The sequence below is a fragment of the Oncorhynchus mykiss genome, chromosome 22, assembly GCF_057628025.1.
Source record: "Oncorhynchus mykiss isolate SJ-2025 chromosome 22, ASM5762802v1, whole genome shotgun sequence".
In the NCBI taxonomy this organism is placed as follows: Eukaryota; Metazoa; Chordata; class Actinopteri; order Salmoniformes; family Salmonidae; genus Oncorhynchus; species Oncorhynchus mykiss.
The window spans coordinates 39,823,740-40,112,097 of NC_143043.1; the positions used below are offsets into that span (position 1 = coordinate 39,823,740).

Below are 288,358 nucleotides of genomic sequence, written 5' to 3' on the forward strand. Positions count from 1 at the left end.
ATATCTGTTCTTAGTTCTACATTTTTTGAACGGGGCATGCTTATTTAAGATGATGAGGAAATTACTTTTAAAGAACGACCAGGCATCCTCGACTCACGGGATGAGGTCAATATCCTTCCAGGATACTTAGGCAAAGGAGGGCAAGTTATTTTTTTTGTATTTGGAGGGCAAGTTGGTCAGGATAATATCTATGACCCTCATAGATTCCTGCCCATGTTCATGGATTTAGGGTTGTACCTGGTGGTTTCCTTGATAATTTGTGTGAGATTGAGGGCATCTAGTTTAGATTGTAGGACTGCTGGGGTGTTAAGCATATCCCAGGTTAGGTCACCTAACAGAATGAACTCTGAAGATAGATAGATGGGGGGCAATCAATTCACATATGGTGTCCAGAGCACAGCTGGGAGCTGAGGGGGGTCTATAACAGGTGGCAACAGTGAGAGACTTATTTCTGGAGAGATACATTTTTTAAATTAGAAGCTCGAACTGTTTGGGCATAGACCTGGAAAGTATGACAGAACTTTGCAAGCTATCTCTGCAGTAGATTGCAACTCCTCCCCCTTTGGCAGTTCTATCTTGATGGAAAATGTTGTAGTTGGGTATGGAAATCTCAGAATTTTTGGTGGCCTTCCTAAGCCATGATTCAGACACGGCAAGGACATCATTGTTGGTGGAGTGTGTTTAAGCAGTGAGTAAAACACACTTAGGGAGGAGGCTTCTGATGTTAACATGCATGAAACCAAGGCTTTTTCGATTACCGAAGTCAACAAATGAGAGTGCCTGGGGACACGCAGGGCCTGGGTTAGCCTCCACATCACCCGAGAAACAGAGGAGGAGTAGGATGAGGGTAAGGCTAAAGGCTAGCAAAACTGGTCGTCTAGTGCGTTGGGGACAGAGAATAAAAGGAGCAGATTTCTGGGCGTGATAGTACAGATTCAGGGCATAATGTGCAGACAGGGGTATGGTGGGGTGCGGGTACAGTGGAGGTAAGCCCAGGCACTGAGTGATGATAAGAGAGGTTGCATCTCTGGACATGCTGGTTATACTAGGTGAGGTCACCACATGTGTGGGAGGTGGGAGGGACAAAGGAGGTATCTAAGGCATGTACAGTGGGACTAGGGGCTCTGCAGTAAACTAAAACAATGGTAATTATCCTAAACAACAGTATACAAGGCATATTGACATTTGAGAGAGACATAAAGCGAGGCATAAAGCAATCACAGGTGATTGGGAGAGCTAGCTAAGTCAACAACAGGTAAGACAAAAACAGCTAATCAGCTAAGTCAACAACAACAGGTAAAATGGCATTGAATGGGCAGAGAGGGTCGGTTAACTACACACAGGGCCTGAGTTCGGGGCTAGGGCCGACAGATAAACAAAGGTAAACAAAGTGGAGTACCGTGATAAATTAACAATCCAGCAGGCATCAGCTATGTAGCCAATTGATCATAGGGTCCAGTGTACAGCAGTAGATGAAACAGGGAAGCCGCTAGGTAGTCGTTACTACGCTAGCACGCGGGAGACACAGCGTTAAAAGCCGGTTGAAGGCACAGCTGATGAAATTATGTCTGCGGACCAGTCGTGGTTGTACGGCGGGGCGCCGTATCGACGAAGGGACCGGGCCAGATGGCGAAAGAGGTATTGTAGTTGTTGTAATTTAGTTTGCTAGCTTGGAGATGCGCCTGGCTCAGGGCTAGCTTCGGGGTTGGGTCACTCAGTGGCAGCTAGCTAGCTGTGATGATCAATGGTCTAGAGTTTACGGCAGGAATCTGGCGTTGTAGTGGAGAAAAACAGTCCGAGGCTGGCAGGTATTATCCAGGCTAAAAAAAACGGCTGGTGCCTGAACAGAGGGTAAAAGCCGCTAGCAGTGGCTAACAATGACTACACACAGGGCCTAATTAGCTGGCTACCCTCTGATGAACGTTTTGGCGACAGGGTCTAAACAAAATATTGAATCCGTGTAGTAGACTATGTAGACCAAAGTAAAAAAATATATAGAAAAAGTAACACAATAAGAACAACAAGGCCATATACAGGGGGCACCGGTACCGAGTCAGTGTGTGGGGGTACAGGTTAATTGAGGTAATTTGTACATGTAGGTAGGGCTGAAGTGAATATGCATAGATAATAAACAGCGAGTAGCAGCAGTGTACAAAAGGAAGGGGGGGGGGGGGGGGGTCAATGTAAATTGTCCTGTGGGGATTTGATTATTTGTTCAGCAGTCTTATGGCTTGAGGGTAGAAGCTGTTGAGGAGCCTTTTGGTCCTAGACTTGGCGCTCCGGTACCGCTTGCCGTGCGGTAGCAGAGAAAACAATTTATAACTTGGGTGACTGGAGTCTCTGACAAATTGATGGGCTTTCCTCTGACACAGCCTATTATATAGGTCCTGGATGGCAGGAAGCTTGGCCCCAGTGATGTACTGGGCCGTTCGCGTTACCCTCTGTAGCGCGTTATGGTCAGATGCCGAGCAGTTGCAATACCAGGCGGTGATGCAACCAGTCAGGATGCGATTGAAGGTGCAGCTGTAGAACCTTTTGAGTATCTGGGGACCCATGCCAAATCTTTTCAGTCTCCTGAGAGAGAAAAGGTTTTGTCGTGCCCTCTTCACAACTGTCTTGGTATGTTTGGACCATGGTAGTTTGTTGGTAATATGGACACCATGGAACTTAAAACTCTAGACCTGCTCCACTACAGCCCCATCGATGTTAATGGGGGCCTGTTCGGCCCGCCTTTTCTTGTAATCCACAATCAGATCTATTGAGGGAGAGGTTGTTGTCCTGGCACCACACTACCAGTTCTCTGACCTCCCTCCTATAGGCCGTCTCATCGTTGTCGGTGATCAGGCCTACCACTTTTGTGTCGTCAGCAAACTTAATGATAGTGTTGGATTCATGTTTGGCCATGCAGTTGTGGTTGAACAGGGATTACAGGACGGGACTAAGTACACACCCCTGAGGGGCCCCAGAGTTAAGGATCAGCGTGGCAGATGTGTTGTTGCCTGCTCTTACCACCTAGGGCGGCCCATCAGGAATTCCAGGATGCAGTTGCAGAGGGAGGTGTTTAGTCCCAGAGTCCTTAGCTTTGTGATGAGCTTCGTGGGCACTATGGTGTTGAACACTGAGCTGTAGTCAATGAACAGCATTCTCACATGGGTGTTCCTTTTGTCCAGGTGAGAAAGGTCAGCATTGAGTTTGATTGAGATTACGTAATCTGTGGATCTGTTGGGGCGGTATGTGAATTGGAGTGGGTGTAGGGTGTCCGGGAGGATGCTGTTGATGTGAGCCATGACCAGCCTTTCAAAGCACTTCATGGCTACCAATGTGAGTGCCACGGGGCGGTGATCATTTAGGCAGGTCACCTTCACTTCCTTGGGCACAGGGACCATGGTGGTCTGCTTGAAAAATATAGGTATTACAGACTCGGTCAGGGAGAAGTTGAACATGTCAATGAAGACACATGACAGTTGGTCCGTGTATGCTTTGCGTACACGTCCAAGTAATCCGTCTGTACCAGTGGCTTTGTGAATGTTGTTTAAAGGTTTTGTTCACATCGGCTACAGAGAGCGTTATTACACAGTCATCCAGAACAGCTGGTGATCTCGGGCATGCTTCAGTGTTGTAGTAGGATTCAATCTTAATCCTGTATTGACGCTTTGCTTCTTTGATGGTTTGTCTGAGGGCATAGCGGGATTTCTTGTAAACGTCCGGATTAGTCTCCCGCTCCTTGAAAGCAGCAGCTCTATCCTTTAGCTCGATGCGGGTGTTGCCTGTAATCCATGGCTTCTGGTTGGGATATGTATGTACAGTCACTGTGGGGAAGACGTCGTCAATGTACTTATTGATGAAGCCGATGACTGAGGTGGTGTTCTCCTCAATGCCATTGGATGAATCCCGGAATATATTACAGTCTGTGCTAGCAAATCAGTCCTGTAGTGTAGCACTTCCGTAGTGACTACTTCCGTATTGAGCGAGTCACTGGTACTTCCTGCTTTAGTTTTTTACATTCATTCCTGCATCCTCGAGCAAAAACGGACGAATATAAGTATAAAGAGGGGTTCCTGCAGATGCAGGAATGCGTAGATGCAGGAAGGCCCTGAGTTGCAGACGGCAGTTGCACCCTTCTCAAAGATACTGGTAGGCTAACTACAGGTAACTACCAAAATAAAGGTAACACCAAAATAAAGAGTCTTAATAGGGCATTGGGCCACCATGATCCATCAGAACAGCCTCAATGGACTTTGGTATAGATTTTGTGTCTGAAACTCCTTTGGAGGGATGTGACACAATTCTTCCACAATCAATTCCATAATTTGGTGTTGATGGAAAAAGCTGTCTCAGGCGCCGTTCAGAAAACTGGTCTGGTCACACACCTATACAGTTGGGTTGAGTTCTGGTCACACACCTGTACAGTAGGTGGCAGAATGCACATAAAATTGTTGCGAACGCCATCTCTCTCTCTCACACACACACATGCTCCTTTCAGACCCCTCTTTCAAGGTCACTGTGATACAGTATCTTCTACCCATGGTAGACAAAATAATGGACAACTGGGCATTATGACCCTAAGCATAATGGGATGTTAATTGCTTAACTAATGCAGGAACCACACCTGTGTGGAAGCACCTGCTTTCATTCAACTTTGTAGCCTGTCCCTCATTTACTCAAGTGTTTCCTTTATTTTGGCAATAAGCCTACCCGTATCTCTTATCTGTGGCAATGATGTCCATGATGATTTGAAATTGTCACAAGATGGCGGTATTGCACTGATAGATGTGTTTACTGCCAATGAGTTATGATAAATTTAAACTGCTGTGCGTCTGATAATCTAGGACGTTTTTTTCTCTCGCTCTCTTACTGATGGTGATTAACGTTGAAGGACGCCTAGCAGCACTTTGTGCAGCCAGCCACTCCCTATGCCCGTGGACCAGAGGTTGAAGTCGTGGAACCATAGTCTTTATCCACCTCAGTAGTGCTCAAGTGGAAGTCCTCCTAGCCGGGTGAGAGACGCGTCCAGGCACATTCACAACGCAGATAACTAAAAAAGACAACGGGGATAGAGGAGCCTCTTTTCAACTGAAGGGATATTCCCGGGATTCTTCACTTTCCTCCAGAGTGGATTAAGGGACAACATTTCCAATTCAGAGGCAAGTAGAATATTATAATTTCACATGTGCCACACTATGTGTTTAAATCTAGCGTTTACAAAAAAAAGTTGCATCACTTGAATGTTACTTTGTAGCCTAATTGACTATTCCGTGTTGGTTGCAGAATTTGAGAGAATCGGACTAAACCCAAATTATATTACGTGTGAGAATCGGACTAAACCCAAATTATATTACGTGTCTATGCAGTAGCTTTATTCCCCATTATTTACACTGCAGTCACTAGTCCCTGGCCGTTTATGGTCAGGTTTTAACATGGTTTATCCTGTTCTTCCTTAGTTGATTTGTCCTACTTGTGTAACTCTAATGCCACGTAACTTTCTGCGTTAGACTACCCCCTAAATGTTTGACGCATCCTTGCTTTTTTGTCTTTGAATGCGTGTAGTTTGTTTGGTTGGCGTAATGGTTTTGCAATACTTTTTCACTGATAATCGTTTCTGACCATTCATTCATTGAGCCCTTGTTCTATTTCGGGGGTGTGTATTTGTTTTATTTGGGATGAGATTGGTAGACTACTGTCGGGAGGGGTGGGTTAACTTTCGTTACTTCTCTCCCCTCGTCCAAACCTATGGCGATTGTGTATTGTTAATCAATAATGTGAACATCTGCTGTCATTGCGCTGAAGCAGAACACGACGTTGAGAGAACGGTGCTTTTATTGAGACTTGTAGGACAAGGGTGAAGAAAGCTGTGCAATTTTGCTAAAACAGAGTAGATGACTTATCACAGATTTCATTCACTCGCGTGGCTATATTAGTGTCCTTACTGTGGTCCACACTTCACTAGCCTACAAGAATGTGATTTCACACACAAATAATTTTCTTTGGTTGCAGACACTTTGAAGTAGCCTACCCTTTTAATGAATTAGACAACCTACAGTGATTGTATTACTTTTTGAGTCTCTTCCTGTACTTACTGTCTACTGTACCACGCCATCAACTTTTTAAAGCATAAACATGTTTTATTCTCTGAGAAACATCCCAGAGGTTCTCTACTTTTCCTCCTCCTGTGATTCCCTTAGAGTCCATTTGGAAAGTATTCAGACCCATTTATACTTTTTCCACATTTTATGTTACAGCCTTATTCAAAAATTAATTAAATGATATTTTTTCCTCATCAGTCTACACACAATACCCCATAATGACAAAGCGAGAACAGGTTTTTATAAGTTTTTGCTTTGTCATTATGGAGTCTTGTGTAGATTGAGGGGGGGGGGGGACATTTTTTAATGTGGATGAAGTCAAGTCTGAATACTTTCCTAATGCACTGTAGCAGGGGCCAGAATTTGGAATTTTGGATCATGGAAGGCCCAAAAACATGAATGAAAATTGGTTTAGGTCTGCATTTTCTAACGTAGCTTGGTAGTTCAGATGCAACCAGGGTCTGGGTCTCATGTGATTTTTAATTTTAAGTACTGGAACCTCACAGGGATTCGAACCCAACGTCTCTTGTCACTGTCCTTCATACAAAGGAGAATAGCCTTTTGTTTTCTGGACTCAACTTTGTCTGTTTAGGGAATAGTTTCTTCTGTGTCAAAGCATGCCTAACAACAGAAAGGGAAAGCCCAATAAAAAACTTTCTAGTACCCTTGAAGATCAGTAGCTATGTTTGAAATACCACTACAGAGTGTTGCTATCAAAGACACTGGTTCAGATGAACTAATTGATTCCAGACTGACTGCTCATACAGGTCATGTATATGCTATTATAGATAGGATAATGGATCTATGCTATAGTCTCCTCAGCTGTTCACTGCCAAAAGACAATGTAATTGGTCATACAAATACCGAATGGACATTGGGCCATTCCCCATTGTAGTTATGACATTCAGCCCATGTGCATCATAAGTCCATCCAGCAAGCCAGAGAACAGTTCCCCATTTCTTTATTACTGTGGTTTCATCAGATATGACACTGCCTTCATGAGCCTAGTCACCTTTTTATTAGTGGGACTGATCAAACAAACAGGCATATGTGGATGGTGCGGCGCTGCCATGAAGTTTGGGGAGTTTGTCTAAATGGCTGTTTATTTACCCACCTGGGGACAATGAATCGGAAGTACAGCTAGGTGAATTGCTTTTGATAAGGAAATTAGTGTTGTCTCATTTGCCGGTGTTTTCCACCCTTATTTGTGTTCGGCAGTGGTTGAAAAAGTACCCAATTTTCATACTTGAGTAAAAGTTTAGATATTTACTCAAGTGAAAGTCACCTGGTAAAATACTACTTGAGTAAAAGTCTTTGGTTCTAAATATACTTAAGTATCAAAAGTACATTTAATAGCTTAAGTACTTAAGTATCAATAGTAAAAGTCTAAATAATTTCAAATTCCTTATATTAAGTAAAGCAAATGGCACCATTTTCTTGTTTTTAAAATGTATGTATAGCCAGGGGCTCACTCCAACACTCAGACATTATTTACAAAAGCAATTGTATTTAGTGAGTCTGCCAGGCCAGAGGCAGTAGGGATGACCATTTGTTCTCTTGATAAGTGTGTGAATTTAACAGTGTTCCTGTCCTGCTAAGCATTCAAAAGTACTTTTGGTTGTCAGGGAAAATGTATGGAGTAAAAAGTACAATATTTTATTTTGGAATGTAGTGAAGTAAAAGTTGTCAAATTTAACTTGCAAGTCCCCCAAAACGACTTAAGTAGTACTTTAAGTACTTTACACCACTGGTGTTCTGAACCATGTGTTTGTCCTCTAGGCTGGCCTAGTTTCCAGGGGCAAAGTCCCTCAGCCATAGTGATGAATGTTTGCTCGGATCTGCCTGTGGTGATCTGCTGTTGTGAGTACTGACGTGTGTGTCCTGTGTGTTATGTTGCGTTCACGTGCTAATCGGAACTAGGAAACTCTGAACTTCTGACCTGCTAACTGGTTGAACACGGCATGTAAAAACTACAACCAGTTAGCAAGTCGGAATATGAAAGCACTTTGGTGCGAGAACTGCAAATCAATCCCAGAACAACAGCGAAGGACCTTGTAAAGATGCTGGAGGAAACAGGTACAAACGTATCTATATCCACAGTTAAAGGAGTCCTATATCGTCATAACCTGAAAGGCCGCTCAACAAGGAAGAATCCACTGATCCAAAACCACCATAAAATGTCAGACTACGGTTTGCAACTGCACATGGGGACAAAGATCATACTTTTTGGAGAAATGTCCTCTGGTCTGATGAAACAAAAATAGAACTGTTTGGCCATAATGACCATCGTAATTTTTGGAGGAAAAAGGGGGAGGCTTGCAAGTCGAAGAACAACTGTGATGCATTGGGGTGGCAGCATCATGCTGTGGGGGTGCTTTGCTACAGGAGGGACTGGTGCACTTCACAAAATAGATGGAATCATGAGGATGGAAATTATGTAGATGTATTGAAGCAACATCTCAAGACATCAGTCAGGAAGTTAAAGCTTGGTCGCGAATGGGTCTTCCAAATGGGCAATGACCCCAAGCATACTTCCAAAGTTGTGGCAAAATGGCTTAAGGACAACAAAGTCAAGGTATTGGAGTGGCCATCACTAAGCCCTGACCTCAATCGCATAGAACACTAGTGGGCAGAACTGAAAACATGTGAACAAGGAGGCCTACAAACCTGACTCAATTACACCAGCTCTGTCAGGAGGAATGGGCCAAAATTCACCCAGCTTATTGTGGGAAGCTTGTGGAAGGCTACGTTTGACCCAAGTTAAACCATTTAAAGGCAATGCTACCAAATACTAATTGGGTGTATGTAAACTTCTGACCCACTGGGAATGTGATGAAAGAAATAAAAGCTGAAATAAATCATTCTCTCTATTATTCTGACATTTCACATTGTTAAAATAAATTGGTGATCCTAACTGACCTAAGACAGCGAATTTTTACCACAATGATTAAATGTCAGGAATTGTGAAATTGAATTTAAATGCATGTAAACTTCTGACTTCAACTGAATATTTATGAAAGCTTTAAAATGTAAATTGTGTTTGGTTTTGAGGATGTGATAGTGCTCTTGATTATGGTTACTTTTTAAGGTATTTTTTTAAAATACATTTTCAACTGTTCCCTGAGCATTCCCTGTTTCATCATAGAATGCTCATGTTCTAAAGGGGAATGTCAACGTTTTATCTGGGAATGCTTGTTTTCCCTTGGTGCTAGCTGTTCCTGGTTGGCATCTCCAATGTGTGGGATAGGCTTTTGGTAAATGCTTTTTCAAGGATGGGACCATCACAGGAGGAGGCTACATATATGTAGGGATATCCTCTTTACTACTAGAAGTGGTACAGACTAGTGTGTTTCCTATGTTGTTTATCTGACTCAAACAATTCATTAAATACATACTTTATCAGGTAATTTATACACAACAAGGGAACAGCAATATTATTTTTTGAAGGGACTGTCAGTCACCAGATTTATGATTGCACAAATTGAAACCCTTGAACTCCTGTGTAATGCTTCATCTCCCTACAGGAAGTATTACTGTTCAACTTGATTCAGTGCTACTAAAATCCAGGGCAGCTGCTTTTCCCATTCAGTTGCTGAAACTAAGCTTCAGCAGAGCTACATACTGTATTGTAGCCCACTGACAAGACTTCACTGCACAAAGCCTGGCAATGTAAGGTACATTCATTGAGGTAGTGGAATATTTAAGTGTGCTCTCTGCTTGTGTGTGACTGGCAAACCTAGAACATGTTGCGTCACAGAAGTATTTTGTATCCAATAAATCAAGGAATAGGGGGCACTATGAAGTTAATGGCAATAACCTGGTATCCCACCGGGCAGCATAGGATGCTGTGGCTGTGCGTGTTATACCCTGTTATGGCAATACTTTTGAGAGGGAGAGGCACATGTGCAGGGAGTGAGAGCGTGGAGGGAGGCAGGGACGGGGACAAGTTTAAAAAAAAAAAATTTTAATGACCCTGTGGGGTGGTTAGTTGGTAGTTAAAATCCATCAGGTCTTGTGCAGCACATAGATTGAACAGGACAGCCACCATATAAACATGGCAAGGCAGGGCCACAACATAAAGAGGCGTAGTAGAATAACCCTTATTTCCACTGTAGCACTACAAAGCTGATTCAAATAATCAAAGCTTGATGAGTTTTTAGTGCTAGGGCAACATCCAAAATGTGCACCCAAGGAGGGCCCCAGGACCAATTGTGGGAACCCTGCTCGAGCAGACCAGCAGCACACCCAGAAATCATCTGCAGCAGTAGTGATCACTGGAGGCTAACAGGGCTGATTGGATGGACTAGTGGTGATTGTGAGGGAGGTAGGGACTACCCCACTGTCTCTCACTGTCAACAAGGCAAAGATATTTGTTGTGTTGTGGTGGTGCTCTCTAGTTGGAACCTTTTTGTTTGTTGGGGACAGGCATGGTTGGTTGCTTTGCTGAAGGGAAAACAAGAGTTTTCAACCCATAATACAGAGACAGGCCCTAACCTACCCTCTCTAAAATGCCTCCAGCAAAAATGACAACCATTTATTTAATATTAACTTTCAAACTAATGTCAAGTCCTAATAAAGTCCTAATAAAGTCCCTGTTGCCCCAGGCAGGACTCTGACTTTGGCTCTGACAGGGAATGTTAAAGCTGTTGCCTATAAGTTGTTGTTCATGAGTATGTGTTGCTGTACCAAGTCAATGTCCCCTTTCATCAGCACTTTACACTCACTTTCAACTAGGGATGCATGATATATTGGAATGTCAAAGCTACTGTGCATACCTATATAACGTAGATGTATGACCTATATGACGCCACGTAAAATTGTGTTACACGTGCAACACAGAATTCCTAACCTAGCATTTTGGTTTTACTAGCGTTTTAGAGCAGTTGGAGGCCACGGAAGGAGTGTTGTATGGCATTGAAGCTCGTTTGGAGGTTTGTTAACACAGTGTCCAAGGAAGGGCCAGAAGTATACAGAATGGTGTCGTCTGCATAGAGGTGGATCAGGGAATCACCCGCAGCAAGCGCGACATCATTGATACATACAGAGAAAAGAGTCGGCCCGAGAATTGAACCCTGTGGCACCCCCATAGAGACTGCCAGAGGTCCGGACAACAGGCCCTCCGATTTGACACACTGATCTCTGCCTGCAAAGTAGTTGGTGAACCAGACGAGGCAGTCATTTGAGAAACCATGGCTATTGAGTCTGCCGATAAGAATACGGGGATTGACAGAGTCGAAAGCCTTGGCCAGGTTGATGAAGACGGCTGCACTGTCTTTTATCGATGGCGGTTATGATATCGTTTAGTACCTTGAGCGTGGCTGAGGTGCACCCGTGACCGGCTCGGAAACCAGATTGCACAGCGGAGAAGGTACGGTGGGATTCTAAATGGACACTGATCTGTTTATTAACTTGGCTTTCAAAGACTTTAGAGAGGCAGGGCAGGATGGATATAGGTCTATAGCAGTTTGGGTCTAGTGTCACCCCCTTTGAAGTTGGGGATGACCGCGGCAGCTTTCCAATCTTTGGGGATCTTGGACGATACGAAAGAGGTTGAACAGGCTGGTAATAAGGGTTGCAACAATGGCAGCGGATAGTTTTAGAAAGAGAGGGTCCAGATTGTCTAGCCCAGCTGATTTGTATGGGTCCAGGCTTTGAAGCTCTTTCAGAACATTTGCTATCTGGATTTGGGTAAAGGAGAAGCTGGGGAGGCTCGGGCGAGTAGCTGCGGGGGGGGGGGGGGGGGGGGGGATTATAATGGAATTCATCAATCATTCTCTGTCGTGGGTGATGTTGGCTTTTGTCGACTGGTCGAGCACCGGTACACACTTCCAAGTGCGTTATTTTTCAGATGTTGCCCTACCGGAGTTATACAGTAATAGCATCACTGTTATTAGCTTCACAACATGCATACTATGGAGCGCCGTTTGGGGCATTGCGTGTCAAAGAAAGATATAGTAGCACTGTCAAAGCTGTACAAAAAAAAGTCTGCAACCACCGGCCTCGAACGATGCGTTTACAGTACCCGCGTTAGTAATAAAGCATTATTTGTTCGACCGCAACTTCTGGGGTAGCTAGCTTTAGCTTGGTACCTAGCTAGCACCAATACAACCAGCCTGAAAACAATGACCAGTAGAAACTGCAGTTATTTTCATTATTCTTAGCAATGATTTTGGAATCCTTGTAAGTATTAGCTAGGTTGCCACTTGTTGTTCACCTATTGAAACTGAACTTCAGTTCATGAAAATAAATCGCTAGCCAGCTACTTAACCCTGTTGCCCAAAGCCAACGTTATAAGCAGCCAGCTAGCTTCATCTGGCTAGTGACGCTCGACCGGATTGGCTTGTGTTGTAAAGCTAGCCACTATAAGGATTAGGCACGAGGAATTTGCGGTTTGCCTTCAAAATAAAAGTACGTCATTGACAGTGATGCAAATGAATACAAATTGTAGGGCTAACCGCAAAGCTCACTATTGTGGCTAATCTGTATTGTGACAAGCTTCACAATGATGGGTCCGACCACCATTAATAAAATAAGAACTGTCTTGTATATTAGGGTTATTTTAGATTGTCGGTTTTGGTATGTTTTTGGGGAAGAACATTGTTTGCATCCATGAGCTAGTTACCTTTTTATTTAATGACCAGCACTGCAGGTTGCGCGAGACAACTTTACAAGCATCATAGAATACGTATCGATGAATCGTTATGACATATGAAATACGAGTGATGGTGTAATAACTACGAACAAAAATTAATGAACGCGTTAAATTATGTGACGTCCAGTCATATTCAGATCCTGATTGGTCAACAAGCTTATTTGACAGGTTAAGTAGTGTTGACGTGTATCTTTTTGGACACTCAAAGATAATTATAGGATTTATTTTTTTTGACAAGGAAAATATTGGTACCGATATGACATCTTAGTCCGATACATCACTACTTTCAATTTATTATGATTATTTGAGTTGTGTGTCTTTTGACCAGACTTGTTTCCTAACCTTTGAGTTTCTAAGGAGGATCTATGTTTCTATGAATGTTATTTCTAAGTATCTCTTTCAGCTCTACTTTACAAGGCAATTCCACTGTAACATAATTATGCTGAAACTAAGATTTTTCACTTTAAATGTGTCACACAAAAATCAATGATTGCAAAGTTGAACCATACAACTCTGTGCACAAGGACGACTTTTAACAATTTCAACTAACACTTTTAGAAACACATTTACTTGAACAGTGCAGATGCATATTTTGGTAACAGAATGATGGCGCGTAGCACCAACTGTCATTCTGTTACCAAACTTTGCGTTTTTGGGCAATTTTCAATGGATATTGTTAGTTGCCTGGTTTAACTACATCATTCTGTTATCGTGGACTTGCCCTACATCAGATCATGTTGTTCTTGACTCATTGCCAGCAGTATTTAAAAAAAATAAATAATAATAATTACAGTTCTAATAGGCTAGGTGTAATTGAGTTAGACATTACAATTATGATTATTTTCTGAAGGAGGAGTATATTGTATTCAGTTGCATGACTCGCCACGGCGAGTTTACCACGAAAGTAACGTCATTTAGGAGAAATGGGCCTGTATTATGTTCTCGCTCTCTGACTGTACTCTGATAGACCGGTTACTGGAGTCAACCGCACTAATGTTGTGCAAACACAAGTATGATGCACGGATCTGGAATCATGGCCAAATGCCGCTAGTCCCTATATAGTGCACTACTTTTGACCAGAGCCTTATGGGTAGTGTACCATGATTAGTATGTAGGGAATAGGGTGCCATTTGGGATGAAGCCATGACCAAGTGCCAAGATGCTTCATCATTCCTTCCTGATAACGATCACATGCATCATTTCAAGTCGAATGGTCTTCTGAGCACACTAAGTATTCCCATATTGAATCCAGATCCACTCCTAGAGAAATCCTCTCACCATCACTGTTTGTCAGTTCATTCAGTGCCGTTAAGCAGTTTATAAATGCAGGGAAGGAGAAATGATACACACACACACACAACTCCATGCTCTCGTATCGCAGGTCACTGTCCCAGCCTTCCGTTGCTCTTAACCTCCTCCACCAACCCCCCTCCCCATGATGCATCTCTCTCTCCCTGCTTTACTAAAGCTTCTCAGCATGCCTGACCGACTGCCTCGTCTCTTTGTTTTTAATCGCTGTGATTGCCAACAAGCTGTGATGTTATCTCACAACCCACAACCTCTGTCCCTACCATGGGATTTGCAGTCAATTAAATGCAATAATGAACTTTATCATTTGTTTGCTCAAGCTGCACTATCATGCAAGGCAGACTGGCTCTTAGGTTCGTCTGGCTCGTGTATCATACTGATTACGAATGTTTTTGTTGACCTTTTTTAATTTGTTTTTCTTTTAGATTGCATTTATCATGGTGAAATTGTAGTATAGTTGAACATGTATTTCAGGCTTCCTTTCAAGTCAGTATCCAGCAGCTAGACATTTATAATTTGGCATGCTTTGCATAGTTTAAAAAAATGTAGCCTTGTGTGTTGCTCTGCCTGAGGGTGTGACGGACTGAATTTTTTTCACACTTCGTACCACACTATGTGAGTGGAAAAGCCCCCAGTCCAGGAACCTTTTTTATTATACATTATTTTCGCTGCTCTCATCTTGAAATATGGGGCAATGTCAAACGCTGGAGGTGAGCCAGCACCAATATTATCGAGGTGACTTGCTTTGTAATCCCAGGACCAAAGACCTACATGTCATTTGAAGTAGACATTTCATATGGCAAAAGGTTTTTTTTGTTTTGTTTTTAGGCCATGTAATTGAGTTTCTCTTTAATCTTATGGATTATGAATGAGTAAGATGCTTAATATTTTGTCATACTATTAAATCTATTTTGTTGTCGGAACGGAACTGATTTGCTAATGCACTGTAAACTCATCCAATTATGTACATATCCTAAGTAGATTTGATCTACAGTTTGACAACACAGCATTGTTTTACTGCCCCCCCCCCCCCCCCCCCCCTTTAGGATTCGATATGACAGGCAGGCTGCTCGATGTTCTGGCAGTCTCTTTAATGTGGATTCCAGGAATAATAGCTGCTGCCTTGACAAAAACAAAACAGATGCATCAATAAAATAGGGTGGTGTTGTGTCACTGACTGCTGATGGTGCTGCCTGGTAGTGGTATTTGAATCTGGGCTACCAGGCCGGCAGGGCAACAGCTCTTCCAGATCCTTGTTGAAATCATGAAAAATATTAGCGGAGCAATTCACTCTCAGCTGAAGTTTAAGCCGAAGCTGACATCATACTTTGTATTATTCACAGTGCTTATTCACAGTACGATAGTTGTTTGATAAAGGCTATTTACTTGTCTGTCTTTTTTTTTGGGGGGGGGGGGCACTTTACATCTCCTGTGATGTTTGAAATTTGATCGCAGATGGTGGGTGATGACAGTCTGCTATTCTAATTAGTCCCAAAGGTATGGCCCATAAATTAGCAGTAAAGCATACACCAGAGGAGGTTGGTGGGAAGAGCTATAGGGAGATGGGCTCATTGTAATTAATGAAACGGAGTCAAACATATGGCTTCATATGTTTGATACTGTTCCATTTATATATTATTCCAGACATTAAAATGAGCCTGTCCTCCTATAGCTCCGCACACCAGCCTCCACTGGTATGCACCTAGACTAGGCAGTTCCATCCACAGCAGCTGTGGTCTGTTATAAGCTACAGCAAGTCAGGGTCTTATTCATTAGGACACGCAGTAGCAAAATGTGTTTGCATGGAAATGTATGTTTCTAATCGGACAATTCCAGGTAGTCCCTGGAATTCACATTTCAGTCTGTGTTGCCTAATGAACATGGCCCAGAGCAGCTGTGGCCTGTTTCTCAGCTACAACCAGAGACTGGTGTTGTCTAGCTACCGCCAGGTGCAGCGGGCTTCTTCCTGTTAATGTATATTACCTTCCTGCTCTAAATGCTTTTGTGGATTATTATTTCCTCAATTAGACTGAGAGGGTCCATCTGGTTTAAACTGAGGCAAACCACTCTGCTGTTGTCCCATATCTTCCCATCCAACCCACTGTGAACAGGTAGGCTAATGATGACTGACGGAAGACAAGGCTTACAATTTCAGTTAAACTGGTTTATAACTAAACAGTCTAATTGCGACGATTAATGTGGAGCCGACATGTATTAGATAAAGTTCTAAGATATTTCCTTAAACATTTTTTTTTCGTTTTCTTGAATTTCCTGATGTATAAGAAATTCAGCTTTTAGCTGCCATCTACAGTGCATTCGGAAACTATTCAGATCCCTTAGTTTTTCACATTTTGTTACGTTACCGCCTTATTCTAAAATTGATTTTTTTTAAGTCCTCACTAATCTACTCACAATACCCCATAATGACAAAACAAAAACAGATTTTTAGAAATGTTTGCAAATTGTATTAAAAAAAAACTGAAATATAACGTTTTGCAGACTCAGTACTTTGTTGAAGCACCTTTGGCAATGATTACCGTCTCAAGTCTTCTTGGGTATGACACTACAAGCTTGGCACATCTGTATTTGGGGAGTTTCTCCCATTGTTCTCTGCAGATCCTCTCAAGCTCTCCGGTTGGATGGGGAGTGTCGCTGCGCATCTATTTTCAGGTCTCTCCAGAGATGTTCGATCGGGTTCAAATCTTGGCCGGGCCACTCAAGGACATTCAGAGACTTGTCCCGAAGCCACTCCTGCATTGTCTTTGCTGTCTTCTTAGGGTCGTTGTCCTGCTGGAAGGTGAATCTTTGCCCCAGTCTGAGGTCCTTAGCGCTCTGGAGCAGGTTTCCATCAAGGATCTCTACTTTACTCCGTTCATCTTTCCCTCGATCCTGACTAGTCTCCCAGTCCCTGCCTCTGAAAAACATCCCCACAGCATGATACTGCCATTTGGATGGTGCCAGGTTTCTTCCAGATGTGATGCTTGGCATTCAAGCCAAAGTTGTTTCTTACTGTCAGAGTATTTAGGTGCCTTTTGGCATACTCCAAGCGGGCTGGAATGTGACTTTTACTGAGAAGTGGCTTCTGTCTGGCCACTCTACCATAAAGGCCTGATTGGTGTAGTGCTGCAGAGATGGTTTTCCTTCTGGAAGTTTCTCCCATCTTCACAGAGGAACTCTAGAGCTCTGTCAGAGTGAGTTTGGCCGGGAGGCCAGCTCTAGGAAGCTTCTTGGTGGTTCCAAACTTATTCCATTGAAGAATGATGGAGGCCACTGTGTTCTTGTGGACCAACAATGTTGCAGAAATATTTTAGTACCGTTCCCCAGATCTGTGCCTCAACACAATCCTGTCTCGGAGCTCTGCGGACAATTCCTTCAACGTCATGGCATGGTTTTTGCTCTGACATGCACTGTCAACTTTGGGACATTATATTATATAGAGGTGGATAGCTAGACAGACACATGTGTGTGCCTTTCCAAATCATGTCAAATAAATTGGATTTACCACCGGTGTACTCCAAGTTGTAGAAACTTCTCAAGGATGATCAATGGAAACGGGATGCACTGGAGTTCAATTTCAAGTGTCGCAGCAAAGGCAAATACTTTCCGAATGCATTGGAATAAATAAAAATAAATTGAAATTATTGTTTTCTGTACTGTGTCTTAAAGTGAGTCGTGTGCTTGGATCGTGGAAGCTTGTGTCCTAAGGATTTTTTAAAAATATATATATTTTTAATGGCCTCATAAGTGTGCCCTCTAGCAGAACAGAAGGCAGAAAAACTGAGGGGGTACACAGTCAGGAAGTCCTTTCAACAGAACTTTCCCCGTTGCTATGCAATGAAGAAAATAAACCTTGGAATTAGTGATGCACCGATATGAAGTTTTTGGCCTATACCGATATCCAATATTTACCTTGTCCAAAAAATATATTGATATATTGATATTTGTTTGCGGCCTTTTAAGCATTCTAGTACAGTTTAAATAGTTATACCACTGCATCCATTGTGGTTTAAGGCACTGCATCTCAGTGCAAGAGGCGTCACTACAGTTCCTGGTTCGATTCCAGGCTTTATCAAATCAAATTGATTTATATAGCCCTTCATACATCAGCTGATATCTCAAAGTGCTGTACAGAAACCCAGCCTAAAACCCCAAACAGCAAGCAATGCAGGTGTAGAAGCACGGTGGCTAGGAAAAACTCCCTAGAAAGGCCAAAACCTAGGAAGAAACCTAGAGAGGAACCAGGCTATGTGGGGTGGCCAGTCCTCTTCTGGCTGTGCCGGGTGGAGATTATAACAGAACATGGCCAAGATGTTCAAATGTTCATAAATGACCAGCATGGTCGAATAATAATAATAATAATAATAATAATAATAATAATAATAAGGCAGAACAGTTGAAACTGGAGCAGCAGCACAGCCAGGTGGACTGGGGACAGCAAGGAGTCATCATGTCAGGTAGTCCTGGGGCATGGTCCTAGGGCTCAGGTCCTCCGAGAGAGAGAAAGAGAGAGGGGAGAATTAGAGAATGCACACTTAGATTCACACAGGACACCAAATAGGACAGGAGAAGTACTCCAGATATAACAAACTGACCCTAGCCCCCCGGCACAAACTACTGCAGCATAAATACTGGAGGCTGAGACAGGAGGGGTCAGGAGACACTGTGGCCCACTCCGAGGACACCCCCGGACAGGGCCAAACAGGAAGGATATAACCCCACCCACTTTGCCAAAGCACAGCCCCCACACCACTAGAGGGATATCTTCAACCACCAACTTACCATCCTGAGACAAGGCTGAGTATAGCCCACAAAGACCTCCGCCACGGCACAACCCAAGGGGGGGGGGGGCGCCAACCCAGACAGGATGACCACATCAGTGACTCAACCCACTCAGGTGACGCACCCCCTCCAGGGACGGCATGAGAGAGCCCCAGTAAAGCCAGTGACTCAGCCCCTGTAATAGGGTTAGAGGCAGAGAATCCCAGTGGAAAGAGGGGAACCGGCCAGGCAGAGACAGCAAGGGCGGTTCGTTGCTCCAGAGCCTTTCCGTTCACCCTCCCACTCCTGGGCCAGACTACACTCAATCATATGACCCACTGAAGAGATGAGTCTTCAGTAGAGACTTAAAGGTTGAGACCGAGTTTGCGTCTCTGACATGGGTAGGCAGACCGTTCCATAAAAATGGAGCTCTATAGGAGAAAGCCCTGCCTCCAGCTGTTTGCTTAAAAATTCTGGGGACAATTAGGAGGCCTGCGTCTTGTGACCGTAGCGTACGTGTAGGTATGTACGGCAGGACCAAATCAGAGAGATAGGTAGGAGCAAGCCCATGTAATGCTTTGTAGGTTAGCAGTAAAACCTTGAAATCAGCCCTTGCTTTGACAGGAAGCCAGTGTAGAGAGGCTAACACTGGAGTAATATGATCAAATTTTTTGGTTCTAGTCAGGATTCTAGCAGCCGTATTTAGCACTAACTGAAGTTTATTTAGTGCTTTATCCGGGTAGCCGGAAAGTAGAGCATTGCAGTAGTCTAACCTAGAAGTGACAAAAGCATGGATTAATTTTTCTGCATCATTTTTGGACAGAAAGTTTCTGATTTTTGCAATGTTACGTAGATGGAAAAAAGCTGTCCTTGAAATGGTCTTGATATGTTCTTCAAAAGAGAGATCAGGGTCCAGAGTAACGCCGAGGTCCTTCACAGTTTTATTTGAGACGACTGTACAACCATTAAGATTAATTGTCAGATTCAACAGAAGATCTCTTTGTTTCTTGGGACCTAGAACAAGCATCTCTGTTTTGTCCGAGTTTAAAAGTAGAAAGTTTGCAGCCATCCACTTCCTTATGTCTGAAACACATTCTTCTAGCAAGGGCAATTTTGGGGCTTCACCACGTTTAATTGAAATGTACAGCTGTGTGTCATCCGCATAGCAGTGAAAGTTAACATTATGTTTTTGAATGACATCCCCAAGAGGTAAAATATATAGTGAAAACAATAGTGGTCCTAAAACGGAACCTTGAGGAACACCGAAATTTACAGTTGATTTGTCAGAGGACAAACCATTCACAGAGACAAACTGATATCTTTCCGACAGATAAGATCTAAACCAGGCCAGAACTTGTCCGTGTAGACCAATTTGGGTTTCCAATCTCTCCAAAAGAATGTGGTGATCGATGGTATCAAAAGCAGCACTAAGGTCTAGGAGCACGAGGACAGATGCAGAGCCTCGGTCCGATGCCATTAAAATGTCATTTACCACCTTCACAAGTGCCGTCTCAGTGCTATGATGGGGTCTAAAACCAGACTGAAGCATTTCATATACATTGTTTGTCTTCAGGAAGGCAGTGAGTTGTTGCGCAACAGCCTTTTCTAAAATTTTTGAGAGGAATGGAAGATTCGATATAGGCCGATTAGTTTTTTATATTTTCTGGGTCAAGGTTTGGCTTTTTCAAGAGAGGCTTTATTACTGCCACTTTTAGTGAGTTTGGTACACATCCGGTGGATAGGGAGCCGTTTATTATGTTCAACATAGGAGGGCCAAGCACAGGAAGCAGCTCTTTCAGTAGTTTAGTTGGAATAGGGTCCAGTATGCAGCTTGAAGGTTTAGAGGCCATGATTATTTTCATCATTGTGTCAAGAGATATAGTACTAAAACACTTGAGCGTCTCTCTTGATCCTAGGTCCTGGCAGAGTTGTGCAGACTCAGGACAACTGAGCTTTGAAGGAATACGCAGATTTAAGGAGGAGTCCGTAATTTGCTTTCTAATAATCATAATCTTTTCCTCAAAGAAGTTCATGAATTTATCACTGCTAAAGTGAAAGTCATCCTCTCTTGGGGAATGCTGCTTTTTAGTTAGCTTTGCGACAGTATCAAAAAGGAATTTCGGATTGTTCTTATTTTCCTCAATTAAGTTAGAAAAATAGGATGATCGAGCAGCAGTAAGGGCTCTTCGGTACTGCACAGTACTGTCTTTCCAAGCTAGTCGGAAGACTTCCAGTTTGGTGTGGCGCCATTTCCGTTCCAATTTTCTGGAAGCTTGCTTCAGAGCTCGGGTATTTTCTGTGTACCAGGGAGCTAGTTTCTTATGAGAAATGTTTTTAGTTTTTAGGGGTGCAACTGCATCTAGGGTATTGCGCAAGGTTAAGTTGAGTTCCTCAGTTAGGTGGTTAACTGATTTTTGTCCTCTGGCGTCCTTGGGTAGACAGAGGGAATCTGGAAGGACATCAAGGAATCTTTGTGTTGTCTGAATTTATAGCATGACTTTTGATGATCCTTGGTTGGGGTCTGAGCAGATTATTTGTTGCAATTGCAAACGTAATAAAATGGTGGTCCGATAGTCCAGGATTATGAGGAAAAACATTAAGATCCACAACATTTATTCCATGGGACAAAACTAGGTCCAGCGTATGACTGTGACAGTGAGTGGGTCCAGAGACATGTTGGACAAAACCCACTGAGTCGATGATGGCTCCAAATTTATCACATTCGGCCGTGATTATTATTTTCAATGACGGCCAAGGAACGGTGGGTTAACTGCCTTGTTCAGGGGCAGAACGACAGATTTTCATCTTGTCAGCTCGGGAATTCAATCTTGCAACCTTACAGTTAACTAGTCCAACGCTCTAACCACCTGCCTCTCATTGCACTCCACGAGGAGACTGCCTGTTACGCGAATGCAATAAGCCAAGGTAAGTTGCTAGCTAGCATTAAACGTATCTTATAAAAAACAATCAATCATAATCACTAGTTAACTACACATGGTTGATGTTAATAGTTTATCTAGCGTGTCCTGCGTTGCATATAATCGATGTGATGCGTATCATTGCTCCAATGTTTACCTAACCATTGAAGGTTGTGCAATGTAACAGGAATATTTAGACTAATGGATGCCACCCCTTAGATAAAATACGGAACGGTTCTGTATTTCACTGAAAGAATAAACATCTTGTTTTCGAGATGATAGTTTCCGGATTCGACCATATTAATGACCTAAGGCTGGTATTTCTGCGTGTTATTATATTATAACTAAGTCTATGATTTGATAGAGCAGTCTGACTGAGCGGTGGTAGGCAGCAGCAGGCTTGTAAGCATTCATTCAAACAGCACTTTCGTGTGTTTTGCCAGCAGCTCTTCGTTGTGCGTCAAGCATTGCGTTGTTTATGACTTTAAGCCTATCAACTCCCGAGATTAGGTTGGTGTAACCGAAGTGAAATGGCTAGCTAGTTAGCGGGGTGCAAATAGCGTTTCAAACGTCACTCGCTCTGGACTTGGAGTAGTTGTTCCCCTTACTCTGCATGGGTAACACTGCTTCGAGGGTGGCTGTTGTCGTTGTGTTTCTGGTTCGAGCCCAGGGAGGAGCGAGGAGAGGGACGGAAGCTATACTGTTACACTGGCAATAGTAAAGTGCCTATAAGAACATCCAATAGTCAAAGGTTAATGAAATACAAATGGTATAGAGGGAAATAGTCCTATAATTCCTATAATAACTACAACCTAAAACTTCTTACCTGGGAATTTTGAAGACTCATGTTAAAAGGAACCACCAGCTTTCATATGTTCTGAGCAAGGAACTTAAACGTGAGCTTTTTTACATGGCACATATTGCACTTTTACTTTCTTCTCCAACACTTTGTTTTTGCATTATTTAAACCAAATTGAACATGTTTCATTATTTATGTGAGGCTACGTTTATTGATGTATTATATTAAGTTAAAATAAGTGTTCATTCAGTATTGTTGTAATTGTCATTATTACAAATACATTTAAAAAATTGGTCGATTTAATCGGTATCGGCTTGTTTTGGTCCTCCAATAATCGGTATCGACGTTGAAAAATCATAATCGGTCGACCTCTTACACACACCGCACTGACTCTGACATTTTTTTGTTGGCATTTACACTTAATCAAAGCATTTTCACTTACTTGCTGTGCCGTTTCATTGCTCATTTCTTCAGTTTAATTCTCAACCAGGATTTCTGTGGAACGCCGTTTGGGTCTTTGTGTGTCAAAAAAGAAACGCATCAAATAACACTTTGACTTGTCAAATAACATTGTTTGACGAATCAGGATCTGAATATGACTATACATCACATAATAATTTAACGCTTTCATTATTTTTTTATGTAGTCATTACACTCAATCGTATTTTATGTGTCACAACGATTCATCGATACATTTGCTGTGATGCTGGTAAAGTTGTCTCTCGCATCTACAGTGCTGGTCATTGAAAAACGGTTGTTAGCTCATGGATGCAAACAACATTATTCTCCAAAAACATAGCAAAATTACATCTGTTTCAGTAGCTATAGTTAGCTAGCTAACTATATATAGCTTGTTATCATTTTAAAATAACCCTAATTTATAAGACAGTTCTGATTTGATGGTGGTCGGACCCATCTATGTGAAGCTAGCCACAAGACAGATTATCCACAATAGTGGACTTTGCAGTTAGCCTTCAAAAAAATAAAAGTATGGCATAATTCTATTTGTATCAATTTACATCACTGTCAATGACACTTTCTTTGAAGGCAAACCACAAATTCCTCTTGTGCCTAATCCTTATTGTGGCTAGCTTTACAACACACAACCCGGTCCAGTCGAGCATTGCTAGCCAGATGAAGCTAGCTGGCTGCTTATAACGTTAGCTTTGGGCAAGAGGGTTAAGTAGCTGGCTAGCTATTTATTTTCATGAACTGAAGTTCAGTTTCAATAAGTGAACAACAAGTGGCGACCTAGCTAATACTTACTCCACAAGGATTTCTAAATCATTGCTAAGAATAATGAAAATGACCAGTTTCTACATTGTTTTCAGGCTGGTTGTGTTGGTTCTAGCTAGGTACCAAGCTAATGTTAGCTACCCCAGAAGTTGCGGTCGAACAAATAATGCTTTACTACCAATGTGGTACTGTAAACGCGTCAATCGTGGCCGGTGTTTGCTTGTTTGCAGACATGTTTTGTACAGCTTTGACAGTACTACCGTATCTCTTTTTGACACGCAAATACCCAATGTTGTTCAATAGTATGTACAGTTGAAGTCTGAAGTTGACATAGTTGGAGTCATTAAAACTAGTTTTTCAACCACTCCACAATTTTCTTGTTTAACACACTATAGTAAAATCAAATTTTATTTGTCACACACATGTTTAGCAGATGTTAATGCGAGTGTAGAGAAATTGTGCTTCTAGTTCCGACAATGCAGTAATAACCAACGACTAACCTAACAATTCCACAACTACTACCTTATACACAAATGTAAAGGGATAAAGAATATGTACATAAAGATATGATTGAGTGATGGTACAGAACGGCATAGGCAAGATGCAGTAGATGGTATCGAGTACAGTATATACATATGAGATGAGAAATGTAGGGTATATAAACATTGTGGTTTTGGCAAGTCAGTTAGGCCATCTACTTTGCATCTCACAAGTCATTTTTCCAACAATTGTTTACAGATTATTTCACTGTGTCCCAATTCCAGTGGGTCAGACGTTTACATACAGTAAGTTGACTGTGCCTTTAAACAGCTTGGAAAATTCCAGAAAAATGTTGTATTGTCTTTAGAAGCTTCTGGCTAATTTACATCATTTGATGTAGGTGTACCTGTGGATATATTTCAAGGCCTACCTTCAAACTCAGTGCCTCTTTGCTTGACATGGGGAAATCAGCCAAGACCTCAGAAAAAAATGGTATACCTCCACAAGTCTGGTTCATCCTTGGGAGCAATTTCCAAATGCCTGAAGGCACAACGTTCATCTGTACAAACAATAGTACACAAGTATAAACACCATGGGACCACGCACCCGTCATATCGCTCAGGAAGGAGATGCGTTTTGTCTCCTAGAGATGAACATACTTTGGTGCGAAAACTGCACATCAATCCCAGAACAACAGTCAAGGACCTTGTGAAGATGGTGGAGTGAACCAGTGCAAAAGTATCTATATCCACAGTAAAACGAGTCCTGTATTGATAACCTGAAAGGCCGCTCAGCAAGGAAGAAGCCACTGCTCCAAAATCGCCATAAAAAAGCCAGACTATGGTTTACAACTGCACATGGGGAAAAAGATTGTACTGATGAAACAAAAATGGAACTGTTTGGCCATAATGACCATCATTATGTTTGGAGGAAAAAGGGGGAGGCTTGCATGCCAAAGAACACCATCCCAACCGTGAAGCACGGTAGTGGCAGCATCATGTTGTGGGGTGCTGTGCTGCAGGAGGGACCGGTGCACTTCACAAAATAGATGGCGTCATGAGGATGGAAAACTATGTAAATGTATTGAAGCAACAGCTCAAGACATCAGTCAGGAAGTTAAAGCTTTGTCGCAATGGGTCTTCCAAATGGACAATGACCCCAAGCATACTTCCAAAGTTGTGGCAAAAGGGCTTAAGGACAACAAAGTCCAAGTATTGGAGAGGCCATCACAAAGCCCTGACCTCAATCCCATCGAAAATCTGTGGGCAGAACTGAAAAAGCGTGTGCGAGCAAGGAGGCCTACAAACCCGACTCAGTTACACCAGCAGAGCAGGAGAATCACCCAACTCATTGTGGGAAGCTTGTGGAAGGCTACCTGACACGTTTGACCCAAGTTCAAAATTTACAGGCATTGCTACCAAATACTAATCGAATGTATGTAAACTTCTGACCCACAGGGAATGTGATGAAAGAAATAAAAGCTGAAATAAATCACACTACTATTATTCTGACATTTCACATTCTTAAAATAAAGTGGTGATCCTAACTGACCTAAGACAGGGAATTTCTACTAGGATTAAATGTCAGGAATTGTGAACCTGAGTTTATATGTATTTGGCTAAGGTGCATGTAAACTTCCGACTTCAACTGTATGTCGTGAAGCTAATAGCAGTGACTCTATTACTGTGTAACTCCGGTAGGGAAACCATATGAAAAAATAACACACTTGGTAGTGTGTACCGGTGCTCGACAAGTTGGCAAAAGCCAACATCACCCACGACAGAACGGTTGATTTGTCAAGGGCACTGAATTCCATTAATTTTGCTTTAATGGATTTCGCCTTTTGAGTTGTCTCGCTGAAATGTTCTTACTCTTTCAAATGACTGCTCGACTTGTTGACTGCTCGATCCACACAGCAGACATTGTGGGCTAGGTTAGGAATGCTGTGTTGCATGTGTAGCGCAAATTTTTACATGGTGTCATTACGTCATGAACCTACGTTATATAGGTATGCAGCGTTGACGTCCGTTTTTAACATTGGCGTTAAACCTAGACGTTGGGCTGATACCGACGTTGTCATTTTTAGCTAATATCGGCTGATAGCGATATCTTGCATCCCTAGTTGGAATTGTTTTTCCCAACAGAGCAGTCAGATTTTTTCCCCCAGATATTGGATTATGTCGTTTTTGCAGAAATCTTTACAGGTTACTTTGAATTAAGCCTCATGTGTTTGCATTACAAGCACTTGCTGACTTAGTTCCAGGCCCTTTTTCTTAATAGCATCTTAATGTAATAGTGCTGCTCTAGGATCAGTTTTGCCTTTAAAGTCCTAATGAATGAGTTAGAGGGGAGGACCTGATACTAGATCAATACTCCTACTCTGTTTTATGAATATGGGCCCTGGACAGGAAAGGCAGCTGAAATTAAAACTGCTGTCTCTGTGGGACCTGAAGGCCAGAGGTCTCCAGAGGAGCCCTTGATCAGCCAATAACAAACAGTTCTAAACAGAGCCAGCTCAAAATAAACTCTGCGGGATGTGTTTGTTCAGCGGAGGTTTGGTTTGGGCCCGTTTCATTGGCTGCTCCCTCGATGCATGTTAAAATCCTTTGAATTGGTGGACTTGACACAGTGGACTTGAGAGATTCCTCTGTGAATTATGTAATCTAAGAACAGACCTCACACTTGACTTGTGGGAGGGCCATGGACGTCTGCTTTGCTTGAGAGAGGCGGGGTTGGGCTTGCTCCTCAAACTGAGGTTGCGTTCCAAATGGCACGCTATCCTCTATATAGCGTGCTACTTTTTACCAGAGGGCTCTGGTCAAAAATAATGCACTATAGGGAATAGGGTGCCATATGGGATACACTGACAAAATCTGAATGTAAAGACCCGACTCTGGTTCAAATGGTTGAAATGACCTCTGAGCCACGAAACCTGGAGAGTGCAGGGCAACTTCCTTCCTTTTACGCACGCACGCACGCACGCACGCACGCACACACACACAAGTATGTGACACTCCTTCAAATTAGTGGATTCGGCTATTCCAGCCACACCTGTTGCTGACCTGGTGTGTGTATAGGAACGAGCACACAGCCATGCAATCTCCATAGACAAACATTGGCAGAATGGTTTCACTGCGGCGCTCGGTGACTTTCAACATGACACCGTGATATGCCATCTTTCCTACAAGTCAGTTTGTCAAATTTCTGCCATGGTAGAGCTGCCCTGGTCAACTGTAAGTGCTGTTATTGTGAATTGGAAATGTCTAGGGCCAACAATGGCTCAGCCGCGTAGTGGTAGGCCACACAAGCTCACAGAACAGGACCGCCGAGTGCTGAAGCGCGTAAAAATCGGCTGTCCTCGGTTATAACACTCACTACCAAGTTCCAAACTGCCTATGGAAGCAACGTCGGCACAAGAACGGTTCATCAGCAGCTTCATGAAATGGGTTTCCGTGGCTGAGCAGCTGCACACAAGTCTAAAATCACCATGCGTAATGCCAAGCCTCGGCAGGAGTGGTGTAAAGCTCACCGCCATTGGATGGACTCGGTGGCAACACGTTCTCTGGAGTGATGAATCACACTTCACCATCTGACAGTTCGACGGACGAATCATCTGGGTTTGGCGGATGCCAGGAAAATGCTACCTAACCCAATGTATAATGCCAACTGTAAAGTTTGCTGGAGGATAAATAATGGTGTGGGGCTGTTTTTCATTGTTTGGCTAGGCGCCTTAGTTCCCAGTGAAGGGAGATGTTAATGCGACAGCATACAATGTGGAGGCTCCCTATTAATGCCCATGATTTTCGAATGAGATGTTTGACAAGCAGCTGTCCACATACTTTTGGTCGTTTGTTTGAGGGGATGGTAAAACTAAGTGAACTTTTAAATGACTAAAACCAGATATAAAGTATGTAGAAACCATAATGGACCTAATACGTTTAATAATATAATCTTTGGGAACTATCACCAAAATATACGCAAGACACTCGGGTTGAGTTGAATTTAGAAAACCAATGAATTTAACAATTTAATTTAAGCAAAATAACACATTATCCATGGAAAATGCATAGAATTGCAGGAAGCTAGCTTCAAAACGGCAACATTTTCTCTCGAATGCATGGCAAAAGTGCCAAGATGGGGAGCCTCAAATTATCTAAAATGTAGCTGTGCTGATGGCCGACCTCACTCATTGCCATGCCACACCCACCATCTAAGCCCCTTTTTGATCCAGATAAAACCCTGGGTAATATTTAGAAGGCAGAGGAGAGATCAGGAGACAAAGACACTGCTGGGGGTGGTGGTTTTTCGGCCTCTTTCCCTGTCCCCTGTGGACACTAATCCTAGCGCTTTTGGGCTGACGATAGAGGCCTAGGGCCACATTCAAGGCCTTTATATCGGGGATTTGCTGTACCCCAAACTCTGTGCATTGTTGTAATAGAGGGGCCGGGCTGAAGCGACATGCCCATCGTGTATTGTCTACAGTTCTCCCGTTTCTAACCCAGTCCTTTAGATCAGCAGTAACAACCTACCACGATGCACAAACATGGGATTCTAGGTTGGTTGGGCTTGTTTTTCCAAAGGTGACGCTTGTAATATTAGCATAGTTATCACACTAACTGTAAACAAGCTGTGAACATTTTTTTGTTTTTACCTGCATCACACTGTACGGCACAGTTGCTGCCATCATTCTGGGGAAACCAGCACTATTCTGTGGGCATGCATTTCACACTATGTAGAGCAGTCTAAGACGGCCATTTGTGGAAGTCAAATACCATGATGGACCTGGATAAGGCAAGTTAATGTGAGGGGATTACAGAAATTGGATCAGCAGGTAGCACGTTATCTGTTCTGGAGTGCGATGGGTGGGTGGGGGGTTGGGTCGGAAGGGGCACTGACGGACAGTCCTTGACACGAATGATCCAGACAGACCACAGCTGGACTACTAGAAGTGGACTATGGACATGGGAGGCTATAGACTTCGATAAGGTGGTGGACTGCCAAACAAGCCCTCCTGTATATCACTATTCCACATTAGATTGCCATTGCACTAGGATGAGTGCCTAATCATACTTTGTCTAAAGAGTAATGTGTTCACCTAAACAATAATGACTGAAGTTCTAGAGTTATGCATTGACTGACAGATGATAACGTCATCTGAAGCAACTATATACTTTTGCTACCAAACTTGGATGTGGCTACAATATATCTGGTTTCAACTATGTATAATGTATTCAATTTGTTAATTTTCTCTACAGGGGGATTGCTGATTCCAAAATGGAGGTGAAGACGTCACTTCTAGACAACATGATAGGAGTGGGGGACATGGTCCTGCTAGAACCTCTCAACGAAGACTCCTTCATCGAGAACCTGAGGAAACGCTTCGACCACAATGAGATCTACGTAAGTTCTCCCTCATCAAGTTATAAAATTGTTCTAACACACATTATATATACTGTATAATTGACCCGGTTTTGTACATACAGTGCCTTGCGAAAGTATTCGGCCCCCTTGAACTTTGCGACCTTTTGCCACATTTCAGGCTTCAAACATAAAGATATAAAACTGTATTTTTTTGTGAAGAATCAACAACAAGTGGGACACAATCATGAAGTGGAACGACATTTATTGGATATTTCAAACTTTTTTAACAAATCAAAAACTGAAAAATTGGGCGTGCAAAATTATTCAGCCCCCTTAAGTTAATACTTTGTAGCGCCACCTTTTGCTGCGATTACAGCTGTAAGTCGCTTGGGGTATGTCTATCAGTTTTGCACATCGAGAGACTGACATTTTTTCCCCATTCCTCCTTGCAAAACAGCTCGAGCTCAGTGAGGTTGGATGGAGAGCATTTGAACAGCAGTTTTCAGTTCTTTCCACAGATTCTCGATTGGATTCAGGTCTGGACTTTGACTTGGCCATTCTAACACCTGGATATGTTTATTTTTGAACCATTCCATTGTAGATTTTGCTTTATGTTTTGGATCATTGTCTTGTTGGAAGACAAATCTCGTCCCAGTCTCAGGTCTTTTGCAGACTCCATCAGGTTTTCTTCCAGAATGGTCCTGTATTTGGCTCCATCCATCTTCCCATCAATTTTAACCATCTTCCCTGTCCCTGCTGAAGAAAAGCAGGCCCAAACCATGATGCTGCCCCCACCATGTTTGACAGTGGGGAGGGTGTGTTGCTTTTACGCCACACATAAAGTTTTGCATTGTTGCCAAAAAGTTCAATTTTGGTTTCATCTGACCAGAGCACCTTCTTCCACGTTTAGTGTGTCTCCCAGGTGGCTTGTGGCAAACTTTAACCGACACTTTTCATGGATATCTTTTAAGAAATGGCTTTCTTCTTGCCACTCTTCCATAAAGGCAAGATTTGTGCAATATACGACTGATTGTTGTCCTATGGACAGAGTCTCCCACCTCAGCTGTAGATCTCTGCAGTTCATCCAGAGTGATCATGGGCCTCTTGGCTGCATCTCTGATCAGTCTTCTCCTTGTATGAGCTGAAAGTTTAGAGGGACGGCCAGGTCTTGGTAGATTTGCAGTGGTCTGATACTCCTTCCATTTCAATATTATCGCTTGCACAGTGCTCCTTGGGATGTTTAAAGCTTGGGAAATCTTTTTGTATCCAAATCCGGCTTTAAACTTCTTCACAACAGTATCTCGGACCTGCCTGGTGTGTTCCTTGTTCTTCATGATGCTCTCTGCGCTTTTGATGGACCTCTGAGACTATCACAGTGCAAGTGCATTTATACGGAGACTTGATTACACACAGGTGGATTGTATTTATCATCATTAGTAAATTAGGTCAACATTGGATCATTCAGAGATCCTCACTGAACTTCTGGAGAGAGTTTGCTGCACTGAAAGTAAAGGGGCTGAATAATTTTGCACGCCCAATTTTTCAGTTTTTGATTTGTTAAAAAAGTTTGAAATATCCAATAAATGTCGTTCCACTTCATGATTGTGTCCCACTTGTTGTTGATTCTTCACAAAAAAATACAGTTTTATATCTTTATGTTTGAAGCCTGAAATGTGGCAAAAGGTCGCAAAGTTCAAGGGGGCCGAATACTTTCGCAAGGCACTGTACATGCGTACGTATAGTACATACTGTACCAGCCAAAAGTCATTCAAGGTTTTATTTTCTTTTGACTATTTCTATTGTAGAATAATGTAGAATAATAGTGAAGACATCAAAACTATGAACTAAAATATGGAATCATGTAGTAACCAAAAAATGTTAAACAAATCAAAAATGTATTTTAGAATCTTCAAAGTAGCCACCCTTTGTCTTAATGACAGCTTTGCACACCCTTGGCTTTCTCTCAACCAGCTTCACCTGGAATGCTTTTCCAACAATCCTGAAGGAGTTCCCACATGTGCTGAGCACTTGTTGGCTGCTTTTACCTTCACTCTGCGGTCCATCTCATCCCAAACCATCTCAGTTGGGTTGAGGTTGGCTGATTGTGGAGGTCAGGTCATCTGATGCAGCACTCCATCACTCTCCTTCTTGGTCAAATAGCCCTTACAATTTAATTTATTTGTCACATGTGCCGAATACAACAGGTTTCACCTTACAGTGAAATGCTTACTTACAAGCTCTTAACCAACAATACAGTTTAAAGATGTTTCTTTTTTTTAAAGATGAACAAATAATTAAAAAGCAGCAGTAAATAGCGGGGTGTACCGGTACAGTCAATGTGCGGGGGCACCAGTGTTGAGGTAGTATGTGTAGGTAGAGTTATTAAAGTGACTATACATAGATAATAACAGAGAGTAGTAGCAGCAGCGTGTGTGAGGGGGGGACAGAAATGAAAAGTCTGGGTAGCCATTTGATTAGCTGCTCAGGAGTCTTGTGGCTTGGGGGTGTACACAGCCTGGAAGTGTGTTGGGTCATTGTCCTGTTGAAAAACAAATGATAGTCCCACTAAGCTCAAACCAGTTGGGATGGTTTATCGCTGCAGAATGCCATGGTAGCCATGCTGCTTAAGTGTGTCTTGTATTCTAAATAAATCACTGACAGTGTCACCAGCAAAGCACCACCACACATCAGACCAAAGAACATATTTCCACCGGTCTAATGTCCATTGTTTGCGTTTCTTGGCCCAAGCAAGTCTCTTCTTCTTATTGGTGTCCTGTGGTAGGAGTTTTCTTTTGCAGCAATTCGACCATGAAGGCCGGATTCCCACAGTCCCCTCTGAACAGTTGATTTTTGAGATGTCTTACTTGAACTCTGAAGCATTTATTTGGGCTGCAATTTCTGAGGCTGGTAATTCTAATGAACTTATCCTCTGCAGCAGAGGTAACTGTGAGTCTTCCTTTCCTGTGGCGGTCCTCATGAGAGCCAGTTTCATCATAGTGCTTGATGGTTTTTGCGACTGCACTTGAAGAAAGTTTCAAAGTTCTTAATGTTCCTGATTGACTGACTGGATTGTCATTTCTCTTTGCTTATTTGAGCTGTTCTTGCCATAATATGGACTTAATCTTTTTCCAAATAGGGCTCTCTTCTGTACAACACCCCTACCTTGTCACAACCCAACTGGTTTGCTCAAACACATTAAGGAAAGAAATTCCATAAAAGTTAATTCCAAATTAACTTTTAACAAGGCACACCTGTTAATTGAAATGCATTCTAGGTGACTGCCTCATGAAGCTGGTTGAGAGCATGCCAAGAGTGTGCAAAGCTGTCATCGAGGCAAAGGGTGGGTCTACTTTGTTCATGACACAAGTAAACACTTGTTTAGACAGATTATTTCACTATGTCCCAATTCCAGGGGGTCAGAAGTTTACATTACATACACTAAGTTAACTGGGGGTGGCAGCACGGGGGTGGCAGCATCATGTTGTGGGGGTGCTTTACTGCAGGAGGGACTGGTGCACTTCACAAAATAGTAGGGAAATTATATAGATATTTTGAAGCAACATCTCAAGACATCAATCAGGAAGTTAAAGCTTGGTTGCAAATAGGTTTTTCAAATGGGCAATGGCCCCAAGCATACTTCCAAATTTGTGGCAAAATGGCTTAAGGACAACAAAGTCAAGGTATTGGAGTGGCCATCACAAGCCTTGACCTCAATCCTATAGAAAATATTTGGGCAGAACTCAAAAAGCGTGTGTGAGCAAGGAGGCCTACTAACCTGACTGAGTTACACCAGAACTGTCAGGAGGAATGGGCCAAAATTCACCCAGCTTATTGTGGGAAGCTTGTGGAAGGCTACGTTTGACCCAAGTTAAACCATTTAAAGGCAATGCTACCAAATACTAATTGGGTGTATGTAAACTTCTGACCCACTGGCAATGTGATGAAAGAAATAAAAGCTGAAATAAATCACACTACTATTATTCTGACATTTCACATTCTTAAAATAAAGTGGTGATCCTAACTGACCTAAGACAGAGAATCTTTACTAGGATTAAATGTCAGGAATTGTGAAACTGAGTTTACATGCACCTTTGCCAAATACATTTAATCTCTCTGTGTGTGTGTGTGTGTGTGTGTGTGTGTGTTAAATGTACGTGATGCTTGAATGTATGCAAATATTCAAATGTATTTGACTGAGAGGCTGCTGGGACAAAACCCAGTTAGTCTCAATGCTGTGGTTCAGCTTTATCTTTGTTCCCTCAATTTCGCTAAAAGAGTGTATGCTTACATTTAGCCTAGACAAACAGACAAGCCGTCTACTTCTGCAGATACATAATTCATTGTTCCTAAACTCACTGCTAGCTATGTGCTTAAACCTATTAATTTTAGTCCTTAAACAGTGGCACAGATACAGAAACCTCACCACAGAACCCTGAGTTTACCAATCAATAAATCACATCACTGAAGAATGTAGATGTCTCAAATGAGGCAGAACATCCAAAGCTCCAGGGAGGACTCTGGAGAGCTGGCTCTGTGGCTGCTTCACTTGACGGGGAGTGAATGATTGGAGCAGACCTGGGTTCAAATACTATTTGAAATGTTTCAAATACTTTGAGCTTTTGCTCCTGCCTGCCTGGAGTGCCAGATGGTCAGGGTTTGCAGTTTTTAGGACTATTATATTGGTCTTGTAAGATCAATCAAGACATGTTGATGATTTCAAATAATGATTTCAAATTGTATAATTGAACCCGTGTCTGGAATAGAGAGGCTGGATGAGGGCTCAGGGCTCTGGTCCCAGGAACACTGCATCTATGTGGGTCAGCGTATCCAGACGTCAGCCTCTATGATTATTGCTCTGGTTCTCTCCACTACTGACTAGGACAGAGCCAAGCCAGAGCCCAGAGAATGTCGTCACCATACTGAGCTGTGATTGGCAGGCTCCCTCGGCTTCATGATATTCTAGTTGAGTTCATACAGCTTCCTGTGGGATATGTGTTTGACATCATAGCTTTACTCAAATTTCTCTGTCACAAGCTGTAAATTCAGAATGTGTTGTATTGACTCTCAACAAACGAGATGTCAAACTGCACTGAACAAAAATCTTAACGCAACATGCAATGATTTTTCTGAGTTACAGTTCAAACACTGAACAAAACTCTAAAAGCAACATGTCAAGTGTTGGTCCCATGTTTCACGAGTCAAAATAATATATCCCATAAATGCTCCATATGCACAAAAAGCTTAATTCGCGAAGTTATTTTCAGCAATGCAACATCTGAGTACGGAGTGCAAACATACAGAGTGGTCAGTCAGTAACATAGAGGTGGGCCTAAAGCATATGGTTGGTCTTAGTCTGTAATAATAACATTTGGGTGGGGCCTTCCTCCTCAACTAGTGGCCTAGCCAGGAGTGGTTTAACCTGCCTGACTGGCTGGCCGGCTGCAGCCTACATTTAGCTACTAATCCCTAGCTGGCCCGTCAGGTCAGTGTCCCTTCTTATTATGCTGTCAAATTTCTTTCTTGCTTGGTCTTTTCATCCCTTACCAGTTGTCATGCCAACCCCTAGTGTCACATGACACCCTGCCCACAACATCCCCTCCTTGGATTTGTGTTCCTGGGATTTAGATGGAAGTATCTTATTACTGCAGGAAATATCACATTTTTAACCATTTCAAGCCTGATTTTGCCCATGATCCCTTCTGATGTCATCCATCTGTTTTGATGAGCCAAGCCAAACAGACACATTTTTTTATGTAAATTTAGGCATGACATTTCCTCTGACTACACACATTCCCTTGAAAAGGTCTTGCCTTGTTATATATTAATCTAATTAGACTGTTAGACTGTCTGGATTATGATGCTTAGCTTGGACCGGGAAAGTATTTATTTTATTTTACTCTTTGAACTTGTGATTACCAAGTTCTGCAAGGAGACTTTGTAATTGTTTCTGTAATTAACTCATCACTGCCTAACTTTCATCCTGAACTTGAAAGAGCTAGCTTTGAAATTGCCCCTTTGTTTTGTATGGGAGGCGGGAGATCACCACTGCACACTCTTGTATGGGACAAACAGTCATATTCATTATCATCTGATTACTAGTATTGTTGGTCATACTTTGACTCTGGCTTTCAGTTAATAAGATCAATGGCCAGAGATCTTCCTGTTGAGACTAAAAAGGCCTTTGGCTGCCTCCTTAGCATTGCCTTAATGGCTCTGTACACATCTGATGGCCATCTAACAGCGACCCTAGTGTTTTTATTTTGCACACTCCATTTGTCTTTTTCTGTCCTCGCCTCGGCTTCTCCACGAAGTTGATTATGCCTCCCATGTACTTTTTGGCTGTAGGATGTGGTCTTGACATGGAGAAGCTCTGGCTCTTCTGATTGTGTTATTTAACTTCCATTATAACAGAGAAGGGAAGAGGACCAGGAGTTGTTTAGAACCAACTGAAATTGCAGTGTGGTCAATGTAATGTTTTCAGTTTGACTGATGATTACGTGCTGCTCTTTCAGAAAGTACTAACTTTCGTCACCCACACACTGCAGTAAGACATGGCGCTCAAAAAATGTCAAATATGAAGTAGTTATGTATCATTCTTAACATTCTCTGAACATTCAAAGTGCATAAGTTCATGTTTTTCTGAATGGGAATTGAAAGGAAATAAGATTTACTGTACATAGAGAATGCTCTAATGCTGTATTTAGACCAGGGAAGTAAAAACCTTCATGCCAGTCGGCAAGGACAACAAAGCAAGAAAGACTGTAACGACCAAAGCAATCCAGCACGATGGTATGTTGCTATGGTGATTTCACTTAACAAACGGTGCAAATCCAACATCCGGTAGAAAACAATGCAATGGCAAAAGTTTAAATATTTGAACTCTGGCGGCAAGTTCTGTCTACCGTGGCGACTGACGGCATTCACCGCCAGCCTCGACGGCATTTACCGGTGTGCTCTCTTTGAAAGCGATGACATCCGGTATGCCATCTACCTCAAACCATGTAAACACAGCACAAGAGATTGCGCCGGCTATGCTAATGTTGCCAAGCTTACCAATTTTTCCTTCCGACTAAATCTTAGTTCCAATTCCTTGAATTCAGTGTCTGATATCAGCCATCACTATTGGTGAAGAAGTCTCAGAACGACTGCCCCCTCTCCTTGAAGCCACGGAAGTTCAAGACCGACCACAGTACTACAGGCATTGTTAGCAGAAAACAGGATCCCCCCATTATACTGAATGGAAAAATTGCCATCTTCGTGGAAATAAAACGTAATCACAGTACCAATCATTTCTTCTAATAGCCTTGTTATTGTTTTTTTGTTTTTTTAGCAAATCATTTTTCTTAACTCTGCATTGTTGGGAATGGGCTCGTAAGTAAGTGTTTCACGGTCAAGTCTACACCTGTTGTATTCTGTTCATGTGACCAATAATTTGATTTGACAAATGTCCTTGAACTGATTTTTATTTTAAAATCACACAAAAAGTTATAAGGATAATTAAGTTGCTAATGGCATCCTGCAGTACCCTGGTCGGCCTTCAACTTGAGATACTCAATGAGGGGGCAGCGCTTACCTAGCCTGCAAAGTCACTTCCTGGAATAGTTAAAACTGCTATGTTATGTCTCCATGAGACACCATCTTAACCGACTTCATATGGTTTCAATGCGCTGTTGAGTCTACACATAGGAATGAATAGTGTCGTGACCGATTGCTTTGTCCATTCATATATACAGTCATTTCCCCCACCACCCTCTGACCCTACATTCCTCCATCTACCAGACACCTCTGTGGCAACTTAACCTTTGTTGCCCATCCACTGCTCAAAGCGTTGTTCTCCTACCACCGCATCCCAGGATTCCACACATATTTCCTTAGCTTTTATGTCTCTTGTCTCTGTGCTTCCTCCACTCTGGTTTCAGCATGCCTAATTAAACGCAACATGATGGAATTCCCAGCTGGGAAGAGCTGAGGGAGGCAGAAATGAAACTCCTTTCACCTCAGTGCTTCCCTGAGAGCAGATCTGGGCATGTTATCACTTTCAGACACCACAGCAGTATGCCCTACCTGAGATTCAAACTCTCTGAACACTACTCTATCTCCTACACCACTTGAGGCATCTAGCTAAACACCCTGAGAGCAATCAACTCTTGTTCTTTCTCACTCTTACACTTTACGGTCACTTCACCTTCTGAAGTTCCTCTCGTCTTTCCCTCTCGTCTCTCTCTCTCGTCTCTCCCTCTTGTGCTTCTCTCTCTCGTCTTTCCCTCACGTGTCTCTCTCTCGTGTCTCTCTCTCTCTCTCTCTCGTCTCAACCCCTAGAAACACAGGGGTTGTGGTGATCTCTATTGTCACAAATGTGTTAACACTACTACTTACTGCATATCCCTGATGTCTTGTTTTCTCTCTCTGCAGACATACATCGGCAGTGTGGTGATCTCCATGAACCCCTACAGGTCTCTGCCTATCTTCACACCAGAGAAGGTGGAGGAATATCGCAACAGGAACTTCTACGAGCTCAGCCCACACATGTGAGTCCCTGGCCTAGGTCCTTCTTCCACCCGGTCTTTGTTAAGAGCCGTCTACCTCCACCCCACTGCTGGCATGTTGTTGTGTAGGTTGCATCTTTTTGTCAAAGATGAGGCCACAAGCAACAAAGGCCCCCTGTTTTATAAAGACTTGATGTTTCAGGCAAAATGTCAAACACACAAGTGAACAGCATTGTTTGGTGCACACCATCAGAAATATTTGAGCCCAACAGAAACAATCCACATGTCGGACAGTAGGTTGGTGGAGAGGTTTTGGTTTTGCCTCTGAGTTCAGTTTACTGTTCCCTTTGTGATTTCTATGGACCAGTATGGTTGAACAACTACAGTTCAACCAAATGAACCAGTAATGAGATGGAGGACATGCTGTGCTGCAGACCTACACACTAGCCCTTGTTTTGGCATACAGGCAGTTGGTTAGTGGGGGGCTGCGCCTCAGACCCCGTGTTGTGCCACACTCCAGCGGGTGGCTGTCTGTCCCTCCACAGCGGTGCCAGAACCAGCCCATAGGCCCTGCTACTCAGCCACAGTAAAACAAAGGACCGCATTTGTCAATTAGCTTGCCTGCCTGCTGTCTCCCTGGGCTGCAGCAGACACTCTATGGCTGTCTAAGGGAGAGGGGGGCGAGAGAGAGGCCCTTTAGCTGTCCCAGAAATGACCGGCTTCTCACAGACAAACAAAGGAAAGGGTATTTTATTTACACAAGCACTTACACTCCAAAGAGCCTGCTACTCTTCCAGAACCCCCTTTTTCTCTTCTTTCTCTCCAAATGCGGTAACTCTGTGACCGCAGATGTGTCCAGCTGTTTGCTTTTGGTAAGCTCTTTACTGGATGTTTTCCACTCTGTCTCCAGACCCTATAGTTGTTCTGTTCACGGTCTTTCTCTTGCCTGCAGTTTCTCTTCCACCAGCGTCATCAGTCTTGTTTAAAAGAAGTGCTCCAGTTAGCAAATACAGTATTCCGACCACTTAACCTTTCCCATATTTTGTTACGTTTAGTCTTATGCTAAAATTGATTCAATCGTTTTTTTCCATCAATCTACGCACAATACCCCATAATGACAAAGCAACAACAGGTTTCTAGACATTTTTGCAGATGTATTACAAATACAGGCACACCTGTATTTGCCAAGTTTCTCCCACTTGTTCTATGCAGATCCTCTCAAGCTTTGTCAGGTTGGATGGGGAGCTTCGAGGCACAGCTAGTCTCAGGTCTCTCCAGTGATGTTCGATCGGGTTCAAGTCCTGAGCGCTCTAGCAGGGCCACTCAAGGACATTCAGAGACTTGTCCTGAAGCCACTCCTGCATTGTCTTGGCTGTGTGCTTAGGGTCGTTGTCCTGTTGGAAGGTGAACCTTCACCCCAGTCTGAGGTCCTGAGTGCTCTGGACCAGGTTTCTATCAAGGACCTCTGCTCTGCTCATCTTTCCCTCGATCCTGACTAGTCTCGCAGTCCCTGCCGCTGAAAAACATACCCACAGCATGATGATGCTGCCACCACCATGCTTCGCCCTGGGGATGCTGCCAGGTTTCCTCCAGATGTGACGCTTGGCATTCAGGCCAAAGAATTTAATCTTGGTTTCACCAGACCAGAGACTCTTGCTTCTCATGGTCTGAGTCCTGTAGGTGCCTTTTGGTAAACTCCAAGTAGGCTGTCATGTGCCTTTTACTGAGGAGTGGCTTCCATCTGGCCACTCTACCATAAAGCCCTGATTGGGTTCTTGGTCTCCACCCTGACCAAGGCCCATCCCCTCATTGCTCAGTTTGGCTGGGCGGCCAGCTCTAGGAAGAGTCTTGGTGGTTCCAAATGTCTTCGATTTAACAATGATGGAGGCCACTGTGTTCTTGCTCAATGCTGCAAAACATTTTTGGTACCCTTCCCTAGATCTGTGCCTCGATACAATCCTGTCTCTGAGCTCCACTGACCTCATGGCTTGGTTTTTGCTCTGACATAGACAACCTTTCAAACGTTTGGGGTCACTTTGAAATGTCCTTGTTCTTTAAAGAAAAGCACATTTACTTTTTTAAATTTTTTTATTTAACCTTTATTTATCTAGGCAAGTCGGTTAACCTTTTCCACTCAAGGAACCCCTTGACAATATTCCGCAGATTTTATTTTATTTTTTTAGAAATATATAACTTTCACACATTAACAAGTCCAATACAGCAAATGAAAGATGAACATCTTGTTTATCTACCTATTGTGTCTGATTTCAAAAATGCTTTACAGCGAAAGCACAACATACATGTTAGGTCATAGCCAAGTCAAAAAAACAGACATTTTTCCAGCCAAAGAAAGGAGTCACAAAAAGCAGAAATATAGATAAAATTAATCACTAACCTTTGATCTTCATCAGATGACACTCATAGGACATCATGTTACACAATACATGTATGCTTTGTTTCGATAATGTGCATATTTATATCAAAAAATCTCAGTTTACATTGGCACGTTATGTGCAGTAATGTTTTGATTCCAAAACATTTGGTGATTTTACAGAAATACTCATTATAAACATTGATAAAAGATACAACTGTTATTCACAGAATTAAAGATATACTTCTCCTTAATGCAACCGCTGTGATTAATCCCTTTATTGGGGCGGTTTCTCTGAATGGGCCAGAAGTGGCTGTCTGTCATGGGCCAAACCAAACGCTTCATACATTGATCTTAATCCTCCTGTCCCTGTCAGACCATCTGGACCGGTCATTCCGTCTTTATTTTGTTGACTAACCACCTGCTCTGTGTAACATGAGACCACCGAGTCCAGACCACTGCCACACGTCAAACCTGTCGGTCACTCCATTTCACAACGACTGAAAACGGAAGAAATGCCATAGTCAGGGTTGAAAATAGCTGGAAAAGTCAGTCACTATATACATCTGTTTTTCAGATTCTGTATGACACTTGCCACCCACCCTGAATGATTTTTAAGGTATTGATAATACACAAGTTAGCTTCGGTGACGTCACTTGCTCTGAGACCTTGAAGTAGTGGTTCCCCTTGCTCTCATACTGGATGAGGAATGGCACATAATATTCCCCTTGCTCTCGGCTTTTGTGGAGCGATGGGTAACGATGCTTCGTGGGTGACTGTTGATGTGTGCAGAGGGTCCCTGGTTCGCGCCCGGGTATGGGCGAGGGGATGGTCTAAAGTTATACTGTTACATATGCTAGCTAATACAAATTAGCTAGCAACAGCAAGCTAGCTTGCTAAACATATAATGCTTTTCGACCTGTCCCCAAATTAATATAGTTTGTTCAGAGTCCGTTTTGATATTTCAACCTGCGTGTCTTGATCGTAGAGTAATTTTGCTCAGGAGTGGCTTCCATCTGGTCACTGTCCGGTAAAGCCCAGATTGGTGAAGTGCTGTAGAGATAGTTGTCCTTCTGGCAGGTTATCCCATTTTAGGCAAGGAACTCTGTACTTCTGTCAGATTAGTCATTGGGTTCATGGTCACCTCCCTGACCAAAGTCCTTCTTGTCCGATTGCTCCTTTTGGTTGGCTGGCCAGCTCTAGAACACTCTAGAAATTGTTTTATACCCTTCCCCAGATATATATCTCGGAGAGCTACGGACAGTTCCTTCGACTTCATGATTGTTTCTGCTCTGATATGCACTGTCAACTGTGTGAACATTATATAGACCGGTGTTTCTTTTTAAATCATATCCAAACAATTGAATTGGCCCCAGGTGGACTCCCAAGTTGTAGTGATGTCTCAAGGTTGATTTAAGGAAATTGGATGCACCTGCGCTTAATTTGGAGTGTCATGGCAAAGGGGTGTGACTAATGTAAATTTGATTTCTGTATTTAATTTTCAATACATTTGCAAGAATGTCTAAACATGTTTTCACCTTGTCATTATGGGGTATTGCGTGTAAATGTGTGAGGGGGGAGGGGAATCTATTTAATACATTTTGAATTCAAATTGTATCACAGGGTTTCCTAAACTCGGCACTTGGGACCCGAGTTTGAGAAACGCTGCCGTAACACAACAAAATGTGGAACAAATCAAGGGGTATGAATACTTTGTAAAGGCACTTTATGTAATAGAAACATACTCTAGACCAGGGGTATTCAACTGTCCTACGAGGTCCGGAGCCTGGTGGTTTTCTGTTCTACCTGATGATGAATTGCATCCACCTGGTGTCCCAGGTCTAAATCAGTCCCTGATTACAGGGTAACAATGAAAAAAATGCAGTGGAACTGGTTTCGAGGTCCAAAGTTAAGTTTGAGGGCTCTAGATGGACTATTGCTGTTGATACTGGATGGCACATAATATTTAGTGCTGGACTGGGCCTGCATTCTTAAGCCACCTCCGAGTAGGAGTGTTGATCTTGGATCAGTGTTGCCTTTGGATCACAATAACATATGAACAGGGGAACCTGATCCTAGATCAGCACTCCTACTCTGAGATGCCTTATGAGTGCGGGCTCAGGAGTACCTAGGCCAGTATTTGGGATGGTGTTGATTTTAATCTTCAGCCATTTCCCTCGATTACCATTATCAGATCTACAAGTCACAAAAGACAACAGTGGGCTATGACTAACTGGGGAGTTGAATCAGCTCGACAGGAAAGGCAGTATGTATTACTACAACTTGTGGACAATGTGGTAGAGTTATTGGCTGGTTAGATTCAAGGGGAATGAGCCGCTCCTCTAGAAAGCACTTTATTTTACTACACCAACCTGTTCTTTCAAAAGTCGACCATGCAGTAAAACAACAAGATTAAATGAAAGAAACATTTACTTGGCTTAACAAGATCCCCACACATGAAGCTCTGCTCAGCCAAGTGGTCCTTTACACCGTGACCCAAAAGGATACTGGGTATTTACATTGAAATTAAATAACACATGCACACACCATTTTCATGCAAACCTGAAAGGATCAAGAATGAAAGAAAAAGAGTATCTAAGTGTTCCAATGGTTTGCACTAGGCACATAATCCTGATGTAGGCCTGTAGTTGTGATTTATATGAATGATAAGAAGCCATTAGTTAATTCATCAATGCATGGTTTGATCCTACTGTCTAAATGATTACAATGATTCTGATTTAAGGGCTGGACAAAATATCATGTCATTGTATTTTACGTTTTTGGAATAATGCAAGTTCTACATTTGGCTTTGTAGTGTGTAACCCTAGGGTGGCACCACATACATTCTAAGTGATTTCAATGGGTCGCTCTCTGTTTTGATTTGTTTTATACTGTTTAAATAAACTTCAACCAAAAAAAACATTCTGCATTTTTATCCATTTCTGCATTTCCTACACTCATTTGAGATCATTTCCACACTGCCACATGGGCTGCACGATATGGGCTAAAACAAATCGAGGGTTTATTTTGAACCAAATTTTGCAATTTGACTTGTGATTTTAAATTAAAACACGTGAGTGAACGATTGGAATCATGGAAAAATAATGATTTATTCTAATTCGATAGCAGTAATAGTGGGCACAAACACAATAGTGTTTGACATGACAATGAATGAAAATGCCAAGGAGGGGTTATTGTGACAGGGAAGGAACTAAAGTATTGGTCAGTGTTTCCTAGGGGACCCTATAGTCTTTGGTTACATTAAATGTTTTCTCTTAGCTGCTTCATGCTTCACCTATTCCTCTTTTGATTTAGAAGATAGTGTTATACAAACAAGTCATCTGGGACCCACGAGCTAAGCCCAAGGGACTACTAGGGGGGAACTTGAACATTCGTAGTGTCATTCCAAAAAGTGATCAAATTCAACATCTACTCAGACTCCAACCTTGACTTTCTCTGCCTCTCAGAGACATGGCTCCATAAACACTCTCCATGTGCTGCTTTGATTGTGCCTGGCTACAATGTTTTCAGGAGAGACAGGATTGAAGGAAGAGGGGGTGTGATGATTTACATTAAAGAACATATCCGATGTAAACAAATTGAGTGGTCATGTGATAATGAACTAGAATGTATCGGCCTGAACGTTACACTGTCTCCCCAAATGTCTTTTACCCTCATTGGAATGTATAGGCCACCTTCCACCAAAAGTGTGTTTTTTGATCAGTTTAATACCATGCTTAGGGAATGTGATTTTGGGAAAGAGGTCATCTTAATGGGAGATTTTAACATTAATTATGAAGACAAGTGTTGTAGGAAAACTCTCAAACGGATCACTAATACCTTTGACCTTACACAGCTAGTTAAAGGGCCAACCAGGGTGACTTGTTGCTCTAAAACACAGATTGATTTGGTGTTCAGTAATAAACCAGAGAGAGTGACTAAATCATTCAATATGGTTACTGGGCTGTCTGATCATAATCTGACACTTATAGCCAGAAAGCTGTCTAAGAGCAGGTTTAACCTCTCTACTGTTAGAAAGCCGGATCAACTCAGAATACCTAAGAGTGAATTAAACTATTTTGAAAAAGCAATTAAGGGAATAACTGGAATGATCTCTTGTCCTATACAGACGTGGAAGCTGATAGTCAGGTTTTTCTATCCACAATCCAGACTACAATAAATGGCTTCCTAAAGCAAATCAAATCCAAACCTGGCCAAAAGAGCACTCTTCCTTGGCTAAATGGAGAAATCTGGAAATTGATGAAAGAACGAGATTATGCTCTAAAAATAGCCCTAAAATCTAAATTAGAGCATGACAGACGTAGGTTTACCATGTTGAGAAATAAGGTGATGAAAGAAATCAGACAGGCCAAGGCAAACTTTTTTATTAACATATTTGGTGAAGCAAAGGGAAATTCTAAATTGATATGGGAGAATCTAAAGAAGTTAACAGGGAAAGACCATAGTAACACTGCAAAAAGACTAGAAATCATGGTGAATAACAATCTAACGCAGGATGCAGTCGAAATAGCAATAGCCTTCAATTCCTACTTTATTGACTCTGTCAGGGCACTGACACAGAACCCCTCCACTTGTTTCTTGGGCTCAGTGCTAGTGAATGACACTCAACCTGTCTTCATCATAAGGGAGGTTTCTGAGTCAAAGGTGAACAAGGTGATTAGCTCACTAAAGAACTCTAAAGCCAAAGATGTGTTTGGGATGGACTCTACCTTTCTTAAAAACTACGAAGAGTCACTCATTGGCCCCATTACTAAGGTCACCAACACATCTATTGGTCTCGGTGTGTTTCCAAGGGTATGGAAGTCGGCCATAATAACGGCCATCTTTAAATCAGGCGACCCTGCTGACGTGAGTAACTACAGGCCCATTGGTATACTACCTGTTGTGTCAAAGGTTGTTGAAAAGTGTGTAGCAGAACAACTGATTGCCCACCTCAACAACAGCCCCTTCACATTACACTCCATGCAGTTTGGCTTCAGAGCGAAACACTCCACAGAAACGGCCAACTGCTTTCTTCTGGAAAATGTGAAGTCCAAGATGGACAAAGGGGGTGCTGTTGGGGCTGTGTTTCTGGACCTAAGGAAGGCTTTTGATACTGTTAACCATGAGATTCTCATCACAAAATTGTCCAAGTTCAACTTTTCCCCTGATGCCTTGAGATGGATGAAATCATACCTTGAAGGCAGAACTCAGTGTGTCAGAGTGAGCAATGAGCTGTCGCCCACTCGTAGCTATGATGTGGGCGTGCCCCAAGGGTCAATACTGGGGCCCCTCCTGTTCAGCCTGTACATTAATGATCTGCCTTCTGTCTGTACTGGGTTTGAAGTTCAAATGTATGCAGATGATACAGTGATATATGTGCATGCAAAGAGCAAACAACAAGCTGCACAAGAACTCACTACTGTAATGGTCCAGGTTACAAAGTGGCTCAGTGACTCTTGTTTGCATCTCAATGTGAAAAAAAACTGTTTGCATGTTCTTCACAAAGAGGGCAACAGATGCTACTGAGCCAGATGTCTGTGTCAGGGGAGAAGCTCCAGGTGGTATCCGATTTTAAGTACCTTGGCATCATACTTGATTCCAACCTCTCTTTTTAAAAAGCATGTGAAAAAGGTAATTCAAATAACCAAATTCAACCTAGCTAATTTCCGATTTATACGAAATTGTTTGACTACAGAGGTAGCAAAACTGTACTTCAAATCTATGATACTCCCCCACTTAACATACTGCTTGAGCTTGCTGTACAACATTTAAAACCTATTCAGTCTGTCTACAAACAGGCTCTCAAAGTGCTTGATAGGAAGCCCAATAGCCATCATCATTGTCACATTCTTAGAAAGCATGAGCTCTTGAGTTGGGAAAATCTTGTGTAATACACAGACGCATGTCTTGTATTCAAGATCCTTAATGGCCTGGCTCCCCCTCCACTCAATATTTTTGTTAAACAGAAAACCCAGACATATGGCAGCAGATCCACAAGGTCTGCCATGAGAGGTGACTGTATAGTTTCCCTAAGGAAAAGCACCTTTAGTAAATCTGCATTCTCTGTGAGAGCTTCCCATGTCTGGAATACACTGCCATCAGACACACACAACTGCACCACATATCACACTTTCACAAAATGCTTGAAGACATGGCTAAAGGTCAATCAGATTTGTGAACATGGTCCCTAGCTGTGTGTTGCCGCTTTCCATGTTGTCTGTTGTCTGTAGCTTGTGAGGTGTGGAAACACTTTGTTGCTTTTATGAATTTTGTCTTGCTGCTTTTTGTTTTATGTTGCTCTGTCTGTATGCTACGTCTTGCTTGTCCTATGTTACTATGTCTTGCTTGTTCTATGCTGCTATTGTCTATATTGTAATTGTTTTTAATAACCTGCCCAGGGACTGCGGTTGAAAATTAGACGGCTGGCTAAAACCGGCACTTTTACTGAAACGTTGATTAATGTGCACTGTCCCTGTAAAAATAAAAAATAAACTCAAACTCAAACATGTAGATTTACGCCTACACCATCACTGGTATCAGGCTGGATAGCTACGTTTGCGCTGATTCAGTACATTTATTAGCTAGCCAGATGTAAGAAACACAATCTAATAGTGTAATTATAGAAAGCTTGTGAATTTATATTTACAAGCAAAGTGGAAACCGCATCGTACTCATCAACATTGTTGCATGTGCTGCATTGACCATGCAGGCTGAACGCAAGTGTCTCGTGGTCGAGCAACAACATGCACTCAATGAGTGATAATAAAAATCACATTTAAGAAACCACATTTAAGAAACCAAACATTCAAATACTGTCAAGACTACAGGCCTCCTCAAGCTTCACGGACAGGAGCCGTCACCAGCTGTGTGGCCTGAGGTTCAACAGGCTGTGAGGTGCTGATGACCAGGGTGGGCCATCCTAGTGGGAGGTGGTAGGCCATCACTGGTGTAGACACACCTTTTTTTAGTTTGATGACCAGTCCAAGGAGTGTGAAAGTGGATGAAGTTACAGGCAGTTTAGTCTCCTTCACTGCACACAGTGTCTTGGGATTCAGAGGTGGTTCGATGATGCGGATTCTGTTATGGAGTTTAGAAAGTCATTTTTGTTCATGCCTGTTTTGAATGGAATGCTGTTGAGAAAACGGTAATCTGTTCTAGCTCAGTTTGGCTCTGAAGTAAGCGTTTTCCAACCATGGTGGGTGGGTTATTATTCCATCTTAGTTTTAATATAATACACAAGATTAGGCAGTAAGGCTTGACTGCTTCACCAGTCATTACGGAACGCCCTTAAGTTATGTACTGAGGCTTCTGTCCATTATTAGAGCCTGGCTCGCTGCATGTTTGCTGCTGTGGTTTCTAGAGAAAAGCCAAGCCCATCACTGTCATTTTATTATTGCCGGGCTAGCTACCTGCTCTGCTTTGAGGAAAAACTGTCTGTGCATATCAGTCAGAAGTTTGCTGGACAAATTTAGCACTGTTACACGGTTAAATTAGATACGGAATGCTAAGCATTATCATAAGGTGTACCAGTACCTATGAGGGAGTGGAGCATTACCTATGAGGGAGTGAGCATTACCTATGAGGGAGTGAGCATTACCTATGAGGGAGTGAGCATTACCTATGAGGGAGTGAGCATTACCTATGAGGGAGTGAGCATTACCTATGAGGGAGTGAGCATTACCTATGAGGGAGTGAGCATTACCTATGAGGGAGTGAGCATTACCTATGAGGGAGTGAGCATTACCGATGAGGCTCTAGCTCATCGGTAACTCTAGCGCGCTCTCTCTCTCTCTCTAGCTCGCTCTCTAGCTCGCTCTCTCTCTAGCTCGCTCTCGCTCTCTCTCTAGCTCTCTCTTTAGCTCGCTCTCGCTCTCTCTAGCTCGCTCTCTCTCTAGCTCGCTCTCGCTCTCTCACTAGCTCGCTCTCGCTCTCTCTCTAGCTCGCTCTCTCTAGCTCGCTCTCGCTCTCTCTAGCTCTCTCTAGCTCGCTCTCGCTCTCTAGCTCGCTCTCGCTCTCTCTAGCTCTCTCTAGCTCGCTCTCGCTCTCTAGCTCGCTCTCGCTCTCTAGCTCGCTCTCGCTCTCTAGCTCGCTCTCGCTCTCTAGCTCGCTCTCGCTCTCTAGCTCGCTCTCGCTCTCTCTAGCTCGCTCTCTCTCTAGCTCGCTCTCTAGCTTGCTCTCTCTCTAGCTCGCTCTCTAGCTCGCTCTCGCTCTCTCCCTGGCTCGCTCTCGCTCTCTCTCTAGCTCGCTCTCTCACTAGCTCGCTCTCGCTCTCTCACTAGCTCGCTCTCGCTCTCTCACTAGCTCGCTCTCGCTCTCTCACTAGCTCGCTCTCGCACTAGCTCGCTCTCGCTCTCTCACTAGCTCGCTCTCGCTCTCTCTCTAGCTCGCTCTCGCTCTCTCTCTAGCTCGCTCTCGCTCTCTCTCTAGCTCGCTCTCGCTCTCTCTAGCTCGCTCTCGCTCTCTCTCTAGCTCGCTCTCGCTCTCTCTAGCTCGCTCTCGCTCTCTCTCTAGCTCTCTCTCGCTCTCTCTCTAGCTCTCTCTCTCTAGCTCGCTCTCTAGCTCGCTCTCTAGCTCGCTCTCGCTCTCTCTCTAGCTCGCTCTCTCTCTAGCTCGCTCTCGCTCTCTCTCTAGCTCGCTCTCGCTCTCTCTAGCTCGCTCTCGCTCTCTCTCTAGCTCGCTCTCTAGCTCGCTCTCTCTCTAGCTCGCTCTCGCTCTCTCTCTAGCTCGCTCTCGCTCTCTCTCTAGCTCGCTCTCGCTCTCTCTAGCTCGCTCTCGCTCTCTCTCTAGCTCGCTCTCGCTCTCTCTAGCTCGCTCTCGCTCTCTCTCTAGCTCTCTCTCGCTCTCTCTCTAGCTCTCGCTCTCTAGCTCGCTCTCTAGCTCGCTCTCGCTCTCTCTCTAGCTCGCTCTCTCTTTAGCTCGCTCTCTCTCTAGCTCGCTCTCGCTCTCTCTCTAGCTCGCTCTCGCTCTCTCTAGCTCGCTCTCGCTCTCTCTCTAGCTCGCTCTCTAGCTCGCTCTCTCTCTAGCTCGCTCTCTAGCTTGCTCTCTCTCTAGCTCGCTCTCTAGCTCGCTCTCTCTAGCTCGCTCTCTAGCTCGCTCTAGCTCGCTCTCTAGCTCGCTCTCGCTCTCTCCCTGGCTCGCTCTCGCTCTCTCTAGCTCGCTCTCGCTCTCTCTCTAGCTCGCTCTCGCTCTCTCACTAGCTCGCTTTCGCTCTCTCACTAGCTCGCTCTCGCTCTCTCACTAGCTCGCTCTCGCTCTCTCACTAGCTCGCTCTCGCTCTCTCACTAGCTCGCTCTCGCTCTCTCTCTAGCTCGCTCTCGCTCTCTCTCTAGCTCGCTCTCGCTCTCTCGCTCTCGCTCTCTCTCTAGCTCGCTCTCGCTCTCTCTCTAGCTCGCTCTCGCTCTCTCTCTAACTCTTTCTAACTCTCTCTAGCTCTCTCTAGCTCTCTCTCGCTCTCTCTCTCGCTCTCTCTCTAGCTCGCTCTCTAGCTCGCTCTCGCTCGCTCTCTAGCTCGCTCTCGCTCGCTCTCTAGCTCGCTCTCTAGCTCGCTCTTGCTCTCTCTCTAGCTCGCTCTCTAGCTCGCTCTTGCTCTCTCTAGCTCGCTCTCGCTCTCTCTCTAGCTCGCTCTTGCTCTCTCTCTAGCTCGCTCTCGCTCTCTAGCTCGCTCTCGCTCTCTAGCTCGCTCTCTAGCTCGCTCTCTAGCTCGCTCTCGCTCTCTCTAGCTCGCTCTCGCTCTCTCTCGCTTTCTCTCTAGCTCGCTCTCGCTCTCTCTCTAGCTCGCTCTCGCTCTCTCTCTAGCTCGCTCTTTCTCTAGCTCGCTCTTTCTCTAGCTCGCTCTCTCTCTAGCTCGCTCTCTCTAGCTCGCTCTCTCTCTAGCTCGCTCTCTCTCTAGCTCGCTCTCTCTCTAGCTCGCTCTCTCTCTAGCTCGCTCTCTCTCTAGCTCGCTCTCTCTCTAGCTCGCTCTCTGTCTAGCTCGCTCTCTCTCTAGCTCGCTCTCTCTCTAGCTCGCTCTCTAGCTCGCTCTCGCTCTCTAGCTCGCTCTCGCTCTCTAGCTCGCTCTCGCTCGCTCTAGCTCGCTCTGGCTCTCTCTCTAGCTCGCTCTGGCTCTCTCTCTAGCTCGCTCTCGCTCTCTCTCTAGCTCGCTCTCGCTCTCTCTAGCTCGTGCTCGCTCTCTCTCTAGCTCGCTCTCTCTCTAGCTCGCTCTCGCTCTCTCGCTCGCTCTCTAGCTCGCTCTGGCTCTCTCTCTAGCTCGCTCTGGCTCTCTCTCTAGCTCGCTCTCGCTCTCTCTCTAGCTCGCTCTCGCTCTCTCTAGCTCGTGCTCGCTCTCTCTCTAGCTCGCTCTCGCTCTCTCTAGCTCGTGCTCGCTCTCTCTCTAGCTCGCTCTCTCTCTAGCTCGCTCTCGCTCTCTCGCTCGCTCTCTCTCTAGCTCGCTCTCGCTCTCTCTCTAGCTCGCTCTCGCTCTCTCTCTAGCTCGCTCTCGCTCTCTCTCTAGCTCGCTCTCGCTCTCTCTCTAGCTCGCTCTCGCTCTCTCTCTAGCTCGCTCTCTCTAGCTTGCTCTCGCTCTCTCTCTAGCTTGCTCTCGCTCTCTCTCTAGCTCGCTCTCTCTCTAGCTCGCTCTCTCTCTAGCTCGCTCTCTCTCTAGCTCGCGCTCTCTCTAGCTCGCTCTCGCTCTCTAGCTCGCTCTCGCTCTCTCTCTAGCTCGCTCTCGCTCTCTAGCTCGCTCTCTAGCTCGCTCTCTAGCTCGCTCTCTAGCTCGCTCTCGCTCTCTCTCTCTAGCTCGCTCTCGCTCTCTCTCTAGCTCGCTCTCGCTCTCTCTCTAGCTCGCTCTCGCTCTCTCTCTAGCTCGCTCTCGCTCTCTCTCTAGCTCGCTCTCGCTCTCTCTCTAGCTCGCTCTCGCTCTCTCTCTAGCTCGCTCTCGCTCTCTCTCTAGCTCGCTCTCGCTCTCTCTCTAGCTCGCTCTCTCTCTAGCTCGCTCTCTCTCTAGCTCGCTCTCTCTAGCTCTCGCTCTCGTTCTCTCTCTAGCTCGCTCTCGCTCTCTCTAGCTCGCTCTCTCTCTAGCTCGCTCTCTCTCTAGCTCGCTCTCTCTCTAGCTCGCTCTCTCTCTAGCTCGCTCTCTAGCTCGCTCTCTCTCTAGCTCGCTCTCTAGCTCGCTCTCGTTCTCTCTCTAGCTCGCTCTCGCTCGCTCTCTAGCTCGCTCTCGCTCGCTCTCTAGCTCGCTCTCGCTCTCTAGCTCGCTCTCGCTCTCTAGCTCGCTCTCGCTCTCTCTCTAGCTCGCTCTAGCTCGCTCTCGCTCTCTCTCTAGCTCGCTCTCGCTCTCTCTCTAGCTCGCTCTCGCTCTCTCTCTAGCTCGTGCTCGCTCTCTCTCTAGCTCGTGCTCGCTCTCTCTCTAGCTCGTGCTCGCTCTCTCTCTAGCTCGCTCTCGTTCTCTCTCTAGCTCGCTCTCTCTCTAGCTCGCTCTTGCTCTCTCTCTAGCTCGCTCTCGTTCTCTCTCTAGCTCGCTCTCTCTCTAGCTTGCTCTCGCTCTCTCTCTAGCTTGCTCTCGCTCTCTCTCTAGCTCGCTCTCTCTCTAGCTCGCTCTCTCTCTAGCTCGCTCTAGCTCGCTCTCTCTCTAGCTCGCTCTCTCTCTAGCTCGCTCTAGCTCGCTCTCTCTCTAGCTCGCTCTCTCTCTAGCTCGCTCTCTCTCTAGCTCGCTCTCTCTCTAGCTCGCTCTCTCTCTAGCTCGTGCTCTCTCTAGCTCGCTCTCTCTCTAGCTCGCGCTCTCTCTAGCTCGCGCTCTCTCTAGCTCGCGCTCTCTCTAGCTCGCTCGCGCTCTCTCTAGCTCGCTCTCGCTCTCTCTAGCTCGCTCTCGCTCTCTCTAGCTCGCTCTCGCTCTCTCTAGCTCGCTCTCGCTCTCTCTAGCTCGCTCTCTCTCTCTCTAGCTCGCTCTCTAGCTCGCTCTCGCTCTCTCTCTAGCTCGCTCTCGCTCTCGCTCGCTCTCTAGCTCGCTCTCGCTCTCTAGCTCGCTCTCGCTCTCTAGCTCGCTCTCGCTCGCTCTAGCTCGCTCTGGCTCTCTCTCTAGCTCGCTCTGGCTCTCTCTCTAGCTCGCTCTGGCTCTCTCTCTAGCTCGCTCTCGCTCTCTCTAGCTCGCTCTCGCTCTCTCTAGCTCGTGCTCGCTCTCTCTCTAGCTCGCTCTCTCTCTCTCGCTCGCTCTCTCTCTAGCTCGCTCTCGCTCTCTCTCTAGCTCGCTCTCGCTCTCTCTCTAGCTCGCTCTCGCTCTCTCTCTAGCTCGCTCTCGCTCTCTCTCTAGCTCGCTCTCGCTCTCTCTCTAGCTCGCTCTCGCTCTCTCTCTAGCTCGCTCTCGCTCTCTCTCTAGCTCGCTCTCGCTCTCTCTCTAGCTCGCTCTCGCTCTCTCTCTAGCTCGCTCTCTCTAGCTTGCTCTCGCTCTCTCTCTAGCTCGCTCTCTCTAGCTTGCTCTCGCTCTCTCTCTAGCTTGCTCTCGCTCTCTCTCTAGCTTGCTCTCGCTCTCTCTCTAGCTCGCTCTCTCTCTAGCTCGCTCTCTCTCTAGCTCGCTCTCTCTCTAGCTCGCTCTCTCTCTAGCTCGCGCTCTCTCTAGCTCGCTCTCGCTCGCTCTCGCTCTCTAGCTCGCTCTCGCTCTCTCTCTAGCTCGCTCTCTAGCTCGCTCTCTAGCTCGCTCTCTAGCTCGCTCTCGCTCTCTCTCTAGCTCGCTCTCGCTCTCTCTCTAGCTCGCTCTCGCTCTCTCTCTAGCTCGCTCTCGCTCTCTCTCTAGCTCGCTCTCGCTCTCTCTCTAGCTCGCTCTTGCTCTCTCTCTAGCTCGCTCTCGCTCTCTCTCTAGCTCGCTCTCTCTCTAGCTCGCTCTCTCTAGCTCTCGCTCTCGTTCTCTCTCTAGCTCGCTCTCGCTCTCTCTCTAGCTCGCTCGCTCTCTCTCTAGCTCGCTCTCTCTCTAGCTCGCTCTCTCTCTAGCTCGCTCTCTCTCTAGCTCGCTCTCTCTCTAGCTCGCTCTCTAGCTCGCTCTCGTTCTCTCTCTAGCTCGCTCTCGCTCTCTAGCTCGCTCTCGCTCTCGCTCTAGCTCGCTCTAGCTCGCTCTAGCTCGCTCTCGCTCTCTCTCTAGCTCGCTCTCGCTCTCTCTCTAGCTCGCTCTCGCTCTCTCTCTAGCTCGCTCTCGCTCTCTCTCTAGCTCGCTCTCGCTCTCTCTCTAGCTCGCTCTCGCTCTCTCTCTAGCTCGCTCTCGCTCTCTCTCTAGCTCGCTCTCGCTCTCTCTCTAGCTCGTGCTCGCTCTCTCTAGCTCGCTCTCGTTCTCTCTCTAGCTCGCTCTCGTTCTCTCTCTAGCTCGCTCTCTCTCTAGCTCGCTCTTGCTCTCTCTCTAGCTCGCTCTCGTTCTCTCTCTAGCTCGCTCTCTCTCTAGCTTGCTCTCGCTCTCTCTCTAGCTCGCTCTCGCTCTCTCTTTTTAGCTCGCTCTCTCTCTAGCTCGCTCTCTCTCTAGCTCGCTCTCTCTCTAGCTCGCGCTCTCTCTAGCTCGCGCTCTCTCTAGCTCGCTCTCTCTCTAGCTCGCGCTCTCTCTAGCTCGCGCTCTCTCTAGCTCGCGCTCTCTCTAGCTCGCGCTCTCTCTAGCTCGCGCTCTCTCTAGCTCGCGCTCTCTCTAGCTCGCGCTCTCTCTAGCTCGCTCGCGCTCTCTCTAGCTCGCTCGCGCTCTCTCTAGCTCGCTCTCTCTAGCTCGCTCTCTCTCTCTCTAGCTCGCTCTCGCTCGCTCTCTCTCTCTCTAGCTCGCTCTCGCTCTCTCTCTCTAGCTCGCTCTCGCTCTCTCTCTAGCTCGCTCTCGCTCTCTCTCTCTAGCTCGCTCTCGCTCTCTCTCTCTAGCTCGCTCTCGCTCTCTCTCTCTAGCTCGCTCTCGCTCTATCTCTCTAGCTCGCTCTCGCTCTCTCTCTCTAGCTCGCTCTCGCTCTCTAGCTCGCTCCCGCTCTCTCTCTAGCTCGCTCTCGCTCTCTCTCTAGCTTGCTCTCGCTCTCGCTCTCTCTCTAGCTTGCTCTCGCTCTCGCTCTCTCTCTAGCTTGCTCTCTCTCTAGCTCGCTCTCTCTCTAGCTCGCTCTCTCTCTAGCTCGCTCTCTCTCTAGCTCGCTCTCTCTCTAGCACACTCTCTGTCTAGCACGCTCTCTCTCTAGCTCTCTCTCTCTCTCTAGCTCGCTCTCTCTCTCTAGCTCGCTCTCTCTCTAGCTCGCTCTCTCTCTAGCTCGCTCTCTCTCTAGCTTGCTCTCTCTCTAGCTCGCTCTCTCTCTAGCTCGCTCTCTCTCTAGCTCGCTCTCTCTCTAGCTCGCTCTCTCTCTAGCTCGCTCTCTCTCTAGCTCGCTCTCTCTCTAGCTCGCTCTCTCTCTAGCTCGCTCTCTCTCTAGCTCGCTCTCTCTCTAGCTCGCTCTCTCTCTAGCTCGCTCTCTCTCTAGCTCGCTCTCTCTAGCTCGCTCTCGCTCTCTCTCTCTCTCTAGCTCGCTCTCGCTCTCTCTCTCTCTCTAGCTCGCTCTCGCTCTCTCTCTAGCTCGCTCTCGCTTTCTCACTAGCTCGCTCTCGCTCTCTCACTAGCTCGCTCTCGCTCTCTCACTAGCTCGCTCTCGCTCTCTCACTAGCTCGCTCTCGCTCTCTCACTAGCTCGCTCTCGCTCTCTCTCTAGCTCGCTCTCTCTCTAGCTCGCTCTAGCTCGCTCTCGCTCTCGCTCTCTCTAGCTCGCTCTCGCTCTCGCTCTCGCTCTCTCTCTAGCTCGCTCTCTCTCTAGCTCGCTCTCGCTCTCGCTCTCGCTCTCTCTCTAGCTCGCTCTCTCTCTAGCTCGCTCTCGCTCTCGCTCTCGCTCTCTCTCTAGCTCGCTCTAGCTCGCTCTCGCTCTCTCTCTAGCTCGCTCTCGCTCTCTCTCTAGCTCGCTCTCGCTCTCTCTCTAGCTCGCTCTCGCTCTCTCTCTAGCTCGCTCTCGCTCTCTCTCTAGCTCTCGCTCTCGCTCTCGCTCTCTCTCTAGCTCGCTCTCGCTCTCTCTCTAGCTCGCTCTCGCTCTCTCTCTAGCTCGCTCTCGCTCTCTCTCTAGCTCGCTCTCGCTCTCTCTCTAGCTCGCTCTCGCTCTCTCTCTAGCTCGCTCTCGCTCGCTCTCTCTCTAGCTCGCTCTCGCTCGCTCTCTCTCTAGCTCGCTCTCGCTCGCTCTCTCTCTAGCTCGCTCTAGCTCGCTCTCTCTCTCTCTAGCTCGCTCTCTCTCTCTCTAGCTCGCTCTCTCTCTCTCTAGCTCGCTCTCTCTCTCTCTAGCTCGCTCTCTCTCTCTCTAGCTCGCTCTCTCTCTAGCTCGCTCTCTCTCTCTCTAGCTCTCTGTCTCTCTCTCTCTAGCTCGCTCTCTCTCTCTCTAGCTCGCTCTCTCTCTCTAGCTCGCTCTCGCTCTCTCACTAGCTCGCTCTCGCTCTCTCACTAGCTCGCTCTCGCTCTCTCACTAGCTCGCTCTCGCTCTCTCACTAGCTCGCTCTCGCTCTCTCACTAGCTCGCTCTCGCTCTCTCACTAGCTCGCTCTCGCTCTCTCTCTAGCTCGCTCTCTCTCTAGCTCGCTCTAGCTCGCTCTCGCTCTCGCTCTCTCTAGCTCGCTCTCGCTCTCGCTCTCTCTCTAGCTCGCTCTCGCTCTCTCTCTAGCTCGCTCTCGCTCTCTCTCTAGCTCGCTCTCGCTCTCTCTAGCTCGCTCTCGCTCTCTCTCTAGCTCGCTCTCGCTCTCGCTCTCTCTCTAGCTCGCTCTCGCTCTCTCTCTAGCTCGCTCTCGCTCTCGCTCTCGCTCTAGCTCGCTCTCGCTCTCTCTCTAGCTCGCTCTCGCTCTCTCTCTAGCTCGCTCTCGCTCTCTCTCTAGCTCGCTCTCGCTCTCTCTCTAGCTCGCTCTCGCTCTCTCTCTAGCTCGCTCTCGCTCTCTCTCTAGCTCGCTCTCGCTCTCTCTCTCTCTAGCTCGCTCTCGCTCGCTCTCTCTCTAGCTCGCTCTCGCTCGCTCTCTCTCTAGCTCGCTCTCGCTCGCTCTCTCTCTAGCTCGCTCTCTCTCTAGCTCGCTCTCTCTCTCTCTAGCTCGCTCTCTCTCTCTCTAGCTCGCTCTCTCTCTCTCTAGCTCTCTGTCTCTCTCTCTCTAGCTCGCTCTCTCTCTCTCTAGCTCGCTCTCTCTCTCTCTAGCTCGCTCTCTCTCTAGCTCGCTCTCTCTCTAGCTCGCTCTCTCTCTCTCTAGCTCGCTCTCTCTCTCTCTAGCTCTCTCTCTCTCTCTCTAGCTCGCTCTCTCTCTCTCTAGCTCGCTCTCTCTCTCTAGCTCGCTCTCTCTCTCTCTAGCTCGCTCTCTCTCTAGCTCGCTCTCTCTCTAGCTCGCTCTCTCTCTCTCTCGCTCTCTCTCTCGCTCTCTCTCTAGCTCGCTCTCGCTCTCTCTCGCTCTCGCTCTCTCTAGCTCTCTCTCTAGCTCGCTCTCGCTCTCGTTCTCTCTAGCTCGCTCTCGCTCTCGCTCTCGCTCTCTCTCTAGCTCGCTCTCGCTCTCGCTCTCTCTCTAGCTCGCTCTCGCTCTCTCTAGCTCGCTCTCGCTCTCTCTAGCTCGCTCTCGCTCTAGCTCGCTCTCTCTCTAGCTCGCTCTCTCTCTAGCTCGCTCTCTCTCTAGCTCGCTCTCTCTCTAGCTCGCTCTCTCTAGCTCGCGCTCTCTCTAGCTCGCTCTCTCTCTAGCTCGCTCTCTCTCTAGCTCGCTCTCTCTCTAGCTCGCTCTCTCTCTAGCTCGCTCGCTCTCTCTCTAGCTCGCTCGCTCTCTCTAGCTCGCTCGCTCTCTCTCTAGCTCGCTCTCTCTCTAGCTCGCTCTCTCTCTAGCTCGCTCTCTCTCTAGCTCGCTCTCTCTCTAGCTCGCTCTCTCTCTAGCTCGCTCTCTCTCTAGCTCGCTCTCTCTCTAGCTCGCTCTCGCTCTCTCTAGCTTGCTCTTGCTCTCTCTCTAGCTCGCTCTCTCTCTAGCTCGCTCTCTCTCTAGCTCGCTCTCTCTCTAGCTCGCTCTCTCTCTAGCTCGCTCTCGCTCGCTCTCGCTCGCTCTCGCTCTCTCTCGCTCTCTCTCTAGCTCGCTCTCGCTCTCTCTCTAGCTCGCTCTCGCTCTCTCTCTAGCTCGCTCTCGCTCTCTCTCTAGCTCGCTCTCGCTCTCTCTCTAGCTCGCTCTCGCTCTCTCTCTAGCTCGCTCTCGCTCTCTCTCTAGCTCGCTCTCGCTCTCTCTCTAGCTCGCTCTCTCTCTAGCTCGCTCTAGCTCGCTCTCGCTCTCGCTCTCTCTAGCTCGCTCTCGCTCTCGCTCTCTCTCTAGCTCGCTCTCGCTCTCTCTCTAGCTCGCTCTCGCTCTCTCTCTAGCTCGCTCTCGCTCTCTCTCTAGCTCGCTCTCGCGCTCTCTCTAGCTCGCTCTCGCTCTCTCTCTAGCTCGCTCTCTCTCTAGCTCGCTCTCTCTCTAGCTCGCTCTCTCTCTAGCTCGCTCTCTCTCTAGCTCGCTCTCTCTCTAGCACGCTCTCTCTCTAGCTCTCTCTCTCTCTCTAGCTCGCTCTCTCTCTAGCTCGCTCTCTCTCTAGCTCGCTCTCTCTCTAGCTCGCTCTCTCTCTAGCTCGCTCTCTCTAGCTCGCTCTCTCTCTAGCTCGCTCTCTCTCTAGCTCGCTCTCTCTCTAGCGCGCTCTCTCTCTAGCTCTTTCTCTCTCTAGCTCGCTCTCTCTAGCTCGCTCTCGCTCTCTCTCTAGCTCGCTCTCGCTCTCTCTCTAGCTCGCTCTCGCTCTCTCTCTAGCTCTCTCTCTCTAGCTCGCTCTCGCTTTCTCACTAGCTCGCTCTCGCTTTCTCACTAGCTCGCTCTCGCTCTCTCACTAGCTCGCTCTCGCTCTCTCACTAGCTCGCTCTCGCTCTCTCACTAGCTCGCTCTCGCTCTCTCTCTAGCTCGCTCTCTCTCTAGCTCGCTCTAGCTCGCTCTCGCTCTCGCTCTCTCTAGCTCGCTCTCGCTCTCGCTCTCTCTCTAGCTCGCTCTCTCTCTAGCTCGCTCTCGCTCTCGCTCTCGCTCTCGCTCTCTCTCTACCTCGCTCTCGCTCTCTCTCTAGCTCGCTCTCGCTCTCGCTCTCGCTCTCTCTCTAGCTCGCTCTCGCTCTCGCTCTCTCTCTAGCTCGCTCTCGCTCTCTCTCTAGCTCGCTCTCGCTCTCTCTCTAGCTCGCTCTCTCGCTCTCTCTCTAGCTCGCTCTCGCTCGCTCTCTCTCTCGCTCGCTCTCTCTCTCGCTCGCTCTCTCTCTAGCTCGCTCTCGCTCTCTCTAGCTCGCTCTCTCTCTAGCTCGCTCTCTCTCTCTCTAGCTCGCTCTCTCTCTCTAGCTCGCTCTCTCTCTAGCTCGCTCTCTCTCTCTAGCTCTCTGTCTCTCTCTCTCTAGCTCGCTCTCTCTCTCTCTAGCTCGCTCTCTCTCTCTAGCTCGCTCTCGCTCTCTCACTAGCTCGCTCTCGCTCTCTCTCTAGCTCGCTCTCTCTCTAGCTCGCTCTAGCTCGCTCTCGCTCTCGCTCTCTCTAGCTCGCTCTCGCTCTCTCTCTAGCTCGCTCTCGCTCTCTCTCTAGCTCGCTCTCGCTCTCTCTCTAGCTCGCTCTCGCTCTCTCTCTAGCTCGCTCTCGCTCTCTCGCTAGCTCGCTCTCGCTCTCGCTCTCTCTCTAGCTCGCTCTCGCTCTCGCTCTCTCTCTAGCTCGCTCTCGCTCTCTCTCTAGCTCGCTCTCGCTCTCTCTCTAGCTCGCTCTCGCTCTCGCTCTCGCTCTCGCTCTCGCTCTAGCTCGCTCTCGCTCTCTCTCTAGCTTGCTCTCGCTCTCTCTCTAGCTCGCTCTCGCTCTCTCTCTAGCTCGCTCTCGCTCTCTCTCTAGCTCGCTCTCGCTCTCGCTCTCTCTCTAGCTCGCTCTCGCTCGCTCTCTCTCTAGCTCGCTCTCGCTCGCTCTCTCTCTAGCTCGCTCTCGCTCGCTCTCTCTCTAGCTCGCTCTCTCTCTAGCTCGCTCTCTCTCTCTCTAGCTCGCTCTCTCTCTCTCTAGCTCGCTCTCTCTCTCTCTAGCTCGCTCTCTCTCTCTCTAGCTCGCTCTCTCTCTCTCTAGCTCGCTCTCTCTCGCTCTAGCTCGCTCTCTCTCTCTCTAGCTCGCTCTCTCTCTCTCTAGCTCGCTCTCTCTCTCTCTAGCTCGCTCTCTCTCTCTCTAGCTCGCTCTCTCTCTCTCTAGCTCGCTCTCTCTCTCTCTAGCTCGCTCTCTCTCTCTAGCTCGCTCTCTCTCTCTCTAGCTCTCTCTCTCTCTCTAGCTCGCTCTCTCTCTCTCTAGCTCGCTCTCTCTCTCTCTAGCTCGCTCTCTCTCTAGCTCGCTCTCTCTCGCTCTCGCTCTCTCTCTAGCTCGCTCTCGCTCTCGCTCTCTCTCTCTCTCTCTAGCTCTCTCTCTAGCTCGCTCTCGCTCTCGTTCTCTCTAGCTCGCTCTCGCTCTCTCTCTCGCTCTCGCTCTCGCTCTCGCTCGCTCTCGCTCTCGCTCTCTCTCTAGCTCGCTCTCGCTCTCGCTCTCTCTAGCTCGCTCTCGCTCTCGCTCTCGCTCTCGCTCTCGCTCTCTCTCTCGCTCTCGCTCTCGCTCTCTCTCTAGCTCGCTCTCGCTCTCGCTCTCTCTCTAGCTCGCTCTCGCTCTCGCTCTCTCTAGCTCGCTCTCGCTCTCTCGCTCGCTCTCGCTCTCTAGCTCGCTCTCTCTCTAGCTCGCTCTCTCTCTAGCTCGCTCTCTCTCTAGCTCGCTCTCTCTCTAGCTCGCTCTCTCTCTAGCTCGCTCTCTCTCTAGCTCGCTCTCTCTCTAGCTCGCTCTCTCTAGCTCGCTCTCTCTCTAGCTCGCTCTCTCTCTAGCTCGCTCTCTCTCTAGCTCGCTCTCTCTCTAGCTCGCTCGCTCTCTAGCTCGCTCTCTCTCTAGCTCGCTCGCTCTCTCTCTAGCTCGCTCGCTCTCTCTCTAGCTCGCTCGCTCTCTCTCTAGCTCGCTCGCTCTCTCTCTAGCTCGCTCGCTCTCTCTCTAGCTCGCTCGCTCTCTCTAGCTCGCTCGCTCTCTCTCTAGCTCGCTCTCTCTCTAGCTCGCTCTCTCTCTAGCTCGCTCTCTCTCTAGCTCGCTCTCTCTCTAGCTCGCTCTCTCTCTAGCTCGCTCTCTCTCTAGCTCGCTCTCTCTAGCTCGCTCTCGCTCTCTCTAGCTTGCTCTTGCTCTCTCTCTAGCTCGCTCTCTCTCTAGCTCGCTCTCTCTCTCTCTCTAGCTCTAGCTCGCTCTCGCTCTCTCTCTAGCTCGCTCTCGCTCTCTCTCTAGCTCGCTCTCGCTCTCTCTCTAGCTCGCTCTCGCTCTCTCTCTAGCTCGCTCTCGCTCTCTCTCTAGCTCGCTCTCGCTCTCTCTCTAGCTCGCTCTCGCTCTCTCTCTAGCTCGCTCTCGCTCTCTCTCTAGCTCGCTCTCTCTCTAGCTCGCTCTCTCTCTAGCTCGCTCTCTCTCTAGCTCGCTCTCTCTCTAGCTCGCTCTCTCTCTAGCTCGCTCTCTCTCTAGCTCGCTATCTCTCTAGCTCGCTCGCTCTCTAGCTCGCTCGCTCTCTCTCTAGCTCGCTCTCTCTCTAGCTCGCTCTCTCTCTAGCTCGCTCTCTCTCTAGCTCGCTCTCTCTCTAGCTCGCTCTCTCTCTAGCTCGCTCTCTCTCTAGCTCGCTCTCGCTCTCTCTAGCTTGCTCTTGCTCTCTCTCTAGCTCGCTCTCTCTCTAGCTCGCTCTCTCTCTCTCTCTAGCTCTAGCTCGCTCTCGCTCTCTCTCTAGCTCGCTCTCGCTCTCTCTCTAGCTCGCTCTCGCTCTCTCTCTAGCTCGCTCTCGCTCTCTCTCTAGCTCGCTCTCGCTCTCTCTCTAGCTCGCTCTCGCTCTCTCTCTAGCTCGCTCTCTCTCTAGCTCGCTCTCTCTCTAGCTCGCTCTCTCTCTAGCTCGCTCTCTCTCTAGCTCGCTCTCTCTCTAGCTCGCTCTCTCTCTAGCTCGCTCTCTCTCTAGCTCGCTCTCTCTCTCTAGCTCGCTCTCGCTCTCTCTCTAGCTCGCTCTCGCTCTCTCTCTAGCTCGCTCTCGCTCTCTCTCTAGCTCGCTCTCGCTCTCGCTCTCGCTCTCTCTAGCTCGCTCTCGCTCTCTCACTAGCTCGCTCTCGCTCTCTCACTAGCTCGCTCTCGCTCTCTCACTAGCTCGCTCTCGCTCTCTCACTAGCTCGCTCTCGCTCTCTCACTAGCTCGCTCTCGCTCTCGCTCTCTCTCTAGCTCGCTCTCGCTCTCTCTCTAGCTCGCTCTCGCTCTCTCTCTAGCTCGCTCTCGCTCTAGCTCGCTCTCTCTAGCTCGCTCTCTCTAGCTCGCTCTCTCTCTAGCTCGCTCTCTCTCTAGCTCGCTCTCTCTCTAGCTCGCTCTCTCTCTAGCTCGCTCTCTCTCTAGCTCGCTCTCTCTCTAGCTCGCTCTCTCTCTAGCTCGCTCTCTCTCTAGCTCGCTCTCTCTCTAGCTCGCTCTCTCTCTAGCTCGCTCTCTCTCTAGCTCGCTCTCTCTCTAGCTCGCTCTCTCTCTAGCTCGCTCTCGCTCGCTCTCGCTCTCTCTCTAGCTCGCTCTCTCTCTAGCTCGCTCTCTCTCTAGCTCGCTCTCTCTCTAGCTCGCTCTCTCTCTAGCTCGCTCTCTCTCTAGCTCGCTCTCTCTCTAGCTCGCTCTCTCTCTAGCTCGCTCTCTCTCTAGCTCGCTCTCTCTCTAGCTCGCTCTCTCTCTAGCTCGCTCTCTCTCTAGCTCGCTCTCTCTCTAGCTCGCTCTCGCTGTCTCTCTTGCTCGCTCTCGCTCTCGCTCTCTCTCTTGCTCGCTCTCGCTCTCTCTCTCTCTAGCTCGCTCTCGCTCTCTCTCTCTAGCTCGCTCTCGCTCTCTCTCTCTCTAGCTCGCTCTCGCTGTCTCTCTCTCTAGCTCGCTCTCGCTGTCTCTCTCTCTAGCTCGCTCTCGCTCTCTCTCTCTAGCTCGCTCTCGCTCTCTCTAGCTCGCTCTCGCTCTCTCTCTCTCTAGCTCGCTCTCGCTCTCTCTCTCTCTCTAGCTCGCTCTCTCTCTAGCTCGCTCTCTCTCTCTCTCGCTCGCTCTCTCTCTCTCTAGCTCGCTCTCGCTCTCTCTCTCTAGCTCGCTCTCGCGCTCTCTCTCTCTAGCTCGCTCTCGCTCTCTCTCTTTCTAGCTCGCTCTCGCTCTCTCTCTCTCTAGCTCGCTCTCTCTCTCTAGCTCGCTCTCTCTCTCTCTAGCTCGCTCTCGCTCTCTCTCTCTCTCTCTAGCTCGCTCTCGCTCTCTCTCTCTAGCTCGCTCTCGCTCTCGCTCTCTCTCTCTAGCTCGCTCTCGCTCTCTCTCTAGCTCGCTCTCGCTCTCTAGCTCGCTCTCGCTCTCTAGCTCGCTCCCGCTCTCTAGCTCGCTCCCGCTCTCTCTCTAGCTCGCTCTCGCTCTCTCTCTAGCTTGCTCTCGCTCTCGCTCTCTCTCTAGCTTGCTCTCGCTCTCGCTCTCTCTCTCTAGCTCGCTCTCGCTCTCTCTCTAGCTCGCTCTCGCTCTCTCTCTCTAGCTCGCTCTCGCTCTCTTTCTCTAGCTCGCTCTCGCTCTCTCTCTCTAGCTCGCTCTCGCTCTCTCTCTCTCTCTCTAGCTCGCTCTCGCTCTCTCTCTCTCTCTAGCTCGCTCTCGCTCTCTCTCTCTCTCTAGCTCGCTCGCTCTCGCTCTCTAGCTCGCTCTCGCTCTCGCTCTCTCTCTAGCTCGCTCTCGCTCTCGCTCTCTCTCTAGCTCGCTCTCGCTCTCTCTAGCTCGCTCTCGCTCTCTCTAGCTCGCTCTCGCTCTCTCTCTAGATCGCTCTCACTCTCTCTCTAGCTCGCTCGCGCTCTCGAATCTCTCTCTCTCTCTAGCTCTCTCTCTCTCTCTCTCTAGCTCTCTCTCTCTCTCTCTAGCTCTCTCTCTAGCTCTCTCTCTCTCTCTCTCTCTCTAGCTCTCTCTCTAGCTCTCTCTCTAGCTCTCTCTCTAGCTCTCTCTCTAGCTCTCTCTCTAGCTCTCTCTCTAGCTCTCTCTCTAGCTCTCGCTCTAGCTCTAGCTCTCGCTCTAGCTCTCGCTCTGGCTCTCTCTCTAGCTCGCTCTCGCTCTAGCTCGCTCTCGCTCTCTCTCTAGCTCGCTCTCGCTCTCTCTCTAGCTCGCTCTCGCTCTCTCTCTAGCTCGCTCTCGCTCTCTCTCTAGCTCGCTCTCGCTCTCTCTCTAGCTCGCTCTCGCTCTCTCTCTAGCTCGCTCTCGCTCTCTCTCTAGCTCGCTCTCGCTCTCTCTCTAGCTCGCTCTCGCTCTCTCTCTAGCTCGCTCTCGCTCTCTCTCTAGTCTCTCTCTAGCTCTCGCTCTAGCTCTCTCTCTAGCTCGGTCTCGCTCTAGCTCGCTCTCTCTCTAGCTCGCTCTCTCTCTAGCTCGCTCTCTCTCTAGCTCGCTCTCTCTCTAGCTCGCTCTCGCTCTCTCTCTAGCTCGCTCTCGCTCTCTCTCTAGCTCGCTCTCGCTCTCTCTCTAGCTCGCTCTCGCTCTCTCTCTAGCTCGCTCTCGCTCTCTCTCTAGCTCGCTCTCGCTCTCTCTCTAGCTCGCTCTCGCTCTCTCTCTAGCTCGCTCTCGCTCTCTCTCTAGCTCGCTCTCGCTCTCTCTCTAGCTCGCTCTCGCTCTCTCTCTCGCTCGCTCTCGCTCTCTCTCTAGCTCGCTCTCTCTCTAGCTCGCTCTCTCTCTAGCTCGCTCTCTCTCTAGCTCGCTCTCCTCTCTAGCTCGCTCTCCTCTCTCTAGCTCGCTCTCCTCTCTCTAGCTCGCTCTCCTCTCTCTAGCTCGCTCTCCTCTCTCTAGCTCGCTCTCCTCTCTCTAGCTCGCTCTAGCTCGCTCTCGCTCTAGCTCGCTCTCGCTCTAGCTCGGTCTCGCTCTAGCTCGCTCTCGCTCTAGCTCGCTCTCGCTCTCGCTCTAGCTCGCTCTCGCTCTAGCTCGCTCTCGCTCTCGCTCGCTCTCGCTCTAGCTCGGTCTCGCTCTAGCTCGCTCTCGCTCTCGCTCTAGCTCGCTCTCTCTCTAGCTCGCTCTCGCTCTCTCTCTAGCTCGCTCTCGCTCTCTCTCTAGCTCGCTCTCGCTCTCTCTCTAGCTCGCTCTCGCTCTCTCTCTAGCTCGCTCTCGCTCTCTCTCTAGCTCGCTCTCGCTCTCTCTCTAGCTCGCTCTCGCTCTCTCTCTAGCTCGCTCTAGCTCGCTCTCGCTCTAGTTCGCTCTCGCTCTAGCTCGCTCTCTCTCTAGCTCGCTCTAGCTCGCTCTCTCTCTAGCTCGCTCTCGCTCTCTCTCTAGCTCGCTCTCGCTCTCTCTCTAGCTCGCTCTCGCTCTCTCTCTAGCTCGCTCTCGCTCTCTCTCTAGCTCGCTCTCGCTCTCTCTCTAGCTCGCTCTCGCTCTCTCTAGCTCGCTCTCGCTCTCTCTCTAGCTCGCTCTCGCTCTCGCTCTAGCTCGCTCTCGCTCTCGCTCTAGCTCGCTCTCGCTCTAGCTCGCTCTCGCTCTCGCTCGCTCTCGCTCTCGCTCTCTCTCTAGCTCGCTCTCGCTCTAGCTTTCCCTCTCGCTCTAGCTCTCGCTCTCGCTCTAGCTCTCGCTCTAGCTCTCACTCTCGCTCTAGCTCGCTCTAGCTCGCTCTCGCTCTCGCTCTCGCTTTCTCTCTAGCTCGCTCTCGCTCTAGCTCGCTCTCGCTCGCTCTCGCTCCAGCTCGCTCTCGCTCTCGCTCGCTCTCTCTAGCTCGCTCTCTCTAGCTCGCTCTCTCTCTCGCTCGCTCTCGCTCTCTCTCTAGCTCGCTCTCGCTCTCTCTCTAGCTCGCTCTCGCTCTCTCTCTAGCTCGCTCTCTCTCTCGCTCTCTCTCTCGCTCTCTCTCTCGCTCTCTCTCTCGCTCTCTCTCTCGCTCTCTCTCTAGCTCGCTCTCGCTCTCTCTCTAGCTCGCTCTCGCTCTCTCTCTAGCTCGCTCTAGCTCTCTCTCTAGCTCTCTCTCTAGCTCGCTCTCTAGCTCGCTCTCTAGCTCGCTCTCTAGCTCTCTCTCTAGCTCGCTCTCGCTCTAGCTCGCTCTCTCTCTAGCTCGCTCTCGCTCTCTCTCTCTAGCTCGCTCTCGCTCTCTCTCTAGCTTGCTCTCGCTCTCTCTCTAGCTTGCTCTCGCTCTCTCTCTAGCTTGCTCTCGCTCTCTCTAGCTCGCTCTCGCTCTCTCTAGCTCGCTCTCGCTCTCTCTCTAGCTCGCTCTCGCTCTCTCTCTAGCTCGCTCTCGCTCTCTCTCTAGCTCGCTCTCGCTCTCTCTCTAGCTCGCTCTCGCTCTCTCTCTAGCTCGCTCTCGCTCTCTCTAGCTCGCTCTCGCTCTCTCTAGCTCGCTCTCGCTCTCTCTAGCTCGCTCTCGCTCTCTCTAGCTCGCTCTCTCTAGCTCGCTCTCTCTAGCTCGCTCTCTCTAGCTCGCTCTCGCTCGCTCTCTCTAGCTCGCTCTCGCTCGCTCTCTCTAGCTCGCTCTCGCTCTCTCTAGCTCGCTCTCGCTCTCTCTAGCTCGCTCTCTTTCTAGCTCGCTCTCGCTCGCTCTCTAGCTCACTCTAGCTCGCTCTCGCTCTCGCTCTCTCTCTAGCTCGCTCTCGCTCTCTCTCTAGCTCGCTCTCGCTCTCTCTCTAGCTCGCTCTCGCTCTCTCTCTAGCTCGCTCTCGCTCTCTCTCTAGCTCGCTCTCGCTCTCTCTCTAGCTCGCTCTCGCTCTCTCTCTAGCTCGCTCTCGCTCTCTCTAGCTCGCTCTCGCTCTCTCTCTAGCTCGCTCTCGCTCTAGCTCGCTCTCTCTCTAGCTCGCTCTCTCTCTAGCTCGCTCTCTCTCTAGCTCGCTCTCCTCTCTCTAGCTCGCTCTCCTCTCTCTAGCTCGCTCTCCTCTCTCTAGCTCGCTCTCCTCTCTCTAGCTCGCTCTCCTCTCTCTAGCTCGCTCTCCTCTCTCTAGCTCGCTCTCCTCTCTCTAGCTCGCTCTCCTCTCTCTAGCTCGCTCTCCTCTCTCTAGCTCGCTCTCCTCTCTCTAGCTCGCTCTCCTCTCTCTAGCTCGCTCTCCTCTCTCTAGCTCGCTCTCCTCTCTCTAGCTCGCTCTCCTCTCTCTAGCTCGCTCTAGCTCGCTCTCGCTCTAGCTCGGTCTCGCTCTCGCTCTAGCTCGGTCTCGCTCTCGCTCTAGCTCGCTCTCGCTCTAGCTCGCTCTCGCTCTAGCTCGCTCTCGCTCTAGCTCGCTCTCGCTCTAGCTCGCTCTCTCTCTCTCTCTCTAGCTCGCTCTCGCTCTCTCTCTAGCTCGCTCTAGCTCGCTCTCGCTCTCGCTCTAGCTCGGTCTCGCTCTCTCTCTAGCTCGCTCTCGCTCTCTCTCTAGCTCGCTCTCGCTCTCTCTCTAGCTCGCTCTCGCTCTCTCTCTAGCTCGCTCTCGCTCTCTCTCTAGGTCGCTCTCGCTCTCTCTCTAGCTCGCTCTCTCTCTAGCTCGCTCTCTCTCTAGCTCGCTCTAGCTCGCTCTCGCTCTCGCTCGCTCTCGCTCTCTCTCTAGCTCGCTCTCGCTCTCTCTCTAGCTCGCTCTCGCTCTCTCTCTAGCTCGCTCTCGCTCTCTCTCTAGCTCGCTCTCGCTCTCTCTCTAGCTCGCTCTCGCTCTCTCTCTAGCTCGCTCTCGCTCTCTCTCTAGCTCGCTCTCGCTCTCTCTCTAGCTCGCTCTCGCTCTCTCTCTAGCTCGCTCTCTCTCTAGCTCGCTCTAGCTCGCTCTCGCTCTAGTTCGCTCTAGCTCGCTCTCTCTCTAGCTCGCTCTAGCTCGCTCTCGCTCTAGTTCGCTCTAGCTCGCTCTCTCTCTAGCTCGCTCTAGCTCGCTCTCTCTCTAGCGCGCTCTCGCTCTCTCTCTAGCTCGCTCTCGCTCTCTCTCTAGCTCGCTCTCGCTCTCTCTCTAGCTCGCTCTCGCTCTCTCTCTAGCTCGCTCTCGCTCTCTCTCTAGCTCGCTCTCGCTCTCTCTCTAGCTCGCTCTCGCTCTCGCTCTAGCTCGCTCTCTCTCTCGCTCTCTCTCTAGCTCGCTCTCGCTCTAGCTTTCCCTCTCGCTCTAGCTCTCGCTCTAGCTCTCGCTCTAGCTCTCACTCTCGCTCTAGCTCGCTCTAGCTCGCTCTCGCTCTCGCTTTCTCTCTAGCTCGCTCTCGCTCTAGCTCGCTCTCGCTCCAGCTCGCTCTCGCTCTCGCTCGCTCTCTCTAGCTCGCTCTCGCTCTCGCTCGCTCTCTCTAGCTCGCTCTCTCTCTCGCTCGCTCTCGCTCTCTCTCTAGCTCGCTCTCGCTCTCTCTCTAGCTCGCTCTCGCTCTCTCTCTAGCTCGCTCTCTCTCTCGCTCTCTCTCTAGCTCGCTCTCTAGCTCTCTCTCTAGCTCGCTCTAGCTCGCTCTCGCTCTAGCTCGCTCTCGCTCTAGCTCGCTCTCTCTCTAGCTCGCTCTCGCTCTCTCTCTAGCTCGCTCTCGCTCTCTCTCTAGCTCGCTCTCGCTCTCTCTCTAGCTTGCTCTCGCTCTCTCTAGCTCGCTCTCGCTCTCTCTAGCTCGCTCTCGCTCTCTCTCTAGCTCGCTCTCGCTCTCTCTCTAGCTCGCTCTCGCTCTCTCTCTAGCTCGCTCTCGCTCTCTCTAGCTCGCTCTCGCTCTCTCTAGCTCGCTCTCGCTCTCTCTAGCTCGCTCTCGCTCTCTCTAGCTCGCTCTCGCTCTCTCTAGCTCGCTCTCGCTCTCTCTAGCTCGCGCTCGCTCTCTCTAGCTCGCGCTCGCTCGCTCTCTCTAGCTCGCGCTCGCTCGCTCTCTCTAGCTCGCTCTCGCTCTCTAGCTCGCTCTCGCTCGCTCTCTCTAGCTCGCTCTCACTCTCTCTAGCTCGCTCTCACTCTCTCTAGCTCGCTCTCTTTCTAGCTCGCTCTCGCTCGCTCTCTAGCTCACTCTCTAGCTCGCTCTCGTTCTCGCTCTCTCTCTAGCTCGCTCTCGCTCTCTCTCTAGCTCGCTCTCGCTCTCTCTCTAGCTCGCTCTCGCTCTCTCTCTAGCTCGCTCTCGCTCTCTCTCTAGCTCGCTCTCGCTCTCTCTCTAGCTCGCTCTCGCTCTCTCTCTAGCTCACTCTCGCTCTCTCTCTAGCTCACTCTCTCGCTCTCGCTCTAGCTCGGTCTCGCTCTCGCTCTAGCTCGGTCTCGCTCTCGCTCTAGCTCGGTCTCGCTCTAGCTCGCTCTCGCTCTAGCTCGCTCTCGCTCTAGCTCGCTCTCGCTCTAGCTCGCTCTCTCTCTAGCTCGCTCTCTCTCTCTCTCTAGCTCGCTCTCTCTCTCTCTCTAGCTCGCTCTCTCTCTCTAGCTCGCTCTCGCTCTCTCTCTAGCTCGCTCTAGCTCGCTCTCGCTCTCGCTCTAGCTCGGTCTCGCTCTAGCTCGCTCTCGCTCTCTCTCTAGCTCGCTCTCGCTCTCGCTCTAGCTCGGTCTCGCTCTAGCTCGCTCTCGCTCTCTCTCTAGCTCGCTCTCGCTCTCTCTCTAGCTCGCTCTCGCTCTCTCTCTAGCTCGCTCTCGCTCTCTCTCTAGCTCGCTCTCGCTCTCTCTCTAGCTCGCTCTAGCTCGCTCTCTCTCTAGCTCGCTCTAGCTCGCTCTCTCTCTAGCGCGCTCTCGCTCTCTCTCTAGCTCGCTCTCGCTCTCTCTCTAGCTCGCTCTCGCTCTCTCTCTAGCTCGCTCTCGCTCTCTCTCTAGCTCGCTCTCGCTCTCTCTCTAGCTCGCTCTCGCTCTCTCTCTAGCTCGCTCTCGCTCTCTCTCTAGCTCGCTCTCGCTCTCGCTCTAGCTCGCTCTCTCTCTCGCTCTCTCTCTAGCTCGCTCTCGCTCTAGCTTTCCCTCTCGCTCTAGCTCTCGCTCTAGCTCTCGCTCTAGCTCTCACTCTCGCTCTAGCTCGCTCTAGCTCGCTCTCGCTCTCGCTCTCGCTTTCTCTCTAGCTCGCTCTCGCTCTAGCTCGCTCTCGCTCCAGCTCGCTCTCGCTCTCGCTCGCTCTCTCTAGCTCGCTCTCGCTCTCGCTCGCTCTCTCTAGCTCGCTCTCTCTCTCGCTCGCTCTCGCTCTCTCTCTAGCTCGCTCTCGCTCTCTCTCTAGCTCGCTCTCGCTCTCTCTCTAGCTCGCTCTCTCTCTCGCTCTCTCTCTAGCTCGCTCTCTAGCTCTCTCTCTAGCTCGCTCTAGCTCGCTCTCGCTCTAGCTCGCTCTCGCTCTAGCTCGCTCTCTCTCTAGCTCGCTCTCGCTCTCTCTCTAGCTCGCTCTCGCTCTCTCTCTAGCTCGCTCTCGCTCTCTCTCTAGCTTGCTCTCGCTCTCTCTAGCTCGCTCTCGCTCTCTCTAGCTCGCTCTCGCTCTCTCTCTAGCTCGCTCTCGCTCTCTCTCTAGCTCGCTCTCGCTCTCTCTCTAGCTCGCTCTCGCTCTCTCTAGCTCGCTCTCGCTCTCTCTAGCTCGCTCTCGCTCTCTCTAGCTCGCTCTCGCTCTCTCTAGCTCGCTCTCGCTCTCTCTAGCTCGCTCTCGCTCTCTCTAGCTCGCGCTCGCTCGCTCTCTCTAGCTCGCGCTCGCTCGCTCTCTCTAGCTCGCTCTCGCTCTCTAGCTCGCTCTCGCTCGCTCTCTCTAGCTCGCTCTCACTCTCTCTAGCTCGCTCTCACTCTCTCTAGCTCGCTCTCTTTCTAGCTCGCTCTCGCTCGCTCTCTAGCTCACTCTCTAGCTCGCTCTCGTTCTCGCTCTCTCTCTAGCTCGCTCTCGCTCTCTCTCTAGCTCGCTCTCGCTCTCTCTCTAGCTCGCTCTCGCTCTCTCTCTAGCTCGCTCTCGCTCTCTCTCTAGCTCGCTCTCGCTCTCTCTCTAGCTCGCTCTCGCTCTCTCTCTAGCTCACTCTCGCTCTCTCTCTAGCTCACTCTCTCGCTCTCGCTCTAGCTCGGTCTCGCTCTCGCTCTAGCTCGGTCTCGCTCTCGCTCTAGCTCGGTCTCGCTCTAGCTCGCTCTCGCTCTAGCTCGCTCTCGCTCTAGCTCGCTCTCGCTCTAGCTCGCTCTCTCTCTAGCTCGCTCTCTCTCTCTCTCTAGCTCGCTCTCTCTCTCTCTCTAGCTCGCTCTCTCTCTCTAGCTCGCTCTCGCTCTCTCTCTAGCTCGCTCTAGCTCGCTCTCGCTCTCGCTCTAGCTCGGTCTCGCTCTAGCTCGCTCTCGCTCTCTCTCTAGCTCGCTCTCGCTCTCTCTCTAGCTCGCTCTCGCTCTCTCTCTAGCTCGCTCTCGCTCTCTCTCTAGCTCGCTCTCGCTCTCTCTCTAGCTCGCTCTCGCTCGCTCTCGCTCTCGCTCTCTCTCTAGCTCGCTCTCTCTAGCTCTCTCTCTAGCTCGCTCTCGCTCTCTCTAGCTCGCTCTCGCTCTCTCTAGCTCGCTCTCTCTAGCTCTCTCTCTAGCTCGCTCTCGCTCTCTCTAGCTCGCTCTCTCTAGCTCTCTCTCTAGCTCGCTCTCGCTCGCTCTCTCTAGCTCGCTCTCGCTCTCTCTAGCTCGCTCTCGCTCGCTCTCTCTAGCTCGCTCTCGCTCGCTCTCTCTAGCTCGCTCTCGCTCGCTCTCTCTAGCTCGCTCTCGCTCTCTCTAGCTCGCTCTCACTCTCTCTAGCTCGCTCTCGCTCTCTCTAGCTCGCTCTCTTTCTAGCTCGCTCTCGCTCGCTCTCTAGCTCACTCTAGCTCGCTCTCGCTCTCGCTCTCTCTCTAGCTCGCTCTCGCTCTCTCTCTAGCTCGCTCTCGCTCTCTCTCTAGCTCGCTCTCGCTCTCTCTCTAGCTCGCTCTCGCTCTCTCTCTAGCTCGCTCTCGCTCTCTCTCTAGCTCGCTCTCGCTCTCTCTAGCTCGCTCTCGCTCTCTCTCTAGCTCACTCTCTCTCTAGCTCGCTCTCGCTCTCTCTAGCTCGCTCTCGCTCTCTCTCTAGCTCACTCTCTCTCTAGCTCACTCTCTCTCTAGCTCACTCTCTCTCTAGCTCGCTCTCTCTCTAGCTCGCTCTCTCTCTAGCTCGCTCTCCTCTCTCTAGCTCGCTCTCCTCTCTCTAGCTCGCTCTCCTCTCTCTAGCTCGCTCTCCTCTCTCTAGCTCGCTCTCCTCTCTCTAGCTCGCTCTCCTCTCTCTAGCTCGCTCTCCTCTCTCTAGCTCGCTCTCCTCTCTCTAGCTCGCTCTCCTCTCTCTAGCTTGCTCTCCTCTCTCTAGCTCGCTCTAGCTCGCTCTCGCTCTAGCTCGGTCTCGCTCTCGCTCTAGCTCGGTCTCGCTCTCGCTCTAGCTCGCTCTCGCTCTAGCTCGGTCTCGGTCTCGCTCTAGCTCGCTCTCGCTCTAGCTCGCTCTCGCTCTAGCTCGCTCTCGCTCTAGCTCGCTCTCGCTCTAGCTCGCTCTCTCTCTAGCTCGCTCTCGCTCTCTCTCTAGCTCGCTCTAGCTCGCTCTCGCTCTCGCTCTAGCTCGGTCTCGCTCTAGCTCGCTCTCGCTCTAGCTCGCTCTCGCTCTCGCTCTAGCTCGGTCTCGCTCTAGCTCGCTCTCGCTCTCTCTCTAGCTCGCTCTCGCTCTCTCTCTAGCTCGCTCTCGCTCTCTCTCTAGCTCGCTCTCGCTCTCTCTCTAGCTCGCTCTCGCTCTCTCTCTAGCTCGCTCTCGCTCTCTCTCTAGCTCGCTCTCGCTCTCTCTCTAGCTCGCTCTCGCTCTCTCTCTAGCTCGCTCTCGCTCTCTCTCTAGCTCGCTCTCGCTCTCTCTCTAGCTCGCTCTTGCTCTCTCTCTAGCTCGCTCTTGCTCTCTCTCTAGCTCGCTCTCGCTCTCTCTAGCTCGCTCTCGCTCTCTCTAGCTCGCTCTCGCTCTCTCTAGCTCGCTCTCGCTCTCTCTAGCTCGCTCTCGCTCTCTCTAGCTCGCTCTCGCTCTCTCGCTCTCTCTAGCTCGCTCTCGCTCTCTCTAGCTCGCTCTCTCTCTAGCTCGCTCTCGCTCTCTCTCTAGCTCGCTCTCGCTCTCTCTCTAGCTCGCTCTCTCTAGCTCGCTCTCGCTCTCGCTCTCTCTCTAGCTCGCTCTCGCTCTCTCATTAGCTCGCTCTCGCTCTCGCTCTCTCTCTAGCTCGCTCTCGCTCTCTCTCTAGCTCGCTCTCGCTCTCTCTCTAGCTCGCTCTCGCTCTCTCTAGCTCGCTCTCGCTCTCTCTCTAGCTCACTCTCTCTCTAGCTCGCTCTCGCTCTCTCTAGCTCGCTCTCGCTCTCTCTAGCTCACTCTCTCTCTAGCTCGCTCTCTCTAGCTCGCTCTCTCTCTAGCTCGCTCTCTCTCTAGCTCGCTCTCTCTCTAGCTCGCTCTCCTCTCTCTAGCTCGCTCTCCTCTCTCTAGCTCGCTCTCCTCTCTCTAGCTCGCTCTCCTCTCTCTAGCTCGCTCTCCTCTCTCTAGCTCGCTCTCCTCTCTCTAGCTCGCTCTCCTCTATCTAGCTCGCTCTCCTCTCTCTAGCTTGCTCTCCTCTCTCTAGCTCGCTCTAGCTCGCTCTCGCTCTAGCTCGGTCTCGCTCTCGCTCTAGCTCGGTCTCGCTCTCGCTCTCGCTCTAGCTCGGTCTCGCTCTCGCTCTAGCTCGGTCTCGCTCTCGCTCTAGCTCGGTCTCGCTCTAGCTCGCTCTCGCTCTCGCTCTAGCTCGCTCTCGCTCTAGCTCGCTCTCGCTCTAGCTCGCTCTCGCTCTAGCTCGCTCTCGCTCTAGCTCGCTCTAGCTCGCTCTCTAGCTCGCTCTAGCTCGCTCTCGCTCTCGCTCTAGCTCGGTCTCGCTCTAGCTCGCTCTCGCTCTCTCTCTAGCTCGCTCTCGCTCTCTCTCTAGCTCGCTCTCGCTCTCTCTCTAGCTCGCTCTCGCTCTCTCTCTAGCTCGCTCTCGCTCTCTCTCTAGCTCGCTCTCGCTCTCTCTCTAGCTCGCTCTCGCTCTCTCTCTAGCTCGCTCTCGCTCTCTCTCTAGCTCGCTCTCGCTCTCTCTCTAGCTCGCTCTCGCTCTCTCTCTAGCTCGCTCTTGCTCTCTCTCTAGCTCGCTCTTGCTCTCTCTCTAGCTCGCTCTCGCTCTCTCTAGCTCGCTCTCGCTCTCTCTAGCTCGCTCTCGCTCTCTCTAGCTCGCTCTCGCTCTCTCTAGCTCGCTCTCGTTCTCTCGCTCTCTCTAGCTCGCTCTCGCTCTCTCTAGCTCGCTCTCTCTCTAGCTCGCTCTCGCTCTCTCTCTAGCTCGCTCTCGCTCTCTCTCTAGCTCTCTCTCTAGCTCGCTCTAGCTCGCTCTCGCTCTAGCTTTCGCTCTCGCTCTCGCTCGCTCTCGCTCTCTCTCTAGCTCGCTCTCGCTCTCGCTCTAGCTCGCTCTCGCTCTCTCTCTAGCTCGCTCTCTCTCTAGCTCGCTCTCTCTCTAGCTCGCTCTCTCTCTAGCTCGCTCTCTCTCTTGCTCGCTCTCGCTCTCGCTCTCTCTCTAGCTCGCTCTCGCTCTCTCTCTAGCTCGCTCTCGCTCTCTCTCTAGCTCGCTCTCTAGCTCGCTCTCGCTCGCTCTCTAGCTCGCTCTCGCTCTCTCTCTAGCTCGCTCTCTAGCTCGCTCTCGCTCTCTCTCTAGCTCTCTCTCTAGCTCTCTCTAGCTCTCTCTCTAGCTCTCTCTCTAGCTCTCTCTCTAGCTCTCTCTCTAGCTCTCTCTCTAGCTCGCTCTCTCTCTAGCTCGCTCTCGCTCTCTCTCTAGCTCGCTCTCGCTCTCTCTCTAGCTCGCTCTCGCTCTCTCTCTAGCTCGCTCTCTCTCTAGCTCGCTCTCTCTCTAGCTCGCTCTCGCTCTCTCTAGCTCGCTCTCTCTCTAGCTCGCTCTCGCTCTCTCTCTAGCTCGCTCTCGCTCTCTCTAGCTCATCTCGCTCTCGCTCTCTCTAGCTCGCTCTCGCTCTCTCTAGCTCGCTCTCGCTCTCTCTCTAGCTCGCTCTCGCTCTCTCTCTAGCTCGCTCTCGCTCTCTCTCTAGCTCGCTCTCGCTCTCTCTCTAGCTCGCTCTCGCTCTCTCTCTAGCTCGCTCTCGCTCTCTCTCTAGCTCGCTCTCGCTCTCTCTCTAGCTCGCTCTCGCTCTCTCTCTAGCTCGCTCTCGCTCTCTCTCTAGCTCGCTCTCGCTCTCGATCTCGCTCTCGCTCTCGATCTCGCTCTCGATCTCGCTCTCGATCTCGCTCTCGCTCTCTCTAGCTCGCTCTCTCTAGCTCGCTCTCGCTCTCTCTCTAGCTCGCTCTCGATCTCGCTCTCTCTAGCTCGCTCTCGCTCTCTCTCTAGCTCGCTCTCGCTCTCTCTCTAGCTCGCTCTCGCTCTCTCTCTAGCTCGCTCTCGCTCTCTCTCTAGCTCGCTCTCGCTCTCTCTAGCTCGCTCTCGCTCTCTCTAGCTCGCTCTCGCTCTCTCTAGCTCTCTCTCTCGCTCTCGCTCTCTCTAGCTCGCTCTCGCTCTCTAGCTCGCTCTCTCTCTCTAGCTCGCTCTCTCTCTCTAGCTCGCTCTCTCTCTCTAGCTCGCTCTCTCTCTCTAGCTCGCTCTCTCTCTCTAGCTCGCTCTCTCTCTCTAGCTCGCTCTCTCTCTAGCTCGCTCTCTCTCTAGCTCGCTCTCTCTCTAGCTCGCTCTCTCTCTAGCTCGCTCTCTCTCTAGCTCGCTCTCTCTCTAGCTCGCTCTCTCTCTAGCTCGCTCTCTCTCTAGCTCGCTCTCTCTCTAGCTCGCTCTCTCTAGCTCGCTCTCTCTCTCTCTAGCTCGCTCTCTCTCTCTCTAGCTCGCTCTCGCTCTCTCTAGCTCGCTCTCTAGCTCGCTCTCGCTCGCTCTCGCTCTCTCTAGCTCGCTCTCGCTCTCTCTAGCTCTCTCTCTCTCTAGCTCGCTCTCTCTAGCTCGCTCTCGCTCTCTCTAGCTCTCTCTCTCTCTAGCTCGCTCTCTCTCTCTAGCTCGCTCTCTCTCTCTAGCTCGCTCTCTCTCTCTAGCTCTCTCTCTCTCTCTAGCTCGCTCTCTCTCTCTAGCTCGCTCTCTCTCTCTAGCTCTCTCTCTCTCTCTCTCTAGCTCGCTCTCTCTCTCTCTAGCTCGCTCTCGCTCTCTCTCTAGCTCGCTCTCGCTCTCTCTCTAGCTCGCTCTCGCTCTCTCTCTAGCTCGCTCTCGCTCTCGCTCTCTCTCTAGCTCTCGCTCTAGCTCTCTCTCTAGCTCGCTCCAGCTCGCTCTAGCTCGGTCTCGCTCTAGCTCGCTCTCTCTCTAGCTCGCTCTCTCTCTAGCTCGCTCTCTCTCTAGCTCGCTCTCTCTCTCTCTAGCTCGCTCTCTCTCTCTCTCTCTAGCTCGCTCTCGCTCTCTCTCTAGCTCGCTCTCGCTCTCTCTCTAGCTCGCTCTCGCTCTCTCTCTAGCTCGCTCTCGCTCTCGCTCTCTCTCTAGCTCTCGCTCTAGCTCTCTCTCTAGCTCGCTCCAGCTCGCTCTCTCTCTAGCTCGCTCTCTCTCTAGCTCGCTCTCTCTCTAGCTCGCTCTCTCTCTAGCTCGCTCTCTCTCTAGCTCGCTCTCGCTCTCTCTCTAGCTCGCTCTCGCTCTCTCTCTAGCTCGCTCTCGCTCTCTCTCTAGCTCGCTCTCGCTCTCTCTCTAGCTCGCTCTCGCTCTCTCTCTAGCTCGCTCTCGCTCTCTCTCTAGCTCGCTCTCGCTCTCTCTCTAGCTCGCTCTCGCTCTCTCTCTAGCTCGCTCTCGCTCTCTCTAGCTCGCTCTCGCTCTCTCTCTAGCTCGCTCTCGCTCTCTCTCTAGCTCGCTCTCGCTCTCTCTCTAGCTCGCTCTCGCTCTCTCTCTAGCTCGCTCTCGCTCTCTCTCTAGCTCGCTCTCGCTCTCTCTCTAGCTCGCTCTCGCTCTCTCTCTAGCTCGCTCTCGCTCTCTCTCTAGCTCGCTCTCGCTCTCTCTCTAGCTCGCTCTCGCTCTCTCTCTAGCTCGCTCTCGCTCTCTCTCTAGCTCGCTCTCGCTCTCTCTCTAGCTCGCTCTCGCTCTCTCTCTAGCTCGCTCTCGCTCTCTCTCTAGCTCGCTCTCGCTCTCTCTCTAGCTCGCTCTCGCTCTCTCTCTAGCTCTCTCTCTAGCTCGCTCTCGCTCTCTCTCTAGCTCGCTCTCGCTCTCTCTCTAGCTCGCTCTCGCTCTCTCTCTAGCTCGCTCTCGCTCTAGCTCGCTCTCGCTCTATCTCTAGCTCGCTCTCGCTCTCTCTCTAGCTCGCTCTCGCTCTCTCTCTCGCTCGCTCTCGCTCTCTCTCTAGCTCGCTCTCTCTAGCTCGCTCTCTCTAGCTCGCTCTCTCTAGCTCGCTCTCTCTAGCTCGCTCTCTCTAGCTCGCTCTCGCTCTTGCTCGCTCTCGCTCTAGCTCGCTCTCGCTCTCGCTCTCGCTCTCTCTCTCGCTCTCTCTCTCGCTCTCTCTCTCGCTCTCTCTCTCGCTCTCTCTCTCGCTCTCTCTCTCGCTCTCTCTCTCGCTCTCTCTCTCGCTCTCTCTCTCGCTCTCTCTCTCGCTCTCTCTCTCGCTCTCTCTCTCGCTCTCTCTCGCTCTCTCTCTAGCTCGCTCTCTCTCTAGCTCGCTCTCTCTCTAGCTCGCTCTCTCTAGCTCGCTCTCGCTCTCTCTCTAGCTCGCTCTCGCTCTCTCTCTAGCTCGCTCTCGCTCTCTCTCTAGCTCGCTCTCGCTCTCTCTCTAGCTCGCTCTCGCTCTCTCTCTAGCTCGCTCTCGCTCTCTCTCTAGCTCTCTCTCTAGCTCGCTCTCGCTCTCTCTCTAGCTCGCTCTCGCTCTCTCTCTAGCTCGCTCTCGCTCTAGCTCGCTCTCGCTCTATCTCTAGCTCGCTCTCGCTCTCTCTCTAGCTCGCTCTCGCTCTCGCTCTCTCTCTCGCTCGCTCTCGCTCTCTCTCTAGCTCGCTCTCTCTAGCTCGCTCTCTCTAGCTCGCTCTCTCTAGCTCGCTCTCTCTAGCTCGCTCTCTCTAGCTCGCTCTCTCTAGCTCGCTCTCGCTCTTGCTCGCTCTCTCGCTCTCTCTCTCGCTCTCTCTCTCGCTCTCTCTCTCGCTCTCTCTCTCGCTCTCTCTCTCGCTCTCTCTCTCGCTCTCTCTCTCGCTCTCTCTCTCGCTCTCTCTCTCGCTCTCTCTCTCGCTCTCTCTCTCGCTCTCTCTCTCGCTCTCTCTCTCGCTCTCTCTCTCGCTCTCTCTCTCGCTCTCTCTCTCGCTCTCTCTCGCTCTCTCTCGCTCTCTCTCTAGCTCGCTCTCTCTCTAGCTCGCTCTCTCTCTAGCTCGCTCTCTCTAGCTCGCTCTCGCTCTCTCTCTAGCTCGCTCTCGCTCGCTCTCTAGCTCGCTCTCGCTCGCTCTCTAGCTCTAAATAAAGGTAAATAATAATAATAATAACATACAGTAGAATAGAATACAGTATATACATGAGATGAGTAATGCAAACGTTATTAGTGGCCAGTGATGATTTCAAGTCTATTTAATACATTTTTTAAAATGTAACCTTTTATTTAACTAGGCAAGTCAGTTAATAACAAGTTCTTATTTACAATGACGGCCTACCATGGAGCCTTTTGTTTACTGGGCCAACGCTCTAACTACAAGGCTACCTGCTGCCCTATGTGAACTCAGCAAAAAAAATATGTCCTCTCACTGTCAACTGTGTTTATTATAAGCAAACTTAATGTGTAAATATTTGTATGAATATAACAAGATTCAACAACTGAGAAATAAACTGAACATGTTCCACAGACACGTGACTAACAAATGGAATAATGTGTCCCTGAACAAAAAAGGGGGGGGGGGGGGGGGTCAAAAGTAACAGTCAGTATCTGGCCGCCAACTGCATTAAGTATAAAGTTAACACACTTGAATAATGCCACACGTCATGTAGAAATGTAGAAATCTTAATTACTGTTCGCAAAACAATGTCTGTACAGGCTAGAACAAGAAGATAGCAGTAGCTTCCGGCTTTGTATGCTAACTTTCCTTGCTAGCTTAGAGCTGAAGCGCGCTTCAATTCACTACCCTAATACTTAGAATTATGGTTTGCATATTATCATAAACTAAATATGCTGATTTCAAAGCTGATTGCCACTTAACTTTTCATTCTCTTAATCGGGCTCACATCTCTCCCAAAGGTTATGTGTTGCCTCAGCTAACTTGCCTCATTACTGGTTAGAAAGGGCGCTCACTTTCACAATATTAACTGCTTCTATGCAAATGTTGTTGATCAGAACCCCATGGAAGGGAAACGGATTGTTTCTCATCTGTAGCCCCATGAAATATGCAAAACAAGCTCAACAACTCAATCCATTCACACACTCCAATTGAATATGCGTTGCGTCTGTATTGTGAATAGGCCTAGGCTAGATCTTGATTTACCAATAGAGATTTACCGTTATGCATTAATGAATCAAACTAACTACATATGTGGCTGTCTGAAATGTTGATGTAATTTTTATTTTATTGATAATGAACTCAAAAGATGCCCAATGATTAAACAGCGCAGTAACTGAGTTTATCTGTCGAGATCAACTGCAATTCTGTGACTTTCGCTTTGCTAATATGCCTTTTTGCTGTGGTTTTGGTATTGCGTATCGTGATTGCATCGAGTATCGTGATACTAAACCTGGTTTCAGGTATTGTGACCACACTAATCTACCTATCCCTCCTCCACTCTAAGCTACGCAATGACAAATGTTGTCTTTTAATGAGCCCTGCTCGTCTATATTATAAGACAGGTGCTGCCCCTTCACCACCCGTCATGGTCTTGTAGAATATCCGATAATGGCCTTGCAGATGGCATGTCCTGTCTTTTTTTGTGTTTCACCAGTGGTGTCCAGCCAGCCAGTTAAACACGGATTGCGCTGGGCTGGTACAGTTGGGACTGGGGAGTGGGGGGTTTGTGCAGCAGGCAGGGAAGCTTAGTCCCCTGAGGGAACATGTTATGGCTGTTGGTAATGAGACCCCCCCCCCCCCCCCCCCCCACACACACACACACACACACAGCTCCATTATGTCATTCAGCTGAGGCCCAGATCCACCGGTCCACAGGGGGCATCACAGCTGACTGATGGGCCAGAGGGGTTCCTCTGAATGATATTGTGGAACTGCATGGGGGTTTTGACTTTTTCTGGGATAGTAGTGGAGTGGTAGACTACTCCCTGGACTGCAGGGAATACATGCTTTTATAAGTATATAGGTAGAGCTTCTGACACAAGGGTTATTACAGTGGCATTATTGATGTTGCAAATCTGATCTGGAAGTGCTATGGGAAAGAATGACAAATCACAGAGAGCACAATGCATTACGTTGCCCATACTTCAGCAATAAGTATACTCATCTCTCTCTTTCTCTTCCCCCCTTTATAAATGATACCACATTGATTGACAGGCTCAGGCCACAACATTCTCAACAAGGAAAGACCAATGTCAAACCTGTGTTTTGTGATGGGGGGGTCAATAGTTACTCATCTGGATAGTATTTTGGACTATACATAACAAACAAAAAAATAAGTGGATAAGGAATAACAGTACTTTACCACATTGTCCTAGGCTATATGGACATGAGAAATATTCAATTTCAGGCGGAGTTTCTGATTATTACTCATACACAAATGAACATTAATAAACATTCACATAGGAATTGCATTCTATTACACATCCTATCATATTCAAAAATTATTGAGAAAAAAAAGTGATCAGTTCATGAATCTACTTAATTGTATAGCCTAACAAATTCAAGAATGATTGACAATAAATAATTGTAATCAAATTAAAATGTTGATGCATAATAATGAGTTCATTAACTGAATGCATCTATAGCCTAGGTGTTAATAAAATATTCATACAAATATGATTAGGCCTTGTGGAAAGAAGGTCAATCAAGTTATGTCTGCCAAATGAATGTAGCATTGGGAAAAAAATATATTAATCCAGCCATAGAATATATAATCACCATTAAATGTTTTTTTTATAGATTGATGCTTCTAATGGTTCATGTTGTATAGAGCAAGCGTGACTAAATTCGAGCCCAGTAACTTTGCTCACTGCGTCCTCATTCGATTGTCTCGTCTGGCTGCCACGAAAATCCCCCACCTTCTGATCTGCACGAAGTGTGTGCGTGCCACTGGCGATGTACATTGCTGGATATGCTAGCTGTTCTCGGCGGCGCATCATCACTTCAAACACATTCTGCCGTGGTTATCGGTCGGCCTACTGCTACTGGTAGTACCGGTAAAATGTAAGTTATGAATCAACATACAGCTGACCCACTTCGATTTCATCAATAACATGTCACTTCAATTTGGTTGTCCAAAATACTATCAGCTTGCACTCCGTCTTTGCGGATGAATGCCCTGATCTCTGGCCAGTCAATTGGTTAAATTACATTGTTTTGGTATATTAATTGTATCTAATAGAGCTAAAAATGATGCAATAACCATGAATTTAGCTGACTGATTGTTTATAATGGGGGGGGGGGGGGTTGAGGAAAGTGAGGCGGGGCATCCGATATGTTTATAATGGGGGGATGGAGGAAAGTGAGGCGGGGCATCCGATATGTTTATAATGGGGGGGGGTGGAGGAAAGTGAGGCGGGGCATCCGATATGTTTATAATGGGGGGGGTGGAGGAAAGTGAGGCGGGGCATCCGATATGTTTATAATGGGGGGGTGGAGGAAAGTGAGGCGGGGCATCCGATATGTTTATAATGGGGGTGTGGAGGAAAGTGAGGTGGGGCATCCGATATGTTTATAATGGGGGGGTGGAGGAAAGTGAGGCGGGGCATCCGATATGTTTATAATGGGGGGGTGGAGGAAAGTGAGGCGGGGCATCCGATATGTTTATAATGGGGGGGTGGAGGAAAGTGAGGCGGGGCATCCGATATGTTTATAATGGGGGGGTGGAGGAAAGTGAGGCGGGGCATCCGATATGTTTATAATGGGGGGGTGGAGGAAAGTGAGGCGGGGCATCCGATATGTTTATAATGGGGGGGTGGAGGAAAGTGAGGCGGGGCATCCGATATGTTTATAATGGGAGGGGGGTGGAGGAAAGTGAGGCGGGGCATCCGATATGTTTATAATGGGGGGGTGGAGGAAAGTGAGGCGGGGCATCCCATAAACAGAAATTACATTTTGTCCGGAGTTAATGATCAACTTGTTTTCTCATGGCTCTCTTTTCCCTCTGTTGCAGACAGAAAGTGAGCAATATGTTCGGAACATCGAATCACAAAAAAAACAATCGGTATCGAATCGCAATACATATCGTATCGCACCTAACTATCGTGACAATATCGTATTGTGAGGTCCCTGGCAATTCTCAGCCCTACCTGTGTTGTAATGATTTTACATTCAATATGCCGTACTATACTTCCAGTGGCAAGGATTTGCTGAAGGTCACAGCCTGGAGCAGATGGTGTGTCCTGGCATTGCCATGTTCTGGGAACACGACAAGTCATGTTCAGGCACAAAAAACAAGAATCGGAAAAGGAGTGAAACAAGGAGGTACGATCTGAACTCGCCCAATAAGAAACTCTAATTTAAATGTTCTGGTTTAAAATGTTTTGCTACGGTATGACTTAATGAACACTACCATAGTGTCGTGTCCAACTTCATTTCACCTCAGACCGAGGTCCAGCCTCCCGCCAGGAGCCACAACCCAAGGCTGAGACGGTTAGGATTTATCCCCGGATTTAAACAGGGATTCGTGTTTTGATCTGAAAATGACATGGTCACTGCATGCTGCTTCAGCTCATAATATTATTGCAGCCCGCTGTGCCAGTATGACTAAATACAGATGGTGGAATAACATTAAACTAGCTGAGCCTCGCATGTTTCAAGAGGAAAAAGTGTCTTACTGCAACTCTAACATTTGCCTATCCCTAGAAGAGGACTTGCATACAGAATGGCTTCAACCACATCCAAATAGCAACTGTTGCTAGTGACTGTAGCTATTGAAAGAAAGCTTGTGAAATGCTTGCTTACGAGCCCTTATCAATGCAGAGAGAAAAAAAGACGATAGGAAAATAATAGGTAATAAATACACTATATGAGTAATGATGATATCATGGATAAATACATGTGGTACGAGTCCATTTGCAGGGGTACGAGGTAGTTTCGGAAAGTATTCAGACCCCTTTTTCTACATTTTGTTACGTTAGTCTTATTCTAAAATGGATTAAATGTTTTTCCTCATCAATCTACACGCACTACTCCATTAGGACAGATTTTTTGTGTGTGTGTGTGCAAATGTATTAAAAATAAAATGACCCTTATGTAAATAAGTATTCAGACCCTTTGCTGTGAGACTTGAAATTGAGCTTAGGTGCATCCTGTTTCCATTGATCATCCTTGATGTTTCTACAACTTCATTGGAGTCCACCTGGGGTGAATTCAACTGATTGGACATGATTGGGAAAGGCACACACCTGTCTATATAAGGTCCCACAGTTGACAGTGCATGTCAGTGCAAAAGCCATGCCATGAGGTCGAAGGAATTGTCCGTAGAGCTCTGAGACAGGATTGTGTCGAGGCACAGATCGGGGGAAGGGTACCAACAAATGTCTGCAGTATTGAAGGTCCCCAAGAACACAGTGGTCTCCATCATTCTTAAATGGAAAAAGTTTGGAACCATCAAGACTCTTCCTAGAGCTGGCCGCCAAGCCAAACTGCGCAATCGGGGTGAAGGGCCTTGGTCTGGGAGGTGAACCCGACGGTCTCGCTGACAGAGCTCCGTTTGTTTTCATCTGGCATGGTCAATACTGTCACATATATCATCCAACTAAGATACATTTGAACATGGTGGCCTGTACACACATCCCACCAATATTGGTGGTCGAAATGGTAAATTTAATCTATAGCCATAGTATTTCAATAAAAATGTTGCCCAAGTCATTCCTCAGTTTAACGTGTGTGTGTGCTTGACAGCACCTCATCTGTTCCTGTCCTTTCTAATAATAGTATAACCACTGATGCTGACCTGTCCATCAGTAATAGAATGTTCCAGGGTTTTTGTGATACCATGCATTATTTGTATGCACAAAGACCTAGACATTTAATTCATGGATCTTAATTAGGGAGGCTACACACATTTATATGGGTGGTATGCAGTCCTTCCAACTTCAAATCAACAGAATGATAAATTATTGAGGAGGTAGTCATTGCTTTTTTAGCATAACACTGGCTTCAGGAGTCATGGTAAACCGGGAATTAACTAAGAGACCGGGGTTTGATGTGAGCCACGACCAGCCTTCAAAGCATTTCATGACTACAGATGTGATTGCTACAGGGTCACCAGTCTTTTAGACAGGTTACTTTGGGTTTCTCTTTGTAATCCATGATAGTTTCCCATCCCTGCCACATCCAACGCGCGTCAGAGCTGGTGAAGTAGTTAGTGTCTTAGAACCACTAAGGATCCCAAAGTCCAGCTTAAATGAAATTGTTTATTCACGCCAGTGGAGAGATTACAGACAAAGTTAGTCAGTATAAAAATGCTGAGGTGGAAATACCTCCTCAGAGCCTCTATCACTACGGGTTACACAAAGATGGCCAAGTGCACCCTTTCTCAGCAAAGCGTTTGCTCCCAGAGACCGGCTGGGCATTCAGCCAATATTCCGCTCCAACTGAGCAGACCCTGTGAGAGCAAACCTCAGGCACCTGGTCTGCCTATAGCAGGCACATTTCTAAGTATGCAACAGGTCAAACGTGTATGATAAGCGTGAGACACTGTAAGCAGAATATGAGACAGTAAAATTCCATTACAGTAGGGTTCAATCGTTGTCCCATATTGACGTTTTGCCGGTTTGATGGTTCGTCGGAGGGCGTAGTGGGATTTCACAGAAACGTTTTTTTATCATAAGAGTATTTTTCCTCTAGTTGCACTTGTGACATGCTGGTAGAAATTGGGTAAAACATTTTAGTTTTCCTGCATTAAAGTCACCGGCCACTAGCAGTGGGTGAGCATTTTCTTGTTTGCTTATGGCCCTGCACAGCTCGTTGAGTCCGGTCTTAGTGCCAGCATCGGTTTGTGGTGGTAAATGGACAACTATGAAAAATATAGGTAAGCTGTAGACCACACTATCTAACAAAAGTTAACATGAGGTATTCTAACACAGGCGAGCAGAACATTGAGACTTCCTTAATATTGGAGATCACGCACCAGCTGTTAACGAAGAGACACACACCCCCTCTGAGTTTCCCCAGCTTAGCCGCTCTGTCCTGCAATGTACAGAAAAAAAGCTAGATTTATGTTTACCATGTCCTTTTTCAGCCACAAAACAGGATATTACAGTTCTTCAAATCACATTGATAGGGCGGTCTCAAACGGAGCTCACACTCCAGCTTGGTCTCTTCAGGTATCCCAAACGCCAGCCTCAACTGATGTATACATTTGCAAAAATGTCTAAACCTATTCACTTTGTCATTATGGCAGTATTCTGTGTAGACTGGGGATTTTTTAAATTTTTTTTAATAAATACAAAATTATTTAATCCATTTTAAAATAGGGCTGTAAAGTTGCGAAGTGTGGGAAAAAGTCAAGGGATCTGAATACTTTCCCGAAGGCACTGTATCACTTCTAAACTGCCAAAAAAAAACATTAAAATAAACATTTTTTACTAGTACATTAGCACATTTAATATAGTTGTTTCAAGCAGTAGAGCATGTACTTTGAATACTGGATCTGTAGGGAACATCTGCAGTTTTTTGCAAATGATCATTTCACTTTTCTCTATTTGTCACATACAAGGCTTTTGTATGGCTGTTGAAATGGGCAGAACATTTCTTGACTGTGTCATGGGATCTGCACCTATACTTGGCACAGTCCATTGAAGCAGCATCAGCTCTCACAACTCACCTCGCATTCTCCTCTCTGATTGCTTCCAGTGTCACCAAAGTGCTGTCAAGCCACTGTCCATCACTTTTGATATAGCAGTGGCTCCCTCATTGAAAGTGCCTACTGTGTCAATGCAGCTTTTGCCCACAAAGAGTTTTGGGGCATTGTCACCACAATAGAGTTTAGACATTAATTTGCAGTCTGGGGCGGCAGGTAGCCTGGTGGTTAGAGCATTGGGCAAGTAACCGAAAGGTTGTTAGGTCGAATCCCAGAGCTGACATGGTAAAAATCTGTCGTTCTGCCCCTGAACAAGGCTGTTAACCCACTGTTCCTAGGCAGTCATTGTGAATAAGAATTTGTTCTTAACTGACTTGCTTAGTTAAATAAAAATAAATAAATACAGTTGGAAGTCTGAAGTTTACATACACCTTAGCCAAATACATTTAAACTCAGTTTTTCACAATTCCTGACGTTTAATCCTAGTAAAATTCCCTGTCTTAGGTCAGTTAGGATCACCACTTTATTTTAAGAATGTGAAATGTCAGAATAATGGTATAGTTTTATTTATTTCATCACATTCCCAGTGAGTCAGAAGTTTACATGCACTCAATTTGTATTTGGTAGCATTGCCTTTAAAAACCAAGCTTCCCACTATAAGTTGGGTGAATTTTGGCCCATTCCTCCTGACAGAGCTGGTGTAACGGAGTCAGGTTTGTAAGCCTCCTTGCTCGCACACACTTTTTCAGTTCTGTTCACACATTTTCTATGGGATTGAGGTCAGGGCTTTGTGATGGCCAGTCCAAATCCTTCACTTTGTTGTCCTTAAGCCATTTTGCCACAACTTTGGAAGTATGCTTGGGGTCATTGTCCACTTGGAAGACCCATTCGCGACCAAGCTTTAACTGAGGTCTTGAGATGTTGCTTCAATATATCCACATCTTTCCCTTCCTCATGAAGCCATCTATTTTGTGAAGTGCACCAATCTCTCCTGCAGAAAAGCACCCCCACAACATGATGCTGCCACCCCCGTGCTTCATGGTTGGGATGGTGTTCTTTGGCTTGCCAGCGTCCCCCTTTTTCCTCCAAACATAACAATGGTCATTATGGCCAAACAGTTCTATTTTTGTTACATCAGACCAGAGGACATTTCTCCAAAAAGTACGATCTTTGTCCCAATCTGCAGTTGCAAAGCGGAGGCTGGCTTTTTTATGGCGGCTTTGAAGCAGTGGCTTCTCCCTTGCTGAGCAGCCTTTCAGGTTGCTGTCGACTTGTTTTACTGTGGATATAGATACATTTGTACCTGTTTCTTCCGTCATCTTCACAAGGTCCTTTGCTGCTGTTCTGGGATTGATTTGTAAGTACGTTTATCTCTAGGAGACAGAACACATCTCCTTCCTGAGCGGTATGACGGCTGCGTGGTCCCATGGTGTTTGTACTTGCGTACTATTGTTTCTACAAATGAACGTGGTACCTTCAGGCGTTTTGCTCACAAGGATGAACCAGACTTGTGGAAGTCTACACTTTTTTTTCCTGAGGTCTTGGCTGATTTCTTTTGATTTCCCCATGATGTCAAGCAAAGAGGCACTGAGTTTGAAGGTTGTCCTTGAAATACATCCACAGGTACACCTCCAATTGACTCAAATGATGTCAATTTGCCTATCAGAAGCTTCTAAAGCTAAAGGAATTTTCCAAGCTGTTTAAAGACACAGTCAAGTTAGTGTATGTAAACTTATGACCCACTGGAATTGTGATACAGTGAAATAATCTGTTTGTAAACAATTGTTGGAAAAATTACATGTCATGCACAAAGTAGATATCCTAACCGACTTGCCAAAACTATAGTTTGTTAACAAGACATTTGTGGAGTGGTTGAAAAACGAGTTGTAATCACTCCAACTTCCGACTTCAACTGTACAATTGCCGTCTGTGATGCATTCTTTTGAGGAGGTTATCATTTGACACCCCTTTCGATCTACAGGTACCATTTTCTGTGCAACCTCTATTCAAAAATATATGGCCACCATGGTTTTTGTGACTGAGTGGATCTTCATCATTTTCTAGGGATCGCTGGTACCAGCACCAATACACACGCCTATCCAATAGTTGGAAGTGAATCCTCTTGTGCCATCAAAGGATACATGATGGCATCCTCATCCTACTTCAGCGATTCTGCTATGTCTGGGTCTATATCATTGTATGCTCTTCTAATTAGCTTTTGCAGAACTCTCAATTGACTTTAGTCCTCTCTGAATCTCCCACTAATGTAGCGGGGAAAAATGTCTGTCGGTTGACATTAGTTATAACTGCAGGACTAATTATCGGCATGTAAATGTTAGCATATCAGCATGGATTTCCTTAATGTAAAGCTTATTTCTCATTAATCACAGTAGGCTATAGCCCTATGACACTAGGCCTATGACACTAGGCCTATGTGACTTGTCTTCTCATGTCTCTGATATGAGCTGAGATGCATGGAAGGAATCAATACGACGTTGCTTATTTTCTTTAAAACTGCAGAACCAAGTCTAAGTTTGGGCTTGTAGAACCATCCTCATATTTATAGCAAATGCAACATCTTCCTGGAGGAAGTGTAAACACTCCTCCTAAATGCATCACGATCACCCTCACAGTGTGCACATTCTACAGAATCCCTGGTTGGTGGGGTCTTTATTTATTTTTTTGTCCTGTGGTTAAACACTTGGGGCAAATCAAATCATGTACAAGTTGGTTTATTTGTTACATGTAATAAAAGCCACTGTTGGCTGTCTGGCTGCTGTCTGGTTGATCGCTGCTAGCTGTCATCTTAATCTCAACTAATTTGACTCGCTTCTACCGGCTACCACCTCTTCCTCCTCTACCTGTACTACCACTGCCCCGATCAGCCGATCAGGCTCTTTTTTTTCTTCCATTCACTTCTTTTCTCGCATTGGCTAACTGAGATTGCCTATTTTTGTTTACATACTGTCGGTATATTCTTTGAGATTTGCTAATTTTGTCTGTCTTTACGGGATATACACATTTTAAAAAAGGAAGTGTTGCGAGGCACGATGCATTTTAACCAATCAGGTTGCCAGAAAGGGCCTTGTTAATGCCAGTAACCAATCGGATAAAAATTATTGAGCTAAAGCTATTGAGTGATATGATTCAACATGGAGAGTTTTAAAAAATTGTGGTTGAAGTTATACATGTAACATACAAACTAAACGTATTCTAGGTGTAGTTGACGGAGTTGGGATAACATTTTACAAATCAAGTATTCATATATATTATTTGTACATTTTATGAAAGTTATAGTTGCAAAATATCCCAGAATCTGAAAATTGAAAGATGGAAGCAAAATCGAAAATTTTGCCTGTGGTGTTTGGCCTTAAAATGCACCTCCATCAGGAATGGTGACTACGATCCTCTCAGGGAGACTCATAACAACATGCTCTCCAGAGCAGAGGTTGGCAAAGCCACAGTGTTTGTGTCTGGAGGTAGGAGGCAGGGTAGGTAGGTAGCAGAGGGAGTGTTGGCTCACCAGCATTACTGAGTAGCACTCTTGTTCCTCTAAACTCCCTCCTACACACAGTGAGAAACACAAGGCAACAGAGGGTGGGATGTAATATCAGCAAGTTCATTAAACTGGGATGTCACTTAGATTAAAATCCTCCATAGCAGAGAAGAGCTTTTTATGAGAATCACTAGCCCGGATGAAGGTTTGCACTGAGGGCTGTATGTTTCTAACATGATGGCTGTACTGAACTGAGGCCAGGGATCTACAGTCGTGATGACGGAGAGATCTAGACATCTGGCCCACACCCTGGATAATAAGAACATCTACAGTATAGCTGCTGCGTCTCCTCGCATGGCTGTGAGATCTGGCACGGAGAGACCAGGTCCATCACACAGACCCTAGCAGAGACACACACGAGAAACACATTACTGGACATGATTGATCTAACCTTGGCTCTAAAAATTCTCCTGCGAATGTTGAAATTATCCACCCATATCCAGTGCGTCGTTTCCCTAGAAAGTTTGAGTAATGGTGTTGTGCCCTGGGCAACCATTGTACTCCACACCCTTAGCTTTGTTTGCTTGATCACCGCTTCAGGTAAGAGAGTGCAGTGTTGAATAGCCAATGAGGAAAAATTACACTTTCATCTACTCACTATGGGTACATAGCCATTACAGCGAAAGCACTCAAAAATATCATGGTGATGTCATGGTTTCATCTTGTCCATTCAGCAATAAGAACTTCAGATGAGTGTTCCGTAGGGTGACGTGTTTTCCTGTGTAAGTCTGCTATGGAGATGTCACAGGTGTGACCATAAAGATACAGCCGTCTATGACACTTTCGTCTTTGTTTACGGTACAGGCTACAGTACATTTGTTTGATTTTCCTGACCCTTTAGTCAGTAGAATTTTGCAAGGTGCTATCCATGTGGTGTGGAGCAGGTTTCTCTTGGAATGTAGCTTACACATGTTTCTTAATAAGTACCTGTCTACTAAAGACACAAGGTGTTTATGGTTATGTTAACACAGCATGTAATGTTATGGTGAATTTGCAGTTGTCCATTACATGCTATCCATCACACCTGGTTGTATTCCTTTAACACAACTTTTCTTGGTTTTAGATTTGACAAACCTCAACAAACTGCTTTGAATCAATACATTTTTACAGAACACCTGACCAGAAAGTTCACGTGCAACATGTACGTAGGTAGTTGTTAGAGGGCTACTGAAAATGGCATGTTGGAAAGAAAGTCTACATGCAACATGTATGTAATTGCTAGTGGGCACTTGAAATACACCCTGTTGACTCAGGTGGCTAGAGTGCTCCACTCTGTAGCTCGTGATGTGTTGGCGTAATGTAGACTAGGTGACAGCAGCAGCATTTATTGGCGTAAGGTGAAGGTCGAGTGGGATGAGGGGGCAGTAGTGCTCTCGCTGAGTGTGCCTGCCTCCAGCCTCCGTTCTCCTCCCACACTCGCACCATACCGTGCCCAGCCCAGGGACTATAAAATGCAAATTCGGTACCTCTGTAACTTTGCTAACGGCTTTACAATCAACAGCTATATTTGTGGACAACGACAAGGCCTAGGCCACAGACACTTAAAAGGAGCAGCCCTAGTCTCTCTTCTCTAGCTTATGGCTCCCAAGAGAAATGCGAGGATAGGAAAGAAACTCACATACTCACTGAAATTATTTCAGGCTAAACTATTACATTGTTTATTGTACTTTTGCCACATAGTACTTAAGAAGGGATTGATTCTGCCTCTGACTGTTTGCATTGGCATAGTGTGCATTGCAAATCTTCTGACGAAGCTGAAGCAATGTGCTAGACGTCCTTCTCAAAGTGTTTATGATTATGGTGGTTTAGAAGCAGAAGTATTATCATGGTGAAAAATTGAAAATACCCTATTCCAGTGAAAGAGTGCCCCAAAACCATCTCTGTGGCCGTCCACGATTTGACTTTAGCTTTGAGTAGGAATATATACTAATTTACAGGTTTATATACTGAACAAAAATATAAATGCAACATGTGAAGTGTTGGTCTCATGTTTCATGAGCTGAAATACAAGATCCCAGAAATTGTACATATTCACAAAAAGCTTATTTCTTTCAAATTTTGTGCACAAATGTGTCCCTGTTAGTGAGCATTTCTCCTTTGCCAAGATATGCCATACCTGTCAAGTGGATGGATTATCAAGAAGTTGATTAAACGGTATGATCATGACGCAGGTGCACCTTGTGCTGGGGACAATAAAATGTGCAATTTTGTCACACAACACAATGCCACAGATGTTTTGAGGGAGCGTGCAATTGGCATGCTGACTGCAGGAATGTCCACCAGAGCCATTGCCCGCTAATTGAATGTTGATTTCTCTACAATAAGCCGCCACCAATGTCATTTTAGGTTTTATGATTCAAGCCCCTACCTTAATAAGGTATCTGTGACCAACGGATGCATAGCTGTATTCCCAGTCATGTGAAATCCATAGATTAGGGCCAAATTAATTAATTTCAATTGATTTATGCGTTGCAACTTAGTAAAATCTTTGAAATTGTTGCGTTTTATATTTTTGTTCAGTGTAGATTTCTGTTGATCATTGATTGATTGATTGATTGATTGATTTAACCAGTGTCTTTGTGAAACCTCCCTATTCATTATCAGAACAATGTCCATCTTTATCTGCTTGTACATACAGTTTACATAACCACCAAAACTAAGCACAACAGATTAATGACAAATGGACAAGATTGATTTAAATGTTGACAATCTTGTTCCTTCCCTGTCACCTTTTGACCTTTTTACAAACCATGAAGACTATGATTCATTATACTCCTGGGTAAAGTATTTTTCGGGCAATATTGGTAGAAATGTTACAAATGGGGAGGTTCAGGACCATCTTAAGAGGGTCAAATGGAGGGTTGTATTGCGAAAGGAAAGATGGGTTAATCTGTGAAGATCAGAATGAATGGTGGATTGGCCACTGTGGTTGAAAATCCAGCACTTAAAAAGTGGAAATTAGAAATACATGTATAATTATTTAACTACAGGTACTGTAGATATGAGTGACATGGCTGTAAGTAGAAGTCATTTTGTTGGTTTAGTTTACTCCAAATAGGGTAAGGTAAAATGAAAAAAAATACTGCTTCAATTGCAGTACCGTATCAACATCCATGTTCACGTTAATGAGCATGTCATTCCATTTCAAAGAGCTACTCCGTTTACTTTGAACTCTGACATGTGTTACTATGTGGAGGCTATGTAATCTTGGGTTGTCTCATTTGCTTACATTCCAAAGAATTGACGTGTTTCTCAAACTTTCTAAGTTAATCATGTGGGCTTGGAATTGATATGGCTCGAGCAATGTACATTTTTGTATAAGGCCTGTTTAAACCGAAAAAACTTAGTTTTTGGCTTGTGGCTGGTATATTGGCAAATGCTACTCATATTCATTAATCGATGTGCATCTTACACCCGCATGGTGCCGACTACCGAGGCAATTCCACAGCTCGCAAGTTCGTCATCTTTTCCAAGCACCAGTCCTATTTTTCACGAGCAGCTTCACTTCACATTTCAGCTTTAAATATTTTACTGTGCAGTCTCTATTTGTTTTGGCACATGATATTTTGAAAAAGTCCCCAATCCTTCTAATTCCCAATGATGTTCCTCTCAAGCCACCGTACCCCTCCTCGTTTCCTGGCTTGGGGATAAGTAAACAGTCATTCCCTCCTCAGTATGGTGTATTGGTGAGGAAGAGACTTTCAGTCAGAGCCACAATGGCAGTGTCTGTAGTGTGATTTGAGCCATGATGAAGCTCAGTGGCTGGCCCCAGTAGGTATCCAGGCTCATGCCCAGGCCACTGCTTCCTCTGAGACATGTAAGTTGATAGTTGTGTGATTTTTCTACAGAGTATTATGCTGTACTATGCCCTCTTTGTCCTCTAAAGAGTGACTGTTATGTATGCATTTAGAGCACAGTGAATGGTGTCTTGGACTGTGCCCTTATTATTTACTAGCCTATTGTTTAAAGCGTATTTGAGCATATGCCAGATGAACCCAGTACAGTGTATTATCAAATCATAATTGGATTTTAAAGAGCACAACAGTTATATATTCAGGAGGAATGCTGAATGAGTGAATGACAGAGGCTTTTAATGTGCTTGGCTCTTGACTTTGCCGAATGCCCACCTAGTCTCTTCCGCTCTCCCTGCTTCCTTGAAAGTTGTCTTCGTGGTAGAGGGATAGGTCCAGATTGTCTGACGTTCATCTCATTGAACCGGCCGCAGTGTTGCTTTGCTTAATTGCAAGTTGTTACTTGCAAATGTTATAGTGAGGATTCACCATCTAATAATACAATTTGAGAATCATCTAGTATCTCAATAGTGGTGTCAGCCATTGACTGATGAAGGATGGACAGGACAGAAGTAATGCTGAGTCACCATGCAGGGCCAGAAGAGACATGAAAGCACCGTCAGAGATAAAATAGTCTTGACTTCTCCCTCTTACCAACATCCTGTCGAGAGGAGAGAGAGTGTGTGTGTTTCTGTCCAAAGGAGATTTGGGGGCGGTTCCCCTCAGAACACAAGCCAATAACGTACACATGCCACCCCAAAGTCTCACTTCCAATTTGTCTGTAGGTTAAGGTTGAGGCTGTTAACCAATACCCCAGGGGATCGACCGTCAACTCTTTGCATCGTCTACTAAGGAAATATATTCTATCCCATTGGGGGTCTAATTTGGTTTGAATTATCTGGTTTGTTCTATGACCAAATGTAACAAACTCATCAATGTAGATGCTATCTCTCACAAGTTGATCTGAAGGTTGCTCAAATAGCCAGTACTTTGATTCCTCTTGTTTTGATCTAGTATGGGGGGAAACCGTTTCAGAAGTTGTTTCACTGCCCTTAGTCAACAAGATAGTACAGAACAAATCAAACTTTCTCAAGGATCAAACCAACAGGTTTATATGTCAATTGTTCTCACTAAATTGCAGTGCAGTTAATAAAATCAAAGCCAGGACCCCCTGAAAGTCTGAGGAGACAAACACATGATACAAGTAGACAGTCTCCTTTGAGGATACTCCAAAAGACAAAGTGCTCTGTGGCAGACTTAACATTGTGTTACTTTCTACTGTTCAAGTTTAATACTACAGAAAGTTACCCTCGTAAATGTCCTATGTGAATCAGGGCTGTCAGCGACCAAAAAAAGTTTTAGTCGACTGAAAGTCATCAGTTATTTAATTTCAAAACGTATTTTTTTTGTATATAGACACGCCCTATGTGTTTGAGTAAAATCAACTATATGCTTGTCTGATGCTGTTTGATGACATAAGACACAAATGACTCAAAGGGGAACCAGAGATTAAGATGACCAGACGAGACAAACTGTAACCTGGCCCAACCAGCCTCAATCCCACACCTGTTGGCTTTCGCAGATTCTGCCATTACTCTCCCGAAGTTTCTGGTAATTGGCTACACAAGGAGTCGGCAACCTTTTGTCATGTGGAATGCTAATTTATCTCACAATATCTACTGATCTGCATGCCAGTTATGGTTTTCATATGCACATTTTCATGTAACTGTTTCATTTAATATATAATACCATCTTCGTAACTCAATCCTTGGCATGTGGTTAAATTAATGATATTGCCAACTATATAAAAATAGCCTAAATAAAGCAAAGGAATAAAAACATTGCAGCCTGCAAGTAGAAAATATATATTTTTACATCTGGATATCCGATAAATCACATTGGCTGTGCATGGCCTGTCTGCAACGAACTTGGAACATTGAGCTGAACCCAAGTTAATACAACGCTTGCACTTGCAACATTGTATAAAATATTCTATGCCCTCAGTTTCCTGCAGCAGTAAGCTCGGGACAGACACAGCTGTAGACTATTTTGCCCGAGTAATAAGAGCTCATCAGGTAGACTTGTTTTATGACGTTTCCACAGGATCAGGGAATGATATTTTTCCCTTTCACGCTGTGCTGGTTATCGTAAGGGAGAGAGCTGGAAAGATTTTTCTAATACATTGAGGAACTATTATTACTTTCAATGAATGTTAAAACTGACTTCGCTTTCTTGCTGTTTGAGGTGAAGCAAACATTCCTTTGAGAAGCTCCACAGCTCATTAGTGGTGGTGCATTAAACTAATTAGAAATACTAGCAGATCCCCAAATGGGCACATTTTATAATGCTACCTTTGCTCGCAAGCCAGATAGCCTATAGGCCTACTTCTATGCGTAATCAGGTGCGCGTCCTTACTCAACATTGACAGTAGCACTCCAAACTAAAGAGTGACTAAATTGTCAACTCGGAAATGGAATGAAATAAACCAACTTGTTTCTCACAAGTGTAGCTCTGCAAACAACTTGTCCACTCTGACAATGAGAACGGTAAAAGACTGGAATAATAATTTACTGAGCAAAAATACTCAACATGCAACAATTTTATTGAGTTACAATTTATATAAGTAAATCAGTCAATTAAAATAAATTTATTAGGCCCTAATCTTTGAATTTCACATGACTGGGCAGGGCGCAGCCATGGTTGGGCCTGGGAGGGCATAGGCCCACCACTAGGGAGCGAGGCCCTGCCAATCAAAATAATTCCCCCCCCCCCCCCCCCACAAAAGCGCTTTATTAAAGACACAAATACTCATCAGTTTCATCAGCTGGTCTCAGATCTCGCAGGTGAAGTCGGATGTGGAAGTTCTGGGCTGGTGTGGTTACACGCGGTTGTGAGGCCGGGTGGACGTCTGCCTAATTCTCTAAAACAATGTTGGATGAGGCTTATGGTAGAGAAATTAAAATGTTAAATTATCTGGCAACAGCTCTGGTGGACATTCCTGAAATCAGCATGCCAATTGCAAATCAAAACTTGAGACATGGCATTGTGTTGTGTGACAAAATTGCACATTTTAGAGTGGCCTATTGTCCCCAGCACAAGGTGCACCTGTGTAATGATCATATTCTTGATATGCCACATCTATCAGGTGGATGGATTGTCTTGGCAAAGGAGGATTTCTCATTAGCTTGAGCGACCACCTTGATTCGGTCTAATGTTTGAAATCATATTTTTTACATTGGGTCAAAGTAGAGAGACCGAGCTACACAATGGTATATCATACACTGCATTTGAGGAACCATGGAAAAGTTATTCCTCTTTGAAAGTTGATAAACTTGTAACCCCACTTTTTGAGAAAATAGCCCTTGAATGTTTTGGTACACCCATTCAGCATCGTTCACACCCTCTTAGCCCCACCCATCTCTTTAAGAAAAATTCCAGGTAAACAGTGTCCAGATAAAAAAAAAAATCTAAATATTAGATGACACTTAACCAGACACACTTGTCTAAAATTGATGGGTCATGTGAAAGAAATGCTATAACCCCCAGCCACATGTTGCGAAGTGCCATGGTCTCTACATGAGGTGTAAACGGTACAGGCAAAATGGTTACTTCCATAGTAGAAATATTAAAAATAGGTAGTGATACGCCATCCCATCTGATTTGCGCTTAGTGGGAATTATTTGTTTTTCAACAGGACAATGACCCAAAACATACCTCTGGGCTGTGTAAGGGCTATTTGACCAAGAAGGAGAGTGAGGGAGTGCTGTATCAGATGATCTGGCCTCCACAATCACCCGACTTCAACCTAATTGAGATGATTTGGACCGCAGAGTGAAGGAAAACTAGCCAACAATTGCTCAGAACTCCTTCAAGACTGTTGGAAAAGCATTCCTCGTGAAGCTGGTTGAGAGAATGCCAAGAGTACAAAGCTGTCATCAAGGCAAAGGGTGGCAAATATGTTCATTTGTTTGACACGTTTTTTGGTTACTACATGATTCCATGTGTTATTTCATAGTTTTGATGTCTTCGCTATTATTCTAAAATAGTCCAAATAAATAATCCTTTGAATGAGTAGGTGTGTCCAAACTTTTGACTGGTACTATATATATCCTTAAGCAAGTGTAAAGGAGGAAATGTTGCTTACTTGTTGAGCAAAATCAAAGCTGTAATGCATCCTGATGTCTTTGCCTGCTGGTTCAGTAGGGTCCCCCAGAGACAACTTCATGGCTTGACAGGTGGTCTTGCAGTCAGCAACCATCTTCTGGTAGACAGACTGCTCACTCTGAACAAGCAGGAGATGCTGTTCTTTCTTTTCAGCTTGGCTGATTTAACAGCTTCTGGCAGATTTGAAGACCTGATAGTTGTTCCTCTGACACTTCCAGCATGGGTCGTACCTGGGCTTTAGTGCTTGAGATGTGTGGCAGCAATTCTCTGTAGATTCCTGTGGGAAGACAGCCAGACTACACATGACTCTGGAAAATGCAAAAATGATGTGAAATCAATAAATGTAGTGTCAATCATGTTTGAGGTATATTAAATAATCAAAAAATGTTTATGCTATACATACCAAGTGTTATCGATTCCTTGTGGAGACGCCACCCCGCTGCTTTTGTCACATGGGTGGGCAGCAGCTTAACACCAAAGTGTTTGTGTCCTGGGTGGTGTCCTGGGTGGTGTCCTGGTAATACTATTGCATTATCTTCTGCGTAGTCCTCATGCTTCAGGTGTAACCTGTGCTTGTTTTGGGCAGCTCTCTTTTTGATGGGAGGCATTAGACCATTATCCTTGTATGACTGGTTGAGGAGAGCCGGGTGTGTAATACTGATGCTGAAAGATACATTCCAGACACAAATATTTTTCCATTATTTTACAATAATGGTCGTAATCACCATAGGGGACACCTGGCTAAATTGATGGGTCATCATCTGGCTAAGTGGAGTATTTTGTTTAGACATGATAGCTAAACAATTAACCATAATCCCAATCCATAGAGTACTAGAAATGAGGGTTGCACGTTTTGGAATATTCAGAGGTGGAAACTTTCCATCGGAATTAACGGGAATATATGGGAATTCATATCAAATTTTATTGGTCACATACACATGGTTAGCAGATGTTAATGTGAGTGTAGCGAAGTGTTTGTAGTTCTGACCATTCAGTAATATCTAACAAGTAACCTAACAATTTCACAACTACCTTACACTTGTGTGTATAAAGGAATGAATAAAAATATGTACATATACATATATGGATAAGCGATGGCCGAACGTCATAGGCAAGATGCAGTAGATGGTATAGAGTACAGTATATACATATGAGATGAGTAATGTAGGGTATGTAAACATTTTATATAAAGTGGCATTGTTTAAAGTGACATTTATTACATCCAATGTTTAATTATTAAAGTGTCTTACATTTGTGGGCAGAGAAGTTGCCGTACCAGCAGCCTTCATGTTCGAAGCACTGTCTGTCACCAGTGCAAATACTTCTGTGGTCCAAGGTCATTAACTGCCTTCAGCTCATCTGCAATGTAGAGACCGGTGTGTCTGTTGTCCCTTGTGTCTGTTCTCTTGTAGAATACTGGTTGAGGGGTGGAGATGTAGTTAATTATTCCTTGGCCACGAACATTCGACCACCCATCATTGATGCTTGCAATGGCCTGCTTTCTCTATGATTTGCTTGACCCTCACTTGAACTCTGCATCCAGCAAATGAGTAGATAAAGCATGTCTGGAACATTCAGAAATATCTTCCAATACACATTGCCTGTGAGCATTAGAGGTGAACCAGTTACATACACAGCTCTGGGATTGATTTGCACTTTTCGCAACAAAGTACGTTCATCTCTAGGAGACAGAACGCGTCTCCTTCCTGAGCGGTATGACATCTGCGTTGCCCCATTGTGTTTGTACAGATGTACGTGGTACCTTCAGGCGTTTGGAAATTGCTCCCAAGGATGAACCAGACTTGTGGAGGTCTACACTTTTTTTTCCTGAGGTCTTGGCTGATACCTTTTGATTTTCTCATGATGTCACGCAAAGAGGCACTGAGTTTGAAGGAAGGCCTTGAAATACATCCACAGGTACACCTCCAATTGACTCAAATTATGTCAATTAGCCTATCAGAAGCTTCTAAAGCCATGACATCATTTTCTGGAATTTTCCAAGCTGTTTAAAGGCACAGTCAACTTGGTGTATGGTAACTTCTGACCCACTGGAATTGTGATGCAGTGAATTATAAGTTAAATTATCTGCCTGACAATTGTTGGAAAAATTACTTGTCATGCTTAAAGTAGATGCCCTATCCAACTTGCCAAAACTATAGTTTGTTAACAAGAAATTTGTGGAGTGGTTGAAAAACAAGTTTTAATGACTCCAACCTAAGTTTATGTAAACTTCCGACTTCAACTGTATGTAATGGGGAATTGATAAACACAAACAATCAAGGCAAAAAAATCACTCAATTTACGTTGTGAAACAATGAATGTGCACAAATTGGCAGGAGAGAACACATTCTGGAGAGATGTGCATTTTATCCACACTCCCCTTCTCCCCTTCTTCTTGGACGCTGTCATCTACCTAGCTTGCTCAATAGATTAGTTCACTGAGATGGGCTCAAATCAGACAGGTGTCTTTTGTGCCATTTAAAAAATAAGATATATGTGTATATATATATGTGTGTATATATGTATTTGCTACTGCTCGACGAAATAATATTGGTTGACCAACAGCCTATCGACCAAACAATTAACCAGTCGACTATTTGCGGTCAGCCCTAATGTGAATACAGGCCTTCTATACTGACTGTAGATGGATGAGATGGGTTCTAGTAATCCCATATAGCACTTGGTGAAAAGGGTTATATAAAATTACACTTGTGAATGAACTTTTTTGTAACACACAAGGACTCGGACACACACACCCACCACACGCAAACGATCCTGTGATGACATCCTCCTGCTGCGTAAGTACAATTATTCTGCTGCTGCTCTGGATAGATGACTGTCAAATGTCTGTAGCAGCCACAGTGTCAGATACTCACATGGCCCAAGTGTCTAAACTGAAAGAAGACCCTGCCCTTAGCTGGCTCACACCTCCTTCCTGGTAGTAGCCCTTGCTGACAGCACCTGCGTTTTGTTTTTGTTAGGCTATTCTGAATTTCAGTAGCCGGTTGTGACTCTGGCCCCATTGTTTGATTCATGTCTGAGGCTGCCACAGTGGTCACATTAATGACACCTAGACCTGTGACTACAGCCGGGAAGGTTAGCTTCCTCTGTGGCTCAATCAGTATAAGACACGGATATCCTGGAACCAGCAGCCTGCCTCTTGCTGGAGAGCCACTCGCTGGGCTGGATGAAAGGCTATTGTATGACAGAACTTCCTTACAACCTTGGCTAGCTGTCATAAAGGAGCCATGGAAGTGTAGTTATTTTAATAACATCAGGCTGCTGGAAAACTTTACTTTAAGTACTTGAAATACTGTGTAATTACCCAGATATAAGAGCGCTTCCATTGAGAGTGGAACAGTGAACACTGCGCAAACAGCTATGTAGATATAGTCCTAAACAGTTTTTTGGATCTCAATATCAAAATGAAAATCTACAGTTGGTTTAGGGAAGATCTGTCATTCCTCATTTAGCTGGGTAGGCCATGGTTTCAGCACTGACTTTATGCCAACCAGGAATCATGTCTGCTGAAGAATTGGACTCTGCGTTGAGACAAATTACATCCATCCCTTTCGGATGCAGCAGGTTACAGATCGCAGATCCCTCCCTCCCCTCCCCCTCCCTCCCCTCCCCCTTCCTCCCTCCCCTCCCTCCCTCGTTCTCAGGGTTTGGAGTAGCAAGGCTGAATGGCTATTTTCTGCCACTTGCCACTTGTTTGGCTTTGCATCCCACTGCTGCCACGAGGACGCACAAATATACCGCTGTGGTCTTCTGCTGTGAATATGTGTGTGATCAGGGTGTGCCAGGCATCACTCCACCCTACTGCCCCACCTCTCTCTCCCTATCCCACTCTCTGAGACCCCAGTCAGACCAGGGTGCATTAGGGCCTTTGGCTTACTTGCTTTTGGTTCGCTGCTACACTTTCATGTGCCTTGGGTGCTTTGTCATAATTTCCACACTGATATAAGAAGTCCTGGTCTGTAGCCTATAAATGGCAACTTCTATTTGGCATATGGTGGATCAATTTGGCGTTCTTTCTCTCTTTCATGGTTTTGGTGATTACACGATGCTGTGGCCAAGCAGATGGTCTGATTTAATTCCTTTTTTTCTTTTTTTGTGCTCCTTTTGTCTCTGGGTGTGGCCTGGACATTGCTGGGTGAGGATAGCCAGGACAGATTGAGTTTCCTTGTCTTGCCCTTTAAGCCTTGAGTGTTGAGATGCTTTGACTTTCGGGAGAGCAAGAGTAACAAACAAGTTGCTACCATGTCTTTGTGTTGCCCCATTCCTTACCTTGCCATACAGAAATAGAGATGGGAGTTTTACTGGCTTTCCTTTGTCTCTGTTGGGATCCTCCTAGTTCTCCATGCACCAGCTTGCAGGTCTATTCATATTGTGATTGGCCCTTTCAAATTAATTTGACCTGTTCAACTTCATAATGGAGGAATGCTCGTGGCCACGTTGTGTTTGTGTGTGACAGCTTATCATTTGGCACATTTCCTAGCAGGGGACCTCCCTCCCACCACCCCTGCTCCTCCCCTACTAGCCCTCCTCTACTAACCCCCAACCCCCTCTCAGGCTAGATTAGCCCCCCCACCCCTAGCCCAACCCCTCTCAGGCCAGGGTAATTGTGTGATGCTTGTCTTTTGTCTGGCTCATGTTGAGCGGCCAGGCTGTTTTCACAAAGCGCAGACATCTGCTGTGGTCGTGGTGCCCTGCACATTTCAACAATGACATAATGTCCCATGTCCTAACTTCCCTCCCATGATTCCCGTAAGTGGCGTGAACCTAGTGGCTGGGTAGGGATGGATTTGGGCTAAACTGGGCTCAGGCTGGCTAGGTTAGTGCTTAGGCTGGCTGGGTTAGTGCTGGGTTGCGGCTGCCCGTCCTTGGACCGGGTCTTGGCCCAGAACACTGATGGTGTGGAACCCAGATCTCTATGAGCTAGCCTGGCAGGATGCAGCGTCAACTTTTTACTGTGGCCTGGCGTGCATTTATCTGTCTCTCCTTCTCACGACAGTCTGCTAAGCTAGCAGTCAAGTCAATCAGTGCACAAAGCACATCAGCAGTGGTTCAGCCTTTTGTGATTATGCAAGTTATGTTGCTCTCCCTAAGGATCCCTGTTACATAGGGTATGTTATAAATCTGATCGTAAATAAGATTTCATAGATTCTAGTTTTTCATAGATGTAATCTCCAAGGTCTAAATCATTTTAAGCCAACATAATGTACCTAATGTAAACCTATTGTCTGACTAAAATATGTTGAGCTGCTGTGGGTCTTGGGCTTTGATTGTGGCGTGTGAAAGATCTTAATGGTCATGTAATTGGTTAATAACATTTCTCACATCGTTGAGACTAGAGAATACCCACAATCCCCCTTGGGGTGGTGAGGTCAGGACGTGCTACTAAAATTAGAATTATTGGGAGAAAGGCCATCTTGATGACTACATTCAAAATTACCTCTAGCACTAGCCTATATGTTTGGGTTCATATGGCTGTCAATGTAATCATTAGTGACTTTTCAAGGATATTGTAGACCATGAATATAATTATAAATTCTATGTAGTTGACAGCCTGTGTTTTTGTTACTGTCAACCATTGGGACCAGGGATGGATGCGGAGTATAACACATTTGACATTAACCATATGAATTTTGAGTTTGGACCTGGAGTCTCCTCCGGTTTAGTCCATTGCCATAGTGGAGAGGAGACATGTCAGAGCTACCTTGCCTTTTAACAAGAAACCATTGCGATATTTTCTTGATATATGAAGGTGATGTGGGGGGCAGGCAAAAGGGAAACTACATGCAACAGTTCCTCCACAATCAGGGCTATTATTAGTGGTGGCTCTGGAAAATTCCTGAGTAATGTAGAAAAGTACAGACTGAGAGGAAAATGGGAGCTGGGAGAGCTTGCAGGCTTGCCAGGCTAATTCGGAGTCTGGTGGGCTGGTTAGGGAGAGTTTGGAACACTGCTACTATAACACAACTGTAGAATAGAGAACTGTTTAAATGACAAGTGTGATCCGTAAAGAACTATGGCCTCAACCAATAGGGAAGCTCCTACATTGGTCTCACCCAATAGGGTGGAGACAAACATGGCCTCACCAAATTTCAAGTGTAGACCATCGTAACACCCAGTCAGCCGTCATCAAATCTGTGTAGTGTTGCTTGCTTGCCAGACTGTGCCACCCCTACGCACGAACGCACGCACACACACGCACCCCACCACACACTCTTGATACTTCAGCATCAGAGCTGGACAATGACAATCCCATCATTGTTACGGGGAGTCCAATGAGTATGCTATACTGTCCCACTTTCCCATTGTGTCACTGTCCTGGTATGTATGTACAATGGCTGAGGTTCATTATACCCCATTCATTTAGACCAGCTTCCCTTTTATGATATTGAGGATAATACCATTTAGGCTTATGCAAAATGGATCATCCAAGTTTCATTGCCTCTCAATGGAAGCTTTGCTTGTGACTGATTTCCACTAAACTGTGTCTGCTTAATAGGATTGCTGTCATTAAGCAAAGATAATCAAAATGTCTTGCTTGGCTCCTTGTCAATTTTCCACACATACCACTTACTGTGGCTGAAAGTATCCAGCATTTCACTCACAGAAGATCTTTGTTTTTTAATCAGAGTTCAGTTTGGGTGATCCTGCTGTAAACACATTAATCAATCGGACACTGCTAACTAAGCAGAGCAAAGTGACTAAATTCAACCTAGTCAATATGACAGGGCCAATACCATACATGTAGCGAAGTGAGCAAATGCATGATGATGCTCCATGATATCCAAACATCAGATTTCTCCACAGATGCGATGCAACCTAGATTCAGACCTAGATCTGGGATGCAAAGTGTCATTGATCAGTAAGCACGTGGCCGGGCCCACAGTTTGTCAGTCATCTATATATTCACTGTATGTTCACTACATGCCACAAAGTATGTGGACACCTGCTCGGCCATTGAAACCTGTTTCATGAAGCTTCCGATGAACAGTTCTTGTGCTGACGTTGCTTCCAGTGGTAGTTTGGGAATCGGTGGTGGGTGTTGCAACCGAGGACACTCAATTTTTACGTACTACGCACTTCAGCACTCGGCGGTCCCGTTCTGAGCGCTTGTGTGGCCTACCACTTCGTGGCTGAGCCGTTGCTGCTCCTAGACGTTTCCACTTCACAATAACAGCACTTAGAGTTGCCCAGGGCAGCTCTAGCAGGGCAGATGGATAATAATCCAAAAACACAGTACCGTTTTAGACAACTACTCATTAATTTTCTTAATTTAATATTTTCTACATTGTAGAATAGTACTGTATACATGAACTATGAAACAACACATGGAATAATGTAGTAACCACAAAAGTGTTAAAAAAAAAAATCAAAATGTATTTTAGATTCTTCAGAGTAGTTACCCTTTGCCTTGGTGACAGCTTTGCACACTCTTGGCATTCTCTCAACCAGCTTTATGGGGAATGCTTTTTCTTGAAGGAGTTCCCACATATGCTGAGCACCAGCAAAGCACCATCACATCTCCATGCTTCACTGTGGGAACCACACATGCAGAGATCATCCATTCACATATTCTGAGTGTCACAAAGACAGGGGTTGGAACCAAAAATCTAGTTTCTACTCATCAAACCAAAGGACAGATTTCCACTGGTCTAATGTCCATTGCTTGCGTTTTTTTGCCCAAGCAAGTGTTCTTATTATTGGTGGCCTTGCAGCAATTCGACTATGTCATGTCTTTGGGATCATTAAAACTGAGAACTGTTAGTTTATCAAATCAATTCTCTGTAATTATTATTACGTGATTATTCATCATGTAAATGTCATTAACTAGGAAGTCGGGGCACCAAGGAAAATATTCAGATTACAGAGTTATAATTCTCCTAATAACTTTCAGATATTTTAATATCTGATCAATTAGTGTTCTAATTAATGAATTATTCTTTACATCACGTTAGTCTCAGTCCAAATGTTGTAAATTGTTGGATATCTGCATGAACCCAGTCTTCACTAATTTATCCATACATCAATTGTCTCAGTCATTTATTTATTAACCAACTAAATAATCACAGAAATGCACACACAAACAAACAAAGTAGATATGGTTACAAGGAAATGATAGGGGATGTGCCCTAGTGGGCTAAACTGGTATCACCGCTTGGTAGACAAAGGGACTGACAAGGGCGCGAAAGATAAAAATCAAATCAAATTTTATTTGTCACATACACATGGTTAGCAGATGTTAATACGAGTGTAGCGAAATGCTTGTGCTTCTAGTTCCGACAATGCAGTAATAACCAACAAGTAATCTAGCTAACAATTCCAAAACTACTACCTTATAGACACAAGTGTAAGGGGATAAAGAATATGTACATAAAGATATATGAATGAGTGATGGTACAGAGCGGCATAGGCAAGATACAGTAGATGGTATTGAGTGCAGTATATACATATGAGATGAGTATGTAATCAAAGTGGCATAGTTAAAGTGGCTAGTGATACATGTATTACATAAAGATGCAGTAGAGGATATAGAGTACAGTATATACATATACATATGAGATGAATAATGTAGGGTATGTAAACATTATATTAGGTAGCATTGTTTAAAGTGGCTAGTGATATATTTTACATCATTTCCCATTATTAAAGTGGCTGGAGTTGAGTCAGTGTGTTGGCAGCAGCCACTCAATGTTAGTGGTAGCTGTTTAACAGTCTGATGGCCTTGAGATAGAAGCTGTTTTTCAGTCTCTCGGTCCCAGCTTTGATGCACCTGTACTGACCTCGCCTTCTGGATGATAGCGGGGTGAACAGGCAGTGGCTCGGGTGGTTGTTGTCCTTGATGATCTTTATGGCCTTCCTATGACATCGGGTGGTGTAGGTGTCCTGGAGGGCAGGTAGTTTGCCCCCGGTGATGCGTTGTGCAGACCTCACTACCCTCTGGAGAGCCTTACGGTTGTGGGCGGAGCAGTTGCCGTACCAGGCGGTGATGCAGCCCGACAGGATGCTCTCGATTGTGCATCTGTAGAAGTTTGTGAGTGCTTTTGGTGACAAGCCAAATTTCTTCAGCCTCCAAGGCCTGCAGCCTTGCGAGGGTTGACACGTTTCAATGTTTTCCTCACGTCGGCTGCAGTGAAGGAGAGTCCGCATGTTTTAGTTGTGGGCCGTGTCAGTGGCACTGTATTGTCCTCAAAGCGGGCAAAAAAGTTATTTAGTCGGCCTGGCGGCAAGACATCCTGGTCCGTGACGGGGCTGGTTTTCTTTTTGTAATCCGTGATTGACTGTAGACCCTGCCACATACCTCTTGTGTCTGAGCCGTTGAATTGAGATTCTACTTTGTCTCTACTGACGCTTATACTGACACTACAAAGTTGATAATTATAACCGTTGAAATGCTAATCCTTGCACATGAACACTCACTCATTCGAGAATAATTGCAATCTATATATATATATATATATATATATATATATATATATATATATATATATATATATATATATATATATATATATATATATATATATATATATACACTGAGCATATATATATATATATATACGCTCAGTGTGTCATCGTGATCTCTGTTGGAAGTTCATCCGCCCCACTCTCTGCGTCTCTGAGTCTTTGGTTGAGTGGCTACTTCAGAGTAACATTCAGAAATGTTGTTATAGAATAGATGTTTCGGCTGTTGTCGGCCTTCACATTCAATGGTATAGAATTCATAGCTGCAGACTAGCAATTAGTATCAAAGATTTGCTCTTATTCTGTCTGATCGATAGTCTTAGTTTAACCATGTGGAATATTTAAAAGATTCAGCAATCTACTCAAACCTTAGCTCCCTCTGTGAGGAGGTACTGGGCTGGTCACAAACCTTAGCCCTCTCATGGTAAGCTGCTCTGAAAGGAAATCCTTCAGGTGGGGGTTACATTTGTAACAGTAGAAGGGGCTGTCCCATGATGCCAGGTCAATGTCTGTGCTCATGGGGCGGACCTATGTCCTAGTTAAACTCCAAAGGGAATTGGAGTTTATTTCATTAAACAGTTTATAATCACATTACATAATTTACTAATTCATTTTATACAACAATTAGATGCAAGCCTCACAACCGAGACTCTTGTATAAACAGTGTTATGGTAATGTGGCTGTATTGGCTCATGAATTTCACAAACATTAAACGAAATGGACCGGTCGTAGCTTGATTCTTCAACGACCGTGTACACACTTCAAAACATAGGCATTGTTCACTTCTCAAGTTCTGTGATGTGGAAGAGGTTCCTTTGTTCTCCTGTGAAACTCACTTTCTCTATACTGTCTGGCCATGAGGAGAGAAACTCCTCTAGGAATTTATGACCCGCCTAACAGATCCTGGGTGTAGGGAGAAGAGGTGGTGAGAGAGAGGGATGGTGCAGAGAAAGGGGGATGGTGCTCGCTGTACCCAAAGAGGGCCACGTCATGACAACCATGAAGGCCTGCTTAAACGCAGTTTCCTCTGAACAGTTGATGTTGAGTTGTCTGTTACTTGAACTCTAGCATTTATTTGGGCTGCACTCTGAGGCTGGTAAATCTGCTGCAGAGGTTAAGTTCCAGAGGTAACTCTGGGTCATCCTTTCTTGTGGCGGTCCTCATGAGAGCCAGTTTCATCATAGTGCTTGATGGTTTTTGCGACTGCACTTGGAGAAACTTTCAAAATCTTAGATTCCTTAGATTGACTGACCTTCATGTCTTAAAGTAATGATGGACTGTCATTTCTCTTTGCTTATTTGAGCTGTTCTTGCAATAATATGGACTTTTTACCAAATAGGGCTATCTTCTGTATACCACCCCTACCTTGTCACAACACAACTGATTGACTCAAACGCATTAAGAAGGAAATTAATTCCACAAATGATCTTTTAACAAGCCATACCTGTTAATTGAAATTCATTCCAGTTGACTACCTTATGAAGCTAGTTGAGAGAATGCCAATAGTGTGCAAAGCTGTCATGTGTTTTTTCATAGTTTTGATGTCTTCACTATTATTCAACAGCAAAGAAAATAGTACAAATAAAGAAAAACACGTGTGTGTGGTTGTGTGTGCTCACTGTCAGTGTAGCTATAAAGGGATAACAAGGCAATCTCGATTGTCTTGGGAACAAAGTTGAATACGTTGGATTCAACTATTAAACTTAACAAGCGTGTAATTAGTGGAATCGGTGTTGGTGTATACAATAGAACAAGCTTGGGTGATAGAAAATATAGGGTTGGCTGTGTTGTTTAAGTTGCCTGGAGATGATGGACCTGTGATGCAATTGAATATCCAATGTGTTTGTGGACTATGAATTAATGTGAATGTGTATATACTTGTTGTGTTGCAGCTATGCCCTGGCAGACGAGGCCTACCGTTCTCTGAGGGACCAGGATAAAGACCAGTGTATCCTCATCACAGGAGAGAGTGGAGCTGGAAAGACCGGTGAGCCCAGTCCTGTATCAAACACGCTTTTATGGGCTAATTTTGAGAGGAATTAGTTCAAGTTAACTAACTGTATAAGTTACATTTTGTGGGCGGAGTCACAGAACCACTAAGCATGGTCAAATGTTTGTTCTTCCGCCTTTAATTGCAGTACATGAATGAATCAGTTGTATTGTAACACTTTTTTACAAAAAATAATACCAATACATCAACATTTACAGTGCCTTCAGGAAGTATTCACACCTTGTCTTTCTTCTACATTTTTCTTGCGTTACAGCCTAAGTTGAAAAGGGATCACATATTTTTTCTTGTCACTGGCCTACACACAATACCCCATAATGTTAGTGCAATTATGTTTTTCGAAATGTTTACAAATTAATTAGAAATTAAAAGCTGAAATGCCTTGAGTCAATAAGTATTCAATCCCTTTGTTATGTCAAGCATAAATAAGTTCAGGAGAAAACTGTGCATAAGTCAGATAATACCAATCTGATTCCACACTCCAAGACTGCTTCCATCACGTGGACTGGGATACGTTTCGTATTGCGTCAGACAACAACATTGACGAACAACATTGACGAACATTGACGAATACGCTGATTCGGTGAGCGAGTTCATTAGAACGTGTGTTGAAGATATCGTTCCCATAGCAACGATTAAAACATTCCCAAACCAGAAACCGTGGATTGATGGCAGCATTCGCGTGAAACTGAAAGCTCGAACTACTGCTTTTAATCAGGGCAAGGTGACCGGAAACATGACCAAATACAAACAGTGTAACTATTCCCTCCGCAAGGCAATCAAAAAAGCTAAACGTCAGTATAGAGACAAAGTAGAATCTCAATTCAACGGCTCAGACACGAGGTATGTGGCAGGGTCTACAGTCAATCACGGATTACAAAAAGAAAACCAGCGCCGTCGCGGACCAGGATGTCTTGCTCCCAGACAGACTAAATAACTTTTTTGCCCGCTTTGAGGACAATATAGTGCCACTGACACGGCCTGCAACTAAAACATGCGCACTCTCCTTCACTGCAGGCGACGTGAGGAAAACATTTAAACGTGTCAACCCTCGCAAGGCTGCAGGCCCAGACGGCATCCCCAGCCGCGCCCTCAGAGCATGCGCAGACCAGCTGGCTGGTGTGTTTACGGACATATTCAATCAATCCCTATCCCAGTCTGTTGTTCCCACATGCTTCACGAGGGCCACCATTGTTCCTGTTCCCAAGAAAGCTAAGGTAACTGAGCTAAACGACTACCGCCTCGTAGCACTCACTTCCGTCATCATGAAGTGCTTTGAGAGACTAGTCAAGGACCATATCACCTCCACCCAACCTGACACCCTAGACCCACTCCAATTTGCTTACCGCCCAAATAGGTCCACAGACGATGCAATCTCAACCACACTGCACACTGCCCTAACCCATCTGGACAAGAGGAATACCTATGTGAGAATGCTGTTCATCGACTACAGCTCGGCATTTAACACCATAGTGCCCTCCAAGCTCGTCATCAAGCTCGAGACCCTGGGTCTCGACCCCGCCCTGTGCAACTGGGTACTGGACTTCCTGACGGGCCGCCCCCCGGTGGTGAGGGTTGGCAACAACATCTCCACCCCGCTGATCCTCAACACTGGGGCCCCACAAGGGTGCGTTCTGAGCCCTCTCCTGTACTCCCTGTTCACCCACGACTGCGTGGCCACGCACGCCTCCAACTCAATCATCAAGTTTGCGGACGACACAACAGTGGTAGGCTTGATTACCAACAACGACGAGATGGCCTACAGGGAGGAGGTGAGGGCCCTCGGAGTGTGGTGTCAGGAAAATAACCTCACACTCAACGTCAACAAAACTAAGGAGATGATTGTGGACTTCAGGAAACAGCAGAGGGAACACCCCCCTATCCACGGAACAGTAGTGGAGAGGGTAGTAAGTTTTAAGTTCCTCGGCGTACACATCACAGACAAACTGAATTGGTCCACCCACACAGACAGCATCGTGAAGAAGGCGCAGCAGCGCCTCTTCAACCTCAGGAGGCTGAAGAAATTCGGCTTGTCACCAAAAGCACTCACAAACTTCTACAGATGCACAATCGAGAGCATCCTGTCGGGCTGTATCACCGCCTGGTACGGAAACTGCTCCGCCCACAACCGTAAGGCTCTCCAGAGGGTAGTGAGGTCTGCACAACGCATCACCGGGGGCAAACTACCTGCCCTCCAGGACACCTACACCACCCGATGTCACAGGAAGGCCATAAAGATCATCAAGGACAACAACCACCCGAGCCACTGCCTGTTCACCCCGCTAGTAGTAGTTTTGGAATTGTTAGCTAGATTACTTGTTGGTTATTACAGCATTGTCGGAACTAGAAGCACAAGCATTTTGCTACACTCGCATTAACATCTGCTAACCATGTGTATGTGACAAATAAAATTTGATTTGATTTGATATTAAGTTGCAAAGACCAGGGAGGTTTTCAAATGCCTCACAAAGAAGGACACCAATTAGTAGATGGGTGAAAAAAATGAAAAGCAGACATTGAATATCCCTTCGAGCATGGTGAAGTTACTCTTTACACTTTGGCTGTTGTATCAATACACCCAGTCACTACAAAGTTGCCGCACAGGATGGAAACCACTCAGGGATTTCACCATGAAGCCAATGTTGCCTTTAAAACAGTTAGAGTTTAATGCCTGGGATAGGAGAAAACTAAGGATGGATCAACAACATTGTATTTACTCCACATTACTAACCTAAATGACAGCGTGAAAAGGAAGCCTGTGCAGAATAAATACATTCCAAATCATGCATCCTGTTTGCAATGAGGCACTAAAGTAATACTGCAAAGAAGGTGGCAAAGCAATTAAATTTTTGTCCTGAATACAGTGTTATGTTTGGGGCAAATCATATAAAACACATTACTGTGTACCACTATCCATATTTTCAAACAACATGGTGTTGGCTGCATCATGTCATGGGTATGCTTGTAATCATTAATGATTAAAAATACTTGAATGGAATGGGGCTAAGCACAGGCAAAATCCTAGAGGAAAACCTGGTTTAGTCTGCTTTTCACCAGACTGGGAGATGAAATCCCCTTTCAGCAGGAAAAATAACCTAACACTCGAGGCCAAATCTACACTGTAGTTGCTTACCAAGGTGACAGGGGCCTAATTACAGTGTTGACTTAAATCCGCTTGAAAATATACGGCTAGACTTGAAAATGGTTGTCTAGCAATGATTAACAACCCATTTGACAGCGCTTGAATATAATATAGTGGTTTTTATTTTGTGTTTTTTAAATGGTTAGTATTTGTACGACAATCAAGGTGTGTGAAGCTCTTAGAATCAGCTTTGATCTTTCTGGTTGAGTCTAAGATGTATTGACTCGGGTGTGAATAGTTATGTACGTTAGATTTCTGTGTTTCTTTTTTAAAAACATGTTATCACTTTGTCATTATGGGATATTATTTAATGTATGTTGAATTGACTGTAACAGCAAAATGTGTCATACTTCAAGGGGTATGAATACTTTCTGAAGCCATTTGTACAACTGTGGATTCTTTTGAATGTACCACACAAGGTTTTACTGATCTTGAGACTGCTAGCTTAACCTTGTAGGCCTGTGTTCTGTTTGCATTGTTCTAGTACATTCTGTTCTGTCTGTAGAACAAACTGAGACTTGTAGCTGAGGGCAAATGGATAATAAGGGCAGGCAGTCAGCAGTAACCACAACAACATGTTGGATTTAGATCAGAGTTAGATAAACTTACCTTCTGCCAGACCAGAGCTGGGGCAAGATTTGTTATGGGAAAGCCAAAGTCATGTTTGTACCTGAAACAGTAGGTGTACATGCAGGCATGGCAAAACAACTGAGTGTAAAGACTAAAGGGGCTGACTAATGGAAACAAACGTTGACAATCAAATTAAAGTCAGACGAAACGCTAGGAACAAACCGTGACAGCTCTTAATTATTATTTTAATTTTGTCATGGTGTGTGCTGTCAGTGTTTAATCTTGGAAGTGTTCTGTAGGGGAAGATTCGCTGTAAGAAATCACACATGGAATGGTATTTACTGCCTAGTTGTTAAACACTACTTTGGCAGAGAATGTTTTTTCTCCAGGTGATGGCCATATTGAATTGACGGAAGCGTCCCCCTGCTCCCTATATGGGATGATATCACTATCACATTGTGTCCTTCTCCTGATATCAGTTAAAATGACATTCTCTTTTGTTGGTGGTTTTGTGTTACTCTTTTACCAAAACTATCAAAAGGCAATTGACATTTACATTTTAGTCATTTAGCAGACTCTCTTTTCCAGAGCGACTTACAGTAGTGAGTGCATACGTTTTCATACTTTTGTTCCATACCCGTCCCCCATATGAATCGAATCCACAACCCTGGCATTGCAAGCGCAATGCGCTTCCAACTGAGCCACATGGGATCACTTCACATAACATTCACTTCACGTACTGTAACCTCACAACATTTTGCCCTGCTGTTACTCTCGAGTTTCCTACTTTTCTGCCTCTGACCTAAGGCTTTCTCATTTCCACTTTAATAACACAAGACTGTTGGAGGGACTTTCATTCAGAAGTACACTGGGTGGTGGCTTTGAAAATCTGCCGACACGATAAACCAGGACTTGGTATTTTAAAAGTTGCATACCCATTATCTTTTTGATGTTAGAAGATCCTTTGTGGTATCGGTTTGTGGTGGAATTAATAGATTTCTCAGAGGTTCTAACCATTCTATTATTAGAATTCTGGCTTTCCTTCTGCTGGCCTGGCACCACTCAGCTGGAGTCAAACTACAGTACACTTCCCTGCCAGGTGAAGTGGGCTACTGGGTGATTTACCAAGGTGGTGTCAATCTAGTTTACTCTCCACTTGGATTAGAATAAACTCCCTACACGTGGCCTTCATCTCAGAAATAAATTTATGTTAATGTCAGCAGATATCCCACAGCCCTGAAACCATTGTGGTTAACTGGTGCTTTGATTATAAGGCTTTGGCCTATCTGTCACTGCAATGTTGACATCCTCATTTATTTCATGCAAAACATTGTTAGTCAAGTGGTATTACATTGTTCAACATCATTAATTGGTCTCCTTAGCAATGACAGTGCTGACAGAGGTCAGAGTTCACTAAATATCTGATGGGGTGAGATGGTAAGATGGGTAAATAAGTGGATGACTGAATCACAATTGGTCACTATCTACGTATCAGAGGATATCTCTGACCTAGAGAGTGTATCAACATGTTTAGTTATACTAGGTCTAGTCTTTGATGTAGCATTGAATAGAGAGAGCCGTGACGACAAAGCTGTTATCGGACAATATACAGGTGACAATGCATGTGTAACGGATGTGAAATGGCTAGCTAGTTAGCGGTGTTCGCACTAAATAGCGTTTCAATCGGTGACGTCACTTGCTCTGAGACCTTGAAGTAGTGGTTCCCCTTGCTCTGCAAGGGCTGCGGCTTTTGTGGAGCGATGGGTAACGATGCTTCGAGGGTGACTGTTGACGTGTGCAGAGCGTCCCTGGTTCGCGCCCAGGTCGGGGCGAGGGGACGGGCGTAAAGTCTATACTGTTACACATGCTTCTGATTCCTGAGATATGGCTGAAGGATATTATTTTGGCATTGAGTCTTCAAAGGTCATGGTGGTTATAAATACTGCTGTTACAGATCAGAAACCTTTGAGATTACCGCACATGATAATGGTGATTTTTAGCTTATTCACTATAAGGTTTCTTACTGATATGATCCTCTAGATTTGCTTTAGGTTCTATGGTCCTTTAATTCAACTTTTGTGCTTTTTTCTTTGCTCCTCTCTCTACCCTCTCTCTCATTAATAGTATATGTGTTGTCATATAGGTCCTCTTAATAAGATTTTCTTATCTGCTTTTTGGCTCTCCTCTCAATACTTACTTCCTTCATCAGATCTATACTCTTAGTGTCAGTAATCCACCAGCGCCACTAGCCAGGTTCATTTGTGAGCTGAGAGAACCACTGTTGTCCACCACATCCTCTTCCTCTGTTTGATTGACAGGTCTCAAACTGTTTATGGGTCACAGCTAGACACAGTCATCTTATTGACTACTAATACTACAAACCATGACTGGACTTCATAAGACTAATACTACAAACCATGTAACTTCATCATGATGATTTCTATCAAGACCAGACAGAGGATGATTCAGGAACATTTCATAATCATATCAATGCACATAAACTTATAAATCCTTTGGATTTGAATCACAAGCTGGCCTAAGCTAAAGGCTAAATCTTGACATGGGAATTGATTCTGGGAAAAACCAAGGATTATCCGAACCGATTATTCATACATACAGGCCATTTTTAAAGAGCTGGTCTGGGTACCAACAAGTTCTCTCAACAAGTTCTCCTAATATAATGTGCTCACTGTCTAGTGCGATCGGGACTATTAATGGTGATAATTGCTGTAATAATCAATTATATAAAATGAACTGTAAGTTAACAAGGTGGTGGGTGGTGGTAGTTCTGGACCGTGTGAATCATGTTTTCTTCTCCAGGGAGGGGCCCAGACCCCATCCCTGTAGGGCCTCTGGAGTATGATGTAAGGGGGATTTTGGGGTGTGGAGGGAGAGACTGGTTAGGGCTGTTGTAAGGGGGATTTTGGGGTGTGCCTCAATTCAGCCATGTCTAGATTTAGACAGATTTTTGATAAAAGAACCTTGTCTATCTCTCTCTGAACATCCAGAGGCCAGTAAGCTGGTGATGTCATATGTGGCGGCGGTGTGTGGGAGGGGCCAGGAGGTGAACAAGGTGAAGGAGCAGCTGCTGCAGTCAAATCCCGTGCTGGAGGGTGAGTGTCTTAACCATACTCATTTTATCAACCCCACCCTTTTTCTCTTTCCCATGCTTTAGGTTCAGAGCCAGCAAGGCCAAGGCATCAGAGGGACACACCCACTTTAAGACTTTTATTTCTCTCTCCCCCTATATGTCTCTTTCTCACATGTCTGTCAACCCATAGAGCTTGAGTGCTTTTGTCAACAATTACAACGTTCAGTTTACTGTTCATTTCTAACCGGCCCCTATACGCCATTTTGAATATCTGTGATCCGGAGTTTACAACATGTAGATGTTTATTACAGTTTACATAACATGCATCATCTGTCCACTCTTCGTCTCTGCCCTTCACTACAACACACTATGATACACTTTCTAGAATTTCCCTACCTCCTTTCAAATATTCACTGATCCCCAGTCCAATACATCAGGAAGGAAAAAACCCTCTCCATACTTGGGTGCTGGCACAAAGACGGCAGTGTTTTTAATTTGGAGTCTGTAGACAGGAAATGCCCATGAAGGAGGAAGCCAGGATACTGATGCCCAGTACTGAGCTGCTACGCTATAGAGCCAGGCCCAGAACACATCTGTGAGAGTTTAACTGCTACAGGCTGTAATGGCCCTTGACGGGAGAGGGAGGAGGAGGAGGGGGGGGGGGGGCACAAAGCAGATATCCTGCTACACAAGGCTCTAGTCTATCCCTCAGGCTTCCAAGGTACCTGATTTTTACACGGTAGTGTGTTGAATGACAAATTAATGCTGTTTAGTGTGAAATGTGGTTAAACTGGTTTTGGAGAGCAGTAGAAAACACAAATAATGCAGTTTTACTGTAGTTGGTGCTCCCACAAATATTAGCCTAGTTAAAATAGTGTGCTGAATATGCAAGCGAATGCTTTGTTCAGGGTTTTTTGTGTGTTTTTTTGGTAAATGGTCATTGTTTTAAGAAATGTGACTCGTAGCTCAGTTGGTTGAGCACAGTGCTTACTACACCAGGATAGTGGGTCCGATTCTGGGGACCACCCATACTTAAAATGTATGCATGCATGACTAAGTCGTTTTGGATAAAAGCGTGTGCTAAATGGAATATAATATTTATTATTATTAACTATAAAATACTTCAGGCTTATAATTGATGGTCTCTGGTAATTGTGTGTTATGCGTAGTGCACAGTTTACACACTGACCCACTGACTTAAATGTAGCGAGTCTGTGTTGAGCAGTAAGACCACCAATAACATAATGGGACTGAATGAAGTGTTGCATGATTGACCGATGAATGAGGACTAGGATAGGATTGGCTTTTGCTGGTGTGACACTTTCTAGAAATGGGTATACTAAACTGAAATATCAAGCCATCCGTATGCAAAGAGTTAGTGCTTATGATTTAGCAGAGAAAGTGGTGAGGTTGCTTCATTACTTTCCCTAATTTGAAGTTATACAATAGATATTTATCTACTGATTTGGAATGCCCTCTATCTAACCAATGTGTGTTCTTTTTTTTCAGCTTTCGGGAATGCTAAAACTGTGAGAAATGACAACTCATCCCGATTTGTAAGTATTCCCTTTCTCTCTCTTTGTTGTCCTGACACAAACAGTGAAGTTTGGCGGTGCTTTGATGGTCTCCTCCAATAGGAATCAGTGTCTGGTCTCCGCCAATAAGAATCCGTGTCTGATGGTCTCCTCCAATGAGGATCGGTGTCCTCAAACAAATTTTATTTGTCACATGCTTCGTAAACAACAGGTGTAGACTAACAGTTAAATGGTTACTTACAGGCCCTTCACAACAACAGGTGTAGACTAACAGTTAAATGGTTACTTACAGGCCCTTCACAACAACAGGTGTAGACTAACAGTTAAATGGTTACTTACAGGCCCTTCACAACAACAGGTGTAGACTAACAGTTAAATGGTTACTTACAGGCCCTTCACAACAACAGGTGTAGACTAACAGTTAAATGGTTACTTACAGGCCCTTCACAACAACAGGTGTAGACTAACAGTTAAATGGTTACTTACAGGCCCTTCACAACAACAGGTGTAGACTAACAGTGAAATGGTTACTTACGGGCCCTTCACAACAATGCAGAGATAAGAGAGAGAGAGAGTCAAAAATATCTATTATAACACAAGGAATAAATACACAGTAACAATAACTTTGCTATATACACAGAGTACCAGTACCGAGTTAAGATAATTGAGGTAGATACATTATGCGGTCTAAGGCACTGCATTGCTGTGATAGAGGCGTCACTACAGACCATGGTTTGATTCCAGGCTGTATCACAACCGGCCGGGATTGGTAGTTCCATAGAGCGGTGCACAATTGGCCCAGCGCCATCTGGGTTAATGTTTGGCCGGGGTAGGACGTCATTTGTAAATAACAATTTGTTCTTCACTGACTTGCCTAGTTAAATAAAATATTAAACAAATAAATGTACATATAGGTAGGGATAAAGTGACTAGGCAACGGCACAGATAAACAGTAACAGCAGCATATGTGACGAGTTAAAAGAAAATTGTGCAAAAAGGGTCAATGCAGATATTCCGGGTAGTTTTTCATTTACTTACTATATAGCATTCTTATTGCTTGGGGGTAGAAGCTGTTCAGGGTCCTGTTGGTTCCAGGCTTGCTGCTTCTGTACTGCTTGCCGTGCTGTGTTGACTAGGGCTGGGCGATATGACGATATATATCGTGTGATGACAGAAAAATGTCTATCGTTTCATATTATGCTCTATTGTTTATTTACAAATCACACTTTTTACGGCAATGTTGTTTGTCAATTGGACACATGCCATGTTGAAGGAAATTTGCAACACCAACAAACATGGAAGAGAGTGAATGTGACACAGAGCATGGAGACATGGAGCTCGTACCTAAGAGGGGCTATTTCGGTCGCATGGACGTGGTTTGCGTATGAAAAGTCTGAAACAGACCAGAAAACCGTCCTCTGCAAAATATGCCGCAGGTTTGTCCTGACAACAGGCTCAAACACCACTAACCTCTTTTACCAACTATGCAAGAATCATGTGAAACCGTACGGAGAGGGTCTACGGATGAGACCCAAGAAAGTACAGTTGAGTGCTCAAAACAAACCCCCAACTCAGACGTTGCAAGAGGCTTTTGCCCGTAGCACACCATATGGCAAGGAATCATGAAGATGGAAGGAGATAACAGCTGCTCTTACATCTTACATCTGCAAAGACATGGCCCCAATTTATAGTTGGTGCTAACACTCGACCCAAGGTACCAAATGCAAATTGATATGTGACACGTATTAATGCCAAATTTACATGTAAAACAGGAATGCCAAACAAAAAAATAAATATATATAAAACTACTCATCAAAAAAAGAAAAGTCCTCTCACTTTCAACTGTGTTTATTTTCTATTTTTTTTAAATATTTGTATGAATATAACAAGATTCAACAACTGAGACATAAACTGAACAAGTTCCACAGACATGTGACTAACATAAATTGAATAATGTGTCCCTGAACAAAGGGGGAGTCAAAATCAAAAGTAACAGTCAGTATCTGGTGTGGCCACCAGCTGCATTAAGCACTGCAGTGCATATCCTCCTCATGGACTGTGTCAGATTTGCCAGTTCTTGCTGTGAGATGTTACCCCAGTCTTCCACCAAGGCACCTGCAAGTTCCGAGACATTACTGGGGGAATGGCCCTAGCCCTCACCCTCCAATCCAACAGGTCCCAGACGTGCTCAATGGGATTGAGATTCGCTGGCCATGGCAGAACACTGCCATTCCCGTCTTGCAGGAAGTCACGCACAGAACAAGCAGTATGGCTAGTGGCATTGTCATGCTGGAGGGTGATGTCAGGATGAGCTTGCAGGAAGAGTACCACATGAGGGAGGAGGATGTCTTCCCTGTAGTTGAGATTGCCTGCAATGACAAGCTCAGTCTGATGATGCTGTGACACACCGCCCCAGACCATGACGGACCCTCCACATCCAAATCGATCCCGCTCCAGAGTACAGGCCTCGGTGTAACGCTCATTCCTCCGACGATAAACACGAATCCGACCATCACCCCTGGTGAGACAAAACCACGACTCGTCAGTGAAGAACACTTTTTGCCAGTCCTGTCTGGTCCAGCGATGGTGGGTTTGTGCCCATAGGCGACGTTGTTGCCAGTGATGTCTGGTGAGGACCTGCCTTACAACAGGCCTACAAGCCCTCAGTCCAGCCTCTCTCAGCATATTGCGGACAGTCTGAGCACTGATGGAGGGATTGAGCGTTCCTGGTGTAACTCAGGCAGTTGTTGTTGCCATCCTGTACCTGTGATGTTCAGATGTACCGATCCTGTGCAGATGTTGTTACACGCGGTCTGCCACTGCGAGGATGAACAGCTGTCCATCCTCTCTCGCAGTACCGACATTGCAATTTAGTGCGCTGGCCACATCTGCAGTCCTCATGCCTCCTTGCGGCATGCCTAAGGCACGTTGACACAGATGAGCAGGGATCCTGGGCATCTTTCTATCAGTAGAAAGGCCTCTAGTGTCCTAAGTTTTCATAACTGTGACCTTAATTGCCTACCATCTGTAAGCTGTTAGTGTCTTAACGACCGTTCCACAGGTGCATGTTCATTAATTGTTTATGGTTCATTGCAAATGTGCACAAATTATCTAAATAAAAGGAGAAATAATCAAATGACTACCTTTTTTATTTGTGAGTATAATTCACAATGTAATAAGAACTAGGCCTTTACATGTGGTCATTTTATATAAACTATTTATTCATTGAATTTACAGAAAATGTGCTACATCGTGATATATATCGTTATCGGGATATGACATGACCTATTTTGGGATATGAGATTTTTGCCATATCGCCCAGCCCTAGTGTGGACCATGATATTTCCTTATTAATGTAGACACCAAGGGACTTGAAGCTCTTGACCTGTTCCACAGCAGCCCGTCGATGTGGATGGGGGCTTGCTTGGCACCACGTTTCCTGTAGTCCGTGATTGGCTCATTTCTGTCTTGCTGACGGTGAGGGAGAGGTTGTTGTCCTGGCACCACACTGTCAGGTCTCTGACTAAATCAAATTGTATTGGTAACGTACACATGGTTAGCAGATGTTATTGTAGCGAAATGCCTGTATGCTGTCTCATCGTCATCAGTGAAACTGCCTACCACCATCATGTCGTCTGCTAACTTAATGAAGGCATTGGAGTCGTGAGTGTGGCCTCACAGTCGTGGGTGAACAGGGAGTACAGGAGGGGACTAAGCACACATTCCTGAGGGGCCCCATGTTGAGGGTCAGCTTGGCGGATGTGTTGTTGCCTACCCTCACATAGGTGTTCCTGTTTTCCAGGTGGGAAAGGGCATTGTGGATTGCAATAGAGATTGTCGTCTTTGGATCTGTTGGGGCAATATGTGAATTGGAGTGTGTCTAACATTTCACTGCTACAGGTTACCTTGGTGTTATTGGGCACATGGACTATGGTGGTCTGCTTGAAACATGTCGGTATTATAGACTGGGTCAGGGAAAGGTTGAAAATATCAGTGAAGATGTTTGCCGCTGTTCAGCGCATGCTCAGATTATGCATCTTGGTGATCCTTCTGGCCCTGCGGCCTTGTTAACCTTTTTTAAATTTCTTACTCACATCGGATACAGAGAGCGTGATCACAGTCGTCTTTAACAGCTGGTGCTCTCATGCGTGGTTCAGTGTTGCTAGCCTCGAAGCATGCATAGAAGGTATTTAGCTTGTCTGGAAGACTTGTGTCACTGGACAGCGCACGGATGGATTTCCCTTTGTAATCCGTGATAGTTTGCAAGCCCTGCCACATCCAACGAGTGTCAGAGCCGGTGTAGTAGGATTTGATCTTAGTCCTGTATTGATGCTTTGCCTGTGATGGTTCGTCGGAGGGTGTTGCGGGATTTCTTATAAGCTTCCGGATTAGTGTCCCGCTCATTGAAAGTGGCAGCTCTAGCCTTTAGCTCATTGCGGATGTTGCCTGTAATCCATGGCTTCTGGTTGGGATATGTACGTGCGGTTACTGTAGGGACAACATCGTTGATACACTTATTAATGAATCCGATGACTGGTAAACTCCTCAGTGCCATCGGCTGAATCCCGGAACATGTTCCAGTCTGTGCTAGTGAAACAGTCCTGTAGCTTAGCATCCGCTTCATCGGACCACCTCCGTATTGAGCAAGTCACTGGTACTTCCTGTTTGACTTTTTGTTTGTAAGCAGGAATCAGGAGGATCGAGCTATGGTCAGATTTGCCAGGGTGAGGGAGAGCTTTACTGTAGGTGATCTAGAGTTTTTTTAAATTTATTTTTTTACCTCTAGTTGCATAGGTGGCATGCTGGTATAAATGAGGTAAAAAAATAGGTTTCAGTTTTCCTTTATTAAAGTCACCTCTGGGTGAGCGTTTCTTTGTTTGCTTATGGCCTTATATAGCCCATTTAATGTGGCCAGCATCGGTTTGTGATGGTAAATAGACAGCTACCAAATATATAGATGAAAACTCTCTTAGTAGATGGTGTGATCTACAGCGTATCATGAGGTATTCTATCACAGGTGAGCAGAACCTCAAGACTTAATATTGGAGATCGCGCACCAGCTGTTGTTAACGAAGAGACACACACCCCCAATCTTCTGAGCTTCCTGGACGCAGCCGTTCTGTCCTGCCATGTATAGAAAAGCAGCTAGATTTATATTTACGATGTCCTTATTCAGCCACAACTCTGAGAAACATAGGATATTACAGTTATTCAGATCACGTTGATGGGATGGTTTCGAACGGAGCATATCCAGTTTATTCTCCAGCGATTGCATGTTTGCCAATAGGATGGAGGGTAGAGGCAATTTACCACTCTTCGATGTAGTCTTGTCAGGTATCCCACACTCCGGCGTCTCCTCAGAGTATTGGGGATTTGGGCCTGGTCCACAATAATCAATGTCTTTCGCTTCCATTTCATTGAAGTAGAATTCCTCTTCCAAATGGAAGTTAGTGATAGCACTGATGTCCAGAAGTGCTTTTCGATCATATGAAACGATGGCGGAAACGTACAAAAAAATGTTAAGATCAGCACAACAAAAAACTCAAAGTAGCACAATTGGTCAGGATCCTTTAAAACTGCTGCCATTCTCTCTGGCGCCATCCTCTCAGACTCTGTGTCTGATGGTCTCGTCCAATGAAGTTCATTGTTTACTCTAGATTAAGACAGACAAACAAACCCTCAACCTTTCTCTTTTTTTCCTCTTCTCTCATCACTTTCTCCCCTTGTCCTTCCCTCTTTTTCTTCTCTCAGTGTAGCCTGCATTTGTCTCTCTTTGCAGAACCTTACATAACACCAAGCCATTACATTTACAGTTACAGCATAGCAACAGCACAGGATAGAGGTGACACCCACGTCAGGGTAATTTTTGGTGTCTGTCGATGGCCCCTGCCAAGTTACCTTTGGAAAACTTATCTTTTCTCCAGAAGCGCAACTCCTTGGCGTCATGTTTTCCTACAGGGAGATGGCTCTTAAAGCATTAAAGATATCCACTCCCCCCTCACCTGGCCCAGGCGCCAGTACGGTGCTGCTGGTACAGTTAAAGATTAGAGCACATCATTGCAAAACATCTTGTGTCTCAGGCCTTAGCTGGTGTGGAGACTGTATCAATGATACAATATCGTCAGCCAATGGGAGGGTTAGGTTTACAGTAACTGTGTTAGTGACCGCTGACCTTTGACCTATCAAGCTGCTCCTCAGCTGCCATACGCCAACTGCCCCTGTGGAACTAACATAATTGGAGGCCTACTACTCTACCTCGCCTTCCCTAAAATGACTTATGCACAGTGAGAATTCTTTGTGCGAACATGGCTCCGGCAGCACTGGAGCATTAGGAAACGTTGACTGACGCTTTGAATGATGGAACAAACATCAGCAGGTTGATGATGCAATCACTATCTTGCTCTTGCAAGGTTCTTGTCTGGCAGACTAATCTAGGAAAACATTTCATTTCCAGACGCTGTAGATATAAAATGAGATGTCCCGTTTTGGACTGCAGCACGGTATTTCTTTCTTTCTCACGCTTCCTTGCTGGCTGACTGTGTATTCCACAGGGGCCCATTGGCAGCCAGCAGCTGCCTGTTCTAGATTCCAATGTTTCTGATGTCATCACATTACTGCAGGCTTCCCCAAGACTGGAAACGCATTGACTGACTGACCCATACCCCAGACTGCCTCAGAGGCTAACCAGTCCTCAACTAATGCCTATTTATCTAACCTTTACTTAACCAGGCAGGTCAGTTAAGAACACATTTTTATTCATGATGATGACCTAATGTCTAGGGCTGTGGTTAGGGATCTGGTCATCAGTGCAAAATTCACAGCCCCTACTCATGTCATGTATCATTTTGTTATCTTAACTTAAATGTCCCATGAGTCAGTTTAGTCTGGAGTACAAGTACTCCATGTACCAAACTATACGGCCTCTGTGGCATCCATAAGGTTGTGCCACTCACTCACCAACCCCATGGTGTACCTATCTATCTGGCCCTAGCCTGTGCTCAGGTTTAGGATATCATAGCAGGGGAATCTTTTGGGATTATGCCTGATCTGTTTATATTTAGGTAACTTTGGTATAAACTGCTGGATGAGCACCTCCTGTGTGTTCCAACGAAAGCCATTTTGTCCAAACTCCTCTCCTCAAAACGAGGACCGACTATTTGCCCTGTTTCTTCCCCCTGCAGAGAAACTGGTGATGTTGTTGAACCTGGCAGCATCTATCGCCAGTTTAAGCTACAGCTTTTTGAAGAACTGTCAGCTATAAATAAAAGGAAGAAAATCTCAACGGCCGCGAAGACACTGGGCCCACCGTCATTTATAACTTCTATTTCAAACCTGAAACAGAACAGAGGGAGAAAGTGAGCGAGATGGTTTGTTTTACTTGCCTTTCAAATGGGAGAAGAAACAAAGGCATTTCCTCCACTTAAAGTCCATCACGTCACAGAAAACAAATGTGTGATTTGGTAGCTGACTTTATGAACAGGTCTAGTGCCTGGAGACAAAACGTCTTATTCAAAATTAATTTAAAGAGGAACTCCTTTCTATTCCCTCTGGTGAGGTTTGCAGTGATCCCTGCCTGTGCGTATGAGAGCTGCCTCCTGCCTCTTACCTACTGCCTGGGATCTGGGAATCTGTTCAATGGCCATTTCAGTTGTTAATATTTACTCATTGATTCCTGAAGAATATCACGTAAAGGAAAACTCCACCCCAAAACTATCTTTTGGTATTTGTTTCATTAGTCTGTTGTTGACATAGTCCCAAAATGTTATGCTTGTCAGCAATCAAGTTTTCAAGATATGTAACTTAGTGAGAATAACTTTAAAGCCACACCAGGGCATTGTGGTAATGTCAGTGCTTCAAAGTGACGTTGCCACGGTATTAAAGACCTTAATGCTCTGTTATCAAGGGGTGGGCCCTGTGCCCGACTCATCCCATTGGTCCTTTTTTCTTGTTTTGGCTGCCTGGAAAACCACTTCATTGCTAAAAGAAAAAAGGACATAGAGGGAAATCAGAGACGAGGGTGTGTTCCAAATGGCACCTATTCCCTATATAGTGGTTATCAGGCATTTCTAACCACTGTGTTCTCCTTCTCTGCAGGGAAAATACATGGACATTGAGTTTGACTTCAAAGGAGACCCTCTGGGTGGAGTTATTAGCAACTGTGAGTATTATAAAGTACACACACACACCTTATGCTGCAATAGAATGGCCACATGCTAAGCTCTCCTCCATCGCTCTAGCCCTGTCATGTCACTGATGTGAGCGTGGTAGTGATAGAGTAGCCCTCTCATGGTTATATCCCACTGACACAGTTGGCTCAATTAAATCCCCCAGTAAGTCAGTTAGTCATCCCACCATGGTAATGGTTTGTCTCACACCATACACCACAGGGCCAGATCCAGGGAGAGATAGAGAGGTAGTCATGGAGCGGGACTGGGAGATATAGAGAGAGGGGAGGGCCTGAAAGAAGGGAAGAGATGGGGAGTGGGGGTCGATCATAGCGTGTCACATTCCACATGCTGTCCCTGCACGCCCGGTTGGTCGGCTCACCAAAGGGAGATGGCGATCAAAGATATTACATTGTTTCCAGTCAATGGAGGGTCATTGACGCACAAGAACTAGAGGGTGAGGAAGCAAACTAAAACAACCTAAACAGTTTACATACATACACATTAAATCATGGAAGACTAGTTTCTGACTGCAGTGCCTCGTCTTGTCGCACTATCTTGTCCCTCCAACCTCTGTTATTGTTTCGTCCTGTCTCATGATCATGTTATGTCTGGAATGAAGAGATTCAGCCATGAGGTCACAGGAAACAGACTAACAGGCTATGGAACCCTGACCTGTTCACCGGACATGCTACCGTGTCCCAGACCTGCTGTTTTCAACTCTCTAGAGACAGCAGGAGCGATAGAGATACTCTGAATGATCGGCTATGAAAAGCCATCTGACATTTACTCCTGAGGTGCTGATCTGTTGCACCCTCTACAACCACTGTGATTATTATTATTTGACCATGCTGGTCATATATGAACATTGAACATTTTGGCCATGTTCTGTTATAATCTCAACCCAGCACAGCCAGAAGAAGACTGGCCACCCCACATAGCCTGGTTCCTCTTTAGGTTTCTTCCCAGGTTCTGGCCTTTCTAGGGAGTTTTTCCTAGCCACCATGCTTCTACACCTGCATTGCTTGCTGTTTGGGGTTTTAGGCTGGGTTTCTGTACAGCACTTTGACATCAGCTGATGTAAGAAGGGCTTTATAAATAAATGTGATTTGAAATTTGATTATGGAGTAGATAATGAAGATGGTCCAGTACAAGGAGATGTTTATTAGGATGGAGTGACGAGAGGACAGGATGGAAGGGGAAAGGCCTTGACTGCCTGAGGGCTTCCCTCAGAAGTCACACGCTATAAATTCCTCTGGGTCTTTGTTGCTGCTGCAGCACAGTCAGCTGACAGCTAGTAATGGCCCTCGCACAATCTCCAGCTTGCTCCATGACCTGAATGTCTTCTTTAACTGCAGGCATAGAGCAGGAACACATCTAGGGAAGTTGTTCTCAAACCTCTCCTTGGGATCCACAGTCATTTCACAATTTTGTTGTAGCCCTGAACTAACTTGCATGATTCACTTAGTCAAGGGCCTGATAAATAGTTGACAATTTAAATCAAATGTTAGCTGATGACAAGATCAAATGCATGGAACGATTATGGGTCCCCAGGAGCGGTTTGAGGACCCCTGCTCTAGGACATGGTCACAGTACAGTGGAGCAGCTAGGGTTAGGCCACAGTGGAGGAGGGTTTAGGACACTACATCCATGCATGCTAGTTTTGTATGGGATAATGTGTCAAACTGTATGTGTTGAACTTTGTCTGGACTGAGAATCTTTTTTTATGTTTTTAACTTTGTCATTGGGGAATTAGTTTGGCGCGATAACAAAGTAGACTTGAATAGTGGTAACGTGCCAGGAAGAGGGTTTCCAATGCCCAAAAGGCCAGTCTTTTGGTGCTTGTTATACCCTAGTCAAAACAGCAAGACAGGACTTCCATTCTTACTTTGCAGCATATAGCATGTCTGACATTTCTCCTTAAATGTATGTATGTTCATTTGTTCATAATACCATTCTAAATTTGACAAATGCTTCACAGCAGGCATGGAAAACATAGCAAAGCGGCCTTAGTAGTGGAAATCAATAACAGGGCTGAACTCTTCCAGTGTACAAAAGAGGAAAGGTCACAACAGCGAGAAGGGCCCCCTGTGGGGGAGACCCTGAATGTTCAGTACATTCTTGAGCCACATTTCTTGTTCCTGTGTCTTATTTTCTGTTGTTGGAACTCACTGTTGTGAGTTTGATCTGGTCAATAGGATGCTTGCAGGCAGCTACATGTGAATCTCGTAGGTTTGGCAGAGAGGAAGAAAGGATCCATGTTCTGTCCCCTTTTTGATTACAGTTCAGAGGCAACGCATCTCTCAGCTCGGCTCGTCTGTCGCTCTGTAAAAGATGCTACGTTATTGATGAGCTGACAGACAACCCAGAGAGAACCACTTAGTATTTAACACACACACACACTTAATGATGAACACACACTTAGTGACTACCATGTGGCGTTGAAGCGTGGCTAGCAATAGCTGGCACCGATTCGTGACCACCTACCTTATAGCTGTTGACGCCTGGGGCTCACGCATATATACACACACGTACGTTCTATTGACCTCCTGTGTCAGAGAGGGTGTAAATTCATTATGAAGTGGTTCCTGACTCTCTTCAAGCAGTTAATGGCCCTGCTGAGAAGATGAGTCAGGACTTGGGGCTCGTCGCTGAATGCCAACAGGCATCCTACTCAGGTCCCAGGGCGGAATATAGCCCTATCTTCAACATAACTTGGCTTGTCAAGCAAACATTGCTTTTCTATGCCTGTCCATTACCAAACTCAAAACCAAATATATAAATATATCCTTTCAATATAGGTGTTGTTGTAGTTGGTCATTAGCCATGGAGGAGCAGCTGACTTGATCTCTTCATATGTTTTCCTCCTCGGGGTCTTCTTGTGCCGGCTGGCTAGGAGGCTCCACTTCTATACAATGAACAATGAGACGGCAACATGACCATGGCTCGGTCACCTTGGAAACACTAATATTTGGCTATAACAGGGAGATGCATCCATCGGTGCACTACAGATGTGGTCTGACACTGACCGTGTGTAGACATAAAATATCAGTTATGTTCTTAGCTCATTGAATGGAATCCTTTGTGTCCTGCCCGTGTAGAAAGCTCATCAAATAAGTTGTCATTTCTCTTTATAACAGTCATGTATTTTTAATCCCCTGTACTTCTGTTGTCCCGTAGATTTGTTGGAGAAGTCCAGGGTTTGCAAGCAGCCAAGAGGAGAGAGAAACTTCCACATCTTCTACCAGCTTCTTTCTGGAGCTTCAGGTGACACCCTGAGTAAGTTATACACACAGTTATCGGTAACACTTCATTTGACACCAGTGCTTATAACACCTGCATGACAATGTCATTAACATGTCATGAAGCTTCATTGCATGTGTCACAACATGAATGTTTAAGATATGTAATGACACTTAGAAACGGTGCTAAATATAATGTCACGAGTTATCTTAGCGGAAGCATGTCTTGGTTACGTGACCATTACTTAAACATGAACCTGTGATTAAGTACAGAGAACAAAGACTGTGAAACCAGTATGGCTTATTTGTTCTCAGCTGGAGCTCAGCCACTGTTTGGCAGTATTGTTGAAGGAGAACAATATCATGGTGGACAAATATCAAATGACTTGATTTAGCAGCAGTTAATGTAGCCTGTAATCCAATACACCACGCAGTGGAATGGCTTTCTTTGATACCTGATACAGGCCTTTAAAGGTGCCCATTGAAACTGCTACTCTGAAATGTTTGCGTGCGTGTATAGCACCTGCACACCAGCATTGACTGAATAGGTCATGCTAAAGCCATGTGTGTCTTTCTGGCCCACAGCGAAGCTGAAGTTGGACAGAGACTTCAGTAAGTACAACTACCTGAGTCTGGATTCAGCCACCGTCAATGGACTAGACGACGCAGCAAGCTTTAGGACCGTCAGGGTGGGACACTCACTCACTCACTCACACTAATTCCTGTCTGTCATTGTAATTGTTGGTTTGGCTGAGGTGTAGGGTAAGGGCTGGTCTGAGCTCTTTATCTCCAGGGCAGGTTGATTGGATTAAGGTAACTCTTGTCCATGCCAACCTGCTCCTTACCAGCCAAGAGTTGATTATGGGCTAGCTGCCTCTACAGCCTCTCCCCCTGTTATGTAACTTCTATCTATATCCACTTTTTATTACTCAAAGAGGAATTTCACCTGCAGTGCAGGCCTTCCCAACAGTAAACAATAGCTAAATGCTTTAGAATACACAGTGGCAGTCTGGCTGCCCGTTTCTGTGCTGCTGTGGGAAACCTGAGGGAGAAACAGCAGCTGCATCCTCCCACACCGACATGTGGGGCTGTCGCTGCAGAGCATGGTCACAATGTGCAGCTTCTCAGCCCCTCTTCCTCTTGACTCACTTACTGTTGACAACACACAGAGGATGTTATGAGGTGCCTGCCTTCCTTTTATCCCAAACCACTGTCTTGCTGCCCTTGGACTCTGTGGAAGTGGTTGCGTCTCAAATATGGCCCTATTGCCTATACAATGCACCCTATGGGCCCTGGACAAAAGTATTGTAGGGTAAAGGGTGCCATTTGGGATGCGGGTTCCGTGTATTCTGTCATAGTACTTTTCTCAGTAAGGGAGCAGGCCACGTCTCAGCTGCAGTCCAACTCAACACGATTGAGTTCAGTGCTATACCACATAGGCCTCTCCACTGGATATGATGCTGTTGAAGGAGCCAAAGGCAGCCTGCTACAGTCTTCTCTCACCCTTGTTCACAACGGTGTCAAATCACAGTAACACACATTTCATAATTTAAAATATTTCCCCCACCACAGTCCACATCACTTTGCCCTCTGTCACTAGTTGTCTCGCTCTTCTCTCTCCAGTCCAGATACTCACTCTTCTTCCTGTTGTCCTTGTTACTAGTGTGTGTTTGATGTTGACTACATGTACATTGACTTCAGACTGAGGAGAATCACTGATCTTCAAATCACCTTGCATCCCAAATAACTACTCATTAACTGATCAAGATTAGTTATTCTGCACCTCGCCTTGGCTAAGTGTCTGATAGGCTGTTTCTCTCTATGTTCTCTCCCAGAATGCAATGCAGATTGTGGGTTTTATGGAGGATGAGGTGCAGTTGGTCCTAGAGCTGGTAGCAGCCGTCCTCAAATTGGGGAACATTGAGTTCAAACCAGAGTCCAGGGTCAACGGCTTCGACGAAAGCAGGGTCAAGGACAAGAATGGTGAGACAATGGTCTGACTGGACAACCAGCAGCTTTACGGTGGGCCACAATGTCCTGTTACAGTACACATGCATACACATCTCACTTTAAAAAAAAACTTTTGTGCCCACAACTTTTGTGCCCCTTTGGATAGCAAAGAATGTGGATTTCCCTTACACCTTGAAAATGTAAATATTATGTATTGTGGTTGTAGAAAATATTGTTTTTCTTTTGCATTGCAGGATGTATAAAATAAACGCTATAAAATAAGCATACTGTAACGTATCAGTTAGATTTAAACCACTGACCAATGGTAAACCTCTCCACAACAAATCATACCAGTAAGTTCCATCAGCAGTAGCTGATGTGTTGTTGCACTGCCCTCTACCTGTTAATGTTTCATTTCATGGTTTACTAAAGCCAGGTGTACACTACATGATTTTGGCCCCAATTTTAGCTGTCCCAGACAAGTTTTTGAGATCAAAACCAAAATCCCCTTGACAAGTGATCAGCAATAGCCCATGAGAGCTCGCCAGAACAGAAGCCAGTGAAATGATTGATGTTTTGCGGCACCCAGAACTCTGTAGACTCTCGAGCAGGAGCAATGACTACTACAAGTATGCATCTGTACTTGACTTTAACCAAAGCCAAAATGTCAAATTGTTACAGCTCTGAAGTACACAAGCAATATTATTAAATTCAAAATGTTGGCTAGACGTTTCAACACTGTCAAGCGTGAATGTCGGACTGAAAATGTTTGAGGCTGCTTTGAGCCAGACAGCGTGGTATCCAACAATCCTCATGACCAAGTGAAGAATCTTGTAGTGTGACCCCTGTCTGTGCCAGATAATTTAGTGTGCGCACCACTGCGTTGTCAAGACAAAACAACCTACAGGAAAGATGGTTGTTTAATGTGAGAGGCTCAGCGATGTTAGGATTTGAAAGTCATGTAGTGTCCACCCGGCTTAAGGGATGGATCGAAATTTAAAGAATGGTTAATGGGGGAGGGTCCTGCTTTTTCAATTTCAGTCAAGGGGAGGGTTTAGTATTTTTTTTAATCTAGTCCAGGGGAGGGACATGTAATTGGTAATCAATAAATTGTAAACATTTCTCAGTCTTTTAGAATTAGTTGCTAATTAGGCTATATATGGCTGTGTGCCCGAAACCTCCCCTCATCTGACTCTGCTGGGCACCCAATATCAAGTCTCAATCAAATGATCCATAAACTATAGGCTACGAACTGCATGCTCGGTGAAGCACAGTGCAAATTGTAGACGGGGCAATCTGTATTCAATACAGGAACGAAAACAAACCAGCACTGCTGTTCACGTCTTGCGCAAATCACAAAAGTGTCCCCAGTTCCGAGTTGGCCTACTTCTTCATAGAACAAAGGAATAACCTCAACCATATTCCAAAGACTGGCGACCTCGTGTGGAAGCGGTAGGAACTGTAAATAGGTTCCTATTAAATATCCAATGGCAAAGACAATATAGTGAACAAAGAGGGGGAAAAAAAAACTGAACAGTTAGTCCTCGGGGTTTTGCCTGCTACATAAGTTCTGTTATACTCAGAGACATGATTCAAACAGTTTTAGAAACTTCAGAATGTTTTCTATACAAATCTATGAATAATATGCATATCTTATTTTATTGGCATGAGTAGCAGGAAGTTGAAATTGGGCACGCTATTTATCCAAAAGTGAAAATTCTGCCCCCTAGCTTTAAGAGGTATTAAACTCAGTTTTTCACAATTCCTGACATTTAATCCTAGTAAGAAATTCCCTGTTTTAGGTCAGTTAGGGTCACCACTTTATTTTAAGAATGTGCAATGTTAGAATAATAGTAAAGGGATTTATTTCAGCTTTTATTTTCATCACATTCCCAGTGGGTCAGAAGTTTACATACACTCAATTAGAATTTGGTAGCATTGCCTTTAAATTGTTTAACTTGGGTCAAATGTTTCAGGTAGTCTTCCACAAGCTTCCCACAATAAATCGGGGGAATTTTGACCCATTCCTCCTGACAGAGCTGGTGTAACTGAGTCAGGTTTGTAGGCCTCCTTGCTCTCAAACGCTTTTTCAGCACTGCCCACAAATCCTCTGTAGGATTGAGGTCAGGGCTTTGATGGCCACTCCAATACCTTGACTTTGTTGTCCTTAAGCCATTTTGCCACAACTTTGGAAGTATGCTTGGGGTCATTGTCCATTTGGAAGACCCGTTTGCGACCAAGCTTTAACTTCCTGACTGATGTCGAGATGTTGGTTCAATAGATGCACATACTTTTACATCCTCATGATACCATCTATTTTGTGATGCGCACTAGTCCCTCCTGCAGCAAAGCACCCCCACAACATGATGCTGCCTCACCCGTGCTTCACAGTTGGGATGGTGTTCTTCGGCTTGCAATTGAAGCATTAGCCATGACACAATCAATAGAAAGGGCCAGCTCATGGGTGCTGAAAGTAGTCAAATTTGAGTAAGCATTTAAAGTCTTAATTTTAACAAGAGGGCTTTGTGAGGGAGTGTATTTATTCCTGTCTTAGAAGTAAGAGGTAGGCCTACCTGTTTGACAGATGACATTAGGTTATAGGCTGCAATGTCCATACATTTGTTGGTCAATTCCTCCACCCACCATGCACTCTTTAAATAGCCTACTTCTGTGTCAGTGAAGAGCTGTTCCGTTCAAACCAAGACTTGAATTGAAGGGATATGAGGGTATGCCATACGCCTACCTTTGAATGAAGGAAAATGGCAAAAAACGCAGGCCTACCCATTGTCAGGCTTTATTTTCTTCAAAATATTAAGCTATCTGATTTATATAATGTGATATTTAACAGTGCTTTGTGCTATTCTGTCTGGTGTGGAAATGAATGCCTAACTTTTGAAAGTACCATGCTCAGATTCTTAGTGATATCTCAGATTTAATTATTTGCAAACAGGGACAGTTTTGTTGCAAACAAGACACACTGATTTGACATTGGAGAAATATGACACGATGAACACACAAGCACACTCTCTGTCCATTCCTAGCCTGTAATTTCGGTAATTTGTGTGGTGTAACAAAATATCCTTCTAATTTTTAAAATGCTGTAAAACTGCATGAAATGTTCATAAAAGGCCATTTTTTTCTGGGACCTGCAAATACGATGACAGATGAATGCAATACTTTTACTATAAAGGAGATCCCACAACCTTCTGGCCTGCAGCTCTGTGCACTATCAAAATGCCTGTGTTGCTATGTAATGCTTACAGGACGAAGAATGGTTTCTGAAACTGCATGTCTCACGCTCTGGTCTGTCTGAGAAGTAAGGGTAAATGGTAGACATTATTTATTACCTTGGATATAGGGGATGGTCACTTGTTTTTATTCTTCAAGCATTCATAGAGGGTGTAGGTGGAATATGGAGGGCCATCCATTTTAAATTAGGTGAGGTCCGATTTTCTCCTTGTAACCCTTATGAATAACATTCACTCCTTAACTACAGTTTTCTATAGTATGCAATGTTTTCTGGTGGTAAGTACAGTACGCCTACTTATGTAACTGCTAACAGCTCTCCCCTATTAAGCTAATTTAATATTTTGCATGTCTGAATAACCCAGCCGTGACAACTTTGCATTCTTTCTTTGCAAACTCCTTTCTAATCTACAGGATACACTTAAGTGGAAGAAGTCCACATGGCCTGTGGTGTGAATCATGAAGTCCACACTTCTACTTTCTACATTAGGTTATTAATGGAATTTCCCCTTGTGACCATTTGACAGCTGTCACTATACACAAAGACATTTGTCAACAACACTACTCTTACATAAGACAATTGAGTGAGACAATTGACCTGTAAATAGCTAATTACATTAAGGCTAATGCACTAACTGCTCTTAAACATTACTCCGTCCGGCTGCTTTGGGGTATCCTGGCCAGGAGACAACACTGATCCTAAAGGAGATCGTCTGAGATCTCAGAGTAGATCACCTTATCTCTCTAAGGAAAGGGTTTAGCTAATGCCCTAATGGCTACCCACTTGAACTGTGATACTGGCATCAAGTGGCATTGTTGGTAAAGCTTAACATTAATATAGATTCCTTATTCACAGGGGATAGATTTCCTTTATTGAATTGTTTCATCTAGTCATTGCCTATTCTGTTTGCTATACAGCTATTCTTTGCCTACGGCCTGTATACAAAGCTCTATGATTGAGCGTTTGTGTCAGTTTTTCTGTCAGTGAGTTTCCTCTGCTCTATTTTCCAGACCTGAAGGAGATGTGTGAGCTGTTGGGGATTGAGCAGTCTGTGCTGGAGAGGGCTTTCAGCTACCGCACCGTGGAAGCCAAGATGGAGAAGGTGTCTACCACACTCAACGTGGCCCAGGTGAGAAGATCAGCACTGTATAGCATCACACTTCTTTAGTTCTATCTATTTAAACATGAGTGTGTATATAATGTATTATACAACGGGTGGTTCTAATTCTGATTGCTCATTGGTTAAAAGCGCTTTCCAGCCGGTGTCTATTCTACAAGTTACCACTGGCTAAAGCTATGACATTAAAATGCTTAATTACTCTGTTCCATCTGACTGTGCAATCCACTGTCTCATCAGCCCAGGCAGGGAAGTTATAAACTTGATCTCCACTATAAAAAGCATCTAGACATTATCTCACATTACTTTTAGGCCAAAATTTTGTTTTCAACAGCTGAGATTTGTATAAACCTTGCCGTCTGTCTCTCCGAAATTAGCAACATTGTTTCAATATTCAAATTTGATCTCCCACTGCCCCATAGTAATGAACGTGTAGGGGTCAGGAGGAGACAGACGGGCAGGCAGCGTTTCTCAACCAGTCGAAATCATGAAACAGCTGGCCTAATTTTTAAGGATTTATATACAAAGAAATATCAATTGAATAAAGTTAAAACAAAACAAAGTGCAGCTAGTTTGCAGTCTTTTCAACATCAGTTTGAAGTTATTGTGTTAGCTGTGTTGTGCTCTCTCATCAGATGAGCTAGCCATTTTCTATGTCGGCCCTAACAACACCTGTGCCAATATATCCTCCTAACACTGGCTTCTCAGGCTTTATCGCTTCATTAATGAATGCCACTTTTATCACCACACAGTACAGTGAGTGCATTGATTTTATGTATTTATTTTAGTAATATATATATTTTTGCAATATTTTTTTGCCAACTTACAAAAAAACATATGTAGACAAAATCAATAAACAACTTAACGTTTACATTCATACAATGTAATCCCACATGTTCCCATTGTATCCACACCCAGTGTTGGTTCTAATACTAGACTCTACCCCAAATGACACTGCATTGATTTTAGTGTGTATATTTGTTCCCTGTGGGACTTGAACCCACAACCTTGACTTTGCTAACGCCATACCCTCACCAACTGAGCCAAACAAGACCACCTGTCATCAGTGTATAGCAACACACTTACTTTCATGCACTGACAGACTAAGTCCCAGGGGATGTTTCACACTACAGTTGTGGGTGGATGAGAGGATTATTTCCCTTTGACTTAATTCTCTGGCTAGCTTACTTCCTATCCCCATCCACTGTATATGGAAACATGTCCATTATGGATGAGGATTTGGTGAATTCTCCCCTGGAAATTTGCAGAAATAGGCCAGGTTTTGGAGGTTAGTGAGTTCAGGCAGTCATGCACATTCATGTTTAGGACAAACAAATAGGAATAGAAGCTAGTTTCCTCTCCTTATGCTGGAGGCTTGAGTTCAGGCAACATTCAGTTGGTGATGAGAAGAAGAATGTCAGGGGCTAGTCCTCTCGCTAGTCCTCTCGCTAGTCCTCTCGCTAGTCCTCTCGCTAGTCCTCTCTCTAGTCCTCTCTCTAGTTCTCTCCCTGTTCTCCACAAAAGCAGCTTAAGAAGGGTAGTATGAAGGGATGAGCTTCACTCCTCCTGAAGTGTGATTTTAAACATCCTTGGCAGTTTTCTGGTCGACTGGTCCCAGATCTGTTTGTGCTGTGTTTCCATCTCCTAAATTGCTGTGAAAATGACCATAGGAGTTAACAAGACAGCACAAACAGATCTGGGACCAGGCTACAGATCTGACTCCTTGAGACCGGGACACCCTCCCCTGGTGGTACTGTGTGCTTTCTCTTATCTTCACAAACATCCGGCCAGATGGCGTAAACAGAAGGGTATATAAAGGCCAGGCTGAGACAATAAATCAGAGCACATTGGTTTGTGCCCTTGGAGGAACTATCGAACTAAAGGATCACCAGCTCATCCATAGCACATCACCTGCCCAAGCATCACCTCCTAGAAGTGTTTGTTTGTTAGGGAGGTTATTCCTGGTCCTGTCCATGTCACAGCGCTCTATCACTGAAAGTTCACCTCTTCCGGTGTGTGTTTGCGTGTGTGTGTTTTCATAAGGAATGACAGCCTTTCTCTACTCCAGTGTGGCTGTATGCCAGAGGATGAGCCTCCATAACTATAGGGATGCTATTCGGCCCACGCTAGGACACACCTCCTCAGACAGCTCAATGTATAATTCTGTTCCCTTGTGGATGGTTGGAATGAGAAACATTCTACAGCTGTAATTACAGCTCGACTGTAACTTCACATCCATAAAAACTGATCTATCCCTGCCCCAGTTGAATGCCACACTACTACAAGCATTTACCAGAGATATTTACTACAGCTATATTTCTCTGTGCATGAGAGCACTGAAATCTACTGAACAAAATGTGAAGTTTTGTCACAACACAATCCCATAGATGTCAACTTTTGAGGGAGTGTGTAATTGGCACGCTAACTGCAGGAATGTCCACCAGAGCTGTTTCCAGATAATTTAATGTTAATCTACCATAACCCGCCTTTAACAGTTTAAGTTCAAATTTTCCCCCGATGCCTTGAGAAGGATGAAATCATAACTTGAAGGCAGAACTCAGTGTCTCAGAGTGAGCAATGAGCTGTCGCCCAGTCTTAGCTATGATGTGGGCGTGCCCCAAGGGTCAATACCGGGGCCCCTCCTGTTCAGCCAGTATATTAATGATCTGCCTTCTGTCTGTACTGGGTCTGACTTTCAAATGTATGCAGATGTTACAGTGATATACAAGTTCAAACAGGTGCCATTAATACAGGTAATGAGTGGAGGACAGAGGAGCCTCTTAAAGAAGTTACAGGTCTGTGAGAGCCAGAAATCTTGCTTGTTTGTAGGTGACCAAACACTTATTTTCTACCATAATTTGCAAATAAATTCATAAAAAATCATACAATGTGATTTCCTGGATATTTTTTCTCATTTTGTCTGTCATAGTTGAAGTGTACCTTTGATCAAAATTACAGGCCTCTCTCATCTTTTTAAGTGGGAGAACTTGCACAATTGGTGGCTGACTAAATACTTTTTTGCCCCACTGTATGTGCATGCAAAGAGCAAACAACAAGTTGCACAAGAACTCACTACTGTAATGGTCCAGGTTACAAAGTGGCTCAGTGACTCGTGTTTGCATCTCAATGCAAAAAAAACTGTTTGCATGTTCAACAGCCTGATCAATTTTATGTGATCAAGATGTGTCGCGCTGCATGAGGCAAATTGTGGTCACAGCAGCTACTAACTGGTTATCTTATCCATGCGCCTACTTTTTTTTAAAAGGTATCTGTGACTGCATTCCCGGTCCTGTGAAATCAATAAATTAGGGCCTAATGAATTTATTTCAAATGACTGATTTCCTTATATGAACTGTAACTACAATCTTTAATTGTTGCATTTTGCATTTATATTTTTGTTCAATGTATGGTGCTTTCTGAAAGGATTCACTTCCACATTTTGTTACATTACAATTTATTTTAAAATGTATTAAATTGTTTGTGCATCCATCTACACACACTACCCCATAATGACAAAGCCCAAAAAATAAAACATCTCAATTTTTGCTAATGTATTAAAACTTGTTATTTCTGCAATCCAGCTAACGGAATCGATATGACAACTACCAGTGAAAATAGAGGGCGCCAAATTCAAACCACAGAAATCTCATAATTACAATTCCTAAAACATACATGTGTTTTATATAATTTTAAAGTTAATCTTGTTGTTAATCCCACCAAAGTGTCGGATTTTCAAATATGCTTTTCAGCAAAAGCACTACAAACGATTATGTTAGGTCTCCACCAAACCACAATAAGCACAGTCATTTTCTAGCGAAATATAGCATTCACAAAAAGCAGAAATAGAGAAAATTAATCACTAACCTTGAATTATCTTCATCAGATGACACTCATAGGACTTCATGTTACACAATACATACATGCATGTTTTGTTTGATAAAGTTCATATTTATATAAAAAAATCTGAGTTTACATTGGCGTATTAGATTCACTAGTTCCAAAAACATCAAGTGATTTTGCATAGCCACATCGTTTCAACAGAAATACTCATCATAAATGTAGATGATAATACAAGTTATACACATGGAATTATAGATATACCTCTCCTTAATGCAACCGCTGTGTCAGATTTTCTTTTAAATTACGGAAAAATCAACCCATGCAATAATCTGAGACGGAGCTCAGAACAGAAGCCAAATTAGCCGCCATGTTGGAGTCAACAGAAACCAGAAAATACATGACAAATGTTTCCTTACCTTTGATGAACTTCATCAGAATGCAGTCCTAGGAATCCCAGGTCCACAATAAATGCTTGATTTGTTCGAAAATGTCCATTATTTATGTCCAATTAGCTACTTTGGTTAGCGCGTTTGGTAAACAATTCCAAAGTCACAAAGCACATCCACTATAACGTGATGAAATGTCCAAAAGTTCCGTAACAGTCAGTAGAAACATGTCAAACAATGTACTGAATCAATCTTTAGAATGTTGTTTACATTAGAATGACTTCAGATGACCGGTGGAACGCAGGTCCTTCCCCTGTGAACGCGCATGGTGAAAGCATGGTCAACTTGTGGCAGTGGTGACTATTTCCTGTCTCATTCGACCCCCCTTCTCATTAGTCATCAGACAAAGTTCTATTGACTGTTGACATCTAGTGGAAGGCGTAGGAAGTCAAAACTCATCCATATCTCGCTGTAATTTCAATGAGAGCTTGGTTGAAAATCTGCCACCCCCGATAAAATACAAACAGGAAGTGGAATTTCTCAGGTTTTTGTCTGCAATATGAGTTCTGTTATACTCACAGGCATAATTCAAACAGTTTTAGAAACTTCAGAGTGTTTTCAATACAATAATAATAATAATAATATGCATATATTAGCAACTGAGACTGAGGAGCTGGCCGTTTACAATGGGCACCTTTTCATCCAAGCTACTCAATACTGCCCCTGCAGCCATAAAAAGTTAAAATAGCAAATGGAAATATCACATTTACTTAAGTATTCAGACCCTTTGTTGAAGCACTTTTGGCAGCGATTACAGCCTCGAGTCTTCTTGGGTAGGACGCTAAAAGCTTGGCACACCTGCATTTGTTGTTTCTCTCCCATTCTTCACCACAGATCCTCCCAAGCTCTGTCAGGTTGGATGGGGAGCGTTGCTGCACAGCTATTTTCAGGTCTCTCCAGAGATGTTCGATTGGTTTCAAGTCTGGGCTCTGGCTGGACCACTCAAGGACATTCAGAGACTTGTCCCGAAGCCCCTCCTGCATTGTCTTGGATGTGTGCTTATGGTTGTTGTCCTGTTGGAAGGTGAACCTTAACCTGCTCAGGAACTCAGACTGGGGCTTTCATAAAGGATCTCTCTATACTTTGCTCTGTTCATATTTCCCTCGATCTTGACTTGTCTCCCAGTCCCTGCCACGGAAAAACAATCCGACAGTATGATGCTGCCGCCGCCATGCTTCACCGTAGGGATGGTGCCAGGTTTCTTCCAGACGTGATGCTTGGCATTCAGGCCAAATAGTTCAATCTTGTTTTCATTAGACCAGAGAATCTTGTTTCTCATGGTCTGAGTCTTTAGGTGCCTTTTGGCAAACTCCAAGCGAGCTGTCATGTGCCTTTTACTGAGGAGTGTCTTCCGTCTGGCCACTCTACAATAAAGGCCTTATTGCTGGAGTCTTACAGAGATGGTTGTCCTTCTGGAAGGTTCTCCCATCTCCCCAGAAGAACTCTGGAGTGCTGTCAGTGACAATTGAGTTCTTGGACTCCTTCCTGACAAAGGCCCTGCCCCACCGATTGCTCAGTTTGGCCAGGCGGCCAGCTCTAGGAAGAGTCTTGGGGGTTCCAAATTTCTTATATTTAACAATGGAGGCCACTGTGTTCTTGGGGACCTTCAATGCTGCAGACATTGTTTGGTACCCTGTGCCTCAACACAATCTTGTCTCGGAGCTCTACGGACAATTCCTTCTGCCTCGTGGCTTGGTTTTTGCTCTGACATGCACTGTCAACTGTAGGACCTTACATAGACCGACAGGTGTGTGCCTTTCCAAATCAAGGTAAATCAATTGAATTTACCACAGGTGGACTCCAATAAAGTTGTAGAAACATCTCAAGGATGATCAATGGAAACCGGATGCACCTGAGCTCAATTTCAAGTCTCATAGCAAAGGGCCTGAATACTTATTTACGTAAGGTATTTCAGTTTTTTATTTTTACAAGTCTGCAAGAATTTCTAAACCTGTTTTTGCTTTGTCATTATGGAGTACTGTTTGTAGATAGAGGATTATTTTATTTATTTAACCATTTTATAATGAGGCTAACGTAACAAAATGTGGAAAAAATCGCTGTATAAAGGCGCTGTATACTAAGCCCTCATTTGTGATTTGCTAGGCCTACTATGCCCGTGATGCCCTGGCCAAAAACCTCTACAGCCGTCTGTTCAGCTGGCTGGTCACCAGGATCAATGAAAGCATCAAGGTAGGTCTGGTCTCATTAAATGAGCCAGATTTGTCAACTATTATTCTATAAGCCATTGACTGTAAAGATATAAGCAGATTTAATGAGTGTCACTAAGACAGGACTATCATTTTTTATGTATCTTCTACTTTCTATTTCTCCTCTCAGGCTCAGGCCAAAACACGCCACAAGGTGATGGGAGTCCTGGACATCTATGGTTTTGAAATATTTGAGGTAAGAGTAATGGCTCAGTTTGGCAAATGGGTCCCTGGCCTAAATGGACGGAAATACCTCACACGACCCCTCACCCATGAGCAGAAGCATATTGTTTGCCTAAAACAAAGAACTTGTGTGGTTTCATGAGATTATACATTTGACATAAACAACTAGCAACTAAACTTCCATGTGTGTGTTTTTAAGTTGATCTCAAGTTCATGTACCTAATGTGCCTGACTGTTCCCCACTCATTGTGAAGTCGTTCCATTCCTCTCTACTGAATGTTGTTGTGTCTGGGCCGACAGGATGGAGTAAGTACACCTGCCGAGAGTGTGCAGTGTGCATGCTGCGATCTATCTTCAAGTCTTAATTCAGATCCTCATCTATAACAGGACTTCCATTGTGTTTTTTTGTGGTGGGATATGAAGGAGTACTGGTGCATCTTAAGTGAAGGAGAGGACATTCAATAGACATTCAGAGCTACACTCTTTCTGAAGAGTGTATGAAGTAGCCTGGTCCCAGATCTGTTTGTGCTGTCTTGTCAACTCCTATGGTCCTCGTCATGCCAAGTGTTTGGCAAGGCTGCACAAACAGATCTGAGACCAGGTTATGTATGAACACTCTCCTTCTGTTGCCATGTGTGGCCTGCTTTTCCTGACCAAAGGTGTCCAGCACACCCTTCGCCCCATATTGATGCTGTTCTAACCCACTGTAACCTAAGCAAATGGAGTGATATTGTTTCCTAACCCAACCAACGCTGATGCTGTTTGCCAAGTAGGGTTGATTGCAATGAAAAACTAACTGGTCATCTTAATTAATAGGAAAAGGGGATAATTTTCATAATTTGGGTTTTGAAATGGTTAACAAACTGTCTTTCATACTCGCTGTTCAACACCTTTGAAACAAGTTTATGATTAACACTGAAGCTTTACCGAGATTAGTTTACATGTATTCATGATAAGAAACACAGGTAGGATTTTATGATCAGGCAGCTATTTGTCTTATTGTCCAAAGACACTGTCCTTTGTTTGTTCAAGAGTGGTTGTAAAGCAATGAGGAATGTCACCAAGGAATAGAAAGTTATAGACCCATTCTGCTTGGTTGGTTGCCTAGATTGGTAGCTAGCATTGCCTCAGTTTTATAGTAGATCAGTTACCACAGTAGTTCAGAGAGAAAATAGATTATCTCGGTTTGTTTGGAAAGAGACATTTTATTTGTTGGCGTGACATTGCAGTGAAGGAATGGAGCTCGAGCAATTATGGAGCCAGCCCGGGTCTGTTTGGCATTACCTTAGTGTGATCCAACAAGTGGGACAAAGGGGAAGAAGGCCCCCGGAAGTGACCCGGAAGCTTATTGAACGGCTGCATGACAACACAGAAACAGATGGTGCATTTCACAGTGGCAGGCAGATGAGAGAGTACTGCATGTGGTGCCATATGGTACCCTGCTGTTTGCATCTGGACAGCCTAAATGTGGCCTAATGACCGAACATGAGTCTAAATGGTATCTATGGGTGTTCTCCTCTACAGGACAACAGCTTTGAACAGTTCATCATCAACTACTGCAACGAGAAGCTTCAGCAGATCTTCATCGAACTGACGCTACGTGAAGAGCAGGAGGAGTACGTGAGAGAGGTAAGGAACGGTTCCCCGTTTCCCTCACTGGGGACAACAGGGCTGTAGAGCACACTGTATCAAAACGTGTAGAAACAGAATAAAAATGAGTGTTACTTATTGCACCACACAGTACAGGTGGTCCCTCCCTTTTTCAGTCTAGTTTCTTAAGTTTGGTGTCTAATGAACATGACCCAATCTACTGGCATCCACAGAGGAGGGAGTTGCCCCATAAAGCCATCCACCTTGCACCGTTCACCCACAACCATAGCACCCTCTGCCCCCCTGACACCTCTACACGCTAACAGGTCCATTTGTAGTTTGAGCCAGGCCTGTCAACCAGTGTTCTAGTACGTCTGGGCTGTGATGTTGACCATGCCTATATCACGCTGTTTTGTCCAGTCGCTCCCGTTCACTTCATGTATCTCTTGCTCTTTCACTCTTTTCTTTCCTCTCTGCCTCTGTAGCCCATTGCACTTCCTCCATGTTCTATTGTCCACCTCATTTATCGCTCTAGTCCTCTCTCTCCCTCAACCTTCTCTCCTGCTTTCTTCACCACTCTTTCCATCCTCTCCTCTCCTCTCCTCTCCTCTCCTCTCCTCTCCTCTCCTCTCCTCTCCTCTCCTCTCCTCTCCTCTCCTCTGTGGGTTTGGGGACTGAAGTGATCCTTCACTCCAGCAGGGGTAAACAGACTTCTTTCCCTGGGGCTCAGGCCTCTGTTTGCTTTCAGAGCTCTAAGTATGTGAGTGCTGCTCCCTTGACCTCCCCTCCATGATATTCCATTGCCTGGCCTCGCTCCACATCAGTGCATGGGAAAATGCTACACTGTGGGAGACGGGAGGGATGCAGAATCCGGATGCAGAATCCGCATCCCCACATGGCTAACCCAGCCCCGCCCCCAAACCTGGTCTCCCTGTCTGTCACACAGACCAAGTCGGCCAGAACCACCAGTTACCAGCCCTGACAAGCCCTGTGGTTCGGCACCATTTTTAATGTTGTCCAAACAGGCACGCTCTTTCAGAAACATGCTGTGCTCTTGAGTCTTGTGCTATTATTGAAGTGTATATAAATGTGTATACATTGAATAGAAAATATATTTTAAGGACTCTTACTGTTTAAACCCCAAGCTACAGCTGTGTTAAACCAACAACAGCAGATCTGACTGAATGGCTTTGGTCAGTCAGGCCAGACAAATGTTTTAGATACTATCAGATATGGTGAACTGCTTAAATGAAAATTCCACCCAAAACTATCTTTTAGTATTTGTTTCAGTAATCCATTGTTGATATAGTCCCAAAATGTTTTGCGTGTCAGCAATCAAGTTTTCTATATATACACACTACCGTTCAAAAGTTTGGGGTCACTTAGAAATGTCCTGGTTTTCCTGATATTCCTGGAATATCTACATAGGCGTACAGAGCCCCATTATCAGCAATCATCACTTCTGTGTTCCAACGCCATGTTGTGTTAACCTTTCTGATCTCCCCATCCCGGATCCGGGTTCGTGAATACAGACTCAAGCTCATTACCATAACGCAACGTTAACTATTCATGAAAATCGCAAATGAAATGAAATAAATATGCTTGCTCTCAAGCTTAGCATTTTGTTAACAACACTGTCATCTCAGATTTTCAAAATATGCTTCTCAACCATTGCAAAACAAGCATTTGTGTAACAGTATTGATGGCTAACGTAGCATTTAGCATTAGCATTCAGCTGGCAACATTTACACAAAAAAACAGAAAAGCATTCAAAAAAATCATTTACCTTTGAAGAACTTCAGATGTTTTCAATGAGGAGACTCTCAGATAGCAAATGTTCAGTTTTTCCTGAAAGATTATTTGTTTAGGACAAATCGCTCCGTTTTCTGCGTCACGTTTAGCTATGAAAAAACCCCTGTATCCAGGATTGTGTAAATCTATCAGCAAGCTCATTAGCATAACACAACGTTAACTATTTATGAAAATCGCAAATGAAATGAAATAAATATGCCATCTCTCAAGCTTAGCCTTTTGTAAACAACACTGTCATCTCAGATTTTCAAAATATGCTTCTCAACCATAGGAAAACAATCATTTGTGTAAAAGTAGCTAGCTAGAGTTAGCATTTCGCGTTAGCATTTAGCGTTAGCATTAGCGTTAGCATCCAGCACGCAACATTAACAAAAACATAAAAGCCTTCAAATAAAATCATTTACCTTTGAAGAACTTCTGATGTTTTCAATGAGGATACTCTCAGTTAGATAGCAGATGCTCAGTTTTTCCAAAAAGATTCCTTGTGTATTAGAAATAGCTCCGTTTTATACATCACATTTGGCTACCAAAAAAAATCCATAAATTCAGTCCTCAAAACGCAAACTTTTTTCCAAATTAACTCCATAATATCGACTGAAAACATGGCAAACGTTGTTTAGAATCAATCCTCAAGGTGTTTTTCACATATCTCTTCATTGATACATCGTTCTTGGACACATGCTTTCTCTCCTGAATCCCAGGAGAAAATGCCCGCACCTGAAGATTACGCACAAATTTAGACAAAGGACACCGGGCGGACCTCTGGAAAATGTAGTCTCTTATGGCCAATCTTCCAATGATATGCCTACAAATACGTCACAATGCTGCTAAGACCTTGGGCGAACGACAGAAAGTGTAGGCTCATTCCTTGCGCAATCACAGCCATATAAGGAGAGAATGGAAAACAGAGCTTCAGAAATTCTGCTAATTCCTGGGTGATGCATCATCTTGGTTTCGCCTGTAGAATGAGTTCTGGGGCACTTACAGACAAAATCTTTGCAGATTCTGAAACTTCAGAGTGTGTTCTTTCCAAACCTGTCAAGAATATGCATAGTCGAGCATCTTTTCGTGACAAAATATCGCGCTTAAAACGGGAACGTTTTTTATCCAAAAATGAAATAGCGCCCCTAGAGCTCTAAGAGGTTAACTAATCCAAGTTTATCATTTTAAAAGGCTAATTGATCATTAGAAAACCCTTTTGCAATTATGTTAATAACCCAGCTGAAAACTGCTGTTCTGATTAAAGAAGCAATAAAACATCTTTAGACTTGTTGAGTATCTGGAGCATCAGCATTTGGGGGTTCGATTACAGGCTCAAATTGGCCAGAAACAAAGACATTTCTTCTGAAACTCGTCAGTCTATTCTTGTTCTGAGAAATGAAGACTATTCCATGTACGAGAAAAGATCTCCTACAACGCTTTGTACTACTCCCTTCACAGAACAGCGCCAATCAGAATAGGTAAAGGAGTGGGAGGCCCCGGTGCACAACTGAGCAAGAGGACAAGTACATTAGAGTGTCTAGTTTGAGAAACAGATGCCTCACAAGTCCTCAACTGGCAGCTTCATTAAATGGTACCCGCAAAACACCATTCTCAACATCAACAGTGAAGAGGCAACTCCGGGATGCTGGCCTTCTAGGCAGAGTTGCGAAGAAAAAGTCATATCTCTGACTAGCCAATAAAAATAAAAGATGAAGATGGACAAAAGAACACAGACACTGGACAGAGATATGGCTTTTCTTTGCAACCCTGCCTAGAAGGCCAGCATCGCGGAGTTGCCTCTTCACTGTTAACGTTGAGACTGGTCTTTTGCGGGTACTATTTGGTTGCAGATAATGGGCCTCTGTATGCCTATGTAGGTATTCCAGCTACAGTAGTCATTCACAACATTAACAATGTCTGCACTATATTTCTGATCAATTTGTTATTTTAATGTACAAAAGTTTAGGGTCACTTAGAAATGTCCTTGTTTTTGAAATAAAAGTGTTGTTTTGTTTTTTTACGGTAGTTTATATATAACTTTCACGTGATAGAAATACAGCCGGTATGATGCATTTTGATTCTCTGTTCTGTAAGTTGTTGACTAAATAGAGCCCCACCGTTGAGGTGTCATAATACCCCTAAAACCTAGCGGTCAAACATTGAAATGGTTCCATTCATTTTTTTCTAACATTAGACATGCAAGACTACACATCCCTGCAAGCTCCTGCATGTCATCTCTAGCTGATACCTTTGCTAACAGGTATTGTGTCAATTTAAAACTTACACAAGACAGTTCACAGAATTGTCCACTTAAAGAAATGTAGCAAATTAATGAATTACTACTTTTATCTAAAAATATGTAGTTTGCCTTGTAGTTTGCCTTTGCCTTCATTCGTTCGTCTCGTCCAGAATCATGGAATTTGTAGTTCTTTATGATAGCCGCATTAGCAGCTAATTAGTATTTCGATTTTTTTGGGGGGGGTAAATACAAGCAAATATATTGATAAAAGTAATCTTGTCCTAGAGAGATTTACACAGTTATCAGAACATCACGCCAGGACAAGCCTACACAGAACAGCCCTTATTTGAAGGTTTTCTAAAATCCCTTATGGGAAAAACGAATGGTGGATAAACAATTGGAACCATCTCCGTGTGTGACCGCTAGGTTATATGGGTATTATGACTCGTACTGTGGTACTCTATGGCCCATTGGTTAGCTGCCTGTCTGAGAGTCTTGAAGGTCAGTGGGTTTATCTCTTAAGCCACTCAGGTCTGTATAAGTAAGTCTAGGTTGAGGTCAGGATTACACTACAGGACAATGCTTTGTTAGAAAGCTCAAGACATAAGTGAAAGTTAGTGGGGAAAAAGAGAATATAGTAACCTGTTTGTAAACTCTTGGTCTCTGTTTGTGACAGGGCATTGAATGGACCAACATTGAGTATTTCAACAACGCCATTATCTGTGACCTCATTGAGAATGTAAGTTGGTCTCCCTCAATGTCATCTGATTCTTGTAAAGCAAAACAAAGCAATTTCACAATAATCATGAATAATTACCTTGAAACAATTTTCCATGATATACACATGGTTTATCGCTAATGACCAGACATGATTACCTCAAATATGGGTTAACTTTGGGCTGTAATCACAGTTGACTCTGTTTAGAACAATTATAATACTGTATCGTACATTTAGAGTTTATTTTGAAAATGGTATTCTCAGAATAATATGTTAAGAGGAATGTGTTATAATAATCCCACTCTCTCCTCTCCTTCTCTGTTGCAGAACCAGAATGGTATCCTGGCCATGTTGGATGAGGAATGTCTCAGGCCAGGCACAGTGACTGATGACACCTTCCTAGACAAGCTCAACACCATCTGTGCTGAGCACCAGCACTTTGAGAGTCGCCTCAGCAAGAACTCCAAGTTCCTGACAGACCACAGCTTGCCTCACAGCTGCTTCCGCATCCAACACTACGCTGGGAAAGTAGGGAGGAGAAACACACTTTACATATACTGGGAGACTGTGTGGGACCCAGGGTTGGGGTCAATTCCATTTCAATTCAGGAAGTGAACTGAAATTTCCAAGTCCAATTTTAGGTTTATTTCCTGATTTGACTGAATTGAAATGGATAAATTAACCCCATCACTGGGGGGACCCGAATTAAACTGAATCATAGACATTTATAACCTAGATATGACACTCTGGTAATCACTGGCGAGGAGAAAAGATAGGATCAATACTGATTATAGTCACACGAGCAGAGTGGAGAGGAGTGTGCAGATTGGGTTAAGAGCATTACCTGGAGTGCATCACATGCAGTGATTGTAAAAATAAAAAAATATCAGTAATGCAGAGGTTTTCCTTGACACATGATGGACCAGAATAGCCCAGAATATATCCTGCTTTAAAGACACTCTGGATAAATAGACTTATAATCCCCATTTGGTCAACATCCCCCACAAACAGTGCTGCATTTGTATTAATCGGATTCAATCCATGGCAAGTATTTCCTCAGGATGAGTTTAGGATTGACAGTAAAGTACTACTACTCCTCCTCTCTCTGGGTTGTCGTTCTTTTTATGGGGCAATAACAGATTTTCCTGTGCTTTATGTCTGAGTATTTTCATCACTGTCTTAGTGTTATCATAATTGTCTTCTGGTCTAGGTGCTGTACCGTGTGGAGGGCTTTGTAGACAAGAACAATGACCTGCTGTACAGAGACCTGTCTCAGGCCATGTACAAGGCCACCCACAGTCTGATGAGACAGCTGTTTCCTGAGGGAAACCCTGCAAAGGTCAACCTGAAGAGACCCCCCACCGCAGGCTTCCAGTTCAAGGCCTCTGTAGGGGGACTAATGAGGAACCTGCAGACCAAGAACCCCAACTACATCAGGTACAGTAAACCTAGAACCCCACCTACATCAGGTAAATTACCGTTCACTCTGAGGATCACGTATTCAAAAGGAACAGTGTTGTGATCAGAAAGAAATCTAAGATCCTTGGGGCAGTATTCTGAGATCTGTGTTAACTCTGATCAGGTCCAGTGACTACCATTGCATGTTCATGCAATAGTGTCTGACTGTCTGTCTGTTCTCCTCAGGTGCATCAAGCCCAACGATAAGAAGGCAGCCCACATCTTCACCGACTCACTGGTGTGTCACCAGGTGCGTTACCTGGGTCTGATGGAGAATGTGCGTGTGAGGAGGGCAGGCTATGCATTCCGCCAGCCCTACGAGCCCTGTCTGGAGCGGTACAAGATGCTCTGCAAGCAGACCTGGCCTCACTGGAGAGGACCCGCGAGGTATGACCTCAGCTCTGCCTTTACAGAAATACTGTAGTTATTATCAGCCTGTTGGGAATATTTTATTTACCATGTGATGATCATCGAGTAAAAATATCTACCTCTTCCTCAATCAAATCAATCTAATGTATTTATTAAGCCTTTTTACATCAGCAGTTTTCACGAAGGGCTTTTACAGTTTCCTTTCCCATGTTTAGCAGTGTTCTAACTGGATAACAATGTAGCAACAGCAGTATAGTCATCCATGGATGAATTGCCCATTCATATCCCACCATGATACAATGATGTCAACAAGCTGTTTTGGGTTGGCTACATCTGGTTGCACTGGGGTGACTATCAGACCATCTAACAGCTCAGCAATTTCCTTTACTTCGTCCAGGGCATGTTGAGGCAGTTGCACCATATCTCTGCTGTGTGCCAATATCACTCTAAGTCATGTTGCACTCACTGTAAAGGTATTAGGGATGGGCACGGTTAATCAAACAGACTTTAGTATTTGGTTACCTGAGCGAACATTTTTTTGCGGGGAAAAAAAAATCGAGGCCTATTTTAACAATGAAAAAGCTTTGTCTAAATTATCCTTGTGACATTTTTACCTACAAGGATATACCGTGACATTTGAAATTATTAATTTAAATAAAACAAACTTTTGAATATAGTTTTTATAATGGTGCATTGAGCTACCGCTGCTCATTCAGCCCTGCAGACAGCCCTGACAACGGTATTTACTTAAAATAGCATTTCCACAATACATGGCACAGATCAATGCAAAACACTCACCAGAAACCCTTTTCAGAATCAGTTCTATCATGGCGTAAATCAGCCTTTTCTTTCGCTTTTGATTTTAGACAAACTACTGGAGGAAAGGTAGCATGTCCGGCCCTGCCATATGCATTTGCATCATTCTGATTGGTCGAGAGTCAAAGCAAAACATTTTCTATTTTTTTTTGTTACTATCCGGATATCTTATGTCATATTGTTTTACTAGTCAGTTAAGAACATTCTTATTTATAATGACGGCCTACTCCGGACGACGCTGGGCCAATTGTGCACCACCCTATGGGACTACCAATCACGGCCGGATGTGATACAGCCTAGATTCGAACCAGGTACTATAGTGACGCCTCTTGCACTGAGATGCAGTGCCTTAGACCACTGTGCCACGCTTGAGCCCCAATCACTTGGGAGCCCATATCATTTGAATAGTGAAATAATTTCAAATACCTATCCCTAAAATGTATTACATCGATTCCTATCTGATGTGGATTATACACAACAGCATATTTGGTGTCTATACTCCTTATATGGTGTGTAAGTGGTTCATGAGGTTACAACATGTTTTCCTCCCACATGTTACTTCAGATATAGACTGTTATCGTCGTAGAATGGCATTCTTGCCGCCTGTGTTCTCTCTGCCTTATCCGATCCATCTACCCTCTGTCTCTTCCTCTCCCTCGGTCCGTCTCTCCCTCTCCCTCGGTCTGTCTCTCCCTTTAGTCCCCTATCTTTTGTCCTTTCCGCTTCATCATAACTGTCCCCATGTTGTACCTTTAATCATGTACATGACACATGTCTAACTAGTTAAGAGAAGGGTCGTAACAGAATAGTCAAGAGCTGTACCTCTGTCTCCTTGTAGGGATGGAGTGGAGGTGCTGCTGACAGACTGTTCTGTTCCAGCTGAGGAGTTTGCCTACGGACGCTCCAAAATCTTCATCAGGAACCCCAGAACGGTAGCATGACATGATATACCATGATATTGCAGAGGCACACCCAGTTGATCTGGACCCTCTTACTGTGTTGGATAGTATTAATGGTACTACGTGATTGTTTCAATTTAAAAAATAATAATTATGACATAAGTCACATCCTTGGCGGTAACCCTTAACCTTGGAAAGAGCAGCATGCTCTGTAACTTGTCCAGTTTTATTAGTACAGAAGATGTAGCCATAGATCACAAATGTGAGGAGACTGATGTATTAATGTACAGATAGACTAATGCCAGAATCCAGTTGGCTGATGCTCTCATGCTTGACCTGCGTTAAAAGGCTTCTAGAAGAAGGAAGTCGTGCCCCTCTCTACTAATTACGACGCTTAACCAACATTATGGAACATTCTGAGAACACATGGCTTCACTTATCCATTATACAGTGGCTCAGATAGGAGCATGTGGGAAAAAGAGGAACATTTAGGCCTAGTCTTCATAGCATCATGGGCTTTTAGAAACTGTAGTGGTGGGTGGAACAACATACTCTTTAGTCAGTCCAGGAGCCAGCCTAAACAAAGCCTGATCTCAAAGGGGTTTGTCCTTATCTTTGATCTACTGTACCTTCTTAGCAGATTAGCTAGGTATCTCCATCTCTCAGCTGTACAGTGAAGGTTCAGTCAGGCTGGTGGTATGGTGGGGTCTAGTCTAGGTCACTGAACTCCCATCTCCTAGATCTGTCTTTGAGGTGGAGGAAATGTTTGGGCACATATAGAAGCCCCTTATCACTCTCAAGATCTTGTGCCGCTTCCAAAACCACACAATATTGTTAAAAAATGGCATCCTGTCTCATTGAACATGTCCGCTCATTCCTAAATTGTACAGACTATGCTGGCGTCCCTAGTATCATAGTACATGTTGATGTTCCTATCATCCTCTTGATGCCCACCCTCTTCCTGTGTCCCCAGCTGTTCACCCTGGAGGAGAGGAGAAGAGTGTGTCTGGAGGACCTGGCCACCCTGATTCAGAAGATCTACCGGGGGTGGAAGTGTCGTACTCACTTCCTCCTGCTGAAGAAAAGCCAGGTGGTGGTAGCAGCCTGGTACCGCAGATATGCAGTGAGTTAGCTTGTCTCACCTATGGACATGCAGGCACACACAACTTCAACTTTCCCAAAGTCCCCAGGTTTTCCAGAAATTCTAGTTTGGATGATTCTCAGAATCAGTAGGGGAAAGGCAGGAAGAGAATCATGATTCCTCTCCTATTCATTTCTGCTGTTGTACAGGTGTAGGTTCTTCATTTAACCAGTTTCTCACAGCAGGAAAATAATACTGCAGTAACAGGAAATGTGAATTATTGTGTGGATCATAATTAATGGACATTTTTGTGTGAGTTGATACATTTCTACAAATCAAGTCTACATTTTTTTAAAGTGGAAATTACAAACTTTAGAAGCCTTTTTAAAACTCGAATACACTACAAGTTTACATTTCCTACTATTCAGGAAATGTCATGCAACAGGGTGGTCAAATTAAATTCCCACATCTGTATTATGCTAGCTATAGATTTTAGATTACTGAAGTTCGAATTGACTTGTCTATTGAGCTCAGTGTTTTTTGCCTTGTCCTGTTTCAGCAACAAAAGAAATATGTGAAGATCAAGAGTGCTACACTAGTGATGCAGTCCTTCACCAGAGGGTGGAAGGTATGTCTATGTCAGCATGCTAGTCAAACACTATACGAATGCATATTTTTCTTTGATAACATTGCAGTAATGGTATGTTTTTAAACAAATTGTTTTTCTCCAGGCCCGCAAGATCTTGCGACAGCTGAAATACGAGAAGAGATGCAAGGAGGCAGTGACTACCATTGCAGCGTACTGGCACGGGACCCAGGTACTGGCTCAAACACTACCTAATGGCAACATAACAATTAGACAATGTAAAGATGTGTAGAATGAAGATATTGGGAAGAAAATTGATGGACTATTGATTATGGGCATCCACTGACTTTTTGCTTTTACAAGGTTTGTCTGTGACAGAGCCAGGTAGGAAAATACAGTATTTTAAGACATGGCTCTGTTCAGGTCTCCCAGCTATACTAAAAGCTAAACTAGAGCAATTCCACAGCTTTTTCCCCTCTAGTCGTCTTCTGCTGGCTGATCTTTTACGACCGCTGCTTTTTATCACTATTTTTCACTCTTTCCCCCTCTAATTCTTCCCTCATCTCACTCTTCCCTCCCTGCTCCCTCTATCCTTCCACCCTCCTGGCCACCCCCAGGCCCGGATGGAGCTGCGGCGCCTAAAGACGGAGGCACGGAATAAGCATGCCGTGTCTGTCATATGGGCATACTGGCAGGGGACCAAGGTATTTAAGTCTGCTGCCATCGTGTTTTGCCGTCCCAGCTGTCCGTCATCCCCCATGTCCCGCCCCTCCCCTTGAAACTGACATGGCTCCTCCTCATCCCTCTGTTGTCCCATGGTCCACTAATGTCGCCCCTTGTCTACCATTGTTTGTAACTCATGTTTTATTTTCCCTTTAATAGGTGTAATTTTGTAGGTTGTTGAAAGGGTTACCCAGTAACATATTTTTACCCTTTAAACTAGAGGTTGACCGATTTTATGATTTTTCAATGCCAATACCGATTATTGGTGGACCCCAAAAAACTATACAGATTAATCGGATGATTTTTATATATATTTGTAATAGTGACAATTACAAAAATACTGAATGAACAATGAACCCTTTTATTTTAACTTAATATAATACATAAATAAATTATATATACTCTCAAATAAATGATGAAAGTTGTCCAATTTGGTTTAAATAATGCAAAAACAGTGTTGGAGAAGAAAGTAAAAGTGCAATATGTGCCATGTAAAAAAGCTAACTTTTAAGTTCCTTGCTCAGAACATGAGAACATATGAAAGCTGGTGGTTCAATATTCCCAGTTCTTTAATATTCCCAGTTAAGAAGTTTTAGGTTGTAGTTACTATAGGAATAATGACGCGTCGACTATTTCATTTACCTTTGACTATAGGATGTTCTTATAGGCACTTTAGTATTGCCAGACTATTCTCGGGAGTTGATTGGCTTGAAGTCATAAACAGCACTGTGCAGCACAATGCTTGAAGCATTGCTAAGAGCTGCTGACAAATGCAGTAAAGTGCTGTTTGAATGAATGCTTACGAGCCTGCTGCTGCCACCGCTCAGTCAGACTGCACTATCAAATATCAAATCATAGACTTAATTATAATAAACACACAGAAATGCGAGCCTTTGGTCTTTAATATGGTAAAATCCGGAAACTATAATTTCAAAAACAAAACGTTTATTTCAGTGAAATACAGAACCATTCCGTATTTTGTCAAACGGGTGGCAACCCTAATTCTAAATATTTCTGTTACATTGCACAACCTTCAATGTTATGTCATAATTATGTAATATTCTGGCAAATTAATTATGGTCTTTGTTAGGAAGAAACACAGCTCGCAACAAGCCAGGCGGTCCAAACTGTTGCATATACCCTGACTCTGTTTGCACTGAACGCAAGGGATGTGACCCAATTTCCCTAGTTAATATTGCCTGCTAATATACATTTATTTTAACTAAATATGCAGTTTTAAAGAAATATACTTGTGTATTGATTTTAAGAAAGGCATTGATGTTTATGGTTAGGTACATTTGTGCAACATATGTGCTTTTTTTGTAAATGCGCTTTTGTTAAATCATCGCGCGTTTGTTAAATCATCACCCATTTGGCAAAGTTGAAGTAGGCTGTGATTCGATGATAAATTAACAGGCACCGCATATATTATGTGCAACGCAGGACAAGCTAGTTAACCTAGTAATATCAAAAACTATGTGTAGGTAACGTTTTTTATAAGATAAGTTTAATGCTAGCTAGCAACTTACCTTGGCTCATTGCAGCCACAAGGTCCTTTTGATACTGCACTCGCGTAACAGGTGGTCAGCCTGCCACGCAGTTTCCTCGATTGCAATATAATCGGCATCCAAAAAAGGATTGTTATGAAATCTTGAAATCGGCCCTGCCGATTAAACGGTCGATCTGTACTTTAAACTATAAACCTCTCTGTGCTAGCAGCCTCTGTGTTTTTTTTTTTTTACTGCAATGGAACCTTCCTTACTTCCTTCCCTTAGGAGCAACAGAAAGTGCTACAACCCACTACTGTCTTGGTCTGTTGTTTTCTTGATGAAGTTTGTCATTGCATTCCGCTGTAATCTCTTACTATGTGAGAGACTTGATGTACAGTAGGCTGCATTAGATAATCAAAATGGGTATCATGTGTTCACTTTGATGCATTAGTTCTGAGAATAGACCATGCTGAGATTGGACTGTATTCTATCTGCTAGATATCACAATAGAGAGCCACCATTCATAACCTAGGCCCTTATCAACATAGCACCTATGCTACCATTCGCACTTTATCAATTTAGCGTGACATTCTTTGCTTTAGAGGCCACATATAATTCTTTAAAACGGTCCATGCACAACATGTCATATTTGATGGGCCTTTAACCACGGGATGCAGTCAACTGATGACACATTACTGCTATCTTTGGAAGACCTCTGACACTATTTTGTATCTCAGCAACATCTTATCTAAAGGCTTTACGGACAAACTGACCAGATAATCATCAAATGCCTTTCATTGACACATTTATCAAGTCTGTTACATGACCGACGCACGCGACTAATTGGCCCATCTAATTGGTGGATCTCGTCTCTTAGCCTGGGAAAAGCCCACAGTACTTCCACTGAATCAGAGTGGCGTCAGTGATTTATGTGAGCTGTTCTACTAAAACAGACCATGCCAAGTTCTAATGCGTTATCAAATAGCCATACACAGTAGTCACAAAGTTTTCATCAATATATTTGATATTAGATACAATTAACCTCTGTCTACATCAGGGAAACCTGGACTTTGTACTAATGGTGCTAATTCCTATCACTCAATCATAAGCTCCAAAGAGTAGTTAATGTTATCCTTCATTGCCTTAATCTTTCTGCTACTTTGTTTGTGGGGTAGGCTACACATTCTGTCTGCTTCTTATTGCTACCAACACCCATCCCAACGGGTATATTCTTTCCAAAGCACAAACCATAAACCCCACCACTTCCCCAGGCTCGGCGAGAACTGCGGTTTCTAAAGAAGGAGGCGCGAGAAAAGCACGCTGTGTCTGTCATTTGGGCTGGCTGGCAGGGGACCAAGGTATTTGGAAAGCAGCCTGTCGTCGACAATATCCATCCATATCCCGCCACTCACCTGCCATTTCCCCATTTCGCCATCAATAAACCCAGACCGATACCAGACCCCTGCATTAGCTAAACATTGGTCTGAGCAGACCCCAAAAGGTCTCTAGCTATCCTCCCCATTACCACCACCCATCCTGTCTATATTGCATGAAAAGGTGCCATACAAACCCTCATATCCAATGTCCCATCGCATGCCAAAACATAATTGAAATGGGGGGGAAAGTCACCTAACCTACTAGAATGGAACAAGCCCCCCTTCTGGATCTCTCAGCCCAACTAGGTGCTGTTAGCTAACCTTGAATGGTTTAATGGAAAGATCTAGAAATAGATGGCTGGAGGTCTGGTGACCCTTGGCTCTGGTAGATAATGGACAGGCCTGGGCACTAGGGATGGATGGGGGAGGGGTGTGGTAAAGATAGTCACTTAAGCCTCTTTGCTATGCAGCCTGATGGATTATAGCTGATCCAGACTCAAATCGGGGGAGGGGGGGCATCACACACACACACACACAGTACCTGGAACCGTGAATAGACCCTGTGCCTGCCCTACCCCAAACAACCAACACACTCAGCTATCCTGGCATTGATTTCTCCTCCTTTGTTATCAAAGGTCAGAATGTTTGGGGATGTAGTGTTTCTATTCCTCCCTGAGGCCCAAGCCTCACCTTTTGCATGCTGCGACTCTTTGCTTGCTGATTCCTTGAGGCTTGCAGTGATTCATTTTTTTTAGTGTGCAGTGAATGGAACCTTGGAGAAACCTGCTGACTGACTTGTGAACTTTGTACTTTGCTCATGCCCAACACAACCATCTGTTTCAATCAAAAAAGTTATTGCTAATATAGATGTACAGTACATAGACATTTAATAATACTGTAGTCTATTTCATGATAATTGCATTCTTCCCATAGTGGGTTAAATTATCTTCAGGCTCTTAACTAGACCGGGCTCTTGTGTGATGTGTGTTCCCACACAAGGCAGTATCTCCTCCTCCATATCAGTCTCTTATTATTCCCATATTTTAACAATTTTCTTCCCTCTCTTTCCTTCCTTCTTCCTGACAGGCACGCAGGGAGCTAAGGTGCCTGAAGGAGGAGGCCAGGCGTAAGCACGCCGTCGCCGTCATTTGGGCCTACTGGCGGGGACTCCAGGTATACCTGCCCTCTGCCCAGTCACTCCCTCCTACCCTCCAGCCACTACCTCCTACCTTCCAGCCATTACCTCCGACCTTCCAGCCATTACCTCCTACCTTCCAGCCACTCCCTCTTACCCTCCAGCCACTCCCTCTTACCCTCCAGCCACTCCCTCTTACCCTCCAGCGACTCCCTCCTACCTTCCAGCCACTCCCTCCTACCTTCCAGCCACTACCTCCTACCTTCCAGCCACTCCCGCCTACCCTCCAGCCACTCCCTGCCCTGCCGCTCCTTCTTCTCCTCCTTCCTCTTTGTCTGATGTTATATCTACTCCATTATCTCGTCCTTTTCACCAGTATTATTGTAGTCTGAGTGACCCCAATCCTCTCATTAATTGACTGCACAATGTGCACGTCACCTTTGCACATCACAGAGCAGCTCTCCGAACCTGTTAACGATTAACTGACTCCAATCAGTGTGATTTAAATCTCATTTCAGCAAAACCATTTGGGAGAAAATCCCATTATGATTAAAGTTGAGTTGAGTGCTCAACAGTTTACATATAATATTTTATGACTTTGTACATTGGGTTCATTTTTTAACTAACCACATCTGCCTGTTCTAGTGCAGGGTTCTCCAACCTTCCTTACTGTAGATTTTTTCTACAACCCTTGATAAGATTCATTGGTTTAATTAAAACTGGGGTTGGCGTGAAAACCTACAGGAGGACATCTCCCCAGGAATAGTGTTGGAGAGCCCTGTTCTAGTGTCATGTCAATCAGTGTTGTTGTGATGTCATGCCTCAAATCTGATCACTATGGTGATGATCATCAGTTGTCTCCTTGGTTATAGGTTCGCCGGGAGTACAGGAAGTTCTTTAGGGCCAACGCTGGCAAGAAGATCTACTGCTTTATCATCCAGAGAATCGTAAGTGGGAGCGTGAATGTAAGCTGGTCCGAGTTGGTAAGACGACACAATCAGATCTGGGACCAGGCTAGCATGAAGGAGCTGTCCATCCCTTTTAAGCACTGATGGACAGTGTTTATTTGAATCACTAAGGGGACATTTTCCCAGACACAGATTAAGCCTAGTCCTGCATTAAAAAGCCATTTATATGGAGAATCTCCATTGAACATATTTCCCGGACAAGGCTTAATCTTTGCCCGGGAAACCGGTTCTATATATTCCTGAATTTTAACAGTAATCCAAGTCTGAATGGAAGGTATTGAATATATGCCGGTCTCCCTTCAGATGCAGAAGTACTTCCTGGGTCTGAAGACTACCGTGCCCTCCATGTCACCCATAGACAACACCTGGTCGGCCCAGCCTTACAGCTTCCTGGAGGGAGCTCACACTGAGCTCAGGAGGATCTTCCACCTCTGGAGGGTCAGTTAGTTATTACCTTTGGCAGTTCTTTCAAGTGGTCATCACAGATCCTACAGGTTATTATAAGAGTCAAATAGTATATGACACTACCCAGCGTGCAAATCTGGTCAATATGATGCCATTATAACCAGATTACAACCTGGTTGTAAACTGGTTGTACGGATGTATAACCAGTGTTGCACTCTGGCTTTATAGTTTACAGTACCGGGTACATCAATATAACAAACTTCCCAGTGAAATATGTGTATTTTGAATGATCAGTGCAAGAAGCACCGGGGCCAGTTCACAGAGGAGAAGAAGGCTGTGTACGAGGAGAAACTGGAGGCCAGTGAGATCTTCAAGAACAAAAAGGCTCTGTACCCCAGCAGGTATATCATTTCGTCATTTTTGATTAATACATTTCATCACGTTTGATGTAAAGCTAATGTTGTAAGCTAATGTTCCAATCAGTGAATCTGGCAAACGAAATCCTCTGCGGTTTAGTCTATGCATTGTTGCGGGTTCCTCTCTGTTGCGTCCTTCGGTCCATGGAAAGTGCTATATAAAATGCATGCATTATTATTGTTTCAGCGTGAGCCAGCCTTTCAAAGGAGACTATCTAGAGATCCATAAGAACCCTAAGTACCAGAAGCTGAACAGTGCTGTGGAGGAGAAGGTGCTACTGGCTGACGTGGTGAACAAGATCAACCGGGCCAACGGCAAGGCAAGTACCTTTCTCAAAATTACCTTACTTCAGCAAAACCAGATCGACAAGTACATTACATCTGCAAAATCAGATCGACAAATTCAATACGGAGGCCAATGATGACTTTAAAACAGAGTTTAATGGCTGTGATAGGAGAAAACAGAGGATGGCTCAACAACATTGAAGTTACTCCACAATACTAGCAGAGTGAAAGGAAGGAAACCTGTACAGAATAAAAATATTCTAAAACATGCATCCTGTTTGCAACAAGGCAATAAACTGAAGTAATACTGCAAATAAACTCAGCAAAAAAAGAAACGTCCCTTTTTCAGGACAAAGTCTTTCAAAGAGAATTTGTAAAAATCCAAATTACTTCACAGATCCTCATTTTAAAGGGTTTAAACACAGTTTCCCATTCTTGTTCAATGAACCATCAACTATTAATGAACATGCACCTGTGGAACGGTCGTTATGACACTAACAGCTTACAGACGGTAGGCAATTAAGGTTACAGTTATGGAAATTTAGGCCACTGAAGAGGCCTTTCTACTGACTCTGAAAAACAAAGAAAGATGCCCAGGGTCCCTGCTCATCTGCGTGAACATGCCTTAGGCATGCTGCAAGGAGGCATGAGGACTGCAGATGTGGCCAGGGCAATAAATTGCAATGTCCGTACTGAGACGCCTAAGACAGCGCTACAGGGAGACAGAACAGACAGCTGATCGTCCTTGCAGTGGCAGACCACGTGTAACAACATCTGCACAGGATCGGTGCATCCGAACATCACACATGCGGGACAGGTACAGGATGGCAACAACAACTGCCGGAGTTACACCAGAAACGCACAGTCTCTCCATCAGTGCTCAGACTGTCAGCAATAGGCTGAGCGAGGCTGGACTGAGGTCTTGTAGGCCTGTTGTAAAGGCAGGTCCTCACCAGACATCACCGGCAACAACGTTGCCTATGAGAACGAACCCACCGTCGCTGGACCAGACAGGATTGGCAAAAAATGCTCTTCACTGACGAGTTGTGGTTTTGTTTCAACGAGGGTGATGGCCGGATTCATGTTTATCGTTGAAGGAATGAGCGTTACACCGAGGCCTGTACTCTGGAGAGGGATCAATTTGGAGGTGGAGGGTCCGTCATGGTCTGGGGCGGTGTGTCACAGCATCATTGGACTGAGCTTGTAGTCATTGCAGGCAATCTCAACGCTGTCCGTTACAGGGAAGACATCATGTGGTACCCTTCCTGCAGGCTCATCCTTACATGACCCTCCAGCATGACAATGCCACCAGCCATACTGCTCGTTCTGTGTGTGATTTCCTGCAAGACAGGAATGTCAGTGTTCTGCCAAGGCCAGTGAAGAGCCCGGATCTCAATCCCATTTAGCACGTCTGGGACCTGTTGGATCGGAGGGTGGAGGTTAGGGCCATTCCCCCCAGAAATGTTCAGGAACTTGCAGGTGCCTTGGTGGAAGAGTGGGGTAACCTCTCACAGGAAGAACTGGCAAACCTGGTGCAGTCCATGAGGAGGAGATGCACTGCAGTACTTAATGCAGATTGTGGCACACCATATACTGACTGTTACTTTTGATTTTGACCCCCCCTCCCCTTTGTTCAGGGACACATTATTCAGTTTCTGTGGAACTTGTTCAGTTTGTCTCAGTTGTTGAATCTTGTTATATTCATACAAATATTTGCACATGTTAAGTTTGTTGAAAATGAACGCAGTGAGAGGACATTTCTTTTTTTGCTGAGTTTACATGTGGCAATATGAAGTTTTGGATTTGCCCCAAACATAACACAACACATTACTGAGTACAGCTCTCTCTATTTTCAAGTGTAATGGTGGCTGCATCGTGTTATGGGTATGCTTGTAATCATTAAGGACTGTGGAGTTTTTCATGATGAAAAATAAAGTGAATGGAGCTAAGCACAGTCAAAATCCCGGAGTGCTTTCCGGGGGCACTGCATGTACTGTATTCTAGCCATGACTACTACATTTGCTATTCACTTACTGTCTATGCACAATATTCATATACACACTACACTCAGTGGCCCATTTATTAGGTGTTCCACCCCGTTAATGAAAATGGCTTGCTCCTACACACAGTGAGTCATGTGGCTGTGGCTTGCTATATGAAGCAGGCAGACAGACATCGAGGCATTAAATTACTGTTTTTGAGCGTGGTATGATCATCGGTGCCAGGCGCGGCAGTTCCAGTATCTCCGAAGCTGCTGGCTCCAGTGACCACACGATCACCAACACTGGACAATTAAGGAGTAGAAAAACATCACCTGGTCCGATGAATCCCAGTTCCTGTTGCGTCATGCTGATGGCAGAATCAGGATTTGGCGTAAGCAGCATGAGTCCATGGCCCCATCCTGCCTGGTGTAAATGGTACAGGCTGGTGGTGTAAGGGTGTGGAGATTGTTTTCCTGGCACACACTAGCTCCCTTGATACCAATTGAGTAATGTTTGAACGCCACACCATGTAGAATCCATGCCCCAAGGAATTCTGCCTGTTCTGGAGGCAAAGTGGGGTCCGACCCAATAATAGATGGGTGTACATAATAAACTGGCCACTGAGTGTATATTTATATTCTGGACTCATTGCTCATTCTGTTGTGTCGTAGCCCTTACACTCATACCCATATACGGGTTGCCAATTACAGATTTGGAAACTGGTGAAATTGGAATGCAATGACTGTGCAGTAAGATGCTATACGTGTCAGAGCTCAGGGTTTCTTCACAGCTCTGTATGGGTTTCGACTGACAGACATTCTGAACTTGAATGCTGTGCGTGACAAATAGAAAACAACTACAAGTGTGCTTGCTCTAGTTCTGCAACATCACAGCTAGGAGAGCTCAAAAAAGCAACCTATAGTTGTATGGCTCAAAGAAGAGTCTTCAAGTGCATTGAAATGACTTTGGAACTGTGCACACTTTGTAGAGTTGTGTGGCCACTTGGAAACACCAGTTAGTTCTCTCACTTAAACCATTGTTGTCTTATGTTGCACCTACCCCAAATTTTTCAAAAATATTCTTATGTTACTGAATGTATTTTCAGATTTCATTATCAACAAGTGCATTGAGTACAGTAAATGTAAAATGAACATAAAATCAGCAGTGTAATGTTAGGATTCAGTCTTGACAGATGAACTGTCACCTTTAAATATGTTCCCATCTCTTAACTGTTCCCTTTTTCTACCATGGTTCTGCATATGCTTTCCATATTTCTTCAGCAACAAACATTTCAATTTAGACCTATGCATATAGGCCAATTCCCACGAGTGTAAGGGCTTATTTTCTTGTTCTTTTGTAAATCTAATCAAATCAAACTTTATTTGTCACATGCGCTGAATACAACAAGTGTAGACATTACTGTGAAATGCTTACTTACAAGCCCTTAACCAACAGTGCAGTGCAAGAAGAGTTTACCAAGTAGACTAAAGTAAAAAATAATAATAAAAATTAACACAATAACATAACAATAACGAGGCTATATACAGGGGGTACCGGCACCGAGTCAGTGTGGAGGCTATTTACAGGGGGTACCGGCACCGAGTCAGTGTGCGGGGGTACAGGTTAGAGGCAATTTGAAAATGTAGGTAGGGGTGAAGAGACTATGCATAGATAATAAACAGCGGTGTACAAAACAAATGGGAGGAGGGGGTCAATGTAGTAATCTGGTGGCCATTTTATTAATTGTTTAGCAGTCTTATGGCTTGGGGGTAGAAGGTATTAAGGAGTATTTTGGTCCTAGACTTGGTGCTCCGGTAATTTTTTGGATTGCTGCGTTGTGGGAGCTAGAGACAAGCATTTCGCTGCAGCTGCGATAACCGTATTACCGCCACACCGGCTGTCATGAAGGCAGTCAAATTTCACATGACCATTTAGTCACGGTAATTAGGCTTCTCCAAGTGCTGGTGCTGGTCATTAGTAGCTTACCAAACTTGCTAACTAACTGGTACTCAGCACTCTATTGTCCCTATAATCACTCTGACATCAATGCAAATGTATTCGAAAATCGAATCATATGTTGCACAACATTTTCCAAATGCTATGCAATTGCGGGAGAAAACCAAGTGATGGCTGTTAAGAAAAATACGAGGATCCCATCAGCTTTCTATAGTCTATGCCTACTATTTTTATCTCAACATTCCTAATTTTAAGCACATTGCTTATATTTACAACAGGAGTATTGCCTACCTGGCTGGCATGAAAATGAACCACTGGGAAAAGTGTCCTCCATTCGCTATTGAAGTGCATAGAGTACATATTTTTTTCCCGCTGCCCCTGTTTCAAATCAAGTGCATAATACTGGTTCATTTCTAAATCAAAATAAATGCCACATATATTATTTGGTATCTGTAAAGACCAGATTAAATCAAGAATAGTTTGATGGGTGAAAATATTAGCTTATCACTTGTGAATTATATATGGTCACTTGTGAATGATGCCCAGCATAAGAAACTATGCCTTGTTTTTGTACTTTTTCAAATCATAGTCGCACACCTCATGTAGCCTAGCCCCATAGGCCTATGTTTTACTAATGTTTAACTAAAGTGGCCAAAAAAGTCTTAATTTAAGGACATTAATCCACTTTACAAGAGAGTATAGAGCCTAACCGATATATACAGTGGGGCAAAAAAATATTTAGTCAGCCACCAATTGTGCAAGTTCCCCCACTTAAAAAGATGAGAGAGGCCTGTAATTTTCATCATAGGTACACTTCAACTATGACAGACAAAATGAATCCAAAATCCAGAAAATCACATTGTAGGATTTTTTATGAATTTATTTGCAAATTATGGTGGAAAATAAGTATTTGGTCACCTACAAACAAGCAGGATTTCTGGCTCACACAGACCTGTAACTTCTTCTTTAAGAGGCTCCTCTGTCCTCCACTCGTTACCTGTATTAATGGCACCTGTTTGAACTTGTTATCAGTATAAAAGACACCTGTCCACAACCTCAAACAGTCACACTCCAAACTCCACTATGGCCAAGACCAAAGAGCTGTCAAAGGACACCAGGAACAAAATTGTAGACCTGCACCAGGCTGGGAAGACTGAATCTGCAATAGGTACGCAGCTTGGTTTGAAGAAATCAACTTATGGAGCAATTATTAGGAAATAAAAGACATACAAGACCACTGATAATCTCTCTCGATCTGGGGCTCCACGCAAGATCTCACCCCATGGGGTCAAAATGATCACAAGAACGGTGAGCAAAAATTCCAGAACCACACGGGGGGACCTAGTGAATGACCAGCAGAGAGCTGGGACCAAAGTAACAAAGCCTACCATCAGTAACAAACTACGCCGCCCGGGACTCAAATCCTGCAGTGCCAGACGTGTCCCCCTGCTTAAGTCAGTACATGTCCAGGCCCGTATGAAGTTTGCTAGAGAGCATTTGGATGATCCAGAAGAAGATTGGGAGAATGTCATATGGTCAGATGAAACCAAAATAGAACTTTTTGGTAAAAACTCAACTAGTTGTGTTTGGAGGACAAAGAATGCTGAGTTGCATCCAAAGAACACAATACCTACTGTGAAGCATGGGGGTGGAAACATCATGCTATGGGGCTGTTTTTCTGCAAAGGGACCAGGACGACTGATCCGTGTAAAGGAAAGAATGAATGGGGCCATGTATCGTGAGATTTTGAGTGAAAACCTCCTTCCATCAGCAAGGGCATTGAAGTTGGCTGGGTCTGGGTCTTTAAGCATGACAATGATCCCAAACACACCGCCCGGGCAACAAAGGAGTGGCTTCGTAAGAAGCATTTCAAGGTCCTGGAGTGGCCTAGCCAGTCTCCAGATCTCAACCCCATAGAATATCTTTGGAGGGAGTTGAAAGTCCGTGTTGCCCAGCAACAGCCCCCAAACATCACTGCTCTAGAGGAGATCTGCATGGAGGAATGGGCCAAAGTGTGTGAAAACCTTGTGAAGACTTACAGAAAACGTTTGACCTCTGTCATTGCCAACAAAGGGTATATAACAAAGTTTTGAGAAACTTTTGTTATTGACCAAATAATTATTTTTCACCATAATTTGCAAAAAAATTCATTTAAAAATCCTACAATGTGATTTTCTGGAATTTTTTTTCTCATTTTGTCTGTCATAGTTGAAGTGTACCTATGATGAAAATTACAGGCCTCTCTCATCTTTTTAAGTGGTAGAACTTGCACAATTGGTGGCTGACTTGCCCCACTGTAAAAGCAGCGCATGAGTTTAAACTTTGGGGAAGAACATTTTCACCATAAAAATGCACCTTTATAATAAAAGCATTACATGCATAATCACATTTGTGGTCACTTTTGATAATGGTGTTTTCCTGCTAATAGAACATTTGCGCTTATAGCCTAGTACCATGTGTGCTTTGCTGCGCCTATAATGTGAAGAAATAGCCTAATAGTTGACCAACATTTTAAGCTGAACGTTGTGATCTGTTGCGTCAGCCACATTGCATAAACATGTTTTTTGATGCAAGTGGTTGTATTAATTTGAGATCGATTTCATCTCACAACTGTCGCAGACTGTTTGGAATATTTCTTTCTGGCACAAAATGGGATAGATCAACTTTTTTACTATGAGGGTTGTAGATTGACATAGGCTAGTGCTTTTGTTGTTCGTTAGGCCTACTCATCTGTTTGGCTGACAAAAGGTAAATGTGGACAGTTCTTCCAATGTCTTCAATATATTGTACAAGGGCCACACGTAAGTTGTAAGTCTGTCTTCACTTTTAAGTGCTTGTCAAATTGTAAATGAGAGACTATTGGAGTGTGTACAGCCTACGCAAAAAACAAAGCAGCGCTCATGCCTTTTCAAGCAACTTTTTTTCAAATCATCATTAACTTTTATTTAACTAGGCAAGTCAGTTAAGAACAAATTCTTATTTACAATGACAGCCTACACCGGCCAAACCCGGACGACACTGGGCCAATTGTGCCACCGCCCTATGGGACTCCTAATCATGGCTGGTTGTGATAAAGCCTGGATGCAGCCTTGTAATGTGTTGAAAATCAAAATATATAGCCTGAAGTTTGTAGAACAACTAAAGTTACATCAATAACTCTAAATTAAGCATAAGGAGTACCTATTTTTTTGTTAACCGCTCAAAACAGGATAGTGCGGACTCCTTCAAATCGTTTGGAGGAAATATTTCTATTTTATTCAGCTTTGTTCAATTTTATTCTTCATACTATAAAATAATATAAAATAATGCCACTGAATTATAAGTAAATCTTGTCTGCTAAATGAACTAATGTAGCCCACAGCCATTTGGCATAGCCACATCAGGACCTAACATAAGGACAACTCCGAGTATGCTATTATTTTCTACTAAAATAGACATTTTCTTCAAATCATGCTTCTTTAGACCTAAAATAAATAATGGATTTATTGTGACGGTGTAGGCTATATTGTGGATGCATTAGACCTTTTAAAATGGCTTGCATGTGTGGAAGCCAGGAGATGCTAAATGTGTTTATGTTAATTAATGATAAATTACCGTGAGACCGACCAGTTATTTGCTTAACAATCACCGGCTGACAATTTTGTGACCACTACAGCCCAAGGGCACACGTATTTTGTGACCAATAAACATTGATTTGATTTGACCTTGCCTCAGAAAAATCTGTCACCTTTGACTGAAGCCTGAGGGGGTCAAGTCTGACAGGCCTGAACAGGACTGTATTACAGTTCATATGGCCCAAACTCATCAGTCAATTCTATATTATAAGAGGATATCTGTAGCTATACTTTACAGTAGGAAAACGTATGTTTTACAGATAGTCTACCTATTGTTTTAAACCAATATCACCAAGAATAAATGCTATTTTTACGATAAAGGTGTTTATAGGTTTTACTTATTACTTTGTTATTATGATTTTACCATGCACTTTCTGGGTAAATAACCATTTCTGTACCGTAAAATAAAGTGTTGTCAAATTCTTAGGGTTTTAAACCTAGCCTCTCGTTGTTACAGGGGTCACCAAGGCTCTTCTTGCTGACCAAAAACAACTTTGTCTTAGCTGACCAGAAGACAGGCCAGGTGAAGGCCAGCGTGCCGCTGCCAGACCTCACCAGCGTGTCGGTCAGCACTCAGAGTGACGGCTTCTTCGCCCTCAAGCTCAAAGAGGTGATGGAGGCAGGGAGCATTACTCCATCTGCACTGTGATGCACTTACACATGGACATCCACCTAGCTAACTAACCAGCTGGTAAAGCTGGTTGAAATGAACCTGCTTTGCTTGCTGCAAATCAACTGGTTGCAAACTGATTCTAATGATGGCATTTCAACCAGTTTTACCTGCTGTGTATCTAGTTGTAATACTAAAGTTCTGTTTTTTTTACTTTTTAATGTAACAGTGAGGTGCTAATCATGGAAAGATTGGGTAGGCATATTGACTTTGAAATTACTAACACTCTTCTCTGTGTGTTTAACCCATAGGGCTCTGCTTCAGCTGCCAAAGGTGACTTCCTGCTAAACAGTGAGCATCTTATTGAGATCATCACCAAACTCCACCGCACATGGACCACCGCTGCAGACAAGGACCAAATCAACATTGATATCTCAGACGAGTAAGAGAGACTTTACATTGCAGTGCTGTTCTTGTTTCTCTTCGTCAAGTGTTTGTGATGTCTTGGCAACTGCTACAGTTATTATCATGTTTTCACAAACAGATCTAGGATCAGGCTAGTTAAATCCCAGGAAGTGATGTCAGAGGACGTTTCTAATCCTCCTTCCTCTTTGTCTCCCTGGCAGGTTCCTCGTTCAGTTCAAGCAGGACAAGGTGTGTGTCAAGTTCATCCAGGGGGGGCCTAAGAACGGCACCAGTGCTGCCTGCAAGCGCAAGAACAACCGCCTACTGGAGGTGTCTGTGCCATCATCGCCATAGAGACGACGCAACGTCACTGATAGGGTTTTCATGACAGTTCACCATCAGACCTAAATCCAGCCCCACCCCCAATGACTGTGCAATTTACGCTACTTTTTGTTGTTATTTGTTCTCTCTTATTTCCTCTTCAGAGTCATCACATCACTGTAAAATGTAATAGTGCTGCCACTTTTGGTAGAGAGTGAAAGACTCTCATGATCGCATGATGATAAGGTTATAAGAGAGAGAGAAAGATGATACTTTGTTTTACTTGTATTGTTTTTAAAGTTGGTGGTGGGTGAAGGAAGGAAGGAAAGAAGTGCACTCCTCTTGTCAATGGAGCATAAGATATCTCCAGTCAGATAATGATGATGATAAAGATTGTTGAGCTTGGTGAAGCTAATCTGCAGTCTTTGTGGTGTGGTATCAAAGCCATCCATGCCAAGCCGTACCCATATTCAGTGATCGCTTAAAAGGGGCAAAGAAAGAAAGTATTGACAAGTCACACCCCTGAACTAGCTTCCAGGCCATCGGATTATTTTTTCAGTTTGAGCTCCGAAATGGCAACTCTATAGACCAACGATGACCAGAGAGCTTTCAGGGTTGCTCTAAAATGTTCTCTGAAAGTTAAAAGAAAAAAAAAAACAATATGATGGCACTTGTTATGTTCACTCGGGTGAGTTAAAATGAGAAAAATATCATGATGAATAGGCTGAATATTGGCTGCGTTGTTTCTGTTTATGTTGTGCTTTGCTGACACCTACACAGCTGACTGTACAGTGGGTGGTCAAGTAGAAGAATCAACAGTTGTCAAATGATATATCGTTAACCACTTAGTATCCATAACAACTCCCTTCTCTGTGTGGTGCCACGACGTGTTACATGTATCAGTGTTGTCATCTAATCATGTCTTGGACAAAGTGAAAACCAAAAAGGTGAATGGTTCCTACACTCAGTTTATCATGAAGTAAATGCCACAAAACCTTTTGAAGGGGGACTTAATCAAGCAGGAACAAGACTTTATTTGATAACACACTACATGTGATCAATATTCATTTCCTCACTTTTCAGTTGTCCTCAAAGTAAATGTCTTCTCTAAGCTTTACTCAATATACATGTATGTTCAAATAATTATTCTAAACCGTTACCTTTTTCAATGTGTAATTGAACAGTGTAGATCCATATCCTTATAAATGTCATTACTCAGACAATAATTCAGTGGTTTGGTGCACAAGGACCTCCCCTATGCCCCTTATGAAGGCTTGTGATCGGTCGGATGGACAGGAAGTTGTTAGAATTGTCAGGAAGTTTCCAACCACCACAGGAAGTGAGATGGACCCCAGGGTTCCCAAGCCTATGCCCAGTTTTTTGAAAGTTATTTATCTGGATTCTGCCTATGGAAATGATGAAATGCATTGGAATTGAATGGAAGTCCCAATTCAATCATTCATCAATTCTATTTCTATGTGTTTCTACTTAGCCGATAGGCGAAATCCAAATAGATAACTTGTGAAAAACTGGGCCCAGATGACTATCCTAGATTCCCAGATTTAAGGCTGGTCAGTCTTTTTAGAGCCACGCGGCTGCTAGTTTTCATTGGCCCTCTTGTGTGAAATGTAAGGGAAATTAGCTATTTGCCTGGAAGGCTGCCCTAGGCTAGGCTACACCATCTCAAGCATTCCTCCTCCCTTTGGCCTGAGTAAATTAGTAAAAGGACGCAGCATATCGACAGACGGAACACAAGATTAAGTCCTACACTCTTGACAGACGTTTCTCAAGCACATGCTGTTGAGAGAAACACTCACTCACTGACTATCATACACATCAGCTATACATAAGCTAGGGGTAAATTATAGTTTCCTTATGCTAGTTTTCTTATTGCTGTGATGCATAATATCTATGCTGTTTTTGCCATCACAATATAGGCAGTTACATTTTTTGTAGCCCCATTCTGGCTAATAATAAATGCAGTGTTTTTCTTGGGACTCCCCCAGCTGTTTTTTGAGTGCATATGGACATATAGTACATTCTTGGGAAGTTTTTTCAGAAATCTAGCAATCACCGCTTTACTGTCGACTCTACCTGTGCACAGACTATACTTTATACACACACAAGCCAATGTCCCTGATCTTTGAAATTTGGACATCTATTATAATATGATATTCTTTATCAGGAGATTTCGTGGGAGTTTGGACTGTTGACTTCAATGTTAAACAATTGGGTTCTCTGGTGGTGGAGGTTGTAGCTCAGCCAAACTGCTCTAGATCACATTCCTATAGACCGCGCTGGGGTATTTTCATTTTAAGTTTTTGTAATTTCACAGAAAATCCATAGGTGGACTTTGAGGAATGTTTTTTCCTTGCATGGGGAGGATGTTGTGCAAAATCGAATGATGTTCGTTGCTGTTCAGTTCTGTACAGTTTGAGATTTCAATGCAGTTTGCTACAAGGTTAATAACTCTCTCGCGCTTCTGTTTATATTTGAAGTTATATATGAAAATAGAAACGCAAAATGATGTATGCATTCTTGTCGTGTGCCTAATGTAAGACAGAAAGAACATGGAAGTGTTTCAATACTATTCAATGTAACACATTTACAAGTAATTTTTTTTAAATAAAAAAAAAGCAATAAATACTTTGACTTTGTGATTGTGTTGGTTTTGAAAGAGTGGAAGCGTACGGGCAATTCCACTGACAAATCTGAGTCTCCACATCACTCGAACTGGAAGTGCCCATACATGTTCATCAGTTCAGTTTAGGATCTTTCAAGACAGATGTTTTCCAGTCATCAGCATTTACCAGGCATCGTCCGCTAACCATAGAGGCATACACACAAACATATTAGCTGTACATCACAGTATATCCATCACAACACTCAAGTAATAATCTTTCTGAACTCTCTAGAGCTCCTGCTATTGTCTTTTCACATCTGACCGTCCACAGTAGACCTACCATACAATACTTAAAGTGGACGGGGCATTGTAAACCCTACGACCACTTCATCCATTAGATCAAATGACTGAGTCTGAGATGCTATTCATCAGTAGTGTATCAGATGAGCTGAGAGAGAGGCCCGTTGTCCCACCCTCTCTCTTTCAGCTCTCCTGGTACACTGATAGTAAGGGGTGGACCGGAAGGGCCTGTATGTAAGACGACCCGACCAGGCAGCTACCCAGATGTTTTCCATCACATCTGGAGAGTTGTTCTGGGTTAAATTCCGTGGCTTGGGGAGGCTGCCGGCAAGAGGCCCCTGAGGAACAGCCCTCGACAGATTGTGCACAGATAGAAATAGCCCACAATTGTGGGCTGTCCCGGTCCAAGTTCCCACCATCCCGTAGTCCTCTGGATGCTGGGAAAGGAAGGTGTGGCCTAGTATCCTGCTGAGAAGAGAACCAGCCCTCTGGGAGGGGCTAACAAGGAAAAGAACAGACAAAGCATCACCTCATGTTACGTAGCTACATGTGATTGACAGTGGATAAGAAATCAGAGCTCACAACATTCAAATATGATGTTTGAACACAATTGCATTCATTTGTTTGATTCATCACAGTTTTCCTTACTAAAGCAGCGCCTGCTTGAGTGTAAATTTGAGTTTGGTGGTCTGCACAAAGTTCCAATACTTTTTGACCTAAACACCTGCATAATATAATCACATCAGTGATGTTAATTAACATACTGATGTGACCCTCAAGTATTTGGAGATTTCAGTTACAGAATCCTCTGGCGCCACCAAGTGGAACTTGGTACCATCTTAGATCGGCTTCCGGTATTGTGTTTCACCCTACTGATGGGAAAGATTGACTTATCAAAAAGGTCTGCAATAGTAAATCATCCCTCTTCTATCTACAGTTGAAGTTGGACGTTTACATACACCTTAGCCTAATACATTTAAACTCAGTTTTTCACAATTCCTGACATTTAATCCTAGTAAAAATTCCCTGTCCTCTCTCAGGTCAGTTAGGAACACCACTTTATTTTAAGAATGTGAAATGTCAGAATAATAGTAGAGAGAAGGATTTCTTTCATCTTTTATTTCTTTCATCACATTCCCAGTATGTCAGAAGTTTACATACACTCAATCAATATTTGGTAGCAATGCCTTTAAATTGTTTAACTTGGGTCAAATGTTTCGGGTAGCCTTCCACAAGCTTCCCACAAGAAGTTGAGTGAATTTTGGCCTATTCCTCCTGACAGAGCTGGTGTAACTGAGTCAGGTCACAGGCCTCCTTGTTTGCTCACGCTTTTTCAGTTCTGCCCACAAATTTTCTATGGGATTGAGGTCAGGGCTTTGTGATGGCCACTCCAATACCTTGACTTTGTTGTCCTTAAGCCATTTTGCCACAACTTTGGAAGTATGCTTGGGGTCATTGTCCATTTGGAAGACCCGTTTGCGACCAAGCTTTAACTTCCTGACTGATGTCGAGATGTTGGTTCAATAGATGCACATACTTTTACATCCTCATGATACCATCTATTTTGTGATGCGCACCAGTCCCTCCTGCAGCAAAGCACCCCCACAACATGATGCTGCCACACCCATGCTTCACAGTTGGGATGGTGTTCTTCGGCTTGCAATCCCCCTTTTTCCTCCAAACATAACTATTGTCATTATGGCCAAACAGTTCTATTTTTGTTTCATCAGACCAGAGAACATTTCTCCAAAAAGAACGATCTTCTTCCCCATGTGTAGTTGCAAACCGTAGTCTGGGTTTTTTATGGCTGTTTTGGAGCAGTGGCTTCTTCCTTGCTAAGCGGCCTTTTAGGTCATGTCGATATAAGACTCATTTTACTGTGGATATAGACACTTTTGTACCTGTTTCCTCCAGCATCTTCACAAGGTCCTTTGCTGTTGTTCTGGGATTGATTTGCACTTTTCGCACCCAAGTACGTTTACCTCTAGGAGACAGTACGCGTCTCCTTCCTGAGCGGTATGATGGTTGCGTGGTCCCATGGTGTTTATACTTGCGTACTATTCTTTGTACAGATGAACGTGGTACCTTGAGGCATTTGGAAATTGCTCCCAAGGCTGAACCAGACTTGTGGAGGTCTCCAATTTATTTTCTGAGGTCTTGGCTGATTTCTTTTGATTTCCCCATGATGTCAAGCAAAGAGGCACTGAGTTTGAAGGTAGTCCTTGAAATACATCCACAGGTGCACCTCAAATTGACTCAAATGATGTCAATTAGCCTATCAGAAGCTTCTAAAGCCAAGACATAATTTTCTGGAATTTTCCAAGCTGTTTAAAGGCACAGTCAACATAGTGTATGTAAACTTCTGACCCACTGGAATTGTGATACAATGAATTATAAGTGAAATAATATGTCTGTAAACAATTGTTGAAAACATTACTTGTATCATGCACAAAGTAGATGTCCTAATCGACTTGCCAATACTATAGTTTGTAAACAAGAAATTTGTGGAGTGGTTGAAAAACGAGCTTTAATGACTACAACCTAAGTGTATGTAAACTTCCAATTTCAACTGCATGTGCAGTCACTGTGGGGATGACTTCCTCAATGCCCTTATTGATAAAGCCAGTGACTGATGTGGTGTACTCCTCAATGCCATCGGAAGAATCCCGGAACATGTTCCAGTCTGTGATAGCAAAACAGTCCTGTAGTTTAGCATCTGCTTCATCTGACCACGTTTTTATAGACCGAGTCACTGGTGCTTCCTGCTTTAATTTTAGCTTGTAAGCAGGAATCAGGAGGATATAATTATGGTCAGATTTGCCAAATGGAGGGCAAGGGAGAGCTTTGTACGCGTCTCTGTGTGTGAAGTAAAGGTGATCTTGAATTGTTTGCCCTCTGGTTGTGCATTTAACATGCTGATAGAAATGAGGTAAAACTGATTTAAGTTTTCCTGCATTAAAGTCCCCGGCCACTAGGATCACAGCCTCTGGGTGAGCGGTTTCCTGTTTGCTTATTTCCTAATACAGCTGACTCAGTGGGGTCTTAGTGCCAGTCTGTGGTGGTAAATCAACAGCCACGAAAAAAATAGATGAAAATTCTCTTGGCAAATAGTGTGGTCTACAGCTTACAATGAGATACTCTACTTCAGGAGAGAAAAATCTAGAGACTTCCTTAGATTTCGTGCACCAGCTGTTGTTTACAAATATACTCAGACCGCCCCCCCTCGTCTTGTGCTGTTCTGTCTAGCCGGTGCACCTTATACCTCGCTAGCTGAATGTTTTACATGTCGTCATTCAGCCACGATTCGGTGAAACATAAGATGTTACTGCTTTTGATGTCCCGTTGGTAGGATATTCGTGATCGTACTTCGTCTAATTTATTGTCCAATGATTGTACATTGGCAAGTAATATTGATGGTAAGGGCAGATTTCCCACTCGCCGTTGGCGAATACTTACAAAGCACCCCGCCCTGTGTCCTCTATACCGGAGTCTCTTTCTCTTGCCAATGACGGGGATTTCGGCCTTGTAGGGTGTCTGAAATACATCCTGTGCGTCCTGCTTGATGAAGAAAAAAACGTTGTCTCATCCGAGAAGAGTGATCGCTGTCCTGATATCCAGAAGCTCTTTTTTTGCCATAAGATACGGTGGCAGAAACATTATGTACAAAAAAAGTTACAAATAATGCAAAAAAAACACATAATTGCACAATAGGTTAGTCGCCCGTAAAGCGGCTGCCATTTCTTCTGGCGCCATCTTCACATATGTTATTCGTATATTTTATTGTTATTAGTAATTTACAGTCAGTGCATTCAACCAAGGTTGATTTAAAAAACACAGCACAGTCATAGCAAGTAAAACGTTTCTGTATCCATTAATGAAAATGTTGCTGTAGTTATTAATTACACATTGGTCTAACATGTTTTTGTAAATACAGCAATATATCTTATGACATACAGTATCTCTGACTATCTCTATTTCGTGCCAATACAATACTGAGATATCCACGGTAACTTGATGCCAGAGCAATGAAACACAGTACTGTAAAAGTGACTATTAAACTGTAAGAAAATTATTTCTACCGTATTTTACTGTAATTAAAAGGGATTAGAGCTAGCAGGTTGTCTGTAGGCATTTGCATATTACAGTATATTAATGAATACTAGGTGTTTTATATCAGTTCCTCTTCTAGAGGCCTAAACAAAGGCTTCCAAACTGGCCATGATTACGGGTCAAAACATAACAAATGGACACAAGGTAATATTCAACCATTAAAAGGTGTCAGACCCGCTATCCCTCTGATCTGTTTCCTATATGGGTAGTTGCCATATGGCCAAAACAAAAGTAGAAAAATAAATTCCTTTAAAATGTAGGTTAAAAAAAATAGAGTTACAATAAACTGTCTAAACAACTCAAAATGTTACATGGCCAGCTTCAATTTTGAGTTTATATCTAATTGAATTAACCATTTAATGCATTAGTGCCTTGAATTTGTCCTCTGGTGTGACATTACACTTAATGGTAATGTAAAGGTTTTAATGATTCCCAAATAGACAAGACAAATCTTTTTTTTCATTACTTAGTTAATTCTGTCTTTAAATCGGTAATCATATTCTTGGATTTAAAATGAAAAACACAGTATTTCCTTGTTTAATTAAATCAAATCAAATGTTATTTGTCACATGCATATGTTTAGCAGATGTTATTGTGGGTGTAGCGAAATGCTTGTGTTTCTAGCTCCAACAGTGCAGTAATATCTGACAAGTAATATCTAACATATTTCACAACAATACACACAAATCTAAAGTAAATAAACAGAATTAAGACAATATAAATATTTGGATGAGCGATGTCAGAGTGGCATAGAATAAGATACAGTAGAATATGATAGAAAAAACTGTATACATATGAGATGAGTTATGCAAAATATGTCAACATTATTAAAGTGACTCGTGTTCCATTATTAAAGTGGCCAGTGATTTCAAGTCTATGTATATAGGGCAACAGCCTCTCTGTGTTAGTGATGGCTGTTAACAGTCTGATGGCCTTGCGATAGAAGCTGTTTTCAGTCTCTCGGCCCCAGCTTTGATGTACCTGTACTGACCTCGCCTTCTGGATGATAGCGGGGTGAACAAGCAGTGGCTCGGGTGGTTGTTGTCCTTGCTGATCTATTTGGCCTTCCTGTGACATTGGGTGCTGTAGGTGTCCTGGAGGGCAGATAGTTTGCCCCGGTGATGCGTTTGGCAGACTGCACCAGCCTCTGGAGAGCCCTGCGGTTGTGGGCAGTGCAGTTGCCATACTAGGTGGTGATACAGCCCGACAGGATGCTCTTAATTGTGCATCTGTAAAGGCTTGTGAAGGTTTAGGTGCCAAGACAAATTTATTCAGCCTCCTGAGGTTGAAGAGGTGCTGTGTCGCCTTCTTCACCACACTGTCTGTTTGGTTGGACCATTTCAGTTTGTCAGTGATGTGTACGCCGAGGAACTTGAAGCTTTCCACCTTTTCCACTGCGGTCCCGTCGATGTGGATAGGGGGGTGCTCCCTCTGCTGTTTCCACAATCAACGATCAGCTCCTTTGTTTTGTTGACGTTGGGTGAGAGGCTATCTTTCTGGCACCACACTCCCAGGCACCTCAACTCCTTCCTGTAGGTTATCTCGTCATTGTTGGTAATCAGGCCTACTGCTGTTGTGTCGTCTGCAAACTTGATGATTGAGTTGGAGGAGTGCGTGGCCACGCAGTCATGGGTGAACAGGGAGTACAGGAGGGGGCTGAGCACGCACCCTTGTGGGTCCCCAGTGTTGAGGATCAACACTGTGGTGTTGAATGCTGAGCTGTAGTGAATGAACAGCATTCTTACATAGGTATTCCTCTTGTCCAGATGGGATAGGGCAGTGTAAAGTGCGATGCCAGTTGCATCGTCTGTGGATCTATTGGGGCTGTAAGCAAATTTAAGTGGGTCTAGGGTGTCAGGTAAGGTAGAGGTGATATGATCCTTGACTAGTCACTCAGAGCACTTCATGATGACAGAAGTGAGTGCTATGGGGCGATAGTCATTTTGTTCAGTTACCTTTGCTTTCTTGGGTACAGGAACAATGGTAGACATCTTGAAGCATGTGTGGACAGCAGACTGGGATAGGGCGAGATTGAATATGCTGACCAAGTGTCTCGCAATTACATTTTAGGTAAGATACACAGTTATTTCACTGAGCCTACGTAAAAAGCAATTATCTTATTTGCTAAACAATTAATTTAACATTTTATCCGAGATACAGTAACTCATTGTCACACCGACGGACAATACACCATAGGCAGTCACATTTTATTGTTAAGATATAATTAATGACACTGTCAGAAGTTTCTGACCACTATACAAATGCTTCTAAAAAATCTGTTCTAAACATCAGTAATGGATCCTCATGAAAGAATTTGAAGTGTACTCATTCCAATTACAAGGACTTCCCGAATCGGAAGTGGATCTTTTGCGTACCTGCTGCTTTCCTTGGATGTGGTAGCCGTATCTCAGGCTCCCTCTCCAGAATCAAACCCTGATTCCCCCTTACCCATGGTCACCATGGTAGCCACAGAAACTACCATCGGAAGTTGATGGGGCAGACAATCGAATGATATGCCTATGTGCCTATATGGGTTTTGGGTCTGAAAAATGCATGTCCCCGAAGGGCAACAATTGTTGACATATCTTAGCACTAGAATTGACACAGTTATCAAAGTAACATTTGAGCAATAAATGGAACCTTAACTGATTTAATGAGCCATTCACATTTTCACTGTACCGGCCGTGTGTACTAAGACTTGCATGGCTTAATCTTTGGGACAAGAATATGGCATAATCACCAGTTAGAGCAGGGGGGGAACCAAAAGAGGCACAGCTGATTTGGCCCTCTCAAGATGGATCACTTATGTCAATTAGAGGAGTGAAACTGGTAGGACAGACAGAGAGGGACCAAGGGGAGGGATGGTCTAATGCAGGGAGTGAGAACCAGGAATAGGTGTACCACAGCCCCCAATATGTGCCTGCACCATCACTAGGGCCACGTAAAATAACTAGATCCTCCCCAGAGGGCAGAGACAGACCCAGAAGTCACCAGAGCAATGTTCACCTGCCGAGAGTGAGAAACCAGGCCTGGGATAATGAAAACATAAATATTACATTCAGAATCACTTAAAATGATCAAAAATGCAACAGGATACAAATAGGTATCATGCAAATAAGAGTTATTTGATGAAAAATAAGTCTAAAAAGGTACAAATACAAGTGTATTAATTAGTTATGTTTTCTGGAGTGACAGGTACTTCCTCTGGCATGACACACCAAGGGGAAAAAGCTGTCAAACCATTCGAAATCTCAGGCTGTATGGTCCATTTTGGGGCTTATTGTTAACAGTAAGCTTTCCATATGATTTCACCACAACAAGTTTTCATTGCTTTTTTATACTTCAATTGTCAAAAAAAGTATTCTTATTTGTAATATACCTGTATATACACATTCAAACTGCATCATACCAAAGAACTTAGAAACTGACCCCTTTTATGGCAATGGCAGAAAAGTGCCAAATTTTGATCAATATTTATCATAAAGCTTTTACAGTCTGGTCAGGCCATGTGCTCCAGCCATGTCTTCAGTGCTTACTCATTGCAAGATAACTGTCCCTACCACAATGGTGCCCAAATGCTGGCTCATTATTTAATCACAGAATTGTGTCACACCAAGTGGACATTGCTTTTATGGACAAAATGTAATCAATCAAAACTATTTGGAAATACCATGAATAGACTTGAGGACTATTGTTATTTTAAATAAACTTCTGTGTTATAACTAAAAGATTAGGTGAAGGGAATTGTATTCATTAAAATAAATGTTATAATAATTACTTAAAATCATAGCTCCTCAACCTTACCTGGGACAGTCACACCATTGGACAATTGTCACGTTTGGTTCCAAATTGTAAGAAAACGAATAATACACTGCATGAATGTACTTATGATCCAAGTTAAAAAATCTAAAAAACTTTTAGTATTATATCAATTTTTTTGCCAATTTAGGTTCAGTTAAATTTGTGTTTGCCATCATGGACAAAAAAGGGGTGTCACCACTACCTATATACCTTTAATTACTAGGGGACTACTATCATATATCATTTTACATGCTGTAAATTATGTACGTGATTGGATAACATTTGCTTTGAAGATTCCGCCATGCTTGCTGTGTTCTTTGTTTAGAGAGATCTAAGTGGGAAACTCAGAGTTGGGGATGAAATATTAACAGTGGGAGGGCGTTCAAGTGGGTTTTCCGAGTCGTATGCAGGTATTTATGAAATGTACAGATGTTATGAATGTGGCTGATGGCCATACTGTTGGCCTTGCAGTGGGTGGAGGAAGTTAAGCCAGAAAGAGTAGTTATTTGCTCTGATTCATGTGCAGTGCTAAGGAGTCTTCAGTCCTTTATATAACGTAGCAAACAATACCTACTTTATGAGGTGATACAAACCCATGCCAGGAGTAAACAAATGGGTATAAAGATAATATTTACATGGCTCCCCAGCTCATGTGGGATTGGAGGGGAACGAGGCAGTTGATGTACTGGCTAAACAAGCACTAAGTAGTTGGGATGCTGATGAGGTAGTTTCAATGAGCAAGGCAGAGGCAAAAATCATGATATGGACAGTGATGGTGGAGAAATGTCAGGAGCAGTGCAATAGAGATACTAAGGAAAGGCATTTATTTCAAGTCCAGAGGAAAGTTGGGGAGGGGAGAACAGCAGGAAGGGACAGAAGAGAGGAGGCTATATTTACAAGATTAAGGGTGAGACACAGCCAGTTGAATAAGACCTTACATGTGATAGGAAAGTATCCAACAGGAAAATGTGAGTATTGCCAGGAAACAGACAGTGGAGCATGTATTGATACAGTGTGGACATTATTGGAGGGAAAGAGGGAGGATGAGATCTAGTATGAGGGAGAAAGGGATACAGGAAATTCGTTTAAAGAGTATATTGAGTAGAACGTCATTAGATATAGCCTCAAATATTTTGTTATCTTTTTTAAGAGCAACGGGGCTGACAGGTAGGATTTAGTTTCTCCGTCTCTGGCCCACACTCCAGTAAAGTAGGTGGCGGTAATGCACCATAACGTTGGATGCCAACCGCCGATAAACCTCACACCAAAGAAGAAGAAGTACGAGCGCTGCATAATGTCTACGTCATATCAAGCTTGCACAGCCGCAATACACCCTTCACTTTTCACTGAGTTTTCTGGTCTGGCCTGTTCAGTTGTGTCGCAGTATTTCGTGTTTCTTCGACTGTTTTTGAGGATAACTTTGATTTCGGTAAGTAGTGTAAGTTAACTTGTATGTCTGGTATGCTGACGATAGTAGTAGCTAGCTAAATCAATAAAGTTTATTTGACGCCTACGCAAGTTTGCTAACTTTAGCAATTATGCTAGCTAGCTAACGTTAGCTATTTAACTCTGTCAATCATGCCTGCATTGTAGTTAGCTATGTCTTCACAGCAGTAGTTTGCTAGTTCGTCTTGCAGATGTTCAGTATTTGTTGATTTGCAGTTCAATTCTAAAGTAACTAACTAGCTAGCTAACTGGCCATGCATGGATTGCGTCTCCGAGGCCGGTGTGTTAGCCAGCCGACCCGGCCTTTAGCTAGGTAACGCATAGCCAGCAGATCCGACCCCCTTTCATTCAGTTAACTGGGGTCGGAAAGCATTCCTGTGTCTAAGACACGGCAGGGAGCAGGCGAGATATGGCATGTAAAACGTACCTCAATCCATGGATGTACACCGAATGCAGGGGGGAAGTAGATATACTTTCTTACCGGTGTGGGACACTCAAGTGCAAACATGCTTTTTTTTCTTCCATACTACAAAAATTACAAGGTAGCCTACTCTGCTGACACTGACAAACATATCAATAACAACTGTTGTCTGATCCATGTAATTTGCCAACGAAAAGGGGAGAACCAAATACAATATGAGATCCACCTAATCTGGAGGAGGAAATGATTGTCCAAAAACAATAAATGCCACAGACCCAATGACAAAGACAGTGAAAATGCACACTCGTCAGTGTTCCAATGTTCTCCGCGGGTGAAGATAAGATGGGCTACTGTTCGCACAATTAAGAAATGTAATAACTTTAAGACAGATTGGAGTCTTTTTGATGTCATCTCTTTTATAGCAATAGCCATTTGCTTTCCAAAGTGTTTTCTGTGATTCTATTTTTAAATATTGCGATATCCCTGGCTGGGTCTCTGCTTTTCACTGGCAGTCGCACTTAAACAATCATCTGTTTGGTAATTGCAGCTTGTGCTGCCCAAATTGCAGGCCCTTCCAACTGTAGGCTGTGATGTAAATGTAACCTTTATTTAATTAGGCAAGTCAGTTAAGAACATTCTTATTTACAATGATGGCCTTCACCGGCCAAACCCGGATGACGCTGGGCCAATTGTGCACCGCCCTATGGGACTCCCAATCATGTCTGGTTGTGATACAGCCTGGAATCGAACCATGGTGTTTGTAGTTAAGCCTTTAGCACTGAGATGTGGTGCCTTAGACTGCTGGGCCACTCGGGAGCCCCCAATGTAAAACAATCCACGTGTTTTTTTTTTAAGTTAATGATATTCTGTGGCCAAATCATGCTTTCTGTTGTATCCTATTTTGAATTATTGTATTTATTTCTGTATAGACAGGAGTAAGCTAATTAGGCTATGTACTTTTGGAAATTTAATTCGATATACTTTAGGGAAAGTTTCCCCTAGTCTTATGGACACGTCACCTATGCCTTTTTAATGCGGCATAAACACAACCAGTCATGATGTTTTCATCTGATTGCCAAACAAAGATGCTCCTGTAGGCTACCTGCACATATTTGTCCACTCACAAAATTATTTCAGCATTCAAATACAAACTGTGCACCTGCGATTTGAAGACTGGGAAGAGACATCTGTTACAAAACACCTACGTGTATTGTAATGATATTCTGTGATTGTCATTAGGCCTACACTTGTAGCCTGAATTGATGCATCCACTGTTGTCCATGTACTCCTCGGTCTTGGCCACTCACCTCTGCCTTGTCCGCGAGCGTCTCGGCCACTCATCTCCCACTGACAAAATGTAAGTGTTCTCCTCGAACCACAGCGCAATTTGGTCTCCAGTCAATTCGCAAATGTTCATGTGGCTGACATGCAGTCATGTTAAATAATTGTGTAATAGCCTATAGTTTTTGGACATGTATTAATTGTTATAGGCTAACGTTTTACCGGGACAGCGTACCCCCACTATTTATTTTGCATGGACGCTGTACCAGAGCGTACCGCCTTTTGCCCCTGGTCCCATAATCACAACTGTTACACAGAGAAGATTGAACAACTTTGTTTACAAGTAAACTGACATTTTTATCCTCCTTTAGCTAGCAGTAACAACAGCAGCCATTATGAAATGGCACATCCCGTTGAACAACAACTGAGCTGATTCCAAAATGGCTCCTGTGGCTCTGCTACCTAGATTCGGGCCAAAAATGATAATTTTCCTGAAAAACTTAGCAATCGTTCAGATGTAACAGACAATTCGGAGTACAAAACATTTCTCATCAATGGATTGAGGTACTTTTCCCAAGCCATGTCTTGTGCCGGCTCCGTGGTGTCTTAAATACACATGAATGCTGTCCGACCCTAGTACAGCTGTAAGCAAGCGGATTGGATCTGCTGGCTAAGTAAAGCAACAAACATTAGCTAATCTTTCAGCTATAGTATAATCTTCTCTCTGTCTCATTCAGGGTGTCTTTTTATGAGTAATCAAAAGATTCAGAAGCCAACGCTTACAGGCCAGCGTTTTAAAACTAGGAAGAGAGGTGGGTGTAAACTGAATATTGATATCATGACTGGTCAATTGCTGTTATGATTTGTCTCTAATGAATGCATTGATCTTTCAACAGATGAAAAGAAGGTGTTTGACCCTACTCAGTTTCAGGAAACCATTGTACAAGGTTTGAACCAAACTGGCAGTGATCTGGACGCTGTTGCGAAATTTCTTGATGCCTCTGGGGCCAAGCTTGACTACCGCCGCTATGCTGAGACGCTCTTCGACATCCTGGTGGCTGGCGGAATGCTGGGTAAGGATGGAATAGAATGCTGGGAAAGGATAGAATTAGAGGTCGACCGATTATGATTTTTCGATACAGATACCGATTATTGGAGGACCAAAAAAGCCGATATAGAGTAATCGGCCAATTTTTTTTACATTTCTTTTAATTTTTAAAATTTATTTTTAATTTTTGTAATAATGACAATTACAACAATACTGAATGAACACTTATTTTAACTTAACATAATACACCAATAAAATCAATTTAGCCTCAAGTAAATAATGAAACATGTTCAATTTGGTTTAAATAATGCAAAAACAAAGTGTTGGAGCAGAAAGTAAAAGTGCAATATGTGCAATGTAAGAAAGCTAATGTTTCAGGTCCTTGCTCAGAACATGAGAACATATGAAAGCTGGTGGTTCCTTTTAACATGAGTCTTCAATATTCCCAGGTAAGAAGTTTTAGGCTGTAGTTATTATAGGAATTATAGGACTATTTCCCTCTATACTATTTGTATTTCATTAACCTTTGACTATTGGATGTTCTTATAGGCACTTTAGTATTGCCAGTGTAACAGTATAGCTTCTGTTCCTCTCCTCGCTCGAACCAGCAACACAACGACAACAGCCACCATTGAAGCAGCGTTACCCATGCAGAGTAAGGGAAACAACCACCCCAAGGCTCAGAGCGAGTGACGTTTGAAATGCTATTAGCGCGCGCTAACTAGCTAGCCATTTCACTTCGGTTACACCAGCCTCATCTCGGGAGTTGATAGGCTTTAAGTCATAAACAGCGCAATGCTTGACGCACAACGTAGTGCTGCTGGCAAAACGCACGAAAGTGCTGTTTGAATGAATGTTTACGCGCCGCCTTCTGCCTACCACCGCTCAGTCAGATACTTGTATGCTCAGTCAGATTATATGCAATGCAAGACACGCTAGATAATATCTAGTAATATCGTCAACCATGTGTAGTTAACTAGTGATTATGATTGATTGTTTTTTATAGGATAAGTTTAATGCTAGCTAGCAACTTACCTTGGCTTACTGCATTTGCGTAACAGGCAGTCTCCTTGTGGAGTGCAACGAGAGAGAGGCAGGTCGTTATTGCAATGGACTAGTTAACTCTAGTTAACCATTCCTATGCAGTCATTGAAAATAAGAATGTTCTTAACTGACTTCCCTAGTTAAATAAAGGTCTAATTTTTTTTTTTAAATCAGCCCCCCAAAAAATTATTTTGGATTTGTTATGAAAACTTGAAATCGGCTCTAATTAATCGGCCATTCCGATCAATCGGTCGACTTCTAGATAGAATGTTGGTGTAATGATGGGAAAGAATAGAATGCCGGGAAAATAATATATTTCTGGTGATAGAATGAATAAATGTGTGTGACAGTCTGTATAATAACTTCCCCTTTTTATTCTTGTTCAGCCCCAGGTGGTACCTTGTCAGATGACTTGACCCGTACGGAGTTCTGTCTGTTTACAGCACAAGAAGACCTGGAGACCATGCAAGCATATGCTCAGGTACACTTGTGCAATAGTTTTTGGTTTAATAATAAAGAGCTGAATATGATAATACCTTGACTTACTAGCAGTATTAGTAGTGGTGCTTCAAACCCCTTTCCCTTTTTTACTGACAGAAAAGGTTGATTATAATAAGTGTGCTACAGTTTTGATTGACATTGGGCTGTTTTTTTAGAGATCTGATTTAATTTTCCCATCCGATACCTAGGTTTTCAACAAGCTTATCAGGCGTTACAAGTACCTGGAGAAAGGGTTTGAAGAGGAGATCAAGAAGGTGAAGGCATTGTTGATTGTCGTCTTGAGCAACGTTGTTCAAGATGTGACTTACTCTCTTATCTGTTGGATCATTCAACTGTAAACCAGTTATTCAACTCATTGATGTTCCCCAAATTACATCCATAGGGTGTTGGTAAAAATGAGTGCACTGTAAAGGGAATAGGGTGCTATTTGAGATGCAGTCAGAATGGATAACATTATTGATCCTGGCATCATTATAGAATATGCAATTCTTTCAACTTATGTTCAATAATGTTATCCAGTCCAAAGTGCTGCATTCTATCCAAACCGTATACTCCTGTCTTTGGCGAATATGCAATTTAAGTTTGCTAAGGATGGAATAGAATTGCATTCTGTTCTTATACCAGCATTCTATTGTATTCCATTCTAAGTTTCAGTGTTTGAGTTTCCCTCTTGTTCTTCTCTCCTGTGCAGTTGCTGCTATTCCTGAAGGGATTCACTGAATCTGAGCGCAACAAGCTGGCCATGTTGACTGGCATCCTGCTGGCCAATGGCAACATCTCAGCCTCAATCCTCAACAGCCTCTACAATGAGAACCTCGTCAAAGAAGGTGTGAGGCAGTGCCAGCTCAATAGGGCAGGCTTCTGCTACAAACGTTAAAGGGATAGTATGAGATTTTATCTGCTTACCCAGAGTCTGGTGAACTCATGGATGCCATTATGTTTCTGATTGGTTCTTGAAACTACCTCTTAACTTCCTTCATACTGGACACAGAGTCCATCGCTTTAAGCCTGGTCCTGAACAAAAAATTACTTTCAATAGATTCTCCATTGATCATTATTTTAAAAAATCTAGGACTAGATTTAATCTGTCTGGAAAACCAGCCTATATACTTACAAGTGCATCTCCAGTTACTTTATTACTTAAATTAAACGTTGCGTACGTTCACTGTAACATGTGAATTTACGAAGGGCATAATTATGGTTTTGTCTCATACAACAGTCCTTGTGTCTGAAGTTGCTTCATTTCTGTTTTTACAGGGCGGACTTGTAGAATCGTGTCCTGTGGTATTTGGCTTTTCACCTGGTAGGCACTAGGCCTAAAATATGGTTAACCCTTATTTTTTTACCCAGGTGTCTCTGCAGCCTTTGCTGTGAAACTTTTCAAATCCTGGATCCATGAGAAAGATATCAACTCTGTGGCAGGAAGTCTCCGCAAGGTCGGCATGGATAATAGACTTTTGGTGAGTGAGACCACCAATCATGTGGGTGATGTCCAATCCAAAACCATGCGTGTTTTCTTTTGGTCGGTGTAATACAATAATTGATTAGCGGGGAAGTTAAGAATGGGCAGCTCTCCTGGGAATACGAGGGCTGTATCTCAATTTGTCTATCTCCTCGCCGCCTCAACTTAATCATAAAGATACAATGTAATAGTATTTGTTCTATTTAATTCTGTGATGTAAAGCCTGTTTCTCCACCTTGTGTTTTGCAGGAGCTGTTCCCTGCCAACAAGCGGAGCTGTGAGCATTTCTCTAAGTACTTCACAGACGCCGGTCTCAAAGAGCTGTCAGACTTTGCCAGGAACCAGCAGGCCATAGGGTCCCGTAAGGAACTTCAGAAGGATCTCCAGGAACAAATGGAACGCGGGGACCCTTTCAAAGACGTGAGTCCAAAGTCTGGGTCTATGCTGATTGCTGGAGAAGTACTCCACTGGTTGAGTTCCCTACCCTTAACTCTTAAAGGGTGCAATTGCTCTCATTCTCACTTCTGAATTTAGAAGCATTGGGTTGGTGTTAGCATGAGGAGTAAATTTGAGCACACTTGGGGTAGAAAATCGGATCACAGCCTTGGTCTGTGTTGATGAAGGACATTGTTTGATTATGATACCTAATTGTGGTAGCATGGGATGCAGATGAAATGCCCAATAACCAGAAGCAGTTGTTCCTTACTTACTGACCTACTTTCCTGTCATCCTTTCCCTCCAGATCATTGCGTCAGCCAGGGAGGAAATGAAAAAGAACAACATCTCAGAGCAGACCATGATTGGCATCGTGTGGACCAGTGTTATGAGCTATGTGGAGTGGAACAAGAAAGAGGAACTGGTCACAGAACAAGCCATCAAGCACTTGAAGGTGAGCTGGGTGGTTTACACTGATTTCACAGAGCCGTCACTTTCACCGTTGTGACGGGATTGAGTGTCATTTTTTGTCACTAGTTTTCATGACTCAACAAAACACCCCCTTTCTCTCCACCTCTCTGCAGCAATACAGCCCCTTGTTGAAGGCTTTCACATCCCAGGGAGCCTCTGAGATCCTGCTGCTCGTGAAGATGCAGGAGTACTGCTACGACAACATCCACTTCATGAACTCCTTCCAGAAGATTGTGGTGCTGCTCTACAAAGGTAACCGCACGGGTAGAAGGAGCAGCTGACATCTTGGGTTAGTTACCAGTATCTTTGGTAAAAGCGATGCCTCTCTGCTTAGCACTCAGCATTAAGAAGATGGATTGAGGGAAAGGACCTGCAACAGACTAGCTTCCTGTCCAGGGAGTGTGTTTGTTCATCAAGCTGCCTTATGCTACAGAAACAGGAGAAGGGCTCCTGAGCCTTATGGGTTGTTCTGGCTTGGACAGGGCTTACTTATACAAAGGTAAATGAGATCAGGGAATAGCGTTGTCTGCCACCTTAGTCCTTGTTTCCTCAATCCCTATCAAAGCTCATTGGAGGAGGATGTCTGAGGGAGGGACCTTGGATACTTGTATCCATTGAGCAATGATCCTTTCTGAATGACCCTGGATTCAGACAGTAGCAACCAAAACCTTCCCGCTGCACTTATCAAAGCGGGATCTGGATTAACTACCATTAAAAGTATGTTCCTATTCCGGCTAGCCCATCTGAACCCACCAGAAAATATTGTAGGGACAGTGGTCATTTTATATTGGTGTGTCTTCTTTCAAATATAAGAGGGGGAGAGGTGAGACACATGCACGCTTTCACTTGCTGAAGAAGCAGATTTTGCTGTTAATGTGTGAATGCAAGGTGAGTGACATGAGAGAATGTTTTTCTGTTGCCTAACAGATTCACATCAACACTTTGTATTTTGGCACAATTGTCTTTGTCAAGTGGCTATAACTGCATATTCATGCAGTTGTAATTTTCATGTTGATGTATTTTTCCCAGCGGATGTTTTGAGTGAGGAGGCCATTCTTAAGTGGTACACAGAGGCCCATGTTGCCAAAGGAAGGAGTGTGTTCCTGGAACAGATGAAAACATTTGTGGAGTGGCTCAAGAACGCAGAGGAAGGTGAGCATGGCTTACATTTTACGTTAGTCAGGTAATTTAGCAGGAAATCGTATCCAGCGCCACTGAAAATCAATGAATTCAACTAGCTCATGTGGGTATAAAAACCTTCAAAAATCCTCTAGTCCCTGTGGTTTTGTCTGTATTCGCCATAGCACCGTATTCTGTTCATGCAGTTGACTTGAATCTCATCTTTTTTTCCCAGAATCTGAGTCCGAGGAGGACGAGGCTGCTGACTAACGGACCTCAAGCCAAATCCAAGGCGCGTCATTTTTTTTATTTTTTATAACGTACAGTAGCACCAGGAGCAGTAGAATGTTCTGTTACAGAAGTGCTTGTCCCCTCCCCCCTTTTCTTTTTTCTACCTCCTCCACTCCAACCATGATGTATAGATGTAAGGGCTTTTACATTCTGTTCATTCTAAAACTAATAAAGTTTACACTTGTGGATAGCATGAATCATGAATAGTCTCCCTTGAAATTCTTAATGATTCTTCATTTGAAGGGAAAGACATGTTGCCACATTTAACCCCCTAAGGTCGATGTCTGCACCTCTGCAGAAATGTAATTGTCATATTAATAAAAAAATCCCCATAGAAACCTGTCAGTTTAAGCTGGGGGGGGGGGGGGTCACTATCTGTTCCATGTAGTGAATCTGTTATTCAATGCGTTTACGTATGGGCTAATGACAGTAAGGCCGAATTTAAATGTTTCATTAAATCATTTTACATGATTTGTTTTTGATACTTCAAGTGATCTTCAAAATCAAATGGCAAAATTATCATTATCACCTTAAAGCAATTTCATATAGATTAGATTTAATATTGGTTGTTTTTATAATTTCTTTACACTATCAATTAGTCTTTTTAAAATAAAGTTTAGTACTGGTATTCAGTGTTGGTGTAATTACTCTGAGATTGTGTCATTCTGAATAGTGTAATTTACTCACGAGGCTTCTGAAATGACCCTCAACAGCAGTTATGGAAAGTTGGGGTTCAGAGATATTGTTGATGTAAGTATGAAATATGAGTGATTTGAAAGGATGGATTATGTTAGTGTAAATTATTTTAATAATGGGCAATTCCATGGTGACCGTGACACACACATTTTAAAATGTGTCTGTCAAACAAAAACCAATGATTGCAAAGTTAAACAAACCATACCACTGCATGCACAAGGACTACTTTTAACAATTTCCACTCAACATTTTACCAAAACACATTTACAGTGCAGAGTTTGGTTCGAAACAGAATGATGGTTTGTGCAGATCCCTTACCCATCCCTTTCATATGATTCATGCTCATACACATGCAATATTAACCTAACCTACATGTAATCCAAAGTACCTGGAAAGACTAACATTGCACTACATACCTTGAAGTTCACAAGGAGCAACATTATTCACGGTGTACAAACAACGATCCAACTCTCACTTTAAAAGGCAATTATGGCTCAGTCAAGCATGATGAAAACAAGGGGATGAGACAGTAATTCAAAGCCCAACATAAACACTTGAATATCACCTACTGTAGGAGGTCGAGGCAGTGAAAAACAAGTAATTTAGAACAAAATACATTTTTTTAGTGGAGCACTTTTCTTTAGTTCTCAAAGCTCTACTGAGGAAAAATAAATAATTATATACAATAAAGGCAGGGGAAATGGCAATAGTGGGCTAGGTGCTAAATACTGTTTTGATTGGGACTGTAGAAGTGGGATTTAATGCCTGTTTTAAAAGTTCAGGGTAATTGAGAGGCTGTCAGGTGGTCAGGAAGAGCATTCCACAGGTAAGGGTCAAGGGAGTAGTAGGCTCGGTCACCCATTGTTCAGAGATGTGTCTTGGGGACTTAGCGCTTTAGAGAAAGGCTGGAGCGAAGATTTTGACGTGGCTCGCTGTTTGAGATGAGGTCTCTTATGTAGGTGGGGCTCTTTCCATTTAAGGCTACATACAGGCATGAGGATTTTGGAGTCGATCCTGTAATTGTCCGGTAGCCAGTGGAGTTAGGCCAGGATCGGGCGATGTGGTCTGACTTCTTGGTCCTGGCAGCACTGCTCTGCGTTAAATGGAGCCTCTAGTGATTTGGCTGGGGGGCCACCCAAATAGCGCATTGCTGTAGTCAGTCAGAGAGAAGATGTTGTGGATGAGTTTATCTGCGTATGACAGCAATTTCGATAGAATAACACATATATTTTAATGAATCCCCTGGCATGGTGGGTAATGTTGAGGCCATTGCAAGACAGTTAACAGACTGGGGGGTTGTCATGATATCTCAATTAGCAAGACACTTTATTCTGGGTCACTGAGTAAAGTTACTCTTACAGGTTTTGATTGACTGAATTAATTAAACAAATACAGTCTGTATACTCTGTGGTGCATTGAACAAGCAGGGAACCTCTCACCATGCGGACCTGGAACTGGCCATCCTTGACTTGTTTTTCCAGCCTACAGAACAACTTCATGTTTTTTATGTACTGTAGTAGGGTATTGTATGTTTGAAGCCCCATGCATGCTTTCACCTCAGCCACAAACAGGCTACAACAATAAAATAAAGATCGGGGAAAGCAGATTTGTTCTACTGCTTTTGAATCAATAGTTAAAGCATTGCATGTTCAGAAACGTTAAATACATTTTTGCTAATCACCAATAGATGGCAGTATGAGTATGTCTTAAAAATGTGGTCCTCTCCAGTGAAACATAATAAACCTATTAAATTGGCTAAAGCTTGAAAGTGCAATCAAATCTAGGAAGTATTAGACTTTTATTTTTGACCCTAAGGAAGTGTAGCTTTGTTGTTTGCATTTGGGAAGAGTGGCATGCCTACAGGGAAGGCACAGTTCTGAGAGTCGTGTGTGTGCGCTTGTGTGCGTGTGTGTGTAGCTGAGTAGGCAGCCATGTTGTTGATGGCTGTGATGTCCTCCCACCTCTCTGTACTGCCAACAACACAAGCAGCGCCAAGGCAGTGGGACTTTGCTCTGCCTGTCAAGCTGCTGCTGCTGCTGCTGCCTGCCGCAGTCTTGGTAAGCTGTCACAGTGCACTCCCCTCCTCTCTTCCCCTCTCATCACTGTATGTCAGTAGATGCTCTGGTAGTAGTGTAAGCCAAAGGTGTTTGGTGTTGCGAAGAGGCCATGCTACCGAATATGTCCTGCATGCAGAAGTTTTCCCTGTCAACTAAAGGAGCTGTTTGTTTCTTAGGACTTGAGCATCTATTTTCCATTGCGAGATGGTCACTTGATGATAACACCTGTTGACTCTTGGCATTCTTTGTCTAGTAATAAGGGACTGAGATGAGGGGGACAGAGTTGCCTTGATGAGTGGATTCTCAGGGGATGTCGGTGTACCCCACTTTATTGCTTGACATTTAGCCTTGTTCTTGCCAGGCTTCTAGGATTCTCCTAGTCATGATGTGTATGCAACAATACGGCATCTAGCTATGCAATACTACTTGATATTGACAACAAATCACTTGAAGAGAGCTATGGATTCCACCATTTCATATTGTTGTGGAAAACTCGATCCAGAGATTGAGGCAGAGACTATTTAATTGTATAATATAACAATCTTTAATCAAGCAGCTGCGAGGGAGATATGTCTCTTATTTCACAGGGAAGAACTTGAATAATAAACTGTTCCGAGTCCCTTATGTAGTGAGAGGTAATAATACAATCATAATGTTACACACAACAGTTATTTCATACAGCAACAGTTCCGGGACACAACGTGTTAGGGTGCAGACATACCAGGAGTCGATGAAAGGCATAACATCACAGTCCAACACAGAACATATCCCTTGAGAAGTTACAACGTCTTACCCCAAATTCTGCCACCACAATATTATAAACAAAAACAACTGCTCTTACATAAACAACTGGCAGTTTAGTTTTAGGAAATTGAAACTTACAAATGTTTCTCTTCTCTCTCTGTTGGACTTGCAGCGTGAACTGAATAGATTTGTGAAAACAATTATTCTGAATTTCACACTGCTGCTTGGTCAATAAACAGACTCAGAATGCAATGCAGAATTCATCTAAATAACACCGTCAGAAAACAGACACACTAGTTTGCTGATGACACCATGGTTGAAGGCCTGATAACAAGTCAGCCTATAGGGAGGAGGTAAGTGAACTAGCATTGTGGTGCCAGGACAATGTCATGTCTGTGACTATTATTAAATGCGAAGACTGTATATTACCATATCAATTATCAATGTTTAATTTAATTGCACAATTAAACTAATCATATAACTAATTAACTAGGAAGTCGGGGCACCACGGAAAAAGTTGTTTATAGAGTGTCAATTTCCCGAAATATAACTCTTCAGATATTTTCATATCTTATCAAAACAGTCGCTTATTAATGAATTGTTATTATTACCTCATCAGATTCTCATTACTGATCGTCGGAAACCTTTGGATATCTGCACAAACCCTAGCCTAAATAATGAATCAGTGATATACAAATTGGCTTAATTATTTATTTACTAACTAAATAATCACAGAAATATATTACAAACAAACAGTAGATACTGGTTACAAACACAATGCATTGATATGTCCCTAGTGGGCTAAACCGGTATGACATCTTGGTAGACAATGGAAAGGGGTGGGGACAGATAACAGTAGGAAAGACTAAATGGATTCACTACACACATTTGACAATTATATTAATTGAAAGAAACTGCAATGTACATATTTACGCTTGTATGTCTTGTCTCTCTCTGAAATCGCTGGTCCATCTGCGGAAGAGTCAATCGACAGAAAGTCTCAGGTTGTGTTCATAATGGATGTCAGGCGTACCATGTTCTTAGAATAGTTGTTGCGGCGGTTGTCGGTATTCTCGTCCTAGGTTCATGTAATTTCTATCTGCAGACTAGTAATTTTACGTCTAAGATTTGCTCTTATTCTGTAGTGATCGATAGTCTCAGAGTTTAACCATTTCCAACCGTGCAGCCAACACTACACGCAGTCTGGTTTTCTGGTCTTGTAGTTTTAAACCATTTGTCAGCCATTTAGCCACCGCTACACGCTGACTGGTCTAATGTACATTTTGTCAGGAGTGAGTTTTATACACTTCTGAGAAAAGGGTGGGCCATGGCGCTGACGTAATGTCTGGGCTCATGGGAGTGTGGCCATTGACTAGTTAAAACTTTATAACTAAACAAGTATCTCGTTTAGAAGGCTAACATGACATTACATCTTCAATCATATATTTTACACAACATTCAGGTAGAAAACTTAAAATGGAGAAATGTCCAAAGCTACCGTCCTTCTTGATGTCACAAAATAAAACAACTTCGACAGGATTGTTTTTTAAATACCCACAGACCATTCCCACATTCTCAAAAATATATATATTGTTTAATCCTCCAATTTTGGGGATTAGGAGTTGAACAAAGAGAAGCTCTTTGTTCCATATGTTTCTTTCCCCTCTCTTTCTGCATGACCAATTTATGACCTGTCGTAAAGTCATAAAACTTGTGGTGAGAGAGGGGGGGGCAAAGATATAGACCCCAAAGGGCCACGTCGTGACAACAACAACCTCTCTCTCAACGTCTGCAAGACAAAGGAGTTGATAGTTGAATTCAGGAAGCAGAGAAGGTAACATGCTCTGAACCACATTGCTAATCACCAACAGATGGCAGTATGAGTATGTCTTAAAAACGTGGTCCTCTAGTGAAACATAGGACAAATAAACCTATTAAATTGGCTTTAGCTAGAAAGTGCTATCAAAGCTAGGAAGTATTATACTTTTGTTTTTGTCCCTAAGGAAGCGTCGCTTTGTTGTTTTTGTTTTGTTAAGTATTTACAAAGAACATGGAGCAATTGGGAAGAGTGGCATGCCTGCACAGGGAAGGCACTGTTCTGAGAGAGCCGTGTGCGCTTGTGTGTATGTAGGGTTGCATATTTTGGGGAATATTCAGGAGGTGGAAACTTTCCATGAGAATTAACGGGAATATATGGCAATTAACAGAAATATATGCTAATTAATATCAATACCATTTAAGTGTAAATGTTTTTTGCATTGGATATATTTACCATATCATATGGAGACAGAAACATAAACCTTTTACCTCATCATTAGTAGACATAATTGCAAATTATTAAATCCTTCCAGTAGAAAAATAATAATAATTTAGTTACAAATTGAACTTGAATTAAATTAGTTGACTCTTCACATGGGATGATTTCACTGAACAACAAAAGAAAGGGAATATTGAATTATCCCCAATGATCCATCACATCTCCCAAAAACTTTTTCAACATACATCTGTAAAACGATAGTCTAGAAACTAAAGCTTTGGTTGTCTTCCTCTCAAGCTTCCATGTCATCTCGCTGGACCTCCTTAATATCCACCACTTGAACATCAGACTCTGAGGCCTCATCTTCACTGTCACTTTCCAACCTTGTTGAGGATGGCTCGTTGTCAGGCTCAAAAAGCCTAAAATTTGCCCGGATGGCCACCAATGTTTTGCCTGTTGCGTGCTTTGGTGTGTGTGTTCCCAAACAAGGACCAGTTGCGCTCTGAGGCGGCTGATGTTGGTGGGATTTGGAGGATGACGGAGGCAATAGGAGAAAGAGCCTCAGATCCACAAAGTCCCTTACACCAGGTGGCTGATTAGATATGTTGGCATGACTGCCGTATTTCATCTCCACCCCAAAGCCCTGGCTTGGAATTGTACTTCGCCAGACTGGCAAGAACCATGCCCTCATCCAGGCCAAGGTGGTGAGACACGGTAGGGATGACACTATAGGCCTTGTTGATCTCTGCACCGGACAGGATGCTCTTGCCAGCATACTTGGGGTCCAACATGTACGCTGTGGCGTGTATGGGCTTCAGGCAGAAGTCTTCACGCTTTTTGATGTATTTCAGAACTACAGTTTCCTCTGCTTCAAATCAAATCTTATATGTCACATACACATGGTTAGCAGATGTTAATGTGAGTGTAGTGAAATGCTTGTGCTTCTAGTTCCGACAATGCAGTAATAACCAACGAGTAATCTAACCTAACAATTTCACAACAACTACCTTGTACACACAAGTGTAAAGGGATGAAGAATATGTACATAAAGATATATGAATGAGTGATGGTACAAAACGGCATAGGCAAGATGCAGTAGATGGTATCGAGTACAACATATACATATGAGATGAGTAATGTAGGGTATATAAACATATAAAAGTGACAGTTTAAAGTGGCTAGTGATACATGTATTACATAAAGATGGCAAGATGCAGTAGATGGTATAGAGTACAGTATATACATATGAGATGAGTAATGTAGGGTATGTAAACATTGCTTGGAGCAACAGTGAAGTGGGCAGGGTAGTACGGATTTATTATCTTACATCTGCAAGCAGAGTCTGAACATCAGACAGGATGGCATTGTCTCAATCCGTGCAATGGCTACTGCTATAGGTTTCAGGAGTTTCAGGCTGCTTACCACTCTCTCCCAAAATGCATCATCCAGGAGGATCCTCTTGATGGGGCTGTCCATATCGGTACACTGTGATATAGACATTTCTTAGAGAGACTCCTTCCCCTCCAGGAGACTGTCAAACATGATGAGAACACCACCCCAATGGGTGTTGCTGGGCAGCTTCAATGTGGTGCTATTATTCTTCTCACTTTGCTTGGTGAGGTAGTGCTATAACTTGATGACCCTTCACATACTTAATCATTTCCTTGGCTCTCCTGTAGAGTGTATCCATTGTTTTCAGTGGCATGCTGTCCTTGATGAGCAGATTCAATGCATGAGCAGCACAGCCAATGGGTGTGATATTAGGATAGGACTCCTCCACTTTAGACCATGGCAGCCTTCATGTTCGCAGTATTGTCTGTCACCAGTGCAAATACCTTCTGTGGTCCAAGGTCATTGATGACTGCCTTCAGCTCATTTGCAATGTAGAGACCGGCGTGTCTGTTGTCCCTTGTGTCTGTGCTCTTGTAGAATACTGGTTGAGGGGTGGAGATGATGTAGTTAATTATTCCTTGCCCACGAACATTAGACCACCCATCAGAGATGATTTGCTACACCTTCACTTGAACTCTGTTGAACTCTACATCCAGCAAATGAGTAGATAAAGCATGTCTGGTTGGAGCGGTGTATGCTGGGCAAAGAACATTCAGAAATCTCTTCCAATACACATTGCCTGTGAGCATCAGAGGTGAACCATTTGCATACATTCATCAGCATTTCTCTGACTACGTTCCTCCATTGAGTAAAAAAAAACTTCTGATTCCAGAAGGACCATGAGCTGTTGCTATCGATAAGGTGTTCGATTCATCATTTTCACTTCGAATAGAAGTAGAGGGACTTTTGTCCAGAGGTTGCTTGTTGTGAGCCATGAGGGAACTTTATGCACTTGGCCAGATTATTCTGCATCTTTGTTGCATTCTTCACATATGATTTGAAACAGTATTTGCAAATGTACACAGCTTTTCTTTCTATTTTAGCTGCAATTAAATGTCTCCACACATCAGTTGGTGCCCGTGGAATATTCTTGTAAAGATTAGAAAATATTTGTAAAAAAATTACAAATACAATTCCATGTACTAATAAATAGTTAAGCAGTTAGATTAAACAACTCCTTTGTAAGATACATTTTTTTAAATGAAACATGTATGGAAACAGGTGAATTAACACTCCTCAGTTAGCAGGCTCAAGGAAGCTAAAACTCACATGGTAGGAAAAACTAACTAGCAGAACTTGTTAACAAGTTAGAAATAATTTAAACAAACTTTGCTGTATGTTACTATTTACTAGTTAACAAAAAATCATCTTTGTCATGTCAAATATATTCACCCCACCCAGTATTGTAATCAAAAATGACCAGAAAGCATGTAGTCCTTGGCTCAGACAGTGTAGTAGTGTGGGCTCAATGACATCTCATTAGTGTGCAAGATCTTGAGAATCAGCTGCACATGTGATGAAAGAATGTACTGTGCATGCAGAGGGTTGCAATTCCATTGAATTGGGGATAGTTTAACAAAAATATGCCACAAGACCTTGAATTGCATTATGTGTATCCCACCAAAAAATGTTCACTGTTATAAGCGACCCTTTTTAATGAATTTAAGCAAAATTCCCCAAATTCCCAGGCTTATCTTCCCATGGAAAAATTCCGTAAAATTACCGGAATGTTTCCGACCCTTTGCAACCCTGTGTAATGTGCGTGTGTGTGTGTGTTTGTGTATCTGAGCAGGCAGCCATGTTGTTGATGGCTGTGATGTCCTCCCACCTCTCTGTACTGCCAACAACACAAGCAGCGCCAAGGCAGTGGGACTTTGCTCTGCCTGTCAAGCTGCTGCTGCCTGCCGCAGTCTTGGTAAGCTGTCACAGTGCACTCCCCTCCTCTCTTCCCCTCTCATCACTGTATGTCAGTAGATGCTCTGGTAGTAGTGTAAGCCAAAGGTGTTTGGTGTTGCGAAGAGGCCATGCTACCGAATATGTCCTGCATGCAGAAGTTTTCCCTGTCAACTAAAGGAGCTGTTTGTTTCTTAGGACTTGAGCATCTATTTTCCATTGCGAGATGGTCACTAGATGATAACACCTGTTGACTCTTGGCATTCTTTGTCTAGTAATAAGGGACTCTGAGATGAGGGGGACAGAGTTGCCTTGATGAGTGGATTCTCAGGGGATGTCGGTGTACCCCACTTTATTGCTTGACATTTAGCCTTGTTCTTGCCAGGCTTTTAGGATTCTCCTAGTCATGATGTGTATGCAACAATACGGCATCTCGCTATGCAATACTACTAACAAATCACTTGAAGAGAGCTATGGATTCCACCATTTTATATTGTTGTGGAAAACTCGATCCAAAGATTAAGGCAGAGACTATTTAATTGTATAATAGAAAAATCTTTATTCAAGCAGCTGCAAGGGAGATCTGTCTCTGATTTCACAGGGAAGAACTCGATTAGTAAATGGTTCCATGACCCTTATATCGTGAGGTGATAATACAATCATATTGATACACAATTGTTATTTTATACAGCAACAGTTCCAGGACACAACGTGTTAGGGTGCAGACATACCAGGAGTCGATGAAAGGCATAACATCAAAGTCCAACACAGAACATATCCCTTGAGAAGTTACAACGTCTTACCCCAAATTCTGCCACCACAATATTATAAACATAAACAACTGCTCTTACCATAAACACAAACAACTGGCAGTTTAGTTTTAGGAAATTAAACATTTCTCTTTCTGTTGAACTTGCAGCGGGAACTGAATAGAACTCATTGTGCCAAGGGACTTGTGAAAACAATTATTCTGGATTTCACACTGCTGCTTGGTCAATAAACAGACTCAGAATGCAATGCAGAATTCATCTAAATAACACCGTCAGAAAACAGACACACAACACAGCCAGGACAGGACTAGTTTGCTGATGACACCACTGTTGTAGGCCTGATAACGAGTCAACCTATAGGGAGGAGGTAAGTGAACTGGCATTGTGTTGCCAGGACAACAACCTCTCCCTCAATGTCTGCAAGACAAAAGAAGTTGATTGTTGAATTCATGAAGCAGAGAAGGTAACATGCACTGAACCACATCAACGGGAATGCAGTAGAGAGTGTCAGCAGCTAATTAAGTTCCCCGGCTTACACATATGTTCGTCAATAATTTCCTCCAAACTACTTGCTGGCATGCTTCAACAAGCGTCTGTGTAGCCAGGCGCTAAAATCGAACTTGGTTTTATTTTTATGCTTGACGCGCTGCAAGTCCCACCTCTCCCTTCCCCTCATTGGTTTTTAGGAGCATAAACCCAAGCTGAACTGAGGTCCACACTCCAGTCCAGTTGGTGGTGGTAATTCCCTTTAAAGTTGGTTGCCAACCGCCATTTAAAGTGCAAAGAAGAAGACTGAAGGAGGAGAGATTAATAGAAACTTGCTAGGTGTACCCTTTTATCTGTGGATGAATTGTCGGAGTAGAGGACCTTGTGCATTTCCGGTAAAATAACAACCCAATGTTTATATCACAGGACAATTTAGCTAGCAATAGCTAGCTAGCTAGCTAAATGCGTTATGCGTTTCGACCTGTCCCCAAATGAATATTGGTGGTTCAGAGTTCGTTTTGATATTTCAACCTGCGTGTCCTGATCGCATCTGGTGTGGATAGACAAAATCAACATGCGTGAGAAGACGCATGCGGATGCACACGCGTGCCCAGTCTAATCAGCACGATAAGGCGGCTGAAGAAATTCTCTCCAAATACTACCGGTTGGTACAGGCCTGGTACCGGAATTGCTCCATCCAAAACCGCAAGGCCCTCCAGTGGGAGGTGATGAAGGCCCAGTACATCACTGGGACCATTCTCCCACCCATCCAGGACATCTATTTGAAACTGTCCCTGAGGAAGGCCCGCGGTATCCTCAATGACCCCAAACACCCCAACCATGAGCTGTTCACTCCCTTAACGTCGGGCAGACTGTATTGGAGCATGAGGTCTGATACCAACAGGCTACAAGCCATCAGACTGCTGAACACTATAACTGGACTGACCACCTGCTCTGATTCTCCGCACCTTAGCATATATGCACTCACTCACATACACACCCACACAGACACACATACATTCATGTTACACACACCTCAACTACTGCTACCAGACTTTTTATTATGATTGCTAAATACGGCACAATTTAAAAACTTATCCCCCCTTCCTCAAAACACGTGTAAATATTGGACTATAAATTATGACTTCCTGTTTGCTATGCTAAAATGTTTATTATATTCTACTGAGCCATTTACTTTATGTTTGTATTCTTATCTTTCATTATTTCTTATTGTTGTTGCATTGTCGAGAAGGAACCTGAAAGTAAGCATTTTGTTGGATGATGTATACCATACATATGACTAAAAAACTTGATTTGTCTGAATAAAGAAAAGAGGGTTTGATTTAATTGTTGGATTGACCTCAGAATAGCCTGGACTGTGTAGTTGTGAAGCGAGGAGCAAATAAGGTACAATGTTTAAGTTTACCACAAATTGTCAGTGATATTGTATGCTTTGCATTTCTAGTACTTCACACAGGCAGGAGAGTAGGCAAGTATACGTTCAGCATTCCTAATCTGCTGTGGCAAGAGGTCTCATTCACAGTTTTTATTTTATTGATTTGTTTAGTGAAACAACCTAGTGTACATAGATAAACAGAGTTCTTCGGGATCGGTGTCCCTTCCACGGGTCGGTTGAGCTAACGTAGGCTAATGCGATTAGCATGAGGTTGTAAGAAACAAGAACATTTCCCAGGACATAGACATATTTGATATTGGCAGAAAGATTACATTCTTCTTAATTTACAGTAGCTATTACAGTGTAAGAATACCATGCTATTGTTAAGAGTATTCTTAAGAGGTTATTAAAGCCAATGTTGCCCCCCAGCAGCCATTGGCAGCCAAGGACATTCATTTACCAGAGTTTCTTAAAACAATGTTAGTTGAGTTTCCTAAAACAATGTAAGCACGAAAGTGAACAGCAGCTGTATAATGAGAACAGTTTTGTGTGCCCTTAAAACCAATGGAGCTGGGGTTCTTAAAGGGGATATGGGGAATCAGGCACTGTTGCCTGTCAAATCTCTCAACTCTTATCTCTCTCTCTGGGGCAACCATTCCCTGCCGTCTGTTTCAGATTTGTATTGAGCAGACGGATGTGAGTAGATGTGTGCTTGCTTATGGAGGCACAATGCGCTGAAAGATTGCATGCCATAGCTGATAGCTCCATGTCCTTCATGGAAGCTGCATGGTTCTCAATTCTGTGACCAGTTGTGAACAGACAGACAATAGTTTGAAAATAACCCTCCATTCTAGTTGACGTGAACCATTCAAATACAGTCAATCATTTTTTTTTGCAACTTCCATAAAGGCTACAGAAAACCAGCCTGAAATCCAAAATGAATATCGCTGTTTCACTTGTGTAACTGAATTATACCCAGTTTGGATTCCAGGCTACATGAAGACCATCCTCTACTACCAATGTTCTAATCTAGCTCATGTAAGTGTCAAGCCCGTCAGACAAAAGCTCTGTGTATGGGACTCTGGGGAGAATGGCTGTAATCATCTTGGCAGTGTAGTGGAGGGCTGCTTCTTGCTTCGTATCGTACCAGGCTTCTGTGCCTACACTGGGATTGCAATGGCTTGCATGATGAGATTAGAGATATCTAGAGACAGTCAAGTGAAAACGGCTGATCGTGGTACAGCACTTAACTAAACAAGCGGCATTCAACCTACTCAGATTCCAACACAATAGGCTAACCCAGAGAACCGCACGAGGAGCACTATAACCTGCAGTATAACTAGAACTGTTTGCCATGGAGAGAGGATAGAGAGTCATAGAATTAGAATTTCAAACAGTATTCTATAGATAGAATAAGGTCGGAATGTGGAGTGGAAAGAGTAGTCACTCACTTAAGGTTCCTTCTCCTTGCTTATGAAGCCCAGATAGGACCTCACTAGTGGTGTGTAATCACCTGGCTGAGAGAGTGAAGGTAATAATCACATAACCCTGAGTCAACACTGAGAGTCATCATAAACATTACTAAGGCCTAGGCTGCCATCCCTCCCGTCATCCCTCCTGTCGGCTTCTATAATGTGTACACAAGTGACCAAAGAAATGGATGGCCTGATTTGACGGCGAAAGCAACGGAGTGTATCTGGCTTCAAGCTGTGCTGTGCACTGAAATTGGCCCATCATTTGGTCTCCGAGCTCAGTAGCCCAAAGGGCCTTAAGTGAAGAGAATACATCACTCATTAGCACTCCTTGCTTTTTCTCTGAGCCTGTCTAGTTAGCTGATCTGTGAAGATCGGAAGGGCGAAAGGGCTAGTCATGCCTCTAACCCGACCCTCTATATTATCAGCAGCACACTGGCTTAACTAACATTGAACTACGGGACCAAGAACATTCAATTGGAACACTACAAGGGGAAAAAAATGTGGCGGAATCCCCAGGAGAACAACAGGACTACATGGCAGCACTGTGACAAACCGCACTGATAAATTACAAATGAAATGAAAGTTTGGATCTCTCCAGAATGTTTTTAACGAGTCTCCCTTGAGTGACTATGTAACTCTGGAACTGGAATGGAGAAAGAGAGATATATAGAGAAAAGTGGGGAATATACAGAGTGTTGGGTCTACACGGTACACTCCTCTCTCATTTACCCACTTATGGCTCTGGGGAGGCACACAGAAAGCCTCTATAAAACTATTTGTTTTTGCATGGACTTGTTGAATAGGAAGAATACATTTAATATTAAATAATCCACAGGGAGATCCTATGTTATGTAACAGATATTGGAAAAACCCACCAAAACATACATTCTCAGTGCGAGAATAACCAAAACTCAGATTGCCACAAATATAATCCCAGAATAAAATGAATAAATGCAAAACAAGAAACTAATTTGAGATTTTTTGGCGGTTGTTTGATAGGCAGTATAAGTATCCAGATAACAGGAAAGTTATTTCAATATTATTGTTACAGATGCTAGCTAACTCTTCATGGGTTTCAAACAATCTTTTGTTCTCTATCTAAAACATGGCAGAAATTAGTTCCCTGTGGAGTTTCTTACAACTGTTTACCCCACAAGTAGTATTAATTGCACATACAGTATGCTAGTCTGTGTTTACACAGGCAGCCCAATTCGGATATTTTTTCCCACTAATTGGTTTTTTGACCAGTCACATCAGATCGTTTCACATAAGATATTTTTTAAAGCCGATCTGATTGGTCAAAATACCAATTAGTGAAAAAAAGATCAGAATTGGGCTGCCTGTCTAAACACATCCTAAGGTACCTGTATAATGTGATGTTAGTCTTTCTGACAGTTTTAACCCTGATTGACAAATGCTGAGGAGCTTTGGGACTGCCATTAGGTAACTCTGATGGACAGGATATTTCATGTACCAAAACTAGTCTTGTTTAAACAAGCAAAATCAAATGCACTTCATCAAACAACACAGACATTTTTTTTAAGTGTGTGGAGAGGAGAGATTTCAGTAGCGTTAATTACCAACATTTACCAGCTTGTTAAAATAGCAGTCAGTCAGTAAATCAATCATAATGTTATTTCTGTTTTTAACCAAACTATGCTTAGAATAAGTATTTGTCTAAGTGAAGAGTGACTTTGATTGTTGCAAGAGTAGCCCGTTGAAGAGAAATTAAGAGATCAGTTTCATAATTTGAGAAAGTGCGATATAAAGAATTTTTCATCCCTTAATCCACTTTACAAGTCAACTCATTATTTTGTGTTTTTATTGAACCCTTATTTAAGCAGGGAGTCATGCTGAGACCACAGTCTCTTTCGCAGATTGTTAAAAAAGATATTATTATTATATATAAGTAAATATATTTAAAGGGTTTTCCTTCCAAATAGCATTTGAATACATTGAAAACAGAAAAAATGCTTAGATAACATTTTAATATGTACAGCTTGTTTACTTCAGTATAAACTAGATGTCAAATGACATAAAACTGAATCACACAAATAACTTTGTAAACAGGCATGTAAGGTAATGTGCCTTACTGAAAGATCAAGTGAATGTGTTGAAGCTTCCAGCAGAAAACACATACAGTATTGTAGCACACCATGCGTACTCTCCACTGCATGCATGCTTGCACACAGCCGACGGCTGAGTAAACAGGTCAAACATGATTCCGATTAAAACTGCTTCACAATGACCTGTAACCTAACCAGCATGCTATAGGACATGACGCAAACAGATAGATACAGTAGCTCTACTTTTGCCGGTTGAATAGAACATGTCCTTGGTGCAGGGATACAAAAGTGAAGTACATTATTTATTGTACAACAACAATATACCAATGAAGAGATGTACAGGATATGGTGCAGGTAAACTGTTCTCTTAGCAGTCGTAGAAATATAAAACGTTTTGTCAATCAGGGGTACAATATTTCTGCTCTGCTCACTAATCTTGCACTTTTATTAGCACACTCTTCTGACCAATGAGGGGAACTTTTACATTTTATATTTAAATTGAACCTTTATTTATCTAGGCAAGTCTACAGCCCATTCCTTGTTTGAGCTCCAGTCAGGTATGCCTTTTACATTATATTTAACATTTTGTTGCTATTGTATTCCCTTGGATAGGCCTACTATGTGCCTCCATGATATTAGTAGACATAATGGAACATTCTAGAGTCAGTTATGTTGTTCTGCTGACGGCTACAGACCAGATACTGTATGAAGAACTGTGTTTATAAACATAGCCATGAGGTATTGGGAATACATCACTCAATCCAAGTATGTTGATGTGTCAAATGGGCCTACTGACACCCATACATAAATTAAAAACTAATCTAGGGAACATAAGTAATTACTGGCACACTTGAGATAAATAATCTATAGTGCTGTAGTTCTAAACTAACCACCCCACTTATTTTAGTTATGAAATTTGTCCCAGATATAAAGTGATGAAATGTTGTTGAATGTTTTGCTGAAATAGGGAGGGCACCATTCCTTATCAGCAGCACAAAATAAGGCTTGCCTCAGCCGAACAAAGATGTCTAAAGCCCTGTAGCGTTTCCTCAACCATGAGATGAGGGATTTGAATTAGAATAACTGCAGTGGGACGTAAGCCACGCACACAGGCACGCACATTCACACACAGAGTGTAAAACTGCCACACAATACACACACATACTGTCGGTGCCTCAGCAAGCACCCAACAAGCTCCGATTTATCTTCTGTAGCTAATGGGAGACGGCCGGTGGGACTGAACCATGCAGAGGATGTGCATTAAAACTTCATAAACACACATGCATATAAAATCCTTTAGAGTTTGGGCTTGCATGGCAATATACAGTACACATTTATACAAATACACGTACAAACACACACACACAAACACACACACACAGTCACTCATTCACTCAGTAGGGGGTTGGGTGGATCTGCCAGCTAGGACTGTAATCATTCTGTCATAAAATGTATGCAATCATGCAAATATGTTGGTAGTTTAACACTATTTTGAACAATGCCTGCTGATGTCTAAAGTTATAAATGTCATTTCAGGAGACCAACATAGAGTACATGCGTGAGCTATTATGCTGATGTTTGCATTCCATGAGTGAAAAATAGGGGTAGGCTTGTAGAGAATTCGAAGGACCGTGAATGTAATAAGAAACCTTAGGTGCTGGCTTAAGGCCGGTAGAAACCACTATAGAATGTCCGGTCAGAACAAGGATGAGGCGGATGTCCAGGTTAATGGAAGAAGATATATACATTTACACACACATCTGACCATGGTTCAGATAAATTACGTTCATGTCCAGTCAGAACTGACATTAACTATGGTTCTGAAAGGAAAGAGGAGAAAGAAAACTTAGGCTATAACACTGCTATAATATGAATGACATGAATGTATAAGCTAGCAGGTAAGTATATAACAGCAAGAGCTATACAGTACAGCAGGCTTAAGGCCTAGTCACATGGCATAGACTAAACAGCCTGTTGGACTTGTACACATGAAACTCAGGCAAATGTGTTGAAATAAACATTACAGTAGTGTTGAAGTGTATACATCAATATAATTCCAATGAGCATGAGTGATATATATATATATATATTAGAGGTCGACCGATTATGATTTTTCAACGCCGATACCGATTATTGGAGGACCAAAAAAGCTGATATTGGGCCTCCCGGGTGGCGCAGTGGTCTAGGGCACTGCATCGCAGCGCTAGCTGTGCCACCAGAGACTCTGGGTTCGCATCCAGGTTCTGTCGCAGCCGGCCGCGACTGGGAGGTCCATGAGACGAGCGTCGTCCGGGTTAGGGAGGGTTTGGCCGGTAGGGATATCCTTGTCTCATTGCGCACCAGCGACTCCTGTGGCGGGCTGGGCACAGTGCACGCTAACCAAGGTCGCCAGGTGCACGGTGTTTCCTCTGACACATTGGTGTGGCTGGCTTCCGAGTTGGATGCGCTGTTAAGAAGCAGTGCGGCTTGGTTGTGTTGTGTTTCGGAGGACGCATGGCTTTGTCTGTCATAGTTGAAGTGATGAAAATGATGAAACGATGAAAATTACAGGCGTCTCATAATTTTAAGTGGGAGAACTTGCACAATTGGTGGCTGACTAAATACTTTTTTGCCCCACTGTACTGTCCACAATGTCTATACATCCCATCACTTTCACTCTACCAGCTTCGCTTCCACTAATCAGTATGGCCCCCTCTAATGGTACTGTGATTAAATTGAATCAAATCTTCCCTCTTTTCTTTAAATAAAATATTATTTTTGTAAAATAAATGCCTGGAGTAACATCAATGAATATACTGTATGGGGCCTGGCCAAGGGTTTAAAAATGTATACATCCTCCACTTCCATGCTCTGCCTTTTTCCTGTGTGGATTCTGATCTGATGTGGTGGGGACTCAGAATGTTGCATAATATTTCTCTTCACAAATGACTCATGCATTTTCTTTCTTTTCAAAGTTGAAATGATTAATGTGTTTGTACAGAATGTTAACAAGGAATACATTTGAGCTTTATTTAAAAAATAATAATAATTGTGAACTGGTCTATAGATGTGATTTGATGTGACATTATGGATATTGTGTTTCTAATTGAGCCATGCAATGTAATGGAAGGACCCAAGACTAATTTCCTTTTCACCCTGCTACACATCCTTCTATACAATATATATATTAATAATAATATCCTGAATGGGAGTTTTTGCCTTTTTCCTGTGTGGGATAATCTTCTTTTGCTAAATTAGACCATATGTCACACTCAGCCAGGTCACTCCAGATCCAAGGCAATTTTCAACGTCTAGGTCGTCTAGGTCCCCAGGATGTCTGGAGATGCCTTCAAAATCGGTGACTAAGGGCGACGGTGAGCACTATTACCATCAAGTAGGCTTGCAGCTTACTAGGGCATTGGGGATGGCGGATGGGTGTAAGCCTTAACCTTAGAAATGTGACGTTTATCCAACCCCTGGGCAAACATCGAACACTGAAGTCAAACCGTGCCTAACCGTGAGATCTTGTTGGTCACACTACCTTATGCCAGTTTAAAATCACAAACAACCAAGCAACCAACCCGGTGAATCACAAGCTTTATGGATACATTCTCAGATGCCCCACTTTCTCCTTTCACATAGATTTCCGACCCATATACAGTGAGTTATTGTGAAGTGGAACAATGGCTCAGCCAGAAGTGGTAGGCCACACAAGCTCACAGAACGGGAATGCCAAGTGAGGAAGCATGTAGCGTGTAAAAATGGTCTGTCCTTGGTTGCAACACTCACTACTGAGTTCCAAACCTCTGGAAGCAACATCAGCACAATAACTGTTCGTCAGGAGCTTCATGAAGTGGGTTTCCTAAGCCGAGCACCCGCACACAAGCCTAAGATCACCATGCTCAATGCCAAGTATCGGCTGGAGTGGTGTAAAGCTTGCTGTCATTGGACTCTGGAGCAGTGGAAACGTGTTTTCTGGAGTGATAAATCACTCTTCACCGTCTGGCAGTCCGATGGAAAAATCTGTTATTTATTTATTTATTTCACCTTTATCTAACCAAGTAGGCCAGTTGAGAACAAGTTCTCATTTACAACTGCAATCTGGCCAACATAAAGCAAAGCAGTGCGACAAAAACAACAACAGAGTTACACATAAACTGACCTACAGTCAAAAACACAATAAAAAATATATGTACAGTGTGTGCAAATGTAGAAAAGTAGGGAGGTATGGCAATAAATAGGCCATAGAGGTGAAATAATTACAATTTAGCATTAACACTGGAGTGATAGATGTGCAGATGATGATGTGCAAAGTAGAGATACTGGGGTGCAAAAGAGCAAGAGGATAAATAACAATATGGGGATGAGGTAGTTGGGTGTGCTATTTACAGATTGGCTGTGTACAGGTACAGTGATTGGTAAACTGCTCTGACAGCTGATGCTTAAAGTTAGAGAGGGAGATATAAGACTCCAGCTTCAGTGATTTTTGGCAGTAGAGAACTGGAAGGACGGCGGCCAAAGGAAGTGGTGGCTTTGGGGATGACCAGTGAAATATACTTGCTGGAGCGCATGCTATGGGTGGGTGTTGCTATGGTGACCAGTGAGCTGAGATAAGGCGGGGCTTTACCTAGCAAAGACTTATAGATGACCTGGAGCCAGTGGGTTTTGCGACGAATATGTAGTGAGGGCCAGCCAACGAGAGCATACAGGTCGCAGTTGTTGGTAGTATATGGGGCTTTGGTGACAAAACGGATGGCGCTGTGAAAGACGAGTGTTGGATGATATTTTGTAAATGACATCGCCGAAGTCGAGGATCGGTAGGATAGTCAGTTTTACGAGGGTATGTTTGGCAGCATGAGTGAAGGAGGCTTTGTTGCAAAATAGGAAGCCAATTCAAGATTTAATTTTGGATTGGAGATGCTTAATGTGAGTCTGGAAGAAGAGTTTACAGTCTAGCCAGACACCTAGGTAGTTGTCCAAATATTCTAAGTCAGAACCTTCCAGAGTAGTGATGCTAGGCGGGCGGGCAGGTGCGAGCAGCAATCGGTTGAAAAGCATGCACTTATTTTTACTAGCATTTTAAAGCAGTTGGAGGCCACGAAAGGAGTGTTGTATGGCATTGAAGCTCGTTTGAAGGTTTGTTAGCAGAGTGTCCAAAGAAGGGCCAGATGTATACAGAATGGTGTCGTCTGCGTAGAGGTGGATCAGAGAATCACCAGCAGCAAGAGCGACATCATTGATATTTACAGAGAAAAGAGTCGGCCCGAGAATAGAACCCTGTGGCACCCCCATAGAGACTGCCAGAGGTCTGGACAACAGGCCCTCCGATTTGACACACTGAACTCTATCTGAGAAGTAGTTGGTGAACCAGGCGAGGCAGTCATTTGAGAAGCCAAGGCTATTGAGTCTGTCGATAAGAATGCGGTGATTGACAGAGTCGAAAGCCTTGGCCAGGTCAATGAAGACAGCTGCACAGTACTGTCTCTTATCGATGGCGGTTATGATAGCGTTTAGGACTTGATCGTGGCTGAGGTGCACCCATGACCAGCTCTGAAACCAGATTGCATAGTGGAGAAGGTACTGTGGGATTTGAAATGTTCGGTGATCTGTTTGTTAACATGGCTTTCAAAGATTTTAGAAAGGCAGGGCAGGATGGATATAGGTCTATAACAGTTTGGGTCTAGAGTGTCTCCCTCTTTGAAGAGGGGGATGACCGCGGTAGCTTTCCAGTCTTTGGGGATCTCGGACGATACGAAAGAGAAGTTTAACCAGCTAGTAATAGGGGTTGCAACAATTTCGGTTGATCATTTTAGAAAGAGATGGTCCAGATTGTCTAGCCCAGTTGATTTGTAGGGGTCCAGATTTTGCAACTCTTTCAGAACATCAGCTGTCTGGATTTGGGTGAAGGAGAAGTGGGGGGGGGGGGGGGGCGGTGCTTGGACAGGTTGCTGCAGGGGGTGCTGAGCTTTTGGCTGGGGTGAGGGTAGCCAGGTGGAAAGCATGGCCAGCCGTAGAAAAATGCTTATTGATATGATAAATTATCGTAGATTTATCGGTGGTGACAGTGTTTCCTAGCCTCAGTGCAGTGGGCAGCTAGGAGGAGGAGCTCTTATTCTCCATGGACTTTACAGTGTCCCAAAACTTTTTGGAATTAGTGTTACATGATTTAAATTTCTGTTAACATTCCAGTAATAGGGTGTCAGTTCAATAAGTGTGAAGGAAGCATGGCTTGAACGCATGGGATCTATACCAATGAAAGAGTGCACAGATCAAACTATGGCTTTGTTCAGCACACTGTATATGTACTCTTCAGTATATTCCATTTGCATTTCCATTTGTCTAGGATTTGTGTATTTTAGACTGAATAGATTACTGGAACATTTTGGTTCTTATAAAACACCAAGATTCTAGTAAATGGCATTCCAAATTCCAATGGAAGACACATTGGGAAAAATGAAAGCTCGGCCTATCTTTTACCTATTGTGTCCATAATTTTTTATTTTTTTTGTCTTCAATGCAGTATTTGTATGCAGCTGAAATTGTTTTAACGATTCACATAGAAAATGGTTATCCCCTGCAGGAAAAAAGCACATATTTTGAGGGAATGCTTTTATTTGCAGAGGTCTTTGGAGTTAATGCCTGCTTTTATGTGTTTTGTAACCTTTAGAGTGATGCCATCTTTGTGACAATTCTGCACATAAATGCTGCTGCTCCGTCCATAACCTTTTAGAAAATTGCAAACTATGAGCTTTAATCATTCAAATTGGCACTAGCCCACCACCTCATCTGAGAGCTGGTGTATACACTGTAATGTATACACTGTAATGTATACACTGAGTGTACAAAACATTAAGGACACCTGCTCTTTCCATGACATAGACTGACCAGGTGAATCCAGGTGAAAACAATTATCCCTTATTGATGTTACTTGTTAAATCCACTTCAATCAGTGTAGATTAGGTGAGGAGACAGGTTAAAGAAGGATTTTAAGCCTTTAGACAATTGATGTCACAACGGGTGTGTTGTTTGACCACCTGGTGGCGTTCACATCATTGTCAAACACAATGCCCATCCTTTCACTCCCTCCTAAATTCTTCCAAACTGTGTCCATCTCTAAAATAGTGTTTGCCTTATTGTTACAGAGCAACAGAAAGCCATTGATATAGAAAGGAATTTTTGCATTTTTTCTGCACAGTTTGATTCTGCACAGCCGACAGGTGGTATATTGGTTGAATAAGAGGAGCCAAATACTATTCATTGAGCTGCCAAAAGGTGAGATTGTTGCTTTTTATTCTCCTGAATTCAATTGAGTTAGAATTTGATAGCTTAAATTGCAATACAAACACATCAGAACAACCAAAACATAATTTCTTTCAATGTATTGAACTCTGTTCTATATTCTCCAACAGTGTGTTCATAACACGGGTGCATTGTGATTTCCCAGAATGCGAGGCAGGCCATGCACGCAGGAGGGAGGGGCTTAACATAAATAGGGAAATGAACATTGTCCAAGGCCAAAGTGATTATTCCTCCACAGTCAGTCAACACCACACAGGAGCCTGGAGAGACCAGGGCACTCATTATTCATCTCATTGCAGTGCTCTTAACATATTGCAGGGACAAAGGGCAAACGTGATGGAATATAGGCCCTAAAGCCTAAATAAGGTCCCAGGGCTCTGGTCAAAAGTAGTGCACTATGACCGGCATCGGATGCCATTGGGGATGTAGCCTAAAGTATGCATAGAATGGAGCACTCTTTACAGCACATTGTGCTCACCCCTGAGTTCTGTGTGAAGTAGTCTAGCATGGTGATGACAGATAGCACAGGTTAATGATTTTATAGATGAGGCTTGTTGAGAGAAGGATAGAAGACTAATGTGCGTCCCAAAGGGGGTCCTATTCCCTATATACAGTAGTGCACTAATTTTGAGCCCTATCAAAAGCACACAGCTAATTCTCCAGTGTTAAATCAACACTAAGAGGTTAAATGAACACAGATTTTCCAGAGTGCCTCTCCTTTAGAGTGAGTTGTAGAGTTACAACCCATTACTAGATGTATTAGTGACAGAGACATGGTTGTCGCATTCATCCATTTTCAGGCCTATGGACTTCACTAAGTGAGATCTTGAGCGTATGTTATAACTAAAATGTAATTATTTAACACAATACAATATATATTTCATATAGCTTTATTTTGAGGTCCTACACTCTAGACATAACAATTACAATTAACTCCGTAAGTGTTGAATTAACACTCATTGGTGTAAAATAACCCCCAGTGTTGGTGTTAATAACTACAGATGTGTGCCGATGCCTGTATCACTCTATCAGAAGCACGTGATCAATGACGTCTGAAGTTTTGTTTCATCGAACAACCACCTGATTGGTTTGGTATTGGTTTGGTATACAAAAAGCCTACACTGTGCATGTTTCCAGGGGGTGTCGGATGTCATCTATAATAATTTGACTGTTCTAAAATATTTTGACCAGCAGGTGTCACTCGTGTATACTGTGTTGATCAAAGCCTCGAGTAATGAACCTATTTTTGACACAAATGGCTGTTAATAACCCAAGTTTAACCAAAACCATGCCCATCTTTATCATTTTTTCTAGCATGCTCTATTGCAGGTTGATTTTAAAAATTGTTGGTTTCAATATCTATGTTTTTGCATGTACATTGGTTAATTAATCGAATGCATCTCAAATATAAATGGCTTACATTTTCTTAACTAATCCAATATGTACTTGGATTAACACCTGTTTACGAAATGGTTGTTCCAGTTTACATGGTTTAGGTAGTCTCATATTTCAGTCTTCCCAACACTGGTAGTCATTCTGAATGCAGGTTGAGGGTTAATTAAAAGGTTGGCTATCCCCTCTCTGGCTGGATTTCAATAGGACTTAAAGTTAACTTTGCAGGAGTGGGCTTCTGAGTGGCACAGCAGTCTAAAGCACTGCATCGTAGTGCAAGAGGTGTCACTACAGTCCCTGGTTCAAATCCAGGCTGTATCACATCTGGTCGTGATTTGGCCCAGCATCATCTGGAAGTAAGTTGCCCTTAGGCAATGATCTAAGATCAGCTCACCTTGCTGAAATTCTAACATGAACCATTTAAGCATCGGCAATCATGAAACTGATCTGGGATCAGTTCTGACTTTATGATAAGCGATCAATCTATTACTAGGCTATTACTAGGCCACTTTTATTCTGTGTTAACCAAGCATCTTGGTCTTTTTTAAAATGAAATCAATCCACAGGTTATTTTCAGGTGGCGTAGTTTATAAGCAGCATGGCTTTTATAACATTATGTTTGGCCACCTGTGAGAGTTAATGTCAATGCTGTTGATCATGTTAAGTTTGTATTTTGCAATGTTAAATTTCCATGGAATATTATTTACATAGTAATTATTTACATAATTACATTTTAATGATAACATATTCACTTAGGATCTCAGTTGGTGAGGTCCATAGGATTGAAAACAGATGAATGCAACAACTGTCTCTGAAAATAACAAATTCAGTCATGGGTGCTAAGACTACAATTAATTTGAAAGAAATATGCAAATAAAGATTTACACTAAGCAGTGTGCTAATTCAACACTGTTCAGTGTCTACAGGTCTACACTTTCAGTGTTAATTCCCCAGGGTTAATTTTGCTGTGCGCTATAAAGTGAACAAGGTGCCATTTGGGACAGACACTTAGTGTGCCATCAGAGATCAAAAGCTCCCATTGCTTAACATTTATTGTCTTGCCTACACCATGACGTGGAAGTCTCCTGGTGGATTTCGTCTTATTAGAGCAAGCCATCTCACCAACCAGCGAGAGACCTAGGTGAGAGATTGGGATGAATAAAGACATTTTGATCTGAATTATGATGAAATATATGAAGTACCAGTCAAAAGTTTGGACACACCTACTCATATATTTATTACTTTTCATAGTTGAGGTGAACCATTTCATTTAAGATAATAAATTATTACTTTGAATGTACTGTTCAATACTAGACACCGACAAGTACCAGTAAAAAGTTTGGACACACCCACTCTTTCAAGGGTTTTTCTTTATTTTTAATATTTTCTATATTGTAGAATAACAGTGAAGACATCAAAACTATGAAATAACACATGAAATCATGTAGTAATCAAAAAAGTGTTAAACAAATCAAAATATATTTTAGATTCTTCAATGTTGCCACCATTTTCCTTGATGACAGCTTTGCACACTCTTGGCATTCTCTCAAATAGGTTCACCTGGAATGCTTTTCCAACAGTCTCGAAGGAGTTCCCACATATGCTGTACACTTGTTGGCTGCTTTTCCTACACTCTGGTGTCCAACTCATCTGATGCAGCACTCCATTACTCTCATTCCTGGTCAAATAGCCCTTACACAGCCTGGAGGTGTGTTGGGTCATTGTCCTGTTGAAAAAATACATGATAGTCCCACTAAGTGCAAACCAGATGGGATGGCGTATTGTTGTAGTGCTGTGGTAGCCATGCTGGTCAAGTGCGCCTTGAATTCTAAATAATCACTGACAGTATCACCAGCAAAGCACCCCCACACCATCACACCTCCTCCTCCATGCTTCATGGTGGAAACCACACACACGGAGATCACCTGTTCAAAAACACCGCGTCTCTAAAAGACACGCCGGTTGGAACCAAAATTGTCTAATTTGGACTCATCAGACCAAAGGACAGATCTCCACCGGTCTAATGTCCATGACTCGTGTTTCATGGCCCAAACAAGTCTCTTCTTTTTGGTGTCCCTTAGTAGTGGTTTCTTTGCAGCAACCATGAAGGCCTGATTCACGCAGTCTCCTCTGAACACGTGATATTGAGATGTGTCTGTTACTTGAAAGGCTGCTAACTCAAATGAACTTATCCTCTGCAGCAGAGGTAACTCTGAGTATTCATTTCCTGTTGCTGTCCTAATGAGAGCCAGTTTAATCTTAGTGCTTGATGGTTTTTGAGACTGCACTTGAAGAAACGTTCAGAGTTCTTAAAAGGCACAATTGGCCTAGCGTCGTCCGGGTTAGGGAGGGCTGGGCCAGTAGGGATGTCCTTGTCTCATCGCGCGCCAGCGACTTCTCTGGCGGGAATGTGCGGCTGGCTTCCGGGTTGGATGCGCGCTGTGTTAAGAAGCAGTGCGGCTTGGTTGGGTTGTGTATCGGAGGACGCATGACTTTCAACCTTCGTCTCTCCCGAGCCCGTACGGAAGTTGTAGCGATTAGACAAGATAGTAGCTACTAAAACAATTGGATACCACGAAATTCGGGAGAAAAAGGGGTAAAATTCAAAATAAATAAATAAGTTCCAGATTGACTGACCTTCATGTCTTAAAGTAATGATGGATTGTCATTTCTCTTTGCTCATTTGAGCTGTTCTTGCTGTAATATGGACTTGGTATTTTACCAAATATGGCTATCTTCTGTATACCACCACTACCTAGTCACAACACAACTGATTGGCTCAAACACATTAAGAAGGAAAGAAATTCCACAAATTAACTTTAAACAAGGCACACCTTTTCATTGAAATGCATTCCAGGTAACTACCTCATGAAGCTGTTTGAGAGAATGCCAAGAGTGTGCAAAGCTGTCATCAAGGCAAAGGGTGGCTAATATAAAATATATTTTGATTGAACACTTTTTGGTTACTACATGATTCCATTAGTGTTAGTTTCTACAGTATAGAAAATAGTAAAAAGGAAGAAAAACCCTTGAATGAGTGGGTGTGTACAAACTTTTGACTGGTACTGTAGGTGTCTAGTATTGCAGTACATTCAAAGCATACATTTTCTTCTCTAAAATGAAATGGTTCACCTCAACTATGAAAAGTAAGAAATATTAAAGATTCAGGGTTCATTAGAAATGAGTGCATTCTGTACTGCACAACAGCATACAGATGCAGGGTCTTAATTTGAGCCAGTTTGTTACATCAGGAAAATAATCCTGCTACAACAGGAAATGTGAATTATTATGTGTATTATAATTAATGGACATTTTTTTTAGGGGTTGATTCATTTTTCATTGGTGCAAATCAAGTCTTGCATTTTAAAGTGGAAATTACTAACGTTAGAAGCTTTTAAATCCCCGGATACACTACAAGTTTGCATTTCCTGCTGTTTAGGAAAATTCTCCAGAACAAAATAGTGATCAAATTAAGATCCCACATCTGTAGCTTTGCCTAACAATCAAAGGTCTAGCGTGAAATGAGAAATCTAAGCAACATTTTTGCTGCTAATGACTCTGTTAAACACACACACACAGTCTTGTACAGCTAACCTTGTGGGGACACACAATTCAGTCCCATTCAAAATCCTATTTTTCCTAACCTTAAACATAACCCTAACCCATACTCTTACCCTTAACCCTAATCTTAACCCTAACACCTAACCCAGGCTCCAAACCCTAAAACTAATTTTAACCCTAACACTAATTCGAACCTTAAACCCTCTGGAAATAGCATTTGACCTTGTGGGGACCAACAAAATGTCCCCAGTTAAACACACACACACACACACACCTCCTTTCAGGCCTGACATGCGAGATGGACCATCCCTTGCGATTATTAACGAGACTAGAGGCAGATGTGGAGGTGTATACCACAATAGTAAGCCATGCTGTGGTGGGCATCAGCCCCACTATCAACAGACACAGGGATTATAGAGGCTTATGCTGAACCTTACTTTCAATATACTAAGGTTAGATGTAGCCTACTACTGGTCCCTAGCCCCATATCTATCACTGTTTACAGCAAGCAGAATAGTAATGTGGTCTTTGCAGAGCACGGGTCAGATTCAAATTGTTGGGGGGGGTATTTCTGAGATAATTACATTTTTTGTTTGTATAGTCCAAGGTAGGGGCAAATGTGAGTTTGAATTTCTAAATTGGTTTGGCTGAGGAGCTAAGAGGTTATAATATACATGTAACTGCCATAATAAAGGAAACACTTGAGTAAAGGAGGGACACAAGGTGTATCGAAAGTAGGTGGCTCCACACAGGTGTGGTTCCTGAGTTGATTAAGCAATTAAGCATCCTGCTTAAAATATCCCAGTTGCCCATTATTTAGTCTACCATGGCTAAGTGTCAGTGACTTTGAAAGAGGGGTCATAAAGGAGCATAGGGCTTTTAAAGTGTGTGTGTGTGTCTGTCAGTCAGTCATTAGATCTCAACTCAATTGAACAGTTGATTCTGGAGCGGTGCCAGAGACAGCGTTTCTACCACCAAACCTCCAAATGATGGAATTTATTGTGGACGAATGGTGTTGCATCCCTACTAATAAGAGTTCCAGACACGTATAGAACCTATGCCATGGTACATTGAAGCTGTTTGGCAGCTCGTGGTGGCCCAACGCCCTATTAAGACTCGTTATGTAGGTGTTTCCTTTATTTTGGAAGTTACCTGGATTCCATGCATTCGTATGGCTTGGATGAGATGTGGGACTGTCAGGTCTCAGGTAGCACTCATTGATGCGTTTGACCCTGGGTGTAAGAGGGTTTTCTGATGGAAGGGACTCAGCATGGGAGGTGAGAGAGGAAACCTCTAACTCATTTCCTCTGCTCGATTGCTGGGGAGCGAGAATGAGACCAATGGTAGGAGGCATAGGGATACTATGGTAGTATCCACATTGCTCTGCAATGTGGTGTGTATGTGTGCGTGATTGGCCATTACTACAAAAACACAAATCGTATGAGAAAGAATAAAAAGACATGACAAAAAAACAAATATGACCAAATACAGTATATTGCTGCCCTAATGTCAATAATTATTTCTGTTGTTCCATTGCACCTCCTTGTTAATATGGACAAATTGTCTCAAGCTAACATTTGCAATTAAATCATTCCTTCCTGGTCTGTCTATTGTGTCTACACTCCATAAAGGGTTCTTCGGCCCTACCTGGAACCCTTCTTGGTTCCAGGTAGAACCATGTAGCACCATTTTTGGACTCCTGTGTCCTGAATCTAACTGCATTGAAGGACAGTTTCTTAGAAGACATATTTAATAAGCCTAGTCCTGGACTCAAAAGACATTTTAATGGAGATTCTTTTCAGTTCAGGACTAGGTTTAATTCATCTGTGTCCATGAAATCTGGCCAAAGACATTTTGGTTTTGACCAATATATTAATATATATATATATATATATATATATATATATATATATATATATATATATATATATATATATATATATATATATATATATATTAAATATCTCTGTCACTGCAGACCAAGCTATTGAGAAATGTGTCAGTTCAGTTATGCTTGATGTGTTGTTGTGCCCTATGTGATTGGGGAGAGAAACAAGGCTGGAAATGCATCAAAAAATGTTAATTACTGGGTGGGTTTACTGAAAAGCCTGCTATAAAACCCCTCTTTAATGTTTTTCCACCACTTTTCATGCTTGCCCAGGCAACGTTCCCTTCAATCAGCACAGCCATTAGTTCAATCGGGATTTAGTTGATCAGTGGAAACCTCTCGAGAACTAACAGGGTTGAGTAGTTTCGCTGTAGATTAAGTAGTTTAGCTGTAGGTTGAGTGGGTATAAACTACATTGTATAACACATCACTTACCTACCATGGTAGTGTAACATCAGTTCCAAGATAACTGCAGCGACTGTCACAGTAAAAATGTAAAAACTTACCAACAGCAAGGTAGTGGTAACTCAGTCAGTTCATAGACTCAGTTCAACTGTATTAGATTCCAATCAAGGCTCTCATCTGTATCTGTGTGGTATAGAATACTACAGTATGAGTCATAATACCCATAAAACCGAGGTCAAACAGGGAAAGGGTTCCAATCGAGATTGCTGAATCCAGGCAAAGTTAAGAATGTCTGGATTAACTATCTAATGTTAGCTAAATGTAGTAATAAATAAATAGGCAAATATCTTTAAATGGACAATTCTGTGAACTGTCATGTTCACGTTTCAAATTGACACAAATCCGGTTAGTAAATGTGTCAGCTAGAGATGACATGCAGGAGCTTGCAGGAATTTGTAGTTTTGCATGATGTCTTCTTTGATGCTAATTAGCGTTTTCAAATATGAGAGTAAATAGAGCCGAATATATTTTAAAAAGTCACCTTGTCCAAGAGAGATTTACATGGTTATCAAAACATCCCGCCAAGGTAAGGTTACATGAAACACAGCCCTTATTGTTTCTAAAATCCCCAAAGGGAAAAATATAATGTTGGAAAAATAATTGGAACAATTTCCCTCTTTGACTGCTAGGTTTTATGGGTATTATGACACCTCTACTGTGGGGATCTATATGGGCCGATAATAAACAGTTGAAGTCGGAAGTTTTCATACACTTTAGCCAACTACATTTAAACTCAGTTTTTCACAATTCCTGACATTTAATCCGAGTACAAATTCCCTGTTTTAGGTCAGGTAGGATCACCACTTTATTTTAAGAATGTGAAATGTCAGAATAATAGTAGAGAGAATGATTCATTTAAGCTTTTATTTCTTTCATCACATTCCCAGTCGGTCAGACATTTACGTACACTCTATTAGTATCCGGTAGCATTGCCTTTAAGTTGTTTAACTTGGGTCAAACGTTTCAGGTAGCCTTCCACAAGCTTCCCACAAGAAGTTAGGTGAATTTTGTCCCATTCCTCCTGACAGAGCTGGTGTAACTGAGTCAGGTTTGTAGGCCTTCTTGCTCGCACACGCTTTTTCAGCACTGCCCACACATTTTCTATAGGATTAAGGTCAGGGCTTTGTGATGGCCACTCCAATACCTTGACTTTGTTGTCGTTAAGCTATTTTGCCACAACTTTGGAAGTATGCTTGGGGTCATTGTCCATTTGGAAGACCCATTTGCAACCCAGCTTTAACTTCCTGACTGATGCCTTGAGATGTTGCTTCAATATATCCACATAACTTTCCATCATCATGAAGCCATCTATTTTGTGAAGTGCACCAGTCTCTCTTGCAGCGAACCACCCCCACAACATGATGCTGCCACCCCCGTGCTTCAGGGTTGGGATGGTGTTCTTCGGTTTGCAAGCCTCCGCCTTTTTCCTCCAAACATAACTATGGTCATTATGGCCAAACAGATCTATTTTTGTTTCATCAGACCAAAGGACATTTCTCCAAAAAGTATAAACTTTGTTCCCATGTGCAGTTGCAAACCGTAGTCTGTCTTTTTTATGGCGGTTTTGGAGCAGTGGCTTCCTACTTGCTGAGCGGCCTTTCAGGTTATGTCGATATAGGACTCATTTTACTGTGGATATAGATACTTTTGTACCTGTTTCCTCCAGCATCTTCACAGGGTCCTTTGCTGCTGGTCTGGGATTGATTTGCAAGTACGTTCATCTCTAGGAGACAGAACACCTTCCTGAGCGGTTTGATGGCTGCGTGGTCCCATGGTGTTTATACTTGTGTACTATTCTTTGTACAGATGAACGTGGTACCTTCAGGAGTTTGGAAATTGCACCCAAGAATGAACCAGACTTGTGGAGGTCTACAATTTATTTTCTGAGGTCTGGGCTGATTTCTTTTGATTTTCCCATGATGTCAAGAAAAGAGGCACTGAGTTTGAAGGTAGACCTTAAAATACATCCACAGGTACACCTCCAATTGATTCAAATGATGTCAATTTGCCTATCAGAAGCTTCTAAAGCCATGACATAATTTTCTGGAATTTTCCAAGCTGTTTAAAGGCACGGTCAACTTAGTGTATGTAAACTTCTGACCCATTGGAATTGTGATACAGTGAATTATAAGTGAAATCATCTGTCTGTAAACAGTTGTTGGAAAAATTACTTGTGTGTCATGCACAAAGTAGATGTCCAAACAGACTTTCCAAAACTATAGTTTTTTGTGGAGTGGTTGGAAAACGAGTTTTAATGACTCCAACCTCAGTGTATGTCCACCTTCAACTGTAGGTATTCGTGGAAGACAGTTTTTCCGTCAGGTTTCCTGTCTGATGAGCCAAAGCAGGCTAATCAACACAGTCCTCCATGAGGCCTCTGTAGGAGAAGCCATGTGGAGCTTATCCATTTATCCATAGATTCTGTAGACAGAATGTGCATCCCAAATGGCACCCTATTCCCTACAGGCCCTGATCAAAAGTAGTGCACTATATAGGGTGACATTTGGGATACACACAAAGTTGCCATCGCATCTGCCTACCTATCTAAATGGAAATGACCTGCAGAGAGAGGGAAAGAGGGAGCTGAGGCTGCTACAGTGGCTATGGCTACGCTAGCAAATCTACAGGTTAGGGATTGAATGCACATGAGCCATATTTCAATGGAGATCACCTTGTAACTGCTATACAATACTGTGGAAGATTCTTCTTAAGTCTGATCCCTCGCCTCCAGTCTTGCCTTCATTGTCACACAGCAAATTCTCCAGGGTTAAATTGACATCTTAAAGCATGGACGCCTATAGACACTAGAACAGTGTTAAATTAACACATTGCTTGGTGTAATGCCTTATTTCCCAGAGTGCCTTGCCTTTCGTGTGAATTGTAGTTACCACCCATGACTGTATTTGTTAGTGACAGAGACATGGCTGTTGCATTCATCCAATTTCAAACCTATGGACTTGGCCAAGTGAGTTCCTGATTGAATGGTTTCATCATTAAAATTAATTTCTTAACACTATACATTATGTATTTCATAAGGCCTTATTTTGAGGGCCTACACTCTATAACAATTAACTGTATAAGTGTTGGTGTTGATAACCAGTTGAACCGAAACAACGCCCATCATATTTCCCAGCATGCTCTATTGCAGGCTGATGGTATGAATTGTTTGTTTCAATAGCAATGTTTTTGTATGTACTGTACATTGATTGGTTAATTAATGTTTTGCTTCTCAAATACTGTTTAAATGACTTACATTTTTCTAAACTAATCCAATATGTTACTTGGATTTATTGCACCCGTTACTGAATTGGTTGTACCATTTTAGAGGATTTAGGTCAGGGGTGTCAAACTTCTTCAATGGAGTGCTTAATGTCTGTGTGTTTTGGGGTCTTCCTGTCAATTAAGCCCAATTAAGCCCTGGACACCCAGGTGAGAGGTGTTCTTTACTAATTAGTGATCATAATTGGTTGAGTTGTGTACAAGGGATGAGCGGAGAAAGTACAGACTCCTAGTCCTCCTCTTCCCAAACTGGGATGCCGTCGGGGGTATGCCAAATAAATATGTGATTTACGTAAAAAATAAAGTTTTCAAACAGTCCATTTATATTTTCCAACGGGGCTATACATTTGGGTGAGGTTTTTTCGTTTCACTGCCAAAAATAAAATGAAACCATCTAGCGTTCAGCAAAATAGCAACACAATGTCAAATACAGGTAGCATCGTCAAATAATTAACATTAAATCATATTAACCGTTACGCTCTCGTGGGAATTTCACTAACGGCCCATATGTAGCCAAACATAGCTGCTGCTCATTCTGTTTGCTCGAAAATTGATAAATGGTTAAAAAAAAGTAAGGCCTGCGTCCTTAGAGACTACCAGCAGTACTACACTTGCACCTGTCAACGACACAAGTTGTTCTGCTTCCACGAGCACATCCAATGCTAGCATCAGGAATTCTACATTTTGTTGTTAGCCCAGCTAGCATGGACACTGACAGTTGTGAATCTGATGCAGCCGAAGAGCTACTGCCCCCTTACCCGGGAAAGCGTTAGACCATCGAAGAGGCGCAAATATGATGAGAACTACATTGATTTGGAGTTCACTTATATTAGGAGTAGTGCCTTTCATCAGTGTGTTATATGTGCAAAGTACTATCTCACAACTCAATGTAACGTTCACTCTTGCGCAGACATTTAGCCACGGGAGTTTTTTGAGCGAGAATTAAGACGACTTTTGAGTCGTAAAACATGTATAAAATCAACAGGTACCATTAATAGGAAGGGGCTAGAAGTGTCTTATATGGTGAGCTACCGAGTGGCTTTGACAGGCAAGCTCCATACTATTGTGGAGGACTTAATTCTACTTGCTGCCGTGGATATGGCTGGGGCAATGCTGAGGGAAAAGGCCAAAAAAACTATACAGACAATACCTTTATCAAACAACACTGTTTCACGACGCCTCAGTGACATGTCAGGAGATGTTTTTAACCAATTACTGCTTCGCATACAAGCCAGTGAATTCTATGCATTACAGCTGGCTGAGTCAACAGATGTGGTGGACTTTGGTGGTCAAGATGTGTTGGTATCTGTACTGATGGTGCAAAAGCCATGACAGGGAGACATAGTTGAGTGGTAAAGCGCGTGCAAGCAGTTGCTCCCGACGTCACTTGGGTACACTGCAGCATCCACCAAGAGGCTCTTGCTGCCAAGTGTGCTGCCAAGAATGCCTGACTGCTTGAAAGACGTTTTTGACACTACAGTGAAAATGGTTCATTTTGTTAAAGCAAGGCCCCTGACCTCTTATGTATTTTCCGCACTATGCTAAGATATGAGCAGTGACCATATGGAAGTGTGTTGGTTATCAAGTGGCAAAGTATTGACACATTTAAAAAATATAATTAATTGAGAGACGAGCTTAAGGTTTTCTTTACTGACCATAATTTTCACTTGTCTGACCACTTGCATGATGACAAGTTTCTCACACGACTGGCCTATCTGGGTGATGGTTTTTTTTCACCTGAATGATCTGAATCTAAGATTACTGTGACTCTCTGCAACTATATTCAATGTTTTTCTGCTTTTCTGCAAAGAGGACAGGACGACTGCACCGTATTGAGGGGAGGATGGATGGGGCCATGTATCGCAAGATCTTGGCCAACAACCTCCTTCCCTCAGTAAGAGCATTGAAGATGGGTCGTGGCTGGGTATTCCAGCATGTCAACGACCCAAAACACACAGCCAGTGCAACTAAGGAGTGGCTCCGTAAGAAGCATCTCAAGGTCCTGGAGTGGCCTTGCCAGTCTCCAGACCTGAACCCAATAGAAAATCTTTGGAGGGAGCTGAAAGTCCGTATTGCCCAGCGACAGCCCCGAAACCTGAAGGATCTGGAGAAGGTCTGTATGGAGGATTGGGCCAAAATCCCTGCTGCCAGTGTGTGCAAACCTGGTCAAGAACTACAGGAAACGTATGATCTCTGTAATTGCAAACAATGGTTTCTGTACCAAATATTAAGTTCTGCTTTTCTGATGTATCAAATACTTACTGTATGTCAAGCAATAAAATGTAAATTAATTACTTAATTACTTAAAAATCATACAATGTGATTATCTGGATTTTTGTTTTAGATTCTGTCTCTCAGAGTTGAAGTGTACCTATGATACAAATTAAAGACCTCTACATGCTTTGTAAGTAGGAAACACTGTCGATTTTGCAGGTTATCAAATACTTGTTCTCCCCACTGTATGAAAAGTGGATTCTCGGCCCTCACTAGCATGAAAACGAAATACAGGCACAGACTGTGTGTGGAAAATTATTTAAGACTCTCTAAGACTAAGATTATTTAAGACTCTTTAAGACTCTCTCCAATACAACCCAATATTGCAGAGTTATGTGCATCCTTTCAAGCACACCCTTCTCGTTAACCTGTGGTGAGTGATTCACAATTTCCAATGAACAAATAGTGTTTTATATTTAAGATGTTTAAATAAAGAGCAAAATTATTGATTTTTGTTTATATTACTATTTGTGCCCTGGTCCAATAAGAGCTCTTTGTCACTTCCCACAAGCTGGGTTGTGACAACAACTCACACTCACTCTTATACACTGCTCAAAAAAAATAAAGGAAACACTAAAATAACACATCCTAGATCTCAATGAATGAAATATTCTTATTAAATACTTTTTCCTTTACATAGTTGAATGTGCTGACAACAAAATCACACAAAAATGATCAATGGAAATCAAATTTATCAACCCATGGAGGTCTGGATTTGGAGTCACTCTCAAAATTTAAATTGGAAAATCACACTACAGGCTGATCCAACTTTGATGTAATGTCCTTAAAACAAGTCAAAATGAGGCTCAGTAGTGTGTGTGGCCTCCACGTGCCTGTATGACCTCCCTACAACGCCTGGGCATGCTCCTGATGAGGTGACGGATGGTCTCCTGAGGGATCTCCTCCCAGACCTGGACTAAAGCATCTGCCAACTCCTGGACAGTCTGTGGTGCAACGTGGCGTTGGTGGATGGAGCGAGACATGATGTCCCAGATGTGCTCAATTGGATTCTGGTCTGGGGAACGGGCGGGCCAGTCCATAGCATCAATGCCTTTCTCTTGCAGGAACTGCTGACACACTCCAGCCACATGAGGTCTAGCATTGTCTTGCATTAGGAGGAACCCAGGGCCAACCACACCAGCATATGGTCTCACAAGGGGTCTGAGGATCTCATCTCGGTACCTAATGGCAGTCAGGCTACCTCTGGCGAGCACATGGAGGGCTGTGCGGCCCCCCAAAGAAATGCCATCTCACACCATGACTGACCCACCGCCAAACCGGTCATGCTGGAGGATGTTGCAGGCAGCAGAAAGTTCTCCACAGCGTCTCCAGACTGTCACGTCTGTCACATGTGCTCAGTGTGAACCTGCTTTCATCTGTGAAGAGCACAGGGCGCCTGTGGCGAATTTGCCAATCTTGGTGTTCTCTGGCAAATGCCAAACATCCTGCACGGTGTTGGGCTGTAAGCACAACCCCCACCTGAGGACGTCGGGCCCTCATACCACCCTCATGGAGTCTGTTTCTGACCGTTTGAGCAGACACATGCACCTTTGTGGCCTGCTGGATGTCATTTTGCAGGGCTCTGGCAGTGCTCCTCCTGCTCCTCCTTGCACAAAGGCAGACGTAGCGGTCCTGCTGCTGGGTTGTTGCCCTCCTACGGCCTCCTCCACGTCTCCTGATGTACTGGCCTGTCTCCTGGTAGCGCCTTCATGCTCTGGACACTACGCTGACAAACACAGCAAACCTTCTTGCCACATCTCGCATTGATGTGCCATCCTGGATGAGCTGCACTACCTGAGCCACTTGTGTGGGTTGTAGATTCCGTCTCATGCTACCACTAGAGTGAAAGCACCGCCAGCATTCAAAAGTGACCAAAACATCAGCCAGGAAGCATAGGAACTGAGAAGTTGTCTGTGGTCCCCACCTGCAGAACCACTCCTTTATTGGGGGTGTCTTGCTAAATGCCTATAATTTCCACCTGTTGTCTATTCCATTTTTACAACAGCATGTGAAATGTATTGTCAATCAGTGTTGCTTCCTAAGTGGACAGTTTGATTTCACAGAAGTGTGATTGACTTGGAGTTACATTGTGTTTAAGTGTTCCCTTTATTTCTTTGAGCAGTGTATTTAATAAATGTATCATATCGTGTATGTATGAAAGGCATACAATGATGGCAAAAAACAACATTTGAGAGAGCTTTAGATTGTCTCATATTTCAGTATTCCCAACCCTGGCAATCGTTCTGAATGCAGGTTGTGGGTGATTAAAAGTCGAGATGGTTGGATATCATTTTCGGGTGGTGTTGCTTATTAGGGGCTTGACCTTTAGAAATGTTTTGGCCACCCGTGAGATTAAATATAATTTCTGTTGATCAATTAAAGTTTAAATGATATGTCATATTATTGCACTTTACACATTTGATATTAATACATTACTTAGATCTTAAAGTGAAGTGGTTACTAACCTTTTGAGGATATACCATTGTGATTTGAAAAGGCTTTTAAGGACCTCAAACACTTCTGTTACCTTAATTAAAACTACAAAGTGTCAGTGATTGACTGTAACATATGATAACAATTCAACAGAACAGATGAACCGGAATTACATTTACTCTCATGGGTGGCCAAAAATAACTTCCTGAAAGCCACACCCATACTAAGCCAAGTCTTCGGTATTCTGATCTGACCCGCTGGGTCATATCTCAATATCCCAGAATCAACAAACGAACCTTGCTCTTTAAAAAAAATGCCTGCAATCCAGCAGTCCAAACACCCCAGTATTTTTTCCTGTAAGCCTTCAAAATAAAGCTTTATTGAAATACATATTGTATTGTGTTAAATAATAAACGTTTTGTAATAACATATTCACTTATAATATCTCTTAGTAAAGTTCTTAGGACTGAAAGTGTATGTATGCAAAAAGCATTTCTCTTGAATGGCGACTCTACAATTAACTCGAAAAGGTAAAGAAATTGAGAATAAATCCATAAATAAGAACCTTAAGCGTTACTGCTTGCGTGCGTGCGAGAGAAGGGGACTGGAAGCCCCGAGTCAATCACTGTCTCAGCACACAGCTGGCTGCATGATCTTCGAAGTTAATTAGTGATGGCTTCCTTTCCTGCCTCTCACTGAGACTAGGTGAGAGAGAGAACCAAATCATGAGGAAATATAATTACTTGACACATTGGAAAGAATCAACAAAAAAAACAGCGCAAACTAGAATGCTATTTGGCACTAAACAGAGAGTACACCGTGGTAGAATACCTGACCACTTGTGACTGACCCAAACGTAAGGAAAGATTTGACTATGTACAGACTCAATGAGCATAGCCTTGCTATTGATAAAGGTCGCCGTAGGCAGACCTGGCTCTCAAGAGAAGACAGGCTATGTGACACAGCTCACAAAATGAGGTGGAAACTGAGCTGCACTTCCTAACCTCCTGACAAATGTATGACCATATTAAATACACACATTTCCCTCAGGTTACACAGACCCACAAAGAATTTGAAAACAAACCCAATTTAAACTATCATATTTATTGGGTGTGTGCCATACCAGCAGCAAGAGTTGTGACCTGTTGCCACAAGAAAAGGGCAACCAGTGAAGAACAAACACCATTGTAAATACAACCTATATTTATATGTATTTATTTTCCTATTTGTACTTTAACTATTTGCACATATGACATTTGAATTGTCTTGTGAGTTTAATTTTTACCGTTCATTTTTTTGTTTATTTCACTTTTGTTTACTATCTATTGCAGTTGCTTTGCCAATGTAAACATTTGTTTCCCATGCCAATAAAGTCCTTAAATCGAATTGAAAAAATTGAGAGAGAGAAAGACAGACGGATAGATGGACAAACAGACGGGGGGAGGGTAGGAGAGCGGGAAAGAGCTGCTATGAATTAGGGAGGGAGGGAACGTAGGTTTTTATTTATTTAACCCTTATTTTAACAGGTAAATTGACTGAGAATACATTCTCATTTACAGCAACGACCTGGAGAATTGTTGTAGGGGAGAGGAGGGGGGATGAATGAATCAATTGGAAGCTGGGGATGATTAGGTGGCCATGATGGTATGAGGGCCAGATTGGGAATTTAGCCAGGACACCGGGGTTAACACCCCTACTCATACGACGAGTACCATGGGATCTTTAGTGACCACAGAGAGTCAGGACACCCATTTAACTTCCAATTTGAAAGATGGTGAGGGACAGGAGGGAGACACTGACTGACTGACTGACTGACTGACTGACTGTAGGTGACTGAGAAAAGGAGGACTGGAGGGAGAGAGGAGGTAGGGAGGGCTGAGCCTGTCCTGCGGTCTGCTTTAGCTTTTGATCCGTTCCCATCACACTCATATGCAGCTTTGTTCCATTTAGTGAAGCACACAATGATTAGAGAGGTCCCTGAAACATGTAGGCTACTGCACTGAAAACATCTCAAAAAGACAATGATCTTCATCCCAAATGGTACCCTATTCCCTATATAGTGCACTCTGGGTCTGGCAAAAGTAGGACACTATGTAGGTAATAGTGCACCAATTACTGTCAATTTACTGCAAACAAATGTGAAGTTAGTCCTCTATATAAGAGTACAGTACTGTAAAGAGCAATGCATTATGGGGGCTCAATAGCATTCCACTGCCCTGTCATAAAATGTTACAATCATTTTGTACACTAAATTACTGCATTACCTGTTTTGCTGTATATTTACAGCAGCATTCTTTGAATGATGGTGCATTGTGGGAAAATGTTGTGGGCGGGGAAGAATCTCCAGCTCATTAACATATTTTGAGGCGTGCCTTGTAAGAAGCTATACATGTTGCACCCGCTGTGAGAATTCTGTACCATACTGTATTTTAGGATTCCAAATACAATGATCTATACAGTTGCAGTGACTTACTGGATACTGTGGCCAAAATGTTACTGTAAAAATTACAGGAAATGTTATTCAGTGATGACGCATCACAGACCCACCCTGTAGACACCGCCACACAGACACCACACTAAACTCTTAGTCAAGAAGGTGACATCTATGACGTAAAATTGTTATTTGGATGTCCCCAAAGCAGAACCCTATAAAAACCATCAATTTTTAGTTCTAGGTAGAACTGGAAGACCCTTTTTCTGCAGTGTGTTTGACATGGAAAGCAAAAGAGTTCTCCTATGGGGACAGCCAAATAACCCTTTTTTCTAAGAGTGTATGGACATGAAAGTAAATGAGAAAGGCAATGTCTCAAATGGCTCCCTATACAGTGCACTTATTTTGACCAGGGCACATATTGTAGGTCTCTGGTCAAAAGTGATGCATTATATAGGGAATAGGTTGCCATTTGGGATGCATTCTAAATGTCATATAGGCAGGCGCTCCATCTTTTGTTAGTGGGGTTCAGGCATGTCGATAAGACCAGGACCACAGGCTCCCACAATGCACCCTGTGTAGTCCAAGGATTCCATAGGGATGCTTCAGAGTCTGTAAAGACAATCTGGACTGTAAGAGCCAGACACAGGCTGTGCCCCCAAATAGCACACTATTACCTACAAGTATGTTACTTTTGACATGGGCCCATAGGGGTCTCATCAAAAGTAGTACACTATATAGGAAATAGGGTGCTATTTGGTACATAGCTACACTGACCTTTCATTACTCAGACAGGGCCTTTTGTTAGAATATTTTCTCTCACACTGATGAAAAGCCCTTGAAACTAACAAGGGTCAGTTCTTCATTAGAAAACACCGCATCACAATGAGCCAGCACCATGGTGATGAGGTGATGAGGCTGGTCATGCATAAGGTTGTCAGTTTGTACAGTACTGTAAAGAGAATTGCACTATGGGGGCTCAATGACATTCCGCTTGGTTCCAGGTAGATAAATTCGGCTTGGTTCCAGGTAAATAAAGTTTAATGATCCTCTCACATTAGAAAGACATCCATACTGTACTGTATGTAATGTATGTGGAAAGATGGAACAAGGCTATATACACAAGTATGGACCATGCTGTGTGTGGATGGAAGGAACAAGGCTATATTTAAGGCCAGTGTGTCACGACTTCTACCGAAGTCGATGCCTCTCCTTGTTCGGGCGGTGCTCGGCGGTCGACGTCGCCATTCTTCTAGCCATCGCCGATCCATTTTTTGTTTTCCTACACACTTGGTTCTCATTTCCCTCAACCCTCTGTTTCCCTCATGTCTTTGTGTGGTATTGTTTATTCTGTTTCATGTTAGGCGCACGTTAGTCTGTTGCACTGGGTTATGTTGACCCGTATTGTTATTTCGTGTTCACTTTGCCGTGTGCTTTTGGTTCGCCTAAATAAAAGTCTCCGTTGGCTACCCAATATCTGCTCAACTGCACCTGACTCCCTTACAGCCATTTACGGAACCCTGACAGAATACCAAACCCATTATGGAGTCCAGGAGCACACAACGTTAATTCACTATCTCGTCACCACCATGGACTGCGTCTGTCAGACGATGGATCGCTGGGAGAGACAGGGAGGTCCTCCAGTACCTCCTCCAGCATAACAGGGGTCCTCACTACCCGTCCCTCCTGTACAGAGTTCCAGTGGGATGCGTCTCACCCTTTCCGGAGAGTATGGCGGGAGGCGACACTATTCTCTCCGCAAGGCAATCAAACAAGCTAAGCGTCAGTATAGAGACAAAGTAGAGTCGCAATTCAACAGCTCAGACACGAGAGGCATGTGGCAGGGTCTACAGTAAATCATGGACAACAAAAAGAAAAGCAGCTCCGTCGCGGATCCCGATGTCTTGCTCCCAGACAAACTAAACAACTTGGCTCGCTTTGAGGACATTACAGTGTCACCGACATGGCCCGCTACCAGAACCTGCGGGCTCTCCTTCACCGCAGCAAATGTAAAACATTTAAATGTGTTAACCCTCGCAAGGCTGCCGGCCCAGACAGCATCCCTAGCCGTGTCTTCAGAGCATGCGCAGACCAGCTGGCTGGTGTGTTTACGGACATATTCAATCAATCCCTATCCCAGTCTGCTGTTCACACATGCTTCAAGAGGGCCACCATTGTTCCTGTTCCCAAGAAAGCTAAGGTAACTGAGCGAAACGACTATCGCCCCGTAGCACTCACTCCCGTCATCATGAAGTGCTTTGAGAGACTAGTCAAGGATCATATCACCTCCACCTTACCTGACACCCTAGACTCATTCCCACAAGGGTGCGTTCTCAGCCCTCTCCTGTACTCCCTGTTCACCCATGATGTGACGGCCTACAGGGAGGAGGTGAGGGCCCTCGGAGTTTGGTGTCAGGAAAATAACCTCACACTCAACGTCAACATAACAAAGTAGATGATTGTGGACTTCAGGAAACAGCAGAGGGAGCACCCCCCTATCCACGTTGACGGGACAGTAGTGAAGAAGGTGGAAAGTTTTAAGTTCCTTGGCGTCGACATCAAGGACAAACTGAAATGGTCCACCCACACAGACAGTGTGGTGAAGAAGGTGCAACCTCAGGAGGCTGAAGAAATTTGGATTGTCACCAAAAACACTCACAAACTTTTACAGATGCACAATCGAGAGCATCCTGTCGAGCTGTATCACCACCTGGTATGGCAACTGCTCCACCCACAACCATAAGGCTCTCCATAGGGTAGTGCGGTCTGCACAACGCATCACCGTGGGCAAACTACCTACCCTCCAGGACACCTACACCACCCGATGTCACAGGAAGGACAAAAAGATTGTCAAGGACAATAACGACCCGAGCCACTGCTTCTTCACCCAGCTACCATCCAGAAGGCGAGGTCAGTACAGGTACAAAGCTGGGACCGAGAGACTGAAAAACAACTTCTATCTCAAGGCCAGCAGACTGTTAAACAGCCATCACTAACATTGAGTGGCTGCTGCCAACTTATTGACTCAAATCTCTTGCCACTTCAATAATTAAAAATTGGATGCAATAAATGTATCACTAGTCACTTTAAACAATGCCACTTTATATAATGTTTACATACCCTACATTACTCATCTCATATGTGTATATACTGTACTCTATACCATCTACTACATCTTGCCTATGCCGTTCGGCCATCGCTCATCCATATATTTATATGTACATATTCTTATTCATTCCTTTGGTGTTGTGAAATTGTTAGATTAGTTGTTAGATATTACTGAATGGTCAGAGCTAGAAGCACAAGCATTTCGCTACACTCGCATTAACAATTCAATTCAATTCAATTCAAGGGCTTTATTGGCATGGGAAACATGTGTTAACATTGCCAAAGCAAGTGAGGTAGACAACATACAAAGTGAATATATAAAGTGAAAAACAACAAAAATTAACAGTAAACATTACACATACAGACGTTTCAAAACAGTAAAGGCATTACAAATGTCATATTATATATATATATACAGTGTTTTAACAATGTACAAATGGTTAAAGGTCACAAGATAAAATAAATAAGCATAAATATAGGTTGTATTTACAATGGTGTGTGTTCTTCACTGGTTGCCCTTTTCTTGTGGCAACAGGTCACAAATCTTGCTGCTGTGATGGCACACTGTGGAATTTCACCCAGTAGATATGGGAGTTTTTCAAAATTGGATTTGTTTTCGAATTCTTTGTGGATCTGTGTAATCTGAGGGAAATATGTCTCTCTAATATGGTCATAACCATGTGTATGTCACCAATACAATTTGATTTGATTTGATAAAACCGGCAGGTTCTGCTGATGGATTGCGCACTGTGCCAAAATGGTTGAAACTGACAAATGATCAGATACATAAATCAATGAAATTTATTCCAGAAAAAATGATTTACTTCTGCACTAGACAGAATTTGAAACACTATAATAGTGTTTTCAACCTTTTCTGGTTGTGAATAGAGTTGCACAACACTTGATTAAGGGATGTTAAAACACACCATTTACTGGTTCAAAACATCTCAGGATGATGTGTTTCAATACTCCAGGAAAGTTAAGGTTTCGTCTCCTTCAAGTTGGTGGCAGCTCAGTTGCCATTATTTTTGGTATTACAAAGCACTTAATTTTAACAGTGTGGGGGCCTAAAGTGTCTGTCTTCTTCATGCTTTTTCAGGAACAAAACAATATCCATTTGTAGCATTTGTGTTTGTGAGATTTCTGACCACAATTGGCAATATCTAAAGAACACTTTCCAATGTTAACAACCTAATCATAATCTCAGAGTGTGTGCTGCCTCAAAGCATTGTGGGATATCAATGAAGGTGACTTTGAAACCCCATGAACACGTTATCTGGTATTTTTCTCTGTCACACTACACTGAATTAATTGCTGTGATAATAGGCAGTCAGAATTGCCTAGATTGGTATTGTGGACAAATCCTTAGATGATTACAGAATCTGTTTGCTGAATGTCTTTTTGAATATATCTGCATCCCAAATGGCACCCTATTCCATACATGGTGTAATACTTTTGACCAAAGCCCTATACTGTAGGCCATCGTCAAAACTAATACACTATGTAGGGAAAAGGGGGCCATTTGGGACATATACTGTCTTTTTCTTCTTACTACAGGGGATATATTTATTTGGTTCTGCAGGGAGAAGATGTGACTTAACTCAAAGATGGTGGATTTAATGTGGCTTATACTCTTTAAGGATGAAATTCAAACAAAACGATGAGCTAATGTGCATTAATTTATGAATATCTACAGTATTAGAAATAATAGGCCTACATTATGTGAAAAAAGTATCCAATCATGAAGGATGAACAGGTCACAGAATCAACAACAATTTAGAACATATTTTCAGTATCATGATGGCATAGTACCTAGTAAAGAAATTGTTTATTTTTTCCATATATGATTGAATATATTAGCATTTAAGGTCACACTTTATTTTGGATAGTCCGGATAGTCCCATCTGTATATGCTCTACAGATAGTATGACTATTAACATATCTGTATATAAGCAACTGCTTGCTTACACTGTAAAACTATGAAACATGTGACAGCTTTATAACATAAACGTCAGCGTTTAAAACTTAAACACAAGGCATTTATATTTCACAATAAGTGTTCGCATCTTAAACACAGTCAATGTTAGAGAGAATACAGTAGACGGCACACGACATGATGAAACGGATGGAAAATCTTTTCCAACATCGTGAACAATTACTCCACTGGGTGCTTCTATCCTTAAGACAGGCTCTGGGTCTGTCCAGGGAAAGAAAACATACGGAACCTGGCTGGAGCTGGATATCTTGCGGGGAAGAGAACTGTCTTAACCAGGCAGACCCTGAAAACTGTGATTTAGAAACGGATGGTTGTGTTGGCTGACCATAAAGACCTCTTTTTCTGTAAGAAAGGAATAGTAAAATGATTTAACTAATTATAACATGTTTTAAAGGTCTGTACTGAAGATTTACCATTTTAAAACCCTTTCTTTAATTCTAACTCACCTTTAACGAAAGGACTGTTTTTCTCTGTGTGTGTGTGTGTCTCAGAGAAAGGCTTCAGGAAAGACGTGTGCGGCCGTGTGTGTGTAACAAAACAATGGGGTTTTTGGGGGGTGTGTGTCCATGTGTGTGTGTGTGTGTGTGTCTCTTGTCGTGGAAGAATCAGAATTTGTTGATAACATATGTAAGACCTAAGGACCTCATTTGAAATGTAGAAGTGGCTCTCAGAGAATTCATGGTTAGACACTGAATTGCCTGAGAGTCACAGGATTGTGATAGAGCTGATATAATTAAAGATGGACTTTGATAACTAACTCTGACTTGTGTTGTGGTTTGCTCCCATGATTTGGTAAATAGAGGAAATTTCCACGACACTCTGTAGGTGTTTTTTTTTTATTCAACAATAGCAGGGCATTTGCACATAGGGTTTTCCAAAAATGTTTTTCCCGAGCATCTCATTTACCTTAAAAGAGGTTGAAATATCAGGCTCTCTCTCTCTCTGTCTCGATATCTGTCTGTCTCAGAGAAAGGCTTTCTGGGAAAGATGTGTGTGAGTGTGTGGAGGTATGTGTGTCTCTGCAATTCTGTATGAAACAATTCAAAATTAGGGGGTCCTTTGCACACAGGGTGTCTCCAAAAACAGCATGGGGTTATTTCCCGAGGATGTTAAAGACCAACAGTCAAACCCCACAACATCCATAGAATAGGCCTAGACGTCCCCTAAGGTTTAAAAACAATGTTTTTTTCTAAACAATATCAACGCTACCGGTCATTTGCACACAGGTTGTCTCCAAATAAAATAATTTTAAAAAATATAAAACTACTATGACTCCGGTAGGACACAGCTGCTCATCTGAAAAGTCTTTAAACATGAAGAGAAGCCTTACTGCAAGCCTATACACATGGATAATTTTGAAGGTGAGGATGTGAAAATAATATATTAGATTAGATTTTGTGTGCGTTAGGTACTTTGTGGGAAATGTTTGATATGACCTGTTACAAATTACTGCACTGTTTGGAACTCTCTCTCTCTAACAAGGTTTCCTAAAATATTAAACCGTTGTTCTATATGGTTTTTACAGATATTCTAAATGTGGAGGACATCGAATTTTCAGGTATGTTTTTATGTCAATTGTATGTATTTTTTAAGTTAAAATGTATATATTTGGTATAAATATATTTGAATATTTAAAAATGTCTATAGGATACCCGACATTTACACAGCAACTACCGGGAATAATTGATTTGGATCATCCAACATAAACTGTTATAACCATCTCTGATGAGCATTCAGAGGAGCAAACAGCGGCCGGTTCTTCTTTACGCAGCCTTACGGCCAAAAGCCATTTTCGACATAAGGCCAAAAATAAAATGCATAATAATATTTTATACATTAATCAAAAAGTGTGTACACTATTTAAAAAAGCTAATCTTATGTTTACAGCGGACAGAACCCCAACAAGAATACCCGAGGAAATACGGACTCTACCTATGAATGACTTTGGGGGCGCTGAAACCGGCGATATTCTACCGTTCTGTATGGCCGGAGCTGGTGTTTCTTTATGTAGTCCTACGCCATCAAGCTATTTTCGACGGAAGTCCAAAAAATAAAATGCGTTATAATCTTTTATACATTAAGTATTAAACAAAAAGTGTATACACTATTTAAAAAAAGCTAATCTTGTGTTTACAGCGGACAGATCCTCAACAAGGATACATGATGCATTATGGACTCTACCTATGAACGACTTCGAGGGTAATGAAACAGACGATATTCTACCGTTCTGTACAGCCGGCTTTGCCATAACTCCAAAGAACACAAGAAGTGCAGCTTTAACACACAGCTACACACCCCCTAGAACCTCCACCCAAGCGCTATATAATCTAGCACCTAAGGCGCATCACAATACTTTGGGAGAAGTGCACCGCGCAGAAGGGCCAGGGTGATTCTGAAAACGATTGGATTCAAGAGCAAGCTCTCTATGGATACGGTATGACCCCGATCATACATTTTTTTTATTAGTTATATATTTTTTGATTATTTTAACATATTCCATGTCAAATGTTTTTTTTAGACTCCAACGATAGCTATACAAACCATGCAGAATATACAAAGCCAGAGGACATTGCGATAGGACCTGCGTTATCCAGGATTCCTCGGAGCAGCAGACATGGATTTGTTCAAAAACCTTAGAGACAAACTACAAATAAACACTCTAGCTCAGCACATGTACCCTGGAAGGAAATCTTACCTTATGGAACGCTATGAGGACGCTACCAAAGCTCCATTTTAATGTTTAATCGTGGATTTAAAATCAAATACTCCAGAACACCTGAGGTTCCGAATGCTATTGTTTCCGTGGGATGGCCGACGGTTTACATTCCTAAAAGTAACCGATATGTCTCTGCGTTTAAAAAGAAACCTACCGCTCTTGAGAACCCTAGTTGGGGCTACCCCTAAAGAACGGAAGGCCATCTCGGGTCACTGTTCTTCAGATCTTATATTATCACTATGTGAGATTGCTTTGGATCTTCTGAAAGGATGCATTCCACTCACCCTGACTGTTAAAATAATGTCTGTGAGTATAACAGAACTGATTTGGCAGGCGAAAACCTGAGAAAAATCCATTCAAGTAGTAGGATTTTTTTTGTTTGTAGTATTCTATTCAATGCCATTACAGTATCCATTGACTTAGGACTCAAATTGCAGTTCGTATGCCTTCCACTAGATGTAAACAGTCTTTAGAAATTGTTTCAGGATTGTATTCTGAAAAATGAGGGAGTAAGAGCAGTCTGAATGAGTGGACCCTGCCGTGTCACAGAGCTTTTTCATGCGCGCGACCGAGAGAGTGCCTTTCTTGTTTACCTTTTATATTGACAACGTAATAGTCCGGTTGAAATATTAGAGATCATTTAGGCTAAAAACAACCTGAGGATTGAATATAAACATCGTTTGACATGTTGCTATGAACTTTACGGATACAATTTAGATTTTTTTGTCTGCCTGTTGTGACTATGTTTGAGCCTGTGGATTACTGAAGAAAACGCGGGAACAAAATGTAGGTTTTCCGATATAAAGAGAGACTTTATCGAACAAAAGGAAATTCATTGAAAAAAGGAATGTCTTCTGAGTGCAAAGATATGAAGATCATCAAAGGTAAGGGATTAATTTTATCTATATTTCTGACTTGTGTAACTCTTCTACTTGGCTGGTTACTGTTTGTAATGATTTGTCTGCTGGGCTATGTTCTCAAATAATTGTAAGGTATGCTTCGCCGTCAAGCATTTTGAAATCTGACACCATGGTTGGATTCACAAGAAGTTAATCTTTAAATCTATGTTTAATAGTTGTATCTTTTCTGAATTTTTATAATGAGTATTTCTGTGTTTGAATTTGGTGCTCTGCAATATCACTGGATGTTGGCCAAGTGGGACACTAGCATCCCACATACCCTAGAGCGGTTAAAACCTGTTGGTGCTAGGGGGCAGTATTTTCATTTTTGGAAAAAAAACATTCCCATTTTAAACGGGATATTTCATCAGGAAAAGATGCTAGAATATGCATATAATTGACAGCTTTCGATAGAAAACACTCTAACTCTTTCCAAAACTGTAAAGATATTGTCTATGAGTATAACAGAACTGATGTTGCAAGCGAAAGCCTGAGAAAAATCGAATCCGGAAGTGCCCCAGGTTTTGAAAGCGCTGCGTTCCAATGACTCCCTATTTGGCTGTGAATGTACCATCAACGAGCTTATGCTTTCTACGTATACCCCAAGGTGTCTACAGCATTGTGATGTAGTTTCACGCATTTCTGTTGAAGAATAGCCGTATGCGGGCACATTGCGTAAGTGGTCACATGGTTGCTCCGAGAGAGATTCTCGCGTAAAGTACAGAGGTAGCCATTACTCCAATCGGTCCTAGAGAAAAACGAATTGTCCCGACGAATATATTATCGAGTAGATATTAGAAAAACACCTTGAGGATGGATTCTAAACAACGTTTGCCATGTTTCTGTCCATATTATGGAGCTAATGTGGTATATTTTCGGCGTTGTGGTGACCGCAATTTCCGGGCGATTTCTCAGCCTAACGTGAAGAACAAACGGAGCTGTTTCGCCTACAAAAATAATATTTTGGGTGTCTCGTGAGTGAAAACATCCGAAGTTCATCAAAGATAAACGATTTAATTTGATTGCTTTTCTGATTTCCGTGACAAGGTTGCCTGCTGCTAGCAAGGCATAATGCTATGCTAGGCTATGATAAACTTACACAAATGCTTGTCTAGCGTTGGCTGTAAAGCATATTTTGAAAATCTGAGATGATAGGGTGATTAACAAAAGGCTAAGCTGTGTCTCAATATATTTCATTTGTGATTTTCATGAATAGGAATATTTTCTAGGGATATTTATGTCCGTTGCGTTATGCTAATTATAGTCAGGCAATGATTACTCTACCGTATGCGGGTTTGGGAATATCAAGAGTTAAGAGATAGGAGGAGCTACTTAAGAACCTGATGGCGTGGTTCCGATCTCTTGCGGAACGCCATGACTTGAGAATCACATTGGCCACCGAGTGTGCCTAGAATCCGGAGGCTTTATTCGATACTTTCCTTCACGGGCTGTAGGATGAAATAAAAGACGATCTCGCAGCGCGGGAGTTACCATTGGACCTCGATTCCCTAATCTCCCTCACGATTAGGATTGATGGGCATCTACGAGAACACCGGAGTGAGAGGAGGTTGCGTCTCGGGAACATTCGTTCATCTGCTGCTGCCTGCTCACCTCCGAAGGAATCCGGAAGTCCCCGAAGTTCGCACTTCCGAGGAGAGCCGAAGCCACCCGAGTTCCCTCGAGAATCATCGGCGACGAGTGAGTCGGTTACACCTGAGCCTATGCAACTGGGCAGAGCTGGACTATCCCCTAGGGAACGTTCCCACAGGCTGAGCACCAACTCTTGTCTGTTCTGTGGGGCTGCAGGACAATATATATAGTTACCTGCAAGATTAAGAGCCCTATTTATTTTGTAGGTACAAGTACTCTGGTAGGCCAGACTGGGAATCCTTTAATTCCCATCACCCGCACTCCCTTTTTGTGATACTGCTGTGTGGAGACCAGTCTAAGTCTCTCCCGGTGCTCATTGACTCTGGAGCGGATGAGAGTTTTATGGACAATTTTATGGACACTACCCTAGTTTCTGAGGTATCAACTCCTCAACTCCTCCCCTCCCCCCCATGTTCCTGTTGTTTTGGGATTTTCTTGGCCCCCAAAACACAACCCCTTTATCAACTGAAGTACGAGTTCAATCCTGGGTTGGAGTCCATTCTGCCATTCCCATTGACTCAAAATGGTGCAGCCTTCCCCGAGACGTCCTCCTCAGGGCTTAAGTCAAGCCTCGTATTTCTCTGCCGTTCTCACAGAGTACCATGACCCCCTGGAGGGCTTCAGCAAGGCACGGGCTACTTCTCTTCCCCCGCATCATCCCTACGATTGTGCCATTAACCTTCTTCCAGGCACCACAACACCTTGTGGTTGGCTATATTCCCTATCCGGCCAGGAGACCACGGCCATGGAGGAGTTTATTGAGGACTCTCTGGCTGCTGGAGGCATCCGTCCCTCTGCACCCCCTGCTGACACAGGGGTTTTCTTTGTGGAAAAGACCCTGTGTATTTACTACCGGGGCCTAAATGACATAATGATCAAGAATCGTTACCCCCTACCACTCCTCTCCTCGGCTTTTGAACCTCCCGGTGGGCTACCATCTTCTCCGAGCTGGACCTTCGGAATGCCTACCACCTGGTTCGGATACGCGAAGGGGATGAGTGGAAGACAGTCTTCAACAGTGCCAGCGGACATTATGAGTACCTGGTCATGCCTTTTGGACTCACCAAGACTCACTGTCTTCCAGGCCCTGGTAAACAATGTGTTCCAGGACATGTTAAATCGTTTTGTGTTCGTCTACCTCGACGACATCCTGTTTATTTCCCTTTCTGCCCAATAACACATCCTCCATGTCAACAAGTCCTTCAATGCCTCCTGGAGAACCAGATATTTGTGAAAGCGGAGAAGTGCGAGTTCCACCGCTCTGCCCTCTCCTTTCTGGGACATGTCATCGCTGCAGGAATTGTCCAGATGGACCCATAAAAGGTGAAAGCAGTAGTGGATTTGCCCCAACATATGTCCAAGGTGCAGCTACAACGTTTCCTGATTTTTGCCAATTTCTACCTCTGTTTCATTCGAGGCTACAGCACCCTGGCGGCCCCCCTCTCTGCACTCACCTCTCACAAGGTACTGTTCACATGGTCCCCAGCTGTTGACCGAGCCTTTGTGGACCTGAATCATCGGTTCACTACAGCCCCATACTCGTCCATCCGGGCCATCCGGGCTCAGTTTGTGGTTGAGGTTGATTCATCTGACGTCGGAGCGGGGGCTATCTTGTCCCAGCGATCCACCCATGACCAAAACCTCCATCCCTGTGTCTTCCTGTCCAATCGTCTCAACTCTGCAGAAAGAAACTACGTCGTAGGTAACCGAGAACTCCTGGTAGTCAAGATGGCACTGGAGGAGTGGAGACATTGGCTGGAAGGAGCAGAACATCCGTTTCTGGTTTGGACCGACGACAAGAAATTGGAATATCTCCGCACAGCCAAGCGCCTTAACTCCAGGCAGGCCCTGTGGGCTCTGTTATTCACCAGGCTCAACTTCACAGTTTACTATTGCCCAGGGTCCAAGAATGTTAAACCTGAAGCCCTCTCTTGCCTATACAGTCCCGCTGCCACATCTTCTGACTCCAAGACCATCCTCCCTACCTCAAGCCTTGTGATTTCTGTGGGCTGGGGTATTGAGACCCTGGTCCGCAAGGCACAATGTTCCCAGCCTGCCCCTGGAGGGGGCCCGGCTAACCGGTTGTTCTTCCCCAATTCAGCGTCCCTAATTCAGTCCGTTCCCGGATCCTGGAATGAGCTCATTCCTCCAGGCTTACCTGTCATCTGGGTTCCTGTCGAACCCTGTCCTTCCTCTGACAACGTTTTTGGTGGCCCACAATAGTTCCTGATGCCTCTGCCTTTGTCGCCGCATGCACTGTTTGTGATAAGAATAAGACTCCGGGACAAGTCACATCTGGCATCCTTCAGCCATTACCTGTCCCTGGTCCCATATCTCCCTGGGCTTTGTGATTGGGCTCCCTCCGATGGACACACCGTCATTCTGACATAAGTGGATCGGTTTTCCAAGGCTGCCCATTTCATCCCTCTCCCCAAACTACCCTCTGCCAAAAAGATGGCCCAGCTCATGCTGCAGCACGTCTTCAGGATCCACGGACTCCCGGTGGACATAGTCTCCAACCGGGGTCCGCAGTTCTCGTCTCAGTTCTGGAAGGCGTTTGTCACCCTTATTGGGTCATCGCCCAGCCTGTCCTCCGGATTTCACACCCAATCCAACGGCCAGTTGAAGCGAGCAAACCAAGACCTGGAAACAACCTTAACTTCTTAGTGATCCCTTCGCGCGCCAAACCCGTTAACGGGATTGATTTGACAACACCCAGTGAAATAGCAGCGCACCAAATTCAAAAACAGAAATACTCATAATAATTCATAAATCATACAAGTGTTATACATGGGTTTAAAGCTGAACTTCTTGTTAATCCAGCCACAGTGTCAGATTTCAAAATACTTTACGGCGAAAGCACACCATGCTATTATCTGAGGACAGCACCCCATCAAACATACACATGAAAATCATAATTCAACCCGCCATGCACAACTTAAAAGTCAGAAATAACATATAATTCATGCCTTACCTTTGAAGATCGTCTTCTGTTGGCACTCCAATATGTCCATTAAACATCACAGATGGTCCTTTTGTTCGATAAATTCTGTTGTTATATATCCAAAATGTCCATTTATTTGGCGCGTATGATTCAGAAAATACACCGGTTCCAAATCGTGCAACATGACTACACATTATCTAATTAGTTACCTGTAAACTTGATCCAAACATTTCAAACAACTTTCCTAATCTAACTTTAGGTATTTTTAAACGTAAATAATCATTCAAATTTCAGACGGAATAAACTGTGTTCAGTACCGGAGGAAAACAAAGTGGAGTGAGCTTTCAGGTCATGCGCCCCAACCACAACAGTACACTTCACTTGACCCTTGTTCTGAACAGGGCTACTTCTTCATTTCTCAAAGGAAAAACATCAACCAATTTCTAAAGACTGTTGACATCTAGTGGAAGCGATAGGAACTGCAAGCAACTGCCTTAGAATTCTAGATTCCCATTGAAACTCATTGAAAAGAGAGTGACCTCAAAAAACAAATTCCTGGAAGGTTTGTCCTTGGGGTTTCGCCTGCCAACAAAGTTCTGTTATACTCAGACATCATTCAAATAGTTTTAGAAACTTCAGAGTGTTTTCTATCCAAATCTAATAATACTAATAATAATACTCATAATATGCATATTCTAGCTTCGTGGCCTGAGTAGCAGGCAGTTTACTTTGGGCACACTTTTCATCCGGACGTGAAAATAGTGCCCCCTAGCCTTAAGAAGTTTGAAGATGCCTCGTCTCGACCAACCCCACTACCTGGAGCCGACAACTGGTCTGGGTGAAGTATGCCCAGAACACTCTTCCCTGTTCGGCCACGGGACTCTCTCATTTTGAGTGCTCCATGGGGTATCAGCCTCCGCTCTTCCCAGAAGAAGAGCAGCAAGTCAACATACCCTCTGCCCAGATGTCACATCCTGATCTGTTTCACTTGTGATTGTCTCCAACCCCCTCCAGGTGTTGCCCATCTTCCCCACTTATCCCCTCAGTATCTAGACTGTCTGTCTGTGCCAGTTCATCTTATTTGCCAAGTCAACCAGCATTTATCTCTCAGCCTCTGTTTTTCCCAGTGTCTATTTTTCTCATCCTCCTGGTTTTGACCCTTGCATGTCCTGACTCTGAGCCCACCTGCCTGACTACTCTGCCTACTCCTGACCTTGAGCCTGATTGCCTGTACCATTTTGGACTCTGCCCTGTGTTGATGATTAACTATAGGAGAGTGAGACCAAATCATGGACGCTGGACAGAGTGGATTTCAGTTGTAACAAAAAGGCAGTTTATTGAGTCAAAATATATCTTGTCCTGCAGTTTAACGTGCACGGACCTATTCATATAGCTCAGAAGGAGTTGAAAAAGGGACCTAGACAGAGGTTGCAACAGATTTTATACATGGAATAATGTAGGTGGAGTCTTGTCGTGTTGGTCTTCTGACTGGTCCCGAAGAGTTGGAGGCGGGCCTGCTCCATTGGTGCACAGCAGAGTCCTCTGCTCTTGGCACCCGACCAGTAGAGGGGGGAGTGAGGTGTGTGTCTTCATGCGATGAAGTGTCTGTGTGTCCAGGAGTCGTGAGATAAGGGGAACTGAAACTGGCAGTTTATGGCTGGGGCTAGGGTGCTTCCTGTTTGGACAGGGGTGCGTGCAATGACTTGAGTCAGGCGGCTTAATATATGTGCTTGATAAATGAGCTATGTATATGAATATGTGTATATATGACAAATCCCCCTCTTCACTTCTAATAGACAATAGAAATAGAATATGGAGCAACCAAACAATTTGGTAGAAACCACATTTTGAGTCCCCCTCTTCACATCTTTTAAGACGTGAAAACTATATAGAACCGAGAAGGAGGAGATGACGAAAACAAAAAACCCCTCTATTATGCAGCGAAACTAGGCAATAAGACAAGGACCAGAAAAGGCAACACTAGTGCTACACATGGAATGGGCAAGAGGAGAAGTCAGGAGGAAGGGGTTCCTCAAAAGGTGCAAACACTGCCTCAGGGTCATCAACCCCCAAAACCGGGTACATATGGGACTGGTCTGTAGGCATTGGGGTAATGGCAGTGGCAGGGTGAGATAGGTGTTCAATTAACCATGTGAAAGTGCCCAGGGACACCCCAAATATAAGTAGGAATATCACAAATAAGGGGCCAGATATCCCCAGCCTCACCCAGGGAGGGAGAAATGTCCCTCTAACTGGGCGAGGTTCCTTTTTCAGGGGAGGTGGAATTTTAGGCCGCATCACCTGAGTAAGGAGTGTCTTTCTTTGGAATCGAATTAAGCCCGCTCAAATCGGCTCTGACGTCTGTCAGTGTTCTAGAAGGTATTGGGGCTGGAGTGCAATGTGTGAGGTGGTGCCAAGGTGCGCCTGATTTACCTTTGACCTGGAAAGAGTGTGAAGTAACCTCCTTCACTTCGTACGGTCCAGTCCACCTGGGTTCCAGCCACTTTCTCTTGTGGACTTTAACCCTCACCCAGTCACCAACTTTTACCTTCAGTGGTGGCGTGTCCCCCAGCAGCTCCCCCTCTTGGACCTTGCGAACCTGGGTAGAGAGTGCTGCAGAGAGAAGCGTAAATTTTTTCACATAATCAGACATTACAATTTGTTGTACATCAAGAGCGGGCATATGACCTCCCTCCCTTGGTGGACCAGGCATGACTCTTCCAGTCATTATCTCATGAGGAGAGAGATGGGTGCCTGCTCCTGGTGAGGCTCTCATAGCCATCAGTGCCAGAGGCAGGGCTTTAACCCATGTCAACTTCATACCTGCACATGCTTTATCTATCTTAGCTTTCAGCTTTTGGTTTGACGTTCTACCAGACCTTGAGATTGGGGCCTGTACACAGATCCAAATCTGTGGGTTATGCCAAATCTTTCTTCCACCTGTCTTAGGTGTTTGTTACTGAAATGTGAGCCATTGTCAATATACCTGGGTATTAGTTTGGTTTGTAGCCACTTAATGACTGACCTAGTTTGGTTTGTAGCCACTTAATGATAGACCTAGCATTCTCTTTTGCTGTTGGTATTGCTTCTAACCATTTGGGCACCTATCTACCATAACTAAGAGATAGTGTTTAATGCTACTGTCCTGAAAATATGCATTAGGTATGTTTGATATGGTTTCTTCGGGTTGTGTCTGCCACAGATGCTGCATTTGTCACAAAATAAGTCAGTCATTACGTCGCAAAATAAGTCAGTCATTACGTCGCAAAATAAGTCAGTCATTACTTTAATTTGAGGGTGCCACCAGATGTGCGAGACCTTTTGAAGGGTCTTTAGTTTCACCAGTCCTTTGTTCTTTGTTCTGCTTCCTTTCTGCTTCCTCCCCCTCTTGTTTCTGGAAAAGGACGGATGAGGTGAATTCGTCTTATACAGAAACATCCAACCGCAGATAGATCTGTTGTCAGTTGTGCAAAACCTGTTGATGATCCGGGTGCGAGGAGGTTCATTGGTATGGGGTAAAATTATTATTATTATTATTTTTTCTTCCAGTAAGTTGGCTCCCTTCTCCTGCAGCGGGTGGTGGGCATCGTCATGGCCAGGGCATAGCGTTCCCTGCCATGCCTTGGAACTGAGGTTGGTTGTAGTCTTGCTGTTGCTGCTGCATGTGGCTGGGTTCTGGTGGGCTGTAGTGTAGAGGAGGGGGTCCTCCTCTTCCTCTCCCTCTTCCTGGTGCTCCTCCACATCCTGATAGTGAAGGAGGACAGAGTGGCATGGTTCCTTTCAGTAGGGGAAGATCTGCTCAGTTCATCCCAAAGGGCGGTGGGCAGGGTGGGTGGCTGGTCTCTGAGGTCGACTGCTGTCATGATGCCGTTCATGGTGCCATGGTTGGTGGCTCTGGCTAGTAGTGCTTTCATGTCTCCTAGGCAGAGATCCAGACCGGAGGTCAGAGTCTGCAGCTGGTGTAGCCATGCGGAGGCTCCTCCATGTAGGCTGGGCATCTGTTCCATCAGTGTGGTCAGGTCAGTCATTTTCCAGGGTTGGTACTCTACGTAGCGTGGATCAGCTGCTGGGAGTAGAGGATACATGCTGGCTCCACCCCGTTCCAGGTCCCAGTCTTCTCTGGTGGTCACTCCTTTAGATCTTAGTCCAGCCACCCTGGCAGACTTCCGGGTGGCGGTCGCCCCTTGTGTTTCGGTTACGTCAGTCACCTTTCCCTTCATCATGCCTTCGATGTGGTATTCACCCATCCCTCTGCCTTCATCGTTCATCAGGCCCTTCGCTTGGGCTATTGATTCACTTAATTCTCTCTTAAGTGTTGTATTTCACAGTATATTTCTGAACTGGTGGGTGTCTTTCTGTTGCTGTCCTCATCATCTTTCGTTGCCTGACTCTCGTGGCTGAGGTAGGACCCTTCCTCGACTTGGAGGCTTCGCGGGGAACACTTTAGATGGAAGTAGTTGGGGTTTAGTACACTTAGGACTGGGGCCTGTATTGCGGGCTGGGTCCTGGTGAGGAAAGGGTTACCATTGAACGGGTTGTGAGATGGGCCTCGTTGATTATGCCCCATTGAGTATGGCGGAGGTTGGGCCACCTCTATTGGTATTTCTGGGTATAGTGAGGGAGGAGCAGACGCCGTGTTGGTGTTGTCAGCTTGGGGGGCTGTGGGAGAATAATCGTGTGGAGCTTTGGTATCTGCTGACGTTGCAGAGACCACGCCCATTATGTCTGGTTTCTTCTGCGGTTGCACCCTCCTATTCTCCTCTATCGCCCATGTCCCTATCTTTAGCTCTGCTTCTGCTCTCTCTCTCTCTCTAGTGCCTTCTTTTTTGAACATGTGTATCTTGTTCCTCTCCGTCTCACTCGCTCTTGCTTTTTCTACTGCGTCCTCTAACTCTTTCTGCATAGATTGGAGTTTCCCCCCTGTAGGAGGTCCCCCGCTAAAGTAACCTGCTTGTGTCCATTTTAATTTTATCCGTTCCCACACTTTCTTCAGTTTACTATACTGTTCTTTCCCTCCCACTCTATCAATCATACTCTGATCTAAATATTCATTGAATTTGAGTTTGGGCGTGGTGGCTGCAGACGTTTTATCTAGTTCGTCTGATAATGTGTATAATGCGTTATTTAGGTATATTCATCCTTACTATGTGGTGTTTATTTCTATCTTTGTATGCTTAGCCCGTCCCTGGTCGAAACCAGGGATGTATTCGCGGTGTCGGCACAGACTTATCTCTTGTGTCTCACCCTCGCACGCAAAGATTTATCAGTATGTGGTGCCAGCCACGTGTGTGTTTCTCCGGTAGTTTATTTGAATTTGTTCAGCGATTTATTTAGGTATTTTCTAGAAATGATTCGGTGATTTCCTTTTGGAACAATATATTAGTGAAATCAGGAGGTTCTATAACAATTGTCAGAATAATTTTATCACTTTGGGAAACTATATTTTTTATTCGGATTTGTTCAGTGAATTATTTAAATACTTTCTAAAAATAATTCAGCAATCACCTTTTGGAACAATATATTAGTAAATTCAAGCGGTTCTATAACAATTGTCAGAAAAATTTTAGTACTTTAGGAAATACCAATAGAAATGGGAAAACGAAAAGTCAGTATTAACTCGGCGGCTGTCAATCAAAAGTCAGTGCTCAGCTCGGCGGCTTATTTAAGTACTTTCTAGAAATAATTCAGTAATTTCCTTTTGGAACAATATATTAGTAAATTTAGGCAGGTGTGTAACAATTATCAGAATAATATTAGCATCCTGGGGAATACCAACAGCAGAAAAAGGAAAATAGCAACCAGTCAGCATTCAGCACGGCGGATGGGTTAATTCATAGCTCGGCGGCTGGTATGAGCAGATTTTGGCTCAGCGACCGTCAATATTACACCGTTTATCTATTCACAGTATGGCAATCATTCCCCAACAAATGTTTTCTCTGAATTGGGCACAACAAAATTGCGGAACGTCAAAACTGGTTACATTATGTTATAGTTTGATGTCCAATGGTCACATCATTCCCGATCACTGTCTTGTGGAACGCCAAACTTACATATACTATTTCTACTCGATTACACCTCTTACACAACCTATTAGATAATATGCAACTTATTTAATAGGGCATTTTCCATGCAGATTCAGTCGATTTAACCACACCTCATACAAGACCTAGTCGATAGTACACAACGTATCAATAGGACATTTTACATGCAGATTCGGTTCATTTATAAATTAACTACACCTCTTACAAGACCTATTCGATAGTACACAACGTATCAATAGGACATTTTACATGCAGATTCAGTTAATTTATCTGTTAACTACACCTCTTACAAGACCTATTTGATAGTACACAACATATCAATAGGACATTTTACATGCAGATTCAGTTAACCAGTCTCTATTTATGCAAGATATCTTTTAACCATGCCTTAATTTCTTAAAAGTAATTTAACAGCAATTCATACTCACGCTCAGTACTACTGATCAAAATTTGGCAATTGACTAAAATATAATATGCAGATTTTTGATTTAACAGGCTCTGCTTACCTTTTATGTCGAGCGCTCTGATCAGTTTCCTGAGGCAAGTTGAATGGCCGATGTCTCCTGGCGACAGGTCACTCTTCCGTCTGGTTTGCACCCAATGATTTGTCTCCTCTCACATCAACCTGTCATAGATCGAATTCAGATGTTGAAAACCATCCTCTGCTACCAAGTTTTGTTGATGATTAACTACAGAAGAGTGAGACCAAATCATGGACGCTGGACAGAGTGGATTTCAGTTGTAACAAAAAGGCAGTTTACTGAGTCAAAAGATATCTTGTCCTGCAGTTTAACGTGCACGGACCTATTCATATAGCTCAGAAGGAGTTAGCTGAAAAAGGGACCTAGACAGAGGTTGCAACAGATTTTATACATGGAATAATGTAGGTGGAGTCTTGTCGTGTTGGTCTTCTGACTGGTCCCGAAGAGTTGGAGGTGGGCCTGCTCCATTGGTGCACAGCAGAGTCCTCTGCTCTTGGCACCCGACCAGTAGAGGGGGGAGTGAGGTGTGTGTGTTCATGCGATGAAGTGTCTGTGTGTCCAGGAGTCGTGAGATAAGGGGAACTGAAACTGGCAGTTTATGGCTGGGGCTAGGGTGCTTCCTGTTTGGACAAGGGTGCGTGCAATGACTTGAGTCAGGCGGCTTAATATATGTGCTTGATATATGAGCTATGTATATGAATATGTGTATATATGACACCTGGCTATGAACGCTTGCCTGTCCCCGACCTACCTTCTATCTATCCCTTGGATTATAATAAATGCCAGAGCTCACCCATCTGCATCTGGGTCTCGGCTTGTGTCGTGATACATAGATACGCTTTGAATTACATTTGACACAATTGGTTGGAATGCCTCAATGATTCAGGAAAAACTTAGTTTCCCGATCACTAATTATTACATTAGCAACATTGTTGTTAGATAGGACTTTAGAAATTACTTTATAATTGTATAATAATGGAGTTATTATATACATTGTTTGGATTATACTGTGCCTTTTAGAACGTATTCACACCACTTGACTTTTTCTATATTTAGTGGTGGTACAGCCTGAATTTAAAATGGATTAAATACAGATTTTGTCACTGGCCTACACTCAATACCCCATAATGTCAAAGTGGAATTATGTTTTTAGAACTTTTTACAAATTCATTAACATCTAAAATATCTTGCGTCAATAAGTATTCAACCCCTGTGTTGTGGCAAACCTAAATAAGTTAATGATAAACAATATGCTTAACAAGTCACATAATAAGTTGCATGGACTCACTGTGTGCAATAATGGTGTTTTAAAATGATTTTTTAATAACTACCTCATCTCTGTACCCATAAATAACAATATGGAGATGAAGTATTTGGACGGGCTATTTACAGATGGGCTATGTACAGGTACAAATGTGTATTGAATCAGGGGTACGAATACTTACATTATGTAATGAGATATTTAATCTTCAATAGATTCACAAACATTTCTAATTACATGTTTTCACTTTGTCATTATGGGGTATCATGTGTAGATGGGTGATATTTTTTTTCTTTCATTTAATCCATTTTGAATTCAGTCATGTTGCATTCCCCAGCAAGAAAACCAAAAACATCACTCTAACAGAAGGTGTAACTAACAGAGTCACTGACAACAACCAAAACGAAATAGGGTGGGTTTTAGGTGGGGTCTAAAAGACACTCATGGGGTGTCCTTTGAAAGTTGACTAGGAACAACAACTGGGACCTTAGACACCCACCATTAGCGGCCACTACATTTGGCCAAGAAGATGAAAACCCCCTGTTACTTTCCCCAGTTTCTGTGTTGTTTTGGGTTTGTATGTGTGTAATTCAGGAAATGGCTTCCTTGATTCTAAGCAGCTGATTGGTCGGCCCCATCGATTATTGGAGCTCTGAACCCTCCCGCTCGTCAAGGGAAACAGCTGTTTTCAATTACCAACTTTTTCTCCAGCTGGATAAAAGCCAGTGTTCTTTTGTAAGGAGAAGAGAGAGCTTCTTTGATGCCCTGTGTTGGTTGTTGCCCAGTGACAGTATTGTTGAAAGTGTTTTGTAGCTGCTGCTACTTTTTTTCCCCCCACCTTTATTTAACCCGGTAAACTAGTTCAGAATAAGTTCTGATTTACAACTGCGACCTGGCCAAGATAAAGCGAAGCAGTGCGACTGAAACAGCAACACAGAGTTACACATGGAATAAACAAGTCTAAAGTCAATAACACAATAGAACAAAAGTATGCCTATATACAGTGTGTGCAAATGGCCTGAGGATGTATTGCAATAAATAGGCCATAGTAGCAAAGTAATTACAATTTAGCAGATTAACACTGGAGTGATTGATGAGCAGATGATGGTGTGTAAGTAGTGATACTGGTGTGCAAAAGAGCAAATAAAAACAATATGGGGATTAGGTAGATTGGTTGGGCTATTTACAGATATACTATGTACAGCTGCAGCGATCGGTTAGCTGCTCAGATGATGTTTAAAGTTAGTGAGGGAAATGTAAGTCTCCAGCTTCAGCGATTTTGAATGTTTTAAATTTATAAAAAAAAATGATTTGCAATTCATTCCAGTCACTGGCACCAGAGAACTGGAAGGAAATGAGGCCAAATAAGTGTTGGTTTCGGGGATGACCCGTGAGATATACCTGCTGGAGCGTGTGCTAAGGGTGGCTGTTGTTATCGTGACCAGTGAGCTGAGATAAGGCGGAGCTTTACCTAGCATATACTTATAGATGACCTGGAGCCAGTGGGTCTGGCGATTAATATGTAGCGAGGGCCAGCCGACTAGAACATACAGGTCGCAGTGGTGGGTGGTATAAGGCGCTTTGGTAACAAAACAGATGGCACTGTGATAGACTACATCCAATTTTCTGAGTAGAGTATTGGAAGCTATTTTGTAGATGACATCTCCAAAGTCAAGGATCGGTAGGATAGTCAGTTTTACTAGGATAAGTTTGACGGCGTGAGTGAAGGAGGCTTTGTTGCGAAATAGAAAGCTGATTCTAAATTTGATTATGGATTGGAGATGTTTGATATGAGTCTGGAAGGAGAGTTTACAGTCTAGCCAGATAACTAGGTATTTGTAGTTGTCCACGTATTCTAGTCATGCGGGCAGCGAACGGTTGAAAAGCATGCATTTGGTTTTGCTAGCGTTTAAGAGCAGTTGGAGGCCACGGAAGGAGAGTTGTATGGCATTGAAGCTCGTTTGGAGGTTAGTTAACACAGTGTCCAAAGAAGGGCCAGAAGTATACAGAATTTGTCTGCGGAGAGGTGGATCAGGGAATCACCCGCAGCAAGAGCGACATCGTTGATGTATACAGAGAAATACACATACTTCTGAGGTATGTGTATGCCAATAGGACTCAGTGTTTTTGATTATTGAAATGGTTCACTTTAAGTTAATTACTCTGTTTTATTTGTTCCTAGGGGGGGAAGGTACTTTGGGAGTGCTTAGGCAAGAGGCCTGCGGGCATACATAATCCATAGTATTTACTGGCTATGCACACTAGGTAAGACAGACCTGGGCGGACCACCCCCTGTATTTTGGTTAGCACCCCAGAAAGTGCTAAAAGGTTAGGAAAGTAGTGGGTAGGCAGTGTCATGACTGTCCTGATCAGGTCACAACCCTACAGATTATCTCTCAACCCCAACAGAGGAGGAGAGATCTAGGGGTCTGGAGATGTGGGGGTTTTATGACCACTCACGCCCCTGGTAAATCTTAGGCCACACAACATTCCTGTGTCCCCTCAATATGAAGAACTAGCCTCAGAACATTAAACATGAAATAAAGGGACTTTGGAACAATGTTTTCCGTCAGCCACAATGGTGGTCATGATGATAGATGGAATATGAAAATGTATGTCATTTTTGTTTTGTTATTAAAGGTTAATAGATGACGTTATTACGAAAACATTGTAACGTCAACAGTTTACCTAGTATATGTTTGATGTTTATACATTGTACGTTGTATGGAAAATGTCCAAATCAAAGAGAATGTTTTGGTAAAAATGAAATGTGAAGTTACTTGTCTAAAATTGGATTTGAGTAAAATCTAGACCTTGCCCATAACTTGGTATGCCCAGAGAATTGCCCTAAAGGCAGTTATGCCCACTTCTGACACGAGGGAATAAAACCTGTGAGTGTAGAATTTACAGATAAGACTAAATGACCCAAGCTGCATTCGAGGTCTAAAAAGTAATCGAACCCAAATCGCAACACAAGTTTGAAGACAAATAAATATTTTTCTACCCAAGATACGGATGAGTAGCTGTGCCTAAGCGGGTGAATTCAAGTCGAACCACCTAGCCTCCACTCCCCATTGAATAATGGTATCTACACTGTTTCATTCCTACGCTGTGAGCTCTGAGCTACAGAGCTTGTCTGTCCTCAGAAGAGCCCTTCCAGAGCAAGGGCGAGGGAACAGACTCCTAAGCCAAAAGGACACTGACATCGTGAGGACAACCAAAGAGTTGCGCCAGAGAAGTGCGTCATTGAGCAGCCTGGACGGTCCACGCGGAGAATCCACAGAGACCTTCCCCACGTAATTACATCATTATATTCTGACCCATAAGAGCGGCAGTTTGGGGCAAGGCTAGGGTTAGAATAAGCATAGCTGACAAATTCACCCAAATGTATATTTCTCTCGTGTATTTTCTCTTTTTCTCTCTCTTTTAAATCCTCATTTAGGGTCACACGCACCATAGTGTGTTGGCCCGTTATACTAAGTTCTAATCAATAGCCTAGAATGTGTTTTTGTGTATGTATATATTTTATCATTTTAGCTTTCTAGTAAATAAATACTCCACTGAGATTGGTGTGGTACGAACTCATTGGTGAGACCCAGGTTAATGAGTTAATCATTGGTTGATTCAGTTAATCATGCAATTAGAAACCTTTAATTACTCGATGAGCAACAGTCGTCACATTAACTAATACAACGTCACAACAGCAGGTAGGAGAGGGGACTCTTTAACTTTTACTTACTTTGCTTTGGTTCCGTGCAGCCTCTTTTCCCCACATTACCGTGTTAAAGAAATACATTTCCTGTAAATGTTAATATTCTATGCCTCTGTCACCCTTACTTTCCCCTACAATCACATACCTTTTTTACTCCACGGGGAGTTGAGTTGTAGCAGGGTGTTGCATTCCCTCCTCCAAGAGGTGTATGTAACCCCCCCCAAACCTCAAAATAGAAATGGAAAAACCTGGAACATTCAACACAACAACATGTGGAAAGATTACTTTCTGAAGGCACTGTAAACTGAGGCATTTAATCTGGAACAAACATTTTAGTAACTGGCGAAAGAAACCTAACTAACTGATTTTTTTTGTTATTTATCTTTGTGTAACATAGGATTAATCAACCAATATGCATGCACAAACATATTTTGAAACCCTAAAATAAAATCTGCAAAAGAACATGCTGGAAAATGATAATGGTGGTTTTGGTTCTAAGTGATGTGTATGAACCCTGTATTAGGGTAAAACTAGGCCTTCAAAATAAAGCTTTATGAAATACGTATGCACTCTAAAAAATGTTGGGTTGAAAACAACCCCATTTGGTGAAATAGTGGACAGAACACGTGTTCTTTCTGACCCAGCCAGTTGGGTTACTTTGTTGGGTTATTGATGCTGGGTTATTGAGTTATGATCCACCGGGCCAGATCAGAAGACTGGAGGCGTGGCTTAGTAGGGGTGCTGCGTTCAAATAGTTATTTATGGCCACCTGTGAGAGAGAATTTCCTTCCTGTTTATAATGTTGAAGGTCCTCTGAGCAAGTTTCATCATATTGCTTGATGGGTTTTGCAACTGCACTTTAAGAATCTTTCAAAGTTCTTGAAATTGACGGACCTTCATGTCTTAAAGTAATGATGGACTGTGGTTTCGCTTTGCTTATTTGAGCTGTTCTTGCCATAATATGGACTTTGCCCTATTTAGTAAAATACTATCTTCTGCATAGCACCCTTACCTTGTCGCAACACAACTGATTGGTTCAAACGCATTAAAAAGGAAAGAAATTCCACAAATTAACTTTTAACAAGGCATACCTGTTTATTGAAATGCATTCCAGGTGACTACCTCGTGAAGCTGGTTGAGAGAATGCCAAGAGTGTGCAAAGCGGTCATCATGGCAAAAGGTGGCTACTTTTGAAGGATCTCAAATATAAAATATATTTTGATTTGTTTAAAACTTTTTTTTGGTTAGTACATGATTCCATGTTTGTTATTTCATAGTTTTGATGTTTTCACAATTACTCTACAATGCAGAAAATAGTAAAAAATTAAGAAAAACCCTTGAATGAGTAGGTGTGTTCAAACTTTTGACTGGTATTGTTCATGTTATAAAATAATACAGTAAGATGCTTTTCAAATTAAAACGTACAATCAAGATGTAAAACATTGTCCTAAATATAAAGTATTAAGTTATTGAGTATCATAGATAAGTTTAAGCCGTTTAAATATGAAGAGCATGAAATAACGTTGAAAATGCTAAATACTCTATTCCACTCAGTGACTACTGTATTATTAATTATTACGTTATACAGTTTTTTCCCTAATTGGCTTGACACATTGTTTGAGGAAAAAGGCTCCATATTCTAAAAACTCTTTATGTAACATACCCTTTATGTAACATTTACACATGTTGTCAAGCGCTCAAATGCATAGTTCGAAACAAGATTCATGATAGAAATTAGTAGCTCGTCATGAGCTGTGGGCAACATTGGACACCAGGGCTCAATTCCCATCTCAACCTTTCATTCTGTGTCTGTAAAAAAAAAAAAAAAAATTGTGGCATTCCACTCTCCATGAAATGAACTAGATGTTATTAATTCAGGAGTTAAATAGACACTCAGTGTTGTATAACAACCTGTTGGTTTTAATAATCAGAGGTGATTGTATGATTTATTTTGCAGGTACATTTTTTGAATTGTTTGTTTCAATATGTGTTTTTGCATGCACATTGATTGATTGATCTTATGCTGTACAAAGAGAAATAACATACATCTTTCTAAACTAATCCAATGTGTTAGGATTTGGACTTATTGCACCCATTACTGAGATGGATGTTCCAGTTTAAATGGTTTAGGCAGTCTCCTTTGTCCAATTCTCCATACCTTGACAGTTATTCTAAATACAGGTAGCAGGTGATTGAAAGTTCCAATTGTTGGATATTCGGACTCTGGCTGGATTCCAATAGAGCCCCACAGTGGAGGTGTCATAATACCCATAAAAACTAGCAGTCAAACAGGGAAATGGTTCCAATAGTTTTTTCCACCATACATTTTTCCCCAAAAGTGATTTTCGAAACACCCAAAATAAGGGCTGTATTTCATGTAGGCTTACCCTGGCGTAACATTTTGATTCCGATGTAAATCTCTCTAGGACAAGGTGACTTTTATCAACATCTTCAGCTCTATTTACTTTCAGATTAAAAAATGCTAATTAGCATCAATGAAGACATCATGCAAAACTACAAATCCCTGCAAGCCATAGCTGACACCATTACCAACAGGTATTGTGTCAATTTAAAACCTGCATGTGACAGTTCACAGAATTGTCCATTTAAAGAAATGTTGCCAATTAATTCAAAACTACATTTAGATAACATTAGAGAGTTAATCCAGAAATTCTTACCTTTGCCTTGATTCAGCAGTCTCATCCAGAACCTCATGGTGTTTTAAGTTTTTTATGATAGCCTCATTAGCAGCTAATTAGCGTTTCAATTTTGGGGGGTAAATACAGGTAAATATATTGCTAAAAGTCACCTTGTCGTAGAGAGATTTACATGGTTATCAAAACGTCACACCAGGGTAAGCCTACACAAAACCCAGCCCATATTTTAAGTGTCTCTAAAATCCCCTATGGGAAAAATGAATGGTGGAAAATGGATTGGAAACATTTCCCTGTTTTTGACTGCTAGCTTTTAAGGGTATTATTATATTATTATATTATTATATTGTGGTACTCTGTTACATATCACTTTGCCAAATAGCATAATAAGACTTGCCAGATGTGGCTTGCGAACCAGGAGCTTCAGACCACTGTGTTAGGATCAAACTAGGCCGTTGAGGTATGGTATTAAGATTTGTATTTTCTTAAAAAGGTTACATTTTAAAGATGATATATTCCAACATTCACTAGCAGTCACTCTGTGATATATGCAGATATTTGCTGACATTTGCATATATCCCAGTGTGCCTTTAGAGTGAACATTGGAATTACCACCCATGATTGTTAGTAACAGAGACTTAGTCATTGCATTCACTTGCATGTCTGGCCTTCATAGAGAGCAATATAAAATGTGTAATTATAAGTGTGTTCAAATACAAGAATGGTCATATTGATTGCCTGTTTACGTCACAGCAAAGTAGAATTATATCTATAAATGACACACTACCTCAAGCTATTTTATCAAATTATGATGACCTTCAGGTTGGTGTTAAATTCCCATCAAATCCATCCAAATGGCAGAATTGCAACATTTGGGATAGTTCATCACCCATTCAGATTAATGGCAAGGTAGAGAGCATAAAGTTGTCAGAACAATCTAAACCATATGAACTGGCTCCACCATCTCAATAATGGGTGCAATAATTCCAACCACTAACAGATTAATGGGACCACTTTTGGCTCGTAAGTGCTACTTTCAGAACAACTTGCTAAAAAGCATACAAAAGTACCGAAGAATCCCCCAGAAATAAATGTCTGGATTTGGATTTAAAGTCATAGTGATTGATGATTTGAACCTCCATTAGTTCCTGTACATGTTTTAACCCTTATTTTACCAGGTAAATTGACCCGGTAAGAACATATTCTAATTAACTTACTACTACTAGGCTACTCTATACTGCACAACTGCGCTACCTCTCCCTTCATCCTTCTGAATCTAATTCAGAGAGGAGCCTACAGTGTAACGTCAGGCAGGCTCACATAGATGGGACCGGGCCAAGGTCAGGTATTGTCTTGCTCATAGACACCAGACAGAGTATCTCAGGTCTGGGTTATCTCTCACACCTCACTGGCCCCCCAGCTAATGTGTTTGAACCCTGTTGAAGCAGGAAGAGTAGGGACTGCGGCATATCACAGGCTTTTCGAAGTCTGCCCCATCACCCTTATCAGTGTAAAGGAAGAAGAAAGAGAGAGAGAAACTGACTATCTGTGGAGAAGTGAGTACCGAAAATACAAATCCCAGTCTCATTTCACCCTGCTCTTAGCAACCCAGACGGAATACTAAGCAATTACAGAAGGGGAAGGCATCTGCAGTAGATACCTCTCTCTCTCTCTCTCTCTCTCTCTCTCTCTCTCTCTCTCTCTCTCTCTCTCTCTCTCTCTCTCTCTCTCTCTCTCTCTCTCTCTCTCTCTCTCTCTCTCTCTCTCTCTCTCTCTCTCTCTCTCTCTCTCTCTCTCTCTCTCTGTGTATACTGTTGTATATTGAAAATAATAAATCTCATCTATGTAATTTATGGACATCAATTGATAGTCTGGTCCTACGAACATGGTTTCATGTTCATGTGATACACAGAAGATCTCCGCTAAACATAGAATCAAGATCTGTCTCTCTGTGACCGCCGATAACTTTACAACAAAGTTGGTGTCATGACTTGGCCCTTTCTGGGTATAGATCATGGCACCCCCCCCTCTCTCACTCTCTCCTACACCCAGGTTCTGTTATCTCAGGTTGTAAATTCCTGGAGGAGACTCTCTCCCCCTGGCCATGCAGAAAGAGGCACAGAGAGAACAAAGGATTTCACATGGCAAACTCCTAAATCCCCAGTATTTGACACAAAAGGTCCACTTGTGAGGAGATGGGAATAGTCCGGGGACACATTAGGGATGGGCATGACGAGTGTGTTTCATTTGGTGACCCCAGAGAGGACAGGAAACACACATAACCATATTTCTGAATATGTACATTTCTCAATCATGGGGTTTGCATTTAATTATTGTATAAAATGATTGAGTAAAGATGAAACTATTTGTGAAATGATGTAAGGTGATGTTAAACCTTTATTGAAAGAGAATTGTATTCCCTTTTAAGTTTAACCAAGTCATTGGCCCGCCCACGTGAGCACAGACATGATCTGGCGTCATGGAACAGCCCTTTTCTACTGTTACGAGTAATATCCTCTTCAGGCTAGAAAAAGCTCAGTTAAAGCTGTTGCAATGGTTGTTGAATTCCTAACCATACCACGTGGAGCATTGGGTACACGGCAGGAAATGGTTCAACTCTGAGACTATCGATCCCAACAGAATAAGAGCAAATCTTGGATACTAATTACTAGTCTGCAGCAAGAAATTATGTCAACCTGGGATGTGAAGACCAACAACTGCCAAAACACCTATTCTATGAGAACATTGCTGAATGGTACTCTGAAGTATACATTCCAACCACGAAAGACTGATCTTCAGGGAAGCAGAGAGAGAGACGATGATGAACTGACTCTAACAGAAGGACTGACAATTCCAACAGAGATCACGACGACACACTGAGCGTAAATATACAGTATATTGATTGCAATTATTCCCGAATGAGTGAGCGTTCATGTGCAAGGGATTAGCATTTCAATGATTATAGTTATCAATTGTGTAGTGACTCCTTTTGTCTTTCCTGCCCTTATCAGTCCATACCCACTTCCCTTTGTCCACCAAGCCGTTATATCGGCTGAGCCCACTAGGAAACCTCCCCTATCATTTCCTTGTAACCATAACTGTTGTTTGTTTATGCATTTCTATGATTATTTAGTTAGTAAATAAATGATTAAGACAATTGGTGTATGGATGATTCATAGTAATGTCTGGGTTCATACAGATAACCAACAATTTACGACGTTTGGAATGAGACTAAAGTGAGGTAGAGAATAATTAATTAATTAGAAGACTAACTGATGAGAAATTAAATATCTGAAGAGTTATATTAGGAAAATTATAACTTTGTAATCTGAATATTTTCCTTGGTGCCCCGACTTTCTAGTTAATTACATTTACATGATTAGTTTAATCACATATTAATAATTACAGAGAATTGATTTGATAAAATAACAGTCTTCACTTTAATGATGCCAAAGACACGACATTGGCTACGAACAAAAAGTTGCCAACGTCTTTGCATTTGTTACCAACAACTGAAGGGTTAAAAGCTGTTTCAAGTGAAAGCGAGATGACTGTATTAAAAGATAAATAGCCTACCTACAGTGTTGTCTACATAGGCCTTCACTCTTTAGTGGTTACTTTGAATTTGACAGTAGTTTACAGGCAGCTCGGTAATATACACAAAAATATATACAGTATCAAAGCAAGCACTGTGTAATGACACACAGTACAATACTGTAAAACTGACTGTATTATATGTTTAAAAAAATAGTAAATGCAACCTTAAGCCCCCTTCAATTTTTGCCTAGAATGACAAACCCAAATCTAACTGCCTGTTGCTCAGGCCCTGAAGCAAGAATATACATATTATTGGTACCATTTGAAAGGAAACACTGAAGTTTGTGGATGTAAATGTCCTACTTAAACTGTAAATACAAATTGTGTTGTGTTATTTCTATCTGTAGCATTTCATTCTTTATTATACAAGAGACAAAATTCACAAATTCTACAGCACATGTCATAAGTGTAAAACTAACAATGACTCAATAAATCATGCCTTTTCGGGGGCTATTATGTCCAAAAGTTATGGGCAGAGTTATAAAGCTGGCTTTGAGAAGTTTTACAATGTAAATTTACTTTTTAATCCCCCTATCTGCATATTTCAACACAAGGCATATGCAGGTGTGGATAGGACATTATTATTTTTATTATTTACATTGAAGAAGCTATTACTTAAATACTGGAAGTCAAATGACACTCCAATGTTAAGAAAATGTAATAACTATTTATTTTAAACCAACATTCTTTAAAAGAGTACTCAGAAGAAAATACACAGTCCAAAAGCTATGTGGGTTTCCTTGCTGTCACTGGGTTTCCTTGCTGTCACTATACGAAAATGAGAGAAAAACCTATGTCACACAAGGCTAGAGTATAATCACATCCTTGCATGTTCCATCAAAGAAAATAAATAATCTCAGGATCTTGTTTTTCCCCTGAAATAATGAATGTGCATTGTGTGGCGATGACAAACAAACACACAATGCAAGAACTCACGAGTTACCTTGCTGTATGAGCACTATCGCAGACAACAACCACACCAATGGTAAGGCATTGTGTCTCCCAGGGTGAATGGTGTCTCCCATGGTGAATGATGTCTCCCATGTGTAGTGATGACTTTATCTTGGCCAGGTTGCAGTGTAAATGAGAACTTGTTCTCAACTGGCCTACCTGGTTAAATAAAGGTGAATTAAATAAAATTAAAAACACACAATCCATCTCTGAATGCTTCGAGAGACAATCTACAGTATAATGGTGGATTTTAAAACTGCACAGAAAATTCTCCAGTGTTAAAAACTGAAAATGTTGAGTCTGTGGACCCATATAGACACCATCTTGTCGATGTAGAACATCCCACAGGGTCATCTAGACGGGGGGTTATAAGAAGAACATGCTTCTATGGAATCCCATTGATTTGAACCTCTATCCTCATTTATCAGTACAACATCTTCTTGGACTAACCGGACTTGGATGGAAGTCAACCAAACTATTTGATTCCACTCAAACGATATACAGTTCCTGTTAAGTGCTAGGGTTGGCTATTGCCTTTTGAGTAAATTGTAGATTTACCACCAATGACTGTATTTGTTAGTGACAGAGGAATGAGCAAGATAGTGTACGAGAAGGAAGGTATAAGGACGATGTCGAGAACATTACAAGAGATTAGAGGTTTCCGACGATCTAATGCTGAGATCATATGCGGAGAAAGACAGACAGGGGGGAGTGTTTTGAGAAAGATTTACGCCGGGATGCCACCGGCCTGTAAGCAAAGATGGGAGAAGAGGAATATTGGGACAGGGACACAGAAAGGTGGGAAAAAAGAAGTTGAAGAAAATGAGGAAAGCGGAGGTTGGATTTGAATTTGAGGAAGATGGCGATAAAAGTGGAAATGGGGTGTCGAAGAATATTGGTGTCAAGTGCAAACAGGGTGAGCCGTGTGCCAGACCGAGTTCTGGAGGTGAAATGGAAGTGAATGAAGGTGAGTTAAATTAGGTGGAAAGTGTGATGAAGAGCTCGGAGCCTGAGTATGGCATCGATGGCCATGATAAAGAAAAATCTGGTCAAGTAGGAGTGACATTTTTGGAGAAAGTGGATCCTTGCCTTTTGTTGAATCCATTTGTGGTTTCAGGGAGGGTGGGAAAGGAATTACGTGCAGTTGAATCAGTGAAGGTAACCTGTAGTGGACTTCTGATATTTGTTTGTGTTTCTTCTGATCAGAGGGAGTGGGCGCTCTGTCACGCAACTTGGGTCAAGATATGTTTCTGGATGTGCACTTAAAAACATGGCACCATTGAAAGGAGTGATTTGTGGGGTAGTGTTAAGTGTGGAGGTGGAGCAATTGAACTTGTTCTCAACTAGCCTACCTGGTTAAATAAAGGTGAAAAAAAAAATAAAAAAGTTGAAGATTCCTGTTTGCGACACCCGCTGTTTGGTGCAACGTAGACCTGGTGGTGAGCGTGGTGAAACAAAGGAGTCACTGTCAGTCCTTTTGAGTTTTGAGTCAGTCTTTAACCGACAAGGTCATGTTAGGATATATCAGTTATCCTGATAAAGCTTTTGTGGTGAATCCACTGCGCTGTTTCAGGTGCAATGTTTATGGTCATGTCACAGGGAGATTCCAAGATATGGGAAGTGTGCAGGAGGACTTGGGATAAAAAATTGTGTCGTTTTGGTGGATAAAAATGTGTGTGTCAATTGTAGGGGTGTACATGTTTCTGGGGATCGGAAGTGTCCGGTGCGAGAGAGGCAGGTTGAGGTAGCTAGAGTCAGAGTAGTGTAGAAGGTGTCATATGCTGAGGCAGTGAAGAAAGTAGAGGAGGATGGGTCAAGGGCGAGGGTTCTGAGATGATTCCTGTGAATAGTAGATCTGTGCCAAATCAAATTTTATTGGTCACATACACATGACTAGCAGATGTTATTGTGGGTGTAGCGAAATGCTTGTGCTTCTGGCTCCGACAGTGCAGTAATATCTAACAAGTAATATATAACAATTCAGTGCAGTACTATCTAGCAAATTACACAACATATACCCAATACACACAAATCTAAGTAGGAATTAATTGTGACCTATATACATATGGACGAGCGATGTCAGAGAGGAACGGACTAAGATACAGTAGAATAGTATAGAAAACAGTATATACATATGAGAAATGCAAGATATGTCAACATTACTAAGTGAATGAGATACCGTAGAATAATATAGAATACAGTATATACATATGAGATGAGTAATGACATATATGTAAACATTATTAAAGTGACTAGTGTTCTATTCCTTAAAGTGGCCAGTGATTTCTAGTCTATGCCTATAGGCAGCAGCCTCTAATGTGCTAGTGATGGCTGTTTAACAGTCTGATGAACTTGTGTTTTAGTCTCTTGGTCCCAGCTTTGATGCACCTATAATGACCTCGCCTTATGGATGATAGCGGGGTGAACATGCCTTGTGACATTGGGTGCTGTAGGTGTCCTGGAGGGTGGGTAGTTTACCCCTGGTAATGGGTTGTGCAGACTGCACCTACCTCTGGAGAGCCTTGCGGTTGTAGGCGGTGCAGTTGCCGTATCAGGTGGTGATTCAACCCGACGGGATGCTTTCAATTGTGCATTTGTAAATGTTTGTGAGGGTTTAAGGTGACAAGCCAATTTTCTTTAGTCTCCTGAGGTTGAAGAGGCTCTGTTGCGCCTTCTTCACCACACTGTCTGTGTGGGTGGTCCATTTCAGTTTGTCAGTAATGTGTACGTCAAGGAACTTGAAGCTTTCCACCTTATCCACTGTGGTTCCATCGATGTAGATAGGGGGGTGCACCCTCTGCTGTCTCCTGAAGTCCACGATAATCTCCTTTGTTTTGTGACGTTGAGTGAGAGGTTGTTTTCCAGGCAGCACACTCCCAGAGCCCTCACCTCCTCCCTGTAGGCTGTCTCGTTATTGTTGGTAATCAAGCCTAATTACTGTTGTGTCGTCTGCAAACCTGATGAATGAGCTGGAGGCGTGCTTGGCCACACAGTCGTGGGTGAACAGGGCCTCAGTGTTGACGATCAGCGGAGTGGAGGTGATGCTTCTTAACTTCACCACCTGGGGGCGGCCCTTCAGGATGTCCAGGACCCAGTTGCACAGGGCGGGGTTCAGATCCAGGGCCTTGAACTTAATAATGAGCTTGGAGGGTACTATGGTGTTGAATGCCGAGCTATAGTCAATTAACAGCATTCTTACATAGGTATTCCTTTTGTCCAGATTGGATAGGACAGTGTGCAGAGTGATGGCGATTGCGTCGTCTGTGGATCTATTGGGGCGGTAAGCAAATTGAAGTGGGTCTATGGTGGCAGTTAAGGTAGATGTGATATGATCCTTGTCACGTTGGTATAATGGAATCGGGAGACATGCACAGGTATGCGTAATTGGTTTTTTTATTGACCCAAATTACAGCATGACATGTAAAGGTGCGGGGACAAAAACCAAACAAAACACGTATACAAAACACAGGGTTGAGACCCAAACAAAAGAGCGAGGAGTACCTCAAATAAATACACAGCGCACAATGATACCACGTGGGACGAGACCCGTAATCATCTGCGCAATACAAGCGGCATGAAAGCCAAAACAACACGGCACAGGTACTCACACGACCAACGGACATTGGAACAATAATCGACAGCCCTATGGTAAAACAAACGGCACATTTACACAAATACAATCCGTGGGAATGGGGACCAGGTGTGCGTAATGACACAGTTCCGGAGGGATCTGTAACACCTTGACTAATCTCTCAAAGCACTTCATGATGACAGAGGTGAGTGCTACGGGGAGACAGTCATTACGTTCAGTTACCATTGCCTTCTTTGGTACAGGAACAATGGTGGCCATCTTGAAGCATGTGGGGACAGCAGACTGGAATAGGGAGAGGTTGAAAATACCTGTAAACACACCAGCCAGCTGGTCTGCGCATACTCTGAGGATGTGGCTAGGGATGCCTTCTGGGCCGGCAGCCTTGCAAGGGTTAACACGTTTAAATGTTTTACTCACGTCGGCCATGGAGAAGGAGCGACCACAGTCCTTGGTAGCAGTCCACATCGATGGCACTGTGTTATCCTCAAAGCGTGCAAAGTATGTCTTTAGCCTGTCCGGAAACAAGACTTTGGTCTCGGCTACGTGGCTGGTTTTCCTTTTGTAGTCCCTGATTGTCTGTAGTCCCTGCCATACATCTTGTGTCTAAGCCTTTGAATTGTGACTCCACTTTATCTCTATACTGACGTCTAGCTTGTTTGATTGATTTGTGAGGTGAATAACAACTGTTTATATTCTGCCATATTACCAGTCGCCTTGCCATGTTTAAATGCGATGGTTCGCACTTTCAGTTTCACGCGAATGCTACCATCTATCCATGGTTTCTGGTTGGGGTAGGTGTTAATAGTCACAGTGGGTACTACATATCCTATACACTTCCTTATAAACTCAGTCACTGTATCCGTGTATGCGTCTAGATTATTTTCGCAAGCTACCCGGCACATATCCCAGTCCACATGATCAAAATAAAGTGTGGATTCTGATTGGTCAGACCAGCGTTGAATAGTACGAAGCACGGGCACTTCCTGTTTGAGTTTCTGCCTATAGGACGGGAGGAGCAAGATGGAGTCGTGGTCAGATTTGCCAAAAGGTAGGTGGGTGGGTGGGGGAGGGCCTTGCAAGCGTTCCAGAAGTTTGAATAGCAATGGTAGAGAGTCCAAGTTGCATGAGTAGGACAGTCAATGTGTTGATAAAACTTCCTCAGATTTGATTTGTTAAAATCCCCAACTACAATAAATGCAGCCTCAGTATGTATGGTTTCCAGTTTGCATGAAGTCCAGTGAAGTTCTTTGAGGGCTGTCGAGGTTTCGGCTTGAAGTGGGATGTAAATGGCCGTGGCGATGATGGAGGAGAATTCTTTTGGGAGATAATATGGTCGGTATTTGATTGAGGTATTCCAGGTGGGTGAACAAAATTACTTGAGTTCCTGTATGTTCCTAGAATTACACCATGAGTCGTTAATCATGAAACACACCCCTCCTCCCTTCTGCTTCCCTGAGATATATTTATTCCTGACTCTGTGATGTACTGAGAATCCTGCTGGCTTTACCAACATTTTTGTTTTTGTGAAACAAAGTATATTACAGGCCCTGATGTCTCTCTGGAAAGAAATCCTTGCTCTAAACTCATCAACTTTGTTATCTTAAGACTGAATATTAGCGAGTAATATACTTGGAAGCTGTGGGTGGTGTGTGCGCCTCCTAAGTCAAACCAGCAGACCTCCTCAAGTGCCTCTCCTCCAGCGGCGATGTTTTGGGTCGGCCTCTGGAATAAGTTCAATTGCTCTGGGGAGAGTGAACAAAGGATCTGCTCCAGGGAAGTCATATTCCTGGTTGTAATGCTGGTAGTTCTGGTGAGTTACCGTTTCCTAAGAGCTAGTCGCGATGATGCCATCTCCATTGGTGCCATCGACATCATTCATTGGCCTATCCCAGCACAGAGGGATAGGCCAATGAGTGACACAGTATATACTTCAGTAAGGTTGGCTTCTTAGCGTTCATAGCAATGGTTATGTATACCAGAAATCGAACATAAATTACGGAAAATAGATGTTGTGGTGGCAGCTGCAGAGAAGTTCTTGGGTGTACGAGATTTGACTTCAGAAGAGTTGCAGTGTGTATTGAGTGGCAGTGTCCCGTCCTCTCAGGCTGTTGGCCTGGGATAGGATCAGATAAGGTTAAAGTAGTGGAATAAGGTGATTGGTTTTAATGAGTATAGGGTTAGTTGGTGTTTTCATTTCATGTATTTATTTTCCCATTCCCATTTTGTTTCACAAAGTGTAATGGATCTATACTGTAGTTCAGTTGTGGGCGGTAATGCAACATTTTGGATGCCAACCCCAGTTAAACCTCAGAAGAAGAAGTGTCACGGTTGCCGTAAGAACGGGACCAAGGCGCAGCGGATGTTGAGTTCCACATATTTATTGAAAAGTGAAACTATAGCAAAAAACAAATCAATAAATGAATAACTAACATGACTACATGGTGCACAGGCACAAACACAAAACAATATCCCACAAACACATGTGGGAAAAATAGCTACTTAAATATGATCCCCAAATAGAGACAACGATTACCAGCTGCCTCTAATTGGGAATCATATAAAACACCAACATAAAAATATAAACTAGAACACAACATAGAAATTATAAACTAGAATACCCCCTAGTCACACCCTGGCCTACTACACCATAGAGAAACAATGGCTCTCTATGGTCAGGGTGTGACAAGAGGAAGAAAGGTGCGATGACGCGAAAGCAAAAGAATGAGGCTATTAAGATCTCATGAGTGTACATCTTTGTTTAACCTGTTGATCCTACTTGAGACGCAGACGTCTCAACTAGGCACCTGGAAATGCAAATGCGCTACGCTAAATGCTAAATGTACTCGTTAAAACTCAAACGTTCATTAAAACACACATGCAGGGTATTGAATTAAAGCTACACTCTAGCCAACAAGTCAGATTTTTAAAATGCTTTTCGGCGAAAGCATGAGAAGCTATTATCTGATAGCATGCAACACCCCAATATACCTGAAGGGGACGTAAACAAAATAATTAGCGTAGCCGGCGCTACACAAAACGCAGAAATAAAATTAAAACATTCATTACCTTTGATGATATTCTTTGTTGGCACTCCTATATGTTCCATAAACATCACAATTGGGTCTTTTTCCCGATTAAATCCGTCCGTGTATGCCCAAAATATCCATTTGTATAGCCTGTCTGGTTCAGGAAAAAAGCTCTCTTCCAACACGCAACGTCATTTTTTAAAATTATATAAGTTGCCTATATTCTTTGACAAAACACTTCAACCTACTTTTGTAACCCAACTTTAGGTATTTGTAAACGTTAATAAGCGATCAAATTGATCACTGGGCGATCTGTATTCAATAGCAGCTACTCAAGAAAACAATGTCCCTTTTTCTCTTTTCCAAAATCGATTGCTGTATGCTGGACGGAATGAAGGATCTATTTGTCATGACACAAAGGATTTTTGTCAATGAAAATTACGTTTTTGGCTACATCGTGAGGAAGCTGTAGGAATTGCAATCTCGGCCCTATTTAATTTGGTGCCCCTTAAACAATACATGCAAGTGGCGCATGGATATTTTTTTCAGTTTTCAGTGACCAGTTTTTCTTGCGCTTTTCGATGAAACACACGCTCTGTTATAGTCACAGCCGTGATTTAACCAGTTTTAGAAACTTCAGAGTGTTTTCTATCCACACATACTAATCATATGCATATACTATATTCCTGGCATGAGTAGCAGGACGCTGAAATGTTGCGCGATTTTTAACAGAACGTTCGAAAAAGGAGGGGGTAGACTTAACAGGTGTACATACCTTTACATACACTAATGTTCAAAAGTTTGGGGTCACTTAGAAAAAGTCAAAAAAAATTGTCCATTAAAATAACATAAAATTTATCAGAAATACATTGTAGAAATTATTAATGTTGTGAATGACTAACGGCAGATATTTGTATTGAATATTTACAGAGGCCCATTATCAGCAACCATCAATCCTGTGTTACAATGGCGCATTGTGTTAGCTAATTCAAGTTTATCATTTTAAAAGTCTAATTGATCATTAGAAAGCCCTTTTGCAATTATATTAGCACAGCTGAAAACTGTTGTTCTGATTAAAGAAGCTGGCCTTCTTTCGACTAGTTGAGTATCTGGAGCATCAGCAGTTGTGGGTTCGATTACAGGCTCAAAATCGCCAGAAACAAAGAACTTTCTCCTGAAACTCATCAGCCTCTTCTTGTTCTGAGACATTAAGGCTATGAAGCCTATTCCATGCGAGAAAATGCCTAGAAAATGAAGAAATTAAAATTAAGATCTCGTAAAACGCTGTGTACTACTCCCTTTACAGAACAGAGCAAACTGGCCCTAACCAGAATAGAAAGAGGAGTGGGAGTCCCCAGTGCACAACTGAGCAAGAGGACAAGTACACTAGAGTGTCTAGTTTGAGAAGCAGACGCCTCACAAGTCCTTAACTAGCAGCTTCATTAATTCTTAGGGCTTGGCCCCTTCTTCTCCACTTCCTGCCTGAATGATGTGCCCAAAGTAAACTGCCTGTAGCTCAGGCCCTGAAGCCAGGATATGCATATAAGTGGTACCATTGGAAAGAAAACACTTTGAAGTTTGTAGAAATGTTAATGGAGGAGTAGGAGATGTAGGAGAAAATCCAAAGACAAACCAACTGGAATGTTATTCTTTTGAGAGACCATCCTCTTAGAAATTCAAGAGAAAGGTCATATTGAACATTAGCTCCCAGTCTATGTTCAAGGTTTCAGGCTTGTAACTTCAAAAATGAATAAGAAATAACAGGTTTAGTAGAGGGACACAGTCTTCGCAGTCACGAAAATTTGTGTTTGCACGCACCATGAAGACATTACTCACCTGTTTCCTATTGAACACAATTCTTTCTGAAATACATATTTTAGTTTGATTACAGTTAAGGGTATCTGAGGAGTAAATAGAAACGTATTTTGACTTGTTAAAACAAAGTTTAGGGGTAGATTTTCGGATTCCTAACTCTGCAAGTTGAACGAGTGGATTACACAACTCGATGGTGCCAACTAAACAGACATTTTGGGATATAAAGAAGGATTTTATCTAACAAAATGACACTACATGTTATAGCTGGGACGCTTAAGATGACAAATCAGAGAAAGATTTTCAAAAAGTAATTGAGTATTTTCTCGTTATATGTGAATGTATGAAACCTGTGCCAGTGTAAAAACATTTTGATGTGGGGCGCCGTCCTCAAACAATCACATGGCATGTTTTCGCTGTAATAGCTACTGTAAATCGTACAGTGCAGTTAGATTAACACGAATATAAGCTTTCAGCTGATATAAGACACTTAAATGCACCTAAATGTTTAATATACATAAGATTTATGATTTTTTATTTGAATTGCTCGCCCTCCAGTTTCGCCGGGAGTTTTCCCGCTAGCGGGACCCCTAGCCCTAAGTTAATTAAATAGTACCCGCAAAAAAACAGTCTCAATGTCAACAGTGAAGAGGCAACTCCGGGATGCTGGCCTTCTAGGCAGAGTTCCTCTGTCCAGTTTCTGTGTTCCTTTGCCCAAATTTTATTTGTATTGGTCAGTCTGAGATATCGCTTATTCTTTGCAACTCTGCCTAGAAGGCCAGCATCTCGGAGCCGCCTCTTCGCTGTTGACTTTGAGATGTGTTTGGCCCAAGAAACATGAGTAATGGACATTAGACTGGTGGAAATCTGTCCTTTGGTCTGATAAGTCTAAATTTGAGATTTTTGGTTCTAACCGCCATGTCTTTGTTAGACGTAGAGTAGGTTGATCTCCGCATGTGTGGTTCCCACCATGAAGCTTTGAGGAGGAGGTGTGATGGTATGGTGTTGCTTTGCTGGTGACACAGTCTGGGATTTATTTAGAATTCAAGGCACACTTAACCAGCATGGCTACCACAGCATTCTGCAGCAATACACCATCCCATCTGGTTTGCGCTTAGTGGGACTCTCATTTGTTTTTCAACTGGACAATGACCCAACACCTCCAGGCTGTGTAAGGGCTAATTGACCAAGGAGAGTGTGCGTTTCCCAAAGTCTGTTCTGGACATGGGGACATTGAAGAGACCCTTGGTGGCATGACTTGTGGGGTATGCATGGGGTGTCTGAGCTGTGTGATAGTCATTTGAACGGCCAGCTCTTTGTGGCACTTGACCATTTGACTGGGCAGTAGTCCAAGTGTGACAAAACTAGGGCCTGTAGGACTTGTTTTGTTGATAGTAATGTCAAGAAAGCAGAGCAGCACTTTATTACGGACAGACCTCTCCCCATCTTAGCTACCATTGCATCAATATATTTAGACCATGACAGCTTACAATCACGGGTTACACCAAGCAGTCTCCTCAACATGCTCAATTTCCACATTATTCATTACCAAATTTAGTTGAGGTTTGTATTTGATTTGTCCCAAATACAATGCATTTAGTTTTTGAAATATTTAGTGCTAGCTTATTACTTGTCACCCATTCTAAAAATGTCGGCAGCTCTTTGTCAAGTGTTGCAGTGATTTAATTTACTGTGGTAGCTGATGTGTATAATGTTGAGTCATCATTACACATACACATACAGGCTTTACTCAGTGCCAGTGTCAGGTCATTAGTAAATATTGAAATAAGTAAGGGGCTTGGGCATTCTCCAGGGCAGTTTTCTATCAGAATTGCCTAGATTGGGAATGTGGACAAATCCCCAAATTATTACAGAATCAATATGCTGAATGTGTCTTTTTGAGTGTGATTGCATCCCAAATTCCCATTTGGAATAGGGTGCCAAAAACAAGATTGTCTTGGCCTTGGCCAATACCAGAACTCTGGTAACCTGTTTTGATTAAATAGGTTTTAATTCGCTCTTGAACTGAAATCTTATAGGCCTACCTCAAAAAGCATGTCTGCCTCAATATTTACAAAGGGAGAGTTTGCCAACATTGCAGCATTAAGGCAAGGAGCTACCACAGTATTACTCCTGCTGCTACTCTCTGTTTATCATATATGCATAGTCACTTTAACTATACATTCAAATACATACTACCTCAATTGGGCCGACCAACCAGTGCTCTTGCACATTGGCTAACCGGGCTATCTGCATTGTGTCCCACCCTCCACCCTCCACCCGCCTTTTACGCTACTGCTACTCTCTGTTCATCATATATGCATAGTCACTTTAACCATATCTACATGTACATACTACCTCAACCAGCCTGACTAACCGGTGTCTGTATGTAGCCTCGCTACTTTTATAGCCTCGCTACTGTATATAGCCTGTATTTTGCTGTTGTTTTATTTCTTTACTTACCTATTGTTCACCTAATACCTTCTTTGCACTATTGGTTAGATCCTGTAAGTAAGAATTTTCACTGTAAGGACAACACCTATTACATTCAGTGCACGTGACAAATAAACTTTGATTTGATTTGATACCATGAGGCAGGTGAGCTGTACAGTTGAACCATTGAGTGGTGAAAGAGAGGGAGAGAGAGATTGAGCAGGTAGAGAGAGAGTCAGTTTAGGTTTCTCTTTTTAAAAATCGGAATTCTGCAAGTGTTTATATGAGCCGTGCCCTGGCCACCATCCTGAGGTGTCATTCCAGGTATTAGCCTGGCTGTCACAGCAATCACTTCACTGTTTGCTCAGGTCCCTGCATCAGCTCCTAATTACCTGCTGTCAATGTTTATGTGGCCTGAGCGGCCCTGGCAGGTAATGAAAGGAATGTGTAGATGCATTACTAAGATAGGTACTCTCTCTATACTGACCGCTTCTCTCTCTCTCTCGCTCTTTTTTTTCTCTCTATCTTTTTACTGACTGCTTCATTCTCTCTCGCTCTTTCTCACTTTCATATTCTTTCGCATTTTCTCTCTTTCTATATCTTACTCTTTAGCAATCTCTCTCTCTCTCTCTCTCTCTCTCTCTCTCTCTCTCTCTCTTTCTCTCTCTGTCACACCCTGATCTGTTTCACCTGTCTTTGTGCTTGTCTCCAGCCCCCTCCAGGTTTTGCCCATCTTCCTCATTATCCCCAGTGTATTTCTACCTGTGTTCTCTGTTTGTCTGTTGCCAGATCGTTTTGTCCATCTAGCCTACCACCGGTTTTCCCCTTGCTCCTGTCTTTTTCTATAGTTCCTGTTTTCTAGTTTTTCCAGAATTGACCATTCTGCCTGCCCTGAGCCTGTCTGCCTTCTGTACCTTGTCACACCGCCCTGGACTAATGACCTCTGCTTGCCCTGACCCTGAGACTGCTTGCCGTTCTGTGCCTTTTGACTCTGATCTGGAGAACTGACCTCTGCCTGCCCTTGACCTGTCATTTTGCCTCCACCTGTTCTAGTAATACACTTTTGTTACTTTGACACTGTCTGCATCTGGATCTTCCCTAAAATGTAATACTCTCTCTCCATTTTATCTTTCTCTCTTTCTCTCTAGTTCTCTCTCGCGCTCTCTCTCTCTCTCTCTCTCAGGGATCATTCTCTCTGCCTTCATAACGCTCATTTACAGAGCTTTCTGGAATATGTCATGTTCATTTAGAATCACCTCAGAACAGTAAAAATTTAAGTTTAGAACACTTGTGTGTTCTCACAAGTAAGAGCTTAGTGCTTATAACTCCATGGCACATTCCAAGCACCTGGAATCGGATGTCAAAAGATCCTCTCACTCCAGAAAAAGGAATTCAAAATAACTACATCCATTGTTAATTATGTTACTTTGTGTTTATTTACAATTAGAGAAATGAATTGTGCCTGTTGGAATGGCGCATTGTTTGTCTTTACCTCCACAATGTGCGAAATATAGAAGCAGGCATTCATGTAATTAGGGCAAAAATAATGACTCTCTCAAAGTAATCAACACATTGACACCAGACCAGATCCGTCTAGGTTGCATCCTATTTCCTATATAAGTGTTTCCCAAACTCGGTCCTCTGGAACCCAAGGGGTCCACGTTTTGGTTTTTGCCTTAACACTACACAGCTCATTCAAATTATCAAAGCTTGTTGATTAGTGGATCAGCTGTTTAGTGCTACGGCAAAAATCAAAACATGTAGCCCTTGGGGTCCCGAGGACCTAGTTTGGGAAACCATGCAACAGTGTCGGAAGTCGGAAGTACACATACACTTAGGTTGGAGTCATTAAAACTCGTTTTTCAACTCCTCCACAAATTTCTTGTTAACAAACTATAGTTTTGGCAAGTCGAATAGGACATCTACTTTGTGCATGACACAACAAATGTTTCCAACTATTGTCTACAGACAGATTATTTCACTTATAAGTCAATGTATCACAATTCCAGTGGGTCTGAAGTTTACATACACTAAGTTGACTGTGCCTTTAAACAGCTTGGAAAATTCCAGAAAATTATGTAATGGCTTTAGAAGCTTCTGTTAGTCTAATTGACATAATTTGAGTCAATTGGAGGTGTACCTGTGGATGTATTTCAAGGCCTACCTTCAAACTCAGTGCCATTTTGCTTGACATCATGGGAAAATTAAAAGAAATCAGCCAAGACCTGAGAAAAAAATTGTAGACCTCCACAGTCTGGTTCATTCTTGAGAGCAATTTCCAAATGCCTGAAGGTACCACGTTCATCTGTACAAACAATAGTATGCAAGTATAAACACCATGGGACCAGGCAACCGTCACACCGCTCAGGAAGGAGACGCAGTCTGTCTCCTAGAGATGAACGTACTTTGGTGCGAAAAGTGCAAATCAACAGCAGAGGACCTTGTGAAAATGCTGGAGGAAACAGGTACAAAAGTATCTATATCCACAGTAAAAAGAGTCCTATATCGACATAACCTGAAAGGCCGCTCAGCAAGGAAAAGCCACTGCTCCAAAACCGCATAAAAAAGCCAGACTACGGTGTGCAACTGCACATGGGGACAAAGATTGTACTTTTTGGAGAAATGTTCTCTGGTCTGATGAAACCAAAGTAGAACTGTTTGGCCATAATGACTATTGTTATGTTTGGAGGATAAAGGGGGAGGCTTGCAAGCCGAAGAAACCATCCCAACCGTGAAGCAAAAGGTTGGCAGCATCCTGTTGTGGGGGTGCTTTTCTGCAGGAGGGACTAGTGCACTTCACAAAATACATGGCATCATGAGAACGTAAAATTATGTGGATATATTAAAGCAACATCTCAAGACATCAGTCAGGAAGTTAAAGCTTGGTCGCAAATGGGTCTTCCAAATGGACAATGACCCCAAGCATACTTCCAAAGTTGAGGCAAAAGGGCTTAAGGGCAACAAAGTCAATGTATTGGAGTGGCCATCACAAAGCCCTGACCTCAATCCGATAGACAATTTGTGGACAGAACTGAAAAAGCATGTGCGAGCAAGGAGGTATAAAAACCTGACTCAGTTACACCAGCTCTGTCAGGAGGAATGGGTTAAAATTGTGGGAAGCTTGTGAAAGGTTACCCGAAAACATTTGACCCAAGTTAAACAATGTTAAGGCAATACTACCAAATACTTATTGAGTGTATGTAAACTTCTGACCCACTGGGAATGTGATGAAAGAAATAAAAGCTGAAATAAATCATTCTCTCTACTATTATTCTGACATTTCACATTATTAAAATAAAGTGGTGATCCTAACTGACCTAAGACAGGTAATTTGTACTAGGATTAAATGTCAGGAATTGTGAAAAACTGAGTTTAAATATATTTGGCTAAGGTGGATGTAAACGTTCGACTTCAACTGTGTATAGTGTGCTACTTTTGACTAAGGCTCTGGTCCAAAGTAGTGCACTATATACGGAAAAGGGTGACATTTGGGAAGCAACCCTAGGGTCGAAGATAGCCTAGCAGTTAAGAGCATTGGGCCAGTAACTAGTTTGAATCCCCGAGCTGACTAGGTGAAAAATCTGTCGATGAGCTCTTGACCAAAGCACTTAACCCTATTTGCTCTGGATAAGAGCTTCTGCTAAATTTCTCAAATGTAAATGTAGGCTGCACAAGCAGGGTGTGGAAACAGGCTTATTATTTGAGGAGTTTATATTTGCATTAAAAATGTATGAAAATGAGTCAAGTTCTTTCTGTTAGGATACCTTACCTGCAGTCAAGTTCTTTCTGTTAGGATACCTTACCTGCAGTCAAGTTCTTTCTGTTAGGATACCTTACCTGCAGTCAAGTTATTTCTGTTAGGATACCTTACCTGCAGTCAAGTTCTTTCTGTTAGGATACCTTACCTGCAGCCAAGTTCTTTACCTGCAAGACTGATAGCTTCCATGTCTAACAAATGCATGAGGAGCAGAGAAGCACCACATGTGAGAAAGAAAGCACAAAGACAGGGTGTTTTGCCCCCCCCCCCCAAAAAAAAGGTTTTAATTGTCATCCACTTAGCAGTCAAATCATCTCCTAAAGAGTTCATCAATAAAGCATATGCTGAAACCTTTCCTTCTCCAATAGAATTCTCAAGAGTGATAGATAGAATTCAATTTGTTTTGGGGACTTTTGATCATCTTTAATTCCAGTCTGTCTCCTCTCCATGCATTCTCTCCTGAGACTGAATCCTCTCTGCTTTGCTGGAACAGCATCATTTTCTTATCTGCTGTATTTCCTCCTTACGTTTTCAAACTGCACGGCTCTCGATCAATTCTCTCTGACAACTGTGGAAAATGGGAACAATAGGGAGAAGATTTTCAGATTTATTGGAAGTCTGGCTCATATTTATTTCCATACATAAATCTGTCTCTCTCTCTCTCTCTCTCTCTCTCTCTCTCTCTCTCTCTCTCTGTCTCCCTTTCTCTCTGTCTCCCTTTCTCTCTCTCTCTCTCTCTCCCTTTCTCTCTCTCTCTCTCTGTCCCTTTCTCTCTCCCTCTCTCTTTGTCTCCCTCTCTCTCTCTCTCTCTCTGTCCCTTTTTTTTTCTCTCTCTCTCTCGCTCTCTCTTTCTCCCTCTCTCTTTGTCTTCCTTTCTCTATCTCCCTTTCTCTCTCTCTCTCTCTCTCTCTCTCTGTTCCTTTCTCTCTCTCTGTCCCTTTCTCTCTCTCTCTTTCTCTCTCTCTCTCTCTGTCCCTTTTTTTTCTCTCTCTCTCTCTCTCTCTCTCTCTCTCTCTCTCTCTCTCTCTTTCTCCCTCTCTCTTTGTCTTCCTTTCTCTATCTCCCTTTCTCTCTCTCTCTCTCTCTCTCTCTCTCTCTCTGTTCCTTTCTCTCTCTCTCTGTCCCTTTCTCTCTCTCTCTTTCTCTCTCTCTCTCTCTCTCTCTGTTCCTTTCTCTCTCTCTCTCTCTCTGTTATTTTCTCTCTCTCTCTCTCTCTATCCTAATATCCAACGTTGCTTTCCCAGGGAAGGGTTGACTGAACTTCCACCGGAGCTGGAATGTTCCTCCACTTCCCTTAGTACGTTGTGGTGGTCAGGGGACTGGTGTTTAGCGGAAATTGAACAGTGACCCTTCTACTGGTAGCTTTCACATAGAGACACACACACACAAGCATACACAGACATACTCATAAGGACGAACACACACGCATGGACAAACGCACACACTATTTTTCAGACACCCCTCTCTATCCATGAATGACTAAACAAGAACTATTCATTTTAAACCGACTTTCATTAAAAGAGAACTCAGAAGAACATACACAGTCCAAAAGATATGTGGGCATCCTTGCTGTCTATTTGATGTGTTTTGCCCTGTAATCACAGCCTGTTTGTAAGCCTTTGTTTAGGCCTCTAGAAGTGCAAGTGACATAAAACAGCTAGTATTAATTAATATGCTGTAATGCTGCAAGCCCAGAGGCGCCAGAGCCCCTCAGCCCAGAGGCGCCAGAGCCCCTCAGCCCAGAGGCGCCAGAGCCCCTCAGCCCAGAGGCGCCAGAGCCCCTCAGCCCAGAGGCGCCAGAGCCCCTCAGACCAGAGGCGCCAGAGCCCCCGCCCCTCTGTCCAGAGCCCCCGCCCCTCTGTCCAGAGCCCCCGCCCCTCTGTCCCGAGCCCCGCCCCTCTGTCCCGAGCCCCCGCCCCTCTGTCCCGAGCCCCGCCCCTCTGTCCCGAGCCCCCGCCCCTCTGTCCCGAGCTGCCCCTCTGTCCCGAGCTGCCCCTCTGTCCCGAGCTGCCCCTCTGTCCCGAGCTGCCCCTCAGTCCAGTGTGGTCATTTAGAAGGGTCGCCGTGGTTAGGAGGCCACGGAAGCAGACAATAAGGCGGACTAAGACAATGGTGAAGTGGGATCCGCGTCCCGCGCCAGAGCCGCCACCGCGGACAGACGCCCACCCAGACCCTCCCCTATAGGTTAAGGTTTTGCGGCCGGAGTCCGCACCTTTGGGGGGGGGGGGGGGTACTGTCACGTTCGGACCTTTATTTCCTTTGTTTTGTCATTATTTAGTATGGTCAGGGCGTGAGTTGGGGTGGGCACTCTGTTTGTTTTTCTATGATTTGGGTATTTCTATGTTTCGGCCTAGTATGGTTCTCAATCAGAGGCAGGTGTCATTAGTTGTCTCTGATTGAGAATCATACTTAGGTAGCCTGGGTTTCACTGTGTGTTTGTGGGTGATTGTTCCTGTCTCTGTGTTTGCACCAGATAGGGCTGTTTTAGGTTTTCACGTTTCTTGTTTTGTTAGTCCGTTCATGTATAGTTGTCTTTATTAAAGAACCATGAATAGAAACCACGCTGCGTTTTGGTCCGCCTTTCCTTCAAGTCAAGAAAACCGTTACAACTTTACCCTGCATCTCACAAACTTGTTCTTTGTCTCTCTGATACTGTAATTCTTGTTCTTTGTTGAAATGAACCTGGAACCAGTCAAAATCTACTGAGCAGTCAGTACTGTTAATAAATGGAAAGCACAATGTTCAGGGCCATACAATTCATCCATTATACAGTATACAGCCTACAATGCATTGTACTACAGTATCCATTCTCAGACTTTCTCCTTCCCACCTTCAACAACCTGTTTGCTCTCTGAACTGGCTTATATTGGTTGTGTCGCATCATTTGAAACAGGTTAAATCAATTTTGAGTGGTTGTGTTCAATCACTGACATATGTTCTCTATTTGTATTTGATTGTTGTCACTTGTGTTTACCAGTATGGATGACATGTGCATTAGAGTGCAGAATGTGTTTTGAGAATGAGAATGTGTTTAGAGTTTTGCTGAAAAGTCTAAGTGAGATCTGCAAATTGTGTTTTATCATGTGAAATGGTTTAAGGTATTGACAACAGACTGCATAATTAGCTAAATGAGTCCAGGCAACTGAGAACTTTGTTCAGCCAATGGGTTTTAGTGTTTTAGCAATTGAGAAAAACTGTATTTGTGCCCTGGTCCTATAAGAGCTCTTTGTCACTCCCATGAGACGGATTGTGACAAAAACTCACTAATTCTTATGGTTTTTTTTGTTTTTTTTAACAGTATTTTTATTGGAATTTCACAATTTTCACCCATATTAAGAGATACAACAACAGAGACAAAGCACACAGAAAAAAAGAAGAAAAACAGCACCCACTTACACATATCTACGCGTATATATATATATATATATATATACATATATACACATACACACATATACATACATACATACATACACACACCCATACATATACGTACACTCATGCGTATACACACATATACGCGTACGCACACACACACACCCATACATATGTACACCATTTTCCTCTTCCCGCTCGGTGCTTCTCTCACCCCATCACCATCATTGCGTCTCTCAATACATACATTTTAAACAAACTTACAAACAGAAATTAAACAAAAAAGCTCAGTTTAAACCAAGAGGTTAGGTTCCACACATGGAATGTACAGTGTAGTTCTGAAATAGATACATCCCCGTCATTTTACGAGAATCCTTGCAGCATAATAGCTGATACCTCAGGTTCTAGGTAATTTAGATAAAGTTCCCATACTTTATAGAACTGGTCTGTTTTAGAATGCAATGTACATGTCAGATATTCCAGAGGCACCCATTCAAATAGTATCTTATGCCAATCTTTAATAGAAGGAACCTTATCACTAATCCACTGTAAAATGATGTTTTTCCTCGCTGCGAAGGTAAGGATGTTGTAAAGCCTCCTTTTACCCACAGAAGTAACCTGCCAACTAGGGAGACCTAACAGTAAAGAAACTGGGTCCAATTCTAGATCAACCCCTAGGATCTTTTCAATTTCTTGCAGAACACCAGACCAGTATCTTTGTATTTTGGTACATGACCATAAACAATGTGTTAGAGTACCTGTATCAGTTTTGCATTTAAGACACTGAGGGGAAGAGGAAGAGGGGCTAAAAGCATGTCTGCGATTTGGGGATATATGCAATCTGTGTATTGTTCTTAATTGGATTGCTCTAGTACGATTACATATAGATATTGTTTTTGCATATCTCCAAATGTCCTCCCACATCTCTTCGTCAATAGTAACAGACAATTCTTTCTCCCACACTTGTTTCACCCTCTGTGTGTTGACAGCAGAAAGGGACCTTAAAGTATCATAAAACAGACTTACAGACATTTTCCTTTGTGGGAAAAAAAGCATTCTTTCAATGACAGACACATCAGGGTTACCAATTAAGGTGGTGCTCTTCAGGATATAATGTCTTACTTGTAGGAAGCGGAAAAAGTCCTGCTTTGGGAGTCGATATTTCTCGACCATCTGCTCAAATGACAACAAAATCTTATCAACAAATAAGTCATTTAGCCTGCGTATGCCCTTATTAAGCCAAAAGTTAAAGCCGGCATCCAGCAATCCTGGACTGAAATCTGGATTGTTAAGAATTGGGGTAAGAGCAGAGGTTAGTTTGGACCTTCCCAGGAAGCGTTGAACTGACCTCCATACTTTGAGTGTGTTAAGTGTAACGGGATTATTGCAGTGATCTTCTACAGACTTGAAACTTCTGAAAAATAAAAGATCCTGTAAGGGGTATTTTGAAAGAGAAGTTTCAATATCTAACCAAATAGAGGAGTCATCATTTGTGATCCAGTCAGAAATATAACAAAAGTGGGCACACCATTGATAGAACCTGATATTGGGCAGGTCCAAGCCGCCCATAGAACTTGGCAGCTGCAATATTGCCATCTTAAGTCTTGGCTTGAGTTTACTCCATATAAAAAAAATTTGCCATCCATTTACATCCTTTATTACCTTATTGGAGAGTAATACTGGGATCATTTGGATTGGGTAAAGTAGTCTAGGTAAAATGTTCATTTTCAAGAGGGATATTCTACCCAACCAAGAAATCGGGAGAGAGTTCCAGCGCTCCAGATCCTGTCTTATTGTATCAAACAAGGGAACAAAATTGGCTTTGTACATTTGCTGGAATTTAGGAGTTACAAATATACCCAGATACATGAAACCTGAGGGAGACCATTTAAAAGGGAAGGGGGGAGAAGTATTAGGTACAGAGTGCAGGCTACCAAGTGGCATAGCCTCTGACTTAGTTAGGTTAATCTTGTAGCCTGAAAATTCGCTGAATAATTCAATAATATTAATAAGAGCTGTAATTGAAGTCTCGGGACTAGAGATGAATATCAGGACATCATCAGCATACAAGCTTATTTTATGGTGAACATCACCAATGAGCAGCCCCTGTATAGCAGGCGTTACCCTGATGGCCTCGGCCAGTGGTTCCATAACGAGTGCAAAGAGGAGGGGGGATAAAGGACAGCCCTGTCTGGTACCTCTGTGTATAGAGAAGCTATTTGACCTTAGCCCATTAGTAAGGACAGCAGCCTGAGGATCATCATATAAAACTTTCACCCATTTTATAAAGTTGTCACCCAGACCAAATTTATTTAGAGCAAATAATAGGTAAGACACGATCAAATGCTTTCTCAGCATCTAGGGAGAGCACAAGACCATCCGCAGCACTTTGTTGGTAAGCTTGAATTACATTAAGAAGCCGCCTGACATTGTTGCATGACTTACGGCCCTTAATGAAGCCAGTTTGGTCTCCTTTCACAATTAGTGGCAGTGAGTCCTCTAATCTTGTGGCTAGAATTTTAGAAAGCAATTTTCTATCCACATTCAGAAGGGAAATTGGTCTGTACGAGGAACAAGACTGGACATTTTCCCTTTTTGAGAATAAGTGAAATGTTGGCTTCTCTCAGCGTTTGAGGGAGTTGGTCATTTGAAAATGAGTGATTAAACATATCACGCAATGGCTCAAGGATCAGGCCATGGAACTCTTTATAGAACTCACTACAAAACCCGTCTGGTCCTGGGGCCTTACCATTTTGCAGATTCTCAATTGCGAACATTATCTCTTCCTTGGTAATAGGGGCATTAAGGAGGGACCGCTGCTCTTCGGAGATAGTAGGGAGCTCAATCTTACAAAATAAGTTCTCCATTAATTTGGGTGCATCATTTGGCAGTTCGGAGGTATAAAGATTTGTATAACATTTCTTAAATGAGTCACTTATCAATTTATTTTCATATAAATGATTACCATCAGAGTCAGTAATAGTAGCAATTGACTGAGAGTCAGCTCTCTTTTTAGCTAGGTATGCCAAGTACTTTCCTGGCTTATCGCCATGTTCATATAGCTTTTGCCTGACAAATCTCATTTTCTTTTCAGCGTCCTGTGTTAGGAGAGAGTCTAACGTTGATCTAATGACTGATATTTCCTTTAATAGGGCAGGAGTGGGCGTTTTAATGTAGTCCTTCTCTTTAGTTCCTAATTCACCCTCTAACATTTTTTGCTTTTCACGCTTTTTCCGTCTCTTAGTAGCTGTGTATGACATAATTAGACCCCTGGCATACGCTTTACAGGTCTCCCAAAGGAGCGAGGGGTTATCTGTTGATTGAGAGTTAATAGAGAAAAATGCTTTAAACTCTGTAATGAAATATGATGTGAATGTATGGTCTTTAAGAATGGTTGTGTCCAATGTCTTGACCGATTGAATGCCCCGTTGTGTTTTATGTCCAGGATCACCTCAGCATGATCAGATATGACTATGCTTCCTATCCTAGCGGATAGAACAGACTGCAGAGACGTCCTGGGCACAAAAAAATAATATTTTCTAGTCTGACATCCATGAGGTGCAGAGAAAAAAGTGAACTCTCTGTTGGAGGGATGAAAAGCTCTCCAGACATCCGCATACCCCAGATCATCACAAATAGCTTTAAGTGATTTAGCTAGTGAAGCTATACCGCTGGGGAACCTATCAATAAGGGGGTTCAACAAGCAGTTAAAATCTCCTCCAACCACTGCAGTGTCCGAGTTTAATTCTGAAAAGTCTAGAAAAACCTTAGTGAGGAAATCAGGGGGGTGAGCAGGGGGGAAGTAAATATTCATTATAGAAATGCTCTGCCCTTGTAAAGTACCATTAATTATAACAAAGCGACCAAATTTATCTTTCACACAATTCAAGACCTTAAGTGGTAAGTTCTTTTTCACCAGAATTGCTACCCCTCTACTTCTGGATGTAAATGATGAGAAAAACACCTGACCAAACTCCCCTTGTTGTAATTTCAGGTGCTCCTTATCATCCAAATGAGTTTCTTGCATCAGGGCAATATCAATATTTTCTTTTTTCAAAAAAGATAGTACCTTCTTCCTCTTAATGGGGTTATGGCTCCCTCTAATGTTCCATGTACATACACGCAGTCCGTTACCTGCCATTGTATCTTGACCATTCAATATCCAGGCTGGATCCCACTGTAAAAGTGGGGTGGTACCTTTTTCCATGTGTTGAACTCTCCTCTATCTCACCGAGCATAAACAAACGATATGAACCCTGAACTCGAACTATACTAAACCCCAAAATTAAACATGTAAAGATCCAAAAGGGGGTTTTCCCACTAGCTAACATGCAGGGGATTTCAACTCTCCAATGTAGACTCTTAAGTCTGCATCGCCGCTCCATAGCTTCATCCTTTATATGTATGGAAAAGAAAATCAATAGGAGAATATTGAGGCTCTTCCACCTAAAACCAAGCCTGGGCACCAATATGGATTCACACATATCTCAGCCTGAGCTATAGCGGCTATTAATTTAGCAAGAAAAATAATAAAGATACGAATATTACTGAGCCGGAGTACGTGAGGACTCACGTCACTGTTTCATGATCAGATTCAACCAAAAATAAACAAAGTTATCCAATGCTGCTGAGGTGCAGCTTAAAAGTGATTTACCCGAGAGAGTCAATAAACGCAGCAGCCTCTTCTGGTGTGTAGAGCTTTTTAGGTGATCCGTTGACCATAATCTTCAATGTGGCCGGGTACAACAGTGCGTAGTCCATCTTCATTTTCCTTAGTCGAGCCTTCGCCTCATCAAACGCTTTGCGTCTTCGTACAACCGCAGTGGAATAATACTTGAAGAATGAGACCTTAGGACTTTTACGTTGACTACCATCAGAGCCGATGTTTCTAGCCGCGTCCATGACGCGCTGCTTGTCGGTGAAGTTGTGGAACTTTATAACCACCGGCCGTGGGCGCTGATTGGGACCGGGTATCGGTGCTTGAGAGCGATGGGCTCTGTCCAGCTTCACACGGCCAGCCTTAGTGTCCATTTGTAGGTAGCCAGGGATCCATTCCTCAAAGAATTTTACTGAACGTGTCCCTTCAGAATTTTCCGGGAGTCCCACAACACGAATATTGCATCTGCGTCCTCGATTATCCAAGTCGTCAATGTGCTCCGCCATTTCGCGCACCTGTTTCTCAAGTGCTTTTATCTTAGCGTCCATAGATGTAGTTGAAGTTTCCACTGCATCAAGTCTTCCTTCCGCCTCAACAACACGTTCCACAACCCTCTGTAGTTCAGCTGAATGGCCTGCTATTGCTTCCAAGACCGTTCTTATCTTAGCATCGATCACTTTAGTAATGTTATCAGTCATCTTTTCAATCACCATTGTGCCTGTATCCGCAATGGTGCAAGCCTCGCTAACGTTAGCTAGCTCCTCATGCACATCCACAGGGGTGGTGGTTTTGGTCGACTTCTTAGTAGTTCTGTTGGGCATGTTGTCGGAGATTTTAGCGAAAAAGCCGTCAAGACTCATTATATGGTAACTTATTTAGCCAATTCTACCACTTTTTCAAGCTAGGAGATTAATGTAAGAATATACATTTACGAATGCCACGAGAGCTCGCTGAAACACCGTGTTCTCTCTACGGCGCCATTTTCATCCCCTCCACTCGTTCTTATGTTTAATAAATGTATCATATAGTGTGTGGCAGGCTTACAATGATGGCAAAAAAACAACATTTGAGAGTGCGCTGACCCTGGTGCTAGAGGGGGTACCCAGCTGGAAGTTGAATGTTTGAAGGAGTACGGGACTATACAAAGTTTGGGAACCACTGAAAGGTAACCATTTAGAGCCCTTGCCAAATTGAAACCCATGAAGCCCATATTAATCCAGGTGGCGTACACTGGGTTGTTGGCTGGGTTGTTGTTGGGAGGTGGGGATCAGGGATATTGAGGGGCGGGGAGGAGCGATCAGGGGTAGTAATGGGCTCGGGCGGTTGAAGGTGGTGCTATGCTGAGGGGTCTAGGAGGGGGAGTCGGTTTTTTGAAGGGAATTGGGAGTTGTGCTGTGAGGTCAGGTGCAGTAGGGACAATGGGGGATGGATTTGGGACTGTAGGGGCTAGGGTGGTGGTATCAGGGGTGGTAAAAAGTGGGTGGGCAGGAAAGGAGTGGTATGGGAAATGTTTTGGAGGGGGAGACGGTTCCTCTGAATGTGTAGGGGACTTTGAGAGCCTGCGTGCTGGCTTTGGGATTCTGATTCTGGAGTTGTTTTGTGGTCTGGTATCTTGCTGGTGTGTTGTTTTGTCTTTTTTTTGTATGTTCTTTAGATATTGTGTGTTCTGGCCCTTGTGGTTATTCTTCTTGATTGTCAGAGTAGTAGAGGAATTGGAAAAGGGGCGGGGGGGGGGGGGGGGGGCAGGGTTATTTTGGCGGGTGGGCTTGGGAACCAGCTCCCCATCTGGCCCGGGATCTGAACGGGTGGAGTTCCGTGGAGGGTGCCGAGGGGAGAACGGCTCATAATAATGGCTGGAAGGGTTTGAATGGAATAGCATATTTTACACCATTCCAATGGTGCGAATGTTTGATGTATTTTATACCATTCCACTGATTCTGCTCCAGTCGGTACCACGAGCTTCCCCAATTAAGGTGCCACCAACCTCCTGTGGTGGAGTTGGCCAGGAAGGGGTTGCTGATTGAGGTGCCAGCAGGGGTGGAGGTGGAGGTGGGGGCCATTTCTAGAAAGTCTTGAGTGGTGACCGGAGCGGGGGCCATTTTTGGGATGTCTTTGGTAGTGGGTTTGGCGGTGCCTGTGGAAAGATCTGGATTTTCATTGTTGTTGTCTGGTGGAGGCATGGGGGGGTTGGGATTTGGGTTAGTGTTGTTGGTGGCATTGGCCCTTGCCCTGCCGGCATAGGAATTGCGTTTTTTAAATATGTGGCCCCCTTTCCCGCACAGGTTCCAGGGTCGTGTGGAAGTAGAGGCCAAGGTGGGATGGTCCCCTTTACAGATTCTGCAGACGATGGCTGGGCAGGCTGCAGCCAGATGGCCCAGTTGGCCGCAGTTCCTGCACAGTTTGGGCATGCCATAGCAATGGACTGTTGTAAGAGCCCCTGTTGGACTCTGCCCACTCCTGTAGGATCTGGTATTAACTGAACCAGGCATTTTTGTGCCCCAGTCCTTTTTCGTGCCCCCTAGCCACTGACTTGAGGGTGGTGAAAAGGTGTAACTCTTGGATGCTTTTGCTGTGGAAATGGACTCAAAATTATTTTGATTCTGTGTCCGATAGTGGAATTACTGTAAATGTTTTAAATTGGACTTTATATTTAAAATTCCTGTATTTTAACCACACTAGACTCTTCATCAACAATCTCCCTGACCACTTTCCTCTGATCAAGCCATGAACTGTCTCTCTCTATCTTTGGAGGATGCATGTACTCAAAGACTTGGACTCTATTGGTTGACCTAACTATAGCTAGGCTACTCATGATGATGTATTGCTTGTTTGTTTTTTGCTTTTGAAGCGCTTTGAGATTCTTATGAAAAGTGCTTTAGAAATGTAATACATTATTTGTTATTATTAAAGTGGTTCTACTAACTGGGGGATGGGGGGGGGGGGTATTGAAACTGGCTTTAAATTATTCCTGTGGCCCTGGGGGTTTCACCAGGCAGTTCAGTCCATACCTCTTTGGAGAACTGCCCTGCTGAGTTCCATCTGGGTCATGGTTTCTGTTCTGGCGGTTGTTGTTGCTGCTGCTCCTGCTGCTCCCCATCGATTGGTGGTTCTGTCCTCAGCAGCCTCCTTGATGGGGATTAGCTTCAACCTCACCGCATTGTAGCAGTGCATCGTACCTGGGTTCATCCCAGTCATCTTGTTTAGGTGGGGGTGGGAGGGTGGTAGGATTTGGAGGAGAATGTTGGTTCTGGTCTGGTCTTGGTGGTGTCACTTGGTTTGGTCTACTCCGATCCTGCAGTGGTAGGAAGGACAAACCTCAGAGCGAGCAGACCCATTTGGAAGCCCATGACCCATAGGTCAATGGAGGACCTCCCCTTGTGGTCTGCTTGCTCCAGGCGTAAGTTGGTGTCTTTGGTCATTCCTCTGCTTGTTCTGGTGGTGAAGATGTCTGGTCTGGTCTGTCCTTCTGTTGGTCTGCTCTGGGTAGTTGGCGGTGGCCTGAAGAGGGCAGATGGGGAAAAAAGAAAGGTAGGGCTGAGCTATTGGACAGAAACGTTGGGGTCCGTCTCTATGGGCCGAGCCGGTTTCAATGCACCTAGTCTTGCGACTCTGGGACTTTTCTAAATGTCGTAATTTTCGTAATGGTCAAAATGAATTGAAGTCATTGCAAATGTACGATGCTGTTTCTCGGTCCGAGAACCTTCTAGAGCCACGTAACTCACTATCAACCTGAGGTCTAGAACAGGTTTCTAAAGTTTCAGAACTCTAGGTCTGACGGTTATTTTTTAGTTCAAACAAAGGTAACTATTGAAGGCACTGTCTGTCTCTACGCACCACACTGTGTCCCTCTGTCCTAGCTGTGTGTGTGTGATTTTTTCTTGGAAATTTAATGGGAGACATGACTGATTTACAGTTCATGGGGTTGCCTAATCACACATATGAAGTTTTGAAAAGATCTGACCTTTTTAACCCTTCGAAACAGCCCCTATTACACCATTTAAGGCACTTCCAGTTGGCATATCCTGATTGGGGTATGCCTTTATATAATCCTGAGTTTTAAGTGTTTATGTTAAGAAATGACCAATTTACACAGGGTTGAATGCACTCTGCTTGTTCTGGTGGTGAAGATGTCTGGTCTGGTCTGTCCTTTTGTTGGTCTGTTCTGGGTAGTTGGCGGTGGCCTGAAGAGGGCAGATGGGGAAATAAGAAAGGCAGGGCTGCAGGCCAAGGATAGAGGGAGTAAGGCACGCCTCGGCAGCACTTTACTCATTTCAAGGCCTGCAGTCCGTCGTCTCCTCCTCAAGCAGCTGGTCCAGTGCTGATTCTGGGGAGGGGGAGGGCTGAACTGGGGAGACAGGTCGGGCCGTGGTCAAGCCACTGTTACCTTTCCGTCTTCTCCAGTCCTTCCGGCCTGAGAGACAGCGCCAGCCGCAGTCAAGCCACTGTTACCGTTGCTGCCTTCTGGTCCATCCAAAGAAAAGGATAGGGTGAGAGAGGGTAGAGAGAGTAGAGGGAGGCATACAACCCCAGTTCGTAGGACTGAAAAAGAATGCATGCAACAAGCATCTTTGTCACTACAATTCACTCAAAAGGCAAGGCATTCTGGGAAATATGCAAATAAAGCTTTACACTAAGCAGTGTATTAATTCAACACTGTTCAGTGTCTACACTGTTCAGTGTCTATACGGGTCCACACTTTCAGTGTCAATATTACACTGGGGAATTTGCTGTGTGGCATACTAAGGGAAGTGGAGGACCATTCCAGAGAGAGAAAGGGAGAAAGAGCAATAGAGAAAGAGATTTCTGTATGGAAATTAATATGAGCCAGACTTCCAATAACTCTGAAAACCTTCTCCCTATTGTTCCCATTTTCCCCATCTGACAAGGGGAATTGATGGAGAGCCGTGCAGTTTGAAAATGGAAGGAGGAAATACAGCAGATAAGAAAACAAAGCTGTTCCAGCAAAGCAGAGAGGATTCAG

At 43.7% G+C, this 288,358-nt stretch overlaps 2 protein-coding genes across 8 annotated transcripts; both read left to right on the forward strand.

Moving 5' to 3' along the window:
• The first annotated feature begins 4,765 nt into the window (after positions 1-4,765).
• LOC110501792 (unconventional myosin-Ib) lies at positions 4,766-170,772 on the forward strand. 6 transcript variants are annotated; one of them, XM_021579619.3, is made up of 32 exons: positions 4,766-5,144; positions 29,490-29,634; positions 38,008-38,123; positions 108,042-108,136; positions 114,878-114,982; positions 116,470-116,516; positions 124,590-124,653; positions 127,841-127,939; positions 128,488-128,591; positions 129,738-129,885; positions 134,110-134,228; positions 140,606-140,692; positions 140,840-140,905; positions 142,417-142,521; positions 147,192-147,254; positions 147,561-147,761; positions 148,444-148,670; positions 148,878-149,078; positions 150,715-150,808; positions 151,749-151,898; positions 152,416-152,484; positions 152,588-152,674; positions 153,060-153,146; positions 155,927-156,013; positions 157,118-157,204; positions 158,039-158,113; positions 158,438-158,572; positions 158,834-158,940; positions 159,143-159,275; positions 167,250-167,402; positions 167,714-167,844; positions 168,029-170,772. In XM_021579619.3, the coding sequence occupies exons 2-32, from the start codon at positions 29,509-29,511 to the stop codon at positions 168,159-168,161; spliced, it is 3,501 nt and encodes a 1,166-aa protein (XP_021435294.2). In that variant the 5' UTR covers positions 4,766-5,144; positions 29,490-29,508; the 3' UTR covers positions 168,162-170,772. The 6 variants fall into 6 exon arrangements, with proteins under 6 accessions (XP_021435294.2, XP_090072172.1, XP_090072173.1 ...); XM_090216045.1 differs by lacking the exon at positions 4,766-5,144 and adding an exon at positions 7,868-7,943; XM_090216046.1 differs by lacking the exon at positions 155,927-156,013.
• Positions 170,773-180,223: 9,451 nt separating this feature from the next.
• LOC110501793 (eIF5-mimic protein 2-A) lies at positions 180,224-189,109 on the forward strand. Of its 2 annotated transcripts, XM_021579625.3 has the most exons (12): positions 180,224-180,391; positions 182,848-182,922; positions 183,007-183,183; positions 184,589-184,683; positions 184,892-184,957; positions 185,395-185,530; positions 186,054-186,163; positions 186,415-186,585; positions 186,908-187,054; positions 187,185-187,323; positions 188,101-188,223; positions 188,426-189,109. In XM_021579625.3, exons 2-12 carry the CDS (start codon positions 182,859-182,861, stop codon positions 188,458-188,460), a joined length of 1,263 nt encoding a protein of 420 aa, XP_021435300.2. In that variant the 5' UTR covers positions 180,224-180,391; positions 182,848-182,858; the 3' UTR covers positions 188,461-189,109. The 2 variants fall into 2 exon arrangements, with proteins under 2 accessions (XP_021435300.2, XP_021435302.2); XM_021579627.3 differs by lacking the exon at positions 182,848-182,922 and having other exon boundaries at positions 180,254-180,391.
• Positions 189,110-288,358: the final 99,249 nt, after the last annotated feature.

Excerpts from the sequence above, each read along its gene's own strand:
- LOC110501792 (XM_021579619.3), top strand. The coding sequence starts at position 29,509 with ATGGAGGTGAAGACGTCACTTCTAGACAACATGATAGGAGTGGGGGAC. Across the intron at positions 167,403-167,713 it reads TCGCCCTCAAGCTCAAAGAG|GGCTCTGCTTCAGCTGCCAA; the intron begins GTGATGGAGGCA and ends TTTAACCCATAG. Across the intron at positions 167,845-168,028 it reads AACATTGATATCTCAGACGA|GTTCCTCGTTCAGTTCAAGC; the intron begins GTAAGAGAGACT and ends TCTCCCTGGCAG.
- LOC110501793 (XM_021579625.3), top strand. The coding sequence starts at position 182,859 with ATGAGTAATCAAAAGATTCAGAAGCCAACGCTTACAGGCCAGCGTTTT. Across the intron at positions 184,958-185,394 it reads TTGAAGAGGAGATCAAGAAG|TTGCTGCTATTCCTGAAGGG; the intron begins GTGAAGGCATTG and ends TCTCCTGTGCAG. Across the intron at positions 188,224-188,425 it reads GCTCAAGAACGCAGAGGAAG|AATCTGAGTCCGAGGAGGAC; the intron begins GTGAGCATGGCT and ends TTTTTTTCCCAG.